The 288,358-nt window shown below is 40.2% G+C and overlaps 1 protein-coding gene across 2 annotated transcripts; it reads left to right on the top strand.

Annotated features, from left to right (window-relative positions):
- Positions 1 to 77,883: 77,883 nt before the first annotated feature.
- On the top strand, positions 77,884 to 201,430 carry MEF2C (myocyte enhancer factor 2C). Of its 2 annotated transcripts, XM_086629812.1 has the most exons (12): positions 77,884 to 78,123; positions 125,746 to 125,943; positions 137,785 to 137,988; positions 166,543 to 166,686; positions 166,748 to 166,885; positions 174,291 to 174,477; positions 175,634 to 175,681; positions 190,035 to 190,207; positions 191,480 to 191,503; positions 192,443 to 192,572; positions 193,457 to 193,592; positions 200,496 to 201,430. In XM_086629812.1, the coding sequence occupies exons 2-12, from the start codon at positions 125,890 to 125,892 to the stop codon at positions 200,803 to 200,805; spliced, it is 1,548 nt and encodes a 515-aa protein (XP_086485938.1). In that variant the 5' UTR covers positions 77,884 to 78,123; positions 125,746 to 125,889; the 3' UTR covers positions 200,806 to 201,430. The 2 variants fall into 2 exon arrangements, with proteins under 2 accessions (XP_086485938.1, XP_086485939.1); XM_086629813.1 differs by lacking the exons at positions 166,748 to 166,885; positions 191,480 to 191,503 and having other exon boundaries at positions 200,580 to 201,430.
- Positions 201,431 to 288,358: the final 86,928 nt, after the last annotated feature.

Here is a 288,358-nt window from a genome sequence, read left to right on the forward strand (position 1 = left end):
GGAAATCAGTTTTAGAGGTACAACCTATGCTACAAAATTCCTAGGATTAGCAAGCCTGAGATTTTCTGTTTTGCGGTGCTTGTTCAAGTCACTTCATAATTTTTGCCTCATTTTCCTGCTGTGTAAAATTAAGTTTTATTTTTAATGAAACATGCAAAAATGTTGTGTGGATTCTTTGTTATGTATGGTGCTTTGAAAGCCTAATTTTAAACTATTTAGATGTTACATGGATATGGTTAAATAGATTTTCCTCAGAAAAAAAATAGTAGACATCTTTGGAAATTCTGACAGAAAAAAAAAAGGAGAAAAAAAAATCCCTACTATTTCAGCTGAGGAAAAGATTTTATATATGTATATATGGGCTTTCTAGAAGCACTAGACCACAAGTGTTTAAAGTTCTGAGTCTCTCTCTGCTTCCAGCAAAGTCGATGACTGATTCCAATGTGAACATATTGCTGAGGATTTTTGAGTATTCAGCTTTGAAAAATAGAAACTAATTGAAATCCTTATAAGGAGAAAATAATAACTCTGCAATTGTGCAGCCATCTCACATAAGGATCCGTTATTACAGTTCATGGCATCGTGTGGAATCCCACTGCAAGGAGACATTTGCCAACAGACTCTACTGCGCGTTGGCCATATCTGAGATATTTTACATCCATATTCATGGATAACTATGGACTCCGACTCATTGCTGCTGCTTTGCAACAGACTGACTGTACCCAGCTGAGTTTGGCGAACAGAGTATCAGTAATTTCTTAAAAACAAATGAGTCTACTATGATGTAAGCTGGTTAATGATTAAAAATGATTGGCTACGCAATGAGTCCCTGTTTGCACAAAATGCATGTAAAATATATGCGGATCTCAAGATAACACCTGAATTACCTAGAGAGAAATAATAATGTAAAAGTCGTCAAGGGTTCTGTTCTTTTAATAAGAATTCTGTTGAGTACTGAAATATTCTTGGTGTGTTATTCTGCTTCTGGCAGAAAAACACCGTTTCTTGGCTGAATTCCCAAATATTACGTTAGAAAACACTTGACATTGTGTGTGACTGGACTCAATTTCAGCACAGCATAAAAGTATTCAACTACTTATTTTTAGGTTTGCTGTATTAATAAAGTAATAACATTTTTCAGCATGGACAGCAAATACCTCTGCCACCTAGAAAGACTTCTGTATCAGTATCTAGGCTGCATAGGGAAGGTACAATCTGATAAAATGACAGTTTTAATAAATAAATTGAGTAATTATTAATGAAACTATTTGACATAGTTTCAAAAGGCAAATACTGACTGACCTATGAGCTTCCAAGAGCAGAGTTTAATCTTCAGATTTCCAATATCCATTCTGTTAAAAATAAACTAAAGAAATATTCTACAAAAAGACAATGAGAACTGTCATATTTTTTGTTCTAGTTGGAATCTCATTCTTTATGAAGTCACCCACTACCCTCATACAGTGAATAATTTCAAAACGCAGGGTCAACCCTATAGCTATTCCAGCTATTTGCAAGGTGCACAGCAAAGAACAGGGAACGTTGTTGGGTCAGTTAAAAGCTCTAAGTTTCATCCCAAGTGCTGGAGGAGTTTATTTTCGGTCCTTACATTCTTATTCTGGTATCACAAGGAAGTGTTGCAGCAGCACGTGCTCAGGACCTGGAAGTTAGAAAGGGCTTCACGACGTTCAACGACAACCTCCTGGGACAAGTGAACGACACTAAGTTCAGTTGCCCCTCATCAAGGGGCTGTGGTGGTGTGTGAGGCCATGAGGGGAGCAGGGTTACAGTTAGGAAAGGATGGGAAACTTCCCTTTCTCTGTAGGGCTCGATGCCAGTGAGCCACAAGGCACACTCCTTTCCCGGAGACATTGCCAAAAGCCAAAAGCACTCAGCACCTCACAGGGAAGCTTAACACCACACATTCCATCTTTTCAAGTCACTTGTAGGTTGTTTCACTGTGCATTGATTTAAAGTATAAATATCTATGAGCTCTGACTCCTAATCATGTAAATTAATCAAGGTCTTGGGGAATACAGGCTTCCTTCTTTCCACTTATGCTGTTTTTTTACTGCCGCACACTTATTATCTGACTTTAAATGCATGTAATGATAATAGGGGCAAAGCATGAAGTATTGAGCCACGGTCACTCAAACAAAAGATGTATCTTCTCTCCCAGATAAGAAATATTTACCTCAGCTATTTTATAACACACATCTCTGTTTTGTCCAATCACTTTGAAGTAATTCCTTTAAAACAAAATCAATTTCTAATCTCTGCTGTTGCCTACTAGCTGGCTCCAGGTCTAAGAGGCCTTGGGATGCTGATATCCTATAGACACTTCTCTGTTTTCACTTCAGATAGTAACAGCTCCTTAAAAGTACTACATGCCTTGCTGTTAAAAAAATAACATATGTATGTGGCTCTGATGAGTAGAGCGTTTATTTTACTTTCATCTTTCTGTAGTCACACAGAATTCTTCTAAATGTAATTTAATTATTGAAAAAAAAACAAACCAAAACAAACCAAAACAAAAAAAAACAACCAAAACCAAACAACCATTATATACATGTTTCTTTCAGTGGAAAAAATGTATGTGTATGTTTTTCCATTTCCAAGAAATACCCGGGAAGTGAAAACCCTGATAAACCAGTTACATCTACCCATATCAGGTACCATTCAAACATAAAGTCTGAGTCCTACGGCTTTGCACACTCGCGTGCCAGGATTTATGACACGTCCTATTGTTTCCTTCACTTCAGAAACACTCTGGAAGAACAATGATGCTGTTTCTCAGATGTTTGGAGGAAACACTGCACGCACGGCATTCAAGTCCCCCGGGGATGTGACGCACATTTGTTTTAATGTTGCTAGTGTGTTCCCCATTATTTTAGACGCTCCACACTGAAAGGAAAAACTTGCTCCGCATCTTCCAGGCAACACATAAATCTCGCGTCTCCGCAGAATATCGTCAGTTGAGAAGATTAACTTGAAGGGAAGAGGAGACAGAAGAAGGAGGAGTATGGTAGAGAAACAAACATACCCTGATTGAGACAGGCTCCAGCGGGTCAACTTCGCTCGTGGAGCTCCTGGGAGACACAAACCCATAGCCTGCACCTTTGTAAAGGCAGAAGGAAAAAACATCCATCCTCCCTTTTTCCTCCTCTAGCAATACTCAAACTTTAATTCTGAAATTTTAGGGATGTTCACTCACTGCAGGGAGTGGGGAGGAGCGGAAAAAAAAAAAAAGGCAAAAAGAAAAAAAAAAGAAAAAGGAAAGTCGACACAGTCTCCAGCCTGCTGTCGGCCATCCTTGGCTGGAGGCCTGGAGCTTCTCTGCGAGCCGGCGCGTGATGCTCTGCACAGAGCACAGCAGCCGCCACTGCATGTAGCAACAGCTGGGCTGTAACATCCGCCTCTCATTGTAGTAACACTTCATTAAAAAACATAGAAAATGCTCAAAATATTTCCATGCTTCACAGTCTGTATCTGGTAAACTGATTAGAAAATTAAATGATCTGTTTTCTTCAGGTTTTCTGGATTAAATATCCATCATAAAGTGTGCAAGAACCACTTGAGTGACATTCAGATCCCAAATTCGGCGCATGAAGCGTAATTAAGTGTGATAGTTATGAGCAGCGATAGCACTACATGTTACAGCCCGCATTTCAACAGATAGGAAGTAAAAAGAAAAATGTGGCTCGTGTCTTCATTTTTTAAAGATATGTACAACATCAGATTACACACCAGGCAGCAACGGGAACCGTGCGAGAGCACGAAATCCCAATCACAGCTTTGCTCCACAGGATAAATGACGTCTCCTAATGAGCTGCTACTTAACTCACCACCAGCTGAGACTACAGGGTTAAATATCAATATACTGATGTTTCATCTTGACTCAAATCCTAACCTGGAGTCAGTCGGTGGCAAAGTCCTCACTGACATTCATAAACTTGCTGTAGACAAGGTGCCTTCAGCCCAATTTGTCCCAAAACAGCGGTTTCTTAGAGTCGTTTAAAATACTATCTTTCTATGTGGCAGGTTGGGCTGCCTAAATGAACTCATTCACTTACTATTCCACAATCACTTGGACAAATAGCCTAGAATAACTTTTAGAAATATTTTTATTTACAGCTAAGTAAGATATAAAACCAAATGCATCCTCAATTTACCGTCAAGGGCTAAAGAAAACAACTGTGATAGGGCCAGATCTCTTAAAAGGACTAAATCAAAAGCCACTTTGATATGCAGTTCAGCTTGTCAAACAGAGTGTAGCTGATCTTTCCAATTTAAATCAGAAAGTCTTTTCTTGGTTATTACTGAGATCTGCACATTAAAGATGTGCTGTTTTCTGAGGGAATAGAGATACATGTACCTAAAAGGCTGTAATAACGGTAGGCTTGAAATTTAAAACATCCTGTTTCTAGCGGCAGAGTTTCAGTATCAGCTGACGATGCCCTGGTTACTTGGTCAGTGTCAATCTTTAGGGTTAACAGCAATGCAATGCCTATGCAAACTCTGCCTGGTGGCTTGCATCAAGCAGGGTGAGAGAGATTACTACGGAGTTCAGAGTCCTCTTGCTCACAAACCAGATATGGAAAATCATTGCAGTTTCAATATGGAAAATCACTGCAATTTCTATATCTCCAAAGACAGTTGTTTAATTGTCCGCATTTTGGTCAGTGATATAAAGCTGACTTAACACTAAACTAGCTGTACGAGTAAGAGTTATATAGATTAAAACAGACTTTTCTCTCTAAATGTGATACAAGATTTGAGGAGGAAATCAGCATGAAGAAATTTTACAACGGATTATCCGGCCCCCACTTTGGTCCGACCCATGGAGCTCATCTGCCCATCTACTCTCAAGTGCAATGGAGGCAGTGGCATCTGATCCTGCCCCACGCTATGCCCCAGCAGAGATGATGTCACAGGATGGATAGGGGATGAAGGGAAATGGGTGCAGATCTCCCCACGTGGTTGTGGTGCTTTTCAGGACAGAGGCACCTCCTGACCATGGAGCCATATCAGCCCATGGGGAAGCTGGTTCCCCCTGAAGATCTACACCTGATTATTCTGGGATGCATTCCTGATGTTTTCCAATCAAAGGTTTCACATGCAGAGCATTAACATGTCTCATTAATTAGAAAATGCCCCGAAAAGAGTGAATAATTTTTGGATATTTCTATTTTTGAGCCTCACATGTCTGTATAGGTAGAGCATATAAAGCATACACTACAATAACCCGTCTTTCTGCAGCACCAACAGTGCCTTGTGTTTTAAAATACCATAAACAGACTATGACCGGGACACACAGGGACTGATTCCAGTCTCCCTCGGAAAAGTCATCTGCTATCAAGGTGTTACAGGGTTAAATGAGCGCAGGATATATCCCATACCCTACATTCTATTTATGATATATCTACGTTGCATACAAATTGGCACAAGCATGAGGAAATATGAATATCTCAGCATCCTTCACTGCCAAATACAGACATGATGCAACATAGTCATTTTCTCAATTCAACGTAACATACAATATGCCACTCTCTATTATGCTACAGCAACTGAAATGTGCTGCAGGCCAATGGAAAATATCCCTAAAAATAGCTATGCTGTTTCTGGGCAAAAGGAGAAGTATTCGACGTTTCCTTGAAAATGTTCCCACCTGGATTTGCTGGAACAGCAAGATGATCGTTCAGTGACAGGAAGCTCACTGGTAAGGAGCTTTCTCCTCGGTATTACCCTGCTTTCCCGAAAAACACTGCAAATATGGCTTGTAGGAGTTCTTTAAAATACCTTACATGAAAGCTGCACTAAACTGTTTAAGTGCTCCATTGTGAAGCACTGTATTAGGGGCTTTCTGCTGCTCTGGCAACTTTAGATTGTAATGTATTATAATAGCGTGCTATTCTCGTGGAGATAATTTCACAAATACAACACAAAAGATTGTCACATGAGAATCTTCTAAATCATATCAAGGAAAATAAACACCCACTGCGGAGGGACTTGCTTATTTTGCTAAGACACTTTACAGCATATTAGCATAAAAATACTACTTCTGCCTTTCAGGTTCACCCACAGCACTGCTTAAGAGCATTAGATGTGTTGCAAATACAAATTATTTTGGCAGCGTGATAATTTGTTAATGCATATTTGCAAACTTTATATGCCCCTATTCAGCCCTGACACGCAACCTGCGTAATTTACAGAATTTTGCATAATTGAAAGTGGTGGGGAGGGAAGGTCCCATTGGTTCTTCCATTTCATATGCATGACACTGGCACCCAGGGTCCAGTCACTAATAGCAAAGCATACCCTGCCAGGTCTTGGCTCCTCAGAAGCTGTCCTGAAGAGGCATATCCAGGTTTTTAATGGATCTGCACAGCACTGGAGGGTTGATCACATCTACCTTCCCTGTGAACCTTGTTATTGGTATGGGATAGACTCCTTCCTTCCTTTTTTTTCAAATATCCTTGCTGTCACTCTCCTCAGGGCTGTTCTCCACATTACGTGGTCAACCACCTGCGAGTCAGAGTAAGAGACGTGCCCAAGCCTTCACCAGAAACCAGCCATGGAAGAGGAACTACAACCCAGATCGCCCGAATTTTAAACTGTTGCCTTTATCTGTTGAGCCGTTCTTGCCGTCATCCTCCCTGGTGCCGCTAACTCTCTGTCCTTTCCTTCGATATAGAGCCACCCTCTCATGAAAGCTTCTGCAGGTTTTTTGGTAGGTCCTCGCATGGAGACAGGTCTCCTCACAAAGACCCTTTCGTGAAAGGGACCCACAGGTACTGCCTGGCTGGATGAGAGGAGCTACAAATTACTGCAAAGATCCTCAATCTTCAGTCAGAGTCTCTTTGAGGTTCAGATAGCTTTGCTACAGAATGTAAAAGCCTTACATGAGATTAACGCTAAAAATTTCCATTTTTATGGTATTTTTAGATTATATTTCATTTTCCAGGCTGCAGTTGGCTTGAACCGGAGCCACAATGCTTGTGACGCTCCAAACACAAAAAGGAATTACAAAATGTGACAATTCTTAAAATGTGTTTCTTGTTGTATAACAAATTCCCAGTGTTGTAGATTAAACTAGAGAGAACAGGAGCCATAACATGGGGATTATACAGAATTTCACTTTGTTCTGTGGCAAAGAGTTAATGCCTGCCTTGTTCTAGTCAGTAAGTAGAAAAGATACTTTACGTAGACATAACACACAGCATAGCTGATTGGAAACTGCAGGCATATGTAAACCAAAGATTTTCTTGCACAGTTTAGTGAAAGCTAATTACAGAAAAGTGTGAGGTACTCCTGCCCCTCATCTATTCTGCAGAATTTAGGGCAGAACTACCAGCACAATTCCTTGTCATTTTACCAGTTTCTTTCTACTCAGTGTCCCTCCAGATAACTCATCCTAAAAAATCTACCTGCACACCTCAAACACACACAATTTAATATCTTGATTATTAGCACATTCTCTGTGCTGGTTCCTTAAAAACACACCTTGTCCAAGTTCCTATGTGTGTCTTCTAGTCAAAATTCTGTTAACAAGAAATTGGATCGAGAGATGGAAATCACACTTTTTCTTATTGCAAACCCAGTTGTTTCTGTTTAGCAGACAGAAGCATAAGTAGATAGGAAAGCTGAAAGTGAAAGGAGACCAGGTACATTCAGCTTGGGCTTTTGGATTTTTTACTGGAATTCGTTTTAAAGCACTGATTGAAGTTGGGCAATAGCTGAAAAGCTAAAACAGAGGCTGAACACAAACCTTGCCATAAAGACCTTCAAGCTCCTCCGTTCATGATTACACATGGATGGATTCTTCTGCCCACTGAGACTCTCACCAGCTGCCCTATGGTTGCCTGCTTAAGACATTTTAAGAGCCTAAATTGATCAAATCAAACAACTGATGCTACAGTTCATAACAAATGAACATGGGTACGTTGCCTATTGTCTCAGACTGCAGAATCTTTGGGGCTGGGGCTGTTCTTTTTCTCTTCAACCATCGTTTTGGTTCAAGCAAGTTCAAGGGAGCATGTGCATTCATTACAAATATAATATAGCTCACCGCCTGCCAAAAGTACTGGATCCTCTGTTTTACTCCAGTAATATGAAATGAAGAACAATAAACAGTTGCTCAACTGCAGGAAGCAAGCCTTACAAAGTAATGTTTTGGATACTTAAACTGGTAACTGAATGGGCAGAGACTGAATTAGCAGAGCCCCACCTGAGCTAAGTTACACAGGAAAACAAACTGTTATGAACATTTTTGTTTGTTCGTTTCTCCTCAAGTCTAGGAATATTCAGGCTGATACAAAGTGAGGTGGAAACCCAACTCCAATTTCCCCATGATTATACAATCAACAACGTAGTTTTGATTTGCCTTTTTTTTTTTTAAAAAAGTCTTTCATTAGGTGGCATATGTGTGCATTTTCTCTAGGTGACTGACTTCCCCCTCCCTCTTTAAAGGCAATCCCTGCAGAGGAAATTCCTTGGGCAGAAATATCTGGCTTCTTGGAGAACGCCAGAGAACAAACAGCATGAGCAACGTTGGAGTTGGTCTGACCTGTGGTTAGGCTGTTGATGAACTGTCTGGGACAAAGCTGGCCACCCATCCAGTTTTGGATCCAAGTGCTAGTTTTGTGGGTGCCTTACTGCCCTTGTGTTTTCGAAGGTCTGTTTGATTTCCACGGCCCTCCTGTCGTGCCGATCTCTGAAGTTCAAAGGCAGCTCCACCTCGCATGTGCAGCGTGCGGTGATAGAAAAGCAAATCAAGTCGTGGGAGGGAAGGGAAAGGGGTTTAGCCTTTGAGGTGTCAGCGTAAACTGGCCCACCAGAAAAAAAAAAAAAAGTAATTACACAAAGAAGCCTCACTGGGACACAGAAAACACAAAACCTGCAAAGTAGGCAGTCACACTCAGCAATACTTGGCCTTCTAAGCAGCTGCATTTAAGTGTTTGTTTTTTGTAAAAGTGGAGTATTTCTTCCGCATGGAGAGTGGCGATGTATTTTCCTGCAGGAAGGACAGGTCTTTGCAACCTCCACAGAATAAAGGGGCTTTGGTAGCTTTATTCTGTGGGATCATCTCAAAGCTTTATTCTTTATGTAGAGTCGGTCACTTATGTAACTTTAATAATATAGACTATAACGCAATTAATTACATCTCCATAATATTGATAGAGGGTAAGAGGTAGTTGCTATTTGACGGACATGCTAACATATTTACAGTTTTGTTACTACTCCTCTTGCAAGTCCATCTACTGCCTTAATTTCTAACAATTCTGAAAAATCCCGAAGACCAAATTTGAAGCCTGTACTTTTCAAAATAGTTAAGAAACTTACCTCCAACTGTTAGAAGTTACTGAGTTACCTCAGATGTGTCTCAACATATTTAAAGGGTGGACATGTAGGTTTGGTGTCTGCCAAGAGCACTAAGAGTCAGTCTATGGTTGCTGTATTATGCCATCCAAGTTTCCTTGCCTATAATTTCATTCATTATCCCAAAAATGTATTTTTTTTTTTCAAGAATTTCTGGATGCTGGGATTTCTGGATGTCTGACAGCCCAGTTGGAGCAGAACTGTAGCAATGGCTCCAGCAGGATTACTGGACACGGACGCACAGAAATTGTAACCAAATGGCCAAAGGCAGAGAGAGGCACACATCTTATGCTGTACCTATGGAGCAAAGGCAATCCTCCTGTGAGTGGATTTACTACACCTGCACGGAGACATGATAGAATTAAATCGGTGCTACGGAGTTGTAGGATGACACAGACGATGCGATCCCTATGGGTATGTATAAGTAGCTTGCTTTAGGAATGACCTTTAAGAGTTTCATAGGAAAGTTTCCAAAATGTTCTTCCAAAATAAGTGTAACAATGTACAAAACTTTGAACAGAAATTGTTATGCATGTATGCCTCTAACATTCCACTCAAAATATAGATTACTTTGCATAATGAGAGGATATTTCTTCAGGAGAAGGACAAGTTCTTGTTCCATATCAGCAGGTTTTCAATTACAGAACAGTTAGACTGTTCCTACAGCTAAACAATTTCCTGTACTTTGCAAGATTTTTGTACTTACTGTACATGTAAAAGTATCGGACAACAGAATATATTACTTTGCATAAACTAAAGCATTAACCAGAACTTGCTGACACCATCTTGTGATTTGTAAGTTCAACCAAGAACAAGAAAAAATTACCCTTCCTCAGACAACCAACGTACAACATAAAATAACCACTGTGGCTGCCAAGGCTATGCAAACAACTTAGTTATGAGACTTGAGTTTACCAAAGCCAAACAAATGAAAACACAATCAAACCCGAGTTAAATACTCTTCCTTGTGTCTTGCCCTGAAGGCCTTCAAACATGACCACTGACATATTCCAGTGGAGAAGTCCATCCACTTCTGCTGACTATTGTCCTTAACATGTCAATAACGTTGCCAAAGGAGCCTTTGCAACAGGTTTGATGATTAGCTTCTAAAAACCCAAATCTCCCTAGTCAGACTAGAATTTGGAGGACTCTCTGAGAAATATGATACCATTATTTAGTTATTATTTCTTGCTTGAAACTGCTGAACAGGACAAAATTTAGTCCCTTTGCTTTTAGCCAGACAGTGCTATTTAACATCTTTGTTGGTGACATGGACAGTGGGATCGAGTGCACCCTCAGTAAGTTTGCTGATGTCACCAAGTTGTGTGGTGTTGTGGACACGCTGGAAGGAAAGGATGCCATCCAGAGGGACCTTGACAGGCTGGAGAGGTGGGCCTGTGAGAACCTCATGAAGTTCGACAAGGCCAAGCGCAAGGTCCTGCACGTGGGTCGGGGCAATCCCAAGCACAAGTACAGGCTGGATGGAGAATGAATTGAGAGCAGCCCTGAGGAAAAGGACTTGGGAGTGCTGGTGGATGAGAAGCTCAACATGAACTGGCAGTGTGCACTGGCAGCCCAGAAAGCAATTCGTATCCTGGGCTGCATCAAAAGGAGTGTGGCCAGCAGGTCGAGGGAGGTGATTCCGCCCCCCTACTCTGCTCTTGTGAGACCCCACCTGGAATACTGTGTTCAGCTCTGGAGTCCCCAGCACAAGATGGACATGGAGCTACTGGAGCGGGTCCAGAGGAGGGCCACAAAGATGATCCGAGGACTGGATCACCTCTGCTATGAAGACAGGCTGAGAGAGTTGGGGCTGTTCAGCCTGGAGAAGAGAAGGCTCCGGGGTGATCTTATAGCAGCCTTCCAGTACTTAAAGGGGGCCTACAGGAAAGCTGGAGAGGGACTTTTTACAAGGGCGTGTAGTGATAGGACAAGGGGCAATGGACTTAAACTGAAAGAGGGGAGATTTAGATTAGATATAAGGAAGAAATTTTTCACTCTGAGGATGGTGAGGCACTGGAACAGGTTGCCCAGAGAAGTTGTAGATGCCCCATCCCTAGAAGTGTTCAAGGCCAGGTTGGATAAGGCTTTGAGCAACCTCGTGTAGTGGAGGGTTTCCCTGCCCATGGCAGGGGGGTTGGAATTAGATGATCTTTAAGGTCCCTTCCAGCCCTAACCATTCTATGATTCTATGATTCTATGTTAGTCTGTGATCAAGGCCTTATTGACATTGACAGATTTCAAAAGCTGCAAAAGTTAAGGAGTTAAGGAATTACATAATGAATCTCAGTGGATGAGCTGTCTCCAGTGTAGAATTGCTTCATGTCTCATACACATCACTATGTTTTTCTCCATGAATCTCCAGCCTGCCAGTATCGCCTAAGTTTTAGAGTCTGCTTTTGTTCTTTACAGCTAGTGACATGGTGTACCAACATCACAGACTAGTATCAGTGGTGACAGCTTGTCCAAATATTTGTGGGATCTGTCCTGTTTATCACCTTTATCAGTGTCCTGGAGAAGTTGATGGACTGCTCCCCCACCAGTTTTGCAGATGACACCGAATGGGGGTGATCACTGGGCCCAGGGACCCATCGAGGAGATGAATATGGGATATTCACAATAAGACATGGTGGAAGGACAAGAGATAATAGGAAAGGTTCTGTCTGGTTACAGGTAGAGATATTCTCCCCATGAGGACACTGGGCAGTGGGGTAGGTAGCCCAGGGAGGCTGTCTGGTATCCAGCCTCAGGCGTTTTCAAGATGGGGCTGGAAAAAGCCCTGAACACCCATCTCTGATCTCCTAGCTGGGCCTGCTTTGAGGAGGAGGTGGGACAGGAGATAGCCTGAGATCCTTTCCAGCATGAATTACGCTGTGGCTGTATGCTCAGTATTTTAAAACTCCCAGACAATTCTGATGAATCTTCTGCTGATAATTTGTTTTTATGTTGCGTTTCATATGGTTTTATGAGATAGAATTTGGTTTTATTCTACTGCAAAGTATGCTGAGAGCTTTGGGATGTGGAAAATAACAGGCCTGACTGATTTTGATGGTTGTTGAGCCTGTTGCCCATAGTCTTGGTTATGTGCTTTGTATCTCTGATGTGCACAGAGCACATTGCTGCATCCTGAGTGAGTCCTACTCTGGACTGACAAAACCCATTTTCAGCAGTTTTCCAGTTTTTTTAAATTGTACACAAAAATATTACTGTTCCCAGCAGCACAGACTGATGTGAAAATATCACAAAAACAGAGTTCACGTTACACAGGGATCCCATTATTGGAGACAGTGTCTTATTTCTACGTTCAAAATGGCCTGAAACCCTTACTCTGTTGAGGAGATAAGACTCTTTAGCATGGTGAGCTGCCTTGTGAAAATCTTTACGCTCACACAGCTTTGGAAAAAGCCTCACTCCTCACACAGTCATTTCTCACCACCCATCTCTGTGACCCAGCGTCTGCAGCAGGACAACGGTGACTTCTGTGCGGTCCTGTCCCACCTCTCCCATGGTATCTGGACATTGCTCAGAGAGGCAGCTGTCCATGATTACAGATCTCCCTCGTGTCATGGGTCACATCACCAGGAAAGTGGGAATGTTCAGGATGACAAAACAAAAGTAATCTGTCACTGTCAAATCCATGGGATCAAAGGAAAAACAAACTGCATCTGTTTTGGCAAACGGTGAAGGGAAGAGGAAAAGCACAGGCTGTTAGGTTAACATAGACAGACAGGACTGACCTCTGCTATCTAGGTTAGTTTATTTTGCAGTAGTATTCTGCATGCTGAAATCACTATTGTCAGGGAACCTCCAAGCACTTTGCAGAAGATGTAATTAAAAACTGTGACACCTCGGTGAGACACGATTGTAGTCATCTTGCAAAGGGATGACCCTCAGAGAGATGCTAAGTGGCTCAGTTGAATACCTGAGAAGTAACCGAAGCATTCTGGTTTCAGTGACCACCAGATGTAAGGGTGACAGTGGCAGGGACAGCGTAGGGGCACGGTGACAGCACTGCTGATGTAAAGGGCCTGAGACCCTGTCTCTGGTCTACTAGCCCCAAGTCAGAGCTGAGAAGAAGAAAGTTCTGTATTGGTAAAGAAGATTAGAGGACAATGATCTCTGTCCAAGGGTGGAAAAGAGCTTCAGTTAAGGTGAGGAACTCCTGGCACCAGTTTTCAAGCAACTGACAGACTTTTAAAGTGGTGTTTGTGGTGCTTTTAAAATATCGAATTGGAAACTGGAATAAATGTTTTCTTTCTGTCTCTTCTAACCTGCATGAGTAATACACGAGCTACATCTGCTTCAGCAATCTCATGCCTGTGATGACTGTTGCCCGGAGCTAATCAAGAGCAGTGAATTCAGCTTCCACAATACAATCAGTTCTTGTTCTCAACTTTTGAGAGTTCATAATTCAGTCTTACTGTCGTTTCTTTCCTCTTCCATGTTCCTTCATGAAAGGTAAACCTGCATAGAAAGAAACCAGAGTCATTAACTGTTGGAAACTTTAATGTGCTAGAAAACCAGAATTAGAAGTGATAATGAAATTTCCACTGCTGAAAGCAGACTTCGCTAACTGATGTATGTAGTGAGAAAGGTGGCCATATAACCAATAAAAATAAGAACCGTGTTCGTTTTTAATATGCCTCATTCATCTTTGCTTGAATTGGCAGAACACCAAATTAGAGTTTAAGTTAAGATGTTCCTTCTAATTTTCAATAATTAAAATAAATATATGTTTAACCATTTCCATTAGACTCTATTAAATCCGGTATATTTGACAAAATATCTTCTTTTACAACAATGTCTACCAAACTCAATAACGTTTGTAATGCACTTCAGAGCAAATAAAATTAATTAGTCCTAAAAAATCCAGGTTCAATTCTGCAAAAGCAGCTCACCACTAAATCACTTGTACTTCCATGGATAGATACCATTGTTACTAAACGAGATTAATTTTTCTTTTTGTCCCCTAGGAGTTAAGTAACGATGAGCAGGAACCACTTAAACTATGAAGGCAGATAAGATTAGCATCCCTGACTATCTGTCCCATCCTTACTCCACCATCAGCTGGGCTGGCAATCAGGCGGCTCCAAACTTCACAAAGCAGCCTCGATTCACAGGCCAGCAGCACAGGTTCTTGCAGCTATGAATTCCTGCAGTTTATAAAAGGCTTGTAAGTCTGGGTATTGAAAACTGTTTTCCAGGTACTGCTCTGTGAACCCAACACTGCTTCCATTCAACCAATGAGAGATCAATAGCTGAATTCAGAGGAAAGAGATGTGAGCCCAGAAGGATCATTTCCACAGAGGTCCTCAACGTAGCAATAAGAAGTTTTGTCATAAATCTTCTACAGTCAAAACAGCACATTCTTTGTTTTGGTCCAAAACTCCCTTTTCAATGACAAAAACCTTTAACTGAAAATGCATGTTTCATTTCGCTGAAGAAAATGTACTGAGAGATATTATTGCCACTTCCAGTTTCATCAAATATTCAGGAAGTGTCCTCTAAACCAGCAGCAAGATGACACAGCAATTTTGACTTTGCCATGGATTCCAAAATGCCTAGTGAAATCAAATGTTGGAATTTGCTATGGAAATGCAAAAGTAAATAGCAATAACTGTATAAAGAATGGGATTATTAATAACAGCAAAAGGTAAAAAAAGCTAGGAGAAAAGAAAAAGCAAAAATAAAATAAGAGGTAGCTTCACTTGGAGAAGCACACATTTCCGAAAAGCAGCTAGACGCAAGGAGTGACAGAGTTACAAGGGGAAAAGGGAAATTGGGGAAGAGAAAAAAGAGGGAGAAGGCAGCAGAGGTGGGTTGTACAATTGTGTCCTGAGGAATGGACACTGAGGAAACGAGGCAGCCAAATGGTGCAGAAAAGAGGGCATTTAATACTCAAGTAGATGAAGTATCTTGAAAAGGAAGAGGAACTGGCAACTGAGACAAAAGCTAGCAGACAAACATAAATAGTGCTATGAAATCAAAGAAAATGAGGCATATACACACAATACTAAGAGAAGAGAGAAAGCCAAACCACAGATCTCTGCCAAGGGATCAAACCCTGGAAGATTCATCCCGCCAAGAATTGCGAGGGCTTGTTTTATTTTTGCTTTCTTATTCCTGCCAGAAGATATAAACTATATCTATTTACTTAGGGGAAAAAAAAAATTGTATTGCAATACAGCCAATTTCTCTTGGGGAAAAAGGGATGTTGTAACAAAAATGCCTGAACAGTTTTTCACAGTATATCCAGGGATGCTGGAAGTGTTTGGTAAAGCTAAAAGTGTACAAGGTCTCTCAACAAGGCTGATCTACAGAGAAAAGGCAGAATCATCATGGGCCAGATTCAAATATGCTTGTGAAGCCTGAATAGCCTGTGTCAGACTCAGTCCCACTGGAATCAATAAAATTATTCCCAATAATCAATTTATAGAATCGTAGAATCATAGAACGGTTTGGGTTGGAAGGTACCTTAAAGGCCATCTAGTTCCAACCCCCCTGCCATGGGCAGGGAAACCCTCCACTGCACCAGGTTGCTCAAAGCCTCATCCAACCTGGCCTTGAACACCTCCAGGCATGAGGCATCCACAACTTCTCTGGGCAACCTGTTCCAGTGCCTCGCCACTCTCAGAGTGAAGAATTTCTTACCAATGTCCAATCTAAATCTCCCCTCTTTCAGTTTAAAGCCATTACCCCTTGTCCTATCACTACACACCCTTGTCAAAAGTCCCTCTTCAGCTTTCTTGTAGCCCCTTCAGATACTAGAAGGCTGCTAGAAGGTCTCCCTGGAGCCTTCTCTTCTCCAGGCTGAACAGCCCCAACTCTCTCAGCCTGTTTCCATAGCAGAGGTGCTCCAGCCCTCAGATCATCTTCGTGGCCCTCCTCTGGACCCACTCCAACAGCTCAATGTCCTTATTGTGTTGGCGACCCCAGAGCTGAATGCAGCACTGTAGGTGGGGTCTCATGAGAGCAGAGTAGAGGGGCAGAATCACCTCCCTTGACCTGCGGCCCAAGCTGCTTTGGATGCAGCCCAGGATTTGAATCAGGAAATCAAGATGCAGCCCCAAGAAGGGCTGTGAGATTGATAATATAGATCTTGGATTTTAATAAGTTAAGTCTTAAGTTAACTATGCAAATGTAGACCTTTACAGACCCTAACAAAAAGGTAAAGCAAGGAAAACGCATATCCCATTTTGGTGAAAGAAAATATTAGGTTGCTGATTGCCTGTCAGGATCCGAGCAAGCATCTGTTTGCAGATCTGCTAGCTTTAACAAAATACTGGAGAAATTAATTTATGTCTATTTTTTTTAAAAAAAAAAAAAGAAAGAAAGTAAAGAAAAGAAAACCCACCGCACCACGATCCTGTACCAACACTGCTGTGTGCGACCCGAGCCCTGAGTGCACACAGAGGTGGGCAAGTTCATCCGACGGCCGTGCAGAATTGAGGCCAAACAGCAAAGAGAGTACAGCTCCTCTCTCAGCTTCAACCCTTCTGCCAGGTTTTATCTGACAATGTTTTCCCTTGCCTGCACCCTCCTTCACACCCCCAAAGTGCAAGAGGAAGCGGGATTCCTTGCACCAAATAAATCTCTTGCAGACGAAGCGAAAAGCCGGTGGTCTACGGGAGCTGCTCGTCAGGGCTTGGGGCTCTGCTAAAGTTCTCAAGGTAGTCTTTTCCTCATCCCTTTCTGCCTCCTCATTCATTTTTTAAGCAGCAACTGACCTTTGACTGGCCATGAGACCTTTGAAACCGGCATGAGGCTTTTGCTTATGCTTGATTTTGACTACACAAATTTGTGAACCCACTTAAACTACATTTATCAGAAACTAACTCCATTGCCATAACTAAACCCTTCATTTGAAGCACCTGTAAATCTTCCAAGAGCAAGTGATACTGCACTTTTTCCTCATTGTAGCCCTTTCTTTTGTAACTTACTCTTTCCCTATCACTGCACCACATGGATGAGAATTTTGCACCATGCCATACAAAATCGCTACAGTGCACACAGGTATTTTCTGCACAGAACTGTGCTCTAATCCAGCTATCCTTTTCCATTTACCTGTTAAACTACATCGTTAATGCTTTACTGACTGATCTTGAACAAAGTGATGCCAAAGAAGCTCATCCCTGGAAGTGTTCAAGGCCAGATTGGATGAGGCTTTGAGCAACCTGGTGTAGTGGAAGGTGTCCCTGCCCATGGCAGGGGTGTTGGAACTACATGATCTTTAAGGTCCCTTCCAACCCAAAACCATTCTATGATTCTTTGAAAGTATCTGGAAACACAAGTAACGAGTGCACCGCCTTTAGGCAGGGTCTCCAGAAGAAGTAAAAGCAAATCCAGTTATTCTAAATTTGTTTTTGCAAGCAAGTTGCCGCCAAGAAATTGTGATGTTTAATTAAACACTTCCTTAATATACTTTAAAGAGATGGAAGGCCAAAGAAGATTGACCATGACAGAACACCAACAGCTGAGAGGAGGAGGGCATTCCTGAATAAAAGCTGGCACTTAACCTTTGCATACTCTTCCTTGTATAGTGGAAGAACTGGTCTTAGGGTAAGGACAGGATCAGCTGGAAGTGAAGTCTGCCCAGGAGCAGTACAAGGTACCATATCTCAAACCACGCGTGTAGTTATCATACAAATGTGTTGTCTGTTGCTTCCTGAAAGTGCACGTAGAGAGCAGCACAATTTTATAGACCTGGAAATGCAAAATCCTAACACGCTGCTGGATTTCCCGAAGTCTCAGAGACAAATATCCACACTAAAACCTCTGCTACTTTCAGTTTTTTATCATTCCTACTCCACAACTTGAAGTCAAATATGACACTATGATTGCAGGGGCATTTGGACAAAGGGCAGCTCTGAAATTTGACTGCATCTCGTGGCCATAGATATGATCTACATGTCAGAGCCAACGTGCAGGGTACAGGAGGGGTATATATTCAGATGTAGAAGAGGAAAGTAGAGAACAGTCTGTTACTTTCTCAGACCAGTGAAACCTGCTCCCAAGAGAAATTTAAATTTGTGCGAAGTGAAGCTCTGCCAACATATGTTGGCATATCAGGAATCAAGGGCTGGGAACCGCCTGCACTGCCGCTGCTGTGGGGCAGGGGGAGGGGACGGAGGCTTAGGAGGTATGCAGTTGTTGTGTGCACAGGGACAGATATTTGAGAGCTGCAAGCTCAATCTTTTTCCATGACCTAAGCAATGGTTAAAGATTTCCATTCCTGCCGGACTCAAGTCTCACCCTAAGGCTAGCCTTCGTTGTGTCAGTGGCTTCAGATACACCCCCGTACTCCTGATATCCCTGTAATTTAAGGGGGATGTATATGAGGTTATCCTTGCAAGGTGGGAACAGACGCGTGCCTTCGTTTATCAGAGCAGGACTGATTTCTGTTGGCGTGGTACGTCTCCCCTTTTAACCCTGCTAATAAATTAAACATATTAATTACTAACTAATAAATTAAGTAGTGTCAAACTATATAACAGCAGCTAGCTTTTTACCTCACAACAGCAAATTATAGACTCGGAAAGGGAACAGCATAGTATTACGTTACACAGCACATGTTCCTGCGGAATTCTTATGGGAAAGCAGAGCCACATCACCTGCCGGGAGGTCTGCTGGGGCCAGCAGGCACACACCGCACCCAAAACCCTCCAACTGTGTTACCTAAGGACTGCAAGAATTTTGATTAATGCATGTTTGCATTATTGCAACACGCATCATTTTCCATATAAAAATCAAGGGGAATCAGCAAAGAGGTACATAGTGATACGTACTGGTCTGTTACAGTAGACTTACTGTAGGGACTCGCTATATACTAACGGCTTGCAATATACTCGTCCTGCCCAGCCTGCTGGGAACAAGCCATGCTCAGGCTATCAACCTCTGAGCAGAGGAGGGAGGATCAAATCCCAAACCCGCAGGAGCACCATGGCAGCCGCCCGCGCAACCATCAGCATATTGGTAATAAGGTACTTGCAGGTACAATGAATGAAGCCCTGATTCTTCCCACCCTGCTTGGGACAGAGCTAAATCACTTGAGAAATCGTCTTATTCCAGCACAGCTTTTCAGAACCAGGGTAATGTCACCTATGGTAGTTTAGCCCAGTTGTATGCGTAGGATCTGAGATGAAAGCAAGCTTTTGTGTTAAGACACCGTTGAGTTGCATTAGTTCTCAGAAAGGGTAGGGCTTAATGAGCTTCCCTGAGAGAAGAGCATAGTCTCGGAGATGCTCTGAAGGATGAACAGAGAAGGCAGCACTTCAGGAGCACATCAGCTTATTTAAAGAACACAAGCTGACTCTTTTATTTTTCCTTTAAATTAAGCTATAGTCAATTTTAAGATAAAACTAAGTTTAAGATGCTTGCTTTACACAGACCTACTGCCGTGTCATAGCACCAGTCACTCTTTTTCGAAGAGCTAAAGGGAAAAGGACAGCTCACATGGCACAGAAGATATTACATCCCAAGCCTGATCACAATGTGGGAGATTTGTAAAATTCTTCCCCAAGACACCTAATGCCACGCATTCAGGGACAGCAGCATGTTTTAACCACAGGAAGATCTGTGGGGGGGTGCTTGTCCTGTCAAGCTGACAACACCTGCTAATGACAGTTACCTCTGGCATTCCTCTCTGGGCTTCACCACACTGATATTCGTCACTTCACTAACTGTAAAAGTAGTGTGAGAGACAAACCTGGCTCCTTCTCTTCTGAAATGTGGGAAAAGGAAAATTGTAAGAGGGTTTTTCTTCCCCAAATTCCTTGATTGCTTCTGTGCACCCATGACATAGCCTCTGCTCAGGCTCACGTACCCCTGACAGTGCCAGTCACAAAGCAAGCCCTAACAAACAAGAACACAGCAGACTTTTTCATACTTGCTCCAAGACCCCTCCCAATCGAGTTGGCACTGCATGAAAGAGGAACCCCATCACACCTCATGACAGAACGATGAGGAAACATGCCTATCCTCTTCACAGCAGTCCCCAGAAATGCCAAAAGACTCATTTCTCCCAGCGTGATGAAATGCAGATGAAACACCAGTGAAAACGGACTGTGCATCAGTGCTAAAGTATTCACACCTCATTGGAGAGCTAAATGGGGACAGTAAGCTAATCGTCGTGACACTGTATAACTCAGATCGTGGGGGAACCCAACAAAAACATCTCTCCTCTGAAGACAGACTGAGAGAGTTAGTACTGTTCAGCCTGGAGAAGAGGAGGGAGAGAACTTCTAGTAGCCTTCCAGTACCAAAAGGGGCTACAGGAAAGCTGGAGAGGGACTTTTAACAAAGGTGTGTAGTGATAGGACAACAGGCAATGGCTTTAAACTGAAAGAGGGGAGATTTAGATTTTTCTAAATCTAAATTTTTCACTCTAAGGATGGTGAGATACTGGAACAGGTTGCCCAGAGAAGCTGTGGATGCCCCATCCCTGGAAGTGTTCAAGGCCAGGTTGGATGAGGCTTTGGGCAACCTGGTGTAGTGGCAGGTGTCCCTGCCCATGGCAGGGGGTTTGGAACTAGATGATCTTTGAGGTCCCTTCCAACTCAAACCATTCTATGATTCTATGATTTAGAAGGGATTTGGTAGATTTTATCCTCTAGCCATTCACACCAGCCTTGTTCTGTGAGGACACATGTGCAGCTGTCATACTGCCTCGTCACCTAACATTGAAGTCTTCTGCTTCTTCCAACAGGACGTAGCTGACCTTAATAACACATGTTGGTCCATCCTTCTGTGTGACCAGCGATTCATCTTCTTCCAAGCCCGCAATGACCACCAAGAAGCAGCAAATGTTTTCCACTGCTCAGGGAGGTGAGATCTAGCTCACAACTGGCTTCCAAGTAGATGCCCCACCTGAACAACTGCCTGCAGATGAGAACATAACCAATCCACAACAGTGCAAACTGCCTCAAAAGAATTGCACAGTTTTGAGCCGCTCCAGCCAGCAGTGTCCAGCATCAGAAGAATTCTTCTAAACATAGATAATAACAGCCAGCACCTGGTTAGAGGTGCTTCAGCCCCAGGTGAAACATGTTGCCCTAACTTGATCCTGTCCTCCTACTACTGTTGCACAGAGTGGCCTGCTCCAAAAGCATTTTGTGATGGGCCATAACCCACTATTGCCTTATTTTTACGTAATGATGGAGCTGCATTAAGTTTTCTATTCTCTAGGCTTGGACTATGAAGATAGCCAACGCTGTCTTTTCTTTTTAAGGCTTTTGAAAGTGTGGGATGAGTTGTCAAAGTGGCAAATTTCCCTTTTCTTTGGCACTAATGTTTCTAACCAAGAAAATGGTTGGAAATTTTCCTTTTTTTCCATCTTGTATGGTGACCACTCCCTTGAACTCAAATGACTCAAACATTTTCTCTGTCTGCTGAACAATGATGATTTTGTGGTGAAAGTGCTGACATTGTCCTGCCCCTGGTAAGTTTTCACTGCCCAGAAATTACTAATTCCCTGTGTACAATTCTGGAAAATTGCACAGGGTACTTAGTTGTATGTACTGAAGATGTGTCTCAAAATAACGTTACTTAACCATCTCTCTGAGCTCACATGAGGTATTACAACACCTTTATTTGTGTCAAAGACTAAAAATGGAATTAAGAGCAAAGAACCATGTCTTTAGACAATTCCACATCTTGCTATTACTTCTTTTTCCTCATTCCCATATATTTGTTTGACAGTATTTATTGCACTATATCACGGTAAAGTTCTGAATCCTCATTCATTTCTTATTAAAACATCTTGGGTGTTTTGAGATATCCAGATGAGAGGGACTGCAAAATGATATCTTGAAAAATCATATGTAATCATTGGAAAGTATCACTGTTGCATCATTTCGGGGCCATTCTAGTCTTGAACTGCTGGTATAACTGTTGTTATGTATTGGAATTTTTGCTTAATTATGGCAGTATCTCACTGGATATAGCTTATAACTTCAAATGCAGTCCAGAAATGTTGAACATTAATGGCCTTTTCTTTACAGGAGGTTACATGGTAACTAAGTTACAGTCAAGTTTAAAATTCAGATCTTACTCTTCAGTGCTCCAAGCAACATAATATAATGTTAAAATAAAATTATGATTTGTGGCATCTCTAACTTCCCTTTAAGGCCTTTCTAAATTGTGTATACACCTGTTTTAAAACCCTTGTAGTCATTTTAAAGTTTTCTCATAGAATCATAGAATGGTTTGGGTTGGAAGGGACCTCAAAGATCATCTAGTTCCAAACCCCCTGCCATGGGCAGGGACACCTGCCACTACACCAGGTTGCTCAAAGCCTCATCCAACCTGGTCTTGAACACTTCCAGGGATGGGGCAGCCACAGGTTCTCTAGGCAACCTGTTCCAGTGCCTCATCATCCTTAGAGTGAAAAATTTCTTCCTTAGATCTAATCTAAATCTCCCCTCTTTCAGTTTAAAGCCATTGCCTGTTGTCCTATCACAACACACCTTTGTCAAAAGCCCCTCTCCAACTTCCTTGTAGCCCCTTTAGGTACTAGAAGGCTGCTAGAAGGTCTCCCCAGAGCCTTCTCTTCTCCAGGCTGAACAATTCCAGATATCTTTCAGAATATCTCTCCATCCCTTGAAGGCGATAGTGTAATCTATCATTTCTAACTCCCTTCACTTTTTCTTCCTTCTTGTCTTCCAAAAGCACCTTCCTGCTGCTCCTCCCTGTCGCTTCCCTTCTCCTTGCACACACACCCGACACATACTCAACTTTACTCAAATCCCTCCACAAAAGCCAGTATTTTCTGCAGTCCTTAAGGGGATAATCATCTCAACATTATTCTTTAATTCATAAAACAGTGAATTAGGCAAGATGCACTTCAAACTGATTTTATAATCTTCTACTCGTTTTACCAGTCTTCCACTTGACCACAGATTCAGCAGAGCAAGGACCATTGACTTCGCAGGGGGACAAGCACCTCTCGGGCACAAGCATCCTGGAATACATACAGCACCTTGAGTTTGGGCACCATGCTGATAAAAAGAGCTAATCCATCTGCAACCCAGTCATCAACAGATAACCCAAACTTCCATCTGAACATTGTCTGCAGCCACCAGGCACATAGGGCTTCACCGTAACACCGGATACCAGATTATCTTTGACATCGTTACTTCACTTGCACAAATGACTGTGCCACAGAGCTTATGTGAGTTAGTGGGGTATTTTGTATGAGCAGATGTGGCAAAGGACATGGTTGGGTACACTGCCATTTTCTCGAGCAGCAAAGCCAGCCCCAAAGACTCGTGTTGCAAACCCCCCGTACCCTGCGCTTTGTCTCCCTGGGCTTGTGCTGATATCTGTTTTTTAAGCCGTGCAACACACTGGAAAACTTATTTTTTTATGCCAGATTTAGGTAAGCTTCAGGAAAGATAATATCTGCTTTGGCAGAAACCTAGAGTGTTTTGGCAGGTGATACGTTGTCTTGCAAAGTCAACCTGTAAACAGTTTTTGGATGAACATGGGTGGGTTTGTGCTCTGCGTTGTCTCAGAGCCAGCCCTTGCAGCTCCCCAGCTATCCCACCGAACCATGGCCCGGGGCCAAGGCGAGCACGTGGATTTCACACGCAGGGATACAAAGGACTCAGTTGTTCTCTCTCTGAAGCCGATTGTACTTCCAGAAAGGATTGCACCGGGATTTCACCGAGCTGGCTGCCTGCAGCTGGGAAGTCGTCCTCTCCGTGCATCCCAAGCCAGTGGTCCTCCATCTCCACAGAGTTTCTCCCAGATCCAGTCACTGCAGCTTCAAGCTCATCATTAAACAGAGTTTATCAAGAAGATCATATCTTTTTCTCCCTTCAGCCAAAACAGTGTCAAAAAGTGAATCAAATTAAAATTTGGAGAAAGTGAGAGAAGTTACAACCATCCCTTTCCCTGGTTCTGCAGATCTGCCACGAGAATTGCTGACACTAGCACCGATGTCATGTTCTGGATATCGGATGGGCACGCAGGCTGAGACAGGTTACTGAGCATCCTCCAGACAGCTTCCAGGTTGGCAAGCCTTTTCTGGACATTATTGGTGACTAAGTGTACATGGCAGGATGGAAGACCGCATCTTAAAGTCGCAAAAGACAGCAAGTCAATATTTTAATTTCATAAAACATTTAATTATTACTTTTTTCCAACATGACTGCATTCAGGTGTAGCAGTGCCTGGTACCATAAATGCTATTCAGTGTGAGCTGTTTCCTAAAGGAAAAGTGCAGGTGCAAATTCAGATTATTTTGTCTAATTTTGCTAATAATGCAAAAGGAGAGCAGCAGCTGACAACGAGGTAGTACAGAGCATGACACTTCTGCTCGTTCCCCTCCAGGAGCACCAAGCCGGTCTGCTGCACATGATATGTTTCTTAATTGTTGATAAGGTAAAATTAGGACAACCTAAGCCTCGTTTAACAAACGAAATGTGTTAAACTGAAACTCTTGGGTAGATTTTGGTGGTGTTGGAGCAGGAGGCTGCAGAGTGAGGTCGCACCAGCTGTCCTTCACTGGTAGATCATGGGGCTGGAGCTATGGCTGGACTTCTGGGGGCCTACAGGAAAGCTGGAGAGGGATTTTTGGCAAGCATATAGAGTGATAAGACAAGGGGCAATGGCTTTAAACTGAAAAAGGATGGATTTCGATTAGATTTAAGGAAGAAATTTATTATATTGAGGGTGGTGAGGCACTGGAACAGGTTGCCCAGAGAAGCTGTGGATGCCCCATCCCTGGAAGTGTTCAAGGCCAGGTTGGATGAGGCTTTGGGCAACCTGGTCTAGTGGAGTGTGTCCCTGCCCATGGCAGGGGGTTTGGAACTAGATGATCTTTAAGGTCCCTTCCAACCCAAACCATTCTATGATTCTATGATTCTGCTTAGTGTGCTGCCTTCACCATCATAACCTTCCGGCTTTTTGAGGGGGAGGTATAATGATATCAGAATATTATTTTGAGGAAATGATATTCTGATTCACCACTCAACATAGAGTCAAGGCTGCAAGGAAAATATACACCAGACAGACATGTCCAAACCATAAATGATTGGCAAAGACATCATTAGTATCTTCATTACTTTGGCCTTCTCACAGCCTGCTTTGTAAATACTAGTAGCTCAGTAATCTAAATACTTCTGTACATCAAATACTTGCATAATTCAGAGTGAATTATTACAGCCTCAGTTTTACAAAACCTTTTAAAAGAATGAAAAACTGTTAACATTTCCAAACCAAAAGTATTTGTTTACAGCACAACAAAGAAGAAAAGAGGCAAAAAATATTACACAGGGAATAAAGATCTCCCTATTTATTCATCACATACTTTCTAGGGCTTTTTGCTCTTTAAATTTGTTCTAATATTATCAGAATTGATTTTTAGTCTCTCTGATCCCAGAGGAAATGTCTTCAGTGAAGCTCTCGGTGGATAACTGTAATGAAGAATCAGCTTGCAGAGCTGTTACTATGGTGCTCTTAAGTGTAGAGCTTCTAAAAAATTAACTGATAAGAAAATTCCAATGCACTATATTTAGAAGTATTTCATTTCCCAGCTTTTGACATAAAATAATTTAACAATTGAAAGTCTACATGGAAATGCTTTATTTTTTTATTGCAACATGGTATCTTTTAAAATGTGTTTTTGTTGGCTTTTAAATATACCCTGAGTTTAGCAAAAAGCTTGCTTACGAAATTCTCCAAAAATAAAACTGGAAGCAAGAATTACACTATTCGTTTCTCTGGGTTTTGTTTTGGTTTGGTTTTGGTTTTTTTTTTTTTTTTTTTTTTTTTTTGTCATTCTGAGAATTGAATCCCTTAGACTCTACTAGAAAATATTTATGTACAAAAAGCTCTACTTGAATGTTTACCTTTACTTTATGCTGTAGAAAGGCATTTTAACAGGGGTACTACTTTCTGGCTCTCTTGGAAAAAGCCCAGGTCTATTTTTAGATGCCAGCATCCTAAATTGTGTACTATATCACACAGGGCAATGCAAGCAAAAACGTCAAATTCAGCTTCCTATTATTTTTGAGCACGAGCCAACACCAGCCCATTTCTGAAGGACAGCCCAGCTTAAAGCCCTCTATAGTCACCACCGAAATCACAACGAGGAATATGGGATTATTTCAGGCACAACTGTATTTCTCATACGCAGTTTATACCACCTGAAGAAGAACGAGTGCAAAATAATCAAAAACAACACCGAAGCGTACATACACATTTGCAGAAATCTCTGCTGTTATTACAAATCAGTTTACATTAACACCTTCATTTGAATCATTCCTATTTAAAAAAAAAAAAAAAGGGAAAAAACACCCCTCTCCACACTGCTTATAACGAATTGCCTGCCAAAGCACAATTAATTTCCTGCAAACCTGCTTGGCGGTACCACTTCGTGGCCATCAGGGCTGAGGGATTCATTGCTGTAATGGTTTTCTTGTACCACTTATAAACGAGGTAAAATGCTTGACAACGACACTTTTTCAGTGTTGACCACCTGCACTTGTCTGCAACCACTTGAAACTCCACTCACAGCTCCGGCAATCAAAGTCCATCCTACCGATGTTTCATAAATGACTCACACAGCATCACAGGTGCTGCCTCGACGTAGATCAAGGAAACAAACAAGAATGTAGCTGCTTTTAATAATTAGACAGATAAAGGTTATCTGAAGTAAAAAAGAAAAAAAAAGCTACCATCTTAATTACACTCTTTGCATCATCTTTGCATTCTTACACCTTTGCGTCTTTGCCATGTGCCTGGCAATAATTTTACTGTCGGTGGTTTCACAGAAAGAAGAGGGCTTATTGCAAATGAGGATGAACTAAGAGCAGAAAGGTTTCGCACTTCTGCAAAGGCTTTGTGTTTTCAAAGAAATGTGGAAACAAAAATTTACTGCGTGGCTTTGTAACATTCAAGTGAGGTAAGCACTGGATCCAAGACCTGAATGTCCCATAAATAACTCCTGAAAGGTATCTGATTATGTGGTTAGGATAATATTGCTTTCCTCCTCTGCAGAGACCTAGAAAACAAATAATTAGAAGTCCTATGTAGATTAATTATGAATTGATTATTTTACCAGCATATTATAGGTTCAAGAACATCTAAAGAACCTGAAGGTGGACAAGTCCATGGGACCTGAGGAGGTGCATCCGCGGGTCCTGAGGGAACTGGCAGATGAAGTTGCTAAGCCACTATCCATCATATTTCAGAAGTCGTGGCAGTCTGGTGAAGTTCCCATTGACTGGAAAAGGCGAAACATAGCCCCCATTTTTAAAAAGGAGAAAAAAGAAGACCCAGGGAACTACAGGCCAGTCAGTCTCACCCCTGTGCCCGGCAAGATCATGGAGCACATCCTCCTGGCGACTATGCTAAGGCACATAAAAAATAAGGAGGTGACTGGTGACAGCCAACATGGCTTCACTAAGGGCAAATCCTGCCTGACTAATTTGGTGGCCTTCTACAATGAGGTTACAGCATTGATGGATAGGGGAAGAGCAACTGACATCGTCTACCTGGACCTGGATCGTCTACCAAAGCGTTTGATACAGTCCCACACCACATCCTTGTCTCTAAACTGGAAAGACGTGGTTTTGATGGATGGACCACTTGGTGGATAAGGAATTCGCTGGATGGTCGCACTCAAAGAGTTGTGGTCAACGGTTCGATGTCCAAGTGGAGGCCAGTGATGAGTGGTGTTCCTCAGGGGTCAGTAGTGGGGCCAGTGCTATTTAAGATTTTTGTTGGAGACATGGACAGTGGGATCAAGTGCACCCTCAGCAAGTTTGCAGATGACATCAAGTTGTGTGGTGTTGTGGACACGCTGGAGGAAAGAGATGTCATCCAGAGGGACGTTGACACGCTGGAGAGATGGGCCTGTGAGAACCTCATGAAGTTCAACAAGGCCAAGTGCAAGGTCCTGAGCGTGGGTCGGGACAATCCCAAGCACAAGTACAGGCTGGGCAGAGAATGGATTGAGAGCAGCCCTGAGGAAAAGGACTTGGGAGTGCTGGTGGATGAGAAGCTCAACATGAGCCAGCAATGTGCACTGGCAGCCCAGAAAGCCAAACGTATCCTGGGCTGCATCCACAGAAGAGCAGTCAGCAGGTCGAGGGAGGGGATTCTGCCCCTGTGCTCTGCTCTTGTGAGACCCCACCTGGAATACTGTGTTCAGCTCTGGAGTCCCCAACACAAGAAGGACATGGAGGTGCTGGAGCAGGTCCAGAGGAGGGCCACGAAGATGATCCGAGGGCTGGAGCACCTCTGCTATGAAGACAGGCTGAGAGAGTTGGGGCTGTTCAGCCTGGAGAAGAGAAGGCTCCGGGGTGATCTTATTGCAGCCTTCCAGTTCTTAAAGGGGGCCTACAGAAAAGCTGGAGAGGGACTTTTTGCAAGGGCATGTAGTGATAGGACAAGGGGAAACAGCTTTAAACTGAAAGAGGGGAGATTTAGATTGGATATAAGAAAGAAATTTTTCACTCAGAGGGTGGTGAGGCAGTTGAACAGGTTGTCCAGAGAAGTTGTGGATGTCCCGTCCCTGGAAGTGTTCAAGGCCAGGTTGGATGAGGCTTTGAGCAACCTGGTGTAGTGGACGGTTTCCCTGCCCATGGCAGGGGGATGGGAACTAGATGATCTTTGAGGTCCCTTCCAACCCTAACCATTCTATGCTATGAAGACAGGCTGAGAGAGATGGGGTTGTTCAGCCTGGAGAAGAGGAGGCTCCGAGGTGACCTTATAGCGGTCTTCCAGTACCTCAAGGGGGCCTACAAGAAAGATGAGGAGAGGCTGTTTAGGAGGGCCTGTTGTGATAGGACAAGGGGTAATGGTTTTAAAATAGAGAGAGGTAGATTCAAATTGGATATTAGGAAAAAATTTTTTACCATGAGAGTTGTAGAACACTGGAACAGGTTGCCCAGAGTGGTGGTGGATGCTCCATCCCTGGAGACGTTCAAGGCCAGGTTGGACGAGGCCCTGAGCAACCTGATCTCGTTGGAGATATCCTTGTTCCTTGCAGGGGGTTGGACTAGATGACCTTTGAAGGTCCCTTCCAGCCCTAACCATTCTATGGTTCTATGATTCTATGATTATAATCTTATTACGAACTATAGATTATTTCATGATGTTTTCCCTTCACTAACTTTTCAGTAAGAGAGCCATGCTGCCATTCATAATAATGTAATCATATTCTCCATGAGTAAAATCCACCTCTTCTCCCCACTGCCTATCCAGGAAGAGATGCAGCTCTTGGTGTGGGTTAGGGCACGCTGCCTGCCCCAGAGCCCAGCAGATAGCTGAGGCCCTGGCTCCAGCCCTCTGCCTGCTCTCAGTCTGAATAAAACAGTATTCTGTGTTACAGAGCATTTTGCAGGGTTCAGAAACACTGACGCCATCTGTGTGACCACCCCACTCTGTATACACTCTATGCTATAAAGATCATACTGCGTTTTCCAAGCTCACTCCCCATTTCTGCTTACTAGCCCAAAATATCGGGCCCTTTGAAAGGACAGTTTTGACTAGCTGTATTTTTCCTGATTCTATTGCTTTACACAAAGAGAACACATCAAGGACCGTTATTTGAATTTGGATAGTATAGTGGAGTTATACAGTGGTGATTATTGTGAGGTTTCAAGGCTAATACTCTTCTATAAATATATATATACACACATCCCTATATACCTAGATACTTCTATATACCTATATACCTATATACAGGCACAAGCATATACATGTTAGCATGTACGTATTTATTTTCTCTCATTTTTTATTATTTTATTTAAATGTTTCTTTGCATTTAGCACCAGAGAAGAGAGAGAAGAGGTTGACATGGCTCCTTCCAACTTTTGCTCAAGTTTTCAACTATCCTCACACCACAAATAATGCAATTTATGCAAAACTGCTGGTAGTAAATATCATTAAGAGTGTAAGTTTTTAAAGGCCAAAGTCCTAGAAGTTGCAGCACAGGATGGAGAGTCAAGAGTGCTGAAATCTACTATTGATTTCCTCACTGAATTCCTGAGAAAAGAGTGGTTATGTCATTTCACCTGTTTCTCTTTTATTTCACAGGGATGTTGTAAAAATTGAAGTCTTAATTTTGGATTCCCAAGAGGGATACAAGTTGGCCAAATGATTTTTATGGTTGTTGTTGTAACTTTGAAGAACACTGAAAAACCAAATCCTTGACAAGGATTTTTCCTTCATTATTTTTCCACATCGTTTAATTATTGCAGGGAGTGCTGAGATGCATACACCAGTGACTTTCTAAACTAAAGCTTTGAGATCGTGCTTTTGCAGGGGGGAAGACAAGAGAAACTATATAGGTTTATAAAAAAGATGAACCAAATTTTTTAGGCCAAGTTTTGCCTACATTAAGTGTAACTTTTGTCCCTGCAGACATAAAGTATGTGTGACCCATACACGTTGCCATTCATTCTTCTGCTGGCCATGAAGAACTAGGGCACCAAGAGCAAATGCTTACCTCATAATATCCATTTTTGTGGAGATTTTTTTTCTTTACTGACCAAATAATGGTTCCCCCTGCCCTACAACAAGCCTGCAAGCTCTTACTGGAAAGTGGAAGATGGCTTTCTCCTGCTGTTTTAAAGAAAGAAGACTTTTTTAAAGACATTTTTTGATTAACCCTGTTTTCAGTGGCTGAGCAAGAGTAATTTTCTCTTTTTTTTGTGCACCTCATTTTGTTCATTTCCCCTCAAGGCCAACACCAGATCTGAGCCTACCTATGGGCAACGGATTATCCCATCAGATCTGCCTCTACCATGGGAGCAGAGTGATCCAAGTTTCAAAATCCACCTTCCCTCAGCAGCCTATTAGCTTTACATTAAGTCTGAAGACCACACGTGATCTCAACAGGTTTTGATCAAGCACAATCATATAAACACAGATGCATATGCTGCTTCACGGGGTCAACTCCTTCATCAGCAACATGCACAACTCCCATCACATCCAGGGACAGAATAGACTCCTGAGTGTGTAAGTTCATTGTTTGCTTCCTTCTCTTTGAAATATTACATTTTTAGAACCTTGGTTTTAAACATGCACTATAAATCTGACAGCAAGTGTTACTGAAGTTCCAACTCTAAATAAATAGTTTAAAATAAAAGTTGTATAAATACTCATCTGTGCCAACAATACCGTTTGAAAGGGAGCGCTGTAAACACGAAGTAAATTAAATGGGATCCACTTTTGTGGGGTGGATGGCTACTTAAACCAGTTATTATAGAGAAGATTTTGTTGTGTGGTGCGACAGCACGTACCCATGTGGCTAACCAAGAGCTGGCTGAAGAAACAAACCCCACCCATACCTAGGAGCAGTGCCATGACCAGACCACAATTCCTGTGAGGCATAAATTTAATTTGCTGAAAATGAAGCACAGGCACTGTCGCAGCTCATTAGCCAGCAACAGACATATTGCAAGAGAAGAAAGTGGAATTTGGTGGATGGTCCAACTTCTACATGTGCTGTGAATAAAACAGACTATTGTTTTTTTGATAAAGGAGTATTGTTTTGAATGTGCCGGGTAACTAAGTAAAGCCAGCAGAATTTTTTGGCCAAATATAGTCTCTTGCTCACTGCTAAAAATCCTAGCTTTTAAATTAGGAGCTGAAGTCATTGAAAAAAAGTTTACATTCCTGCAGCCGGCTGCAGCAAAGCCAAACAAATGTTTGGCTTAATATTCATCTCTTTCATTAACCTTTCTTAAACATCTAAGTCAGAAAATACCATTTCTATTATTTAGTAATTTGATGCTTAAAGCATTGGTTTTCTTCTCTTCTTCCCCCCACACCCCCTTTTTTTTTTTTTTTTTTTTTTTTTTTTTTTAATTTTAACTTATTCAGAAAAGACCTGGTAGGGTCACTGCTGTGGTATTAGGCTATGTGAAGCATTTTATAACTTAAAGAAATCATGGTTTCAGCTTCTGGCAACATCTCCAGTTGTAGGTCACAGTTACTAGCAGTGTTTTTTGTTGGGTTTTTGTTTTTTGGTTGGTTTGTTGTTTTTTTTTGTCATATCCTAAACCACGGGAAGAGAGGAAAAGAAGGTGTTGTTTTTCACAGTAGCTAGCTGCAGTTGTGATATGGGTCTAGAAAACTAGCAGGGCTTAGGAGACCTGACTGTAAAAAAAACAGCGAGAACTGCTACATTTCTTTAGGGCAATGCTGTGCAAACAACACGCTGAAAAATTATTAAAATGAGCAGAGTAACTGCTGGAAGTATGAATTTTCATCCACATTCTTTAATATATTTGGTGTTTACTCTTTTTAGTCACTCCAGCAGGCCAATAAGGTTTTTTGGGGTTCTAGGATGAGTCTGAACCAGCTAGCCCCATTCCTGCCCTGGCAGCAGTGCCAAGGCTGAGGTGGAGGGATGCAGCCCATCCCTTGTGCCTCCAGGAGACATGAGGAGTGTTTGGCCCCACGAGATGTTTGGCCCCTGGTCCATTGCTGCCACAGCTGCTGTCCCTCACTTCTCCATTCTTCCCACCCATGGGTCGAGGGCATCACCCAGGAAAGCGATCTCCCTAGCAAGGTAGTTTTTGGGTACATTTCGATCCAGGCACACAAAAAATCAATTTCTCTGTTCATTATATCATCTTCGTTCTCTTTTTGCCATTTCACATCTCTCTCTCCTTAATAGCTATTTCTTCTGCCAGTGTTTCCTCCAGAAACAAGCTGTGCTGGGAGATTTGAGGTCAATCCAACACGGGTCACCAAGCGCAAGCACAAAGTCAAAACCAAGACCATGCAGGGGTTTGTCCGCTGGGGTGCCGAGCACAGCTCCCCTAAACTGCCAGAAGTATGACTGCCATGAGGAGGAAGAGATTAGCCAAAAATAACCGACTTTTCTCCTTTTCAGTCTTCTTGGAAGCTGTATTAAGACAATATTCAGACCAACATGTTGGTCCTCCTGAGTATAACGGGGTACAGAGCGTGTATTCAGTCCATGTCTGTGCTTTGCCTCTCTCTTAACCATAATAGGCTGGTTTGATTTTCAGGCAATGGGTATAATGGAGTGGAAAGGGAACAGAGAAGGTGGGTGTACATGACCTGGCCCGCTGGTAGGGTCCAGTTTAGCAGGGCATGCAGGGATCGCCCTGGAGAATTAACGGACCCATGGCAGCAGGCAGACTTGTTTTCTAAGAGTTAACAGGCAGGCACGATCAGAAAAGAATTGCCTTTTTCCAGCTCTTTCTGGCCTTTTCTGCACAGGCATGTGGCCACAAACACACCGTAGCTCAAAAGGGTGGACTGCAAGCAAAGCCCCTCGGATCCTATCTCGCCTCCCCTTGCCCATGTGAGAGGGGATACCTTGTCTTCTCATGCCTATTGATTAATTTGTCTGTGTTACTGATTAAGATGCACAAGTGTGATGGACTCTTGCGGTGCTTATTATCATGTTAATGACACAGGAATTGTTTCAATTTTAATTTTTCCCAAATATTTGCTCGGAGGTTCCTTAGCTAGATGTGCATTGTAAGGAGAGAAACTTACTTCAGCAGAGAAATCCACTACCTGAAGAGTGTAAAGTTGGGATATCATTTTATTTACATGAATTTCAAAAAAGTGTACCTTTGACTTATCTTTGTTTCCTTTCCTCCCAGTTTACTTCCCTTTTCAAGATGTAGAAAGTACAAAAGCATATGTCTGAAAATGTTGTTTAAAAATCCCGCATTGTAAGCCTATGTCCTCTAAAGCACTTTTTACCCCAGACTTGGCATGTGTGTTGTGAAGCAACAGGTCCTTTGCCTCATGTGCTTGATGGCCACCTTTGGGGTCTTGGACATCCGAAGTTTAGAAAATGTCTCTCAACATATTAAAGTTTAGGCAGTTTTAAAAGAATTACTTTAAGATAAAAAACAAGCATCTGCATAAAACGTTCCAAAAATGCAGTTTTTAATAGCTACCACGTAAGAGTTACCACACTGAGTAATTTGATTTTATTCTACTGTAGGTAATAAACTATTTTTGTTCTGTCTGCTTCATTCCATCTGCAGAAGGTAGGATGCATTTTAACACTCAATATTTCCCTCTCTTCTACGCTTGAATGATAGAGGAATTTGCTAATCACAACTTTGGCTGAGAACCACATTGAGGATAAAAAAATTTTCTGCCAATCATATACAACACTAATCAAAGAAAACAAAATACTTAATTTATTGAATTATTTTAACTGAGTTAATCTAGTAATAAGCCTGTCCTAATCAGTATTGCCAGCAGTTGCAATTTTGTCACCAGTCACAGGATATTTGGTGGTTTCCATAAAATCCTCACTATTTTTCTCAGGCAATTAGATCCAGTATTTTAAGGTTTCAGCCCATTACAACTATTGAAAAAATCATGAGTCCTAACAAGTGAAAAACCAGAAGACAAATTAAAAAATTATGAACGGATGGAATGAAACACTGACATTTCTGGCTTTGCCTTGCACATGATAGAGTTTCTCGCTCTCTTTTTTTGTTTGGTTATTGCTTTTTTTTTATTCTGAAGCCAATCTCACTTTTCAGGATCTGGTTCACAATTTCTGAAAAACTGGGGATTGTGGTGCTGGTGATTTAATAACATTTTGCTATGTTTCAATCTCCTTTTCTTTTTTTTCCTCTTTCCTCTTTTTTTCCTTCTCACCCCCACTGCCCGCCCCATTTCCAGGACCAGCACTGGAGCTTCCCTGCTATTCCTGGAATGTCTGACCAAAGCCCCAACCAAAGGCACCAACGTCTTAAAATCTCAAGTCTTCTCAGATTACAAGTAACACCGGGGTTACACCAAATGCTGGCTGTGCCACCCACGGCCACTGTCATCCATGTCAAATTTTCACTGACAACAGCTGATCTCTGACAGACAATGGAAAAATCAGAGGATTCAAAAAAAAAAAAAACCCACAACCCACCAACAACCTAAAAAACCCCAACCCACTGTTAAAAAGAGCGAACAAATTGATAGTGACATGGATCACTCATGTTGACTTAATAGATTGCCCTAGTTCTTCAGCATGGATGACTTTACGGCCACTGCTATCCCAGCATAACTACTGCTGATCATGCTGCCGTGCACTTGAAGAAAAGTAGGACTTCAGAAGGAAGTGTGGTGGAAATTTCCAAAATATAGACAGCTTGTTTGGATAAAGACAGGCTTTTTATACTTAATTGCTAGGCCTGGGAAGCTTGGCTACCCTGACCACTGGCTCTGTCTGGGTACACTCAGATGGATTCACACTGGTGAGATCCCTCGTGAACCGGGCGTTCCCTTCCCCTGCCATCACTTGCTTCTTTCTTCTCACTGTACGAGGCAGACTATTGAAAGGGAAAAAATATTTCCATGGGCTTTGTTGCTAACACATCTGGTTTTCCTAGTTCTGGGTGAGGAAGGATTTTGCTGTCTTTTGAGGCAGCTGGGACAAAAGAGAATCAGCAAAATCAACACAACTCCCATCAGTTAGAAAATGAGATATATTAAATATTTAGGTACTCTTCAAGTGTGGTCTGAAAAAATAATTTCTGTGGCATAAACAGGGCTTGCCTTAAAGGTTCTGCAGAGAGAACGGACCTTCATCCATCAGCAATTAGATACGGCAGTAGACAGACTCCTGAAGGCTGTGGCATATTCGCATGTAAAAAGGTTTCCAAACTGCATTAAAACTAATCGTGTATTTTTCAAACATGCTTGAGCTTTTTCATGAAGACACCAGAGTAGGTAACACAGTTGCAAGGTTTTAATGTATAACAGCTCTGGGTGACCTAAAAATAGACCGTCAGACTCTATTTTTAGCAGCAGCGGTACAAATCTGAAGAAACCTCGCTAAGTTCAGAGCAGTTGCCTTGTATTTACACGTGAATTAAAGATGTCAAATCAGTCTCTACTTTCTTGCTGCACACTGCTAAACTCAAACCTCTGATTCTGCAAACAAAAGCCGTACTAATGCATACGACTGGTAATGTCCACATTAATTGTGTGCAACAGCCGCCGAGCGAGAGTTAATATTCTCAGGTACAAAAAGGGCTGTGAGAGTTTTTTCACTACTGGTCTGTTTTAATACCAGCTTGTGGATTGGGACAGCTGAAACAGCAATCGCTCAGAATGTTTTTTAAGCCACGATTTTTTGGTTACCTCACTTATCACCATGTCAGAATTTTTTCTTCAACGAATTAGAAACTGACTTTTTCCTTATGTACTTTTCAAGTATTCCAAAGATTCATTCACAATGCCAAGCTGCAGTAAAATCCAGCGTAACGTAAATCACTCTCTGATACTGCTTTTCCATTCTCTTTCTGGGTATAGTTGTAAATGCAATGAAGAACAAATGATTGTGAATGGCATCAGTGGAGAAACTGGTATCACGGATGGACTTTAAAAGTCAGATCATCTCGCTCATAGCTAAATAATGTATTTCCTAAGTTGGATTTTGGCTACACAAGTTTGAACATTCAAATTTTTTTTTATTTTAATAAGGAGAGCGTTCGAAAGTGCTGTAACCAGGGATAAGGTAACTTTATCCTCTTGGCACATTTAATAATATGTACTAATGCAGCCCATACTTCCAACCCCTCTTCCCTCTAGCATTAATGCTGCAAATTGATGTATTTTTCTGAACAGCCAACCCAAGCAGTAATGTGGTCATGGGAAACTGGAACAAATGACCACTTGCTCTGGAAAGCAGTACACTGCGAGTTTGAAGTCCTTTGTGTTTACATAGTGGCTTGACTCTCAGCAACAGGTCATAGCCGCAGAAACAAGAGCTGCCTGAAATATCATGGAAGGCCTGTAAACCTAGGAATGTGCTGTGTGATGCCAGCAGTGCCCTGTAGCAGCCTGACTTCCCGAGACCCGGGAGGATTGCAGACATTTCTGACCAGACCTGTTGGGCTAAGGTGACTTTGACAGAAGTCAGCTCATTAAGCTAACAGTGAAGCTTGTCTTTAAGTACTTTCAACTGCTAAATGTTGTAGTCACTCTAAGACGAAGATGATGCTCACAACAGAGAGCACCACCAACACTGTTTCCGATGTAAGAATTAATCAAAAATTAACGCATTTTGTTTTGATGTCTTTTTTGGAAAGCCAAGAAAAAAACCCCAAACTTCAAGTAAGTTGGTCCTTAAAGAACACAAGATACCAATCTGCGTTTCCTCTCCAAATGGAAAGACAAAAATCCACCAAGTTTTATTCAATGAGTTATAGTATGCATAACTGATTCAAAGACAGCATCTTTTCTCGTGACCTTGCATCATGGGAATGAGTATTTTGAGGGTGGTGTTATATGGAGTCTTCGAATCAAAATTCCCCTTTTCTAGATTTCCCATGTACCTTTCTTTCCTGTTCAGAAAGTAAAAGGATGACAGGCAATTCAATACTGCCACGGGGAGCGACTCCCTGACGATGAGTGGACCCCCAACACGGCATCACCACAGGGCTGGTTCACCTCCAGATTTAGCTGAGCAGCTCACACATCCCGATGGCTGCTCCCCAAAAGCCTCGCCAGGAACCTCGCCGACGGCCTCAAAACCAGGTCTTGGCTGATGTGCAAAGCATCCTTCCTAGTTTCACGGTTCCTCCTAGGCATCTCAGTAGATACATTTTACTTCAGATGGATGTTTCTACCTTCTCAACTCACACATAACTCTGACTTGTTATGGTTAGCTATCAATTGGCATTTCCAAAAGCACCCATCTCCACCCACCCACCAAGTAGTCCAGGATAGATGGGTACCTATTACACAAGCCAAACCAGTCAATCTGTTCAAGGGTGTGAAATTCTAAGCTGGCACTGACTCGTAGCAAAGAATTATTCAGAAGCACCACAGTGTACACATTTTAAAATACATTTAACTTCTCAGTTCTTAGACTGCCTGTAAACTTTTTGAGTTGCAGAGGCTACACTGGGATGTAATTAAATAACAAGCTGCTGTCTATAATTATGACTCTTTTAAAGGTTTTCATTTAAAGGCGTAAATGTGGTGGCCTTAAAACAACTGGCAATAGTGTGCACGGCTGGATTTCAAATTTCTATACTTACGCGAGCAGAGATCAGGAGAAAGAAGGAATCTTGCCATTCTTCTCATGCCAGATGAAGAGTGTCCAATCTCATTTCCATAATGAAATAAAAAAGGCACATTAAATTGTTTTTCATACTCAGGATTGCAAGAACAAACTAAATGCCAAGGGCCAGTCCTGAACATGCCTATCTTCTTTGGTAATGTAACTGAAGGAAGCAGTGCTCCTGATCCACTGGAACTTCTTTTGTTGACACGTGTGTTTGAAGAACTGGGCCATTAGGGTTTAGGTCTTGGCTTTCCAAACTGCGCTTGATCCTGTCAGTAAAAAAAGGCTATAACAAAATACTTTCAAATGGTCCTTGCCATCCCAGTTTTCTATCAAACAGCTGATTATCTTAAATGAAAATAAATAGCATTGCCATGCAAAAAATACAGGCTTTGCTATTGTAACAGAATCCTTTTTTCCTTGTAGAGTGCTACCTACCACAGTTCAAGATATACTTTTTAGATTTGACAGGTTAAATTGCATTCTCATTAACAAATGCATTAAGCTGCAGACTAATAAAAACACCTTACTTTGGGCCAGCAAAGCCACTCAAACTAAAGGATATTTGTGTTGCAAAGCCATAAAATACACTCTTTGCACAAGATTCGTTCAAACCAAAGTTTAGTGGAATGCGTGGAGATAGTTCTATTGGCTGTAGTGACTTTTACATCAGGCACTAAGACAGTGCGTGCATTACATCTTCTTACTGGAGATTCACAGGGGAAGAAAAAAAACCCAGATTTATTATAAATGGAGATGTTCTGTAAGGTTTTTTATCTATGCTGAAAAAATTAGTGAGTGGAAAGTAGGTTCAGCACAAAGTGTCATTATTTATCTTACCCAAATCAGCAGTGTTTTGTTGACGTTTCCTGAAGATTATCTTCAGTGAGAACACAAGGTCTTGAATTGCCAACAGAGACAAATTTGTAGCATACCATTTTTTAACAAAGCAAAAAGTCACTATCAAACTTTTTGGAGAACTGAAATAAAAAATCTTTTCCATTTCAATTTGTTGTATTTCTGTTCTTTGTAAGGCAAGTCTTTGAAGGCAGATAACGCTAAGTTTCCCTACCAAAACTAGGTGCACTGGGACCCACCACTTCATATCAAGCTCTGCATATGGGTGATGATGAAGGAATGTAACAGCAGCATTAATGACAAAGCACATCATCAGCACACACTTTGATCCCCAGCTGCAAAATGAATATAGCAGTGTAAAAGGGCAGACAGAGCTTGAAGCCTCAGAAAATCTGTTCCAACTTGCTACACTTGGAGGAAAAAAAGGGAATTAAAAATATATATAATATCCCTTTCTGAGGTCTCAGGCAGGTGATTAAAGTTTAGCCTTCCATCATAATCCTTCCGGTACTTATTACCTACTCATCTATTAACTCATGAAAACACTCAGCGTTTTTGCTGTTAATTCGAGCATCTGCAGGGCACTTTGCTGTTTGCCACTAAAGAACGATTTATATAGATCAGGAAAGTACCGGATAAATTTGCAGGAAAGGCAAAATGTGTGCTTTGTGATATTGACCCCGCCAGCTCTACTGCCCACAGAGGAGGCCACTATCACATGCAGCGACCAGCCAAGATATTCAGTGAAGGTAAGACACTTGGTGCTGCATTTTCCTTCACCTTCCATCCACTGTAAGTCAGCTACATGACTTCTTTCTGGCCCTGAAAACAATCTGAATTCTGGTTTGGATGTATTTCCCCGAAACCACACACCAAACCCAAGACAGCGTCATTGAAATTATCGTCTACACCATCATTATTAGTACCTTTCCTGGGGCTGAAGTATTTTTCCCTAACAAAGCTGGTACAGCAGAAGATAAGTGGATAGATGGTCTGAAAAACAGCCTGGGGCGATGGGGTGGTGGCTGGGCTTGCCTTTTTGCCACCATCAGCCCCTGATCAGAGGGGAGTTGCAGCATTCATGACATCGCTGCTCGGGGATCAGTCGTACCAAAGAGGGACAGCTGGGCAGGAGTGGAGTGGCTACCTCTCCTCCCTTCACATCAGCCAGAAAAACTGGGAGATATGCACACTTCTTTCCCAAAGAGCCATATCTTTTCAGCCCCTGTCACCATCAAACAGATGGACTTGGATGTCCCGGTATAGAGCCCGGAGTTGCCGCAGCTCTGATGAACGCCAGCATCACGGAGCATAATTCAGCAGCTCCTTGTGCTCTGCAGCTTTGTCCCCAAAAGTCTTCTCCAAGCATCCCTATGGGGCTAGAAACACTCCATGCCCCACAAATACAGACCTTCCCTCAATGTGCGAAGCACATTTGGTTTCTTACCACCTCCCAGGAGATGCATTGTAGATGAAAGAAAGCACAGCCAGCTTCAGCTCCGGCACACTCTCCGATAGCAGCCACGGGGTATTGTCTTTTGCTGAGTACCATCAAGATATCTGGAGGACCTGGCACCAGCAAAGCCTACCCATTGTAGTAGGCTCTGTAAGAGGTTTGGAATTGCTTTATAAATCTGGAGAGCAGCACACAAAAATGAAGATACTTAAGGAAGAAAGCTTCCAAAGACATTATTGTGAATAAGCTCCCATTTCAGGTACAATTAGATTTCCGAGGCATCAGAGAGCCAATTAATTACACAACTATCTAAATAAAGACAGATAAAACAAATATACCAAACACACACATACAAACAAAACTCTTGTCTTCTCTGCAAAACTTACGTTTTTTAATATTTAGTTTCTAATTCAGACATTTTTGCTTGATCACAGCCACAGCTCTTCAGGTGGAGGGCAGATACATTCTTCGAGAACTGAAACACTGCTTTCCATAGCAAGTAATTTTCAGATATAGTTCACAACTGTGTTATTTTGAGATTTAAATAAATCAAGTAAAAGAAAGAAAATCTGGAAACTTTGCCTAAAATCGATACTTTCAAGTTTCTGAATAATTTAGGAAAACAAGCCTCACATCCAGCTTCCTCTTAAAAATATAAAGGAACCTTTTAGCAATTATGTTGTTATTTTCACTACTGGCACATAAACACAATCTCATGCTATTGTTCTGCAAAGAGCATTTTTCTTGTACCCTATGAAACAATCTGCTCCTTCATCCTGAAAGCCTACTGCATTTTCCCTAATCGCTTTGGGAAAGATGAGGAGTCCAGAGCTCTCAAAATCCATACTGTAGTAAATCAATATATGACATGTCTGCAAGACATTGATTTAGTGGACACATAATTCATTGATTTTTGACACTTAATCCGAATCTACTTTATCAGTGTTTTAAATATTCCTTGAATGAGTGTAAAAACTTTTCTTCAATGTGAAAAAGAACATCCTCAGATCCTCCTTTTTCCACATTGGACCACGCAATTAGCAGCTGCTAAGTTTGAAAAATTCCTCAATCATTTTTTAAATAATCATTATTAAGTCTATATTGTTCAAATATATACAGAATCATAGAATCATAGAATGGTTAGGGTTGGAAGGGACCTTAAAGATCATCCAGTTCCAACTGCTCTGCCATGGGCAGAGAAATCCTCCGCTACACCAGGTTGTATAGGGAGATTTGGTCACAGGAGATGATTATTCAGGCCTCATTTTCTTGGCTGGTAATATCATTGAGTGGAAACAATATTTTCTGGAAATAGATTTACAAACATGTTTTGATTAAATCATTAGTATATCTGATGGACAGTCCATATCCAATAAAAGATCAGAGGCTGGTTGTCCTGTACATTTGTAATTGGTAACACAGTCATGCTGCAGCAATTTTGGTTCTCTTTAACCCTGCATCAGTTGTGTGCCTGTGGACACCCTCCACTACACCAGGTTGCGCAAGGCCTCATCCAACATGGCCTTGAACACTTCCAGGGATGGGGCATCCACAACTTCTCTGGGCAACTTGTTCCAGTACCTCACCACCCTCAGAGTGAAAAATGTCTTCCTAATATCTCATTGAGCTCTACCCTCTTTTAGTTTAAAGTCATTGCCCCTTTTCTTATTGCTATACACCCTTGTAAAAAGTCCCTCTCCAGCTTTCTTGTAGCCCTTTCAGGTACTGAAGACTGCAAAAAGATCACCCCGGAGCCTTCTCTTCTCCAGGCTGAACAGCCCCAACTCTCTCAGCCTGTCTTCTGGATCACGGTGCTCCAGCCCTCTGATCATCTTCGTGGCCCTCCTCTGCACTCACTCCAGCAGCTCCATGTCCTGGCTTATGATTAAGCCTTAAAGTAAGAGCAGCACTGATGGAAAAGTGTAATGGCTGTAGAAATGCATGATCGGCTTAATTACAGAAATCCTAAAGCACTCAAGCATGGGAAAGGGAGGACATGGAGAGCATCTACATAGACATCCAAGTAGACACACTCAGCAGTGGCATGTTACTCCTGAACTTCAGGAGCTATTGCTCCTCAGCTCCTGAAGGCTGAAGAGAGAGAATGACCAGAGGCTGCTCACTTAATAGGTGGCCCACCACTGGAAGTGCTCAAAGTCAGGCTGGGTGGGGCTTTGAGCAACCTGATCTAGTTGAAGATGTCCCTGCTCATGGCAGCGGGGCTGGAACTATATGATCTTCAGAGGTCACTTCCAACCCAAACCATTCTATGATTCTATGAATTGACAGCAGCAAGAAAGAAACTGGGCAAGTGCTTCGATCCTTCTCATCTGGTTCCTGCCTGGTAGTATGTTGTACGGTTCAAGACATGAAGCAAGCTATTTAGACTTACTGTACCGTCATAGGACTGGTGGGCACCAGTAGGGTAGGGTTCATCAATTCTAAACAGGAATGGTAAGGAGATGTCTCCGACTATGAAAGAAACTTAAATGACAAGCTTAGACTCAAAAGTTTATCTGGTGAGAAGAGTCCTTTCCCTTGGGCTCAAAACACCAGCAGTGGCCCGACTCCTTTTCCACTGTCCCTGTGACTTCTGCCCGTGGAAGTGAACTGTAGAGGTGGAACATCTAAGCAAGCCTTGTGTAGATATTTCTAAGGACTGCTCTCCTTTGCTCTGTATTCAAGGCATGGTTCATCCAAAACACGCAAAGAGATTTGTCCCAAAGCTTGGGAAAACTAGCTCTTCCAGTGTACAGAAAGCAGAAAAGCAAAGGGAAATTTGGCTCATTCAGTTATTAGTTGTGGATATAAATTCTTGAATGTTTTGTCTTTCACTGTTTTCAGGTATGGCCAAAAAATAAATATTTCCTTTTTTTCTTGGCACATTGCTCTCCAATATCGAGTGCTATCAATGTTATGTCTGCTAGTCGCTTGGCCTTGAGTATTGAGAAAGTTAAAGCCATGATAATACTGAAATTGAACAGAAAAAAAAAATATATATAGGCTGACTGTGGTAGAGCAGAGATCTGGAGGGGACCTGTGTCTGGACAAGGCCACTTATCAGCCTTATTTATCATAATGTATGTTTGTATCTACAGTTGCTGTGTGTCAATCTTCAGTCCTCATCTTCCCAGTGGTATCTAGGCACAATGTTTTGAGAGAGAACAAAACGAGCTTGTGAGCCAAAGCTCACTCGTATTGCTGGAAAGGGGATAGCGACCCAGGTGGACTTCATGTCATGTCACTGGAAGCTATTTTTTTTCCCTTCATCTTGTTGAGAGAAGAAGGGAAAAAAAAACTTTGTGTAAAACTTCAGTTCTTTAAAAAGTTTAATTGACAATTGAAGGGAAACAATGCGTTTAAAGGTTATTGTAATTACGTCTACTTACATTTTTGTTCCATAGATAACATTTTGTTAACTTTCCAGATTATGCAGTGTTGCTTTGACCCATTTTTTTTAGATGCCTGAAAGGATAATAAAGGATCTGAAAGGCAGTAATTTTGGACTTAAAGTTTGAACCTTGAGTGCATTTATTTTTAGTATGTAATGTAAAGGATGCTTAAAGAAGCGGGGGGGGGAAGTAAACCTAGGTCAGGATGAAAAAGTGTTGTTTGGGGAAAGGCAACAAGCTCTTTTGTTTTAGTTTATTGCTTAACTTTTTTTTTTTTCAAGCTTCATTATTGCTTTTTCAAATGAATCACAGTGCAATATCATTTACAGTCTGACCAACAAAAGCTGTTATTAGTCCTAGAATTAGTGGGATTTCATAGTCTCTTTAGGTCTCATGAAAGCTCTAACTGTAACAATGAAAGTACACACGTATTAAAGACACCAAGCTAACATAAAATGAAATAATTACTTCACAATTCATTTTCAGAACCATCTGGCTTTCTTCTCGAAGCTTATATCACCAGGCTGAAGATTATCTGGATATTCTTTCGCTCGCCACTTGAGAAATATTTGGGATTCAGGAGACGATTCAGGAGACAGAAGACATGCTGAAGTTCTTGGAAACTATGTGTCAGCCTCGGTGGCTCCAAATGGAAAAAAGGGCTGAAGAGAAATCTGACCAACACCAAGCAACTGTTCTGAAGAATGTGGCTTAAGGTTTTCAAAGTGGAGTCAGCCTGCTAATGCATGCAGCTGTAGTGGAGGAGCACACAAAAGCAGAGAGTAGACAAGTACAGGGAGAAGCACTCCCATTTCATCAATTCTGCATGGAAGGTTTTCCTCCGTGATACGTCCAGATTGAAATGTTCTTCACTCTAATTGACCTTAAAGAACAACCACCGATAGAAAGATTTACTAGCTGGTAATTACGGCCCTTCATTTACAAGATTAAGGTTTTCAACCAGAGAGCCTGAGAATGAAATATGAGTCAAACTGCTACTCTCTGAGTCCAGTATTGGGGTACAAATCTTTATCTGAGATTGTGGGAGGAAAGAAGTGTGTTGTCACCTTGAATTTCACAAGGTGACGTAAAAATGAACACGTCTTCCTGCAATGTAGCTTTTATTGCAGCACCTAATTTTACCCTAATGACGCCAAATGCAAAACTAATATTGGTTTCTGTTAAGAGCAAAGCCCTTTTTGTTAAGCTTGCTATAACTTTTATTTTAAACCTGGTAATTATAGGAGGCACAGGTGGTGCTGTCCATAGCTAAGGCTGCCCATGATTTCCCATAATAAGATTCTTTTTTATAAAGATGTTTACATTATAGCATCAAGTCTTAAAATACAGGGAAATATCAGAATTAAAGTGAAGAGTGCATCTTTAAATTATCTCTGTCTCCCCTTAGTTGCATGCATTATGTCATGCTCTTCGAATACCTTATCATAAACCTGTTTTTGTATTAGACTCCGGCCTCATCCAATGCAGAGAATTTTTGGACCATTTTCTGGGCTTGAATTGGGCTTGTTAAGTGAAGAAGATTTTTGTCTGAGACATTTGTTTCAGAATTTGTTTGGAGAACAGGGAACATGACACTGTGTTGCAAGAAGAGAAAAGACAGTTTCATAATTAAAGACTTTTGAGTGCACCCCTTTAGTACCACACTCTGTCACTGTACAAGCTTGTCAGAAAAAGCCATTGGTAGATAACTTCAGTTCACAGATTTTTCCATATCATCTCACAGAGACACAGACCCATCTATGATATTCCAAGATGTGCAGAGCATCACACTGAATGTTTGGGGAAACGCATAGCTGGTCACCCTGAGCCAACCCGAAATCCGCACCCTCCTCCCCCGAGGCTCTTGTCAGAAACCTAGGCTTTTCAAAAGAGTTTTTAGTAGATACAAAGTGGAAATTTGAGTATGTCTAGACTAACAAAGTCTGCACTAATTTATATGAGAAAATCCCCATGGGTTTGTTATAAGATTATGTTGTTGAAATTGGCTTCTTCCCACTATTTCCACACCCTGACATGACAACAAATCTGCTGAGTCCCATGGCTTTGACATCTTACATAAAGAATTCAAGGTCAATAGAATGGAAGATATGACTGTGTTAACTCAGGCCTGTTTCCCTTGACAAAGTTTTGGCGCAAGAACTGAGTTTTCCACTTCTTTCATCTAATTGATAGTGAGAAAAAAAATAGGGAAAAGATGACTGATGTTCTAGGTAGGGCACATGCATCAATTTTCATACATAAATATGAAATATTCTCAGAATAGAAGACAATACAGATTATTTGTTGAAATTAAATTCAATATAAGGTTTCAATATAAGATAGACATAAATTGCAATGGTAAGTGGCACTAGAGGAATGGTGATAATTCACTACTGTACCACGTTACAAAAGTGTATCACGCTCCAGACTGCTGTCTAGACAAATCTCTTCTTACAAAGATACTCTAGTAATCTTGGAAGTGCAAAATCTAAACCAAATAATATCAATTTGAGTTACAAATACGAGCTGTTCTTATCTAGAACTTAAGGTCAGTAGCAGATGTTACAAATTCCTATAGACGCATGCCCAAAGAGAAGGATTTTTTTTTCTAATGGCAGAAATCTGCTAGCTATTCTTGCCTTATCTGCAACAGCTGAGCAATCTTTCAGTGCCATGAGGAGATTGAAAACTTGGCTCATATCTAGCATGGACAAGCTTGCCTTAATCACATTGCTCTTTTACATGTGCACAAGGACATCAACATTGACAGTGCTACAGTAAAGCAGCCATTTGCTGAAAACAACTGTCAACATTGTCAAGTTTTTTGGAACCTTTTATAATGTGATTTGTGTCACAAAGCTTGCATAATTCTGTTTATCAGCTGCAGTAACAAATTTCCGTAAGGGGTATAGATGGAGAAACATACTGGAGCTGGATTTTCTATTACCAGCTCCTACCTGACACTCTAAAGTAAATGGATTAGAAAACACTACAGGACAAACGAACTGCAACAGCCAGAGCTTCCAGTTCGATTTAAACCAACTTCGAGAGTTTTCACAAAAAGTTGCAAAAGCTGAAGTAAAAAGATTTTGTCTTTCATTTAAAAGTCAGCATATTTCTAAATTCTTCATGCATTTTTCTTTTCATACTAATCTTGCCATTGAACCTGTAAAGATATGATCGAAAAAAGAATCATAATTAAATTATGTGTGGTGCTAATTGATACCTTGGGATTTTTTTAAAACTCAGCACAAAAGGCTTGGAACAGGTAAATACTACAAAGTTCATGGTAAAATGCTGCAGAAGGTGAGATAGGAACCTTGTTTAGGATCAGATCAATTTAGACTCAGGACTGGTGCCTAACCTGTGCCTATACCAGCTATAGGCAGTGCTCAGCTCTCCCAGCTCATCTCAGGACCAGCCTCTTGGTATCTGCTATTTTTCAAGCCACTGGACCACTGACACAAATCTGCAAACGGCTCTTGGCATCCTTGGCACCACGAGGCTTTCAGCTTATTATATTCTGCTCTCATCCTTTCCTAGGTATAAGTATTTTAAAAAAAATAATAATCATAAAATCTAACACCATGAAACAGTCAGCATTTTGTTAATAACAGTCTGAAAGTACATGAAGTTTTCTGCAAGCAATTTCAGGCTCAGCGCTATTTCTGGTTACCTGAAGTCCTAATCCCTCTAGTTTGCCTTACAGAAGTGTTTTTTCTGCCTTTCAATCAACCATTCTTCCTATTGATCTGTAAAATAGCTTGTAAGAAGAACCAGGCATGTTTGCCCAAATAGATCCTGTCTCACATCTCAGATACTTTATGAGGACAGCTTTGCATTTACTCCCGCAGTTGTCTCCAGACTGTGCACTAACGCTGCAGAAGCTACCAGTCCCTGGACCCCTGCACTGTCTTGGTGGAATCCTAATGAGATACTCGTGCTCTGAACGATGCTGTTAACAACAAACGTTCTCTATATCACCTTAATCACCATTTCTAAAGATGCTTTTTATGTATGTATCAGCTGTAGCCCTGTTGGCTCTCTGAGCTGTTCCAATTGATTTTTCTAGCACATGCTTGCAATGCCTGGGAGATACCTTGCAACAAGCTGTACAATTACTGGTATTTATCTTGAATCAAAGAAGAGGGAAGGGAAGGGAAGGGAAGGGAAGGAAGGGAAGGGAAGGGAAGGGAAGGGAAGGGAAGGGAAGGGAAGGGAAGGGAAGGGAAGGGAAGGGAAGGGAAGGGAAGGGAAGGGAAGGGAAGGGAAGGGAAGGAAGGGAAGGGAAGGGAAGGGAAGGGAAGGGAAGGGAAGGGAAGGGAAGGGAAGGAAGGGAAGGAAGGAAGGGAGGGAAGGGAAGGGAAGGGAAGGGAAGGGAGGAAGGGAAGGGAAGGGAAGGGAAGGGAAGGGAAGGGAAGGGAAGGGAAGGGAAGGGAAGGGAAGGGAAGGGAAGGGAAGGGAAGGGAAGGGAAGGGAAGGAAGGGAAGGGAAGGGAAGGGAAGGGAAGGGAAGGAAGGGAAGGGAAGGGAAGGGAAGGAAGGGAAGGGAAGGGAAGGGAAGGAGGGAAGGGAAGGGAAGGGAAGGGAAGGGAAGGGAAGGGAAGGGAAGGGAAGGGAAGGGAAGGGAAGGGAAGGGAAGGGAAGGGAAGGGAAGGGAAGGGAAGGGAAGGAGGAAGGGAAGGGAAGGGAAGGGAAGGGAAGGGATTGTGGGCACAGTACACATTAGGCCCAGAGAGTTTCATAACTCCCAAGAGAATCTAGTGCGCACTGTCAAAGTGAATGGTGTCTCACAGTTAATTTGGTTGGTGGCCAGGGGCTACAAATAATTCTCTTGCCCACAGCCACAGTTACTCAGCTGTATAATAAGGATGAAAGCCCTGGCTTCTACAACAACTCAGAGTCATGGACATGGTTTTGCCATGCAGGGGAAGCGTTAAGTTATATGGGATCGTATAGGTGCTGCTCTGAGCTTACAATGTAATGCAGTTCTAATTGTTCCTAAAGTTTGGGAAGAATAAACCAGTTAATCTTCATGATGACAAAAGGAAGCCGGAAAATAAATTGACACACTTGAATGAACTGTGAGGAAATAAAGTGCACAACATGTGATAATGCCATGACTCTGTGTTACTGCACATTTCTGGGCTGAAAAGATATGGCTTGATGGGTAATTTGTCATGCTGTGCAATAGAGAACAACAGTAAAGAGACTTCAGACAGAAGAAAATTACACAAATAGTAGGGTGGAAAGGTATAATTGAAGATGGCAAAAGACTGAAAGAAAGACATTTAAAATTACTGTACTGACCTACTAAATGCACTTGGGCGTGGAATCCTGGCCCCACAAGAAGAAGCATTAAACGACTGCAGGCTGTGACACTACTACAGGATAATGCCAATCTTATGGAGCTTAGAGGATAAAAAAACATCCAGTGTTTGCTGAGAAAAATCAGACCCTTTTTTTTTGCATGTATACACAGCCTGAACAAATAGTGAATTTACAGCAAGGGAAAATTTACCTATGGCACAGCTTGTGCCTGGTATCCGGACCCATGGAATCAAAACCTCACCTTCTTCTCATGAACTGCATGAGGACATCTGGTGCACTATGTCCACAGGCAGCCTTAGTGAGCTAAGTGAGTATTTGCTGCTATTTTAGCTGATTTGTCCTCTTGGCACTGAAGAGAGGAATTATGCCCAGAGGTACAAAAAGACCTGTGCTCACTTCAGAGAAGCTAGCAGAGGCAAGGGCCACCACAAATGTGTCCTTCTCTGTTCAATATGTCCACTGTTGCTCAAACTCTTGGTTCCTTACCAAAAGCTCTTGCGAGGAGTTTGAGCCTCTCCCTAGGATGTGGAAACTTGTGCCAAAGAGAGAAAATGAGACCTCCTTCCAATAAAGCATCTACAAATAACCTTACTTTTGTCCTTCTTCCTGTTCTTCTTCCTGTAGTCTCCTATCAACATCAGCAAAAGTGCGCTAAAGGAAGCAGAGACCTTATTTCTCCTTTTGATGTATTACATATTACTTACTAGCCTCAGAAAGATGTTGTGAGTGGACATGAATAATATCTGAGCCCTTCATAACCATTAAGGTGAAGAAGGCTACCAAAGATGGAGATAAGGCCTGTTACTGACTGCCCCAAGTCTCGACAAATGTGAAATGTTCATATTACTAGCTAACTTCCTACATTTACTGATGCACTTCAGTATAACACAAAGAAGAATGCCACCAGCACATTAATAGCTTTGTCTTTGCTTTGCTTCAGGAGGCTTTTGAATTCTACCCTCATACCTGCATGGTCTTTTTATTCAAGAGAAATGACAAAGTACTTCACTTTCTCCCCTCAGGGCTACCTGAAACACCAGAAAATCATACTGAAATTAGCTTCCCAAGGTTTCCTCGTTGTGGGTACAGTATGCTGGCACAACAGGGAAAGCACTGCAGATTTAACAGCTTGCCAGGTTCCTGAAGCACCCACTCTGCATGAAGCCTGAACTAAAGAAAGCCAGAGCAGCTGCAGAATGAGGCACTATCCCATTGCAGAGACACGCTAAACCGTTTTTGCTACTGTACAAACATTTTGACCATAAAATTAAATGATCTAAATTGTGAAACTGTAGCTAGCCTGCTGTCAAGTTAAATAAACAATGAAGCAATCCAGAGACTCCAACAGCAATTGTCGTTGCATGACCCACGCTTCTCAAAAGGCCACTTCTAGTGCATTCAAGTAATAAATGAAGAGAATACTTAAGTAAAATAAGTTTCTGTGTTTGTTTATCACACACCATTTGGTAATTGTCAGGGCCCTGTGTGATTCTGTGGCAATTAAATTCGCCAGAGAATCCACCCACTTCTGCAGACGCACACTGCAGGATGCAGACTGTCATTCTTAAAACGGGGGTTTTTTGCCTTTAGTGGCAAAGAAAATCTTCCAGATGTTAAACAAAAATAATGTCATGCAGAGATACATGCCCACATTTGCAAGCAGCCTAACACTATGGCTGTAATATGCACGAACTGCCCCTTGATTTTAATTGTTAATTGAATGAGGAAACTTGATAGCCATTATTTAAATGGTCAATGACGGTAAGTATTTCACAGCTGCTTGTTATCCTGATCTCTACTGCCTAGACTATCTTCATACTCTTGCCAAATTTCATAAATTTCAGCTTCCCCATATCCACTCCTCAAACCTTCTGTTTACTGTGCTGACAACTCTTGGTACCAATATTGCAGACTGTAGCTCAATTAAAAATGAAAAATTAAGTCTGGCATAAAATCAATAGGATGCAATATAAGATTAAATGCCATACAATGCTGAATTCGTCATATCATTTTGGTAAAGACTTCCTTTATTTTTAATTTACTTGCAGCAGTGCCTGAATTCTCAATTTTTTGCAACAGAAAACTGCAGCAGAATTTAGGTCAAGTGAGCTGCAGCACAAGATAAGGTCATAAAGAAATCATATCATAGTATGGCAGCCATAAGTAACAGTTCTGATTCAAGTCCTTATGTAAAATAGTTACGTTGCACTCATGCATCTTACCCATTTCAAAACCTGCATGCTTTATTGACGTTTCCCAGGCTATAGTATAGGAACACAAAAGTAACATAAGATACAGGACTCAGCTGGTGTAAATTAGTTTCTGTTCAGTGGGAGTGATGCCAGTTGTGTTGGCTGAGGACTGGTGCATGGAAAATGACTGGGAAAAATACAGAGGGATGGAACCGTGGATAATGTTTCCTATCGATAATCTTTTATGTTCAAGCATTCCCAAAGAGATGAGAGACTGTCTCCTTGTCCTCACAACAATAAAAACCAAGAAAAAAAAACAAACAAACAACGCCTTTCATCGAGGTTTACTTCTCCATCAGCTACAAAAATCACAGCTGATCAATCAGGGGCATTGCCCCATCTTCTGCTCTTAGGACACAAACTATTACACATCAGGCTTGAGAAATGAAGTTAGGAATGAGAAAGGAAGTTGATCCTTGCCAGGATGAAGTTTGTGCACCATTCCCCTGGCACAGCTGTGTAAACAGGTATGCTCCTAGCCTGATTTATGTAGCCATAGCTTTAGGAAGAAGTCATGGAATGAAACCTTGGACAACTCTCAAAGGAAAAACTTCAGCTTAAAAAAAAATGTTCTTAGCGTTTAAGACTGAATACTTTATTGACTGCAAAGTAGTCCTTCATGCTGGCTTTAATACCGGAAAACAAATTCATATAATTGACAAAAGTGGTAAGAACACATTAGAAGAGCTCTGCTTCCTTATGGAGATTTTGGCCTTTCTGTTATTTGGGGCGGGGGGGAAGGTGGACAGGGGCAGGTTCAGAAGCAAGATAACTTTTACTTGAACAAATCCATTATTTTACTTAAAAAAGACCAAACAAACAAAAAAAAAAAAAACCTGTTAGAAATTATGAACTGCATTTATACATAGTCAGTAAAACCTCATTCAAGGGAACCTAGAGAAAATACACCGCTCGAGCTCATTTCACACTGTTTTGACTATACTTATGGGCTAAATAGTGGTATTTTACCCTTACCAGAATAGTGGAATTTTCAAGATTAGTAGTTTTCATCTGAAAACAGACAAGAGTTATTCCTAACTAGAGGGTTATAAATTGATGTCATGGATTTATACTATAAGTAAACTGGCTTAAACTGGCAGAATAATTGCATTAACCTGCAGACTTTTCCTCCAAAACCAGCATTTACAAAGCATATTCTGCAGCCTAGTTTTAGTCTCAGCTTTATTCTCCCAACAGCATTCCAACTCCTTTTCTCAAGCAGCTGCACCTCTCCAGAAGGTTTACAAGAGGATACTAAGCTGATGTTCTTTCTTTCCTGAAAAGGCTGTCCTATTCTATTTTGTAACCTGTGATCTCAGGGACAGAGAATGGAGCCCTGAAGCTCTCGTGGCTATGCTTACATGTCTTTGGTAGCTCTAGGTTTGCATTTGCTGAACCAAGTGGGTCAAATATCTCACTCTATCCTCCCTAATTAATTTGTGACAGAAGTAAGTATGTCCAGGCCATATTTCAACGGGTCTAACTGGTACTTGATAGCATTCCTCTCACCCCACTGCCCTCCTACCAAGTGGTTAGCCTATCCGAGATGATACACAAATTGTGACTGGTTTGCCACCTCGCATGCTGAGGGATAAAATGGGTAAAACTTGTAACCAGGAGCAGAAGGTCCACTTCAGGCATGGCCGATCTCTACTCTTGTCCCTGTAGGCTAGAAGCCTCCAGCTAAGCAGCAGACTACAGGTTTTATCCAGGTCATGAAATTCCTGGATTTCTGTGAGAATGGAATTACACCGCTCTCCACATGTGGGATGAGCAGCTGCAGGTAGAGAAGTTTCCCAGGTGAAAACTCACTTTTTGATGCTCTGTCCTGGGACATGGCACCCTCTTTCCACCATTTCTGAAGTTAGGAACACAAAATATCCACTGTTCTTCTTCTTCCTTTTTGTCATGCAACCGTTGTTTTATCTATGCCATGCCCAAAAACTTTCCCCTAAAAACTAATCCCTTCACTGGACTGATGTGCTGGGAGAGGGTGAGGTGGCTGTTGCTGGCTGTCCTCTGAATGCTTCCCAGTTTTCCATTCTGCCAACACCTTCATCTTGTTGAAAAAAAAAAACCTCCCTCTGGTTCAATTGAGCTGTTGCAGCTATGCGATCCACACAAATCTTAATTTCTCTTAACTCATTGATGAGGGTTGCAGCCGCGCTTGAAACATGATGATCTGAGGACCCTCCATCAAATGTGTGTCGTTCTCCCTCAAAAAAAAAAAAAAAAACATAAACACAAAGCCCAGTGCATTCTTCCCAAGATTCTGCATGATGTATAACATCTACTGTGTTTCAACAAATATACCTGCAAGAAAAGGATAGAAGGCAAAGGCAGGGACTGGGAGAATGAAGAACTGCCCACTGTAGGAGAAGATCAGGTTCAAGACCATCTAAAGAACCTGAAGGTGGACAAGTCCATGGGACCTGAGGAAGTGCATCCGCGGGTCCTGAGGGAACTGGCAGATGAAGTTGCTAAGCCACTATCCATCATATTTCAGAAGTCGTGGCAGTCTGGTGAAGTTCCCACTGATTGGAAAAGGGAAAACATAGCCCCCATCTTTAAAAAGGGAAAAAAAAAAGACCCAGGGAACTACAGGCCAGTTAGTCTCACCTCTGCGCCCGGCAAGATCATGGAGCACATCCTCCTGGCAACTATGCTAAGGCACATAGAAAATAAGGAGGTGACTGGTGACAGCCAACATGGTTTCACTAAAGGCAAATCCTGCCTGACTAATTTGGTGGCCTTCTATCATGAGGTTACAGCATTGACGGATAGGGGAAGAGCAACTGACATCGTCTACCTGGACTTACCCAAAGCGTTTGATACTGTCCCACATGACGTAGAATCACAGAATCATAGAATGGTTAGGGTTGGAAGGGACCTCAAAGACCATCTAGTTCCAACCCCCCTGCCATGGGCAGGGAAATCCTCCACTACACCAGGTTGCCCAAAGCCTCATCCAGCCTGGCCTTGAACACTTCCAGGGATGGGGCAACCACAACTTCTCTGGGCAACCTGTTCCCGTACCTCACCACCCTCAGAGTGAAAAATTTCTTCCTTATATCCAATCTAAATCTCCCCTCTTTCAGTTTAAATCCATTTCCCCTTGTCCTGTCACTACACACCCTTGTAAAAAGTCCCTCTCCAGCTTTCCTGTAGGCCCCCTTTAGGTACTGGAAGGCTGCAATAAGATCACCCCGGAGCCTTCTCTTCTCCAGGCTGAACAGCCCCAACTCTCTCAGCCTGTCTTCATAGCAGAGGTGCTCCAGCCCTCACATCATCTTCGTGGCCCTCCTCTGGACTCATTCCAGTATCACTGGAACAGGTTGCCCAGAGAAGCTGTAGATGCCCCATCCCTGGAAGTGTTCAAGGCCAGGTTGGATGAGGCTTTGAGCAACCTGGTGTAGTGGGGGGTTTCCCTGCCCATGGCAGGGGGTTTGGAACTAGATGATCTTTGAGGTCCCTTCCAACCCTAACCATTGTATGATTCTATGATTCTATGACATGTTTTCCACTTCCGTTTCTACTCTCTACTAGAACTCATCCAAAACACATTGTTCCTTAGGACCATCATGAGGAAAGATGACCTAGGAAGACGCATTTTGTGAACCCTATGACTGCAAGCATTGATAAGGGAAAGGGAGGAAGAAGCTGTCAAGACCCTGATTACCCAAACAGGCTGTAACAGCCCTGATAAGCCTCCCATGGGGCCTCACCCACATCCATGCCCCCAGACCCACAAGCTCCATTTAAGCTCAGCCCAGGGCCTTAATTAGCTGGAGCAAGGTTTTAAGTGTAGTAGTCTCTGGATGGACACTTAGACATTTGCTGCAGATGGACACTTAGACATTTGCTCCCCTCCTAGATAGGGCCCTGCTTCGTCATAGCATGAGTTGTCACCAGTCCCATCTTTGTCCCTGTCTCCTGGATGGACTAAGAAGCCATGCTGGAGCCTCATTTCCAGCCCTAGCCCTGGCCCACCTCTCTTGCTGCTCCTTGCTGTGATCCCTGGACCTCACTGATTACTTCACCCTGTATAGACTAATTGGACTAATTATGGTCTTCAACCTGGACCAAATGACATTCCCTGAAAATCTAATTAGAGCAGCTCAGTATATACTTACCTCATCAGAAAGATGGAAGTGCTAACAGCCAAGCAATATTTGCCCAAAGTCATTAAATGACCAAGTGAGTTGATCATAGTAAGCACCCCAAGTTTCTGTTTTACATGTCTGATCTGATGTATTTAAACTGTTGTAAATACTATTATAATCACTGCAGCTTCACGGCAGCTGATGTGCTATACATGTTTGAGAGGGTGGTATCAATTAACTATGTTATCTATAATGCCATGCCTGCAATTACTACTTCTTCACAACTTATCATTAAAGCATTTGACAGGGATTTTCCAAAGTAACATTTATTTAGAGGTTAATCAAAATTCCTAAGGCTACCATTTATTACAATCTGATTTTGGATAATAGTCCAAATCAGTGGCTCTCAGAGGCAGCAGTTTTGTCTCAGTCTCAATGAATATGGTACATTAATGCCAAAAAACAACAGAGGATAGAATTACATTTTTGAACATACAAGTGGCTACTGCAAAACTCAGTCCTTCAGAATGTATGAATTCTACTGGAAATGTTTATGTCTATGAGTTGGATGGCTGAACAATGCTTGCAGACATACTAAGAGCTGGGAGAGTAGCACAAAGGGAGGCAGTCAAGGGGAGGTTAGTCCCCTGTATCATTCCAAGAAGCAGGAAAAAGGAGTGAAGTGAGAAAGAACAACCTAGATATTCATCCTTTTGCACTAGAAATTGATGTGCAAAAGGTAAGGAGCAGGTAAGGAGTGGACGGCTGCTGCCACATCCATCCCTACACACAGCAAAAGATGCAGAGTTTAGTGTGCACCTCGGCAAGGCCTCAGATTCTGTGATAATGTCCATCGCTTAAAATATCACAAATATCAGAATCAGTTGCCATGCAGCTCTAAGTTGGCTCTACATATATAGGCATGCCAACAGCTTTTAATCACTTCCTCCCCCTCTTTGGTGCCAGATTCCCAACTGAAGCCTCAGACAAGCATACACAACCTGGTATTTTCCTGGTGAAATTCTCTTTGGCAGATATGACATTTGGGCAGGCGTCAGGTACATTCCTAAGACTGTCCCTGAACTTCCTTCCATTATTCCAAAATCTGTAGGTGTTAGAGACTCCCGGCGAAACAACTTTACATGTTTTTTTAACATATGTAATCTAGAATACCTCTCCTCCTGTTCATTTCAAGCAATTGCTGAATCATTCTACGAAATCCAGGATAAAGCACATATCTATAAAGGGTAACTTTAAAGCTTAATGGTTGAAATTTGTCAACTCACAAACAACAAAAAATCTCAATGAGAAATGTTAGGCAACCTTGTGCATAGCTGTGGTAGCAGATCCACCTAAAATCATAGTTTTCAAATCAACTATTCATGTAGTGTGAAAGGCTTAAAACAAGAAGAGGCCCATTTAGCATTTATTAGGTCCACTGTTTATCAGTAAGCATCTTTTGTACACACTAGGACAAATGCAAAATAAATAAAAAAAAAATCTATTGAAAGATGAAAAATGGTTTGCAGGAACAGGAGTTGAATCATTTTTACACGAAACTGGGAATGCTTAGTAAAACCCTTTATTCCGCTGATCCTTTCCAATGTTTATTATAAATACTCCTTTTCAAATAATTAATTTGACAATACAACATATTGCTGATTTGCACTAAAATGTTTTAGTTCTAAAAGCTTGTAACATTTTGAGGTTTTCAGTTTTGCTTTCAGATACCATCTATGAATCACTCCCTATCATATTTATATTTCAATTCTTGGGCAACTACACTGGCAATTAGCACGTAAAACAGTTATACAAAAAAAGCAGATCAGTCTGTAATAAATCATACTTTGGCAGGGAAGGTCACTATTAATTTATTACTTTAAAGTAACTTATAATCAGTGCAATTGTTCTGCAGTAAACATTCCTGGGGAGGCTCTCCTCTCTTTCCTCTGTTGACAGAATCCTGGAGCGCATTTAAATTAACGGCATAGATGTACCTGAGTTCCCACAGACTGCAGCTGCTCAAACGGCTTTTGCCCCTTCAGTGCAATAGTATAGGATCTGTTCACACGTATCGCAGAACCACTTTTCATACTTTTTCACTCCGACAAAATCTAGTAAGACAGAGGTTTGTTGTGAGTTAGGGATTTGCAGTGCCTGGAACAGGCCTCCTTATTGAATCAGCCTGTCATCTAACACTCGTACGTGAAGCTGATGTGGCAGAGGCAGTGCGACAGTCTGCTCTGAGCTGCACAGAGGCTGCTCTGCATCAAACACCAAGTTTGGGCCCTACCATGTCATCTCATCGCTTCCTGCCTTTATGCTTTGCATATTATATTACACGAGCACACTGGCGACTCAGTATTCTTGCATGTGGCAGAAATTACTTCCTCTGCCTACGTTAGTAACTTCTCCCCATAGTTTCTTTTAAATCTTTTAAAGAAAATCTAGAAGTAAGGGCATTTGATGAGCTCATACAGATGTGTATACAGGTCTCTGAGGCACAGTATTTCAGCAGAACCAGTAGCTCACTGCAAGGTCAGATTCTTCTCATTCACCTGTCTACCTTTCCCTTTCAGTGGTTTTAATTTTCCTCTTTGAGAAGTTGTTTTCATTTTAGGACATAAAAAATGGAAAAGTAGTGAAGCATATTCCAAAGCTTTCTCTTTTCCCCTCTCAGAGATGTGCTCTTGCCAAGAAAGGTTGGACCAGACGATCTTTGAAGTCCCTTCCAACCTGGTATTCTATGACTCTATGATTCTATGGTTCCCTTTTTCCTTGTCTTCAGCTGTATTTATGCCATATCTGACTGTTTCTGCAACACAGCACACATCTCCCTCTGGCTACAGTCACTGCCACAAACAGAATTATCCCTATACCATCTCTTCCTTCTGACTCCTTCTCTACCTCCTATCTCACCCTGTACTTACTCCATTCTCTTTCTTAACTTACAGATCTACATATTTCTGAACTTTTATTGTGCAACTCGTTTCCTAAATAAAGTTCTTCTTTGAAATGTGGCACCCCACCACTGCCAACAGCCACGTAAAAGGACAGACATCTCACCTTATCTACCTTAACCCTGTCCTACACCCTTCCCTCAAAACCATTCAGACGGTTTCATCTTTTTCCTACCGCACCTCTACTGTCTCTATAACTCGAAATTTACTTTCTCTTCAGGAATTAAATCCCAGCTCCTCTTCTGTATCAGGAAAATCTACGTAACATTGCCCTCCTCTTGCTTGCCAAATGTCTATCTACACTCTTTCTGCTCTCAGACTCTCCACAATGATACAAGGAAGACCACACGCAACTTCGCAGACATATGTTTATTGCTGTATGGAGGTATTTGAGTACTTTCCTGATCAGGGGCTTTCACACTAGCACATTGCTACTGTAATTCCGTATTTCCCTCCTGGCAACTGTTCGCTCCTACCACTGGAAGCAGATCGTGTGTTTTCAGCTTTCCCACCCCTTTTCAAGCTCAAATTTGAGCCATCAGGTTCCCACCTGAACCATGTACAGGTTCTCAAATGCAGCTGCTTTTTAGTCAGTCAGGTTTCCTTCTTAGTCCTTTTCACCTGGGCATGTTTCAAGCACGGAAGGGTCAGAATTTAGGGCCCGTTTTTCACTCTGAAGGCTCCAGAATAACAGAAGGTGCTCCTTGGAGAATTCCTTGTCTACATTTTAGTCTGGTAGCCTTCAAACAACTCAGCTCACTTTTCTTTTCCCAGCAATACTCCCTACACGTTTGCCATATTCTTAAATGTTTCCCTGTTTTTTTCCCCGCTTATTTGTATTTGAGCTATAAATTCAAAAAGCATGCAATGAGCCTTTATGTTTGTGAAGTACATGTAAGCTGATGGTGCTATAAAAGCGGTCTGAGGAAAACTAAAATAGTAATAATAAGTTTGGGCATATGATGATCTAGAGTTGTATAATATGCCCATTATCATACGATCTGTGCAGTTTTATCATAGCTTTTTAGCACCTGAAAAACTGAATATAGGCCAAATGTTGTATCTCTATTTTACGTGATGGAGAAGGGAGACAGATTTTATCTGCAATATGCTCAGGCTGACTTTCTAGCATTTTGGAAGTGATTCTTTAACAAATGCTAGAAAAAAAGACATCTTGGATTAAAAAGCTAAAAATCATAAAGCTGAGAACATATTACTTAGATGAAGATTTATGTGCCCAAGTGATACCACTATCAATTTTCCTCATCCCTTTCTTTCCCTGAGATCTGTGGCTAGGCAGAACCAGATTTTTGCCCATTACATAAAGACAACAGCGGAAATATTTCCCCCTTTTTCGGTACTGATGGGTCAAGCCCAGCCTTTATTGTATTTTGCAGTGCACCTGAGCAATCCTCCCACTCAAGTACATAACCGAAGTTTTATTTGTTCAGGATGGTGAACAAGGTCAGAACTTCCTTGATCACACTGGACTGAATGCACAGAGGGCTGAGCTGAGACTATTCTCTCTTTCTACTTCCCCAGTTAGTACCCCAGCAACCTTGACCTTGTAGCAAGGACAGGCACATGACAGGAGGGAAACGTACAAAATCGTCATGTGTGCTGCATCCTTCCCCGGAGGCTGAAAGTTTCACCTCTCTGATATGCTCAGTTGGCTCAGAGCAAAAGTTCTTGAGAGCAATCACAATCCTAGGTCTCATGTGGCAATCTGCAGGACGAATGGGCCAGCCCACAGACGGATTACCCACCGAGGCTTTCACAGAGAGTCACGCTGGTTCAACTGGCCCACACCACAATCACACTTCTTAAATAAAAACTTTACACATGTCTAAATGTATATACACACAAAAAAAAAGCATAAGCCTGATACGGAGAATCTAGTGTGTGAAAAGGTAACAACTTTCATGAGAGAGCAAAGTTTTATGCAGTTTCTACAAAGGCTGTTCCAGCCTAATCTGTGGAGAGATCATTTGTGCCATCTGCACTCAGCAGGGGCTGGGTTATGGAGACAAGGTGGCAAATAAAAACAGTAACAACAGTAAATGAAAATAATATGCAGAGATAGAAACTTAGCAAACCAAAACTCTAAACCAGTTGGATTTCAGTGAGAGCTACTGGATCTTTCTAGACAGAAATGTGTTTTTCTGATAGCAGTTGTAATTAGCAAGGCATTTTAGCGTTAGAACCTGGACCAGGTGGAGAAAACGTTTTACATCAACAAAATTAAGACAGGATTTTTTTAAAAAATACACACAGAACATTAACTAATGGATAGCAATCACTCATTTTCCTGCCGTGTAAATCAAAACTAGATTTGAAGTGTGAATCAGTCGTACCAGTTAATAGGTGGAATTCCGCAAGAGCTTTGAATTTGAGCCAAGGCAACTTTGAAATGACTGTGTTTGATCTGCAAAGGATCTTCTTCAGAATGATAGTTTCGAAAATAAATGTAGTTCATGCCTATGCTTCTTTCTCTGCATGAAAATACAGAGAGACAAAATTCCTTATTTCTGTTAATTCTTTGCTTTGGTATTTCAACTAAGTAGTGGGGCAGACACATCTTAATAGGAAAACTATTATTTTGTATTTGACTTATTCCATGCTGACACATCTCCTTTATTTTCAGTCTTTTGGTTTGGACTCAAGACGACTGCTAAGCTCTTAACTTCTGGAACCCACTAAACAGCGATACAGGTGGGTATGGCTGTTTCCAAAATAATGTAGTCTGACTTCTTAGCATGTTTTCCTATTTCTTTTTCAGAAAGACAGAAAACTAGACTGGTTTAACACAATTAGAGCAGTGTCTAAATATGATGGTTATATAAACTACGATCATTGTTTTTCAAACAGTAATGGATCATCAAAAATCTCGGAATTTTTATTCATTAGGACTTTTTGAATGTTGTTTTTAACCTACGAATGAGAGCTTACAGGAGGCTTGAAATGAAACACATGACTTTATCAAATATAACGAAAACATAGGATCTTTATTATGACAGATATAAACCCCAAGAACTAAGCTTCCACAAAGTACATCCTGTATAATTATTAAATAAAAACACTTACTTATTCGGTACTCAGCTTTTAAAGCATGAACAAGAGAAGTACATATTGAGAAAGAGGTACTTAAAACGTTTCCATGGATACAGGATGATGCCAATCAGGTCTATGTTTTTATCTGAAAGGGTGCCCCTGCAGAGACATACAGCTTACTGAGTGGTTGTTTATACAAGTAAGTAAATAGGAACCTTGTTTACTTTACAAAAAGCTCCTGACCCACACTTTTTCTCATCACTTTTTTAGAAGGAACATTTTGCTGCTTTTAAACAGCATATTGTAGTAAAATAGACACTTTGGAAATTTTTCCTTAAAGTTGTTTGAGTTCATGACACAGTTTTCAAGCAGAAAATGGAGTACCTGGGTATGCTACTACCAATCTTAGCAAACCTACATCACTGACTCTTTTTTTTAACTCCATGAGAAGGCATACTGATGCAAATTACATAGTTCTATTTCGATCACCAGAAGCCACTTCCAGGAAGAAAAAAAAAAAAATCAAAAAACAAAGGGGCAGATATAAATGATAAATACCCTTACCTTAATCCAATAAAGATAAAACACCAAGTTTTGATCACTTCTCTCAGAAGAGTCTCCATTTACTTTAGCTCTTGTTTTAAAAGTGATTGGTTCTTAGATTCCCACTGTCTAAGTGCTACGAACATGTAATTTTGACATCCAGTCTCTCAACACTGCATGCTTTCTAATTTTGGGAATGAGATTAATACCTCCTATTTGAGAGGTTTTAGTCTTCTAATATTTCTTTGGATAAAAAAGCACAATGAGTTAGTGAAAAGAAAGGCAATCAACTTTAATACTTAACATAGTTTAATAACCTGAATTGAAATATGTGTGTGCTGTATTTCCATTAAAAAAAGTTTCCTTCCAGCCACAATTAATAGAACAAAACCTCGTCTTGTTCAGAGATTATTCCTGGAATACTGTGATATTAACATCTATGTAAAGGAGGAAAGTTTCTTGCCACGTGCAAGCAATTTGGCCTTCCTTCTTCTCAAAGAGGCAATTCCTGGATAAGACGACCGACTTGATATTTTCCATTTGAACCCCCAGCGTACTTCGAAGGGGGACAGCAATGCTGTGTTCATTTGCCAGCGCTGACAAAGGTCTGCTTGTCAGTGATACCTTTTACAGCTAAATTTACTCGGGAGTGACAGAAGCAGATGCACCTTGGCCTGCCAGACACTTGTGCGTCCGCATCACGCAGCCTACAGGTCAACAACCAAAGGAGAAAAAGCCCAGGGCTGCGGAGCAGAGGGTGAGTGAGGCAAACACAACCCAAACTGGGGGGTTTCTCTTCAAAGCCAGCTGGTCTGGCTTTATTCTACAGGAATTTTTTTACCTGCCAGTTTGATCAACGAAGCCCTCAGCAGGTGCTGACGGGTACAACTTCCTGGAGAAGCAGAAGAAGGGCACTGGTGAGTTTTAATAGAGAAAACGATAGAAAAATTATTCTGAAGTCTTTGGAGTTGTTCTGCTTGCGGCAGCACTGGGGGATTCAGCTCCGGGCTCGTGGCTACGCTCGCAAAGCTTTCTTCAAGAGAAAGCAGATAAGCTTTGTAGCATGCTTCGCATTTTATTTGATATGGTGCTTGATTTTAGCTTCTGTTGCCAAGAAAAGTTTCTTGAAAGTGACGGGATATTTATAGTCAGTTTGTTTCAAACTGTTTCTATGAATCTGAATGGAAAGAACACAGAGGATTACATACAGCAACACCAGCAGCCAGACAGCACTGGGGTGTACTCTGTGCTCCCCTATCAGCCTCCTTTAAAATAAATGAGCTATCCTGGTAATTTCCAAATAAAAAGAAAGGATGCGCTGTCTGTAGACTGTTCCCGGTATCCCGGAGCTTCAGCAGACATTCCAGAGCCTTAGAAGCTCCTTCTGAACATCAACATAAGATTACTGTGTAAAAAATAAGGGAGAGAAGTTAACAACCTTTAGGACATTTTACAAAACTCAGATATCTATCAATGGATTATCATGAAAAAAACTGTTGCCTTTTTCTGAAGTGAAAAGGTAAATTACAAAACAGAGGCTACACAACAGCACTGCTTGGCATGCTTCTTAAAGATATCATGAATTTACACAATTTTCCTTATTATAAAACCACAAATTATGCCTGCGTGTGTATTCTTTAATTTGCGTAAGAGCTGGAAAACTAGACAAAGGAAAAAAAAAAGATTTATTTCTCTAGAACAATAAGATTTCAATTAATGTGAAAATGTAGGAAAATGTGACCACATGTTAAAATAAATATTTTGGAGAGGAGAAAAGCATTTTTATTATGATTTCTATTTCAAGAACTCATTCTTTTAACTTTGTTTCACAGTATTCATTACAAATTGTTGTGTTAAATTGAAAACATTTATTTAAGCAAGTAAACAGACAGAAAACTTGACCATATGAATCTTTTTGAATAAACAGATTCCACATTCGCAATTCACATGCACACCATAGAAGACATTAATGGGAGAAGGAAAGAAATCATATGTCAATATACAGTTAGACTATTTATGTAGTGGATATTCCCCGTATGTCAAAATAAATTATTTATCAGCAATGGATAGCCTAAGATTAGGCTGGATAATAGTACCTGCAGCCCTTTTAAACATCCTTGATCTGTGATTTTTTTCAGCTAGGCTGCTTAGTGTGTACAGTACAGTTGACAGGGAGCTCTGACCTCAGCAGAGGTAGATCAGGCCTTAATTCTGGTCCATTTTCTTCATTTTGGGAGACAGCAAAAGCACAGAAGAGATCACTTGTGCCTGGAATGTGCTGTACGAAAATAATCACGATTCTGTTTGCTGCAAGAATATCCTACTGTATGTGAGAATAAAAGACCAGTAGAATAAAACATTACCAGTCAAAGGTAGACCTTTAAATACAAAAGATATTTTCCTCAAATGAAGTATGAAATGTAAAACAAAACAAAACCCCAAAACTAGAGCTCCCTTTAAAGTATGCAATGCTTGTAAAACATCACTGTTTCATGCATAACAGTTGTAATGTATGGAAACCAAATCCCCTAAACAGCCGTTAAAACCAAGCACTGCTAAATCCGAAGACAGTAAATAGTAACAGCAGTTCCTAGAATTAACTAGACATTGTACATGCCACACTAACCAAGAAAAACATATAGCCTTTGCTTCAGAGCCTTTAATTCTGTATACTCTAAGTTCATCAGCATTTTACTGTATTGATTTTGAAGGCTCAGAAACAGTAATTAATGTGACAAACTCCTGGATAATTTCACGGAATTCGAATTAAGTTAGTCCGTATCTCACTGCATTTGGGGAAAAGAGTATTTTGTAAAATAAAACTTCAGTAGAGAATGTGTACTTTTCTAGAACAAGACTGTTTAATTTTGCAAAAGGTGGAGATTACACACTACATAAATTATACTCTTAAACTTAAATGAGTGCCCCTTATTGGTCTTTTTGTTTCTTGTTTTTCTCATCGTCAGACTTAAGCACATTAATTAAAATTCTTAAGTATTTCTCTTATTAATGAAACAGTGAGAGAGTAAGAAATAGGAAAAGCTTATTTAATAACTTTACTATTATTTCAATTAGAAACAGAACCATTCCTAAAATGCCCGGTACACTCATTTATTTCTGTACTAACTATTCTCCATCAACTAAGAGCTCTGCTGTCTGTTTTGTAAACCGGGACAGTTTATTTTACAACTATCATTTTGTCTTCTTTATTTTGAAAAGTTACAGTCTAGCTCAGCTTTCAACCACATGTTGGTCTTTTCCAACAAATCCAAGCTTTAGCATCAGGAAGACATCTATATTAGTTATTCTGTAGTGTGTGTAAATATAAAATGAGATTTAACCACAAAGCTTTGGCAAAAATCGCAATTTAGTGACTCTATGTTGTGTTCTTCAAAAGATAATTCAAGGCTTTTCATACAGAGTTACATGGTATTTTCAAAGCATATTGTGCCATCTTCTCCTTTCACTTACGCTGGAGAAAACCGGACACTTTCCACTGACAGCAATGAAGTCGCATTTAAAAGTTAGATAAGAAGATGAACTGCACAATAAAAATAAGAGGGAAAAAGAAGGATGAATTGCCTTAATTACTGCTTCATATATGAGCATTTAAAACATGAAAATTTTCTATTTTACATTTCTATTATAAATTTAAAGCTTGTGTGTACATATATACACACACATTTATAAAGTGTGTGTGTGTGTGTATATACATATATGTAAGTATGTATATATACACTTTATATTTTTTTTCCCTTGGTACAGTAAGTAAAATCTTACTCTAAAAACATACATGTAACTTTCTTCATGGACTTTTATTTATTCATTTTGCCATTCAAAAATTCATTGGTTACTGGTCCGAGACTGTCTCCTGGAAAACAGAAGGAACACATACGCGTCTGAAAGGAGTGGAGAACTCTCCCCCTTGCCAGTCTGCTGGCAGCATAGGGAGTTGCTGCCTCCCCAGGGGCTTCACCACCCCTGAGTGGCTGCAGTGGCCACAGACGGACCGTTCTGTGGCCACTCGCCCCCACTGCGGCCCATTCCCATGTGAAGACACCGCTAGCATTCCCATACCACTCCCCACGACTGCTCGCAGCTCCTCCCTGCTATCCCATTGCAAAAATGCTGTTGCACTGTACAGTTCACCACAAACAAGGTAACGTGGACAGGCCCTGCAGTATACCCTGTCACAATGCAGAGATACACAAATGGTTAACTGAGTTGTCTTCTTCAATGAAAGTACAAACAATTTACTGCATCATCAAACTAGGTTTTGCTCCTTCAAAAGCAACTAGCATTACAAGCAAAGTTCTGAAAGCACCACTTAAGAAATTCTTAATAAAGACAAAAGCAACAGTGCATTCTATGCATAACTCTAAAGGCACTGGATTCTAAACCAAGTTCAATAAACACAGCTTACAAACGATAAACACCTAGATTTAAGGTAGGGTATACTAGCTTGCTGGAAACATGTAAAATAGCTGCACAGAAACAGAAATTATCGCTTCACTCATAAATATATACAGTAGTGCTAGTTCTACACATATACTTAAACGTTGTGCTCACAGAATATGAAGTTAAATCTAATATTGATGTAGTCGATGCACTGTACCCTGAAATGTGACAGCATCGGTCAGGGCAAAAACAGCTGCCAAGGATTAATTCATTACAAAAAAACCTTTCTCTATCTGGGTTGTTTGTGTTCTGGTTTTGGCTTTAAAAAAAAAACAAAACAAAACAAAACAAAAAAACCTCTCCTCCTCTCTATTTTGTTTTATTGCTATACCAATAATGATTAGGGAAGTATATAAAATCAATGCTTCCTGTAGTTTTTGCTATAGATATCTGCAGCTTTCATTATTTTTTCTTTGCTTTCTTAAGTGGTTGTAGGATACTCTCTGTGCAATATTACTATATGCAAATAGCTCTTTCCCCAGTATCAATACATCTCCTGAGTCTGAAAATATTGTAGAAGAATGTTTGGTAATAACAAATTAGTATCGTGTGCAACAATTATAAAAGTTAATGAAGAGTCTACTAATGTTGAGAAAAATAGAAGAGATTGTGAAACAATCTATTTGTGTATCAGGAGATAGTTCCTACCCTTGGAAAGATATGGCTATTCATTTAATTATGTGTCCTTTCACTAACTGACTTCATTAACCATTCAATCCTCAACCACTACGCTTTTGATAGCACTTTAGATCCTAGGCACATACAACCTCACTGAAATGAGATTTTGGGTTGTATTCTTCCTCAGAAATATGAGGGAACTGGCTCCCACTTAGGGCAAAGAAGCACTTGTTCCTTTGTTCCTGGGAGAAATTATTCTTTAAATAGTTTCAAAACTGCTGGGTCTAATCTGCAAAGAGGATGCCGGAACTCCTCACCGAATCTCACTTTGATCCAGAAATTCTTAACCTGTCTATCCTCATTAGTGACAGTACTTCTTAAATTATTTCTCTCCAATACGCCTTTTGCTCCATCTTCACCCTACCTGAATATCTAGACTCCAAAGGACCCTTTGGTCCCACTTAAGAGCTAGAAAAATCTCATCACTCCCTTCCAAATACATACCTGTTCTCCAGCCCTTACTGCTTTAGCTGAGTCACAGGCAAAAGGACAACAAAGTCACATCCAGAGATGCTAGTGGAAATGGGCTTTACAGCACAGACTCTCAGACTGCTGCAGCTCTAAATGGTAAAGACAAACACTGGTGCCACCAGAACTTACTTATTCGTTACTGAGAGGTTAAAAATGGAGAGGGTAACGACATAGTTGGTGGGTCCAACCAAGAGGTTTCAACACATATTTCATTGGATATTAATTAGTTGATAAAAAAAGGACTGAAGTTGTCTCTGTATGGTCCGCGCTTGCCTGACAAAAATAATAACCCTCAATTTCAGAAACTTTTTTGATTTCGTAACAAGGTTTCTTCTCCTTTAATCGTGTCAGTGTAGCTATCTGCAAAGTCATTGCTGAAATCAGATCTTGCCGGTCGGATTGGCGCAGGCTTGTACAATGTAACTGACCAGAAATGGAGACTTAAATCTGCCCATACCATACAAGATCCGGGCAAAGACGCTCAAACTAGATCATACAACAGCAACAATAACTTCAGATGAAATATATCTAAACCAAAGTACATATCCAAACATAACCTCTGAGGCTTAGTTTCCTTTTAACCGTGGTAATATCAACTTTTTAAAGTGCTTCCACAGGAAGAGTTATAACCAATGACATCACAGCTGGAGGCTCAAGGAAGTTTTAATACAGACAAATACAAGTGGCACAAGCACATCTAGAAACTGACCCAACTATTGTGCAATTACATTTTATGGCCACAGAGGTTACAAGTTCTTCTTCGCTTATCAACAAGAGCTGTCAACCTTCAAAAGGCCTCTCTAAAATGTCTGATAAAAGTTTTGTATTAATTATTGTTTTGATAACAGAAATATCAGTATTACAGCAGCAGTCAGAAGACACATTTACAGATCAACACTTGTGTGTGGCGCTGTTCAAATGCAAAACAAAAGCATGAATTTAGCACTGAAGAGTTTACAAACACTTAAAAAACTATGCATTTTCTCAAAATGTCGAGAGAATAACCTATTACTTCTTGATATCTGCATGCAAGCATATCTGTATAAAAGAGTTTGCCAACAATACCTTTATCCCCTCATTCTGTGTACTGATCTATTGCTGTTGTATTCTATACGCAATTTATGCTGCAAATATCTTACAGCATAGTCTGTTACAACAGGTAGGATGATTGACTTTTAAAATTTGCATATGATTTACTCCAATTTTGTTTCCAGAAAATGGAATGCAATGTGAAATCGAGGCACATTGTCAGAGAAGCAGCCAAAAAGCTGGGTGCTCATCTAAAATATATCTCTAAGTCCAGTTTGGAAAACTTCTGAAATTGGGTTTCTAAAAAAAAAAAATAAAAAGGCATTTCCTCTTCTAGTTGAGAAATACCGTAACAGCAGCCTTTCACGTGGTATGCTGGAATCTGTGTCTGTAGCCAGGATGGGGAACCATAGTGGCCTTCAGCAACAGGAGATGAAGTTGACCAACGTTTTACTACCCTTAGAACAGGTTTGATTTGAATTTTGTTTGAATTGTGGCTAGGGGTCTATCCAAAACAAATCTCTACTTCCCTTGGCCCTCAAAATTACCATGAATTTCATTGTCTACACAGATGCAGATGCTGATCTAATTTGTAGCAGCTGCGGAATACTTAATTAAGCCTTTTCTGGCCATCTATGGCTGTCTGCTTCTGTATCATATCATCATGCAGTGCAAGACAGAGAAATGCTTGAGTGTGACACATTTAGCAAGGGGGTGCAATCGTATTTTTTGTTTCGGGTTGTGCATGTTTTGGCAAAATACCTGAAAATATCACAATACCTCAGTCAGGCAATTCCATTTCAGGAAAAGAGAGAAAGAATGCACAGCCTAAAAAAAATCCTTACCCCCCACCACTTCCCAAAATGAAGGGGATCACAAGGAGATTCTCTTTATTCCACTGGGGGTAATCACACGGATAAACGTGGTAGCAGGAAAGAGAAAGATGGCCCTTACTTAAAATGCTAGTTCAGAAACTTGTTTTCTGGAAGCCTTCCTTCTTGGAGGGAACTAGGGAGAACTGTCCTAGCAGAAAGTTCTTTTGAAAAGACCAGCTAACAGTGAAGAGGTTTAAAACTTCTAAAGCTGCAGAAACTAACAATTAAATACAAAGTTACCTTCCTCTGCATCAATTCCAGAGGTTGTGTGAGATACCGGAAGACAAGTAAAGATTTTAAAGACAGGGACTCCCAGTGCTGTACTCTGCAGTTGGCAGGAACCTACCTGATCCCTTCTGTAAATTCAAGCGGCCCCACAGCTGCTCTGATTTAGTCTCTGTTTGGACATGGGCCCTTCAGAACAGAGAGTCACCAAAGTACAGCACGTCTCCCTCCAGCGTGCTCTTCTGTATTAGCGACCAAGCTGAATAGTAAAGATATTGTATTTCGTGGGTGAAGGCTGCCTAATAAACTAGGTAGACTTTAATCACGGTTGTATTAAACGATATGATAAATGACACTTCCACCAAATGCCTCGCTTTCTAAAAAAAAAAAAAAAATAGTTTCTGAGGCACACGAAGATGCAGAATAATCAGACTGATGAACAGCAGTTCATGAAAATGACAACATTTCCAAAATTATTCTTCAAATACATTCCTGTACTTAAACCCTATTAGGATGGGGAATTGATTCCAAATTTCCACTCTAAGCTCATATTTGATCTATTTTTATATTTTTGCACAGGAAAAAAAGCCCATTTAGCTTGAAATTTCACCTAATCAACTTTATGTCAGAAGAGATTGGGGAGAGGGGGGCAGAATCGAAACAAGTTCCTGAGCTTTTGAGTTTGTCTGAGACTAAAGTTTTTCTTGCCGATTTCTGACTAGCACTGAAGAATTTCAAAACCCTTGATACATTTCTTCCATGCAAGTCTAGACTCACATTTCTGGAGTCCCTAAATCTCAAAGGGGGAAAGGTTAGTAGGTTAAATTCTTCCTTTAGTTACACTTAAGTAAGATCACTGACTACAAGTGTTGTCTCCCTAAAATATATATGTGTATATATATAAACTGTATACATTTGGTGGAACGTTGTCGTAGGACGATGAGGACGTTTGAATATCTTACAGAGAGACAGTGGCTGCTACAGGAACTGGCGTTACAGCACAATCAAAGATTAATTCTGAGGCAGAAATGGGATCTGGGTGACCACTGACGTAGGGTCGAGCTTCCATTTTAGGGTCTCATTTGAAACCTATCAGACCGCATCGGATTTCAACAGACTTCAGGGGACTCTGAATGTGGCGCATGGGCTCCACAGCATCTGTTCCATGCCAAGCATGAGATTCAACATTTCTATAGCTGTTAACTCCTTTTGATGCAAATTCAGCCTCATTTGCAGACAAATGACAGACCTCAAGTATTAGTTTATTTCTAAAAAGCATGTGTGGCAAACAAAAAGATTTTGGTTATCACTAGGTCCAGATCTGATCCTAATGTTAGTCTGTGTTGTCATTCACAAAGTAATAAATACTATTTTTACACTTCTAGGACAATTTTAGTAACATCTAATCTTTGAAAGAAAACTTTTGTCTACAAAGAAGTTACCTCCTATATCTGGTTTTAAAACACAGTTAAAAAAGAAACGAACAATACAGTAAAAAAATTCTTAGATAAAAATAATCTTTGGACAACTGTTTATGAGATATTTAAAGGACAACATCAATTCGCAAGCTACAGTTTCAGAAACTGCCTTTTGTAGCAATGAAACACTTCAGATTACTAGAATTGGATCAATTTAGCAAAACAAACAACCCCCCTTCTCATTGTTGACTCAGTGCCGTGCGCTTGGCAGCCTTCTCCCCTCTACAATCCGTCTCTTCCCTGCAAAGGCTCTTGAAAATATCGGCAAGGGGGCAGGAAAAAAAAAAATCTCACTTTTTTAAAAAAGCGGGCGTTGAAAAAAAAAAAAAAAAAACCAACTTTTCAAAAGCCTGGCAAGTAACAGATAACGCCTGAGATTAGCCTACCTCCAGGCTGTCCATCGAGACAGAAACGCACTTCCCGCCATTGCAGGCGTTGCCACACGCCCTCCCGCCGCGGCGCGCTGCCCGAGCCTCACCTCCCCGCCGCTCGGCGCTCCCTGCCTGCCCCTGCCCCCCGCTCCCGAGCCCCGCGCCCCCCGCTCCCCCCCTGCCGCCCCCCGCGCCCCGTGCCCAGCGCGGGGCTGGCGGGCAGCCGCGCACCGCACCCGGCCCCGCGGCCGCCGCCACCGGCGCCCCGAGGCCTGCCGGCACTGCAGCGCTGGGCGGACTGTGCTCCTGCCTCCCAAACGCTCATTTATCCCAAAAATGGGAGAGGTGGGCAACGCGCTGCGAAGGCTGTGAACCACTTCGGAGGGGCGCGATGGGGACAGTACTGCGGGGACATCGGGCCGCCGCTCGCTTCCAGCCTTTCCCAGAGCCGGCCTTACACCGGGACTTCCCACCCTTTTGCTACTCCCGTCCTGTTTTAAATAGCCACCGCCTCACGGGGCTCTCGCTGCTCCTCTCCAACCGCAGCGGGAACGCTACCGCTTCCTTCCCTCCCCGGGACCACCCGCTCTCGCGTTAGCCGGCGCCCGCCTCAGCGCCTTCCCGCGGAAACAGCGAGGAGGAGGAGGAGGGAGAGAGAGGCAGGAGAGGCAGAGGCGGCGGGTGCAGCAGCAGCAGCAGCAGGAGGACCCAGGCACTGCCGGAGCGCCCCCGGGGGCTGCGCACCGGCCGGCACAGCCCCGCCGGCCGCCCCCGCACACACGTGGCAGCTTACCTCGCTGCCCGCCGGGGCCGGGGCTGCCGAGCCGGGCCCGGGGCCGGCCCGGGCTCCGCGCCGAACGCCGCCGCCGCCACCACCGGGGGTCTCCGGCGGTGCCCGCGCGGGGGCGGGGCGCGCTGCCTGAGGAGATGGCGGCCCGTCAGGTACCCGCTCCGGCCGTGCCCCCCGCACCGAGCGGGAGACCCCAGCCCCTAAATATAAAGTAAAACAAACTCGTAGAAGCCCTGCCTTGCGGAGGGGTCAGCAGTGCGAGGGGCCGGGGCACAGACCCGAGCAGTCGCCCCTCCGGACCGAGTCGTTCGTCAGGGCCTGGGGGTGGACACCCCCTCCACGGCCACAGGTGCACAGGAAAGCAGGGATTTGGGTTGGAAAAGGTGCTCCCGATGTTACCCTGCGTTGCCATCCCTGCAGGCCCAAGGACACGCGTCCCTGAGCGGTGGCACAGCATGCATCTGTCCTTAAATAATATGTCGAGCTTTTAACATTTTAGCATTTGGCCCAGACTTTTAAATTGGCATTTATTCAACAAAGAGACAGTCGTGTTTTCCAAAATGCACGTAAAAGCATAAACAATTTTCTAAGTACCTATTGGACGATGAGTACAGCCCAAGATCAATTGTTTCGTAATTTTATTGATAGCGCAGCATCCCTAAGGTGGGATTCAGATGGAGTTTATTACGGCTTCCGAAAATGTCAAGTTACTTACAAGTGACATTCCTTTTAGGCCTAAGTGCACATCAGTAAAGACTCGTATTCTTTTTATAGAAATTGTTTCATAAATCTCTTTGAATATGTTTAAGTACTATAGGTTTGCATTTTAATAATACGCTACTTTTGTGCTTTTAAACATCTAAGGTGCCGAACAAGAATTGTAAACTGTGAAGTAACTACTATGGGAAAGATTAAGTAACGCATTGGAGGCGGATGATTTTGACAATAAAGAGGGTGTATGTGGTGAGTGTTTAATATTTATTGCATTTAATATTACAAAGTACTATTTATTGTTTTCAGGTTTAATGTTAAAAGCAAAGCCTGGAGAGCAAGCTCTGCTGTATTATGTACTTACAGGTACACCTGTGACAAAGGCTTTCTGTAATCATTGCTTGATGTGTATAACACCATTTTAGTAATGGCATGCCATTTTATTTAAAGTTCATATGTCAGCTGTGCCTACCTTGCAAATATTTTTTTTGCAATTAAAAGATTCTGCAAAGAATCGTGTACGTTTCAGCTCTCTGCAGTGGTTTACAAAGCATTTAAATTGTGCTCCCGGAATATATGTCCTATTATCTCTGAAATTATCTGAGTTTACATCTTTTGTTCATTATAAAAGCATATGGATTGAGGGAATATTCTGAATGAATGAAGAACAAATACAGTACTGTTGAATAATCTTGTGGGGTAGATTAATCTATAGCCTCGATTTCTCTCAGGGTGGGTTGCTGTGGCAACCGCCCCAGCTCACTTTAAAATAATTTTGTAAAGCTCACTTCAAGCGCTGCACCCAGCGTGGGCCAAGTTTAAAAGCAGCCAGACATGGGAAGAAGTGTTACACTGTGTTGCTCTTGCAAGATAGGGAGGTGGTGGAAGAGAGCGAGGCGTGGAGTGGAGTGGGGTTGAGCAGAACTTTAAACAGAAAATAGAAACCAAGCCACCCCAGGGTTAAGATGCAAAGGAGGTGGATCATTTCATAGTAACCTTACTGCTTTTCAGTTTAAACACCACTAAAAGATGTAAGCTGGCAATCTCGTTTCTCCTAAGGGAAAGATATGTTCTGCATCCGCAAAAGAACAAAAACGGACTTTGATAATCGTCTTCAAAGGAACGTTACCTTGAGATAATCGCACTTGTAAGGGAAAGAGATACTTGGATACACACTTCACTCTTTGATAAAACTTTGGAGATCTGGTTTTATAATTATTACATTTTGACTGACGTCTCGTTGTTTAAAACAGTGGGTGCCTCAGGTGGTGGATTAGGAAAGAACCAATTTTGTCGGCAGACCTACACGTGGCCTGTGACCAGCACAAAAGAGTAGTTTTGAGTCTTGTGCCAGAAGTTTGAAAAGGGTGCATTTGTGGAGCATCAGTACAAGCACAGACACCAGAACAAAGGTTTTTCACTGTTTGAAATTATTCCAGATTTTAAAATTAAATGCAGCAAAAGAGAAAAAAAATCCTAAACACTTCAAAAGATACTGCATAAATTCATGCTATACCTAACCCTGAGACAAGTGAGAAAGCTGATCCCTCCCCTGATATCTGTTTGTCCATCTAGCATCTGAACGCTGCTTTAAAAATCGAGGTGTCCTTTGCATGGATTTGATGAATTGTACTCGTGACAAAAACTTGGCATGGCTTTAAGGTACTCCAGTACGTGAAGGTCACAACTATTTAAAGACCAGGCCACAACTGCCCACACGGAGGTGTAGTAGATGTGCTAGGCTGCCGTATACTTTTATTTTCTGAAATGCTTGCCTACGCTAATAATCGCTTTCAAGATACGACGGTGCTCGTGTTCTGTCTTCACAGCTGAAAGGCTGCATTACCAACTAACTACCCAGAAGCACGAAAACTTACATATCCTGCACAAAATAAAGCAGATGACAGTCATTTTCAATTAGAGCACAAAAGTGTGAAGTCTTAACACAGTTTTCTATTTTTGCCGCTAGGAAAACATGAATATTACTGGATAGTTGGGTGCCATGCTGGGAGACCAAAATTGTCTGCACAAGAGGCATAGCAAGGGTACAACCCGTGTAACTGTTCCGTATTTCTTTCTTGCTGCGCTTCGTGCCAAACCTGAGGCTGAGGAAGTATTTCTTCCCCAACATTATTCGGGCTCCGCTGCTGACACAGCCGAGCATATGTGCCTCTCACCACCGCATACAATGTGCTCGGCTCGTGCCTGCCTGCCTGGTGGCTCCAGGCACATCGCTTTTACTGTTATTGTTGTCCTGGGTGCATTTACAGCGTGCAACTGCCTGTCCACTGAGAGTTGTCCACTCTGTATCTAACTCTCACCGAGACGGAGCAGAGCGTGATGCGACGTGCCGTCACTAAAGGGTATTCTCTAGGGATCTGAGTTGAGAGTGATTGCAGGGTTTTCTCGTCAGAGCTGCCTCGGCTTCGTTTTGCTCTGACCGTGCTTTGGGCATCCATGGGGTTTTTTTTAAGAAGTACAGTTGAATTGAAAAGGCATTTATTCACTGTCAAATATGGAACTTTGGAAGTAGGTCAGTGTCCCAATGAGATGTTTGCAGGGGGAAAGACTCCGAGACCAAGGACTTGTATTAAAATAAACCAAATATGTATTTATCACTGTTGTTTGAATTCAGTCGTTTGGGTTTATCACGCCTGCTGTTCCTATTTCCAGGAGCTTAATCTATCATAAAAATAATGGTCTGTGCCTTGATAAACTCCCCTGCTGCTCTCGAAGGATCGTAAAAGTTGGCTATCTGCATAGAAATTAAAACAAGTATCTACAAAGTCCAGTTTTACTCACAAATTACTGCACGTGCTTGACTGGGATTCAAGCTCCCATATAGTACGGTCCTTTCAGTCCGGTTTAAAAGCCAATGAACCTATTAAAAAAAAAAAAAAAAAAATCCTGTCCTTTGACACAGCGTGCTGGTAATGCTGGATTTCTGCGGGTAAGCCTGACAGGAGAGCGTCTCCGGCAGCCGGCCGGCCGCGACTGGGACCCGTGCGAGGAGGCGAGTGGGATTTTATCCGGCCAGCGTTCCTCTCGGGGGAAGGTGGCGGTGCTGCCCCAAACTTTGCCATCGGGATGGCTCCTGCGCTGCGCGCCGGGCGGGAAGCCACCCGCTGCGGGATGCGAAGCGTGATGAGTTTGGCAAGTTGGGCTGCTCAGCAGACGGAGGGCTCCGGAGAAGGAGCCCGGCGAAGGTGCCAGGAGCTGGGGCAGGAAACCTCCGGCGACGGGACGGGAGGAGAGGGCAGGGCAGGGCAGGGCAGGGCAGGGGGAGTGGTGCGACATGCCGAAGGGCCGCAGACCCGCTCCGCTCGGGAGGCGGCCCCGGGGGTCGGCGGCTCCCGCGCTGCGGTGACAAGGGCCGGGGGCCGCGGGTCTGCTGCCCCCGCTCCTCCGCGCCCTCCCCTCCCGAAGGGGAAGGGGCCGCCCGAACCACCCCGGGAGGCGTCGGAGCAGCGCGGTGTGTGCCCGCGGGGCGCGACACTGCGGGAGCGCTCCGAGCCCCGCCGCAGCCCCCCGCACGCCGGCCCGGTCCCCGCCGCCGCGGGGCGGAGGCGGGCGGCCCTGCTCCAGCGCAGCGGCCGCGGAGGCGGCGGGCGGCGTTTGCCGCTCGCCCCGGCCGCACCGGAGCTGGCCCGGGCTGCGCGTTCCGAGCAGCCCTTGCCGCGATCGTGCCGTCCTCACGCCGCTCTACCTCGCCGGGCGGGGCGGAGGGGGGTGGGGGGAGAGGGGGGTGTGGGCACGGCGGGGGCAATACGCACCGGCTCGCCGTGTTGTCTTCGCCCGGTATAATAAAGGATTGTCATCAGGTTTGCGTGTGGCATGTGCCGTTACCCCCACCGTAAAACTAAAATTAGCAAAATGTCAGGAATGGAAAGATTGATTCACCCAAGATGCAATTATCATTTAAAAAGTGCTTGATTGAGGTGCTGATGTTCGGTGATTTATTCTGCATACCATATACATAATTAAAGTAGTGGAGTGGAGTAATTTATCAATCTAGTTTAGACTAGAGGGGCAAGGAAGGGAGCTGCTGCCGCTGCTGCTGCTCTTATGTTTGTTTTATTAAAACGCTTTCGGGATCTGATCCCGCCCCCTTTTTTGCAAGAGTGAAACTGATTATTTCTCCAGCTCAGGAGGAGAGAGTCATTCGTTTGGGATTGTGGGAGAGAGAGAGAGAAATAGAGAGACGGAGAAGGAGAAGAAAAAGGAGGAAGAGGGAGCGAAGCAGAAAAGGACACCTCATAAGGCGTGTAGTTTGAATCCCTGCCTCGCCTCCCCCTTCCCCTCCGCGATGTTACAAAGGCTGTGAGCTGCTCGCCTTTTCCCATTCGCCTGCTGTCACTTCCTTCCTGGACGCTTTCAGGACGAGTCCGGTTACTTTTAATCCGACCAGCAGCTCAGCCACTTTCTCCTCCTCCACGCTGCACACACGCACACGCGCGCGCGCGCGCACACACACACGCACGCACACACACACACCCCAGACATCTTCTGGCTGCTTATTGGATTGACTTTGAAGGTTGTGTGTGTGATTCAAGGAGGCTGCATGTTGAACCAGGTGGTGAATATTTAAGGCTGGAAGAAGTAAAGGGATTTTTTCTTTTTCCTGTGAAAGGAAAATATCTCAAGGACTAGTCTGATCATCCAAACAGCTAAATGTTTATAATGTAAGTACATGTGAAATTCAGCATCGGAATGAAATACGGCGGGCATGGTACGAAAGCCCTGTGTACATTTCCTATTGCGTTTGGGGAATCTATCAGTCATTGTGTGTGGACTGGGGTTGAGGTTGCTTGCAGAGTTTGTAAGCGTATGATTGCGCTGGCAATTGCTTAGAAGTAACTTTTTAGACAAGTATCATAGTTAAATCACTGTCTAGTAAATTACTGCTGAGTTGTCTCTATCAGTGTCTTCAGTGTTTAAACTTCAGTGAAGTTAGTTTACATCATTTGTCTGCTTGATATTGTGAAGTGTTTGAAGCTTATTTGGTTTGAATAGTTCACCGAATGCTCTGACCTTGTAGTGCTTGCACTCTGATTTACCAGACTAAGGAAACAACCCAGTTTGAGTGAAATGCTCTTAAACTTCATTGTGTCATAGGCTCTTCAGTTCTGGAGTTTAGGTAATGCATGCTTGCAAGTGTTTAACTTTGTGCATTTTTTTATTTGAACACTTAACGTTTGAGATGGAAAGACCCCTTGCATTGATGTGGGAATTTAACTCGTAGACTGCAAACCTCTTTTGGAATAGTATGCTTTGGTCTTCACATAGTACTTTGAGTAATCCTTACATTTTTTAGTACAAGGGAGTATAGCTAATTAGCCTTGCAAAACTGACTGGTTTAGTTGCAGTACAGTTACTTGCAGGCTAAGATAAAGTTCAATGTAAATGAGACACTTATAAGACTATCGATGCATTATGTAACTGTAATACTTAGCGTTTCCCATAAAACTTACTGTGACCTTCTGCCAGCCCGAAAACCAAAACAAGTATAAAGACAAACTAGTAATTCCTTTCCCCCCTTCTGAAAAAAAAAAAAAAAAAGCAGCACAATGCAAAACAAAACTTAGTGAATCATTGTGGGAACCTAAGCATTGTCTTTTATAGAAGAGTTCCATTTTCTTTACTGCATGTAATAATTATTATTAGCAAATACCTGTATTCTGAAATTAAATACTGTAATAGACAACTTAAGACTAAAGATTTAAGAGAATTAAGCAGAGAAAGGCACTTTGCCAGTATTTTGCTGGTAATCAGGAAATAATTGTCTTGACACAAAATACATTTTCCTAGCACATATCTGACAAGCAGCTTGATGGCAAATGTCCTAGTTTCATATCTTTACTTTAAAAGAACTACAAGATGGATGATAAACCAATTACATTAGATGCAAATATGACTAGATTTCTTTTATTGGTACTTTCTTGGGTATTGTGGTTCAAGAGTAAAGATGTTTGTATGGAGTATAATAACTTCAATCCCTAGAGGCTTGGCAGGGCATGGAAATAAAACCACCTGTGAACCGGTTCTAACCTCTGTATTACATACATGCTGATTTTCAGTTCAAAAGCTCAGGCAAATAGCCACTTTGGGGCTTTGTTATTTTGTAAACTGTTTTTGTTACATGATTTTAGAGACCTAACATCAAGCCAAAAAACCCCTAAGACTTTCTTACTGTATCAGTTTTATTAAAATACCTATTATATTATTCTTTCTCTATTAATGAATACGTAATTCCTATCGAGTCTAACACTGAAGTCTCTGCTCGCACCTCAGTCCCTTTGGAAATAATGGAAAAATTATTTGAAGAAGAACTTAAGAGAATGGCCCTTTATTTAGAGTGTCTATTTTCCTTGTAGTACACATCCTTTTATTTTAAAAACTGTTTAAATATATTTTTACTATTATGCCGTACATAGCTAGTATAAGAAGATAGTTCTCAGACCTGAACATGAAAACCTTCTTTATTGCAAACAGTACTTACACGACTAGTCCCACTGACAAAGCTGGGACTACTTGTGTGAAAATGAACAAGTCACAGGAATAATGATTTACAGGATCGGGGCCCCTGGGAGACCTAAATCTCTTGCCTGTCCCGTAGCTCTCTTAGGACAGAGATGTAAAGAATGTCACTTTCGATGTCCTATAAATGAATGCAGGAATCAGATATGTCTGTATCCTCTTAAGATTACTTGACCAAGAAAAAAGGAAACTTGGGCTTAAGAGCCTTACAGAAATTGGTACTAAATGATGAATAGTGTGTGAAGTTAAGTCTTTTAGAGTTATGCTCCTGAGCTGCTAGTTTTGGAGCATCATAAGAAAATTCATACAAATGCTTTTCGTTCAATATAGGATCAGAAATTTTTTCATATTTTTTTATAAACACTCTTAGTTCATGTACCTGCAGCATGTATATTCAGAAACACAATGATGCCTCTGTTAAAGGACTCTGCTTTTTAAAACATCTAAAATATTACAGACAAAGAGAAATGAAGCCTTCTAAAGCTTTTTCCAAAAGTTTATCTCTGAAAGATTTCGGTAGCTATCTATTTAGTAGATAAATATAACTACATAGAAACTTAGGAACTGAGCAGAAGTTGTGAATAGAATACTTTTGCCAACTTCATTTCTTTTACTTTTCTCTGTAACAGGGTAATTTGTTGTTCACCAGAATAGCTCAGTTCATCTTCAGAGATGGCTAAGGATAATTCTACATCTCATTGAGCAAGAGTCATTAACTGCTATTAGGTGCTTGAAAGAATAAGCATTTGGTTTTTGACATGTAGACTCCATTTTTACCTGTTGGACATCCTTACTCTAAATTACACGATAATTTATCCAAAAATCAAGGAAGGTGTAGTGGTATTCTTTTCAAAGCACTGATTATGAACATGAACATAAATAAGGTGCTATGTAATTTCAAGAAGTTTATAGTCTCTGCTTCAGCATTTTGAAGAATAACCAAAGCAGTTATATTTCTGATGTATTTTAAGATTTTTACATTTTTCTATATGATATCAGCAGAGAGATTTTGCTACGTCCTCATTTAGGCTCTGTGGCCACTTAGGTATAAAATTAAAAAAAAAAAAATTATATATGTAATTCCAAACAGCTAGAAAACTTCAAGCTTAAGAGTTGGGTTAGTATTCTATTTGAAAAGGATGAAAACACAGTTCTGCATCTTATGTCCGAAACAAAATGGGCTTAGAAGAACTCTGATCAGCAAACACAACTGATGGTGCAAGTGAAAAATTGAAAAGTTTTCTTTTTTAGTCTTCTATTTTTTAAAGGAATTATTTGGGTCCTCTCACCAGCTATAAGGTAATTTTTTCAGAACTGATGGTCAATGTTGCATGTGGACAGATGATTAAAAGCGGGTGTCTTCAGTCCTCCACTTTAATCTCACTGTCTCGTTGACTGCAGTGCAGTAGAGCTTGTCTATTCAGTAGGATCTGTCATCTTTAGGAAATCAGACCAGCTTATAGAGGCGATTCACAAAACCAACAGTGACAACAAAGTCTTATGTGCCTTACAAAAGAAGGATTAGGCAGTTCACATGTCATTTTGATTGGGCAGAGATAAAAGCTGATTGCTGCAGCATGGCAAGGCACACTTCAATTTCAATTGATTATTTTATAAGACAACTATAACTCTGTTGCTTAGTCATTGTTAAAAGCAATTTGAAGGAAGGAAAACGCAATTTTGACATTACTGGTTTTGTATGACTTTATAGTAAAAGGTAGAGCCAGTTGTAGCGTTGTTATACAAATTTATAAAATGCTGTTTAATTCACCGCTTTTGGGAAATATTTTTTTTAATGTAGTAGGTGATTGTCTTGGGATTTTTTACAATCTTTTTTTGCCTGGTTGATATCCTGTAATAGCAATCAAAAGTTCTTTAAAGTGCCTAGGACTATACTAAATTCACTGCACTTTCCCTGTTAAGAGCTTACATGCAGAGAAGAGTACCTAAAAGATGTCAGAGCTTTGCAGAGTTATCAAAAAGTATAATATTGAGGAACAAGTAAGTCATCTTAGTTTACCCCTATTCTGTAATTTTTTAAAATATAAATGACATAAAGCTATACTTTGTGTTGCATATGCAAACATCCTACTCTGGTTTGAAGATAGTTAGGAAATTAAATATTGTCCCTATATTATTAAATATGTCATTTATCAGTGAGACCAGAGAGTTTTGGCTATTTGCATAATTTAGTTATAACGTACAGCCTTTAACATTTGGAAGCATGAAACTTCCAAGCTGATAACTTCTATGCTAATTTCTTACCATTTTTCAAAAGAAGAACTCTTTTTTTTACCCAACTGATGCCTCCTAGTGTTTCACATAATAAAACACTAATGAGTCAACCATAAATGTAAACAGTTTTTTTCATTGTCTTCATCTTATGTGAAACATAAAATTAATATTTATGTATTTAATTTTGTGCATGTTATTATAATCAGAGAGGAAACTCCTGTAAATTCAGATGTTTTATCTTAATGGACACTGAAAGCACATTTTGATTTTCTTTCATTCTAGCTCTGCCTAGCTGTATTTTGAAAAGTTTATGTTATATGTAAAGTACATTTTCTTTTTCTCCTTTTGTTTCCTGTGTGCATTCCACTTAACTTCTCAACAATGTATTATGAGACTCAAATGGGAATTTTAAAAATTTTGATAGGATAATGTTTCAGAAAGTAAGCCCTTGGAAATAGACAATAAATGCAGTTTCAGAAGTACCTCATGGCCAAATAGGATGAAAAAGACTAGACTGAGACATGCTCATTCATTACGGTCTTTAAAGAATAGTTAAGTTATTGCATTTTTTAATTGTTCCTGGTTATTTTACTGCTGTATAAGCAAGAAAACTGTATTAGGACAGTCTTCACACGTGTAAAATGCGCATCTTATGCTTTTGACGATAGATGTGGATGGTTGGTACTTTTGAAAAAGAATACGTGTGTGGAAAATATCGAAACAGAGCTTGGAGTGTTAAAAATGAACCATGCTATCTTTTTCTGACAAGTTCAGTCTGGCCATATAACTCATGCATACCTGAAAAAACATTCAGTTGTAGTATATTTATATCATACAACAGCAGAATATTTTATTTTTCTGACGGGAGGGTGTAATTTTCAAAAAGTTACCTAGCATCAGTGTGACAAAATACAACTTACAGGCCCCAGCTGTATATTTGAATTGTCAGGTGTGGTCTCATAATGACAAAGAAGCAGACAAGGCTGAGTACACCTTTGCACATTTTAATGTCGCACAGTTTTATGTAAAGTATGAGATCAATTTAATGATGGCATTGGAAATATAGCCGGTTATTCTAAGACTTTCAAGAAAAGCAGTGGAATTCCTAGATGCTTGTTCTCCTAAGGAAGTTTTAAAAAGATATAAAATGATTTTGTGGTTAAAAACCCATAAGTTTACCAGTTAATATGAGTAATAAAGATTTGTGTCTCCTTCTTAATGCACATACGGAAAATTTAGGTGAACACTTACAGATAAAATAATTGTTTCCCACTGAATACAGACAGTTAAATATATACATGCAGATCTTGGTCATGGGAATTAGTGTTTGGTTTTAGAATATATAAAAAATACAGTTTTTAGGGTTGTGTTCTGCCATCAACCTGGTTAATATCACATTTTTCTCCCATTACTTTTAAAATGCAAAGAAACCTGTCTGAGATCTGCCATTTATTTAAGCCACTAAACATCAGAGAGTATCCTAGCCTTTAAACTTCCTTGCATCTTGAAAGTATTTCAGAGTATGCAAATGGGATTCGTTATTCAGCCATTGCTAACATGCAAAAGTGATAGAATTTTCTCGTATAGTTACATTGTTTCTTCCCTTGCAAAGAGAAAGTAAATTTGCGAGAGAAATAGAGGGAAGCGTAGAGAAAAAGAATCTTTAGGGCAGTTCAAGTGTAGGACTATTAGTCAGAAATACAGCTAAACAGAGCTCCACTAAGCATTATTTATGTTTTCTTTTTTCCTTTTTTTTCCTCCCCCCCCCCCCACCCTTCCCCCACTTTTAACAACTATATACATTGAGATTGCAGAAATACATCCCAGGAAATTCTAGAAATACATTATATCTGACTTAGTTAGAAACTGGTCTGGTAAATTATTTGAAAATTATTTATTTTAAAATTATATGGAATAAACTCTCAATGCAAGATGGGTTTAGTAGTTACACCCATGAAGCCTGTAGCTTGGGTTCCTTTTTTAATTCCCTGAACAGGTGACTTAGCAGTCACCTGCTTCAGCAGGGTAGATGTACTTATCTCTGCCTTCTGCCACCTTCCCTGACATGGGAGGGCTGCAAGAGTTCGAGTGGAGAGACCTTCAGAGCTCTCCTGACCCATACAGCAGGTCCTGGAAAGTCAGTATCTACTGCCTTCATTTATGTTAACCATAAGGCAGCCCACAGATGAGGGATGGAATGCAGCAACGGCACAGAGCTCCTCTGCCTCCTTTTCCCAGGTTATAGAGCACTGCTGATACAAACCTTAGAATCCAACCTAACAAGTCTTCTCTGACACTTATTTCTCCAACTGTATATTTGATTAAGGGAAGTTTATCATGAAAATTATTATTAACCAAATGCCAGTGCAGGAATTCACCTTAGGCATTACTGTCTCTTTTCTCTCATCATACAATCACAAGGTGTACAGTTAAGTAAACTGAATTAGAAATAACATTATTTATGTTTGCTTTTATAGTTACAGGACGCATGCCATTTGTAAAACCTATGCTCAGTTAAATTTCACTATTTACTTTTAAGTAGTCAATCAATAGCCATTAGCAAAGTATGTACAAAGGACAAGGAGGGAAGATTGTGAAATTGTTTATAAAACACATCTGCAAAAGTAAACATAATGCAGAACGTTGTCCACGTGAAACATTACTTTTTAGTAATATAAAGAAAAGTAAAATTGCATATGCTGTTCGATTTCTAATAAATTCTTCCCCCTACTGACAAATATATTGTGATATGACATGATGTTATAAATAATGGTGCATTATTTTAATCCAAATAATTTAGATATTGTCAGATCATTACAGAAATTTGAAATGGTCCAGAACGTGTCCACCCATGTAAGAAGCTAGACTACAGCCCTTTTAGGTTTAGAATTCCATATGGACTTCTCAGTGGAGGTTGTTTTACATTATTTCATTGGAGTTGCGTAGAAAAGCCGTCCCTAAAGACTGGGGAGGTGGGGGGGGGGGGGGTGTGTAGAGAAATGACAGGACACTGAGGTTCTGTGACCGTCCCATAGCGCTGACCCATGCGTTCCCTTCAGCCTGGCGTTTTAGCTTCAGACGTGTGCTGCCAGCAGCACCCCACTGGTTGCTGTAACCCTTGGGAATGCCTGGGCAGTTTGTAGAAAAAGTTAGTGCAGTTTGAGGATATTCTGTGAAACCAGCAGGAGACACTATGTTCTCTACGCTTACCCTCAGGCCTGCTTTATCTCTGTCCCTCCGTGTCCCCAAAGTTGCTTCTGCCTGAACTGAGTATGAGTAGTGGGAGAAATAGCAAAAAAGGAGGCAGGCTTTTCGGAAAGCTACGGACTCTTTGGTAAAATGGTATGCAGATGAAGGAGAGTGGACAATACATGATAGTCAAGCTTAAAACCTTCATCTTGCAGAGTTTTTTCAAACAAATTTCCTGTTGGAGTGTATAGAATTTGGCTTGCTACGATTAATCCTTAGTTGTTGCAGACATAGGGCAATGGTCTAAAATAATAACACAATAATAACGGTGATTGTTTGAATGTGTTCTGTACCTATAAGGAACTGGTCTTTTAAGTAGTGTTTGATGAGAACCTGTTTTGCTCACAGAATCCTGCAGAAATGGTCAGTTTTTCCTTTATCTTCCTTATATGTGTAAAATGCAGACAAGGAATTGATATAGGAGCAGAATGAGGAAAAATTCAGCTTATTACCCCACTGCAATATATGAAATAAGTGTGAAACTGCACACTTACCAAACTTCTACATGACACATTTTTTATGTCAGAATACTGAGCCAGGGAATGCATCCTTGCAGTGGCATACAAAATGTGCAACTTTATCCAAAACACACATACATAAATTTTAGAGACCAGAAATATGACCATAAATGTTAGTAAGAGCCTGTGGACTGGTACGCTCATTTAAAGCTAAACAGGATGAAGCAGAATTTTGTTAATGTTCTTGGGATCGCACATTAAAAAAATATAACCCAGGCTTGTTGGGTTACTAGTGCTATTATTTATGTGACATTGTTAGTGATTGGAAATAATTTAAAATTACATTTTAAAATGTATATTAATTGGAAAATAACATTCCAGTTTTTTCTTAAAAGGAAACATGATGGAATGATTGGCAAGCTACCTAATTAAAGCAGAACTGCCTGTAATTACATGTACAGAAATGGAGAATGCCTACCTATATCCTTGGTAGGTAGAAATCTGCTTATCTTCACTAGAGTAACAATAGGATCTAGTGTTTCTGTTTTATTGTTGATGCTGCAATAAAAAAAAAATATGCATATGACAGAAACGGAAGAATATTCTTCTACACTTTGTTTAATATTCTTGGCATACAAGTTGAAAATTGGACTAATATTTTTGTGTTTTTTCCAAAACTTGATATTGACAAAGCAAAATAAGAATCTATCTTCAGTACAAGTTCCAGTACTTAAATCCCCATCCAGAACATTATGTTTATGCTTCTAGTAGGTATTGTCAGAAGCTCAGTATTACGTTCTGTGGTGATCAGCAGAATAGTCCTCTTGAAGGCACCCTTACTGAGTGCTGTCTTTTATGGAATTTGGTGTTCTTAAAAAAATGTATCAGGGAGAAGATACGATGGTGGTAGGCATAAGGCAAATCCTTATGACAGATACAAAGAAAGCAATAGAAGAAGTGGTATTTTTCATGGCATTTTAATGCTATTAGGATTTTTTTTCCCCTGCTTCTAATCCTGTAGATATATACTTAATTGAGAGCACTAGGATTTCTCAATGGAGGCAGAATGTGTTCTTTATTTAACTTTCTTTTTCTTTTGTCACTTAATAACAACATGAAGCAATATCAGATGCAGCGAAGAGGCATAACACACACACAAAAATATATTGTTGTCTGTTTCGAAGAGCAGAACTTGCATGTATCTGGACAAGTGGTGATTTTCTGGTGCTGCCTTCTATTACGAGTCGCTAAATGTTGTCTGTAAAGCAGTAGCACTATGTTCTACCACGTTTTTCTGTATAAGATTAAAGGCAAACCTGTCATGAGACCATCACTACTTTGACTACTCCAAACAGGACATGGGAGTAGCACTTCTACAGATTTCTGATAAAAAGTAATTTCAAGGATGGTCAGGAAGAAAGCATTTGTTCTCTCCTTTTGCTCTGCTGTTTTCCAGATGTGATCGGAAAGGGGAAGCTGTTCCACTAATGGATCAGAAGATTGCTCTGTGATTTAAACATCATCCTAAAAATACAGCTTCCATGTTTCATAGATATAAGTTCAAAATACAATGTAGATATATCAAAAATGCCTCTGTAAAATCACTAAGAATCTATAGATACATAGTTTTGTGAGATTCCCCTGCTGATACTTGCGAAAAAAATCATCTTTCATACGTTGGTCTAAATGCTAATCTTAAATTCAGAACAGTTAAATAAGTACCTGCTATCGTGTCTGTTCACAGAGCATGTTTTGAGTATATTGTGATATAAACTAGATATCTAAGATTAAAATGCAGGTTTTCTGTTGAAAAAGTGAACGTACAATACATTCAGTTCCAAAGTGTGCTCCAAATTTTAAACAAAGTTTCTTGAACGTAATAATCTCCAGCACCACATGCAACCCATCGGTGATGATTTCCAAGAAGACCGGGGAGCAGATTCAGTATGAATTCCAAAGCTTAAAGGGGGAATTTAAAAAATATATTGCATGTCTTTAACATACAATTAATCATCATCCTTATAAAGATACGCGTTCTTTATTTGAGGCAACAGATGCAAGGTAAAAAAGTCTGCAAATAAAGTGCTGTACAACAGTCTGATGCATACAATATAAGAAAGTAACTCAGAACCCTTACATGTACTTTTAAATGCAGCTGCAAACTTTGTGCAAGTCTGTTATGCAATGTCTCAGTTCTCCAAGGGCAAAACACTGCTGAAAATTGGTGACTTTACTGAGATGCTGTAAAAGCTAAAATCTATTCCGCATGCCAGGATATATCCGCATAGTTAGAAAGGACTTAGGGCAACACAAAAAAAGGGGAATTTGGGTTTTACTTTGCTGTGTCCTGTTGTCTACAGGAATCCACATTGCCAGATTAAGTCTATAAATTCTTTATAAGAACTAGTTTAACTTTTATAGCAGAAATTCAGGGTTTGAGAAACCTGATTTGAAATACTTCCTACCCTTAATTTAGAGCAGTTCACAGAAAAGACAATTCTCTCTTTCTGGAAAGGTCCTTAATCAGTTGGCTATAGAATATTCTGGGAGAAAGCTACTCTCAGTTTCCAAATGTGAGGCCATCCCATTTTTGTATAGATAATTAAATGTTCATCAAATGAAGGGCTGTAATTGAGTCATGTTTCACTGGAATGCCATAGTTCCTTAGCTACTGAGTTGTTCTCTTGTGCTCTTTTATCTCTCTTACTCAAAAAATACAAGCCTTTCTGTGTTTCTAGCCTGTTATGTAGCTTAAAACTAGTTTAAACAACCAGTTCCATACCATCTTTACCATTGCATCATCTGAAAAGTTTGATTTTACTTTATAAAACACAATGTATAAGAAGAAAGTGCCTTTTGTTTTATCTTTACATTTACAAGTGTATTCATCTAAGTATGTGAAACTAGATCTTTTATAAATACCTCAGTGTCCGTCTTTCATAATTTTTAGTGGCCTCATTCCTTCATTTGAGTTTGTTTCTTGATCTGAAACACACCATGCCTAGCTAAGCTCTGAAATCTAGGATAGGAGTTAGAAACATGAAGAGATGTTTGAATACGAGGACAACGAGCATGCTGTAAATGAGTAATGGATTGATTATAGGTTGGTTGAGACAGGAAGTACAGCTTCAGGGTGCGATAAATTGCTCAGGCTACCTAAGAGTGTTTAATGAACCTTTATAAGAACAAATAGTTCAAAAATAGCCATTATATGCATGTTCTCAGTCATCTTCAGCAGAGCTTGGGTGGTCCTTTAGGAAAGACCTTGTGGCCTCAAACGCATGCCTCTTCAGCCAGTTTCTTGTACAGTTAATGTGCCTGTTGAATATGTGGGTGTGAATCCAAACCTGACTTCCTGACCACATTATTATGCTTGAATTAATGAAGATGAATAACAACTCTGGTTAAAAAGTTGTGCCGATATTCAGTCTTGACTAGTATTTATCCAAGACCTTGAAACAGCTTATAAGTTGTGAAAATGTGCTGCTTTTTTCTTTTCTTTTGACTATAGTTGGGAAATTCCGATTTCACAAATACAAAGATAACTTATATTCACAGATATTAATGTGTTTATTTAACACTATTTAAGATGTAACTGAATATATGAAATTATGTCCTTTGCTCGTGTATTCCAGCATAACTCCACTGACTTGATGACCTACTAAAAACTGCTTTATACACAGAATTATCATTCATGCTGTTAATTAACATCCACCTCTTTTTCTCAGTTCCACTTTGACTCTTTCTCCAGACTCATTAGAAACAGAGGTACAATTTGAGTAGAACATTTCAAAATAAGATCTCCTTATCTTCTCTTCTGGACCACACTGGGAAGAATATGTAGAGATCTACCACTTCTTTGATCAAGAACATTATAAGCAGACTTAAGCAGTTTTCAGAGTCTCTCTTGGGGTCTAAAGTCTGTACGTGTGCGGCTGCCATGCAGCCTGAAACGAGATGGAACATGAAGGTGCATTATACACTGTTACAGAGTTTTTCTCGGACTAGGCGAGTATACATCAGCTTCTGTCTGCTGGATGTTAATTGTGCTATGTAATGATATATATGAGTTTTATAAATACCAAATCATTCCGTTTTACTAATGTCATTCTGAAGTACCATCAGAATATTAGATAGTCACTGCATATGGAATACATAACAGGGTAAGACCGCTGGCCTCATGAGGTTTCCAGATGCTCTAAATAGATGACTTGGGCTGCTCGGACAATTAGGTGCTGTCCTAGTCTTTACTCAGCTGACAGTCACATCTTATTCCTGATATATAAGGCAAAACAGTGTGTAAAACATCAATGCAAAATTCAGAAGAGTTTGTATGTCTATGTAACTGAAACACGGTTTTCTTTAAAAAAAAAAAAAAAGAAATGTACTTCCATGTCTATCTGCTCTATCTTCAAGTGATTAACTAAAAGGGAAACAGTGCAAGTTACTTTACACCTGAAATGAAAGATTTATTTTCGAGACTGAGCAGAATTCCTGAGCCTAAGCATGCAGTTCTGCTGCCATGATGAGTCCATATCTGGGAGTGCTTTTTAACTATTAGTGAAGATCAGATTCTCCTTTTATATCAGAATGCACAGCTACCACTATTCGTAGTAGCAGTTCTGTCCTGAAGGCTGTAACTCGCTGATCCTTTCTAGAGCCATCTTGGCCTCTGAATCCATATTTTCAACAGCAAAACTTGAGAGGATACAAGCAGCAATAGCAAAGCTGACTGACTTAGTCACCATTTGTGCTAATTTAACTTGCCAGGCTCACTAGTCCTGTATTGCTAGAGTAGTAGCAGGTTATTTGTTTAATGTCAGTTTTATGTACAACAGTAGTTTTGTCTGAAAGCAGGGCTAAGCACAGGAAGGACATTCTAGCATTTAGGATGGCAGCCTGGATTTGGGCAGTGTGCATTTAACTCTTTCTTCCAGAACCTATTTTAGATGACTGTGAGGATTTTGGTTTATTGGTGCATCAATTCCCTGTCTGTAGAATGAGGATGTTATTTCCCTGAGGCAAATTCTGTGGGGCTCAGACACTGTGGGAATGGTGGCCATATGAGTACCATGGGGAGTAAACAAGACAATGCAGCATATAAATATGCAGTTGCTTTTGAAAGTTACAGTCTAAAGCAAAGCATACAGTCTGCAACAGACTCTTAGATAACTTCGCTTTTGTTAGAGAGCCATTTTAATTAAAGTTTAGAACTTTCTGCTTCTTTCTGTCCATTTTTCTTCTACTTCTTTAGTTGTTGTGCCAAGGTATCCATGTGTGTTTCTTCCACTGTCATCTGGCTCATTCCCAGCAGATGCACACAATCTGTTTTGCTGTCACTGACAGGGCTCAGTTTATGGAAAGAATGTGACAGAACATGCTGCTGTAGTCACTTATACAGGGTTCTCTTTTCTAAAAAGTAACTGAGAATAAATTCATTCTTTTTATATTTTTAATATATCGTTCAGTCATCAGGTTTCGTCCATGCGACTCTGCATCAGATTAAACAGGGTGTTTGTTTAATCTCTTAGCTTTCTTTTTAATTCCTAGTTTGCAAAATATAGATTTGCCAATAATGTATATAGGAAATCATCACAATACGTTGACACACCTCATTTTCAAGAGGTGGCCGTTGTCCTGGCCATTCTGGAACTAATGCAATATTCCCGACTCAAATTTAGAAAATGTTACGGTATTTCTTTTAAATTTTGTATTCCGATTTATAAATATTGCTAATCATCTGAAAATACGGAGCCCTAAGCATCCTGCATGCAGATGAAGCATACAAAAAGATATTGCGTAAAGGGATATGCGTTCCTTCTAGTGCAAAGTGCTTGTCCGGTGAGGAGCTGAGTAAATACAAACAGCAAAATGATATTTGACTATTTTGGACTTCGTTGCCTTCAGAAAAAAAAAACCCTTAAAGCTAATTAGCGTTACCACTCGTCGTTGTGTTGTGGTGACAGCTACAGGTCCTAAAAGAGGTTAGGGCCTATAGCGCATGGTGCTGTGCAAGGGCACGTTAAGGGGCAGCCGCTGCGTCAAGGCCTCGACAGTACGAACACACAGGGCAAACAGAGGAGGTGGAAGGAAAAGAAACGCAGGTAGTTTTACCATTAAGCATGTCTTGCAGTTCTTCTCAGCGTTCAGTAGGAAGGGTTGGTGTGTTAATTAAACTTTATGGAAGGTGTCTAACCAGCATAATACTGTCTGTGAGGTGATGGGATGTTCCTGTTACGTCTTTTCCAGGGGAGAATTAATCAACAGCTCAGATTTGGTAAATAAAACTTTTTGATTTTTGCTGCTTTCTGCGTGTATCCTGATGACGATAGCAAATTCCACACTGGGCTGCTAAGGTTACAGCCTAAGCTGTTAAAAAACTGTGAACATTAAATATGTATGGGCACACTGGATGTTTATTAAAGAATAGAATTTGTTTTACAAGCTGATGTTGCCTGTAATCCTGTTATTTTCATCCTTAATGATCTAACTTCTGTCTTTGACTTGTACTTTGTTCAGAGAGGTTGACATCTCTGGGTTCTTGTTTATCTATGTTAAAAGAAACCATCTTCAATGGTGGAAATCACCGTTAATTCTCAAAATCAAAAACTAATCTAATGAGCTTAGTGACTTGGCTGCATTTGAAGTAGATGCATAGACACATTAACATAAATTAAGTATATTTGAAGAAATTTGGTCTGTATTTTCAGGACGAACTTTTAAACACTATTTAATTTTGGGGAATGCCTTTGTATACTTAAAACTCCGAATTCGTATTTTTGTACCTCACATAATTGTGGATTTTATGTTATTGGTAGGGTGTACTTGTTAAAAAGGCTATCTAGAAATACACTACAGTGGTAGACTGCCATGTTAGCTAGGCTTGTGGTTTTTCTGTAAAATCACTTCCTATGATCATGTACATATATTTATACATGTGTACATATATATATCTCTCTGTGTGCTTTATATACAAATATATATGGTTTTCAAACTATGCTTGCAAGCCTCTGGGTATGCCGTACACTGTAAATAAAACTGTCAAAATGTCTCTTCACAGTTAGACCTCATAAAAATAATCAGTCCATAAACACGTGGTGGTCTTTTTTCACATATATACAGTTACTATATAAAATGAAAGTCTTTCTCCTGTTGTTCTAGACTTACAGTCCTTCTATATTATGGGTTAGAAATACAGGTTTTTTTAGTGGGTTTTTGTATGTACTTTTATATTTGTTTGTGTATGCGGGTATGGGAACGAGATATATAAGCATCTCAAACATAACTTTTTTCTTGGTTTTATAGACAGGTTGGATTAGAAGATGACTGTAACCCCTAGTTTCCATTACTATATTTTTAATATTATTTTTGTTAAAGCTAGATCTTTCTAAGGTTTCTGCAAATAATACTCACTTTTTTAATCAGTCTTAAAATTATTTTTGGATGAGAATTACTAATATGTGTATCTCCAAGAGACAAATATTTTCAGTACATCAGTTATCACATATGATGTAAAAAGAACACTAAAAAGAAGTAGGGTCCTCAAATGATTTCTTTTCCTACCTCTCTGCATTGATTGGTAGACTCAGTTCAACTTCAGAAATAGCGTTACCACTTACCTGTTACACTTTTAAGATTACAATAGGACCAGCACACCTAGTAGTAAGTCAGGCAGCGAGAAGTGAATGGGATAATTTAATACCTTTCTGAAAGAGTAGATCTTATGTCCTGATATATGTCACGAGATACTTCTAAAAAGTGTCATGAAAGAGGCCAAAGACCAAACAAACTATGGAATGTAGCACCCTCTCGTTGTGCTAATGTATTTATCTTGATTTTTTTAGTACACTTTTCTTTAAACTTAAACATATTAATTATACTTTCTTTGTAAAAAAAACAACCTAGAAACCGAAATGCAGTTTAACATAGCAATATATTCCTTTTAGATCCAAATGCTAAGCACAAGAATCGCAAATCTGTTTGCCTGATACTTTCAGGATCCTACTTGGAACCTGATATGGTAGAAAAGATAAAATTTATACACATCCAGATTAGACAAATCAGATAATAAATTATTATGTATAGAACTCTATTCTGTAAGCTTACCAGTTTCAGAGTGTCTTTCAGACATCAGTGCTGATCTTAGCTATAGATGTATCACAAGTGAGAAGATGTAAAGTCAGGTTTATTTTTTTCTCATTTTATATAGAGCTGATAACTTTCATTCAAAAAAAAAAAAAAATCTGTAAGGAAAGCTGATCAACCGATTAGCAGAAAAACAATAGGCTGGGAGCTACTTTTCCATTATGCTAGTTTTAGTTTACATGAAGTAGGCCACTTAGCTTTGTGTTCCGTTCACTTTTGTCTCCATTCAATAGGGACTAGTATTTTCAGTCTCCCAGTAATGTTTCTGGAATAAATATCGATAGTTACTTAAGTGATAGTACGAAGATATCTGTATATCTTCAGATAAACAAATACATAGAATAGGTCAGTAAGTCCTGTATATGTCTGCATTTTATGCTTTCTGACACCATTAACAGTTACTTAAAGAACTGGAAGATATCATGAAAGAGCTTAATTTGATGTATGATTATACACTGGAGAAGTAAGGTTAAATCAATAGTAAAAAACTACATTCTCTTGCTGTTCACAAGGTGGAACAGTACGGGCTTTTTCACTTGAAAATCATTTTCAGTGCCTTGCCAGTAGCCTGTTTCCAAGAGGAGAACCACTCTCCATAGCGGCATGAAGTATTTTCCTGGTAGCAGCCTAGATGTGCACCTTTCATGAACAGACACGACCTATTTTTGAGATGTGTGCTGGCCCCAAAAATGTATTATTCATGGAGCAGGGCTCTTCACCAGTAATGATAGCTTGGATTTCTTGGGCTAGTACTGCCCCTAGTGAATGCGCTGTTTGTTTGAGGAATTTTTGCTTTTTAAAAATACACTTACCTTTTTTATCTGTTTGCCCCAGGATGCGGGACCAACACATTACTCAAGAAGAAATTATACTCATCCATAATCTAAGAGAGAAGGGGACTGTCTGGTTGGAGTCAGAGTTGACCACTGACTCTTAAACGGCACACAGATTTGGCTGTGGTATGCAGTCGAGCTCCACTTGCATAAATCTCTCAAGTAGAAGTTGCATGTATTTATACAGTGCAGGAGGTACCTTACAAATGATTAATTTTGAACAAACAAAAATATCAGTAATTAATTCTCTGGTCAATTCTATTATGGCTTTCCATTTCTTGTACAATTTGTCCTTGGCAAAACTACAGACAGTGCTTTAATTATGAATTTTTTATTTTGAAGAAAAATTTAGTATTTTTGAATGTACTTTTCATAATATTCAGAAAAAATTGCCATGTTAACTGTATTAAGATGGCTGAGGATGAAGCAGCCCTTTGGTAGTAGCACTTCTAAGTTATCTTGAAGACACTCAACCTACTAAGATATCTACTACCATATTAATATTTTTTTTAAAATTAGCAGTGTTATTAAGCTTTCAGAAACACTATCTCAGTAGCTATTCCAGTTTTTTATTTCTGTTAGCTAAAATGTGTGAAAATAAGAACAGACAGATAGCTTCGTTGTTTCCAAAGTCTTATAATTCTGTTTCAGTTTGTTTGAAAACTTAACTGTTAAAATATGAAATGTAAGAAGCTGAAAATATAATGTGCATTATAGCTCTCTGGTTGTGCAAATTCCTTCTGTATAGAAAATGTCCATTTGATGTCCTCTCTCCTCTGTATTTTGTATTAGATTTAGCAATATAAATTGCAATCCATCATATAAATCTATTTTCTTTATGTTTCTGTGACAAGACATTGGTAGGAGATAGAACTCCAATTCTGAAAAAAATTAAATGCAAGAAAGCTCTTACTCAAATGATCAGTTAAATAATTTGCATCCAAATTAAAGTCCTGCCCAGACCAGACCAGTTGAGCAAATGAAGCCGTGAAGGATCTTGCCGTTATGTTGAACCAGAAGAGCCTGGGCATTTCTGGAGCTGAGAAGAGAAACAGTTCATTACAAGAAGGTAAAGCAGATGTTTAAGAAACCTTTCAGCTTATCTCTTGGCAACAAGATCACCTTCAAATCTTCAGTATCTGTTTAATTTTTATGGCACATATCCGTATAGGGCATGCAAGGCAAAGAGTTTTTCTTTCCTTGTGCATAGAGCAGACTTCCTATAAACAGAAGCTGGCTCATGGACAGAAAGATTTTACATTTATATTTAAAAAAAAAAAAATGCGAAGCAGCAAGTTGATCTTTCAGCCTGTATCATCAAAAAGATTTTGTCCACTACTGCTTTCAGTCAGAAGTGCTGCACACTGTAGCTTCTCAGTAAATCAGGAAACAGCTACGTGTGTAGCTATTTCAGCATTACATTAAGCTAATGTTTTCCTTCCCTAAATACCCACTGTTACATAATGCCGCTGAAAAATCTTTTCACAAAAATGAAAAACAGTCAAATTGTTTAAAAACTTATCTGAGAGATCCCTTCCTTTAAGCAGTAAGGCCTGATGACAGTGGAAGTTAAGATGAGAGTTTGCCTAGTTTGGGTTGCTTTACCTACATTGCTTTATAAAAGAAATATGTAAGCAGATTTGTACAGTTTCTATTCTGAACTGTTGGAGTGTGAGCAAACACTCTGTGAAAGCCATTTCTTCTCCTAAACTGGACTGACGTTACAGGCAGTTGCACTGTCATCAGAGAAACTTGGGTTGCTCTCTCTTTAAGCTTCTCTCCCCTTTTACTGAAGTCTTGTTAGCTCAAGAGAAACTCTGTTCCACATCAGAATACTCACCAAATCTGTTCAGTCAATTTCCTGCCATCCTGAAGTGCCAAATTTTCAATATGAAGTACAGAACATGACAGAAAGTGTTCAATACAAAAACCTCAGACTAGAAAGTTTCTTCCTGTTTGCATGAAGCCAAGATAAAGATCCATGTTATGAAAGTGTGATTTTGTAGCTTTTCTGTACAAAAATACTCTGAATGAGGTAATCTGGGTGAATTGTGTGGTTCTGTTAAGGCAAAAGACCAAATCTTTAGTAGAAGACCTGAATTCTTTTCCCAACTGCTTCTGTAGACCTGCTGCATAACTCAGTAAGTCCATTTGAAATTTCCTCCTTTTGCTGTAAAACTTCACTAGTTACTGTAAGTCAGAAGTGAAATGCGTGGAGGGAAAACTTTATTCTATGATATATGTTATTTTATAATCAGTATACTATTTTGAGAAGCTTCTGAAAAAATAACACTTGTCATTTGAGAGCTGCAGCTGTTAGTCTGTTGAGACATAGAGGGGATGGGGCATATAGTGAATTATTCATGAAGGCTACTGCTATAGTTGACAGAAGTTCATCAGTTAATTCCCCCTTTCCATTCTGAACTTTCTTTCAAACTCAAGTCAGGCTATAGGGATACAAGCTGTTAGTTTTAATAATCATGCTACTAGAAGTTTCCTATACTGTATATGTCACATAAACTTCCTCTTTTAAGAAAGTTATTTATTGTTCATTGGGGACCGATAAGTGCCTAATTTTGAATACTTCAATTCACAGATAATGTGAATCATTTGATATGCTTTCAAGATTTAGCTGTTACATAAAAGTATTAGAAAATGTATGTAATGATGCTTTATTGCCTTAGTTCGATTTGATGAACCAAAAGCCCCCAACATTTTAATTGTATACATATTCAATATTTTCACGATTTAAGAACACAAGGAGGTTTTGTGTGCTGTGACATACAACGCATTTTGCAGTTCATAGGCCAATTCAATACGCACAAATGCAAGGAAATCTTAGTCTGCACAAGCGTGGGGAAATCAAGTACTTTTTATTCCAAATGCTAAGCCTCATGTCTGCATTAGCCATCTATTTTGTTGTGCAGAACATCAAATTAATGGCAAAAATATTTTATGGTTCTTCAAAGCAGTGCTGAAGTTCAAGGTTAGTTTGGCAGACACCAGAATCATGTAACGAAGTGTGTACTTGCGGTGAGTATTATAGGAATGCTAAATATCAAAGGCTTCGTCCCAGTTTGAGCGATAAGGAGCTGTGCGCCTCTCCCTCCAGGGATTCCACAAGTGTAGCCCTGTTTTCGCACAGGCAGGATTGCCAGCTACCTCTGCCTCAGCCACAGCAAAAGCACAAATCTTAACCAAGGTGTATTTGTTATCGTGCTCTCTCTTTTTACAAGTCACTGCAGGCTGATTTGGGGGATTTGAGTGCAGTAGGAAATGATAGTAAAAATTCTGATGTCCAGTTCATTTCCCACTCTTCTGTGGAGATTTCTGCACTGAATGAGATTGAAAAATGTCTTCTTAGTGGTGTGCTTGGTGCAGACAGTGCCCTTATTTATCCTGTGATGACCTCATAGCAGCAGCACATGCCCTCTTGATGGAGAGGATTATTGTAATTCCCTCCTAGAAAGGCTTCCAGCAGCTCAGCTCTGTCACTTGCAGCCTGTTCAGAATGCGGTGACACACTCCTGGACACACTCCTGTCCTGTCTTGAGCAAATATGATCATCTCTCTTGTACCTTAACTCATTTACTTTGTCTGCTATGAAGTAGCTGTTTGATTTTAAAGTCTGCTCTCTTAGTTTTGAAATCCTTAATGGTTTAGATCCTGGCTATTTTCAAGGACTCCTCCACAAATATCATCTTGACAGATATCACCACCCCCATAGCACATTTTAGGAATCTCAGCATCACATCTTAGGTTGGCAAGTTATGTCCTTTGCCGTGATAGGCCTTCAGTTAAGGAACTCCCCCAGGAAATCTGTCTTGAACCGTATATCCTTATCAGAAAACATTAAAATTATATTTAAATTTTTGCCTACTTATTTTTTCTCCACTATTTTTCAGCCTAATTCCTATTAACAACATATTCATTATGGTTGCTCTCAATAATACTTGTTGGACTTGTTATTTCAAATTTTCTTGTTTCCTTACTTGTAAAGTAACCTAAGCATGGTAGTGTTCTAGTTATTGATAGTGACTTCTTAATGATGAGCTTCATGTTGCATGATAAGAGTACAAGCTTTTGCATGTTAACATGCACAGTATGTCAATATAATTGCTTATTAAATAGGACACGTGGGCCATTATTACATTTAATATTAAAAACAAAAAGTGCTTGAATCTTTATTCCTCTTCCTTACAAGAAATTATTCCTTCCTTATTCCCATTGTGCATCTAAGTCACTAGGCTTCAGCTGTATAAAGCTTCAGGTGGAGAGGAATCCTCTTCCTTGTTTGCTTGTCTTGCTGTCTCTTTGTCTTGCTACTTCTGTTACAGTCCTTGTAATCATAGTGAGGTGTCTACAGCTGTACTTACATGGTGCCTAGGTTTCTCCATTGATGCTATAGTAAGCCTGTGTCTGAAGAAGCTTGGACTAGATGCCAAATGTTGATGGCTTCAGTGAGGTCAGATGGGTCCTACACTTGTGGGCATTCATGAAGTACTTTGTGCAATACCGAAGGCACTTTTCTTCAGTGCCATGTCTGCATTTTTAGTCTAGTAATTAATTGCATTTTTCACACCTGCATTCCGCTGTGGAATTGGTTGGGACATTTTTTACCAAATTGCTCTAAATGCTGTTCCATACACTGATAGTACCTCCTTTCACCTAAATACAGTGCCTGTATTTAGATGCACGCAACTCATATCCACCAAAGGTTTGTGAACGGCATCAAAGATTTGCTTTTGCATCTCTAATATGCTCATTGATTTCAAATTCTTATTGACTTTCTTTGCTCATTGGGATGCAGTAACAATGTCTGTGATTTTATTCATATCAACCATTACATATGTACTTAATTTTAAGTACATGAACAGTTCTGCAGCCTTCACTTCTGCTCAAGTGTTTCGAATTAGTCACATACATTCATGCTTGTGGGTTTGGGGCTACAAGCCATAGTACTGCAAAGACTTACACATTTGTTCAAGTTTACTATTTCTGGATGTTGTACTGATGTCACGATTATTTTTGTCAAGTAAAATGCCCCCCATTAAGCCTTCACTTGACTGGTTGGCGTGATGGTGTGCTTGTAAGTTATTTTAAATCTTTTGAATTTTAAAGTATTTCATGGATGCAAGTTACTTAAAAAGTCGATTAAAATGATCAGAATTCAGAACATTTTCTAGACTGTATGTATTACTACAAACAGAAAAAAAAAGTTGGTTTTTTTTCCTTGAATCAAATCTTACAAATTAGTTCTTTCCGGAAAAAAAAAGAAGGAAATGGAGGAAGCTGACGTTTATACCTGAAGCTAACTTCATTAAATTTAGATCTTTCTAAATTTAACTTCAGTGCAAACTCCTTGTTCTGCTACGTCAGCTAAATAGATGATTTTTTAACATGTTTTTTTGTCTTGTTATTTTTAGTAGTCTTCTGATAGATTACAGTCAGTGAGAATACCAAGGAACTTTTTAGCCCAAATAATTCTTGAAACAATCCAAAACTATTGCATATTATTAAGCTGGGAATTTACAAATCCTCATTACTGTATAGTCTTCAGGGTAGCTTACTCTTAATCATTAGGCCTTGAACCACAATCCCAACAGAATGTGATGTTTTTAATAGCGCTAGTTCCTATGAGCAAATTTTATTGTGGCATTGTGGAATACTATGCATTCTTTTGCTTTACGATTTATTCTCCCTAGATACAAAACTGTAAAAGATATGTGTTAATCTATTTTTATTCAAAGTACAGAAATAGCTCTGTTACAGTTCAGGGATTGAATAACAAATGTGAACACACTACTCGTTTTTAGTTGTGCTGTACCTGATGCTCACAGCAAGAATATTGATCAATTACAGGTGCAGATATGCAGCACATTTTACAGATCATTGCTAAATGATACTTTCTTCCGTTTCAGGCTGTTTTTCCGAAAGATTGTTGTAAATCAAAAACATAAAATTGCTACATTAAATAATAGAAAATGTGCTTCAATGCTGCTTGTAAACATGGACTAGAAAAATATTCAGAGTAAGCTAACTCGAAATTATCCTTAAAGAATGACAGTATTTCATGTGATTTTTCCCTCTTGATTGGATACTTAGGACACTGTTCTTCAGGGATTTGTGCCCTACATATGTCTGAATTTATACAACTGAAAAAGAAGTGTGTCAGAATGCAACATCTACCTCTAAAGTGAGGGAAACCGTTATTCACTTACCTGTTTCTCAGCATGCAATTAGAAAGTAGCTGTTAATGCAGGAGAATCAAGGCAGCTTATCTTGGTCGTCTGGCACTTACCAGTCCACAGCTGATAACCCAGGGTGAGCCTGACCTTGGCAGCGTTACACAGGTAATCTTTGTGTAAGGATGAGCTGTTCTTGAGCAATTTCTCTAATATATTAGACACAAAAAAGCTTTCAATTTAACAAAGGAATGCGTATTTTCTTTTTTCTTCTTATCTTGAACAAATGTATTTAAACAAGCTATTGCCCAGGACCTTCAGTTCTCTGTTTCTCGTTTCATCTCTGTCCTTTTTGTAGTACTCTGGGACTCGATGGAGTACGTAAGTGAAGGTTACTTCTGGAGTCTTTTTCTGTCATTAATTTTGACAAGTTCAGATGGTGTTGTTTAGTGACCTAAACCTGGAATATTACGTGAGAATGAACAAAGTGGCAGCAGGGATGTATCTTTAGTCTCTTGGCACAAGTTAAAATAAAATGATGAACTTTTCCCCATCTTCAAAGGAGATGCACTACTGCAAACAGACAAGGTAGAGGTAAAAGGAGTGCTGACATGGGCATTACCATGAGTTCAGATACTAAGATGGAGAACACTAGATAAGATGACTGAACAAATCAGAGCTCTTCTATTATTTAATTTCTGTGTGTTTCTTTCTAACAGAAGCTTCATCTCTTCAGTATACTGCATATAACATTCATTTACACTGCAGTATTGCTTAAAACTAGATACAAATGTTGGAACATTATTACACGTTTTCAGAGTGTTTTCCTTTTCTCTTCCATTTTAGATAACTAATGCATTTATCTTTTATGAATGGCAAAAGGGATACAAGAAGTCAGAACAGAAATTTCAGGCTGTAATACAATCAAAGGAGCGTGCTTCATAATCTCTGATCGAATCATTGATAAACAGCAAGAGATTAAAAATTAACTGAAGTTGTAGAATGTATTTTCTATAGGACCGTGCTACAGCAAATCTTTAGAAATAATTTTATATTTACTGAAGACAGCGAGGGCAAAATGTTACACTACAGCATCACCAGATTTTCGGTTTCAGGGAATACAGAGTTATTCTTAAAATGCAAACTAGGAATTTTTTTCATTATTATCTAGCTGTCAGAAAAGAAGAAGAATGTAGAACTAAATTACTTATCGTTGCTTGTCGTTATTCCGTGAACAGGGAAGAATTAAAAGGAGTCACAGCACACTGCAACAGGTGCAAAGCATTGCTGATATGAGCCACCATTTCTACGCAGTGCACATATTTACCCTTCGTACTTCTTGGTTTTATAATGTGCATGGCATGTAATGCTACTACGCAGATACAAACCCCACAGCCACTCTAGTGGGCTGATTTTCTGCAGTAAAATGTAAAAAGTCATGCAGTTAGTAAAAAAAAAAAAAAAGTGACAGTTTAAATTAATCTTCATTCTGTATTTTACAAAGGATTCAAGTTTCTAATGCTTATAAAAAATTAATCTCACAATAGATATTGATTAAAATATGTGTAATTACTTGCTAATGATCTGGATGTACTGAGTATCTTGTATCATGTTTTTCAGAAGGCGATTTTCTTTCAGTAAGAATGGGCCCAAATTATACCCTGTTTGCAGCTGATTTTAAGTCCTACTATTTCCACAATGATTTTTACCCTGTTGAGTGGAAAACTCTATGCATTTCAGTTGAATTATGGCTGAAAGTTGGGAGGAAAACCCCATAAAAAGATAAGGAAATATATCACTATATTCTTCCATGCAGATTTGACAGCAAACTGGAATCAAAATGTCCTTCCTAAGTTTAATGATAAATGACTTTATGTGAGTGAATCTTGTATTCAGTACCTTGGAAAATGTGAGATTAATTTGTTTACTTACAGGCTATAATTTCAGGCTTAAGAAGTATCTTATTGCTGGTAGCAAACATTAAACAATCTACTCCAAGTCAGTGTGGTATTTGGCAAAAGTGGACTGGGACTCAGCCTTGGGAAGAGGATTTGCCCTTGGAACTGTTGTAAACAGAATGCTAAGAAATTCAAGCTTATGCTGTAGCACCGCCTTTATCTTGTTTAACTATATTTTTTTACATGCATTTGGAAGACAGCTTAATTTGATGAGCTAGAGAAAAGCAATGCAACAAAATACAGTCCGCTTTAAAATTTGAAGGTTTTTCTTTTTTTAACGTGGTACGATGGAAACAAAATTGATGCATATGCTGTAATTTTTCCTGAGGTTAGTCTCAACTAATCTCAATACCTGTACCCATTGAAAGTTACTGTTTCTGACTAATGTCTCTGTCCCAGAACTGCCAAGTTACAATTCTAATCTATAGCATTTTTGAGGTCCTCCTACCCTTTTAGTCCAATTCCAGACAGAATCTGACCACGTCCAAAACTGGTGGTGTCATCTGTTTTTGTGGCAGACATTTAAACATAAAGTAAGTGTCTGACATCTTGCCAGATTTGTTCAGAGTTGTTTGATACATCGCAGATACTGCCTTCTAAAGCCTGACTTTAGGCTAAAGCATTGCCTATCCAGAATTTAAGGAAGAGTTCAGTTTTATCTAAACTCAGTCTCTGATGTTTTCTGTCCATTCGTGTGTCAATGTATTCCCTCGTGCGTTTGGAACAATGAGTTTTCTTATGGTTTTGGTTTTTTCTTTGTATGTTAGTATTCAGATCAACAAGGCTAAAAACCATTATTCCATGCATTATTCCAGGAGAGCAGGCAAGCAAATTTAATACTCTCAGAAGTTTGCCTAACTTCAGGAAGAAGCTATGCATGTGTAGAAGAAAATTCCTTCTCTCATTTTCAAATGATAGAATTTGTAGGCAATTAAGTTTTCAGAAATCGGAGTTTCTCAACCTGTTTAATCAAACGCACAATACCTAAATCACCTCATCTCCCATAACTGGCAAGAGAATAAAATCTCTATACCAAGAATAGCTATACTGTGTGTGATAGAATATTGTTAGGAAACACTATCTATTAGTATCATTAAGAAAAATGCCTCCAACTCCATCATATTATAGCACATTGTAGTACATGTTTCTCCTGGTAGTTAGCAATATTTCTGTGGATCACTGATTTGTGATTTATCACAATGTGAAAACCTGTTCTAAGAAGTTGTTGTAGGAGGAATTGATAATAGAGATAGTTTCTTACTTAGCAGACATTTTTGCTCTCTCCATCTCAAAAGAGCGTAGAGAATTTGGATTTCTCCCATAAAACTCAATAACTGAATAGTATAAAAAAAATAAATACAATACTTAAAACTCCATCTTTCACTGGGTTAAACTGTAAATGTATTTGGGGAGAAAGGATCTTGTTCCTGTCTTCTTATATAGTATTTTTTGTGTGGAGAACTTTTTGTTCTGTCTTTTCCATGATGCCAAGTCAGCAGTGTAGAGTGGACTTTCATGTCCTCTATGTGTACTTCTTGTTAATGCATTCTTGTATTACTAAGAAAGAGTCTGTTTTCATGGAGACTGTCACTCCCTGTTTCTGAGCAGTAGGTGTGGTATTTTGGTTAAAAATTGTATTTCTTGGTAAATTTTGGTGATCCAATTTACTAGTCACACAGTCAAGCAGACACACTCCCCCACCCTACCTGCCTTTCTGCAACTGGAGGTTGGCCATTCTAACAATTTTCTACCTAATAATGAGATTTGACATCTCCAGGTTCATATGAAATAGGAGCATCAATTTGTTACGGAATAAGTAGTATGTTTGACATGAAATGTAATCACTGCCATAACCCTACTAAAACTTAAGTTAAAAACCAGGCTTCTGCACAAAAAGCCTATCAAATTACCTGCAGATCTGATTGAAAATACCAGCACTAAAACAATTGTTCTTAAGATACTTATTCTCTGTGACAACTTTAAAACAATTAGAAATAAGTTATTGAAAACAATGAGTACTAAAACTAGTTTACAAAAAGGAAAATTTGACTTACATTTTACAATAATAATAATTATTATTAATATTGATATGTAAATTATACGAAGAAGGATCTCCACACCTCAGAGACTATGTCATGATTCACCCCTTGGCCTGTGTCCTGGTTTCAGCTGGGACAGAGTTAGTTCTTCTTTTTAGCAGCTGGAAGAGCTCCGTGTTTTGGGTTTAGTCTGAGGCTCGTTATGAGAAGAATGCTGATAACGCACTGATGTTTGTAGTTGGCACTGAGACCTCAAGGACTTTTCAGCTTCCCTTGTTTTCGCTGGTGTGCAGGAGCACAACAGGCTGAGGGGGAGCATGGCCGGGAAAAAGGATCCACAACTCCCCTTATGATTCAAACTTAGACTTAGGGTTGAGGGCTAAATGGGCCAATAAAGTATTCCACATCATGCAGCGTCATGCCCAGTATAAAAATGAGGGTAGAATAGAAAGACAGGCCTTTGCTCTTCCAGGACTCTCAGTCTCGGAATCCAGGAGTGCTAGCTCTCTCTCTTGCTCTGTTCTCGTGCCTCTCGCTTGTCTGGGATTGCAGCATCAGGATTTATCTGTTTCAGGATCGTTAGTGCAGGACAAGACGGGCCTTGGTCAGCAGGTGGTGAGCAATTACACTGTGCAACACTTGTTGGTATATGTTATTATCAGTGTACATATATATATACATATTCATATATTAGTAGGAGTAGTATTAAATTATTCTTATCTCAACCCACAGGTCTCCTTCCCTTTTCCCCTTTAATTCTGAGTGAATTATGTCCTCTAGTTTTATCTGTGTCTGTTGGTATGCAAACCAATGCAGGGAAAAATATAGACTATTGCAACTTTTACAGGAATGTGTGTTTCTGCTGTTGTGATGAGAAGAGCTGTCCTGAGTGATATGAAGGTGTTTTTTCTCTGATCTATTACTTGTGTCCACATAAACAGTATAATTGTTAAGAAGATATTATCAGTTAGGTTAGATTTATTCAGACAGAACTCAAGAGTTACGTATTAACATTCCTTTAGTTTTAGTCCTTTGTTTTCTTTCATGGCATTGTTATAGTTATTCATAAGATGGTATTTCCAAAAACTCCATGTTACAGTCAATTATATCTGAGAAGGGGAAGTGTAGATACTAATTTCATTGGGGTTTTTTGGATGCAAAATGTTCACATCTTCATTAATCTTCATTAATTTGAAAGGAGGTTTTATGACTGTTTTTCTTCTTTCTGTGTTACTTTTCTGGAAAAGCTGGTAAGAGAGACAGACTTTGCTCACTTCAGACATGATGAAATTCCTATTAACAGAATTGCATTCTAATTGTAGAGCATGAAAAAGGCCTCTATACAGCCCACTGAAGGCAAAATATAAACAATGGACATACGTGATTAGCTCACCTGACTCTGAAAGCAGAGCCATGGTGAAATGCTAGCACTTTTAACAAGACAAAACATCACCAAATCTGTCTAAACCAAAAAAGCAAAGAATGCTTTCTTCCACTGCATTAGAATTTGTATGGGCAGAATAACGATCTACGATGGAATTTTGCCAGGATATTTCATAGATTTCATAGATTTCATAGACTTCTAGGTTGGAAAAGACCTTAGAGATCATCGAGTCCAACCGTCCCTAATCCCCATTAAACCATATCCCATAACATATATTAGACAGTTCATTCTGTAAACGTTGTCATGAAATCTTCAATGTTCTCAGTGATCAGGATCTTGGTTTTGCAATTCATTTTGTAACACAGTCTTTCTGCTAGCATAGTGCCTTCAAAATACCATTGGTTGAAATCTCTCCAACTTCATATATTACCTGCACATTTGGAGGTATTTTGTTAACTACAGTTAAATATGTCAAAAAGTTCAGTAGTATCCTGATGTTCCAGTTATGACTGAAGGACCATTATTTTACTTTTTTTTTTTTTTTTGTACCATAGAAACTTATAGGAAGAGACTGTCCCTGTCCTAAAGAATTTGCAGTACCTAAATCTGACCCAGTTTGACCCTGATTAGCTTGTGAGAATCAACAGGATCACAGCACATGCTGGTTTAACTGCAGCGACTCAGGAAAGTGTCTCTTTCATTAACTAGGGTGACCATATGCCATCCAGGTTAAGAGTAGCTGACACCTCTTTAATTGAGGGTGACAAGTCTTTAAAAAGATGAACATCTAATCTCACCCTCTCATATGGCAGAAGAGCATGGCACTGACTTATGGGTGGAGGAAACAGGAGCAAATATTACTACTCTCCTGTATGCATATCTATCTTGATATGCAGCGTGCTTTGTCTGTGGCAGGCACAAAGCCTGCTTCAGTTTGAAGGAAACCTTACAGTCTGCTCCACGTAGTGTCTGCTCTTGCTGCTCTTCTGCTTTTCATCAGACAAGCCAGGTTGAACAAGGTGACCTATGGTCCTAAAACTCTGTACTTGAAATCCTTCTAACGTCTACATACCATGGGCATGAGGCTGACTATCATGGTCAGCGTATTTTTTGACTGGTGTAGGGAAATGAGTGATGCACTGGCTTAACCATAATAGCAAAACAATGCAGGATGTCGTGTTTCCGTGGGCTTTTTTTCACGCAAGGTACGGTACCGTAAGACTGACAACTACCAGTCTGTACGCGCCTGAATCCAGGCCACAGACAACTTCTTTGCGTGTGTCTTGTCAGTGGTTGTTTCTACAGAGCCATGCAGCAGTGGGGTTTCCAGAAACAAGCTCATGTAGATTTGCTACAGGCTCTTGTTTATCCCTGCAAGAGGTTTCAGCAGGAGCTACAGACTTACTAACGCATGGCTCTCATCTGAAGAAACTGCTCTGGGAACTGGAACTAATTATTTGGGAATCTAACATCAAAGGATCAACAGACAACAAAATAAATATAAAAATAAAGATTTTGGCCTAAAAAACAGCCCCAAAACCACACTAAACTTAAAACCCAGCAAGAGAGTTGCTTCCATCTACTGGAGCCAAGAAAAAAATGACAACTGAGCAGCTAGCTGCTCTAACATGGGCTGTAAATCAGTTCATTCTTGTCTCGGGCTGCTGGTGTTGAAAAGTAAATCCATGAGCTGGTATGGGAAAATGTTGGATGATTAAAATGACTTGAAAGTATCCCTTCAAGTTTTCAGTAACTTAGAAATTTTAACAGTGAAAGCTGTAGTTGTAGTTAAAGTTCTTAAATTATACTTGAACATATTCAATGTGTTCTGTAGTCGTTTCATGCAAAATTGCAAAATGGAGCCTTTGATTCCTCAGTGGTCATCTCTAGGTAACATACAGGACTAACTCCTTTCTGTTAACATTGCTAGTACGGAGTCATCATCGTCATTGTTATTATTATTATTGTTATCATCATCATCATCTACTTTGAAAACGTTATGCTTTATTTTAATGGTGCTTTGTTACTGTACAGCATTGTTGTAACCTATGAGGATTTAGAGCCTGGTTACATGGTAACTCATCTCTCCTCTCCAGAACCACCGCTCATCAGAGAGACTGGGAAACATCAGCATATTTTCCCTTTATTTAAACAAGATAATGCCATAGAGGTGTGTGGGTAAGACCATATACAGTCTGCAGCTTTGATACTGGAGCAGTCTTGGACATTAAATGCAAAATCCTCAACTCTTTTTCCTATGTCTCAGCGCCATTGTTCTTATAGTAAATAGAAAAATATGCACAGAAGCAACCAGAAAGTGTGATACTGTTTTCAGGAAGTCTGTTTCCAAGCTCTACAATCAGATTTTTAAACTAATTGTAAAAACCCCTATAAAATCTTGAATTGGGTTATGATATGCCGTCGACATTTCCATCTAGTATAAGCCATTACTACTCAGATGGTTTTCACTTCTGTGGCGTAACATAGTCAGGAGGATGAACGTTTTTAAAGTATTTCGTTATGCATAATTTGTTAAATCTGAAGTAAAAGAAAAGAATGCTGGAAATTTCTTACCTAGGGACATTGTGATAAGTAAACAGCACATCAATTTGTTAATTATGCTTGAAAAATATGTTGTTTAATACCAGTGAACTGATACTTACTTGTCATTTATGCATGATCTAGTTTTAAAACTATCTGATTTTACCTATGAAGAGAGGAATTTTAGGTTTACAGAATAGGAAATCACTCTGACACAATATTTGCTTATGATGAAGAACTTGCTTTTAATTATTCTGCTGTTACTGTTAGCATCAGTTTTTTAAAGCAGATTTATTACCAGGAATAAATACTAAATTTGAAGCTGTCTTATCCAAAACATGTAGTTTTATTCTAAAAAAAAAAAAAGTATGAGAAATAAATAGAGTTCTCATCTGACTCTTGTTTATTCTATCATTTGTTAAGTACTACTTGTTCTGCACCTTGAATTTATTATTCCCATTGCAAATTGTCTCTAGGGCCAAAAGTATATTTTCCATAATAAGGCATAACAATGTGGTTGATATGGAATGGATTTTGTCCAGTCTTTTTGTCTAATCATTGCAAAATGGAAATTAATCTCTTTAGCTTGAGGCTGCATAGTTTACTGTCATTAGTTGGGGACAGTTAAAGACATGTGAAGTTTCAATAGCAGAGAAGCCTTGGGATTTTCAGCTATTTCTGAGATCTTAATCAAAAATGTTACTGATTGCTTGGGAATCAATGTACACACTCCTGAGGAAAAAAAAAGGCAGCATAACCTTAACATTATTCACAGTGTTTTGTTAAAAGGGACAATGATTCATAATGATTCTTTTTTTAATCTCAATATAACATAGTGAAGAATATTAAAGAACATTAAGAAATTTTGCTCCATGTAAATGGGTAAGAAATGTTTAGTGCTTTTGATCTTTTTGAGACAGTCTTACACATGAGTAGCTTTAAACACTTAAGAGTTTTCCTTTTGACCTCTTGGCATATTAAGATTTAACGTATTCAAAAGTCTGTGCCTATTCAGGGTTTTGGAAACCGTAGGTATAAAGTCAACAGATTCTTTGGTACCAATGTAATAAGTGCTGTTTTGAGAGAATGAACTTCATGCGGATGACGCAAACTGCAGCCCCTAGCATTGATGGAAACAGCATTTCTGAATCACTGAAGGAGTTTGAAGGGGAGAAAAGACCCTTAAAGATCATCACATTCCACTTCTGGCGAACACTATCTCTGTTACATTGTTCTCTGTTAGCACTGATCAAAATTTGTCCCTGCTTTTATCCGTCAACATGAAATTATATTTGACGGAAGAGCAGTTAAAGCATTTATTTAAAATACATTGACTAATGTCCAGTCAGACTACTGAGTTTCAAAACTTTGTTTTTCTTGGGGCTCTTTCAAACAGAAAAGAGGAAGCACTTCCTTTTACAACACGATGTCAAAACAAGGACGCACACGCTCACATACGCGCACACGTACAAACAAAGTACTATTCAGATCGCTTCAGAGTTCGCTGACACATAGGATCTTAAACGATAGCAGGCAAAAAAATGCATAATGATTGCAAAAAAAATAACAGCTTAATTATGCAGTGTCTCAGTAATTAAAATATTGCTGTGCAAAATATAAGGAATAAAGACTGTTGTTTGGAATAAAGTCAGGGTTCCGTGCTAACAAAGCAACAGGCTTCCTTTTCCACGCATGTATGTGTGAAAACTCTTTTCAATCGATGTATTTATTTGAAGGATGATTGCAGGCTACATTCAGATCTCACTTTCACCAGTGCAGGTGTGAAATAATGGAGCTGGCTGCAGGGCAGTTTGACTCGGGGCGGTGCATTTGGATAGCGAGGATCCCAGTGCTGGCCCCGGGCCGTGGTACGCAGTTTTACCCTACTGCAATTTTTGTAGCAATAAGGACATGTTGTGTTTTCAGAGGAGTACCTTGACAGCAAAGTGCATCAGTGAAGGCCACCTAACTCACAACGAAGGTCTATCTTTTAAAATAGCACTAAACCAAACTAACTGTTTTGTTTTGGCAGGGGTCTTAACTCTTTGCAGCACGACAGTCAGAATAGTAAAGAGTGTTATAGTACCCGGATCTCTCTAAGCTGTAACTCCAAACCTGGAGGAAATACTATAATTAGGGGCTTCTTTTTCTCTAGTTTTTTTTAAAAATATAGTATCCATTATCAATGTAAACATTCAGAAGCCCAGACTAGTATTTCTTTTTAAAATGCAGAATTTTTATTTGTGACAGCTGCATTGGATCTTTAATCATATATTATCTTTATGGGAGCCTTTTTCTAACATATGTTAATTGGCTGTTTTCTGTGACAAATTATGAGCTCTTACTTTGATGAGGTTCAATTGCAATCATGTTGGAGTTGAGTATGTGGAGTTTCCAGCCCCTGCTGGCTCCTTAAACCACTACAAACATCTGCACGTCACTGCAGTGCTGAGTAATGGTGGGATTTGGGTTGATCTGATTTCTGTACAGATTTTTTTCCACAGGATATTTTCAGCTCTTTGCACTAAATCTGTTACAGGGTTTGCTGTTTTTAGCAAAAGAATGATCTAAAATTAACATCTCATGGGATTATTAGGATACAATGAGAAATAATTTGCAGCACAGTACACTGAAATCTTTTTTAATCTTCAGAAAATTCAGTGTGCTGTTAGAAATTGTCTGTCAACTGTTATGGCATGTTACAGTTCAAATTTACTGGAGTCATATAGCATTTCCGGAGTCAAACTATTGCCTGCCTTTTGAAGTAATTTTTTTTTTTTTAAGTCCATAAATGTAACATTTGCAAGTTCTTTAAAAATAAATTTATTTTACTTTTTGAGAAGCAGTTGGCATCACTTTAAATTTTTATATTTTTTCAAAGAAAAGTGTGTTTCCCAGCTGGACAGGAAATGTGTCTAATTATGTTTTACATAAACTTGCACATCTTCCTGCTAGAAAGGAAAATGTTGTACTGAAATTTAGTGTCTTTCTATCTTTTCTTATGTTTAAGAAATACCGTACTTACATTTGTTCAGTATGTAAAATAAAGAAATGTAGAAAGCTTTCACCACAATGGAAGCAGTATTGTTTTGAGCTTTTTTTACTTGTTACTTGCTCTCTTAATGATAATTGTGCACATAATCTTATCTTGTGCAGCAATTCATTAGAAATATTGAGATAGAAATTGCATGCTATATTTTGATATGTTATTACTCAAAAGCTGTTCTTAGGGTGAATATGCAGAAATGTGAAATCTATATTTAATAGAGAGAGAGCAGTCTGGTCATAAAATGGATGGAGCATCATCTTTTCAAAAACTGTGTCAAACAATATCAATTACATTGCAATTAATTTAGCAGAACACCACACAGCTCAGCGTTGACCTAAACCAAATGGCAGTAGATAAATCTGTCCCATTTGTTCTTCAGAGAAAAGATGGGGGTTAAGTTTCCAGGCAGGTGTTAAGAGTTTAGAATAAAAAGAGCCAGATGTGTATGGAAGCCACTTCAGTCTCACGAGGCTGGTTTTAATTCAGCTATTTCCCTGGAGTACTGCACAATCAATGAGTTCCAAATCCTGGGGCTACCTGCCTTTACATGAAATCTGGGAACATTTCTTCACAGCATCCTACTGAACATGTGTGGAAAAATTAGAGCAGAAATTAAAGGTAAAAAAAGGCTAACCTCAGAAGTTACACGAGTGTCACATTTCTTTCGATTTCTGATAAAGGAAGAGATGATAACCGAGTAGAAATGCGTGAAGAACAGGTACATGACTGAAAGGAGAATTGTAATCAGTGCAAAATTTGTACCGTGGATATTTAATATATTTTCCTAATCACTGCTCGTTGTAGGCAGTGTTTTAAAAGTAAGCATATGTAGGTCATATGCAGCACAGTGAAAGGCAGTAAAGCTAGGTGAATCAAATCAGGGAGGGGTTTCAAAAGGAGGATTTTGAGCATGTTGTCCCCACTTCAATACGTCTGTAAAAGTAAATTGATGCATTGTATCTTGAATTAGTCTACACAATGGCATTCAGTTCCACTTGATAAGATGAGCTTAATTGGCTTTAAGAAAATAAAGCAAGGTAAAGAAAGATGTACAAGTGAAAGAGAGGGCTTGGCACTTTATTGGATTTTGAGGCCTGAGAGCCATGTGTCTTAATTGGGGCCAGTTGGGATCATTTAATAATTGCTGTCAGAAGATCAAATTTAATTCTCTTTATAAAAAGACCACAGTGGGATAGAGTTAAACAAATTGTCATCTGAGGTTTCAAATGAACGAAGCTTTAATTAGGTTGATTAGGATGCTGTAAGAGAGAGAGAGTAAGAAACAGGAAATTGATGAATCTGCTGTGTACCATGTTGAACCTTATATGACAGTACTGTCAAATATCTTTATTTCAAGAAGATACACATTAGCATAAAGGGCTATAGTGCTAGAACAACATGTGTATATAAATGCTTTAGATATACAAGATAATTACAACTTTCTGAAATCAGTGATTTTAAACACAGATATTAATATTTTTATGATCATCATCTTGTCCTTAACATTACTTTCATACATTTTTAAATCTGCTAAATGATCTTCTCTATTTGTTTACATACTCACTGACTATGCCAGATGAGAGTTATAGTAAATCTACTGAAAGCCCTCGGGATTTCTCTATTGTGTAATAAATAGTCACTGTATTTAGTTCTCAGAATATTTGTATGAAGAAATCTCCAGGTTTCTTATCCCTGGTTTCCAGCAGAGAAACTGAGTAAAAATTGAAGGTGGCATGAAATATTTTTGGCAGAAAAGGGAGCAGATCTCAGCCATGTTTGCATCCCAACCTTAAATTCAATTCTTTACAGTATGCTGCCTGCTACTTTTGCTGAAGCTGTCTGTTTCTAAGAGTATTTTTTGTCAGAAATCACCTTGCATATCAATAGAGCTCAAAAAGTGCCATTTCTGAGAAAACATAATGTACATTCAAGGCCACAAAAAGATTTAGCTAATGTATCTTTGTATTGATTGTGTTTTGGTTTTTTTCAGTATGCTTCTAGAACAGTAATAAAACGAGCAATGCTGGCAATGATCCGTTTAGGAAAAAAAATACCTCATTCCAGATAGAATGACTATCAAGCAAATTGCACTGTATTTCCCTCTGCAAATTAAGCACATTTTATATGTCTGTTTTCTTCTGATATTTGTCAATGATATTGATTTTTTTTGCATTGGCTACTGCCGAATGCAATGTGGTTTGTATGTGTAAGAAATAAAATAAATAAATCCAGCTGCATGTGCTAATGGAGTGGTTACAGCTGAGGTTCAGTAAGCAGGGTGTGATGCTCACTTGTGGCTTTTGTCGTTGTAGGCAGTGGTAGGTGCACCTCTGTGGTGAACACCTTCCGTTTCAGTAGAAAATCTGCTTTTACAGGTCTTGAGGTGAGAGCTGTTAGACTCTGATTCTGTGAAAAATTAGAAGAACAAATCCTCATGTGGAAAATATGAATTGGTTACCTAATACAATGTTCAAAACCTGAATGTGAACTATGATGTGGTTGAACAGCACGCTAAATTAGATGGGGCTATTTATGTCTTTGTAACTGATTCGAGATGTATCTTTAGTATCTAAAGTGCAGCTCTTTTAGCTCTTTATCTTATCAGAGCATAACTCCTCAGTGTGCTGCATATCTTATGTTTCTCTATTCTCTTTCTTACTCTCTTCTTATGTAAAGATTGTTTAATACAAATATATCTATTGCTTGTCCCTTTCTCCACCACAAAGGACAAAAAAAAAAATCTGTAAAATACCCCATTAAGCCAGAACAACAAAAAATTCCTTGCTCAACAGATAACGTAAGTCAGTTGTTTCAGGCACCTTGCCTGTTTCTTCTCCCACGAGGCATATTTTTCTGTTTTCTCCCTCACAGCAAATTCCATGTTATCTTTTCTTTCTTATAGCCATGTCTGTTTATGCATTTTTTGCAGCTCCAAACCAGTGGGAATCCAGTTTGGATCTTCCAGCGTAGAGAGATGCCTCTTGTCAAGATACAGCTAGGAGGTGGAAAGCAAGTAGCTTCAGCAAATGAGTGATGGTGTGCTAGCACTAGCAGATACTGCCAGTTACTTTACTTCTTGGTAATAAGAACCTTCCATTTTTCTCCCAGATGCCTCATCCTGAACATGCAACATTCCAGACATGAGGCACCAAACAATATATATGCAAGGTTTATTTCCTATCATGTGGCTTATAAGAGGTATCAGATCTTTGTAATCACAATATATGTGCTTCTTTGCTATACTGCCACTGTACTTTTTTTTTCCTTTTTTTAGAACAGATGTATCCTGAGTTCATGTGTTTCTACTTACATTGTGTGTATTTTGTATATTTAACAGCAGCAACCTGTCCTAACTTATGAGCTTTATAATCTTATAATCTTTCCATTAGAGAAAGACATCTATTTCACGGAGGCAGTTCCTCACTTCTATTCAGTGAAATGCAGGTGGTTTAATTTTTTTTTTTTATTAGCCTTATTATGTACCTGACATACATTTCATCTCCTTTTGTCCTTGGGAAAAAAAATGTCTGAGTGGGACTGGAAGCATTAATGTAGACTTTTCAGCTGTCATGGTCATTGGGAAGATTGATATATTTCCTCTGTCTTTTTTTTTTTTTTCCTTCCTTTTTCCTCCTCATTTTGAGCCTGCAGCTGTCTCTGGGCAAGCAGTTGAGTTCAGGGAGTGTCATAGTTTTTGTACTCATATTTATCGTATTAACATTTACACAGAATGAATGAACAGTTAGCAGCTCAGGAGCTCTCCACCATGTTGTGCAGTCTACATTTCAGAGGAACTATATTTAATTCTTGACACTTCTGGGAAGGTCAGGAATTAAAGTGTGTTTCTAGAACTGGATATACAAAAGAGAGAAGCAGAACATTCTTATATCTAATCATTCCTCTTTAAGAAACAAATTGCCAGATGCAGGATGTACTGATCTGAGGTTGCTTTAGAAAACTGATAAAGGTACTTGAATTTAGAAGTTATGTGTTTAGGTCTATGTTGTGGGAAAACCAGCCTTCTGTTTCTGTGGTAGTATGGGTGTAGCTGAGATGGTCAAACATGACAAACAAGAGACAGTTTCTAGGCAGAAGTAAGATATTTCACTAGACCAGCTTCTGTAGCTGGAAAAAAAGGATGAGTTTTGGGCACACTGAGAAGGGCTTGTACACCATAAAGGCAATATATTTTTTCCAGCTTGGTTAATCTATAATAGACACTAACTCTGCTTACAAAGCTTGTCTAACTTCTTTTTCAGTACTAGTGGTGGACCTGTTCTCATGTTTGCATTGGTATAAAGGAGTAGCTACATACAAATCAGTAGCATTCTCTGGGTTTAAAATCATATCTGCCTGAGACTCAGTCCATCTTTGACAAGTCAGTGATTGCTTTGGGTGACTGGTTTCGTCATACAAGATATATTGGTGAAAAACAAACAAACAAACAAATAAATAAATGTATAAGGCATTAGTCAATCCATATAGAATCAAGTTTCTCAAGCCTGAGTAGGATAACAGCAAACTACTAGCTATTTAGTTTGAGAGACTGGCACATACAGTTTCCATGGATCTCCCAATATTTGGTCAGACTTTGAAGAATTTCTGTGGCTCAGGGACACCGGGCTGAAGTCTCTCATGATTGATTGCTTCAGTTCTCTAGCAGGAAGTTGAACCATGTTAGGAGATACGCTTAAGAGATATTGCCCCCTTTTGGCTTGACTAGCTAGCCAAATTCAGGGTGTTACAGGTTGTTTCCATTAGGGCAGGGAAACTGAAAAGTGACTCAAGTATTTCCTTGATACTGTTTGTTTACAAAGATTTCTTGTATCTCTAAATGTAGCAAGACTAGAGAATTAATGTCCATTATCAAGTACTAATGTTTAGAGTTCCCTTTCCCATCAGCAGTACCTCCAAAGCCATTTCTCTGTGTCAGTTTTACTTCAAGGTTCTACTCCCTGTATTCTCTGTAACTGAGCTGTCTCCCAGCGTCTCTCAATTTTCAGCCATGGTCACAAAACACGAACCTCCATAACACCTAACAAAGTTTTTTGCTGTCTTTTATTCAAGTATCCAGATCTATAAGATCACAAAAGTTATACTTACCAGCAGTAATCCTACCTCTTCTACCTTCCTTCATCTTCCAGCCGTTACTCAAGTTACTCTTAAAATGGCAACACCATGAGCAACACTTCGCAGTCAGAAAAAATGTTATAGCACCTTAACATTTATACAGTTTTGCTGTCAGGATATTTCCCATCACTAACCCAAAACAGTTTTACTTTCATTCAAGCTTTACCTTGACAGTTTTTGTCACTCACTTTGGTCATAGTGGAAAGGATTCTTTTTATTAACTCCTTCACAATATTTCTATAGAGTCTGCTGTCTGGCAGAGACACACATTTTCTTTTAGTGAGGAACTTATTCACAGCTCAGTTTTTCTTCTTTTAATTTCTACACTTATGTTCCCAGTTTTAAGGTACTTTCATCCTCAGTTTTGCCCATTCTACCTCCTGGATGATCCTTCCTGATTTTCAGCTTAGTCTTTGAACCAGATACAGTGCTCACTCATTTATTTGCTCAGTACCTTAAAGCGACTTCAGGTTCTTACTATGTTTTGTCCTGTTCATTCATGCCACAAAATTCCTGTTTCTAAAGGTTTTCACTTTTCTCTAGAAACTTCCTGAAATTTTCATTTGCAAATTTGTAAGACATCTCTTTTCAAAAGATCATTACTAAGTATCTACAATCCAAATCTTTACTTCTCCTCACAGAGATGAAGTGGTGGTGCAGCACAAACCTAGAATAGCAGAACTCGGCTTGTGTTGTTAAAAGTAGATAGGCATGATTACAGTGCTCTTTGACTGAGAAAACTGAGGATCCTGGGTCACAGTATATAAAATTCCTCTGGAGTTTGTTGAATGAAAATGAAGGAGACCGGGTCTGTGTAGATCTGAACAAGCCCACCTGTTTTACCCAAAATTTCCTCTTCTTCATCTGCTCTGTCTATTGCCTCAAGACTGATCACTGACCGTAGTTCCAACACTGCCGTCTCCAACTCTCTTGTCTGAACGCATGTACCAAGCTTCCTTGTATTTCTGCAATTCAGCAAATTATAAGCAGAAAGTAATCAAAAATCCTTTCTGTTAACAAAGAATTAAGGAATCCTTTTGAGAATCAATCCTTACTTTCTTCAGTAGCAGAGAATCTAAAATTGTCTGCCACTGGTATTGGCTTTACCACGCACTTGTGCCCAGGTTCAGACTGTGATTGGATATTGCAGTACATAGCTTTTTCCAGTAATACCTGGAATTGTCTTCTGATTCTTAAAAGCCATTGTGGGGATTTGTGTTCCTCACCACGGACTTCCTCACATACAAGCGCTAGTAACAAATCTGTAAATCTAGATCTAACCACAGCCAGAGACTGCTTTCAGGTGGTGCAATGACTTAGCTCTAGAGATCTCAGACTTTTCCCGTAATAAGCCAACACTCTCCTAAGTCCTTTGTATTTGTGTATAAGACTGGTCCCAAACTGTAAGCGTCAGTATCTTACCTGGCATGAAAGATGTCTTTAAATATAGGTAGACCAAGATCACAGTAGTTCCAAGACATCTTCTCAACACACAAGTTGCTAAATCATGCTCTGTTGACCACTGAAATTATTCTTCTTCTTCCCCTCCAGCCCATTAAATGACAGAGTGAATTTATAAAACACCTTTCCTGATATTTATCACACATATATTAACTATAATGCAATCCAATCGATTTATTAGCTCTGAACTATCAAGACTCCTAGCTGAAATTGCAACAGTCCAGTTTCCCTACTCCATTTTCAGACAGGTTCCCATTCCTAGTCACTGTCTCCATTTCAGACTAATTAGGTGATTCAGTTTTCAGTCCTTTATTTTTTCCCTTGTATTATTAGCTTTTCTGACTCAATACACTGTTACGCTTGAGCCAGTCTCCCAAGAACTTCAAGGATAGTATTCCATATTGATTGGTCAGACTCCCATTATGTCTGTCTAGCTGCCAAAGGCATATCATGAACCTAATCATGAACCTGTAAAATTTTCCTTTGAACTATTTGCTTTCCACTTTTTTCAACTAGGTGATGGGTAGACACTAAAATACTACATGCTAGTCATTGTAGATTTAAAATCAGCTTCTCATGGATACGTTTTTTAGTGCACTAGCATTTCACTTAATTTCTTTCCTTAAAATATGCATTAGTGTCTGCATCCTTTGCTTTACAAATCAAATATTCTTCATCTATTCTTCAAAAATGTGGTAAATTAGCCGAGTCTTCCTTTCTTCATCAAGCGTAGCAGCCACATATCTCTTCTCACTGGGCTGCAGGCAATCAGTTTTCATCTAGATTGCTGGTGGTTGCTTCCTCTTTTGGTGCACCGCTGCAAGGTATGACTCACCATCTGTGGCAAATGCCACAATCACTTGGAAGGCCTTTGGCCTCCTATCATGGATCTTTATCAGCATGTCCAGGTTTGGTATAGCATGTAAGTACTATTCAGAAAACCCTCCTTCACTGTGCCTGGTGGATGACTCTCAGCACATCCTCTGGAAGGTAAGCTGAAGTCACTCCTTTCCTTTTCATATGGGCACGGATCAGCTTAAATTGATAGGTGGCTACAGACTGGATATTCAGCATCTGGATAACTCAGTCTTTTGAAAAGCAAAGTCTTTGGCGTAGTGCAGTAGGGCTACTATTAGGAAGTACCATCTTCTCCACTATTTTGGCAATGATGCTAAGTTTGCCTACAAAAACTTTTCAGGGGAGCTTTGCAAAACAAAAGCAAGTGAAACTCTGCCACCCACGTTGCATAAGTTCTTGCTCTGTGAGATAAGTTGGCGCTGTATTTGAGTCCTAACCTACAGTGAGCACAGTTGTCTGATTCGAGGGAGAGGAAGTATTCTTACAACTAGTTTTCAGAAGTGTTGAACTCCAAACTCCAAAAAATTAATGATGCTTGATATTCTCTTTCCTCTTCCTGCTAGGCATACAAATAATGATATTGATTATAAATAGGACAGTAACTTGCCTGAAAGAGGGGAATTTTCTGCAATTCTTTGCTATATTGTCAGTGTAATAGGAATATGTTCAAATAGAAATGTGAAAAGCAAATAAGTGTATCTCCTGAAGCTCAGACTTAAAAATAAACAGATTCTGCTATATTTCACAAATAAATAAATGCATAAATGGAGTATCAGTTGGAATAGACAATCTTACAAATTCAGCTGATGCTATCAAAATCAGCAGTAAAATTAGCAAAATATGAATTCAGAATAAATTATTTAAGTTTTCTCTAAAACTTTTAATTAACAACTTAAATATAGGGAATTATTTTACAGTGTGAAAGTTTATGAAGATTTTACTCCTGCTTCGATGCAGAACTTCATTGGCCTGGAATTCTTCTCTGTTATAAATTAAACTCATGCCATAAATCAGGAATCAGGTTAGATAAATTAAAAAATAAATAAGCTTTGGTAGTTAAAGATTACAAATATTTTCTTCATGTACAGACTTCTTCAGTTTGACATACTCTCTCTTTACTAGTCTCTAGTATTTCATCTGTTATGTTATATCCATTATGGCTTAAATGTTTGTTTTATACTTCCTGTAGCAAAATTCGTGATCTCTTGCGAGTTAAATTTAGTAGATCAGAATTAACTCCCTTCCAATCTTTTCATGTGGCAGCCTGGCCATAAGATCAAAACACATAAATGTAGGTTATGTTTAATTTCTAAATCAGGGTGTTGTGGACAGATGTTTCAGACTTTAAGATGACTCAGATTCATTTGTTGCATGCCTTTCTGCCTGGATAACCATACTGTAGATCATGCCATTTCAGCTTTACCGATGTATTGCCGTGGTGATGACATATATAATTTTATCATAACCTTTCTGTCAATGGCCCAGACTGTGTCTTCTGTAATGACCATGCAACCAAACCACATTGAATGGGAAGGACCACTTCTGTCTTTTATGTCAGCTGATCTCAGTCGGACAACACGAGATATGATCATTACTTTCACCCTTTTCTGTATTTCTTTCAACTTTTTCCAGAGCAAGGTGACACACCCAACGTGACCAGTGTCTTTATTTGGTGCAGTATGCCCAGCTGTTTCTTCACTGAGTGACTGTCTTTGTCTGTATATGGAACATAGTCAGCTGGGGCTTTTACAAAAAACATTTCAGTGACCATTTTATTTGAATATGTGTTCCCCGCTCCGGATTTTCATGGTTGTGTTGCAGTTTTTGCAGCTAATTTTTCATCAGAAAAGTAGCTGATGTATTCTTACTCAGTACATTTAGATTTTTATTTAGAACCCGGTTCCAAACTCTTTTGAGTAAATAGAAGACTCGCATAAAAAGATTTCATAGATCTTTGAAGTTACTTTTATTGAGATAAGAACGGTAAGAGAATAGGGACAGCATTTTTTTGTTTGCTTCCTTACATCAGGACAATAAAGAAAAAAAAAGGTTTGGTTCTTTAGTTTTAACTTAATCAATGCACTTAGAATGCAAGCTGCTTAATGGAACAGGGACATCTTTATGGCAAGCTTGTTTCTTTTGTAAAGCAACCATGAAAATGCTAAACTCTAGCACACTTGAACTTAGTTTTTCTCTGGCTGCCTTCTTGTTTATAAATTAAATATTTTGACTCTCCTGTTTTGATACTCCTTATTTCCCCTGGTGTGACTGTTCAAAGAAAACTCTGTCTGGGGTGTTGCAGCAGAGCAGATTCAGACAGTTCTGCTCGGAGAAGGAAGTGGAGAGTTTTGGTTCCCATTTTGCACTTCTGGAACAGTTTAGGGAAGGAAGCACCTTTACACCTTTTATTGTTCGTGGTTGCTGACATCATATCCTTCCCTGACCGCTCTGTGCGTGTTTCCTGCCATTCTATCAAGATTCTTCTGTGTTGCAGAGAAGGGATAGTGGCTGTGCATGTGTGTGTGTGTGCGCGCGCCGTGTGTCTGTGCGTGAATGTACGAAGGAGAGACAGGAGCGGCCAAGTCATCTGCTGCGTTGTCCTTTAGCGCTTTTCCCTTCTCAAGGTTCAGATCAATCTTCTGTCAGCCACCGCTGCCTCTGCCAAATCATATAGTGAACAGAAGCCCGCCAAAAATGAAGTTCCTCTTTTTGTAAGCAGTCTGATTATTTTTTTTTTTTCTGTTTGGGTTTGCAGAAAGAAAAAATGCTGAAGACTGTACCACCATAGCATGTAACTATGTGCTTCTTTAAGTGCAATTTGTTTGCATGTAACCATGTCATTAAGTTGGAAGGTTTCTTTTATGTGGAGACTTACTTCAACAAAGCTTCTGGAACTATTTCAAGTTCCTTTTTAGATTCTCTTGGATAATGAAAGCCTGCGGTGCTATTTCAGTTTTCTAGTACCTTCAACGTTTCTAGCTAGTGTGCTTTGTTAGTGTTAGGAAAATACAATTTATCAGTTAACAGGAAATTTAAATACTTAATATGTAACCTTTAATCCTGCAAGAACTTCAAAAAATATTGAGAACACTGGTGATTCCTAAAGCAGCCGTGGGGATTTGTTGGTCTCCAGAGTTCTTTACATTCTGTTTGATTAGGAAGTCACCGGCCTTTGAAGGTTATAGCACTTGAATCAGATGTCTTGATTTACTCACCTGTATCTAATTGATTTGGAATCAATCCAGCATCTGCTTTAGATATGTACATGTGCAAATGTATATACTAATTAAATTAATAGACCTATAGGCAAACACATAGTAAGAATAGCACATGAAGCAGTATGCGTTGATACGTATATGCGTGTGAAAAAGTAAGACAGATATAGAGAATACCACAGCACTTCCAATTTGTTTCTAGTAGCAGTAAAAATGGCAGAAATTTTTTTTGAAAAGGAAATAAATTTGTTAGAAAAACTGAAAAGCTTTTATTTGAAATTAGACTAGAAAGCAAAAAGCAAACGGGAGAGAGATTTTTTTCGTCAATGCAAGAAAACTCAACCCACTGCCTGTTGAAGCAAAACTATGTTTCTTTGCAAACTGTACGTTGGATACACATGACCTAATACATTCTGTCTTCTCCTTCAGGTTCTCTCAGATCGTATGATAATATTTAATAATCAGATCATCCTTCCTTCCCTTCAGCTTTATTTTCCTACACATCTATTTTTCCTCCTAAAATAAAACTAATGTACTTAGTGGATTACTAGATGTAACGAAGAGCAAAATTCTGCTCACCAAGTGTGGCGTGAATTACTTTAAGATAATTTTATGCAGATCATAGGCATTTTAAGTGTTCTGACCTTAAACCATCTATAAAAGCTTTTGTTGTTTGAAGACTTTTCTTAAATGTGGAACTGATGTGTGGGGGGGAGGGACTCAACATATTGCTCCTCCACTAAGATTTTTGTCCTTCCCGGTAGATTTTCTCAGTATTCAGTGATTGTTCTGATCTCGCTCAGCATCAGCATCTTGATCTGCAGAGCAGCTCTCATCCTTGCTAACCTGTCACCGCTGCTCTAATCTGTCCACTCTGACCTTCCACCTTGCAGTGAATAAGGGCTTTGGCAGGCGTAGTGCTGTAAGCCGATAGTGCCACTGGCTTCAGCTGAATGAAAGGAAAGGAAATTGTTCCATATGCATTTGCTGTGGATTAGCGTATTGGCTTACTGTGACAGAGAAAGCCTGTTAGACTCCTTTGGGTCCTGCATGTGCATGGGAAACACCACTCTAACTTGCTCTTTGTGTCGGAGGTAAGACTGTAGGAAAAACAGGAAAGAAACCCAGTCCGAGCAAATTTAAAACTGTTTCTAAAAGTAGACTGGGTTTGTTTGTCAACACTGAGTATCAGATAAGACTGTCTCCTAGCTCTGTTTGGAAAAAAAGTTTTAGAAATACATTTAATCAATTTAATTTCTTTCAAAGTTTTGGACTTCTGTTTTTTATTGTAAATAATACGATCAAGCGCCTTTGTGCCTTTTTAAGCAGTGAGAAGTTGAACTGTTTTCAAACAAGTAAAAGCAGCAAAGAATTTTTGCAGCCTTTACACTTTATTATATTGGCAATATGAATTGTTCCATGTTCTGCATTATGGTAATGATTCAGGCATATACAAGTATGCCTAGCAAATAATATAAAAAGGCATTCATGTACAGAAAGGTAATAAGTATTATACTTTAAAATTTGTTTTGCCCAGCAGATTAATTATATCATAGTGGCTAGTTGGAAGACTCACCCTGACTGCTTATTTCCTAACTTATCTTTTTCTTAGAGTGGTAAAACACTTGAGCAGCTTAAAGTTTAATGTATGCAAAGAAAATCAAGAGAGAATTGAAGATCAGAATGAGTGAGGTCTAGCTTTTCTACCTCAGTAGCTTTGAATCAGAGCCAAATAATGGATTAAATGGCCAGGACATCGGCTTAGTGTTACGTAACATATTGTGAGAATTTATCAGGTTGGCTTCGACACTACGAGTTTAAAATAAAGGAACACCAGCCTCTGGTTTAAAGTTAGTAAATTTTTATTTCCAAGGCAATATTTCTAATACGTTATGGATCTAGCATAAACACAAGAAAAATAATTTAAAATTAATCTTGTTCAAATTTTTTTTCTCTTCTATAGTTAAAAGAACTCTCTGCTGTTCTGTTCAAAATATGTAAATATAAAAATACAGTAGATGAAGGTTAAAAAGGGAAAGAAATTGCGTCTTTTACCTTTATAGTAGACTGAATATAATTTCTGTATTTTCTTCTCTTTCTATCAAGTCTTTTATTGCTAAAAATACTTCGTGTATCATACTAATTTTGTGATTTATGACATTTTGTGAAATATGGAATGTGTACTGTGTTATGTATTTTATATATTGCATCTAACTGTCCTTCCTTTTGCGATAGAACCGATATCATAAAGTTAAGGAAGCTTGTATCAGTGCATACTAAAACTGTGAAAATATTTTTCAAAATATTTTAAAATTATCATCTGTCCCTATTATTATGTGCTATATAGCTTGTCTTTTGGTGCAAGAATTTTTATAAGGAAAGATATATGTGTTTGCTAGTTATAAATCATTCGTCAGAATGTTTTAGAATTTGCATTGAAATGAAACGAGGGAAAATGCACTACCGTTTTCTTCGAGTATCTTGAGTAATACTTGCACTACTCTATATTCTTAAAGAATAAGGTTAAAAATTTTGGATTTAAAGTCGCTGACATCCTTCATATATCAAGTAACACTTTAATAAAGGTCCATCCTATTTGCATAATGAGGGACATTATCACCTCTGCTGTCAAAACACAAGATTGTTTTCCCTTCAGAAATGAATTAGCTGGCCTACTTAGCATACATAGGTACAGAAAGGTTCATTAACTCTCTGATTTAGGTAATTTTTCATATTAGAGCAGTGAGTGATATTTAAACCTAGAGACACTTAATTCCGTTAAAGTTTTGGCAACGTGTATTTCAGTCCTTTTATTCATTTCTCGATATTTTGGCAGGTTTATTCACAAAAAGGCTTTGAATTAAATTATTATTTCTCTATACATTGCTTATTTTACAGATGCAATAAATTTTTATTGTCATCTACATGTACACTAAATTATAATGAGGATGCTTGGTCAGCTCCATATAGTAACTTTCTTCTGGTTGTCAATTTTTTAATAACATTGGATTTCCTTTCTGTGTTTAGCAGGAACGGATGCAGGGGACTGTGAACTGAGTAGTGCAAGTGCTGAAGAAGGAGGTTTGTTTTGAGGAAACGGGAAAGAGGAAGAAAAGAGAAGGGAAAAATACATAATTTTAAGGAAGAAGGAGAGAAAAAAAAACGGGGACTATGGGGAGAAAAAAGATTCAGATTACAAGGATTATGGATGAACGTAACAGACAGGTGAGTAGCAAAAATACCGTATTTGGACATCATATTATATTTCTAAGGTGACTTATTCTCATAAGTGATTAAAAAGTTGGTAACTTTGTGTAGATATAGATGTACCCACGTATATGTATACATATACACAATGTATGGGAGGCTATCAAAGAAAAAGTACTTTAGGAAACAACCAGAAACCTCACACACAGTTTTTTCAAGTTTAGTAACATGCATACTTAGGAATTTATTACTGGAGGCCTTGATTCTACAAAGACTGATGCGTATGCTCTACTTTGGGCCCCTTCTGCACACGCTTTGACTTCAGTGTGTAATATACATGGTTAAGCACATCTGCAAGTTGTTACAGCATACAGGCTTTTAGTACTGTATTTTGTGAACTGTTATAATATCAGTTTATTTGCAGGAGGACTTGCATTTAAATCCATGGATCCAAATCATTCATGTTTATACATGTTTGCAGTGTTTTTATTTTTACCTCCTTCATATAAAAATGACGCTACTTCATAAATCTCAGCTTTTTCCATCTGAATTTCAAAAAGAATTTGAATGGACTAATGCAACCTAAAACCCACATACAATAATATTGGCATGTTGTAGTTACGAAACAAATTCTCCGTGACTGATGCTATGGCTAAATGGGTCCAGCAGGACTGGTTAATTAATTACTATGACTGCTTTAGATAAAATGGCTGAGTAGCTGTCACGTATTATCAACGCTATCTCTGCTAGTTAAAATATGGTGATAAATTAGGCAAACTGCTTTCCTGTTTTCAGAAAAATAATATTCAGCAATTGGCATCTTAAAATAAAATCAGTGAAAAGCTGCTACTGTTTACATTTAATGTAAGCGGATGGATGTTTTGTTGAAACTAAAGTTGCACAAGTGTGAGAAACTCTCCATAAAATTATTTGACGTTGTGATTAGTGTTCTTCGTACGTGTGGCTGCAATTTACCAGTAGTCTTCAGTAGCTGTTTTTTAAGAACTTGATACTGAGTGACTATTAATATGTTAGTTCTATTAATTTGATCTATAAATGTCTTCTTATATTCAGGATGTTTTTTAAGAAGTTATGTTGTTAATCTTCAAGGGCTTTATAAAGCCATAACACACTCATCTTAGGCATAACAACAAATTATAATCTTTAAATATGATTTCCAAGAATTTTAAAATTTTGTAGTGTTATTATCACTTGTGTTCTCCATGGCAGAAAATCATGTATAAAAACAAAATTATATTTATTTTTCCCTAAAGGTTGCCTGTTACTGTGGGCCAAGCCAAAAATAAATAATTCTATCAATATAAAACCATCACTGTATTTATTTCAGTTGGTTTATAGTTTGGAACTGAAATTGGATTTGAAATAGTGAACTGAATTTATTATTAAACATTAAGACACTAGTTGTTTAGAATTTTCCCGTACTACCATGGTTTCCTTTTGAAGCAAACCTGAATTATTTTGTAAATGACATTACAAAATTTTGCCATTAGTAACATTAATTTATACAGTAGCTTCAGTATCAACTTGCTTACACAAATACAGCATTTATAGAGAACTTAATCCCCAGTTTTGTCAGAGATTTCTTTCAAGAGGCTAAACTTAGTTTAAAAAATTAAGACAGCCAGTTTTTCAAGTCATTTGCAGTAGAGTTTTGAGACTTCTAGCACCAGCTTTCAGAACTAATAATTATGAATAAAACTATAACACTGGAATACTAACAACTGTAATGTTAGTGCGGAAAGTGTTTATCTTGCTGGCATTTGATCATATCCATCATGTCGATCAGTCACTGTGAGGCTGAAGGTATAGGTTTACGTTACCCTCCATGTAGTATAATAGGCTTGATTTTACTTCTCATTTCTACTAATATATTGAAGCATAATTTAGAAAGTGTTTCTACTGGTTTTATCCTCTTTGCAATCAGCTCCCTGATTTAAAGCTCAGTGAAGCCAATGAAAAGATTTCCATTTGGACTGTGGGATCAGGCTTTTTAGTTGTAGTGACATATATATTGCTAAGCATAACTGGATTTTCACTGATAGCTGATTGATCTGTTAACCATTTGTATGAGATGTATTCTTTCAGAAGCCTTACTGTTTCTTAAAATATAATGTATTCCATGACCTATTGCTGCTTCAAGGAAGCTGCATCAGTTGATTTGTTTTCTAACTTACACACTTCCAGTAATCTTAAAATAGTAACTGGTTTATATTCCTTTTTTTTTTTTATTGATGACATAAATGTATTTGAATGCATAGAAAAGATTAAAAGTTTGCACTGGGAAAAAAAAAGGTTAAAAGTTTTTAATTAATAAAATTAAGATACTAGCTGAAGCACAGTTCCACGGAGTATTTTTAGCTCCATTTACCGTGATATGGATGAATACTGTTTTCTTTTCTTTCTTACTACCTTACCAAAAGATATCTGCAAGTACAGCAGCAAATCTGTTGACTTGAAACTTCTTTATCGTTGCTTATATTCAAACTCAGCATGGTTTCATGATACAAGGCATGTTAGATGAGAATATGATATATATGGATAGTGCATCCTCAGCTGTTTTCAAGCACGTAAATTCTCTGCAGGACAGCATATGCAGGGAAAAATAAATGGAACACGTATCAAATGAGGGGATATAGGAATAGTTTAATTCTTCTACCCTTGCCCAGTGCAAGGGTGAATCTGGATAACAGAATTTTTGCAAAAGGCTGTAAGTTGTTACAACCTGTGGAAGGTGATTTCTGTCCTTGCTTTTCCACTCATTTGCTCAGTGTCCTGACTAGCTTTTTACGTTAACCATTAAATGAAGTACTTGTTCTATCAGTGTAATAGCTGCTTTCACCTACTGTACTGTCTACTATGGTAGGAGACTTCCCTGCTGTTCAAAGTACTTGTATGAGTGGATTGGGAAGGACAAAAATAGTGCTGACCTCCCTTCAAAAGGATTTCTTCTGAGCAAGTCTAGTTGGTTGGATTTGTGTACTTTAGTGACCATACTGGTAATAAATGTAAGTTGAAATTGTCCAGAGTCAGATGTCTGGCTGCAAATCTCATAGAAATGGGCATACTGGGAATATGATCTGCACTTTCCCGAAAACTATTTGAAACTTTGGCATTTTGGGCTAAGTTAAAGGAAAACTACGGCAACCTAGACATTAGAGGCCCAGTCCTTTTACCCTGAACTGCGTAAGAGCTCTGTCACTGATTGCAGTGAGTGCTGAATTCAGACTTTTAACTAGGAGGAGCCATTAATTTAATGTTGTTTCATGTGGGCTGCCAGTTGGCTGTATTTTCCAAGCCCTCATAGTTACAGCATGGTGACAAAGGTGGTAAGGATGCTTGAATCTTCTGTGAGTGGTCACAAATTCTCTTCAGTTGTGAAAGTTTCAGAAAAGCCCATCTGAAAAATTCCCTTTCACTCTGCTTTAGCCACAGGGAGATGAGTATGAACAACTGCCAGGCTACAGTAAATGTGTATTTATTTATGTGTAGTTTATTAGGTATTATGTATTTATAATGTGTAGTTTAGTTACCATCACGATATTAAACTCTCAAGAGAATCCTGTTATAAGCAGCCAATGTGACCAGAGACTTTCTTTTTATTGCGCCACTGGATAATATAGTCTTCATAAATGTGGAATGACTCTCTGGTAGTGTTGCTCAGGCTCAAGAGATTGTGGTAGCCTTGTCAACAGCCTGTTCGAGTAGACAACATGCATGATATTAGTTGCACCACCGACAGAACTGATAGCCAAAAATATTAGCACTGACATCTAATGTTGGAAGCTCCTGACTGCTACAAGTTCTTTGTGCAGAAATAGGCATCTGGCAGATTGGAGAAGGCTGCTGACAAGAATTCTGGGTTGTTTTTTTTTTTAAAAAAAAAAAAAAAAAAAGAGGACAAGTATTTGCAAAAACATGGTTGAACTTTATTTTCATGTATTTTCTTGACAAAAACAATTCAACTAGTTATGTTATGGTCAGCACTTGAAGGAAAAGTTGCATTCATTTGCCTCAGAACAGTCCCTGTATTTTTCCTATTTGTTTTTCATCAGTTTGAAATATTTTGTTAGTTTTAATGAGGGCTTTTTGTGGTTTGTTGTAGACTGGGATCACCTGAAACTGTCTTTGCAACAGCCCAGGCAGGGCTGCCTAGGCCTGAAATAAATAGGTGTAATGACATAAATGATATTGTATTACTGTTATACAAGGTCACTTACAAAATATCTCATTAAATCCATGGTCTGTGAGCTAAATTCAGAGGTACATTGACCCAGGAAAGAGAGCATATTGACCCAATGACATTCTGATACTGGGTCTGGAACACCCTCTTGCTTTTAATCCACTGGTTTCTCTAGTTAGTATCAAGAAATATCAGGTCTTGTGTGGTGATCCACCATTTTTTATCCCTCTGATTATCATGCTCATTAGTTCTGCAATTCTTTTCCTGCTTGCGAAGCATGCTGTTGTCAGATTCGCAGTTAAAACTGAGTTGAGCTTAGCTAATGATTCTGCATACTGTTTAAAACATTTCTTTCAATTTGTAATGAACTGCTGGGAGGTTAAGCGTTATTAAATATACCACAGGAAGTGTATACTTCAACATTAAGGTGCTTAAATAGTAAGACACTCTTTTTATAGTACCATGCCCGTGTAATTCTATGGGCTACAACAGTAACAAACACTTGCTGTTTAACTTTTTCATGCATAGACTTTTTATCATTCTTTGATTCCAGCAAATCTGCAAAGCTATAAACCAAGACTTACTGCAGTTATCAGCTCAATAGAGAACAAATTAAAGCAGATAAGTAAAGTGAGGTTATGGACCAGGGGAAGAATATCCTGGAGGGAAATGACCGTTTGCAGGAAGACCTAGATTTGTTCTACTGACTTTGATACCTAATGCTAGTTTCAAAACTAATTTCAGCCTCATGTATCTATTTTTATCTGTGTTTCAGCTCTATTTAAAAGGAAAGAGTAAGACACAATCGGCTGAATCAGAAACTCCCCTGTAGAAAGAGAGAAGAGCTTTGCATATTAGTGTTAACATGAGCACAACTTAGATAGGAAACTTTTTTCTACCAATTTCCAGATATTTTCAGTCTTCCTTCATGGTGTGTCTTCATTTTATCCAAGATCTGAGATATTATGATTTTTGCCCCCAGGGAAATGTTTTCATATGAAAACATAACTGCTTAACTATGCAACTAAGCATCATTCTGTTCAATGAACCTCTGTCTTAAACATCACATGCTTTTTTTCTTTTACATATTTGAATTCCTTCTCTTGTTCACATTAACCACACAATGAGACTTGGAATATAGCATTACAGTCAGGCCTCTTTTTTTCAGAGGTAAAGTTAGGTTTCTGTAAGCAAAGAATACACCCCAAGTTTTCATGACTCCTAAATTATAGCGATCTGTACAACTCTGGCAGCACTTTTCACGTTGTGCTGGACTACCTGAGAAGTAAAGTTTTAAGAGAGCTGCTGAACTGAACTGTGAATTTCTAGAATGTATTATATTTAAGGTTAAGTGTGCTTGTATTACAAATGTATGTTCTGAGCATAATTTAGAGTGAATTAGCATAAGGTAAATATTTAGGTCAAATTACTTTTAATTTGAAGTGTGAGCAACAAACCTAAGAGAGTTCAGTAGTGAATGAGACATCTGCCAACACAGCAGAGGTGAAAACCAGTGCAGACACAGGCACAGCCTTGCTGTCTTGCAAGGAATGGTTTGAAAAGCCCTGGGGGAGAAAAAGCTGGAGGTGGGAAGCAGAACTGAAGCCATTGTGGAGAGGAAGAAGTTACACTCTTCCTGTTATGACAGGAAATGCAGACAAATGTGCTTCCTGACCATTTGCTCAGCAGGGAATGAAATATTCTTTGACCTTTACCTTATGAACATTTTAGCAGCACAGAACTAGTAAACATGTTTTTTACCCTAAACATCTATTTGTACCTTCCAGAACTAGTGATAGCATACCAAAGAAAAGAAGTTGGCTTTCTTGTATATTGTATTAGCTACTGTGGTTTTAATAGAGATGATGTTTTTTGCCTAAACTACATACATATCTGTACATCTCTATATAATGTACTTAATCGTATCTCTCTAATAGAACAAAAGGAAATGAAGCCTCAGAGATAAACCATTATTATTCTTGCATCCCTGTCTGTTTTTAGATCTTAATTTGTAACTTAAAGTGGGAAGCATATTGATACTGCCTAACCTACTAATCTCTGGGTTGCTCTATCGTCTGTTAATTAATGTGTCTCCCAATTATTCCTCCTGTTTTTACTTTCAAAGAAAAATTTAGTATGAGATCCACCAACATGTGTCGAATTTGGGCAGACTGAATAATATCACTTTTTAAAGTATTTGATCTGTTATTTATGTACTTATATACTAAAAATGGGGCATAACACACAAGTACAAAACCTTCCTTTTTGTACAGATTAATCATGAACATTTTATTTATTATAGCTATAATTTTAGGGCATCCTGCTTAGAACTCCTCTTTATCTGGACTATTCAGCAAGTAGTAGCTCAATACGCTTGAGGCTTTCTGGGACAATAGCTCTTTTACCAGCATAAATCACTGCTGTCTCATCCCTGTAAGTTATGCTGGAGGGTTGTAAGAAGATGGAAGCAGGCTGCTGAAGGTCCTTCACTGCTCTTTAAAGAGTCTTTCATTTAATATGCCGAGCTATTGCATAAAGGAAGGTTTGTCTAGAGTGAATCCTGCAATGGTGCTGCTTCCCAGTCCCTCTGAGGGTTACCGTAAAGATTGTTGCAGCCAGGCCTCTTCATATGACAAACAGATCTAAACAAAAATCCAAAAGGAGGAAGGGGAAGAGAGAATATGACAAGAGCTTTTGCCTCTCGAGTAGTTATTTGGGGTTTCAACATATGACAGGATTAAGTGCCTGAAAGTGACATTTTAGTCAAGAGCCCCTTGTTTTACACATGGCCAACTTGACTTTATGATGTTTGAAGTTATGTAGATTGCCGTGTAGTGCCTCCTATTTGTCACATACATCATATACCATGCTTGCTCTAGTCCCTGTGTCAGAAATTTGCACATTCCGGATGAAGTAAGAGCAAACAGAACAATATTTCTTCTTGGCCAGGCAGTGTCTATGTCAGATACTCTGTGTATCAGTGGCCTCTGATTTTCAGTAGTCACTCATACATGTTTAATGGCACGAAATGCATATGGGAAAAATTCTTTGCAAATTCCCTGTTTATCTCATTTTTCTATGTCATCAGCTGTATATCTTTACAATCAAGATAGGAAGAAGTAAGGGAAACACTGATATTTTGCCACTGGCTGCACTGAATTGCTTGAAAGATCACAGGACTGCTGCTTTCAAAACATAAAATATTAGCACATATGCTGTGACAGTTAGTGACAAATATGGAGTGCTGTTGTGGCTCAGCCTCTCTGAATGTGTGAGTATTAGAAGGACCTGAATTAGAAACGAAGATAAAATAAATCCCAAACCAACTCTCACCAAAAAATACAGACAGAAACAAACACTACATTGGGACAAAGATAAATAATGTGTCCTGAAGGCCGTGTTCATTAAATGGAAGTATTTGTGGCTTCTTCTGTTCCTCCACTGATATATTAAGATCTGTAAGAAACACAGAATTGTTGTTACAAATTTAGCTAAGTAAAGACTATTACCAGTGGCCACTATTACCATTTACACACACACACTGAAATTTAAATTTCAGCATGTGAAAGAATTTATACTTGCAACCAAGCAACATTACCTTCTAGTTTATTTAGTTTGAGTAGGTTTTACCTACTAGTGGTTAAACAAGAAAGTCTGCTCTGGTCCAAACTACCCTCTAGAAGGAGCATATCTCAGTGTGTGATACGCACACTTGAGTTCAGGCTGTCTACAGCCTCACAGACATTGCACTGATGAGTCCGTGAACCGTCTTTCAGAAGACTGTTGCAGCTTTATGCATGAAGAGCTAGTTGAGAGATGTTTCCATGGTAGTGAAGAGCCAGAGTTGAAGTGGAAGAACGTCCCTTTAATAATCCTCTTTTGTCAATGCCTTTCCTTTAGCACATACAGTGTGTTTCACCTTTAGTCAGAATTTCATTCAAAATGCATAAATCTCACCTTGATTTATACCAAGGAAGTTGGAAGCTGGCTGTTTCACTGTTGGGATTTTTTTTAGTTTTTTCAATACTTGAAAGCAGCATCTGATTTACTCACGGCCTATAAAGTCCTCAACATTTGTGCTTCTCCATATACAAGAATGCTGCAGGCTTTAGTGACATACCTTCTCAGTACGACCATTTCTGTTACAAGGGAAGTTTGGCTCTTAAATTTTTAAAAATGACTTTGAAATAAGTAAAATAAGGATAGTGCTAAGACAAATAGTAATAGACTGGTGGGTTTTCAATTAATATGAAGGGGTGGAATTTTACTATTTTTCCGTGTGTTTCAGAAGTAGTCTCCTCACATCATTGCTCTTTTTGCGATACGTATGAAACTATGCATAAAAGCTCCTTATAACAGTATTAGAAACAGTGTCAGTGTTTCAAACCTTGTGTTTAATATACACATGTTTAAAAGGGTTTTAAAGACAGCTGAATGCTGGCCTCTTAGCTGTTTCACTTGCTCCCTCAACTCCACTTTCATTCTCCCTAATTCTCACACTGTCATTATAAAATATTATATTCGAAAAAGAGAAGGACTTCCTAAATTGCCTGTCATTATCCTAAAAAAAGGAAAAAAAATGTGAACTGAAAAACACCTACAAATTAGCAGTGGTTTTGGACAGCAGTGATAATTAATCGTATCTTGACTAATATAGTCAGGAAAGAAAATGTAGTGATTTGATTCTTGCTGCTAAAAAAAAAAAGTTCAATATTAAATAGATATTGAAATGCGTGCACTTTTTTCGTTGTCCTTTTTCAAATATGTTGATGGATTGTCTCACTGTACGTGTGGGTTTTTTCAGTCTTGCTAGTATTCTTTATGGCAAATGACAAAATGACATTGCTGCTGTATGACGCTATCATGACTGAGACCTTTGAATGCCGTATATGACAATAAAGCTATGTGACCACCTGGATTTTGTGGTACTGTAGCTGCAGCCACTCAAAAGCCTGTGTCCATGCAGCTTGTGTGCATCTCGTTCATTATCACCACTGAGTTAGTTCAAGTATAGTCAAAGCTTCTTAAGTGTAGGTTGCACACTGCCTTCCACCTAGATAAAAGAGATCAAGTGTTTCAAATAATTGATGCTAATTTTACCACTCAGTAAAATTTCTGCAATACTAGAATACTATCTGTTATCCTAGACAATATTTATTAGATACTTTTAGTTTGGGTGAGTGCGATTAACATAATAAATGGTTAACAAATTGAGACCCAAAATAAGTTAAGTAATAAAGATGCAGTCCACTTATATTGCCTACAAAAATATTTTAACATATAGAAGAGGAGCATGTTCATCTTCCTTATGTAGCCACATAGAAGAAAGTTCGAATAAACATCATTGGTTTTAAATGGCTTGAAGAGTATTCTTAATCTTTCCTGAAGTTACTGACCTTTCACTATACATTTGAAAATACAAGTTCACCCCTACTATAAACTGTTGTAAAAGCATGATAAATTTACACAAATATTGTAATATATATGTAAAGATAAGCCACAATGAATGGCATATTTAAAAAGAAAACTGATATTCCAGATCACCATAGAAACGGGACTAGATACAAATTTTTTTATTGCATTTATCAGCAGTGGCAGAGAGCATTATCTGAAAGATTTAGAAAATGTTAGAAAGGAGTTAAAAACAAATCAAATTCAGAACAATTTAGATTATATTTTAAAGAAAGGAAAAAAAAATCTAGCCGATTTGTTCTTTTTTTCACTTTCCACAAAAAGGAACTCTAACCAGTGTCATTCTGGTGATAACTATTATGAAATAAGTATGATGTGCTATGCAGCACAGCCGTGTGGTTATTCTAAATGGTCAGGAGCACCTAACAGTAAACACAAACAGTGGCTTTAAAGATATTTCTGTACTGGAGTGTACTTTGATGGTAAGAAGCGGTAACTTGCTAAATTCTGAGGTTTCTGTGCAACAGAAACCATACTGTACAGAGACACTCCACCTACAGCACTGTGGTCAAAAAGCTGATTGAAAGGCATTTTGGATGCAGAAAAACATGTTGAGTTAGTACATTTTATTTTCTGTATGTTTTGCTTTTTCTAGAACATGCTTTTATATATATTTGTTTCAACAAATGCATTGCGATTTTATGTAATTGGAGAAAATATTTAAGGAGTATTTCAAAGACTAGGGTTTTTTTCAGAATTTGAATGAAGTTTTGTTACCTATCTCGTTATTCGTTCCAAATATCAAAAGCCATTGAAGCAGACAAATTTAGAAAGAACATACTATCAGTTATACATACTTGAGACCGGTGCTGTGGAAAGTGTGTCTTTTAAATGCTTGAATAATTGTATTTAATGGCAATCCATCTTTTCTTAACAGCATGTTGACAAAGGCTAAAGAGATTGAAATGACAATAAGAGGAATAACATTCAGTATACATTTGGGAGAATAAATGTTCATAGTATTGGCACAGAGCTTCATCTTTCTGAGATGGGCTAGCAAATAGGGATTAGCAATACTTAAAGATCACGTTTTCCATGGCCTGACGTGCTGGGATTTTAAGGTAGTCTGGGGTCGCAGTTAGCATTGACTTGCATTAGGGTCGTTTGTCACTGAAAATTATTAGAGAAAAAAAAATCAGTCATACTTAATGGAAATCACATATATGAAGAAAAAGAAGGAGGAAAATTCAACCATACAATTAGCTTAAACATCTCATGATAGTTTCTTATTCTGTCACATGTCTTGCTGGAATGTATAAGCTAGCGCAGAAAAGGAAAGGCAAAAAAAATTATTTGATGTGTGAGTCTTTCGTTGTCAAAACAGTCCCTGTGGAAAATTATGGGTTTGTACAAAGTAGCAATATTTTTTATGCTGTCTAGGTTTTGCATGATGTCAGGGCATTAGCTGGCCTACTGAGAACTTATAAGCATGTCCTTATTTTTTCCTACATAATATGACCCAAAGTCCTTTGTACTAAAAAATGCCAGTTCATATCTCTAAGCATCTAATTTGAAATGAAATAAAGTATGCTACATCTGTGTTTGGAAAAGACCTTGTTTCAAAGGTGGTATTTGTTGCTGGCCAGCTAGTGTTTGTTCTTCATTCATGCTTTATATTTCTCATTTCTCACATCAGTGTTTGAATTTTTAACACTAGATGTTTCTTCAAAACTATTATGAGTGTGTTTATACAAACAATATATCTATTTCACACAAATGCTGTATGAAATAATTTCTTCCACTAAAATTCTAGCAGGAGTTGGGGGGCATGGAATCAAAGTCAATCACTATCAAAAATAAAAATTGTTTCCACATGTTCAAACTATTTACAACTGCGTATCAGAGGTGCAGTTTTAAAATATTGATGGGAAAGATGTCTGCAGTACAAAGAGTACATGAATTTAAAAGTTACAGAGAAAGATGGAGTATCAACATTTCATAGCGCTACTTAACAAATATGTGCTGTGCTCTTTACCTGTACCTCAAGTTTTTAGTTATATTTCCTCACATAACACACACACATACTTATATTCTATTTTGGAACTCTATTTATTTGTATGCATTTGCCTCCTGAACGTGTTCGATTCGAAGGCTACAGCAGTCACACGTTATGTTTCAAAAAAAAAGAAGGAGGACTGCAAAGACAAGCTTGGGGATTTTGACAGACCTTTTTTCTGTTTTTCCAGGTGACATTTACGAAGAGGAAATTTGGGTTAATGAAGAAGGCTTATGAGCTGAGTGTTCTGTGTGACTGTGAGATTGCTCTGATCATCTTCAACAGCACCAACAAACTGTTCCAGTATGCCAGCACTGATATGGACAAAGTGTTGCTGAAATATACCGAGTACAATGAGCCGCATGAGAGTCGAACGAATTCGGATATTGTTGAGGTAAGATTTTGTGTTCTGTGAAGAGTACTTTTTTACATTGCTCTGAGACCGAGGTGCTCAAAGTGAGAGGCCTGATCATCTTTCTTGAGGGTTTAGAAAGTACCCTGAAGATGACATAGTGGCAGGAGAGCAGAACAGGGACAACTGAATATTGGTTTTGGGGCTGGAGATGGCAGGGACTGGAAGGAATACAGTCTTTTGTGAACAGTAAGTTTTATCCTGCTGAGTCTCATGTGCTCAGCAGAAACTCCTGCGATAGGATCTCTGGCTCCCTGTCATCCAGCTTTCTGTGCTGCTTTGTCCCTTTGTCCCATTAGTCCTCTTCACTGCTTGACCACTACCTTCCAGCTGAGTCTCTCCTTTGTCTCATAGTTGCTCCCGGTGGCATGTTGTCCAGAAAACATTGTGTGCCTTGTCTCTTCTCTCCAAAAGTTATAATATCCTCTGTTCAGAAGGAACTCAAAAATACATTGTAAAAGATGTGGAAGAAAAAGATTTAGAATCACTGCTTTAAGGGATTGGACTGACTTGTTTAGCTTTCTAATTGTTTACAGAGGAAGGATGTTTAGTAAAATGCAAGAAAACTTTACTTACAAGCTGCACAATAACGAAAGTTTCAGCCACCTCACACAGAATGCTGTTACCATAATAATAACTGCATCAAAGCAATACTATCAGAATGGTAGAGACACCTTGTAATTATTTAAAAAAAAAGACCACCTTTTAATAGGACAAGTTGTATTTACAGTTACTGAAAATTATTAATTAAAATTTAAGATTTTCAATCTTAAGCTTTTAATATTTGCAGAAAAGTCACTTTACTTTATAATCACATTAGGATTCAAACCATGCAAAATAAGTTAAGCTTTCAATGATTATGTTGTAAAAGCAAAACATTCAGAGTGACAGCTAAGAAATTGGTTATGTGACTCCAACAACTCCTGTTTTCAAAGCGCCTAATTGATTAGGCACCTAACAGTATCATTTTAAAAAGTGTTGGAAGGATGAGGTCTTGTCTTAAAGATCAGTGAAAGTTTATTCATAAATGCTACTGAATACCTTGTTCTATACACTTAGACGATTTAAGATCTTTTTAAAGGTGTTAGTTTCAGATTTTTAAATAATCTTGATGTTGTCTAAAATGAGACTTTGGTGCTTTTAGAATCTTCACCTGAGTCAGTCATGTATTTTAGACTAGCAATGGAAGAAAGTGTGAATTACATATAAAATGGTTTTGATGGAGAAAAAATACTGTATAATAGACATCATTAGACTTGTTACAAAATGTCACTTTTACACCACCATAGATTGGCTAAGACTGCAACCCAGGAACATATATCACTTTTCTGCCTATCCTTATGTCAACATATACAATGATACTACTTTGCTTCCTTCATCATCTCCCAGCACATTTTCTCCACCATTAAGAGAGGATGAGGTTCTGACAGCAAAACAAAAATTTATGTGAGTTAAGACTAAGAGGAAAGTATATAATTTCTTCCTCCTCTCCATCATCTCTTTTCCTCTCTTAGTTCAAATCTCCTATGTAGACATGAAGCCTTTCCTGTCACCTAGCTCTTGTAAGCCCATGTCCTGTCCAGCAGAATTCAGATTCTGTCCCAAAAATAATGCCCTGTCCTCTTTTGGTGGCAAAAAGCCAGAATATTCTTAGCAGGAAAAGTTTCCTGTGATATCTTTACTTCTTCCTGCAGGCTTTCTTGTGGGAATACATGAGTAAGCCAGTAGTTCAGGATTTATTACTTGCTTCACAATGAACGAATACTTTTGATCACATTTTTTCAAGAAACTCGAGTGAAAATGTAAAGCTTAAAATAATATCTATCTTGTTGTAACTTTGAGATTTTCAGAAAGAGCACTCTCTGCATCAGCGAAGTCCTTTTCCTGCAAAAACAGTGGGCCAGTTTGAATAGGCTAATAGGCATTTTTGCATGCAGACATGTAATTTTCTGGCCATACCCAAAATTTGGTGGGCATCCCTTTTCAGTCCTCTAAAAGGCACCAAATAAAAGTAGGCAATTGAAATAAACATTATTTAAGTTGAGTAATCTAGCAATAAGCAGAAAAGGCCAAATGAAGTGCGTGTTTATAGTTTTTCCGTATGTTCCATAAGCTCTGAATTCAGTCATTTGATCATTTTGCTGTTACGTTTTTCAATGTTCTGCCTGTAATGCAAAATACTTCAGCCACACCAATGCCAGTACTGTTTCAGGATAAAAGGAGTACTTGTGCAGGGTGTAGGTTTTCAACAAGAGTTTCATATTATCATGCCTTTACTTGATAATTAACATCACAGTTAGGAGTACAATAGAGGAATAGAGCACATAGAAGTATGCAATCTGAGAAATGGCTTGACAGTGTAGTTTGGATATATTTTTAGGTACAGGATATAAATCTGCCACACATTTAAATATTTAAAGTGATCAGTTAAACTGACTACATTACACATATTTTCCCTGTAAGGAGTCCATTTTTTTTCGCTTTCAGACAGCTAGATTTCACACTTACAAGTTTTTAATCTTGTTCTTCCAGAGCAATCAACATTGAGAATCAGACAGTATTATTAAATCTGATCATTTTCAACTAAATGACTGTTCAGTAACTATGTTTCAGCAGAAGAAAAGGGCATAGCTGTGCTCACAGATTTCTGCACAGTATTAGAGAAAGAAAACTTTTTTAGGTAGACTTATGAAAATTTGAAATATAACTGTCAACTGTATAAAGGTCTTTAATTTAAAATCCAATTTCTGTTCACATTCAGCATAATATTAACTATTTAGTTACTTTTGGGTTTTAGTAGAACTGTGTTATCAACCATTAGAATGTGGTATGACTTCTTCAAACAAGCTATATTCAAAGAAAATCGGAAGAGTAGATTTCTAATATGTAGTTAATTACTTTTAAGTTAAACCACTGCTATTCAAATGGAAAAATTATATGAATTTTCATTTAGGTCTAACTAAAGCTGTTAATTTTATTAAGCAGATGTTTTTAGTTCAATTACCGGGATTAATTACGTTTAGCATTTCTGAAGGAACAAGTCTTCAGGACATAATTTGTTATTTGAAGTATCAGAAGACACCAAGTGTTATACCTGTAACAAACACTACACTGTTTTTCAAGGGAACAATTATTTGACATTCATTTTAATACTTGTATTACTGCAAATAAAGCAATTTGGTCCTACCTGACTTATGATCCGATTACATCTGTCATGATGTAAACTAGAGTGGCTAATATTAAGAGAATTGCAAAGTTCAGTTACTGTTATTCTTTGAGCTCTTTTGGTTTAATAATTTAAACAAATATCTTATACTTTCTTTACACAGGTAGTAATTCTCTTTACATGTAATAAATATAACTGAGATGGTCTTTTCCAGTTGCCGCATTCAAAATGGAGTCTATTAACATGCAATTTGGTATATCTGAGTTCTTTAGATCACAAAGATTATCTACCACCTGAATGTACTTCAGTTATTACCTGGTAAATATACTTAAAACATCCTCAGGTAACTAAAAGTTAACATGTACTCATGAACAAGAAAATATTTGCATTCAACACTCAAGTTTCTCCATTTTAAGCAACAGTGACAATTATTGTGAGTCTTATCAAAACCTATGTGAAAGCTTTATGGTATGTATTAGTTATGCAAAAAAAAAAGTTCCTTCTGAGACTTCTGTTTAGAGTTAACTGGATTCTTAAAACTGAATTGTTTATGTCCTCACCCACCAAACCATTCACACCACAATCGTTCATTCAATTTTGTTTCAGTTAAAAAGTGCATGTTGGTTGCTGGATATAGTAACTTATTTTAAGGAATAGCAGAACCTATGCAGGGCTCCTTCAACACTGAGGAAAAAAAGATTAATTTCATCTCTATGCTAACTTCCAAGCACTGTATGTAAATACCAACGACAATATATTTAGCAGCTGTCATTTAAAATCCTGCGATATAATTACTAGAAGATGTGTAATTCTGTACTTTGAAACGGGATTACATTTTCTCTCATTACAAAATCCTGTGGCATTTGGTACACAGTCTTTGGTACAGAAGCAGTGTTTTTACAACTAGAGTTCCAATCTGTCCTTAGAAGTTTGTCGATACATCCAGTTTCTATCTCCTCTGTCAGAAAAAACTTGCCTTATGAGTTTGTTGTTTAACATTATTAGCACAGTTTTATAGGACTGGGCAATAATTTTCTTATGACAATGAGGAAATGGGGAACGGTGAATGTCAGAGTTTTACAACAGACAAGTACATGCATTATGCATTTATTGCATTTATTTGAAATGAGGCCAGATCGTCTTCTTACAGAGAGACGTCTCCTGTAAAACAGAAGTGGATGTAACAACACAACTTATTTCAGTGGTATTTCCCTACCATGCTACTGTGAGTAACAAGAATCCAGTGCCAAAGCACTGTAAGCCCACTGCTTAGGAGCTCAGAAAGGACATGGCCCTTAGCTCTTAGGGGGCATATTTCAGAGTAGGAATCCAGGGAAATGTTTTACATCTTGGCTGCCAATGTAATTACAACCCTAACCATATTACAGAAATCTGCTGTGGTTCTTCAGCTACGCTGTAAAGCCTTTGCTGGTTTAAGGTGAAACTTCCTGCCTGTTTTCTGTCTCACTGTCCCTTCTTCCTTGTCGCTTCTTTCATGTCAAAGCACCAGCTACTGTCTCAGCTTTAGCAGACCGTAGTGAGTTTTTACTAAGTCCTGGTTTTGATTCTGTCTCTTAGATACTGACTCTAATACGCTGATCCTTGCTCTGTGTGCACATAAATCATTCCTCCACAAATCACTAACCGCTTCATCTTTCAGCTCTTGTTAAGCTCCCAATCCATCAATTTCTTTGACCCTGCTGCTCTTATTGTCCCTCTTTCTCCAACTGCCTTCTATTTCTCTACTGATTCAGTGGTCACTGCCTTTAAGTCAAGTTCTCCTACTAGGTCAGCCCTTTCAAATTCATCCCATTAAACATATCTTCCGTTTTCTGGCCAACATGCATCCACCTCCCCAGTTCCCCTCTGCCATACTGCTAATCACTGGTAGAGAAAAAAGAGGAACAACACAAACTTCCTCCATTTTTCTCTTTGCTAACTGAGATTCTGTGTTATCTATGCTGATCACTCACCAAATCTCCTCTGAAATTTGTAAAGTTCACTACTTAAAACTGCTACTTTGCATGCATGCACACACGTCTGTCTGATCTTTGCAGCTGTCTTTTATCTTACAAGAAACTCTTCCATGACCTCAGTGTCTTTTCTGGAATATCTCTCTTGCCATCTGCCTTTGGCTCTATCTTTTACTGGCATCTGGCTTCAACTACCCCTTTTTTTGTCTTTTTTCTTTTTTTTTTTTTTTCACACTTAGTTTTTCAGGGTCCTTGACATAGACTTACATATATATCAGCTCCTGCAATACTCTGTCATATGCTTCTGCTTCAGTAAAACCTTATCCTCATTTGGCTATACATTGTCTTACTCTGGGGGTATTTTTTCACCTGAATATTTATCAAGCATACTATGCCCTTTCACCCGCCTTTCCACTCACTCTTGCAATTTTGCTGTATTCTAATACCCACTAACAGGACCTATCTCTAAGTATTTACAGCCCTACTTCAGACATGACACAGTAAGAACAGGCAGCAAAATGAGGTGACGATGATACAGTAACATGATTCTCCGTGTAAGATACATCAATCCTGTTTTCACCAAACAACGCTTATATCTCTCATACGGAGGACCATCTTTTGACCGTTTCTGAGAGTCTCCTCATCTTCAACTCATCCTCAGTTTCATCCTTCTTAATCTCTTGCCAATTGCGCTCCAATACTTACTTCTTTTTTTGTCTTCCTGTCCCTGAGAGAGTCTTTAAGTTGTGCTCTCCTTTGGCTCATCTCACCAGCTGGTCCTTTAGTCTGCCTGTTAGGGATCACTTTTCCATTACTCTCGATGCCCCTCCATCCTCTTTTCCCTCTCCTTTCTCACTGAAATTGGGTATGTTTGGAGAAATTTGCGTCGGGTTGCTTTTATTGATACTGAAGACTTCATCAAGAATTAGCCTGAGCTACTCTATAAGACTTTAATTATCCTAGGGCCGTTGTGATAGGGTTGCTGGTTGGCCACGGGGAAAAAAGGGTAGTTTTAATTTGCAATACAATGTCAGACTTTAAATTATTTAGATTTACAAATTATAGATTCTTTTCATAGATAATTAGCACCTAGCATTGTCTTTTTAACTTGTTTTGCGTAGGGTCATACATCTTCATTGGTCTAGTAACTGCAGATGAATTGACCTTTTGCAGAGTATTTTCCCTTCCCCAGTGGACTCCTGTATTTGGTGAGGGAGAATGAACTGAACATAGCAAGAGAGATGAGTGCCGTTTGCAGCAGCGTTTTCCCTCAGGGAGAAAGAAGTGATCTCGTGGACGTGTGAAATTCTCCCTGCAGATTGCACATCCTTTGCATTTTACAACACACAGAGACATCTTTACAGACCTTAATGTTAAAATGGTAGGGAACAAAGCAATACCAAGCCCTATAGGGTGGTGGAATTGAGAATTTTGCCTTTGTGTGTGTGTTATTGCTTGTTTAAAAAGCATTTTGCTCTAAAAAATGTGTATAATGAAAACATGTAACTAATGATAGATAACAACAAATACTGCCACAGATTTGTAGAACAACTGGCTTGAATTGAAAATACGATTGCTTTTAGTATGACCAGCAACAGAGTGTTAATAGGTGTGAAATACTACTAAATCTCCTACAGGCTTGAGAGACTTGAGACTTAGAACTTAGTGCAGCTTTAGCACGTTGGAAGGTTGCAGTTGATGAGGGTGGTGCTCAGGCAGCAAAAGCTGCGTGCATGTGACATACTAGATGGGCAGTATATTGTGCCCGAGAGGAATGCCACAGTCCTATTTTGCTGATGGACTTACTGCACATTATCCCATCAGTTCGTACAGGTGTGCTGTGGGTCCTATAGCACATGTAGGATTAGTCACTTGGTGTGAAAGTCCTGAATGAGATGAAGAGGAAAAAAAAATTCCTTCTGTCAATTATTTCTAAAGGTCACAGAGCTAATGACTAGCTGGGAGGTTAATTAGATTCTGAAAGCCTCTTCATATCAATTAAGACTCTTATCTGTATATTTGTAGTAAATAAGCCCATATAACTCTCTAAATGTGCTCTTTTTAGGAAAAGTAAGGCAACTGTTGTAGCTTGTTTAATGTAATAAGTGTATTTTCTTCTCTTGTCATCATAACATATAAACAAGCTGTGAAATACACATCAAGTCAGCTCTTCAGCTGTTGAAATCAGGGGAATTATTTCAGTTACCATGGACTGAAGATCTGGGACAGTATAGAAAGTAAGCCTGTATGTAAGAAAGGTTATTCAGGGTGATCTAAAGACAGTACAGTCTATTGGATACTGCCCTGGACTAGGACTCATGAGACTTGGATTTTATTAATAGCTTTGCCAAATACTGTTGTGTGACCTTGGACAAGACACATTTCCTCCTAATGCTTTGGTTTCCCTATCTGTAAAATGGGGATAGCATTATTGATTTCCTTTGTAAATTGGTTGAAGACCAGCTTGTTAAAAAAAAACAGCTACTGTTACCAGTTTCCACATGCCAGGAGATGATTGGATAGAGTCAACTGGCCAATGAATTTCCTTTGAATGATGATTTAGGCTTTTTAAATGCTTACTTCTTGTTTCATTTTTAGTAAATATGAGCCAAACCATTATTGCTAACCTCATATATGACAAAATCATGGGATTTGCTTCAAGATCTACAGCATTTTTTTAATATTCTTTTGGTCTTTCATTGTTTGCCTTCTGAGTTTTGAGCCTTTGGAAAATGTGTTTGTAACCTAGTATCCTCACGTGAGTTTTTTCTAGGTTTTTCCTAACCATGATTAGTAGAAAAATATCTTGGAGGGGAATATATCCCATTTTCAAAAATACCAAAAAACTCTCCACTTTATCAATTTTAATTTCATGTTTTCAAAGAATTAATTTAGAAATACATCTTTTTTAAACAAAAACTGATATTCTTACCTAATCTTTTTATTCCATCAATTTGGGCTTAATGTAAATATTAGCTGTTACAAGACCACAAGAAAAACTTAAGAGCTGGAAAACTGTGGAAGGCAATTCTATCCTGTTCAAAGTAGTCCCTCTGTGGGACTGCTGTTCCAGTCAGTGAGACTGTCCAAATTAGACCCTCTGTTGCATCCAATAGATAGCAATTTATTCCCTTCCTCCCACTTATCCACTTGAGATCTTTTACTCTTTATCTTTCTGTCCACAGGCTATTGTTTAAGTTCTCCTTCATAACTCTGCAGCATCCTGTTGCTGTACATCTAATAAGTGATAGAATTCTGATGCTTTGCAGCCTAGAGAAAGAAAGGTAGAGGGTCAAGTGTTGACACTATTTTTTTTTTTCTAATAGATTTCAAATTAATCCAGTATGTGAAAAATACAGCTAAGGGAAAGTTGCATAAAGTTGTTTTCTTTTTCATTATTTAAAAAAAAAAAAGTTTTCCATGATGATTTATTTGCAACAAGGATTTGGTTGACATGAAACATAATTTGTAATCCTGTTGTATCTCGAATGAAAGTCTAGTAGCTCACCTGATGATAGCTTGTTTTTCCATCTCTGGAAGAGGAGAATGGGGCAGAGAAAACTAAAATGGATGCAAAGCTGGTTACTCTGAAGCACATGGTAGATCAAAAGCTACTTTTGAGTATATTTTGAGGGAGCTCTGGACCTCCTGATTTTTACTTATTGAGGATAAGTTCTTTTTATTGGTTGAATCCCCACATAATTTTTCTTTTATTCTTTTGTTCTTAGTAATAATTTAAAAAAATATTTTAATAACTTAGGAAATGTTTTAGATGGATTGTTGCAAAAATGCTGTGATTACAAAGGTGAAAAATATGTGCAGAATATAAATGTGTTTCAAACTGTTCATAGTTCCTTTCTTTGTCAAACTGGGAGATTAAATCTGCCTTCTTAGAGAAAGGTCTACTTCACAGATCACTGTTCCTTTCTCCAAAACATGATCTATCTGGCTGAGAAGCTGGAAAAATCTTACATGTCTGTGTAACATTCTTATAACTTAATAGCTCCAAAGTTTTATCCCAATCTAGTCATTGGAGAATGTTCTTTGTTTTTGTAGTCACTGTTTCACATAGTAACAGCTTGTTGTATTTTGGTCTGTTTGCCAGAGGGTAGGTTTATTTTTAAATCCCTGAACTCTGAATTTTCTTTATTTTTCCAAGATTGGAAGCAGCTGAAACGCCTGGAGTTACAGGTTGAAGGGCTTACTTCACAATATGAGATGGGAAGCTTCATCCCCTCCCCCTTTTGTGTTTTTCTTTTTTTAAATTTTTCCTAACAAATGTCTCTTAACTGATATTTGTCTAAAAATAGAAAACTGCCTAACTAAAAATAGCTTGGCTCTCAGTCTTGCCAAGGAAAATGGAGAGGAATAGGCGTGGAATAGAAGGCTGAGTAATCCAGCTCTATTCATTCACAGATCCCTTTGAGAATGCAGGCGATGATAAAGTGCCCTCAAAAAACCACAGGCCTGACTTGCTCTCTTCAGACTCCTAGGTGCCAATAAACATTTTAGCCCAAGGATATATTTTTTTTTTTCTCATAGATCGTAAACACTTTCTGAAAGACAAGGCTTTGTTTCACAGAAGCTAACTTACTGTCAAAAATAGCTGACTTTCCTAAGGTCCTTTTTTTTTGACTTTCCACATGTTTTTTAATTTATTTTCGGATGAGCAATGACTGCAATGTTCTGTCAAGAATTACCATGAAATGTCACATATCTGGTGCCAATGAATGAAAAAAATAGATGCTTTTCATACTTAAAATTGTGCCCTCAAAACTTCACATATCAATAAGAAAAATTTATTATTCTGATTCTAAGCAGTAAAAATGAACGAGTAGACAGCTGATTTATTTCACCACGAAATCAAACTTCAGCTGCAGAGCACTTCTGCGTACATATAAGTAAAGTTTTTTATTTATAATTCTGCATTTATCTGAAAATCAAATTTCGCTGAGAGGATAGAGGAGGTAGGAATGACAAGGGGCAGGATCTAATTATCTTAAAAATAAACCTGTTGAGAACCCTGCAAAGCAGGAACTTTTTGTTTGAAAAGCTGTCATATTACAGAAAGTCAATCTTGTTTCTTGCTACAGAGGTTTTTATATCACATAACTGTTGTGGTATCGCAGTGCGAGGTATCAGTAGTGCTAGACGGCAGAAAAGACACCAGGAAGGGTTGAGCATGTTATTTAAAACAGGAATGCTTGCTGTTGTTCTGTGTGCAGTTTTTTGGTTTCTGTTTTTGGTGTTGTTTTTTTTTATTTTTTTTTTTAAAATCTGAGTAACCTGGTCAAACACAACAACAGGGTGTGGAAATGTCAGCACAGTTCACAGGGTTATTTGGGACTGAGTATTGTTTTGTTCAGTTCCTGTAATGCTGCTTGTGATAAGACTCTGGAGACAAAGGACGATAATTGATGGAAAGGGACTTAAATCACTCCAAAAAGAATCAAGGTCCTTGTATTTGGGTACATCAACTCTTCTGGTCTCCTTCCTCCTTGTAAAGCATTTTGTCTTCTTGCATGTTGGCCCCCTGCTGCTCTTTGTAATGGAGGCAGACCACAAGTGATTCCTTTATGCAGTACACAGGGTGTAATTGTGTCTGTGTGGTGTATTAGTAATTACCAAGGCTGAATTCCCGTATTGTATCTTCACTGCAAGCATGGAAAAATAGGACACACTACCCTGCATTACCATTTTCAACCTAGATAGTGAGCTACTTATAGCTATGTTCCAGACACAAAGGCTTTTGTGAGCAAACCCATTTTTCATTTTCATCATTGAGACATCCCTGCTTTGTAAGGTAAATATGAAATGTGCTTATTTACCTGGATTCTTACACAGTAGTAATAATCACAAGTACAGAAATACCAGATCTTCTCTTACCTCACAGCTATCTTTAATGCAAACTACTGACCTTACCCTCTTTTCCTCCAAGACTTTTTATCAACTGTTCTTTGTCAAACCAGTGTGGAAGATTATGCAGCACGGAGTTTCCAGCAAAATCAGCAAGTGATGCACAGTTCTCCATATGCTTACACATGAGCAAAGGTTTTTTAGCATATAAGTGTTTCCAGATGTGGGCGCTTAGCCACTGCTCATAGTTGTATTAGGTAAAAAGACCTCTATGCTATCGAAAGCAAAAAAATTCTGATATGGAAAGTCCACTGTTCAGGTTTAATTAGACTTCTGATTTAAAACTTAGAGTGGTCAATGGGAACCTTCTGACTAACTTCAAAACTCCCTGGTTATGATTCCTAGCACAGACACCAATTTCTATGAGTTCTGTCACCTTTTGTAGCAAGCAATAACAGAATAGGTCTTGTTTCTACAAAGATTCATAAAAGCTCTGTTTCAGACAGTGAAACTATTCACAAGAAGAAAGTTGAATACTCCTGCAAATACCTGCAGAATTGTGGCTTTATTTCTGAAGCAGCTTCAGTGCCAGTAAGGGTGGCAGAATTGAGACCTAAATAGTTCCTACCATGAGTAGCATTTATGTATCTATACTGAGAAGTAAAAATGTCCGCTCTCCTTCCATGCTGTAGAGAGCTGGCAGTAAGTAAGCCCCCTTTCCTGAGTAACAAAGGCACTGTGCAAGAGGAGCTTCATTACCAGGGAAGAGGGGGATACAAAAAGTCAGTCTAGCCCTGGCTTTTTGCCTACTTCACTCCACCTGCTAGAGCGCTGGCATTTTAAAAGGTCTGCTCAGGCCAGAGCACCTTATCCTGCAGTTTTGCGTGAAGCAAAATGTCTATGTACCTCTTCTTCCCTGGACTGCACACAGATAACGCTATCTGTTCTTCAGATGCCTTTCCACAGCTCTCATAGTTCTGGCAAAAGTTCTGTTAAACTTCAAAACATGCTGACTTTTCTTCCTTTTTACAGTAAGCAGGTATAAATTAATTATTTATTTGTGTACTATAAAATTTGCATCCATCCTTTATGTATTATGTAGTTCATATTGATTAGACTCCATTTGCCATGAATTCAGGGAGGCCTCTATGTGTTTGTTTATATGAAAGACAATTTAAATAAATGTAAGTTACCAATTTTGCAGGGCTAGAAAACCTCAAACACATATGCTTTACTGTTCTACATTTTTAATAATCACAAGTCTAGCAGTCAGCTGTGAGTTAATGTCCATAGTCCAGAACTGTTGAATGTAGTTAAATCTTAAATAGCCATTGTTCTTTCAATTAAAAAAGAGCCTTTAAAAAAGAGTTTCAAGGAACATTTTCTTTACATCGTAATTTATAAATCCACAACTTGAGGTTGTTGTGTTTGCCTTAGTTTTGCTATGAGTGTTTTATTTATGGTTGCCAGTTAATGGGGGAGTAAAAACATCTATTAAAAGAAGTTGCATCGTCTGTGTTCTAAACAGTTCATTAATGCTTTTGCGTGATAGGCAGCGGTGTTAAAGGGAAAAATCTGTGGCATATTGGATAGGCTTGCATTAAAAAAATCTGAAACCTCTTTATTTATATCATCCTGTGTGATCTATAGACAACTATAATTACGTTTTATAGTACAGAGTTATAAAGATGTGTATGCACTTTACTTTGGGTTGTTAAAGTATACGTTTATTTCTTTGATCAAATGTTGCAGCACACAGGCTGTTCAAAGAAAGCAAATTATAGAAGAGTCAATAAGAGTACTTTAAACAACACACAGCTGCTATAGATTGATTCAAAAGAGATAAAAATCTTGACAAATAAGCAGTTCCTAAAGGAGTGTAGGATGTTTAAAGTATATTTAGCTTACTACAAAGGAATCATGGCTATAACATGAAAAACATAAAAACACATAATTTTTCCTTTCAGTGTTATAATCCAAGGCTTGGTTATTACATATTTCTAACATGTTCAAACATACATCAGTAAAATGGAAGCTTTACACTTTGTCTCCAGCAGTTACGAGTATGTGCCTTAGCATTTAATCTGTATTCTTGTAACCTATGTGAAAAGAAGCTTGCCTTCTCACATGTAAATTTTCGCACAACCCACATATATTGTTTAACTCATGAATAAAAATTCATAATTATCCTCTGTACTTTCCATCTTATATCTGAAATTGTTTCACAAAAGTGACTAAACATAAACTTTAAAATAGAGCAACCAAGGTCATTTATCTGAAAGCCTGATCTGGAGGCACATGAAGTTTCTGAGAGATCTTATTATTTGATCTTGAAGATTCCTAGGGACTTGTACTGTGCTTACTAAGTATTAACGCAGGCTGGACCAAAATGGAGAGTCTTCTCCCAGTTTAAGCACCAAAAGATGTAGGAACTCTCAGTTCTCCATGAGTAAAATATCCCTGGCAAGCAATTCCTAATGCAATGCACAAATACAGGATCAAGCTTTTGACAAAACAGAATCAGAAAATATTGCTGGTGATTGTATCCTATCAAAGGGACAGAGACTTCAGTTTAGTTCATTTCTTAAAGGATTCTTTCTGCATTTTATTAAAAGTCTATTCAACGTGAAATGCAAACACCAGCTCTGGAGCAGAAATCGGATTTCAACACTCTTCCCTCAAACAAAAATACTGTAGCAAGCCTCAGAGCTCTGTCCCCTATTGAGTTCTCTTTCTCTGACCCAACAAATGTTGCATTGTTAATCCACAAAAGCAAAATATTACAAGGAAGTGCAGAGGTTTAACCTATGCAGAACTGCGTAGAGCATGGGAATCTGGGTAAATCCTGTCCTTTACAAGGATATGGGAGACAACAGATTTGAGCCCATTTGAGCGTCAGATCAAAAAAGAAACAGAACCTGTGTTTCCAGTTTTGTGGCAGGTTTCTAACCACTAGTTGTTAGATAGAAAATCTGCAACCCCCTTAAAAAGGAAGAGTGACTCTTTCTCAGGTCTTTGAAAGATCAGCTGTAGGAGGGGACAGCATGCCTGAGTCAATGCCTGAATGCCTGGTAGGGCTCTGGATGAAGGTGTCTCTGCAGCCCTGGGTAAGCAGTGTAACTTCTGATGAGGGGTAGGATTTCCAAAACCCCATTTGCTTGGTCTGGGTCACTCACAACTTCATCACATGCTGCTACATTTGGATTCTGTTCTGTAGCATCAAACTCTTCCGGTGCCCTGTATAGGAAGGCTCAGATCCTAACACAGTGTGAATTCCACTCTGGAGGTCAGGTGCCTAAATAGTAAGTATTGCCAAATCGAGCTTTGTACATCCCTAAATCCTTCATTGGACCTATTCCATAGCCCTTTCCTGTCACAAGGCCCTTGCAGCGAGGGAATTGCAGCGGGGTGTGGACTGCTGTTTATGGTTTCAGTGTAAGCTCAAAGCAATGCGGCTAAGAGAGAACGCTCCACATTGACCATTCTTCCACACTGTCACTTTAAAAAATGCTTCTGTTCCAAAGAATGCTTGAAAAGATGTGCTCTCATCTCTCTGTCCTGAGATGTCTTCATTTATAGCTTTCAAACACTGGCAGGTATAGGGGCTTTTGTCTAATTGTCTTCTTTAGCAGAAACCTTGAACTGTTAGAACTCCTGTAGATAACTATATTTGGCAATTCTGACTTGACCCAAATCCATAGTAAGGAGTTTGTTTAGTAGGACTAAACTCACCTGATGCTAATGCCCATGGGGGATTACAACTGAAGCCACAGAGGCTTTTTCTGATGTAGCTTGTAAAATGCTTCTGGACTTAGACTTGAGGTGGAGCACTGGATTCCCAAGGGTTGTAGAAACCTCTCTCGTCTCTCCCACAGAGTAAGTTTTGCATTCCCTTCTCATTAAGGAGTCTGACAAATCCTCCTACTCCTTCTGTACAGTCTTTTTCATGGGATAGATGTTCTTAATTCCACCTCCTCATTCACAGAGAATGATGGAGCAAAAGAGCTAACTAAACATTCTGCAGTGAAGTCTGCTTCCTACTGGTCTCCGTGACCAATTCAGCAGCAGGAATAAAAGAAGTACTCATCCATTCCTGCTACCGCTATTTTGTTCTGGGGTCTTGTGATCTAGCATACCCCAGACAGAAACAGGAATCCTGCCAAACTTTGGAATCAATGTTAAGTAAGCTCTGCTAGTTTATTTGAAAGTTTCATTTTGTTGAGAAACTCTAGGCAAACCTCAGGTCTGTGGACCTGTCTGCAAATGCTAGAAACAAAATTGTGCACTTCCCGACCTGGAGTTTTTGTATGCCTGTTTGCTTATATGCCCATTGTCCTCTTTGTGGAAAGGATCTTGTGGCATTACTGATTTTCACTGAAATTTTGGTTATTTAGGACGTTACTGATCCCTTTTGCTACTGTAAGTGCTGTGTGAAAGTCTAGGCCCACTGAAACATCAGGATCTCTTTGCCAGATCTTTGATTTTAATATGACTATAGTAAGAAGCAAAGCCACATGTATTTTGAGGTAATCTCATCTTCAATCTTATCACAGTCTCTGATTTCTTTGGCACAGACAGCTTCAGATTGATTTTAAAATTGAATTTTCATATTCAAACCTAAAGTAAATGTTAGAGAACCTGAATTATCCCTTTATCATTCCATGTAATACTCTTTACTTGTCCTCTAGATTGTTTTACTGCATCATAAATGCTCCTTCCTGAGCTCTCACTACTGTGGCAGCAGGCTGATGGCTGCAAACAGCTTAGAAAATAGCCAAGATAAAGGAATAAGTAAATGAGCTCGATTTTCTTGCCACAATAATTCCAGTAGGAAATATTATTCTTTCATCTCTCAGCATAATGGTTTCAGGTTCGATCTGTAGTTGTTCCAAGCCTCCAGCATGGCAAGATTTTGGGACTGTGAGTAGTGCTTGTGCACCTGTGGATTCCAGCTCCTCATTAGGTAGGGATCCAGTATAGTTCTTCCTTATACGCAAACTAAGCATGTTAGGAAAAAAGTGAGACTATTACTGACTTCCAAACATTTTTCTTGGATAGCTAGAAGATTTACCTTTTTCTCAGGAGCACAGCCCCCAAAACGCTACCTATGTCCATGTTGCAAAACACTACGAAGCGCTAAATCATGAAGGAGGTCAGCTCTTTAAAACAAATACAGTCTTTAAGGCTGTTCTGGGTTTGGGATTCCCAACTAGAAAAGTTCCCCTTCTTATATGTAACATGGCTCTGTGAAACTCTGACTGAGGCTGTCTGAGGAGACAGCTGTGGTATCTGGAGATGTCAGTACCCCCAAGCTATTTATTGCCTTTCCTCCGTTGGAGGTTACCACCTTCGCAGCAGAGTCAGAGGAAGGGAATGCGCGCCCACCCCTTGGCCGCCCCACCTCCGCGGCTCTGGTATGGGGTGAGTAATCTCAGACGGCAGGGCAGAGCAGGCAGCTCTGCGCCCTGATTTATGATTTGTGCTGCGGCGACGAGAGCCACCGAAGCTGGTCAGAGCCCGCAGCTAAGCCTTCACCAAGTGAGACAGCACCGATCATGCGCATGTTCACAGAATCACTTCGTTCCTACCTCTACCAAGTCTTGGAAGAAACGACATGGGCTGAAATCTTGCTCCGTTCATCCAGCTCTCCTGCAGAATTAAGGGACCCAGCAGAAACATCTTTTGTAGCCCACGGAATTCTCTGTGTGGGAATACCATATGATTAAAAGTTTGAAGGTTTTAGGCAGTAGAGCTTTGGCAGGCCAATATACCAATTCTTCTTCACAAAACTGTAATTTTGTCCTAAAAAAGGAATCCAGTTTTACAATGAAAAACCCTAACACTTAAAGTTAGCTTCTGGAGGAAGCTGAAATTGTCACAAAAAGAAGCTTAGTTTCTGAATGAAGATTTTGTATTATTATTTTCTTTTATATTTCACCTTCTCAGCCATGAATTTTCTAGTATCTCTGCGAACTCTGTCCTCAGTTCTGGTTGGACTTTTCTGACTAGAACTAGATCTGCCTTTGCCAGTTCTGCTTTCTCAAGCAGTGATAAGAACTAGAAGCTGCTCTGTTTCTCGAGTTTTCTTCCTTTCCAAACAGAGTATTTATACTGACCATTATGTTGCTAATTTACCTTAAACACAGAGGGCAGCGTGTAAGCCAGTTTTTTGCAGGTGTATGTGAGGGTCTGTCTGTATTAAATTTAGATTTCTTACTGAGTGCGTTACAGTTTGCTTGGGTTTTTCCTTCTTATAGTACCCCAATTACACTAGTAATTACTATCATTCAATTTTTTATAGAGGGAGAACTATAGAAAAGTGAATTAACAAAGCCTATGCAGGAAGTTAGTAACAGAAGTGGTAGCTAAACTGCAGCTTCTTGGGATATACAGTAGTAGCTTAACCCTCGGATAATTTTCTGTAAATGAGCTAGTCTTTTGCCTCCATGATGGCACAGTTTGCAGTAATTTAAATTTAGAATTCCCTTGCCTGGAGAACTTCCTAAACTCTCCAAAACCTTTTCAAAATCTAACCACTTTTTTGCTAATCCTGTGATGTCTGATTCTTTCGTCCTGAGAGAAGTGCTCACTCCTCTCAAAGGAAGAGCTGGGTAATAGGAGCAGGATGAGTTTTGAAGAAGTTATACTTCAGGAAAACAGAGTTCCTTCAAGGACCAGCTTTCTAGAGTGATCATCCAGTTCTGGAGTTTCATCCAGCTCCTCCATACGACTGCTGACTGTACTCTCTCACTCCTTTTTTTGGCTAGTGTTTCATTGAGTTATCTGCAAGTTTCAACTTGCAAAGTTTCTGTCTGGATCTTACCACTCCTGTAGGATTTTCCATGGGAAAACCCAGTTCTTTGTTTCTAGCAGTTGATACTTTAGTAAGCAGACAAATGCATATCATAGTCTAGAGACTTTAGCAGCTGTTTAAAGATAGATACAATTTGCACAAATGTTTCTGGTAAATAACAGAACTTATACAAATTGTTGGTCTAACAGAAAAAAACAAAGCCATCTTAAATCAAATATGAAAGTCTGCATCGTTTGAGTCATCTGTTTTCATAGTTAAAATCACGGGCCAACTTTTATTCTCAAATAATGCTTGCTCACTCTAAAATTAGTGGGGAGACTTCCTTCTCTTCCTCCTTGGTGAAAACTTGACTCCATCAGCAAAACAGTGAGTTGATGGTTATTGCTTTGTGCTATTTAAGGCCTCTGTCCTGCAGTGAAACAGGCGGCTAGAGTTTCAGAGATCTGACCTCTATTATAATTCACCAATTTTTGAGAAATGTATTGATTTGGGCATTTTTACCAATGGATAAAACAATTATGGTACTATAAAAATAAAAAAGAATGTTCTTTTTCCTTTAAAAGGAACTGCTATTCAGCAACATTTGCTCATTGTCATATTAGTACCGTTTTTTATAATACTGTGTAATTTGATCTGCTGTAAAATAAATGTTCAAATTCTGAAAAAAAAAAAAAAAACAACGACAACAAACCAACCTGTTCAGAACATTGATACATTCAAGATTTTTGTGGGAGACCTCCAAAGAAAACCCAGGTGCTGAAGGAAGTGGTGTTCTTGTCTCAGTGGGTGGCATTTTCACTGCTGAGTCAATACTGCACCAGTTCAGTGCTGCTGGAGGTGCTCTGTTTCAGACAAAATGGAAAAGCAAAATGTTGTGGCCATCAAAGATTCCCTGGCCCCATGGTTAAGGGTGAAGATGTTTGCCCCATGGTCTAGGAAAGATTCCATCCCAAGTAACTCATATGGTATGCTACAGTTTTGTCTGAGGTGCGTATAATTTCTGCTCCCAAAAACTTCATTGGCTGGCATGGCTACATGAGTTGACAATATATTCTCCCCAGGCAGGCTGCATTCTAATGATGCTTGAAGCAGCCCTTAGACATATAATTTCAGAACCTTTCTGGGATCTTTTAGAAAATAGATAATGCTCAAAATATATGCAAAGTATAATTCCTATCAGCTGCCATTCTTTCCGTAATAAGTTTTTGTGACAAAAGATTCTGCAAAATATGTCATATTTCTCAAGAATTTTGAATATGGCACTTAGTATTAAAGGTTCCCATTTATATCATGGAAAAACACCAGCTGCCTTTGAAATGGTTAATTGTTTCTGCAGTCATTTATATTAAGCTCTGCATATTTTAAATACTGTATGTTTCAGGAGATAGTAACACTGATGTAACAGACTTGGTAACACCACTGTACATCTAGAATAACTCAACTAGTGTCTTTACAGCTGTTCCAAATCCAGCTACAGATTTACACTAGTGTAAATGAGATCTGATTTCAGCCTTGTATTTGTGTATATGTCTGACTAAATTAGACACAAATGAAAATGTTGAGGGCAGTGCTCCATCTGGAAGGGCTGGAGTCAGTGGAGAAGGATTATAGATAGACGAACATAAAAAGAAGTAGGAAAATAACAACCTGTTGATGATTACAGTGTTTATTTTTAAGTGGCCTCATATTCCCTAAAGAAGCTGAGACGATTCTGCTCAACTACTGTAAAGTTTATTTTTCCATTCATATGCTTTCTGTGTCTGGCAGCAAAACCTAGTACAAATCAAATATACTCTGTCTCACCAATATCTTCTATTTTAAATACGCTCAATAAAGCTTAGAGGAAAACGTGGCCTTTTAAATACTTCATGCACTTTAACTGTTTTGAAAAATCAGTAAAAGATATAATGAACTGATACTATGCTGTGGCCAAGGGGCAAGAGGCGAGTCAGAGATGCATCTGTTCCGGCTTTAGGCCATCTTTGCACCCCTTGGCAGACCGGGTCTGCTCAGTCTGGTGGTGCCCCTGCCAGTGAGCTAGTGGAAATAGCCACAATATAGTTATTTTCTTCATGGAGTCGTTCCACAAATAATGAGCCTTGAGAAATAGTGGAAGTCTATTTTCTGTAAATCTGCCAGAGGATGGAAAAGGAGGTATTTCCCACAAGGCTGTGGTGGTAGCCTTCATTTTGCAGGAGAAGGCAGGTGTTTCTGGGCAGGGCAGCATGCATAAAGAGTGATGAGAAGAACAAGAGAGCAAGCTGAGGTTCTCTGCCCCTACCTACGTCTTCTGTATTTCCTTTACTCAAACACAGAGCCTGTGACAGGACTTTGAACTCTCAGTAAGGGGTTATAATTGTCAGGGTGCTCAAAGAGTGCTGATAACTATTCCATCCCTAAAACACAAATATCCTGAGAATACCTCTGGTCTAAGTAAATAGTCTGCTAATTTTGTGCATGAAGCACTGACAGCCAGTCTCCGTAAAGTTGTCAGGTTTTTTTTTAACACAACAGAGCAGAATTTTACTGTCTTTTCAAAGTACAGGTTTAAAAAACAGCTGCACAGCAGTTTCATTTTAGCACAATCTTTGGGTGTAAAGGGTGCATTTGACAGTAAATTTTGACTAACGTTTAAAAGGAATTTTGTTTGTCCGAGGCTGATCTTTCATTTCTGTTTAAATCTCGCATATCTGTAGAGGTGATTTTATCAGAAGCTGTAATCACAACTAGGTCAGCATTGCATTTATGTCACTAGTCTTAATACCTCCAATTAATCTCGCACGTGAAGTCATTATTTAGGAAATGCCAATCTTGTCTGGAAAAGCACATCCCTTTTTTTATCTCCACTAATCCAACACACCAGCAATATTAAGCCAGTATTATACTGCATCATAGCAAACAGAGGCTGGTCAGGCTTAAGCATGAAAACTTCTAAAAAATCCCTCTAGATTTGAACAAAAACGTGCTGAGAAGTGATCTAGTAGAGAGTGTGTATGCCTATATATAAATATATACATATATATACACGCGCATGTATTTATGTGCAGATATCTGTAAAGCGCAAATGCTGCGTTCCTGCAGGCTGCGACCACATGAGAGCCGAGAAGCGCGACAGCAGCGCGGGTGAAGTAAAAAACAAAAAAAAACCCCAAACCCACAGCGGTCGTCCGGCTGGGCTGGGAGCAGAGCGTCCCCAATCAGCGCCGCGTCCCTGAGGACGGCCATCTATGGCCATGGGGCAGCAGGTGCTGGCGCCAACAGGTGCGGATGGCAGGGATGCGTGGCATTGCTGCGGCCGGGCCGGGGACCCGCTCCCCGCCGGGATGCGGCCGCATCGCGCCGGCCAGAGCCGCCGGTCACTCGATGCTCCGCTCCCCCCCATGGATTCCCAGGCGGCTGGGCTCCGCGCGGGTGCTGCCACCCGTCTCCTCTGTCAAGGCCGGGGAAACGTGATCCCCCTCCATTGAGGGTTGGCGTAGGATTCCTACGTCAGCTGCCCAAGGGGATTTGCGGGGTTTTCAGACCTTTTGCACGCGATGATGGATGGGAAAAGCCTGAAGGATGAGGAAATATCCTTACTTAGAACCTCAGGAATTATTCAGACCTAAATTCTTTAAAAAAAAAAAAAAACAAAAAAAAAACCAAAAACAAAAACAGTTTAGAAGTTCAGAGAAGTCTTTTGCCTGTCCCGTGAAATAATTGTGAACGTGGGAGGGTGTAAGCTTAGTTGCATGTATTAATGGAAATTTTAATACAAAGCTTTAATGCTGGAGCCTTCATGTGATTCACTTTTGTTTCTTTCTGAGAAAGCCCAGAAAGATACATGGTTTAGATTAGCTGCTATGAGATCTCTGAATCTAGCATATCCTTCTTCTATTTATACTTATAAATCCAAAGCTGCCCTGTGTAATTTAAGTCAATGCTAAATAGAAAAGCACTGGTAAGTGGGTAAGACTGAACATTAAAGAAAGGGAATTTGCCTGGTCTCTTTTAGAGAGCAAACCTCTGCCATCTCCCTGCCTCCATTCTCCCCATCTCTCCAGAGGGGTAACCCAGGCACAGCAGCCGGTCGCTCTCTCCAATGGACACAGGAGATGCACTGCAGAGAGGCAGCAGGAGATGGGATGAGACTGACCAACCTGCTACAGGCTGCAAGGTCAGAGCGAGCAGACTGCACCTCTGGAGGACTGCGCGGCGCCCTGGTTTGGGGGCTGCACAGGGATACAGCCTTGCAAAGCTCCCTGGTGCCCAAGTTACATCGCGTAGCCACAGGGAACAAAGAAGCAAAAACCCCACTGTCCCAGTGCCTTTTCAAAAAGACATGCATTCACTTGTGCAGGTGTTACCAAATATTGTAGATATGCCCTGGCACACGTCAGGAGTGTGAGTGGAAGAGAACAGACTGAACTCTGCAAGCAGGTGGAAGCCTCGTGTCCTGATGAGCTTGCAGCATACACGTATAAACATGCATAACACGCTAGTCGACCGACCATTCGTGAGCAAAGAGAAGCAGATGTTACTGGCAAAGGGTGTCGGCATTGTTTGGTTTCACAAGAGGTGTGATTAGAGAAGGTACTTGAAGGAGGAAAGAATAATCACTTGGCATACAAAAATGAGAAGGCAAATCCAAGCAGAGGGATTGGTGTATTGTTGTGAAAAGCACACTTATGTGCATTCATTTGAAGAACAAGGACATACAGGGCCAGACAATGGAAATTTTTTTTTCTTTGAAACTTCAGTGAAAATAAAATAGTAACAAAAAGATTAACATGTGGTTATAGAAGTTCCACTATTATACAAGCCCTGTAGCTTATTTCAAAAAGAGTATGAACCACAAAAGCATTTTATGATTTGTAGAAAAGAGGTAAGAAATGTTCCATTTTTCTGTATTACTGGTATACATATTTTTTTTTATCTGGAGCTTGTTAGATAACAGTAAGTCTAATGATGTTTTATCTGATTCTCCTAAACATGCAATTAAAGTACATTAGTACCAGCATACTAGTTTATGTTCGTTATTAAATGTAAAAATCTAAGAACTCTACATTAATGGAACATAAAATTTCAGATTTTAGTTACACAGAAGTCAGGGAATTCAGATGGATGGTTCCCATAGCAACCTATCTCTTCCTCTTTGTGTTTTTCATTTCACTAGAACCATTCATTACTTGATTGCACCATACATTGTATCATGCAATTTCATCATAAAATTTCATCATTATATAACTGTGCAAGAGAAGAGAGTGAATGTTGTCTTCGCTCAACACTTTCTGACTTATATGTTTCTGTTACCCAGAGAGTAAACTGATGCTTAAATGAATCGGACCCATGATTTAGATATTTTCAACTTTTTGGGGGGCCTCCATAAACTTGGCTGGATTCTTCGGAATGGCTATAAATAATAAAGCAGTTGAACACAATAGCATATCATTCCTTTGTAATTGGCTATTGTCTGCTTTGCCACGTAGCTATGTGGCTCCAGTGAGGAAAAAAGAGACCAAACCATTTTTTGTTTGCGGCTAAAAGATTTATCCCATCCAGATTAAGGAAAGAAAGTGATAGTGGAAAATGGAGGGCACTTGTTTTTTTTGTCTTCTGACAGTGGAATATAATTTACCAAATTACAACTTTGTGGACTGTCATGGTCACAAGTGGGGTTATCAGTTAGAGATCATTGTGGTGGCTTCTAGAGAACATCAGATACGGGAATTTGTAGAAGTAGACCTGTAATTCTGAATTTTTCCATACTGTGAATTTTGATTACAGATGAAGAGCCAGCGAGATAGCACTTTCATTACACAAATGGAGACAGTGATTAACCTTGCAATAGTTAGGTCTGTGTTGCAGAGGATATCAAAATGGAACAGACAAAGTGGACTGGTCTAAACCTTTCAGGAAACTTATCAACCAACCTGGTCTTTTTAATTTGGCAGTGTACTGTGAGCATTTCCAAGCCCAAGTATCTGGTTTCTCAAGCCCTAGTGGGGAGCAGCTCCACAGCAGATGAATCTGCTAAGAAGAAAGGAGATACCCCTCTACGAAGATGAGCAAACTTAAAAATAGGGTGAAAAAAAAATCAAAATTTCTAACCTTCTCCACTCTTCCTGTTAAAGAAATACTAAAAGAAGATAATAACGCTGCAGAAACAGAGACAAAATTAGGAAAATGAAAGGCTTTTCCTCCTCAAAAGCCTTCAAATTGCGATGATTTCCATTGCCTTGATAAAATCAGACCTGGCTGGCAGTGCCATATTTTCTTTTGTGCTTTTGTAGTGATGATAAATTTTGCATGAAACGAAAGTAAATAGTTGTTTATACTTCATTTAGCAGCAGCCAGTATGTCACTAAGTCAGCACTTCTCCTCTGAGATTTATAGAGCAGGATTTAGGCTAAATTGCTGGCATATGAGATTTCAGCCAAAGGTTGTTTTTCTTTAACCATTTTGTTTTTCAAATGCCTTGGCTGATTTTAGGTTATTGGAGTCCAATATAATTACTTGTTTAATTGCTTGGAACAAGTAGAGCTTCCGTAGTTCAAAAATGGCTTATTTTCTTTAAAAATAACTGAAATCTGGCTTGGGGTTCTCTAGAATGCAACGCACTATACAATTGTGTAATTTTATCCTCTTAAAAATTCCCTGAATAGTCATTAAATCTTTGGAAACTAGCTAATCTCTAGGAGGATGCGATAGGTCTGGCTTTTTGCCACGGCTGGGTTTGCAAGAGGCTATGGCAGCTTAACATGGTAAGAAAAATGGTTTCTAAATCACTGCAAGACTGGGTCAAAGACTCTAGCCTACTGAAACCCAGTTGGTCTTCTTAATGATTCCAGTCTTCCCCGATGTCCAGAATCAGCCTCTTCTTCCAAGAGGTGACTCAGAGCAGAGAAGAAAATTGACAGGGAGTCCAGAGAGCTTGTGAATAAGGACGGATGAGTTAGATATTTCAGTTGTGCTGTACCAAGAGGTGTTGAGTTTGTTAAAGCACAACAATAAAGGACCTTTATGAGAAGTATAATGGGGTACATAATAATGTGGAGGAGAGGAAAGCAACAAACAAGGCAATAGAAGAGGCAAAACTTTAGCCTGCATGTTGAGAAGCCAGAGACAATGCTAAGATGTTCAGGATCATTATACTTGTCCTGAATATCACTCAATACCTTAGAGCAGAGGATAAGTATGTCACGTTCAGGCTGCTCTCCTCTCCAGAGGAGGACTGTGTAGGAGAGTGTGTGTGTTCATGTGCCTGTTCAGTCTATCAGTCTGTTCTTCTGTCTTTTCCCTTATAACCTCTTGACTTTCATTCAGTGCCAAGCAAATGTGGTGCAAAGGGAGGGGTCTCACAGGCAATGAAATTCCAACAACTTTCATGAAAATTATATATTCTTCAGTGGAAAAAGAGAACCAGAAATTACTCCCAGAAAGACTCTCAGCTGAAAGCAGCATTGCAGCATGAGTCCTTACACACAGAAGCAACAAAGATTCAGCAGGAGGATGAGAAGGAGGCAAGATAAGCCCTGAGAGACTGACCCAGAGGAAAGCGTCTCTGGATATTGCACTTTACCCCAAAATGCAATTCATAGGGAGTGAGGCATTAGTTCCAGCATGCACAAAGCTAGGAGCTGTGCCTCTAACTGCATCATACTTGTGGAAGTTTCTGTTTCCTAGACTTAGCCCAACTCATTGAAGAATGTTCTTTTTTTTTCTTTTTGTTTCTTTTTTTCCTTTTTTTTTTTTTTTTTTTTTGTGGAGGGCAAGGGTGGGAAGAACTGCACTGCATTAGGAAGCTTGATTAGCCATGTCAGCCAAGGTACCAGCCAAACACGCTGGACTGATGGGATTTGCAAGGGAAAGGTTTGCCTCTACTCTTTAGGGCTAAAGTTAATTTTGGGTAGAATACCAACGTGATTTTACTAAATTTGGTCTTAGGTTTTTCTGGTGAAAATAGAGATTGCTGCTTCTTCACCTTATGTGGCAGCAACCTGCTTTCTATGGGTATGAAAATAACAATAAATATTTATGAAAATGAAAACATTACTATACTGGGATGGAATCTGGTCTCTTTTTGGAGACTGCTGCAAGATATTCCTTGGATTACATTGCCTTTCCTCTTCTGAACATCTGAAAGATGGCAGTGCATTCCTGAACCTCTACAAACCACAGAAGTGGCTGCTTCACATGAGTGCTAGGTAGATAGTTGCAAATTTTTAGGGCATTTTGAGTGTGCCGAAGAAAAGGTGCATCTTCTTTCACCCAGACATGGTCTTGTGAACGCAGCAGACAAGGATTTGGGAACGATGGGAGAGGAAAAGATTCAGAGGCAGCAAAACATTCCCTCTCTTGTCTTTTCATATTGCTCTTTGTCTGAGTTGTCTGGTAGGATGATTGTGCATCTCCCTTCTCTCGCCTGTGCCCATTCAGTTGCAGCTGTGTTGACCTCTGGGAAAAAAAAAAAGAGTTCATTGCCATTTGTAAATAAAGGAGCTGGACTGTCATCTCAAAGCTTGGAGTTGAAGATGCCGTCCAATCCAGCTCACATGAGCATCACTCCTCAGAGATTCCGTGTGAATCAATGGGACTCTATCAGTGACTCAGATGAGCTCAAGAAAAGGTCCCAAAAATGCTGATCTGGGTTTCCTACCTGGACAGCTTGACCCAATGGATCTTGAAAACAGAATATTTTATCTATTCAGAGGACAACTGTTTTGTACTTATAGGAAAAGAAGAATGTTAGTTGAGATTAGTTATTCAGATGTAAAAGAGAAATTTCACTATTAAATCAATTAAACAACGGCTGATTGCAAAAGCCATCTTTATACTTGGCTTGTTTCAAACTAGTAGCAGTAGAAAACATACATGACTATGTCTATTCTGCTAGTTAACATTTAAAAGGTAGAAGAGATAAGAAGGATTGGAGTGTAGAGAAGTATTCAGGCTGATTTAGCTTCTTAAGGGTTGATGCCAATGGATTTATAATTTTGTCTATGTGTCAGTAGTAGTAGCTTATGGGATTAGACCTGAAGTCTGTATAGACACAGTGTGAAAAGCAAGATCTACATTGAGCCAGCCTTCCACAGTTGCCTAAATCTGTTTCAGAGGTCCATAGTGAGTTTGGAAGGCTCAGATCTCTTAGGGCAGATCACCATCACTTTATTGACTTAATAAAAATGTGGGATTCAGGGCATATGACTCCACAAGGAGAACAGCTTTATAGCTTTTGCAGGAATAAGACAGCTCCATTCTTAAGTCTCAGGTAAAATGCAGAAAACAAAGTCTAATTTGTAATAAATAAATACAGTAGTGCAGAAACAATGTATGACCTCATAATACTTGAGGGCTTTGAGAGGGGTAAACTGGGCATTGCTGCACAGAAAATATTTCAGAAACGTATTTTACCTAAAGGAACAAAAAGCTCAGATGAGAGGCAGCCATTCTGAGAAGGCAAAAAGAATTCAGTTAGAGCATCGCACACTACTACACAGAGCAAGCATAGCCACTTACTAACACAAGAGTGTTATGTGATCTGTATGTTGTAACTGACATTGCTTAGCCAGGTTTCAACTCAATTAACTACAAGCTGTCTAATAAAGTTTGTAGGCAGCCATATGGACCCTTTGAAGAGTTCTTGACTGAAACACTCTTGAAAATAAATTTGAGAAATCTTACAGATACTGTCTTTGTCAACTATTGCTTGTACTTGGGGCATCCACAAAGACTTGCTTCTCATATTCTTTTACCTTAATGAAGCCTATGACTGTTCTTTGGTGATCTGTCAAGGCAGATCAGTGAAAACCTGTTTGAGACCAGGCAATCATTCTGAATTGTTAGCTACTGATTCCATTCTGGTTTTAAGCTGTTTCATCTTCATTATTTATTTTGGTGATGATGATCATGGCTGTGGGTTGATTTGAGCTGCTGAACCTGAAATTCATCTGGTTTGACTTTTCTCTAAGCATCTGTTTTAGCAGCGTTTCCCCGTACATTAAGCTTCAGCACTGTGCATCTGCAGCATTGTAACTGGAGTCAATAAAGAGTAAACACCGTGTCTAGCAGCTCTTAATCGGTATTTCACAGCCACGTTAGCATCTCTGTCCACCCCCTTGTCCTGTCCAAAGCACACACTTACGAACGGCGGGGCGTTGCTGTTGTCATCCTTTGCATCCATTTCAAAGGAAGAATTCAGTTTAGGTACTCCTCCTCTCCTTCTGTGGAGAACACGAATTCCTAAATTTGTTGCAGTTTATTGTTTGGTCGTTTTTTTTTTAATTTCTTCCTCCTGTATCTTTCTTTAGAGAAAAGAAAAACACCAGGGTATCCCACTGTAAACAGTATGCATCCCTTACTTTTAATCTTCGTTCATTCCAAATGGATAAATGTGTAAAAATAAATTGCACTCTGGGTGGGTATCTTAACCTCTTAATGCTATCGGATATGGGGGCAGGTGGTGGGAGGGGGGGCACAGGCGGTACTGGCACAGGCACTTAGCCAGCTTGCCAGCTTTGTTCTTCATTGACTGATTCCAGTTTCAGAGGAAAGAGGTCTGTGTGGTCCACTCTTGCCACTTGTAGCTGGAGACCTACAGCATCACTGTGGTAGATCTCTAGTGACTTTCTTTCTCTAAAGCATAATGTAAAACCTTCCACTGCTGGGCAGTTTGTGTTACTGTAACACTGCTGAGTCTTTCTTGCAGCCTGTGTCAAGCATTGAACTTTCCAAATTATGTATTTCAGACGTTGAGAAAGAAAGGACTTAATGGCTGTGACAGTCCAGACCCCGATGCAGACGATTCAGTAGGTCACAGCCCTGAGTCTGAGGACAAGTACAGAAAAATTAATGAAGATATTGATCTAATGATCAGCAGGCAAAGATTATGTGTAAGTACTCTGAGCTCCCTTTCATTTTTTTTACGTTTTGATATTTCTCTGAACCTGGCAGGCATTGAACAAGAAAGAAAACAAAGGTTGTGAAAGCCCCGATCCTGACTCCTCTTACGCTCTCACCCCACGCACTGAAGAAAAATACAAAAAAATTAATGAAGAATTTGATAATATGATCAAGAGCCATAAAATACCTGTAAGTACCAAAGGTTAGATGGCTGTCTGCTGATAACTGCTGCAGTAACAAACCATAACCCTTTCAGTTCTGGCTTCTTAAGGAAAACATTTCAGCTGGAAACAGGCTTTAATAGCCCCATATATAATTAAACACTATGGTCAGAAAATTTCACACATATCTTAGTTCCAAGTCTCTACCTCTGAGACACAGAGAAAGCCTACTATAGGTGAAACCTACAGAAGGAAGTGAAATATACATATATACATTATATTCACTTGATTTACAGAACTGTTTTACCACACCACTCGCCCAAATTATATCTAAAAAATAACGATGGAAATCTTTCTTTGTGGACAGGCTAACAAACCCGCAGAATACTTTCTGTGGTGACACAGAAAAAACGATGTAGAACTGAAATTCCTTTGTCTATAGGAATTAGTGCATTCTGTGCGTGTCACTTCAGTTCTCAAGTGTGTCTGCTAAACTCAGTTGCAGCACTGAAGGGTTACAGCTACTTGCTCGCTGCAGAGAAACAGACTGCATGAGAGCCTAATGGTAGGATTCAGACATGTTTGTGTGCTGGGGTGATTTTACAGCTTTATCAGAGAATTTGCTTTGACCTCGTCAGCATTTCTTTAATGCTTTAACATGAGCTAAATTTTGTTTTAACCAAGTCAAAATTTCTAACCATCAGTCATATGCCTTGCCAGATATCTAAGAGAAATAACTCTGCATGTGCTCTTTTGTTTGCACAAGACATACAAGGGGACAATACTTTGTCATTATGTTTAATAGTGCATTTATAAAGCTGACAAAAAGAACGTGGATGTTTGGAGGTTGTATTTGGCCCTTCTTCCAAATGTACATAGACGAGTCGTGGTTTAGGCCGACCGGCAACTAAACACCCAGCAGCCCCTCGCTCGCCTTCCCCCACCCCCAGGTGATGGATGGGGAAGAGATTTGAAGGGGAAAAGGCAAAGAGACTCGTGGGTTGAGATAAGAGCAATTTCCTAATAGTAATAATATTTGAATATATGTATAGTGATAATCATATATAAACAAGTGATGCACAGTATAATTGCTCACCACCTGGTGACAAATGCCTATCTCATCCCTGTAAACAATTCCGAAACAGGTAAGTCCCGACACTGCAATCCTGGATGAGCAAGAGGCCCTGAAAGAGAACGAGACAGTGATAGCACTCCCAGGGTCCGAGAGTGGGGGCCCTGGAAGAGCAAAAACCCTTTCATTCCAGTTAACCGTCATCTTTATATTGGACATGAGATTGTATGATATAGAATACTCCATTGGCCAGTTTGGCCCTCAATCCTAAAGCTATATCAAAGCATAACAGGAGTTGTGGACCCTTCATCCTGGCCATGCTCCCCCCCGCCTGTTGTGCTCCTGCACACTGGCAAAACATGGGAAGCTGAAAAGTCCTTGAGGTCTCAGTGCCAACTATAAACATCAGAGCGCTATCAACATTCTTCTCATAGTGAATCTCAGACTAAAAACAAAACACAGAGCTCTTCTGGCTGCTGAAAAGAGAAACTAACTCCGTCCCAGTCAAAACCAGATTTCCCCAGGTCCAAAGAAGCATCTGAATGTGCATAGGTAACTGCTTGCTTCTAAAAGAGATCGTTTGGATGTGTTCATTCCTCATTCCCACATGTAGGTTTTATGGTTGGCTGCCAAAAATGATGTCTGTGTACTCAGAACAAGCAAAGTCTCTTCTGTAGTGCAAGTCAATTGTGCGTACAAAATCTGATACCTAAGCTGAGAATACCTCTTAAGGATGCTCAGATTCTGTCTCATACAGTGTAAGTGGTTTTTCAATTAATTCTCAGCAGAAAGATTTTCACTCAAATTGATTAAAATTTGAAGATGTTCTCACACGACGGCAAATGTATTTTTGCAAAAAGTTTTTAAATAATAAAGATTTTCCCAAAGAACAGAACAATGCCAAATTCGATAAATTAGTGTTTAGAATAACTGGTTAGGGATGCTCAACATGTATATAAAATATCAGGGAGGAATACGTATATGTAATATCCATCTTTTTTTTACCTCCCTTTTTATTTTCTTCTTTTGCATAGCTGTTTTTTTCAGTTAAAAAAAAAAAAAAGCTTTACAACTGTCCCCATGATTTTGGTTTCTCATGGTGGAACTCAGTTCGACAAACAATGACTGCAACATTTAGGATGACCATTATAAGCTGGAATGCTTAACCTTTTTTTATGTCAAAATCTTACCAATTGCCATTCCTTTCCTCTTTCAAGGACAACCTTTGGCTCATTCAAATCAAAGTGATGGAATTTTCAGTCAGATGGTATTTAACCAAGCTACTTCTCCACCTTAAAAATGGTGTTTGGAATGGTCCTTCACACTCTCTGTTTCTTTCATGCTGCCTGTTTTTGTTTCAACAAAGCAGCACATGTTCTAACCATTTGAAATCTTAAGACATTAAAAAAAAAAAAAGGAAAAAACTCATTCCTGTCGTTGTGAGTTCTACAGCTTTCTTTACCTCTATAAGCATTTGAGAAAATAATCTTTTCTGTAAAACTAGGAAAATACTAGGAATTAGAAACAACACAGTTAATCTAAACATAGTGCATCCCTTTTGTCCTCCCAAAAATTAATGGACTTTGCCTCTGATTGCTTTCATTAAATTTAACCTTTTGACATCAAATATAGTCCTACTTCAGCTATCAGCTTGGTGATTAACTTGGTTTCCTGAGTGGTATTTTGGGTATAGTGTAACTTCCTACCTTGCAGGGATGTTACAAGGTACAGTGTATTATCTTTCTCTGAAATTACTTCAGAGATGCTTCAGAGATACAGAACTGCAAAACGTTAACATTTCTTTTCATGTAAGACAGGATATCCCTTCTTTGATACTTCACACGCAGCGCACAAGGTCTGTGTGCTCCATCAAGCTGCTGACCACAAAAGAAAGAATCAGTAGATGTTCTCTCCTAATGCAACAGGAGCTCCTTCTCTTGACGTAAGCCAAGATGTAATGGGCAAGATGGAGCTCAAAGCTTGTAATAACGTAAATTTGTAAATACAATATATATTTTTATGTATAGATATTACATATTATATTGTATACAATACTATTCTTAACTGTGCAAATCAATATAACTTCGAGGAAGTCAAGGAGGTTATATTCATTTACTTATGATCATCAAAGGTAGCCAAAAAAGTTGGGGGGGAAAAAGCAAAATTGAACAAAAAGTCACCAAGTCGTTAAATCACTGCTTACAAAATATATAAAACAATGCAATGCCTGTGCCTGGTCTTGTAACAGAATAAAGCTGCTGCCAAATGAAAACAAAATTGGCTTTTGCTCCTAACAGCTAAAGCCAATAATGTTTCCTCAGATAATTTTCTGGGGATAAGTATTTATATTGTTCTAAAACATCTGATAACAATTAGACATTTATTTGTAGTTTTCGTAAGAGTGATGAAAGCAGAGGAGACAGAAATAGTCCACTAGAAGGGAGCTATAAGTATCTCTGTCTCTAAATAAATGAAGGCCTGGTTGAATATGGGAGGGATAAAAACAATATTTAACACAGAATGTTTGGTCCTTTAATTTGCGAGGGTTTTGAGTCCCCAGCACTTGCTTTGCACAACATAGCACAGCTCGCGAAGCGCACATCTAACGCAGCGCATGCTGTACACTGGTGGTGTCCTCTCAGGTGAGCCATCGCCTTCTTTGGCAATTGTGTCCGAAGGAGAAAAGACGGAGGGGAAAAAAAAAAAAGCAAAATGTGGCGAGCTGCGTACACATAAGGCTTCATCTATGTGAGTGACCTGGGAAATGACAAAGAACGTACTGAGGTGCTTATCTCTGCCCTGCATTGTTTGAATGCTCCCTGGCATGTTTTGGGCACTGGCCAAATAATGCGCTTCCACACAATTTTCTAGCTCTGTTTGGTTGTTAGGCCAGGCCAGGAGCAATTCCCAATTTTTCAAGTTTATGTAGTCCTAGTTTTTTTGAGGTTGACAAAGCTTAATAGTATGGACATGGACTACCCTGTGGCCTCGGGTGGCCTCAGTTTCTAGGCAAGTTAAATTTACTAATACAGATATTACGCAAGTGCATCACAAGCTTTAAAGTCCATCAGGCCTAGCTGGAATAGATATGCCCCATGACGTACCACCAAGAATGACTAGGGAATCTGCAGGAGGTTGCAGTTCTTGGTGAAGGACATATAAGACTAACAGAATTTGAGCAACCAGAGCAAAACTGTAGCTAGAGACTTACTGTGTAATACTGGTGCTTATCTGGACAAACTTCTAGCTCTAACTTTTGACTACTGAGAATAAATAAAACCTACTGTATTCCATATACAGTGTGTATCGTGCTGCAAAGCAGAGTAAACTGACTTTGCCCTGATAAAATTGCCTATGAAATACTCTGTAAATAGATGTAAGTATATCCAGACAGTAGGTTAAATGGTGAAAATGAAACCATTACTACAGAAATTAAGAAAATAATTTAGCTTTAGCTAGTTTAAAACAATATTTTTAAAATAACAAAATGAAAGTCACGTCACTGTTTCAGCAATGTTTGTCTGTTTCAGTGATGACTAGTGAGACTGACAGCCACAAGAGCAACCAAGACTGGAGCTCTTTTGTGCTGTACTAATGTAGAAAAAGAAGATTCCAGCCCTTAACGGGTTTGGTTTTCACATGGAAGAAAGACAGAGTATAATGATGAAAGCAGACAAGCCCTCTGAGTATTGGCAAGACCTTCAGATTTGCATTTGTACCCATGTTTTAGTTTAGATAACTAAAAGAGATATATAGAGATTCTATATAAGAATATAGAGGCAATATTGGTGTCTCTCAGGCTTAGAGGGCAGATTTCACGCATCTCATGACAGAAGTGAAGAAGACATTGTGCAAAGTTCTTCCCAGCGGGTGACACTCAATCTGACATGGAGGAGGCAGGAACATGTTCTCTAAGCCACCAGGCAGAGAAATCTCCACCACAGCCCTGAACATTGCAATAACAAAGAGTCTCTATGTTGACTTATTCATGTCTCACATCAGAAGCTAAGAAATCAATCCTCATGTGAATTCACTAGCTAGAACCTTCTGAAAAGGCAAGACCAGCAGCAGCAGCTGACTTTGAGCTCCAGCAGCAGCCTTACATTTTGGACTTACATAGGATCTGAGAACCTCTTAAGTCCTTCTGTGGCCAGCAAAGAAAGTGCCTTGCTTCAAAACATACCTTCAGGCTCATAAAATGTTTCAGATTATGCTATGTGAACCTATTTCCAGGGAGCCTGGACTTCAGTCGTGATATACACTGGTACTCCTTGTGCTACGTACTGTGTAAATTTTCCTTTGGAAGACAAGTCACGCATGCAGCTAGTGAGTTGGACTTCAACTGTAAGAACATCTGCAGGCAAAAACTGGTTGCTCCTGAAAGAAATAAAAAACACGCTTCAGCAATTGTATGTTTCATCACATAATCATTTATTGTCTTTTTTCTATTTGTGAGACGCAAACATTATTATGTTTCAGGATCCCTACACAGACCTAGCAGTACCTGTAGTCCTGCTTGTTATACACTGAACACGCAGATTCCCAAGGCACCTCTCCTCTCTTTCCCGCCTCTACTTAAACCAATCATCTCTATGGAAAATATGGTCCTTGAGGCGCACTTCAGCTTCTCGGCAAAAGGAGGAAGCGAGTCCCAGCGTGCAGCCCCCACAGCCAGCAAGCAATGCCAGCAGGTCCATCCGCTCGAGCACCCTACCTGATCTCAGCTGTTATGCTATGGCCATCTCTCACAAAACCGGGCCACAGGCTACACAGAGGGTTTCAGAGCTAAATTAACACCTTGAAATAAGTCCCAAGGCATTTGTGTGATGTATCCTTCGTGTCATACCCTGAACTAAAATCTTGCTGTGTGTTTCAGTAGTTAAGTAAAATGATTCCTCTATATTTAGAGCAAAATTATGTCTGCCCCTAGAAACAGCAGAGGACAAAAAAAAAAAACCTTAAGGGATAACCGTAATTTGATGGCCAGTGCTGTAATGCACAGGGCACAGCCAACAGCTCTGGCCAGCCAGAGAAGAGACTTGTGGGTGGCACAAGGTCAGGATGCCTCTGTTGCCTGATACAGCAGATTACGTGTCCAGCTCTCAACATACTCCCTCTAGGTCCTCAAAGCCTTACCAGTACTATCAGCTGCCAACAACAAAATTAAAGTCTATGATTTTCTCCTGGAAATGTTACAAGGCTGTTTTAAAGAGATTTTTGATGGATTTAGACTCTTGAAGCTTATAGAATTTTTAAATGGCAAATTAAGGGGTACTTCATTTGCATTCAGCTATTTTAATATTTAAAATGCTGTCAGGTAATTTTGAAAAAGTTGTCTTTCCCTTCACAAAGGCAAAAAGATTTATTATTTTAAAACCAAGTAAATTAAATATGGAGTTCTAGTGTATTTGTATGTCACCAGAGCCATAAATTTTAAAGAAGTTCAGGCAACTTCCACCCAAGAAAACCTCAACCATCAAACTCACCAGCCAACCAAGAAAACTCGAGTTGGGCTTTCTAAGAGCAAAATGAGAATCAGATGCTGCATCCCCTCTCACCCTCTTTCAGAGTGGTCTGTAGTTTGGGTTTTATTTGAAAGGGATTCTTGTGAAGGAAAGTGGCTCAGGAGAGGATCCTACCTTGAAGTATGAAAACAGTATATTCAAAAGGTATCACCACTCCACCAAAAAAAAAAAAATCAAAACAACCACAAAGAACCCAAAGACTAACGTATATCTAAAGTTCTTGTATTTGCTCCCTATCCCTGAGTAGAACTTTGTTTCTTTTAAGAACTTCCAAGCTGAGATAGAAACTTTTACAAAAACAGTTTACAGTGTTGGTGCCTTTAACGTGATTTGGGATCGTTCTGGTTGCTAAAGCAACATAAGCTGAAATTAAAGCTTTCCCTTTTTCATTCCACCCCTTCTAATTTCTCTCCATGCAATGAAGTCATCATAATCATGTACCTTTGATCTTACAGTCATCTGTGACACTAGATTAAGATATTACAAGTGAACAATTACGACTTCACAGAATGAAAGAAAAAGAAAATTAAGGTTCATAAAGCAGGGTTTTGTTTTATAAAGAAAAAAAAAAAAGAAGAAAAAAATCTTTCCAGTTCTTACAAAGTAAATGTGCAAGCTGCATTAAAGGAAGATGGCATCATGATTTGAAAAATCATATTTAAAAGCCTAGTTAACTCTTTCGAAACTCTACTGTTGACTCTCAGGGGAGGGGGGCAAATGTAAATATTTTAACCACCAACAACAAAATATTTGAACTAAATATAGAGTAACTGTACTTGAAGGCTGTTGTGCTTCTGTACTATTCTCGTCTTTGTTTCCCTTTTTTGCTTGTACAGGCTGTTCCACCACCAAACTTTGAGATGCCAGTTTCTATCCCAGTGTCCAACCACAACAGTTTGGTATACAGTAACCCAGTCAGCTCTCTGGGAAATCCCAATCTTTTGCCGCTGGCTCATCCTTCTTTGCAAAGAAATAGCATGTCTCCCGGCGTGACACATCGGCCTCCGAGTGCAGGTAACACAGGTAGGCTCTGTGCAATCCCATCCCTTTAAGTGCTCTTTTATCAGCTGCTTGTGTGCCTTAGGTGACTTTAAACTGTACCCTGAGAAACAAGAACTCTGTTTTCACCAGTGGTAACAATTTGTCCAAATTTCTGTGTCAAAAAATCAAAAGAAGAGCCGAAGGTGTTTCTATTCCCAATTTAGAAAATTTAAAAAAAAAAAAAGTTCTAGACAAAGCTGAATATTGACTAAGATTAAAGTAAATCAATAAAGGATAAAAGGCCAGACAATTTGCTGTATCATAAAAAGGCAGCTTGTCTACTGAATTCATGCAAGGACTCACTATACCGTAAAGCTTAAGGGGGCAGGGGGGAGAATGTAGCCAACGCAAACAAGTTGAAGCAAGTGAAATAGGACACTCGTTACTTAAATCATCAGTCTAGAGGCTAAATGCAGAATTTATTATTATTTATGCATTCACAAGTTCCTTGATGGGTAAATGTTAGTTGAGCTCTGCACTTGAGTGCCTTCTATAGCAAGAGGCTGTGCTTTGCTCTGCTGATGATGAGGGCTCACCTCTGAATAGGATAAATGGGGATTAAGTTCATTCAATCTGTCTGGCTGAAGCAACATCAAGATCCTTAAGTGCGCTGGGTTCAAAGGACCATTTGAGGTCCCCAAGTGCAAAGAGAAGTTTTAAAAATCCTTAGAGTGAATGTCTATGAAAGGCTGAGTAAATTAAAATGAAAAGCTATGTAAATATATATTATAGCTTCTGAGTTAAGTTCTCGTCCAGGAGCTTTCAGTCTCCTCCTCCCAGTGCTATGTGGAAGCCTTTGCTTTTCTGACTAATACTGAACTAAAGATAATTTTCAAATTAAGAACTACTATAACTTTCAAATATAATTGATTTTTCATAAGCTGTGGAAGTATGAAGACAAAATAATGAAATGTTGTGTACTACATATTTTGTTTGTCCTTGAAAGGCAAACGTCTCGTACGGGTAACATGAAACATTACAATTTTATGACTATGTGTCTGATCTGATGCCTGTTGAAGTCAGAGGAAAGCAGTGGTGGGTACTGGAGCAGACCCTTTGAAGTTAGAGAAAATGTTTTGAATGTTTGCCTGTTACAATTTATCGTGCTGATTTGTAGTATTGCATTTCAACCCCCCAGGTGGCCTGATGGGTGGGGACCTCACAACCGGTGCAGGCACCAGTGCAGGTAAAGAGAAAAGTATTTTATTTTTTTTCTAAGTGAACAAAGGACTTCCTTCAAAGCCTGAGTCCTAAAATAGCTCCATATTTGAGGTGGGATATTAGAAAGTGGTTGGCATGAGTTTATTTCTCCCAGCTGGGAGGTGGGGAGTTAATATTTGTGCTTCTGTTATTAGCAGGAAGAGAACTGTTTTCAGCAATGTCAAAAATCTTGCATCTCAACAAATTCCACAGGCAAAAATGTCTGTTTTCCTTCTTGTTAGCCTTTCCATAAAAACTTTTGTATCCATTGCATCTCCCTGTTCAGGAAAAACTACTGAGACCAGTGTCAGAAACCCTCATCCTTTTTAAGTCACAGGAATTTTTTCCATTGACTTCAGTGGAATTGGGGTTTTGTTTTATGAAATTAAGCTTGAGTAAAGATTTCAATATCGAGTCACTTCTTAGAGTTCGATCTGCTGAGCACAGATTTGATTTCAAGCCCCTGCTCTAAGACCATTGCTAGTCAGCAAAATCTGTTAACATTTACTTAAATAATCAGTAATTAACTTAAGCTTAGTTTTATGTATTTGCTTAAGTCCTTTGGTACGCAACCGGGAAACGATTTTCAAAATACCCATGCGGAGAGAAAGATTAGTCCCTTTAGACCTGCTCCCGTAGAACTAATGAGAACTGTGCTTGCTAAGGTCTGTGTTATCAAAGCAGTGTTGTCAGAGTAGTCCCCTTTGCTCAGTAAACTCTGCGGTTTGTTAGCAATGTCAGCAATGTTGCATTATTACAAATACAGATTACAAAAGACAATGGCAAGATTACTGTTTCAGTTTGAGAAGTAAACACATATGTTCGAAGAAAATAAGCCGAGTGGTAAAACATGGAGCACGTCCAATTTTACTGGGTTAGCTGCTCTCAGAAAGAACAGTACAGAAAAATAGTTGGAAGATTCATTTTGTGCGCTATAAACCGAGGCTGTTATATGTGCCAGTTCTGACATTGTCTCATAAAATTACTTATAAAGAAATTCTGGATATAGTGCCCTTTTCTTTCTTGGCTCTTCTCAGCCTGCATTAGACCACCCCTCCTTTTATCTTCACGCATAGATGAGTCACAGATGTTTGTGTGATGCGTTTCTAGTAAGATTGACGCTGCACAGCATTGTATCAGAAAGGCGCTTTAAACTCAAGCCGAAGCTTTGAGGGGTCATTTTGTATTAATTTAGGAGTAGGGAAGGCAGACGATGGGAACTTAGCTATTAGTCTCCTTTGTTCTCAGAAAAAGAAAGCATGATAGGAAATTACAGTTTTGTTAATTATCTTTTGTCAGCCAGCGAAACACAGCGAAAGAAAGGCTCATTCTGGCGATGTTCGCATTTCATCTCACTTCTACCTCGTGTATAGTAGAAACTTCAGGAACGACAGCGTAGGGACTCGGGTAGGAAATTGATTGCCCTATTAAGGGGGTCCCTCTTCTGGCTCCTTAAGAAATAGCATTGCCTTGTTACTTATTCCCCCCTTCCTTTAAAAAAAAACGCTGGAAAACAATTAATAAAGAAGGAAATGTTTTCTTTTAAAAGGAGCACATTCTGAAATAAAAGTTCGTCTACGCATGCATTTGGCTTAATAATCCTTGTGCTTAATAAAATCTGTGTATCAATAGGCCAGTTGAAAATTCATATTCTTTCTAAACACATTTTTGTCTTGGAAATATATTAAAAGCCTATATAAGCACAGGAAGAGGGATAGCTTCACTATTTACTCACAAATTAAGAATTTGTATTTCCTGAGCGCAGTGTTATGCATTAAGCTCTCAAGCAATGTAGCTTTGGAGTAGGCAATTGATTTGAGGGGCCTATATATGAGGGGCATTGCTAGGAATGCATCGTAAATATTTAATCGTATGAATAGTCTTTGTTCTTTATCTGGCAATAAGAGCTTTAAACACCATTAAAGAAGAGTTTTCTAAATCTCTTAAATGCAGACCAGTAGGAAGAATTTGATACAGGGCTGAAGGAAGATGAAAAGGTCACTATAAGGTTGAATCCTCTGTCTTAGTTGCATCATTCCACAATGGCACCATTTTGGACAGTCCTCTTTCTTTAGGGTGCAGAAGAATAAACATCAAAAGTTCTCTTTGTTCATCATTCTTCACAAGAAACAGAGACCTCTGTGTTTTCTTCTATTTGGCATCTTAGAAGCTGGTAGCATGATCATGTGGTTTAATCCGTTGAGGTTCGTATTTCTGGTCAAATTAGAACATTATGAATTTGCATTTTTCTGCAGTGTCCAAAAATAGCATATATTCAAAATAGCATACTCCAAGAAGAAGAGTCTGAAGAGTTTCATTTCTGCCAGTATAAAATGAAACTACTTTTGATGAGTAACACCAGGCCTCAGTTTCTGCACTACTTTAACAAATTACATTATAACAAATTGCATTATAACTGCAATATCAGAAATGGAAAAACATCAGTTAAGCTTGTGTTTTTGAGAAGTACGTTAGTTTGTTGGTTGGGATTATTTCAAGTAATAACCCTGAAATCCTCTCCAATTCACCTCAGGATTCAACCCAAGACATAAACAGAACTTTAAAAAGCTGACTACTTCTTTGTTATCCTACACAATTAAATGCCATCAGTGGCATTTTTATGTTTAACCAAGATTAGCTCACGTTTGTTAAAGTAAATTTGTTCTTAGCCAAATGCTGATTGAATAGTTTCTACCATTACAGTAGCAACTGCTAATAAAATTGGAGTGAACTTCACGTTTAGTATAATTGCTGAATTATAAATACAGCAATGTCTTTGGCACTATTCTTTCAAACCAGACGTGTTTGATTGAGAGAGAGAATGAGAGCTTTTTGGACCCAAATTGGTATCCTCTAAAACCATTTTAGCCTACCCCATAACTAATAAGAAGACTAAGTGACATGTTACCTGTTTACGTAACAGACTATGTGATGTTCTTTTAATTTTTAGGGAATGTAGTCTTTAACAAAACCACTTAACAGTAACTTTGACCAGAAATTAACAATATCTACAAAGTTTTGCTACTGTAAATTATATGAACTCAAGTTTTATTTAGTGGCTCAGTATTTATATTGAAAGCCTGATAAAAGATTAAAATTTAAAAATATTTCAATAGTTTTAAAATTCAAATACAACGGTATTGGGGGACATCTTTCTTTGCACTATACTTTAAACTTTTGATCTTCAAACTGAGTTATATTTTTAGGGTTGTATTTTTCATTTTTGTATGATTTTCAGATTATGAAATTTTCTATTTTATAATTAAGTTTTCTTTTGAATGGAATAAGCCATCTAAGTCAACAGAATTTCTTTACATTTTAAACCACTAAATAATAAAATCAAAGGAAAAATTCAATCTCAAGTTTTAAATCCAGGATGGGTATAAAAAAAAAATAGACTTGCTTTAACTGTTTATTCACTTTCTGTAATTTGTTTGTTTCACTATTTGATTTCTGTACTGCCTCTATCTTGAGATTAATGTTAAGCCAAAGGCAAAAGTTATTCAAAAGTTGTTGGGACTCAACAAATACTGTCAGAGAGACTAAGTGCTTGTACTCGTTAAATCAAGCATCCTTAAACTACCTTTAAACCTGTTCCTTAAACTCATTAGAAACTGAAAAGATCAGTAGTGCATTTTGGAAAATTCATCCTATGTTTTTTTAATAACTGAATCCTGTATTTACCTATAAATCGGCACCCAGTCATCTCCTTCTGGGAATTAACTGCTAGCTAACAGTTGTCTTCTCATCTTCTGAGGGCTGAGGTCCTGGATCTGCCAGCCGATGTAATAATTCGCTAGTGCTTTCCTGCTACTTTTTCTTTTCTCAGTCATGTACTGACTGTGGGTGAACGTATTATATATTCTACTAGTATTTCAAGACACATGGGAGTATATGTAATGGTAGGAGGTTTTTAAGTTATAAGCCCTCAGAGTAGAGGCAATCTGGATTGTATCTTCTCAAAAAAGAGTGATTTACTAAAAAGAAGTAATCTGCCCAAATAAGCCTACAAGAATTACCAAAAATAAGCAAGGATTTCAAAGAGAGCTTCTCGCATTAGTGTCTTTTGAAACTATAAATACAGATAAGCAAACTAATACTAAAAATAAAAAAGTTTAGAAATTGAAAGGTTACATAAATATTCTCCAGTGTGTCCTGAAATCATGTTGGCATAGTCAAGAGAAGATAATTCTTAGGCTACAAGTGTGAAATATGTTAAATAAACAAGTGAGCTTACTACAACGATTCCCAGACCACAGTTTATGGACAACCTGTTAGGACTGGGTTTGCCAGGGAAAGCATGATAAGTAGTTGCCCTTCCTTTATTACTCAATGAGTGCAGTCACCCACAGACCTCTGATCCAAAGATTGGGCAAGATACGGTACAAAAGTATAGTAAACAATAGTTCCAGACCAAGGAAGTTTACGGTCCAAAAAAAAGAACATGCAGTCATTCATAACAGAGTTTATGGTGCAATAGTGCCAAATCCAAACAATAAGAATTCATAAATTGACAGATTGGCTTAAAACTATGGAGGCGGATAAGAAATGAAAAACATAACAACTCTCCTTTTCTTTTCTCTTTTTCCACTCATATTATGCCATTAAGTGTTCTTTTTCCAAGCTTTCTTTGAGAATAAGTTTGAAAGGATAGATGCTGCTGTCCATGTAAAAATTAAAAAAAAATCTTGCAATGGGTGTCATCTGCAAAGCTGGATGTGTGTATTTTCGGTTGACTCATGTGACCTCTTACCAATGAAGAGATCTACATAAGTTCATCCTGAGTAGACTTCAATGAAAATCTGTGAAAATTTGGCCTCTGTTAGGTTTCCATCAGTTGTGTAAGTGTTGACTTAGTAATTTATTTAGTTATTCTCTGTCTCATCATCTCTCTAATCAAGAGTGTCTCAATATTTGTATTTATAAAAAGACAGCTTGAAAGGATTGAAAGGGAGAAAGCCCTAAGTTCACATGTAATGAACAATTAAGTGAGTCATGCAAACTGTGGTTCTTTGTAAGTGGGGTTTTAAAGGCAGGCGTGATTGACTTCTTTTACTTTATGACAAGCAGTTTCAACTGTTCCTCAAGAATAATTAGAATTCTTTAGATAAAATCCTTCTCCTAGTGAAGTCTGCTTTAACTTCAGTGAGACAGGGATTTCACTGTTTTTTTCTGTACATTCTTGGTCATTAAGACACCACACTGTCTTCTGTCGCACTCTGCGATGCATATTCTTGTTGAAATTCAGAAAATATAAGAAGGCATTGCAAATTAGCAAACATCTGGATTTCATGCCTGTCCTGAGTCCTGAAAGAGACAGTTGATGCCTCCTGGATCTGGAATGCAGCAATGACTTTGCTCAGAGAAAGAGAGCAAGAAATGCTTTTAACCTCTTGAAACTGGGACTGCAGCCACACGTGGGAGCTCCTGGTAATATTGAGTTAATGTGACCCCTGTCCTTTAACTTTTAATATGATTCCCCAATTAAGATACTCAATCCATAAACTCCCTTTGTTTTCCAAACCTGTTTTGCAACCTGATTTTTCCTTTGGTAACAGGTGGAACAGTCCCAGAAATAAAAGCCAGAGGAGACAGGGATGGGTTAGTTACTGATATTTTCTTTGCATCTGCCTAAGTTTCAAAACCAATCTAAGTAATATTATCTATTTGCAAAACACTTTCCTTTTTTGTGCATATCTGTTCTAATAACACTGGTAAGTTAAAAAGATAAGTGTATATCATTTGTCTTTAGTGTATGTAGTCGTGAAACTTTTCTGATATTGATTTTTAAATTATGCATTCTTCAATTTTCAATAATTGTGCATTTAACAAAAATCAACAATTTAATTTTAGCTACATGTTTATTAAATAAAAACAACAACATTAACAATGTTTTTGTTCCTAAAATTTCTTTAGGGAAGCAAGAAAGTACATTTTCAAATAATGTGTTCATTTTATAATTGAAATGACTTCTTGTCTTGAAATATTTCTCATTAATAAAGCATTGATAATTGATTTCAAACACCCAAAAAAGGAAATAATTTGTCATCAGCAAGTAAATTTTAAGAGCAAATTATTTGTCAAAGGCTCTTACTCAGGCAGTCAGAAGGAGAGATAAGGTCTCTACTCTTCCCAGGCTTGTATCTTTCTGCTATGTTTCTTCAGAAAAGATTGTATTTTTCAGTAATATAGTTTTCTCTCTGACATGAGACAGGGTTTTTTTCTGTTCTTCTGACTCTAGAACAGCTAATATAAAAAAGAAAAAATACTGTTTGCTTTTTGCATAAACAGGATTAGAACAGAGCATCTTTTCATCTAGCGTACAGGATGAAGGAAGATACATGCATCTAATATGCATTATTTAATTGCTTTACTAGAATAAGAATTAACTTGTCATCATAAGAGGCCAGCTAAGCCCTGAAAATGTATTTTGGAGAAGGGGTTGTCTCCGACAGGTGAGGTCCAGATGTGATTTGTGCATTCTGCACGTGTTAAGAAGTCATGCCTGAGCCAGTTACTGCGAAGTTTTTTGGAAAAAGTGCTGTGCAAGCTAAGTTTCAGATGAGCACCACTGAAAACCATCCTCGATTTTTGGTGTTGACCTCTCCTAATAGACTAAACCTTAGCGTGGAAGATCACTGCCTTCCTAGTGCAAAGCGAGGACTAACCTTTGCAAACATGAACATTGGGTGAGGAGGGAGCACTACACCAGGTCGGGGACACTGCACTGTGCCTGCTCCTCATGGCAGCAACTACAGTGCCAGTGGCAGGGCAGGGTAGCTGTTTTGCCATGGCAAGACACTTTTAAATGACACTCTGATCCCTGAGGTTGTGTTTGGACCTTAAAAACAGGAATATAGTTCTGATGCTCATTGCGCAGTGCCTATGTGTTTGAAATACACATGTGTAATATTTATAAAGCATAAAACCAAATACCACTGTGTAAACTTAAGTGATTTTTCTCAATAATTACAATGTAGTTACTCTGCTGTTTAGGTGAATCTTCAAGCCAAACAAGATAACTTGAAATATAAGGGTTCTGAGATGAGCATAGCAATGGATAAATAACCATGTTAGAACAAGATAGTGTTGTGGAAGTCGAAATAAATTAATCAGTACAATCAGAAGTATAGGAAAGATAGTGTTTCTGCATTAAAGCTATATGTGTTGAGATTCCTGAAATGAAGTGCCATTAAAGAATTGTGAAAACAAATAGTAAAATGCTATGATCAGACAGTGTAAGAATATAAGCGTACCAACAATAATAACTATACTGCAAAATTAGAAAAACACAAACAGCACTCAGAATTGGATCATCTATTGCTCTCTTTCTTTGCTGAGCAAAAAAAGGGAAGAGTAAGGGTGATCATCCTTGAAGATGAAAGAGCACTCCCCCTTCTCTCAGTGTGTAAGTTGTAACAGACTCTCACTGCCTATGTGATGTACCCCTATTCCAAAAGTTTCAAGGAGGGAGCCCAGAGATATGCTGAAGTATCTGCCTGAAGCTTAGGAAACCTAATTGCAGTAAGAAATGTTTTGAAGGGTTGCTCACAGTCCCTTATATGGTTAGCTGCAAGCTAATTCTGTAGACAGTCAGGTGCCACGTTTACATTTATTTTCTTAAGGTGTGAAATCCTAGACTAAAGTGGGAGAATACTTAGTGCAAGAACTACTTTAGAAACATTTAAATACGGATCTTATTATAGCAGCAAAACATAACCACAGTGTGGGTGATCAGGTTAGTTCGCCATGTACTTAGTTATGCACTTGACTCAGCAGTAAAGTATTTGCATGAAGTGTAATGGTCTGTGGTACACAGGTCAGGTTTCTGTTCTCATGGTCTTTCATTCTACATCTAAATAAACTCATCTATTTCTCCATTCGGCTGAAAAAGCATCTCAGATTTCTAGCCTCTTAGATTTATGGCGTGTCCTTAAATTTCCAGAAACATGTTTTGCAATGTGTTCCGCATTGTCAAGTGGCCAAAGAGCCACTTCTTTACTTTCAGCTTCTTCCTGAGAAGCATCCTCTATGTCTTGAAGGAAATCTGAGCCCAGTTGCTGCCGTGAGGGATGCATGTGCCCTTTTTCAGCAGTAGTTGTGTGCACCTGCAAATACTCCACATAGAGTAGGTTGTAAGGATGTTCCAAATTTTATATGGCACTAGCCCAAGGGTTAGAAATAATTTCGACTACTTCATCCATGTAAACAGTTCATTAAGGTAGCTGACAGTACTCAACTTCAAGATTTGTACAGGAAGAGTTTGGTTTTAATTCTTTCATGATGAGGAACATACAGCCAGGACACCCTGGGGGCTGGAGGCAGCTGGGGGCCAGGAACAGCACGGGCTTCCTGGGGGTACCAGGGCAGGACTTCTCAGCCAGGACTCATCCCACTGCCCCAGCCAGGGAGCAGGGCAGGCGAGGGGGCAGCCAGGGGAAGACCCTCAGGCCTCTCCATGGGGATGGAGATGGGCCAGGATGTTGGCCCATGGATGAGGGGTCTGGATCAGGCCCAGCAAGGGCAACCAGAGGACTGTTTAGGGGACTATTAATGACACTATCCGTGAGATTTAACAATAAGATGCGTACTGTCTCAGTATGTAGGATCTGAGCCTAAGTACTTGAACCAGCTCAGGGACATGGCAAAACTGAAAAATGTGAGCCACAGAACAGAGAAGGCACTTTCTTCATAATGTACCACAAATACAAGCAGATCATGCACACAGTTTTCCTTAAGAAATTTGATGAGAACATTTACTTCCACTGCAATGGAAGTAGTGGAGATTTTCCTGGTTTCCAAAATGAGATCTCACTAACATCCAGATTTGTGAAATGGGATGCCCAGTGTAACATTTAGCTTTGCACAGTCCTAGTGCAGGTGGCCCTCAGGTACACCTAAATTGCCTACAGTATTAGCAGTATTTTAGTGATTCCCAAATACTGCCTTTTTTTCCCAGCACAGGACAACTGTAGTGCCATTACAGCCCTTTACATAGCTTTAGGCTCAAAGAACGAGAATTTCGCATTAGCAGTTATACAACCTGCATGGCAAGAATGAGTGAGTTAGGGAGAGACCAGGGTATCAGCTTAGTCTTATAATGTTGTAGAAATCTCTACCTTTTTATTTACATTATTTTTGAATGGTTGGTTTCTAAAACTATAGCAGAGAGTTGTTGAGAAAGTTTTCTCCTCATTCTCTTCCCATTCTTTCAAATGTCCACAGTACTTTCATCCAATTTCAGTCCAAAGAGGAGCTGGTATTTCACAAGATGCTTGATAATTCTTTCACACAATGCCAGTAGATTTTATATACCACATTTGTCTGAGACGGCTCCCAGTGATTCAGTAAAGGCCATTAGAGTAGTGTTGTGGGAATAGGGAACTACTAACATAAAGATTTTCTTTCTTCTGGGTGAGCATGTCTGCAAATTAGTTTTCTTCTGCCACTTACATTTAGCAGAGGTCATGTACTGTGAAATGACTAACATACAACATGTGAGTAAGAACCTTCAATTCTCTCTTTTAAAAATTATGTTCAGGTGAACACCAGTATGCCTTCCTGGCATTAGTGCTTTATTGTTGGTATCTCTTTTGTTTGGGTGGTAAACCATAGCCGGTTCCAATAGTGTAAAAAAAAAAAAAAATTGCACTTAAGCTGTAAGAGAGAAAAAGAACCTTTTAATTGCCTTTTAATTACTATTAGGAACAATTACCATTCCTCCAGAAAGTGGGAAAATGAACTGAGTGAAGAGTGCGAAACTGGGGTTGAATGTCTATTAGTGCATTGATTATCTATATGTAGATATATTTTGAAGTGGAGGTAAACTGTAGCATAGTTGGCTCTCATGTTTATATAGATTCATTCTAAATTTAACATTCTTTTTGAGAGACTTGGTGGTCATGTATATGGGGCATGCATTAAATGTAACTCAGTAAGAAACAGGAATCCTCCATGAAATCAAACACACATATTCTTCTTGGAAGAATTATGATAATTTCCACAAGTAAGAGGATACACTTGTTGGAAACTTGAAATGACCATTAATATCTATCAAAACTCCTTTGAGAATTTGAAAACTCTTTTCCTATTAAAATTAACGTGAAGTAGGCCTCTCAGGTTCCTAAAAATTTTGTAAATTCTCAACCCACATGGTCAGTGAAAAACATTAAATAAAAGAGAATTCAAAGAAAGGATATATAAATTGTGTGTCTTGTTCTTCGTTCTTCTGGGACTACCATAGAGGTTTTTCATTTAGTATATTTTTGTATCACAAAATAAAAAGAAACAAGTAGCGACATGACAGGTTCAAAACTTAAAGAAATTCAAAAAACACGAAAATTTCCCAGTTTTTCAAGAACTTTAAGACTTTGATTCATGTCAATGCTGTTCAAGAATGTTGAGAGATATGAAAATAAATTATTCTTTCCTTATTATTATTTGTGTTACCTTAACATGTGGAAAATTTCCTGGCTTAAATGCTCAGTACAGAATTATCACCCTAACTCTGAGAATATCAAGAACTGCAGCCACTTCACAACCTCTGTAAGACCAATGACCAAAGCTACATGTAAGGTACAGGTGTTACTAATGGGGGATGAAAGGAGAGAAGTAAACTTTACTCTCTGTCCGGTCCTGAATAAACTTGTGCACTACTCATACCCTTAAATTCTTAAAACATGGAAATAATCATTTAAGATAGTAGTACATGAATTTGTAAAGTAGTTCAAATTGTAGTTTTCCATGAGTAAATGAATTTTTTTTTTTTTTTTTACTAATTCCTCCAAACTGGCTAACTACTGGTGCACAAAAATAACTTTTCTGGATGCTTTTAAAAAATTTCTGATATTACAGAAATTAGTCATGCAGTCTGTGCTTGGACAGAATTCCTTCTAAAGTCAATGGCACTTGTGCCTAACTGCAGAACGTGGGAACATGCCCAAGAAGAGCATTCTATGCTTAGAAAGCATTTGTCTTTATATTCTGCCATTAGTCCAAATACAAAGTCTGGCAACTGCATTTCATGACACGTGCTGCTCCACTAGTTCTGTCTAGAAACAAGATCTTTTCTGTGTAAAATATTTTTGCTCTTTCAAATCAGTATAACAAACAACACGAGGAAAAATTATTTTCTCTGAAAACTTCTTGAATTGAAAATGCTGTAAATTTACAAATTCTGACATACGCCCTTTAAAACTTGTGCATCTAGTGTTTTTATTTTCATCATACATTACAAGTTATATCTGTAATGTTTAGAAATATTCTATTCCAGCAAAATATGGCTTTTAACCAAATAAAATGTAAAGCCAACTTGCTCTAAAATCCATCTGTTTTTCATTTTCTTATAATCTATAATCAGGAAATCCATTCATACATGACATATAATTTTTGCACTTTGAAGTGGATAGTGGAATGCGATGTCCTGCATACAGTCACATCTGAATTGATAATTGTCCAGGCAGAGTGTAATTTTAAAGTACAGGATGAAGGAAAGTTTAATTTGTATATTAGAAGTCTTATACATTTTTTTGCCCCTGAATGTAAATGAGGCCATTCTCTTCGGTGGATTTATCTGAAGGTGGGACAGCTGCCTCAGAGCAGGCCACAGCTTTCTGAGTAAAGAGGATATGGTTTAAAGAGCTGGTTTAAAAGCAGACTCTTCTTAACTGTAAACCACATGCATGCATTCATCATTGATTTTCAAATGACGGGTTTCTGTATCATTGGTTTAAGGTCCGCAGCCTTACATTCCTGAATCCGCATTATACCAAAAGAATAACAATTTGGTGGCTGGAAAGAGGAATGGTTATTATATGGCTCCAAAATTCTAGCTGGCATAATATGCCGTGAACAGCAGGAATCTACTGGTAAAGAGAAGATTGCAGGAGTTCTTAAAAATAATTTGATGTTCTAAAAATATAAATGTAAGAAATGTTATCACTGTTCAAAATATTTTACATTAGTAGGTAAATAATATAAAGGTCAGACGAAAGTTTCTGAAGAGTCAAGTTTGATACGGGTGCAACCTTTCTCTTAATTTTTAATAGAAAATTGTATTTAGTAAATCTTCTGTAGGAAATGGGAGTTCTTTCTTGTAAGGGTTTCTGGTCTCTGAAAATCACAACCATAGAAGCAAACATATCGATTACAGTGCATGCTGTTTTGTTAAGTGTCTTAGGGTTTATGTTGTAGAATTCGGAAAAAAAAATACACTGGCTCTTCAAACAGCTTCATTTTCTCTCTCTGGACAAATTCTTGTCCTACAACAGATTTCACAAGGCAGTTTTACTTTCTATGGGTAAAATATCTCCTGTGTGAAACCAGCCACAGAGAAACTCTACTTTTGCTTCAGTTTCTTCTGTTGATCACTTCTCCACATCATTACTCCTTTTCAGTGCTCAGTTTGCCAAAGATCAACTTTTAAAAGGCACTGCGGTTTATAGAAGAAAATATTGTTGTATATTCAAAATGCCCCTTCTAATTTCTCTGCTCCTAGTAACACATAGCATTAATGAGAGCACAATATGTAGCAAATCCATCTTGAGAGCAATCGTTTGTTTAAAAAAAAAGCCGACTGACACAAAATGGAAAATTCCTGAGTGTTCTGCTATTTTTGCTTGATATGTGTAAAATACACTTTTGTTCATTAACTCGTTTTATCTCACTAACTGTAAGATGTTATTAAAGAAATAAACAACAAGATTAACTATGATAAATATTTTAATACGAAGTCTCTGAAGTGATCTGAGTGCTTCTAAGTTTCCATCTCAGTTCCTTTTCCAAAGGCTTGGAAGATCATTATAGTAAAAAGCATGAGAATAAACAAGCCACGCCAGACTTATGACTAAAGCTACCTCACGAATAAGGAGGTCAAGCACTTTGTGATAGTTTTTCCTGTGTCCCAAGCCTAGTGCTCACAGTTCAGACTCTTCCAGAGCTTGAAGTGGTGTTTTTGTATTTAATAGCCTTTGACAGATTTTTTTTTTCCGTGGCTTTACTGATCTGATAAATACAATTAGCTGATGTGCTTGTGGATTAAAAACATGATATAACATTAGTCATGCTAGGACACACTTCATTTTCCTAACTAAGAGACAGATTCATTCCCATGTACTGTCATTTTTACGCCCACCTCATAGATTTTATCAAATTCAGTTCCATAATCCATTTATGTCCTTTAGGGCTGCAAACCCCATTTCACATGTGGAAATAAGTGAGATACTGAGTTCTTTACTGACTTTGGGACTACAAAGGAAATGTGAGGGTCCAGGACTCTGCCACACTCCCTAGCTCTTCTTCCCACACGATTTCTAGGTTGTGTTTCACAGCTTGCAAGCCACGTACAAAAGATGAGCACAGAAAGGAAAGTCTGCCCTAGCATTTGTTTTCTTGGTATTTATCCGTGAAAGTTTTCTCTTTTTATACTAGTTTTCATACTATTCCCGCTCTATGATTAGGTATTTGCTGTATCTCTCTTGAGCCTGTGCAGACAGAATTTCAAGGCGACAGTAAAAAGTCATTTCCTTCCCCAGACTTTGTGTGGCTGAGGTGAAATGAGGTGGATGAGATAGGAAGGTCTCATTTTGAGTGGAATGGTAGGGCAGTAACCTTACAGATATACAGTTGTCGTTGCTGCATAGTGAGAGAAGGAAACCCTTTTCTGAAAAAGGCAAATGAAGCATTTGCTTGTCAGAATTGTTCCTGGGGCCTGCAGAAAGCAGCAGAGAGATGAAGATGAAAGATATGGTGGTATTTTCCAAATAAGGTTATGCTCTTGCTCCCATTCACTTTGGTGTTGACAGAATCAGGTCCAAAAAGTGTAGTGAAAGAGAGCCAAAAACATTTAAGAATCTTCCTAGTCCTCCTCCTGCCTTTTCTGGAAATTATAGCCTTGCTATACTCATCCTTTGTTTAAAAACAAAACAAAATCACGACCTGGAAAGGGCTGAGTCAGGCAAGGCAGGATCCTCTGTAGTTGTCAAGAAAACACAGCATAGCCTTAACATTTTTTTAAGCCGTAAGATTGTCTGACTTTCCTGATTCTCTTGTAAGGCAAACGTTGGATCTTGACTGCTTTGAGTGCGCAATATGTTGTGCTATATACCATAGTGCTGTAAACAGAGTCGTATAATCAAGTTAATTTCAGCACATCACAACACAGAGAAAGCATTTTAAGACCAGTTGTTCCAAATATGGCATGTGTTGTGTTTTCCTATAAAAATACATTACATGGCACAGGTATTTACCTTGAATTTTTGTATTTGACATTGTTAATTTTCAGTCTTAAGAAATACCTTATAGTCATTCTCTCTCTCTCTTTTTTTTTTTTACCTAAATAGGAAATGGATATGGCAACCCCCGCAACTCACCAGGTCTGCTGGTCTCACCTGGCAACTTGAACAAGAATATGCAAGCAAAATCTCCGCCTCCAATGAATTTGGGAATGAACAACCGCAAACCAGATCTCCGTGTGCTTATTCCACCTGGCAGCAAGAATACAATGCCATCAGTGGTAATGCATTTTCAAAGCTTCTTTGGTCTCCTTCAGCTAAGAGATACTTGAAAATTTCAAGGCCTGCTCAAGCAACTAAAATCAGCAGAATAACAGTCCACATTCTTGCTTGTTTGGTCTTTCTGTCTAACATTAAGGCTTGACATTGAGCTGAGGATGTAGGCAGAGCCTGTCTGATTGCTTTTATGAAGTCATATTTACTTCCTCCCTTTTTTCTATTAAGTGGCAAAATAGGAACTGTGTCCTGCACAGTCTAAACTTCTGCACTCTCTTTCCTAGTAGCTGGAAGAGCCTTTCCTGGGTTTGTTATAAAGGTTGAATTTAACCCTAAGTATTCCTAACCTACTGTGTTTTTCTTAAATATTTAGCCACACAGACTCTCAGCAGATGCCAGATTAACTACAAACAAATTAATTTGAACTTTATCACTCTGAGCTCCAAAGGCCAAATTTTATGATGATAAGAGGTAGTAAACAGATCAAGCAGGAAAAAAAGGAGCATGAAACTGCTGTATCTCCTGCCAAGATCAATGAAATTCAGGCAGGCTATCGTGCTAGAAGGTTGACTCGTGGAGATGTCATGTGCGTATCTTGTAGTTCCCTTCTGAAAGTCAGTTAGTGGTTGTAAGTAAATCTTTCATGAGTGACTTAACATAAATAGTGAGCTTAATTTTAAAAGGATCTTAACACTAAATTTAAGTGACGCTATAAACGCATTTTTCCATTATGTGACAGACACTATTAAAACAACTTGCAAGTTGGCTACTTTAGCTTGATGCATAATAAATTAACTTTAAACATCAAACTAAAACCCCCCACAAGTGTGATGCTGCCTTCTGAGAGGCTAAGTAACAAATAGTCTCCTACAAGGCAATGCTCAAAGTCGACCAAGGCAGTGACAAGCTGTCTGCATCAAATGATTTATTCCAAGGTCCTTAAAACTGATACTTTCCAAGGGATTCTGTGAATGGTCAGGTCTCCTGAAACTAGGTATAGCAACACAGTCTGCAGCCACTGGGACTGTGGAAGAAATAATGAATTCTTAGAGAAAGTCTGGTTCTGAAAACTGGATAGATTGTCCTCGCAGTTGAGACAGAACACCACATTAGAAGGACAAACAGGAGATCTGTGAAGTGTTATTTTTCCAAACCATGCTCAGAAAGCGTTTCATTTGCTGCCCCTATCAAATGAACCTATTCCCTATGCTAGAAAGCTGCGTCCTGGTAAATATTTATATTCACTATTTTTTAATGCTCCTTTCCTATGCACTCAGTCTGAGGATGTCGATCTGCTTCTGGTAAGTGGTAGTGATGTTCGTCTAAATAACGAGGAACAGCAAATAATATCTTTTATATGATTGACATTTGTGTAAGTGAAGTATTGGTTGAAATGAAATGGTAAACTTTACCATAACTATTTTGTGAATAAAAAGATCATCATAATTTTTGAAATTTAGCAATATGGAGGGCCAGATTCAGTTGTTGCACATATTCAAATTATGCATGCTAGAATAAAGCTTTCTTGGTGGTGGTGTTTTGAAAGCATGTAAACTTGTGCTGTTGAAGATGGTGCAGCCTCACGATGATTTTTTTGTGGCTTTCTGGTCATTTTATCCTGCCACTCACAGGGTTTGAGTTGTCTAGTGCAAATTTTACAGAGCAACATCTAGTGCTCCGGAGTTAAAGATAAAGCATGTAACTGCTTGTGCTACCTAACACTCCTGAAGTTTGTTTTATTGCACAAAAATGAAGTAGTCAGAGCCCCATCTGCTGGTAAGAGTTCAGTGTTCAGCAAGCTTGGGGTGCCCCTCACTTCCAAAGCACAAAATCCAGCAGGACTGGGTTTGGGGTTTTTTCTTTCTTTTTTTTTTTTTTTTTCCCCCGCCTTTTTTTTTTCCCATTTAAGTGAAAAGGAAAACAATGGGAATAGAGTTTACATATTTCATTAGTTTTTCACACGGTCTGTTCTTCTACCCACAATAAAAGCAATCTTACTTGTTACTAGTTCAGTTACCTAGGAGATACTGATGTAATGGGTTACTATGGTGACAACTGGTCTCTAGAAGGCTTGTAAATGATAGGGTTGGCAGAGTTCATAAAAGCCACATGTTAAATGATTAATTTCTAGAAATTTGTATCAGCCTGTGTTTCTCACGCACAAAACATACCCAGAAAGCAAATGCACTCAACTGACTTAAAACTAGTCAATAATATGTTTATTTTACTTACTTTAAAAGAATCAGAGGATAAATAACTCCCAGTCTGCTCAGTCATTGGCTACTCCAGTGGTTTCCGTAGCAACTCCTACTCTACCAGGGCAAGGGATGGGAGGATACCCATCAGCCATCTCAACAACATATGGTACTGGTAAGTATCAGTGCAAGATGTAAAGGGTGGGGGAGGGAGCAAGATGCTGACAAATGTCTATCTCAGTACTGATGAATTAGCTAATGCTCTTTCGAAGACACTGAAAAATTCATAGTTGATATGCTTTTGCACTGTGTTTACTTATTCTGTATCTGTCAGTAACTCAAGGCATATCTATGTAAAAGTTAGCTATTTTGTTTGAATGGAAAAACTACTTTGATAGCTTTCTTTCACTGGCTTTAATAAAAAAATGCAATTTAAAAACACTTCTTAATCCTCTTAATATAGGTAATTTCAGGTATTTGAGTGCACCTCCCTAGTCGTAAGGATAGTGGGAGCAAGCAGTTTCACTGGCTTCAAAACAGAGCTCGCTGACTTTGTGGGCTATCACCTAGTTACCTGGGAAAGACTAGAAATGAAGTCTCAAGAGGTTCTTTCTGGTTCCCATTGCACATTGCTGCTGTACAGAGCACGCCGGTGTACAGATGCAATGCTCTTGGAGAAGGCATGTGTTGTTCAGACACAGACTGCCTGCTGAGTTCTGTAAGAAAGACTGTAACAGAAATATTCTTAACGTTTTTCAAGTCTTTGTGCGAGTGCATCTGTGGTTATGGTGGATATACAGGCTAAGAATGCTTTGGATCTTCCAGACCCAGAAAAGCCCTGCTAAATTACAGAGTAGTTATTAGTGCGTTATTTTCTCCCAAGGTAAGGAGTTGAGGGAAGAGGAAGGTCTACTTTTTCTGCTGCAACTTAATGTGATTGGTGTAATTAAAATTAAAAGGCTTATAAAGTGACATGTGAAAATTATGATGCTACTTATTGTTTAATTGCTTCCTTCTTAATTTGCTTTTAATTATTGTCTTTTCTGTTTTCAAATCTAGAATATTCTCTGAGTAGTGCAGATATATCATCTCTCTCTGGATTTAATACAGCCAGTGCTCTCCATCTTGGTTCTGTGACTGGCTGGCAACAGCAACACCTACATAACATGCCACCATCTGCCCTCAGTCAATTGGGGTAAGCAGTGCTTTCCTTATTTTATTGTTCTACATTGACTTCAGTCTCCCCAAATCTCAAATATATCAAGATAACATATCAGCACATATTTACTACATCCATTTCCCAAAACTGGAACTACATATTTCATTAAAAGTTTGCTAGGTAGCTAAAATGAAATATTCTGTGTCCATGGCATTTTCTCAGTAGTGTAGTAAAGGCTACTGTCCATGTTTTATTCTTTATTTCTTTGAATAACATTTTATTTCCCGACTAAAGACAAAACTAAACACTTACGTGGTACTGTTGCTGTATTTTCCCATTTATGCTTTTTATTTCCAGTTACTATAGCACAAACATTTACAGTAAACTTGAAAATTTTCTAAATATTTTTAATCAAGTAAGAGTGTCATAATGATTGGACTTGAGATTAAGCCTTAACCTGATATAATAATCACATACTCCCTTCTGCTCAGCTCTGACATTCAAGTTTCATTTCTTTGGAAATGTTTTCTACAAGCAAATAACATAATTAGGCCTAAGAACCGTTCCCACAAAACTCGCCGCGATTTGCCTGTGTTGAGGAGGATAGGTTTTCATGCCCTCTAGTGGCTGATTTCAAGAGATTTGTTCAAGGTTGGTGAAGCACACTGCTAAATCAGTTCAGGATTTTTAAAAGTGTGAAAATTCACACAGCGAAGTCACCTAATGCACTCTCTTAAAAGAAACCTATTGGCTTATTGAAGTGAACTTCAAGAATATGATTTTCAAAAGTCTTGGTATCCGCAGTTTCTATTGAGTAAGACCGTAGGCATTCACCGGCACACCACATCGAGCCTCAGGTATGGCTAGACGTGATTGATTTTTGAAAGTCTTCATTATAAAAATAGAAACTGAGAGAAACTGGAGGGTATTTACGAGGAGAAATTTAATTCACATGCATTTGAAAAGAGGGGGTTTTTTTCCGAGAGAGGTGTTGCACATACACAGTAATTTTTTTTTTGTAAGGTGCTTGCCATAATGTGAAATTATTAAATATTATAAATGTGGATTGACCTTCAAAATTCTCCTTCTAATTTAACTGATGGCGTTTTGTAACTTAATGTAATTTCTTTACCATGTACAGAGGGTTTGGGTTTTTAAAGGATAGCTATACAAGTGTTTCAGAGGAAACATCATTTTTTTGAACCTCACTTCTTTAAAAATAAGTGTATATAGATACTAACTACATAAAAACATACAACTGTGCTAGAGAAAATAGTCTTAATACCTTGCTCTTCTTCTATTTTTTTTTGAGTTTACACTGTTTCTGGGGCAACATTCAGACTAACTGTACAACTAAAGACATAAAGTCTCAAATAAATTGAAAATTCACATGTTAGATATCAATGTATAACCTTACAATAGGCTGATTGTTTTCAATGGTGTACTAAAGAATGTAATAGGTCTATTTGGTTAACCAAAAAAACTCTAAATTAAATCCTAAACTAACTACATGCCTTTTCAGATATGTCACACATTGTCACCTGTTTCTAATTCATATCACAGAATGTCGAAGTGTAATGGCTGTGGCTGGTGGAATATATTGAGTTGCTACCTTTATTATTATTCTTCCAGTGATTTGTAAATTAATTCAGCTATGAAAGCTGCTTCACTGACAGTTCTGGAGAAGTCTTCTATCTGTGCAGAAAATCATAAGCATTTCTTTATTTTATTTTAGTCACTGAGTTCTGTATGCAAAAGCACCTGTGCTAACTTTTGGATCATTTGAAAAGCTTGAGATTATACAAAACACATTCAGTCCATGTCAGCCTGAGCTAGAATTTTCAGGAAGATTGAAACAATCACACAGAACTATAGTCATCCCCAGGCATTTGAGAAAATACATCTAGAAAGGGTTTGACAACCTGAATCCCTATACTAAGTGAGGTCATATACTGGAAAGATATGGCAACTGAGAGACGTTTGTTGATAACAGTAGGCTGTAAAGACCTATGAGAAAACAGAGTTACTGGAAGAGATGTCCTAGTTCTCCAGCAGTTTTTGTATTTCACTGAAGCGTAAAGGTGAAAACTAGCTCTGCTCCCTCAATGCATGGCAGAATAATTTGCTTACTAATAGAATAGGATATGGTTAGATGTATTCACTTGCTCTAGATAAGTACCCAACAATTTCAGTAGCATTGTCAGAGCCATCTTTAAGATAATTGGAGATCTCTTCAACCTGACTCTAACTCTCCACGTTGACTCTGTAATTAGCAACGATACCAGTGCCAGTGGGCTTGAGGACAAATACCTGAGGACCAGGATGTGGGTGGGAGCAGTTTGCTTCCCATGTCTGAGCAGCTTTTGGCCTTTTGCTGAGCCTGGTGAATAGGATAACAATGCAGAGTCTGTTTTCATGTGACTGGGACATTAAAACAAGTCAGACTTTTCAACATTTTAGGTTAAAAAGCAAAATAGTACTTTCACAGTCTTTTAACTAGGTCTACATCTGGAAAAAATACACACAAATTGTATTGACAATCAATCCCTCCCAAAACTTTGGGATTTTGTCTGAATGTTACTGCAATGTCTCTTACAAAGACGGTTACTGCTTATTTAAGATGGACAAAAGAGTCTACTAGAATTTAGTTGGTGCTAATCAGAAGGCAAGTCCATTCCAAACTTTGAAATAAATGATCTAAACTTTTTTAGACTCAAACCCATGATATGGAAAATGTTCTCTTTCGTCTATATTTTCCAGTCCAAAAGAGAATCTTTTCTTCCTTAAGTATCATCCGTAGGTGAAATTCGGGCTTTCCTAAAATATAAGTGCAAACAGAGAAATGCACTCACAGTATTTCATCTGAAGAATCTTTAATATAGATAATTGCTTAGGTTAAAAGAAGGCTCTCCAGACTTCTACCCACTTGAACAAAAACTTGTCCAAATCCACGCGCTCTACTGGCTGGGCCTGTGACTCTTACATAGCAAGCTTATTACTCAGCAACAATTAATTTTGAGTAGGTAATAGCCATAGCTAGATATGGGCAAATATTCTCCATTGAAACATTTTACAGAAAAATTCAGATGCAGTGACATCATGTTTTGTGGCTTTTTATCAGTTCTGCCAGCTTCCTTGTTTTGAATAAAAGCCTTATATAGTTAGGATTGAGCCTTTTTTCTTATACCACCATTATAAGTAGGATGTTCCAGTGATTCAGTTTCATATTATTCTTTGTTTAGAAATTTCTTTCTAAAGTGTAGACCTTAACGTGTGAGAGCTAATCAAAATATCTTGATGCAGAAATTCTGATTCTGCTTTTACATTGATCAAAAATATGAAAACACAACTTTGCTTTACCTGAAAGAAAAACAGGGGAAGGAGGACGATTGCATAGCTAGCAAGTCCTCTATTCTCCTATTTACAGACTAGCACATAACTAAAGCTATGTAAATTTTGCAGTGAATCTTCAATGGTTTCTTATGTATATTTATGGGGAAAAATTATATGAAGTGAGGAAATAAGCTAATTTAGAGAAGCAAGTATGGTTATAAAAGAAAAGGTATGTGAGGCTCTTTCTTCTAGAGCACTTTCTCCTTCTGTAAAAACCTATCTGCTATATGTTCATGTCCTCACTCATGGCCTGCTCAGACCTGCACCTCTATCTGTGCGTGCTGAGCTTCCGTACCAGTTGGAGATTTGGATAGATGGAGACATGCACAGAACTGATCTCACTGGCAACAACAAGGTCTAAACCCACTTGGAAGCTTGTTGCATCCTGACTTGCATCCCACACTGAACAACCCAGATAAGAACCAGCATTTCTCCCATGTGGCTGTTATATTCTAAATAAACATCACATTTTCACTACATTGATCTCAATAGGAACTGCTGCGTAAAATCAAAACATTAATTTTCTTCATTGTCCCCATAAAATGAGATGTTTTCATACAATATACAGAAAAAGGTGATTATGTCAACATGAGTGGACCTTGTGGAACTTATTCAGTGCTTATAATTATACACAATTCTTTGAAGTCATCTGCTTTATTTTCTCTGTGGATTTTCCATATTCAAAACTTGTTTGGTGTTCAGTGAACTTAGTGTAGGTTTCAAATGATGAAAGTAGGGCATGCCTGAAACAAAATTATGTAATTATAGGGAGCAACAGTGTAAAATAATTTTGTAGCAGACAGAACTCTCATTTTTTATAATACAGCTTCTATTCTAAATAAAGGTCAATCCTCTGTTTAGAATGTGAGTCTGAAGACTGCACCTAAGTATGTACTATTTCACCATTCACATCTATATGTAACAGGTTTCCCTTGTAATTTACCATTTTAACTTACCTGAGATTCTCATAAAAATGTTTCAGAAAACTTTAATGAAATAATGTAAATTCTAGTAACAAAAAAATGGGAATTAAAATTCAGAAATAGCTTTAACAGAAAAAGACTATATTTTAAAAGAAAAAAAAACTGAATGATGACACAAAATAATTTATTTATATTGTTTAAACATCACAAATTTAGTCCCGATCTGTCAAAATGACTTCTTAACCTTTTTCTCAATTTACAAAAAAAATGTTCAAAATACAGATCAGCCTGTAGTGTTTTTAAAACTGCCACTATATGCCGGGTTTTTACATAACCCTACTGATGAATCACAAAGAATCTAAAGAGTCTGTAGAGATGCATTCTAATACTCACTTCCAAAACACTGTTTAAAAAAGCAAAATTTTAGGGTAGCAATACTAGGTCTATTTCTTACTAAATGCAGCTTACCCCTCTAGATTTGTTCCTTTGGGGGCTGTCACACAATAGAAGGCAAGTATGTTCCATGTGAACAAATTTGACTGAATATGGTTGATTTTAAATAGCATGGTTTTTCAGCTGTCCCCAGCTTTGCAAAGTGACATGTCATCTGCTCATATCAAACACTTCTAAATTAAATCCCCAGGCTCCACCATCCTGTATTACAGGACTTTCAAGTTTAGCTATAAGCTTGTCATCTAAAATCATATGTAATCTTATCATACATGTTAAACTGGCAGCCTCTTTTCCCAGGTGAAGTCCTAACCTCTCCTAAGCAATTGAAAAATAAAGTCACTGGAAATGAAAAGCAGGAAAAAACAAAAACAAAAACAAAAACAAAAACAAAAACAGAAATGTATTGTTAATTCTTATTGGATTCTTTTTAACGAGTTTTCGGGAAAAGAGTGGAATATTTCACTAAATCGTAATGACGAAGTCTGATATTTACAGTTTCTTGTGTGCATTAATGTAATAGTTACAAAAGCAAGGAAAATGTCCTCTTTGCCAGAAGAAATGCCTACGTTTGCTACTGTGGGGGCTATTACTAACTCTGTGACTTATGAAAGGGATCGCTGCAAATGTTGATACTCTCAGCTGCATAGCAATGAAGGGTAGATAAAAGCATTTGGAGGTAGAACATCCTATTTTCTCTGTTTTCTAACAAGATCCATCCATTAGTATGATAATTCCTGATAAAAGCAGCTGATATCATTCAATATTGAAGCTACATAGTTCCTTTTTAAATCTATCAGAATAAAAGAAAACATTTTACCTTTCATCAAAGTAATAGTAAACATTGCTTAAGTAAAGCTCAAGTGCCTGTTAATATCAGAAAAGCGGAATATTTCAACAAATTAAAAGACCACATCTAAACTTAGTTGTTTCTTCTACACATTTGAAAGTTGCTTTCAAACCCCAATATTTCTTCTGACGGCAGTAAAAATGCCTGCACATCCCTTTGGGTTTAAAATTTTTGGAGGCCAAGTGGCCTGCTGCCCCTGCTGCCTTCCATCTCCCCACATACAAATACTCACTACTAGAAACGTTGAAACTGTGTCTCTGGGGTTAGGCGTTAACTCAGCCTAGCAAAGGGTCCCTGAAGTGGAACATAATGAGAACCGCATGTCGAGAACTCTATTTTAATGACGAAGGGAAAAGTCAGGTTTTACCAGGAGGTGGTGCTTTTGTACAAAACATCCTGCAGATGCAAGTGATCTCATTTCTCCCATAGAGATAAAGCGCACTCAGTGTTCACTCTCCTCCCTGCCTGTTTCAGCTTCCCTCTGCCAGTACCTGCCCACAAAAATGCACAGAAAGAAAATGAATTGAGAACAGTTAAATAGCTTGCCTTTGAAAAGTTTTAGCGTAGCAGTTTCTCTTGATGTCCGAAGCGTCCTCTGAGCTGGGCTCTCCTACAGGCCACCAATACAATCCCCTGACACCTGCCACTGCTCTTCAGCTTCTCTTGGGTAGTTTATTCAAAAACATTCTAGATTGAGTTATGAATTCATAGATTTAAACCGTAAAGTCCTATCTAAATCCTTGCCTGCCTGTGGTATTTTATGAATGTCAATCCTAGGACCAGTAATTTCAATTCTATTTTGAAAGGTATAAAATATACCTGGCCCAAATTTCGGTCTCTGTTTTGCGTTTGAAGTCACATGTGAAAATGAACAGCGATAAAAATAGTTGTGTGCATTCCAACTAATTGGATTAGTTAGAAAGTCCGTGCCTCCCCTGTCTCAGCCAGTGCATACACACACACACAAGCATTAGTTATAAAGAAACCTGCAGGTGGTTCCAACAGTGCAAAGGCTCGCCTTCCAAAATTTGTTGTGACACTTGAGTCAAAAAACAAGGGGAGAGAGAGAGAGAGAGATTGAAAGCGAGACCTCCTTTTCAAACCAAGGGCACGTCCCGCTCAAGCCAACCACTGTTGTGATGCTTTCATCTCTCCAAATTTGTGAATTCTGCCCAGAAAAAGAGTCCCGGCGCTCTCTGCGTGCGCTGGTCCTGCGCGAGCCTTTACACTGGTGTTTTGTGCGAGTGTTTGTGCATATCTGGGGGCTCCATGCCTCCTCCGTCTGTAACTGGGTTTCCTTTCCTCCTACAGAGCTTGCACTAGCACTCATTTATCTCAGAGTACAAATCTCTCCCTGCCTTCTACTCAAAGCCTCAACATCAAGTCAGAACCTGTTTCTCCTCCTAGAGACCGTACCACCACACCTTCGAGATACCCACAGCACACGCGCCATGAGGCGGGGAGATCTCCAGTTGACAGTTTGAGCAGCTGTAGCAGTTCCTACGATGGAAGCGACCGAGAAGATCACCGGAACGAATTCCACTCCCCCATTGGACTCACCAGACCTTCGCCGGACGAAAGGGAAAGCCCCTCTGTCAAGCGCATGCGGCTGTCTGAAGGATGGGCGACATGATAACATTATTACCTATTAGGTTGTTTTTTTTTTTTCTTGCAGTGTGTGTGTGCTATACCTTAATGGGGGAGGGGGGTCGATATGCATTATATGTGCCGTGTGTGGAAAAAAAAAAAAAAAAGTCAGGTACTCTGTTTTGTAAAAGTACTTTTAAATTGCCTCAGTGATACAGGATAAGGATAAACAGAAATGCTGAGATAAGCTTAGCACTTGAGTTGTACAACAGAACACTTGTACAAAATAGATTTTAAGGCTAACTTCTTTTCACTGTTGTGCTCCCTTGCAAAATGTATGTTACAATAGATAGTGTCATGTTGCAGGTTCAACGTTATTTACATGTAAATAGACGAAAGGAAAACATTTGCCAGAAATGGCATATCTTTACTGAGAGAGAAAGCAGCTGTTATGCAACATATAGAAAATGTACAGATGTTTTGACAGACCCAGCGGTTGGGTGGCCATGAATTGATGCTGGAAAGAGTCTGGGTCACCTAACATACTGAAAATGCTTACAAACATGCAGACATATCGTTCGAGTATGGCGCTCAGTTAAAAAGGATCAAAACATTTAAAGAGGACCATACTTGTAAAAATGTTGAGTTCGAGGGCTAACATATTTAATTTTAAAAACTCTGGGTCTGTATCACTTATTAAATAAAAAAAATTATAAAAATATGTACATTACATTTTGCTTATTTTCATATTAAAAAGTAAGACAGAGTTTGCAAAGCGTTTGTGGCTTTTGTAGTTTCCTTAAGCCAAAATGTGTTCTTTTTCCCTTGATAGCTTCGCTGATCTTTTAAACAGTCCTGAAGAAACAAACAGAAAGGACTTTTTGTATAGAAAGCACTACCCTAAGCCATGAAGAACTCCATGCTTTGCTAACCAAGATAACTGTTTTCTCTTTGCAGAAGTTTTGTTTTTGAAATGTGTATTTCTAATTATATAAAATATTAAGAATCTTTTAAAAAAATCTGTGAAATTAACATGCTTGTGTATAGCTTTCTAATATATATAATAATTATGGTAATAGCAAAAGTTTTTGTTATCTTAATAGTGGGGAATTATATTTGTGCAGTTGCACATTTAAATATTTTCTTTTGGTTTTCTTTTACTGGGTATACATTTTACAGATCAAAGTCAGCTGTTGAAAGACTGATCTGTAAAAAGTTAGAATTTACCCATGGTGTAACAACTTAAATCATTTTAATACAGCATTTTACAATCAGTTGGGTGAACTGCGATCCATTGTATATACTGATTAGTTCTTTCATGCTGTTTTGTGCATTGTAACAAGTTAAGGGCCCTTCTATTACTTAATGTCCTGCGTATCTTGTAGTTTTCCATGGGTTAAATGACAAAGTGGCATAACTCGGCCCTTTCTCATTAATGAAGCTGGTATTCTGCCTGTCAGAATTGGATGTACAGCTCTAACAGCTGTCGGCTACTCGAGCGCGGGTGAATATTTGCAGAAGCAGTAGGGAGAGTTAAAGGGAGGGATCGGCACCAACATGCCTAGTCTAAAGGTTACTCCCCTCTCTCACAGATTTAAAACCCTTAGAGAGATCATCAGTTAAAGGACCGTTCGAAAGTCGATTGATCTTACACAGCCAGTATTGGCCATCGGGTCCCTGGTTCTCACGGACCTCTGCGGTCACGTCGTCTCGCAGCAGGCACGTTGTTGAGCAACGCTCCCTGTGTGTTTGCACCCTTGCAAGGTTTGCTTCAGCATATGGCATCCACATTTTCTCCTGCCTCATATCGTTCCTTTGACTAAAATAGGTTGACCAGGGGGAAGGTCTCATTTCTTTAAGTCCCTCTTCGTCACTCTTGTTTGTAAGAAGAAAATGATATATTCAGATGTTTCAGTTTAACCTTTCTGTTGAAGGGAAAAAGTGTTTAAGAAAAATGTTAGTGCCATAGTAAAAATGTGTTTCTCCTTTTCCAAGACTCCTCCCAACTCTCACCTACCTACACTGACACTATGATGAAGGCTACAGCTGCGACAGCTAGATATCAACACAGACTATTTCGTTAAGGGAAATCCACACTCTCATTTCCCACCTATACATGCAGTTACTGTGCACTGCTCAATGACAGAGTGTACCTCTCTGTAGTAGAGAATGATGAACAGACTACAGCGTGCGTCAGGAAATACGCTTTTCACTTATCATGACTTTATAGAAGCCTGCCTTACAGGCACTCTCAGCCGTGCGGGTGCTAGTGCATAATCTGGACACTCTTTAAAGCAGAATACTGTGCTACTGACGCATCCATCTTATCTTGTGTAGCGATCTGCAGGGTAAAGAGAAAGATACGCATGTTTAAAAAAAATTACAAAAAATGAACAAAAAAAACACAAAAAACAAAACAACAAAAAAAAAAGGTAAAATGGGGCCCCTAATTAATTTTAAAACACAAAAAAACTGTTTTTGAAACCACTTTCTTCACCTTCAGATGAACCTATACTCAATTCTCTTTGAGAATTTTAAACTTCGGTGTGTCAAAAATATGCAAATATATCACAAATGTACCTTGTCATTTCAAGAAAAAAATACAACTTTATCAGTATTGTAGTAGAAACTTGTCAGTGGGGAAGGGGATTTGGTCTATTGATATATGAAGAATAGCCATATTAATAGTTTACCTTGCGATTTGCCTCAGCAACGCATGAAAAATGGAAGATACCGTATTTAACGAAGATGCAGTGTAATATATTACTGCAAGTAACTAAGCAGAAAGTAGCGTGAAAAGTATTGCCTGGGCAATTTATATTAACTCTGACAGTGATTTTTTTGTATAAACACAAGTAGAACAGAATCACGTGAAAAATAAATGCCAGTCGTCCCTCCTGTTCCTGCTGCAGAGGGCAACTAACTTATACTGGCAAAATTGTGGGGGATAATGCATATTTGCAAACTGATCTAATTATAAGAAGCACAACTTTGATTGTGAAGTCACTTTCTGTAAACTATAACTGTCTACCTTTCTTGTTCCTTTATCTGTACCTTACCATTTATTGTATTTGCAAAGCTAATTTGGGTTTATTGTGTGATTCCTTTGTATTTAAGGAGTTTGGGGCAGAGCCCTGAAAGAGTATTAACATTTACTTTACCTTAACCCATGCTATATAATGTTTTAGGCAACATTCTTAATTGTAAGTTCAAACACCTGAAGTGGCATTCTAGACATCTGCAAGTATTGTTATAGCTAAGCTAACCTCTATTAAAAGGTGTTGTCAGTTAGTGTTTAATTGCTGGTGACAATTATATGATATACCCTACCTGCACAACCTGTATATTGTATGCATTGAGCCATTTGCAGTAAAGCTTTTGTCATTTCAGTGTTTTTCAAAAGTTGTGTTTTATAACAAAATGGCTTATATTTTTCCCAGAAGAGGAATTTAGCAGTTTTTAATGAATAATATAAAAATATCTGTTGTCCTCAGATCTTTTTCAGGTAAAGCTAGCGTAAGAATAAAAGAACTCATAGACTGTTTTCAAGGATGTCAACCCTTTTGTATTGTATGTGTTATCCTATATACCCTCTTTTATCTATAGTCCTAACAGAGCTGTTTTGTTTTCCTTCTTCCTTCGCCTTGAAGGTAAATGCTTTGTAATTTTTTAAAAGCCACTTGAAACCTCAATAAAGGCTGTTGCCTAAACATGGCATACTTCATCTGTTCCTGTTTGTGCCATCTGCTGTGATGTCGTCAGTTATATGGCATTAATTTCCTGCCACTACAGGTCTCTTGAAGGACTGATGGAACATTGGTGTCTGTTAGAATGCTTCAGACTGTAGATGTAATAAAAGGCTTTTGTTAATATATTTTAACCAAAGATGTGGAGCAATCCAAGCTTTGAGCCACAGACTTTCTGCATCAAAAGTATCTCTTTGATTATTTTCATAATCAGGTGTTGCATTTCTACCTTCCCTGCTCATACCTCAGACTGATCCGTACCTCAGTTTGATTCAAAAAAGGTCAGTTAAGTAACTCATTGAAAAAAATAATAAAAAATGCAGTACCGGAGTCTTTAGTGGAGTAACTAATATCAGACCTGGGTTACCACAGGCATTACACTTGGATTGCTTCAGATGGTTTGTTGTATCCTTTTTTTTTCTTTTTTTCTTCTCTTTCATGGGGATTTGCTTCCATAAAACAATGGTGATAACAAAATAGCTTGTAAATGGGAGCATACAAGCATTTGCAACAAATATTAAAGTAGAGGCTCACAGCGGCATAAGCTGGACTTTGTCGCCACTAGATGACAAGATGTTATAACTAAGTTAAACCACATCTGTGTATCTCAAGGGACTTAATTCAGCTGTCTGTAGTGAACAAAAATGGGAAAATTTCAAAAGATTCTCCTGCTGGAAATAAGGTATAATTTGTATTTTGCAGACAAATCAGTAAAGTTACTGGCTTTCTTAGTGATACGGTGTCTGTGGTGCATTTCTTTATTAATTTAGGTAATGTTCCATTTTCACTGTTTTGCACTGTAACACATGAAAGAATCAGGACTTTAACAACTGGCAGTTGCCTCGAGGTCCCTCTGCCTGTCACTTGTGCTTCCTTAGAAAGTTAAGCACCTTTTTTTGGCACCATGAGCCTATCGGTGCCTCAAAAATGTTAATGCCCCACAACACATCGTCCCACCAAGTTGGAGAAACTCCGTTACTGCTCTGGAAGGGCATTTGCCCTGACAGGGCATCCAGATTCCTATATATGCATGTCCTGTAATTTCTCCTTGTGCAGAGAACCACGCAAAAAAACTAAAAAAAAGAAGCATGTTCTATGTCAAAATCTTATATTGTTGGTTCTATGCTTTATATATATTCTTTAACATGATAACTTCTCATAAGGACTGTGTCAGAATTAATCTATTCCCTTTTGTGTACTTGTTTGTTGTTGTTGTTTAATTTTTTTCCCTGCTAAGATTTATAGTTTGGGAGTCTAAGAATACAAGGATCACTTTAATTCAACAAGATGTTTTTTCGTGCCAGAGGCAGACAAACTATTAATAACTTTATGTGCTTGGTGAATGTGGCAATTGCAAAAATAACGTTACAAGTCCTAGTTTCTAAATATGTTTATGAAAGAAAACAGCTGGGCTGTTATTTACCTGTTGCTTTTAATGACAATTTTTTTTAAAAGAAGCATTTCTAGTGTTGCAGTGTTGGACACAGCATAATAATTAGATGCTAAAACTGAGATTAAATGTCATTGGGTTTATTACATAATACATTTTTCTCAGGTAAATCATGTTCTGTCATCATTGGCAAGGATAAGCAAAATATTTCTGGAAATGCACTCAAAGTGTAAGACTCTCTGAAATGTTAAGAGAATTTCTACCTGGGAGTACTTGCTCCTGCAATCAGTCATCTGTGTGATTAATACTGATAATGCTATAGCTGCACTGGAAAAGGAATTCCTTAGCAAATAGAGTCTGTTATGTACTGTTTCCTGATTTATTTGTCTGGAAAAATAACCATACACGTATTGATTACTTTGCTTTAGTTTCTATGAACTGTGTTTTTAAACAATTTTTTAAATTGTGTGTTACAGTAGAAGTGGGAAGGTCACCCGTTTTTCAAATAAGCTTTCTCTCTTTAGGCTCACGTATGTCATTCTGAAGAGCAATCGTCAAGTGTGTGGTCTGAGATTACTTAACCACGTACCTTCTCCATCCAAAGTGTTTGCTTTCCCTCCAAAGTTTTCCTTTCTTTATTCTGTAGGAAAAATCAACATAGTATCTTTTAAGAACTGGAAAACTATATTGGGACTGTTGTTGCATAGGTTTCAGAAAAGGGAGCTCAAACTGTCAGTTCTGTTAATACCTTTGCTTTTTGTCAGTGTGACCCATTCATACCTAACCCTTTCTCAAGTGTAATGCTTACATTTCCACACATGAAATACTGAGGATCAGAGGGTCCAGCAAAGAGGAATGATTTTAAAACAATCAGACTATTTGGTCTGTAAAGAGCAGAAAGACCTTTTCCATGCCTCCAGTGACAAACATTCCTCAGTAATTCAGTGGAAATTTACCAAGGCCGAAGAATGCAGCAAGGTTTTACCTGCTCCATGAATGTTCTCACCTACATATAAATGGAACTTCAGTTTCCTGGAGTCCCTTGTTTTGGGAAGCTCAGACTGCTTAGCCATAGCAAACTCAGGCTATGTTTATTTTGTATTCATGTACCACACTTGACATTTTACAATGAGTATTCAGAGCACCTGCACTATGTAAATCTATACTGCATTCTCTGCAGTTCATATAAACGCTTCCAAGATAACTGTTGCTAGCAGGCATTATGACTAATAGTAGTATTTCTACTGATGAAGGTATTTCTTCCTCCTTTTCCAGCACATTTCGGAGCATGCTTTGTTTCCATTCTGCGTCACCCTAATTGCTAGAGATAGTTCAAAGCTAACATGAGGATGCTTGTGCAATTGATGAACTTGAAATGAGTACATTGCTTCTGAAAGCTGCAAAGCGTGCTGTTCTAATTGTCCTTTATACCCTGTTCTGTCTTTGTGCTTCTGTTTGTGATTCCTTCGTAGCTTGCCCAGAGTTTTCTGTTTCAAATATCTGTTTGTACTTGTCTGGACAATGACCCGTAAGTTTTTTTAGGCTAAAAAAACATATTGTCTCATTCTGGGGGTGGTGATTGATCACCTTTGCTGTGAAGGTTTCAATTCTTTGACTGAAGGCAGGAGGTGATGTAATAGAACATTTCACTGTGTGGGATAAACTTAAAGGTAGTGTATTTGCACAAAAAACATAATTGGTGTAAACCACAATTTTGTTATGACAGTACATTACATAGCTAATTATTTTCTGTATTTAGCAGAGTTGCTCAGGATAGGTTGTACAGTCTCACAGTGAAAACACAGCAAAAGTGTACAAAGGCGTGTTGTATCACCAAAACGCGAAAGGAAGAAACACGGAAAAAGCATCTGGAACCTGACTACAAAGAGTTGGCAAGCGAAGGTACTGCACGACGACCACCAAAATGGCCAGTAGAAATGCAATCAGTTGCAATTACCAGGTTGCATTTTGAACAACTGAGAAAATCATCACAAAGAAAGGCACTTTGTATTCAAAAAAAAAAAAAATAAAACAACACACGAATATCTGGCTGTGCCCACATATCTGAATATATCTCAAAAGAATGGTGCTTGAAATGCAACCCTTATGTATCCTCTGACACATTTATCAGGAAAAAACATCACTTTGTCTAATTATAATTTACTGTGTTACGTATTAGTTGACTTGGAAAAGCTGAAAAGAGGTTCTTGACCTAAGTACGCTTAGCTCATGGCCAGTAGCCAAGGAAAAGTAGCCCACTTTACAGCAGTACTCTCAGACCACGGATGCTGAACTTTCACTCAGCAAAATTTAAGACATAAACTTGGAGGAGATTGCACTGCGGCTGTTGCCTCACAGCAACGCTCTACGCCTTCAAAGATAAGCTTGTGAAAATATAACACGTGCGACACTTAGTCATCCGAAGTAAATTCATCTCTCCTTGGCGGAGGCCCAAGTCACTTTTTTGCAACTTTTTATGCTATGTTAGAATTTTTTTGGAAAGGAACTGAGAGCTGGAAAATACCATTATGACATCCTTTGCAGAATGTTGTTACAGTGGGAAACCCTGATCTAATACATGTTACTCCACCTCAAAAAGAATATAGAATAAGATAAGCTGGGAACAAGTCTGCTTGAGAGAAGAAATTACTTAAAATATGAGGTTTTGACTTGGAAAATAAATTAATCAGAGAGTATATCCTCATATGAATGGTATGCAGACAACAGATGTGCAGGAAACTGCTGTATGCTCTCGCTCAAAAATAGTGAAAGCAAGGGATGTCCAAAGAAACCATCAGACAGCAGGTTCACAAGGACATATGACAATCGCATCACATTACATGTAATTAAGTAGTGCGATTTGCAGCCATAAAACGTTGTGGAAGCCAAAAGCCTGGGTAAGTTCATAGAGGGTTAGATAACTTAACAGGACACAGCTCCATTTGTCCTGTTGAGCAGGATGATACACTCACAGTTCCCAGCTAGAGCAAAGGAAGATTCTCCACAGATTATTTCTGTAACATGAGAGGTATTCTAGAGGAGAATTCATATATGCCTTTTTTGTGTGTGTTCTTCCCCCTGAAAATCCCCTACAGACCACTGTCAGAGAGAAGATGAGACAAATGGACTTGGATCTGATCCCATATGGCAGTTCTTGTGTCTAGGTATCGCATAATATAACCATTCTTCTTTTCCCTGCAACCCCTTTTTTTTCAGACTATGCCTATTGATTTTACAGTGTTAGAAATTAATACAGTACAAATGAAGCAGTCAGCATGCATAATAAGCCAAGAGCTAAAACTGTCAGGCCTTTCCATTTAGTATGCCTTTGCTTTTTCAATACTGTGAGGCATACTCTGTTGACTTAAGTGTAAACATCCACCTGTTTATTTATTCCACAACAGGAAAAATGAATAACTGCATAAATTACAGACACATGAGTACAGTTAAGGATGTGTAATTGCTCGAATTAACGTGCAGGTATGAGACACCAGCAGCGTGTAAGTATGGGCGTGGGAAGTGAAAACAGGGAGGTGACACAAATACAGACCTGGACCTGTAATTTCATACATCTGCTGTTCAACCAAGCTCCAGAACTTTGCTCGAAAGACGTATTTGTAGTTGTCTGCAAAATGCCAGCTAACGCACCGGGACTCCTCCCACCATGAAAAAAAAAAAGTGCTTGCATATGTGAATATGCCAGTATTAGGCATCAAACTTTAATTAATAAAACACATACACACACAGGATAAATAACAAAATCTTTGTTCACTGTCAGAGTACCCAGCTATATAGGAAATTCCACGGAACAGCATTATGGGGAAATGTATTCCATGTGCTCATGTCAGGGCTTAAAATTGCTTTTGCGAGCAGCCCATCAAACCAGTGTGCAAATGGATATGCTGGATTAGCGGTCCCTGGGCAGACTTTGTTTCCTATATCTAGACTGACTAACTTAACAAGGGATATACTGTAGTTTAATCAAAATTACAGAGCTAAGTGCAGAAACTCCTGAGCAAAATTCTACAGCTGTGTTACACAGATCAAACTCAAGGGCTGTCAGATGACAGTTTCTACTGCCTCTAATATCTTCAAGTGTAGACTGAGGTATTTTAGGAGTTTCCAAAACTGTTTCTGTATCTCTGAGGCGGTGAACTTGTCAAGTTTATTAATAGTCTAACCATGAAATCATTTAGTGAGAGTAATTTAGCAACTCATGAGAAATGCTCATGGCAGATGCAGTGTAATTATAACAATCATTTTAAAAAATCTATCTTGTATTACCTTAGCATGTAGAGGCAGAGGCTGAGCCCTGGACAAGCACAGCCTCCTGCAATGACTTCTTCCCTATTTATACCCTTTGAATATTAGTGTTGCAAGTCATTTGATTCTTGCAGAAAAACAGACTTCGTCCCAAGATAGAAGATAGAAGATGACATTTGGACAAATGAAAAAGCATTCAAGAAGAGTAAACAGTCTGCAAACATCATTTCAGTGCCATCTTTATGAAATCTGTTTGAAATCTTAGCTGTTCTAAATTTGAATGGTTAAAAAATAGAAGTCACATTTAAATAGTTGTAAAGCTAACCCTGATCTAGCTTTTCATACGGCTGTGTCAGTGTCACTCACAAGCCTAAGTAGCAACTGTCTGGGAGTTTGCAGAGCTAGAACCAACCTGCAGATCAAACAGTGGAAGTTACCATTGCAATGACTTCTAATCTCCTTTTAAAGGTAAAGGACCTTGAAAAGAGGGAGAACAGCACGGCTTTAGTCCAAGTTTTCAGAAGAACAAAGGATGATAAATCAGCAAACAGGACTATGATACGGGTGAGAATTTCTGAGGCATGAGGCTACTGTTTTGAATTTAGCACAGGAAATGCGCACCCTGAAAATGTAAGAGGGTTTTTCCAACCAAGGGTTTGTGGCTGATTCACTCTATTTCTGCAGGTTGAAATGTGAATATATGTGAGGTATATTATGGTCTGGTACAATTTAGGGAACTTTTATTTTTCCAAAGTGCAACACATGCCTATCAATCACCTGCTGAGTTTTTCATTGAAATTTCTTTCCCCTGCTGGCCTTTCTGAGCCTCTCACCTGTTAAATACTAGCTACATATTGCAATTAAATTCCTGAGTCAATGTATTAAATATCTAACATTTCCTCCCTTTAGTTGTATTATTCTAAGATGCTTTCAGGGTATGCGAAGACACACCCAAAACCCCATCACTGTGTCACCATGGATCAAAGAAAACAAAACTCTTTCTGCTTCAGAAAACTATGAGACAAACAGCAGCTTTGAAACACAGTGCCAACTGAACTGTCATTTCAGGGAAAGGCAGTCACAAGAAAGCCGCAGGAAAATAGGTGGTCCAACAACTTGCATAGTCAGTGGAGGCAACACCACAGCAAACATTCAGCTGTCCCTCTCTCCCCTTGCTGATGGATAACAGGAAAAAGAGAAAAATCTCTTTTCTTCCCTCAGCCCCCTTCTGCTGCACTGCCTTAGATGTGCTCTGGTTAGAAGGAAGACTCTGAAGCACATTTCTGTTACGCTGGACCTCAGGGGTTGCTTATTTCCTTCTGACACATTTTAAGATGAGGGACAGAAAAGTGAGATGATTTAATATAATTGCATATCTGTATGGATTTATTTTTCAGAAGATTTCCCTATGCAAAGTGATATCCCAAATTTCTCCTGACTTGTCATGATTTCTTCTCTTTTTTTAATATGCCATGTATACAAAGTGCCATTTTACTCCTTTTTAGTTTTTCTGGTGATATTTCTGTGTAGCTTAGCAGAATTTAGGGCAGAATGCTAACAAATTAGAAAGAGACATTAAACATATGTTTCTAGTGAGAGAAATCACTTTAATCGGAAAATTTAGGCTTAGAATTAGTAGCCAGTCTACACACTGTTTAAATGTGTGTCTACGCACGCAAGAAGACTTCACCATGAAGAAATGGTTTGTGAAAATGCTGACTAGTTTGAGGACATCTTTGCATAAGTGAGAGTTTTGTTGCTGCTCTACATAGCTGCTCCGCAGCACTCGAATCATGCTTTCTACTTTGGGTTCAGCGCTTTTGGCTTGTCCATTCCTGAGTGGTTAATAATAATTAGAATCACTAATCCTCTCCCTCCATTTGTTTGTGCTGGGCGGTACCAATTAGGCCAGTGTAGTCTCCCCTCCTCAGATCAGATCAAGGCTCCTGCCCCGAGCCAGGATAACGAAGGAGGTGTTCACCTCCTGAAGGCTAACAATTTGTCTGATTTTACTTACACTCTATGTAAGAAGACTCTAATTGAAAATCACAGGCTAACAGCTGAATGAGGGTCTTGAAGGAAGAAACTATAATCAGATGCTTATAATTCTGAGACTTTGCAAGTTTTATATAATGAAGTGATTTTCTTGAATAAGATGATTTCTTTGACTGGGCTCTTTCTTCTGCTGCTGCCTCGTATATTCTATGGGTGATACACCTTGTGAAGGGGGTGTCTTATCTGTTAGCAGTTTACTGTGGGCTTGCAATATGCTTGCTTTGAAAGGCAGTGTTTGGGAAGCCAACCAGTTTGCTTAGTATTTTAGGCAGGCAAAGCCCTCTGGAAAAACAGGGAAATGGAGCCTTCTCTATGAAAAACTGAGCAGAGAGTTTCTGGAATGATGTATAACTGCAGCCTGAGCCACTCAGCAGGAGTGGGGTACTGATCATGGCAAGAAATGTCCTCCCCCAGAAAAGACTAAAAAGACAGAGGGGATGGAACATTTCTTAGGAGGCTAAGGGGAATTGCCTAAAGATTGTCCAGGGCAAGAGGCCATCAAAGTCTGCTGGAGTGGAGTGCAAGACCAGTAATGAAGACTACAATGAACAGAGAGAGAAAGGAATTAATTCCCCTTCTCTTATTTAATACAAGTTTTCTTGTACTTAGCCATTAACATTTTAAGAAAACCTTCCTTGGGAGATAACACTAGTGAAGATACTCACAGTAAGAAGAAGTCAGACAGCGTCAGCTGAAGGCTCAGCTCGGTCAAGGCTCTCATCACACAGTTATTTGAGGATGTCAGGATGCAGCTTCTAGGCTACTATGGGTGCCCGAGCAAGCATCAGTTAGGCTGTACCAAAAGGTTTGTTCTCTGTTAAGCTGTAAAATCACCCTCTGCCTCCTTACTAACTGAAAAATTACTTTTCCTTAGTCAGAAGCTGGAAGAAAGAACACAATAACATATTTATCCTATGGAGAATGAGTCTGCCTCATAATTATTTGGCCTGTTTGCCAAGTGTGGAAAGATAATGCTATCTAAAAGACAGTAAAACTTCCTTAAACTAGGGGTAATTTTTCAGAAGACAGTATAACCCTCTAGATCCTTTTTATCCAACATAGTCTTTTATCATAAAAGTTCTTATAGCTGTGAGAATGTGAGCTGCCCACTCGCACTGATTTCCTCTGATAAAGCTAAACAGACCAACTGCTGTTTCTGAGAAACTTCTGTAGTTATGCTGCCAGTTGGGGTCAGGCCATGATAGCAAAGCTTGGGTAGTTTTCCTGCTAACACTAACATCAGTCTCCTTCAAACAATCTATGAATAGCTGCTGAAGAGATGGCATTAGCCAGACCTTTTCTCTTCCCACCTTCTAAATGGCTGCAGATTTCTCCAGCCTACAAGATAATAAGGAAGGTAGTTTTGCCAGTAGAGAGAAGTATCAGGCTCTCCTATACAGTTTTCTGTCCTGTTTTTTGGAGATGCGAAGTATTGGAGAGGCTTCAGGAAGACCCTTCCTTTCTATCTCCCAAGCGTTTGAATTTCCTGTGATCTTGCTCTTTGGCAGCCCATGACCCTAGGCAGTTATCCCCGTTCCTTACCAAAAAATCCAATTCTGCTCATAGGACTAGATACAGATACTTTAAAGGAACCTTGTACTTCATCGCTGGCTCCTTAAATTTCCTCTGATTTTTGGAGAACAGATGTAATTATGCTCTCCATCATTAGGTGGGCCCACTCCTATGCTTTGCTAACTATAGTAGATTTTAGCAAGTCTTTAGCTAGTAAATGCAAATACTCATCCAGAAACAGATTCAGAGGCCACACTGCCTTTGCACAGCAGCACCTCGGCTCAGCCTCACTCCTGGCAGACTTTATTTCCTTGAATCATAGAATCATAGAATCATAGAATCATAGAATCATAGAATCATAGAATGGTTTGGGTTGGAAGGGGCCTTAAAGATCATCTAGTTCCAAACCCCCTGCCATGGGAAGGGACACGTTCTACTACACCAGGTTGCTCAAAACCTCATCCAGCCTGGCCTTGAACAGTTCCAGGGATGGGGCAGCCACAACCTCTTTGGGCAACCTGTTCTGGTAGCTCACCACCCTCAATGCAAAGAATTTATTCCTTATATCTAATCTAAATCTCCTCTCTTTCAGTTTAAAGCCATTGCCCCTTGTCCTATGTCCTTGTAAAAAGTCCCTTTCCAGCTTTTCTGTAGGCCCCCTTTAAGTACTGCAAGGCTGCTATAAGATCACCCCGGAGCCTTCTCTTCTCCAGGCTGAACAGCCCCAACTCTCTCAGCCTGTCTTCATAGCAGAGGTGATCCAGCCCTCGGATCATCTCCGTGGCCCTCCTCTGGACCCGCTCCAGCAGCTCCATATCCTTCTTGTGTTGGGGACTCCAGAGCAGGACACAGTATTCCAGGTGGGGTCTCACGAGAGCAGAGCACAGGGGCAGAATCACCTCCCTCGACCTGCTGGCCACGCTTCTTTTGATGCAGCCCAGGATACGGTTGGCTTTCTGGGCTGTCAGTGCACATTGCCGGCTCATGTTGAGCTTCTCATCCACCAGCACTCCCAAGTCCTTCTCCTCTGTGCTGCTGTCAATACATTCTCTGCCAGCCTGTACTTGTGCTTGGGATTGCCCTGACCCACGTGCAGGACCTTGCACTTGGCCTTGTTGAACTTCATGAGGTTCTCACAGGCCCACCTGCCTAGCCTGTCAAGGTCCCTCTGGATGACATCCCTTCCCTCCAGCGTGTTCACAACACCACACACTTGGTGTCATCACTTGCTGAGGGTGCACTCGATCCCACTGTCCATGTCGCCAACAAAGATGTTAAACAGTACCAGCCCCAGTACTCACCCCTGAGGAGCACCACTCGTCACTGGTCTCCACTTGGACACTGAACCGCTGACCACAACTCTTTGAGTGCGACCATCCAGTCAATTCCTTATCCACCAAGTGGTCGATCCATCAAAACCATGTCTCTGCAATTTAAAGACAAGGATGTCGTGTGGACAGTGCCAAATGGTTTGGACAAGTCCAGGTAGACGATGTCAGTTTGTCTTCCCCCATCCATCAACACTGTAACCTCATCATAGAACGCCACCAAATTAGTCAGGCAGGATTTGCCCTTAGTGAAGCCATGTTGGCTGTCACCAATCATCTCCTTATTTTCTATGTGCCTTAGCATAGTCGCCAGGAGGATCTGCTCCATGATCTTGCCGGGCACAGAGGTGAGACTGACTGGCCTGTAGTTCCCCGGGTCTTCTTTTTTCCCGTTTTTAAAGATGGGGGCTATGTTTCCCCTTTTCCAGTCAATGGGAACTTCACCAAACTGCCACGACTTCTGAAATATGATGGATAGTGGCTTAGCAACTTCATTCGCCAGTTCCCTCAGGACCCGCGAATGCACCTCATCAGATTGTTGTCCACCTTCAGGTTCTTTAGATGATCTCAGACCTGATCGTCTCCTAGAGTGGGTGGTTCTTCATTCTCCCAGTCCCTGCCTTTGCCTTCTGTGGCTTGGGCTGTGCAGCTGGAGTTGTTGCCAGTGAATACTGAGGCAAAGAAGTCATTGAGTACCTCAGCCTTCTCCATATCCCGGGTAGCCAGGTCCCTCATTTCCTTCCAGAGAGGGCCTACATTTTCCTTAGATCTCTTTTTATCACTGCCATACCTATAGAAGTTTTTCTTGTTGCATTTGATGTCCCTGGCCAGATTTAATTCTATCAGGGCTTTAGCATTAGGTTAATGCTCTTTTATCTCAGAGTATAGGCTAAGCAGGACTGGATTTAATTTATAGTGTGAAACTGTTTTCTCTGGCTACAATATGTGGAAAAATCTCATCCTGTCCTCACACGTTGCCCAAAGCTGAGTAAAGCAACTCTCTGTGCTCTGTAGGGTGCTCAGGTGATGGAGACACACATAGGGGTTCATCATATGGCGTTTCTGGAGGGCAGCTTGTGTATCAAGCAGTGATGGTCTTAAAGCACATAGCTCAGTGCTTAGGAATATAAGCTATGGACCAACACGAAGGGTCGAGCAGCTGATGATGGAACGACACCTCTGCTGAAAGGCAGGAGTTTTATAGGAGATGGAGAACAGGTCAAGCAGAGGAGATTTGTCAAAGATTATCCAGATCCCATTTAGATCCCCTGCATAGGGGCTGTGATACTTAGACTTTGCACAGGAACTTACTTTCCAGGTCTCCGTACTGTGCCAGACTGGTCTGTCAGGCAATGGACCATCCCTGAAGTGTTAGTGTCTATACAACAGTTAACAAAGTGCTTTGGATCTCAGGTTTGCACCATCTACCTTCCTGTGTGGTACAGAATAAAAAAAACTGTCTCCCAAACTCTTGACTCTTACCTTTTTACAAAAAAAAAAAACCCACACCCGCTTCCTGTCCCCAAGCTTAGGCTCAAAAGAGCTTTGCAACACTTTTAAAGACAAAATTCACTTTTTTGCCACTCATTTCTGATGCCTTGTCTCCCTTTAATTCCAAAGTAGTATTTTATGAATGCGAGGAGATTAAAATTTTAATTTTAATAACAAATTTGGTGAACAGACAGACAACAAGACAGAGATGCTTTTAAAAGTCTTCATTAAAAGACTGGGAGTTTGCAAAGACATGCCAAGCCAGGGTGTATGAGTGTTATGTTAAAGTTAAGGTTGCACAGATAATCTTAACCTCCTCTCTGTTGTGTAATTTGTATGATGTAGGGCTGTCACTCTTCTGGACGTGCTGCAAAAGACATCATTCAGTGAGGTTTTTGGAGAGCAATGGGAGTAGTCTTCCTGGAGTGATGTATGAATGCAACAAAGCTTCTGTAACTGACTGGATAAGATACTGTTTCAAGTCATAATTTTTGCTTCTGGGACTTTATGTTGTTATTAACTATGTGTTAGATGCCTAGAGCCTTGTCTAGGCGATATTTTCACCTTGATTACCACTTAAATTTAAATGAATAAATATTCCACAATTCCTCCCAGGCAAGCCATTCTATCTGTGTCTCGGTTTTGTCCGGTGTTAAAGATAGTCCTGATTCATTCGGGGCCTTTTCAATCGCAAATCCTTAAGTAAGCAAAAGGTGAATGTAAAGATACACACTGTATTCATGGCAAGGGAGGATGTCAGACTTGCCTTGGCCCATATGCTGAGGTGGAGAAACCTCTTTGTTGGTGGAATTAGTTTCTTCTGTCTTTGCAAAGGGACAGAGAGACTTGGTGGCTTGGCACCACTTGTGTGACTGTCTATCCAGCTTCGTAGATAAAGAAATATGAAATACAAGTCTGATCAAAGGGGTTTTTCAAGACACTTCTGCACAGCTACATAATCACTTTGCTTGAAATGGCCAGGCAGGTCCACAGTGTGTGTTTCAAAATAAGGCTCACTGAAGGTGCTGGAAGGGGTCCAGTTGCCTTCAATGGACTTTGGAGTAGGAATTGTCTGTCCGAAGGCACCTCCTTGACACTCAGCAAGGGCCTCAGGAGCTGCATGACCATTGCTGCAGGCAGAGAGCATGCGCTTTTGCATATCAGCATCCAAGCATGTCCCTTGGGCATCTGCCGATCTTGCTGTGCAGGTCCCGTTAGTCTAAAGTGGGCCATAAAACCATGATCTGCCCCTTTGTCTGCTAATCCCTGCTCTTGATCCACGTTTCATAAAGGAAAAACGGCAAAGCAGTTTAACGACAATTTTAAAGCTTCTTGCCCGTGGTGGGACATTAACTCTGCATCTCACCTCAGCGCTTCCGTTCACAGCTCCTGGGTGAGCAGCAGTTCTTCTTCGGGAGCAGGAACTTGTCAAAGTGAGGAGAGGTGTTGTGACACTACCCCGCTGTTTGCGTGATCTGTGGCCCCCAAGTCAGGCATTGCTGAAAGCGATCGTGTGCTCTTCTCTCTGCGTGCGGTCGCCTTAATAACTCTGTGTTTTGATAGATCTGCAGGTAAAACCCCAGCTTGTTAATAGTCCCTGTGGGCCCGGCTCTGCCCTCAGACGACAGCTCCCATCGGGCAGAGCAGCTACAGAAACTGCTAGTGCTGCTGCTTTGCTGGTCGCTGCCGGCAAGGTTTTGGCAAAAATATCACTCAGGTTGTCTTCCTGCGCAAATTTCTGCAGCTTGGAAATAGAGACATCTGACTGCGTGAGACAAGTGATCCTTTCTGACCTTAAATCTCTGCATGTAGAGATGGAAACATTATTTTTTTTGATAAGTTGACATTATCTTCTCTTTTCAGAGAAGCCCATGGTGTGTTTGAAAAGACTTTGAGGATCAGTTATGATTATATATGAGTTTGCAATTAAACACTCCATGGTCAATATTTTCCATAATTTAGAAAACTTGAATAACACAAATTAAGCATACAGTTATGCTGAAGTATATAGCTATATTATAGTTAGATTTATTGTTCATGATACACAAAAATGGAACATAAACATTAATATTTGGAAGACTTTATGAGCTTCATACAAAAGCTCTACTTTTGTGTTAAATCAGTGGCAAGTAAAAGTTTATGATTAGAGTCTATTCTTTTATTGCTATATTGTTAGTGAGGGCATAGTTTTAAGACAACAAACCAGGCAATCCCTATCAAATAAAGCTGGCCACAGGGAAAATCCATGAGGCTGTTCACTTGCTTGTAGTATTTTATGTCCTTGTCCTGGTTTCAGCTGGGACAGAGTTAGTTTTCTTTTTAGTAGTCAAGTTTTTAGTAGTCAAGTGAATAGTGCTGTGTTTTGGATTTAGTCTGGGATTCATTGTAAGCAGAATGTTGACCGTGCACTGATGTTTGTAGTTGGTGCTGAGACGTCAAGGACTTTCCAGTTTCCTGTGTTTTCCCAGTGTGCAGGAGCACAACAGGCTTGGGGGAGGAGTATGGCTGGGACAAAGGGTCCACAACATCTATTTTAGGATTTGAGGTTAGATTTAGGATTTAGACCCAAATTAGCCAATGGAATATTTTATATCATGCGACGTCATACCCAGTATATACATGAGAGTTGGCTGGGAAGTTGGATTCTGGGATTGTTGGGTTCTTATCACTCTCTTACTCTCTTTTGGATCTCTCTCTTTGGGCCTCTTGCTCTTCAGGGATTGCGGTTTTGGGGCTTCTCTGTTTTGGGATCGCTTGTCAGGACGGGTCAGGCATTGGTCAGCAGGTGGTGAGCAATTACACTGTGCATCACTTGTTTGTATATATTATTATAATTTTAGGCATCATCATATGTTATTATCATTTTATTTTTTATCATTATTACTTTTAATTTTATTATATTTCAATTATTAAATTGTTCTAATCTCAACCCACCAGTCTCCTTCCCTTTTCTCCTTTAATTCTATTCCCTACACCCCTGGGGATGGTGGAGGGTGCGTGAGCAGCTGCCAGGTGTTTAGTGGCCAGCTGAGTTAAACCGCTACAGTCATGCGACAAAACGATCAGCTAACAACCAAATCACCATCTCTGTAAGCAAAACGTGAGAGCATGCAGCTGTGTGCGTTTCCTCTGGGTGAAGCCGGCTCACAGCACAGCCCTAGTTTGAATTACAGGCACTGCAATGCCATTTTTCCACTGTCCTCTGACGTGGAGGGAAAGGTGACAGGATTTGATACGATCCTGTACAAGAAGAAAAGAGGATAGAGGCAACAGTAAAAAATAAATCCAAGTTGGGAAGCCTGAGTCACCTGGAAGGTGTCAGTAAAGGTGAAGAAAAGAGAGTGAAGAAGGTCTAAATGATAACAAGAGTCTCCTCTTCAAATATGTCCAATTTTGGAAAGCAGTAGTGTCTACTGAAGACGGATCTTGAGGGAAATGGTCTAGAGGAAATCTTAAGTGGTAATTTATTTCCACTGCCACCTTCTTTTAGCATTTTCATTACCACCTTGCAGACCACTGTTGAACCTGGACCTGATCTGTGGGTCTTAGGTAGAATAAAGTGAGAGCTGGTGTTACTGGGTCACTTATTTACTGTGTGACTGACCAGCTCTGGTGCAGCCATAGACAGTACTTCCACTGGGACCTGTTGTTGGCACTGAAGTGGTCATCAGGATGCCCAAGGTACGTGGACAGGGGTTTGTACATCACGTTTGGAGCGTGAATGATTCAGCGAAGGGGAAGAGGGTGGCTCCTGGAGGTTTTATTTCATGATTGCAAAAAATAAAGGGTGCTCAGAGAGGAAGAGGCATGCCTCTTCATGAGCTGTGTGTACTCTGAAACCACAGGAATTCTTCTTCGTGAGTGTACGCATGTTTTGACTTTCCTTGCTGTGGAGAGGAGCGGGTGGTTTGGCAGCTGGAATTTTTTCTTTTACAGGAACATAATTTTACATCTTGGTTTTGCATGAAGAAAAGCTGAATTCTTACTGTGCTGCCAGCTTTTGTCCCCCGACTTTGGCTCACATTGCCTGCAGCAGAATGCCACCTCTTCCTCCCAAACAAATCACAGAATCATAGAATCATAGAATGGTTAGGGTTGGAAGGGACCTTAAAGATCATCTAGTTCCAACCCCCCTGCCATCGGCAGGGAAACCCTCCACTACACCAGGTTGCCCAAAGCCTCATCTAACCTGGCCTTGAACACTTCCAGGGATGGGGCATCCACAGCTTCTCTGGGCAACCTGTTCTGGTAGCTCACCACCCTCTGAGTGAAAAATTTCTTTCTTATATCTAACCTAAATCTCTCCTCTTTCAGTTTAAATCCATTGCCCCTTGTCCTATCACTACACACCCTTGTAAAAAGTCCCTCTCCAGCTTTCCTGTAGGCCCCCTTTAGGTACTGGAAGGCTGCTATAAGATCACCCTGGAGCCTTCTCTTCTCCAGGCTGAACAGCCCCAACTCTCTCAGCCTGTCTTCATAGCAGAGGTGCTCCAGCCCTCTGATCATCTTCGTGGCCCTCCTCTGGACTCGTTCCAGTAGCTCTATGTCTGAGACAAATGAAACTGAGCCTCACATGCCGGCTGTCTGACACTCCAGTCCCAGAAATTTCTGCTGTGGAGCCAGCATGCCAGCATCCAAATAACAAGGCACACCATTCCTCTTGACATCTACTGCTGTTCCAGAGCAGAGTTCAGCCTTTCAATTGCCCTGTCTTCATTTGCTTCTGCACAGGCACCACACCTGAAATGCCACTTGCTCCTGCATCATCCTCCTCTTGAAGACAACTCTGCTTACTGGGATACTTGGAATCATAGAATGGTTTGGGTTAGAAGAGACCTTAAAGATCAAGCGGTGTTCCTCAGGGGTCTGTTCTGGGTCCAGTGCTGTTCAACATCTTTGTCAGCGACATGGATGACAGCATTGAGTGTATCCTCAGTAAGTCTGCCAACAACACCAAGCTGTGTGGTGCCATGGACTCACTTGAGGGAAGAGATGCCATCCAGAGGGACCTCAATAGACTTGAGAAATGGGCCAGTGCAAACTGCATGAGCTTCAACAAGTCAAAATGCAAGGTCCTTCACCTGGGTCGGGCCAATCCTAGGCACAAATACAAACTGGTCGCAGAGTGGGTTGAGAGTAGCCCTGAAGAGAAGGATTTGGGGGTGTTTATAGATGAGAAGCTCAACATGAGCCGGCAGTGCGCTCATGTGGCAGAAGGCCAAACGCATCCTGGGATGTATCAAGAGAAACGTCGTCAGCAGGTCAAGAGAGGTGATTCTCCCCCTTTACTCTGCTCTTGTGAGACCCCACCTCAAATACTGCATCCAGTTCTGGTGTCCCCACCATAAGAGAGACATAGATTTGTTGGAGCATGTTCAGAGGAGGGCCACAAAGATGACCCGGGGGCTGGAGCACCTCTGCTACGAGGACAGGTTGCGGGAGCTGGGATTGTTCAGCCTTGAAAAGAGAAGACATCGGGGGGACCTAATAGATGCCTTCCAATACCTGAAGGGAACGTACAGGAAGGCTGGGGAGGGACTTTTTACAAGAGTGTCCACTGATAGGACAAGGGGAAATGGGTTTAAGTTGAAGGAGAACAGATTTAGATTAGATTTTAGGAAGAAATTCTTCAGTACGAGGGTAGTAAGACTTTGGAATAAATTGCCCAGAGAAGTTGTGGATGCCCCCTCCCTGGAGGTGTTCAAGGCCAAGTTGGCCAGAGTCTTGAGTAGCCTGATCTAGTTGAGAGGCGTCCCTGCCCATGACAGGGAGGTTGGATTAGATGATCTCTGAGGTCCCTTCCAGCCTATGCCATTCTATGATCTAGTTCCAACCCCCCTGCCATGGGCAGGGACACTTTTCTACTACACCAGGTTTCTCAAAGCCTCGTCCAGCCTGGCCTTGAACACTGCCAGGGATGGGGTATCCACAGCTTCTCTGGGAAACCTGTTCAAGTGTTTCACCACTCTCATTGCAAAAAATTTCTTCCTTATATCTAATCTAAATCTCCCCTCTTTCAGTTTAAAGCCATTGCCCCTTGTCCTATCACTACACACCCTTGCAAAAAGTCCCTCTCCAGATTTCCTGTAGCCCCTTTAGGTACTGGAAGGCTGCTAGAAGGTCTCCACAGAGCCTTGGGAGACAACATTTGGGACAACACTTTTGGGGTGTCCTGTTCCCCTCCCTGCCTGGGTAAGTAAAGCTTTCCAGGTGCCTCCAGCTGTCAACGAGCACGAGACGGAGGGGTAACATACGTACATCAGCACCGTGACACCCCTGCCTTACCACCGGCATCAGGAAATTGTTCTCTTTCTGGACACTCCGTACAGCTGTGAAAAAAAGGCTCCTCCTGAAAACAGTCCCTAAATGCTCTCATGGAGGACTCTGTCTCCCTCCAGTGACTGTTGAGTACTTACAGGGAATAGCCTCCTAGATTAAGTGCTTGAAGTTAGGTGGTTTAAGCAATCTCCTCAGGTCAGAAAACCATACTGAACCTGAGATCATCTCAGCTGACTTCTTGTGCCTTGTGGGCTGTAGATTTCCACGACACCCTACAATGAGCTTACTAATGTGCTAAAATACACCTTTGAGGCAGGATAGCAAGGCTTAGAGAGCTCTTCTCTTCCCTTGAAATGGTGGAGTCCTCTACCCGTTAAAGATATGTGCCTACTCTTGACAAATACAGCTTTTCATCTGGGTTTTTCCCCTCCTCCAAGGAAGACCTCTTCAGTACACTTCTCCCTGTAAAGCTACTTATGTCATGTAAGCAAGTCTTTCTTTTAAGTATTTCTTTTTTTCTTTTTTTGATAGACGCATATACATTTGTCTGCCCGACTTAGGCTTTTGTTTTCCCCAGCATTCAAATAGTTTTCAGGCATGCGTCTGAGAACGTGTGAACATGAGAGTGTCCTGGTCGTGACATACTGAGTTGTACAAAAATGGGAAATGATCTTCCTGTACACACTAATTCCTTATCACCATTTGAAAACAGATTAGTCTTTTTTCAGCAGTCTCAAGATGAGAATTACTGTTGAGTTGCCTGTAGATTCTGAACCTCTACACGCTTATTGCGTTTCAAAAGAACAACCACTTTGCAGGTGGTTGCAATTGTTGTCCCATGATGCACAACTTCGCATTTGACTTGCATATATTAGAAAATGCTTTGGCTGACCCAAATTAAGTACAAACCTAGAATATGCTGTATGACTCTCCCACAACTAATATTATTTCTCTTTTGTCTGAAGCTTATATCGTCTGCAAGTATTACCATTTCTGATTTTTTATTTAGTTTCAAATTTAGTCTCAGATAAAATATTGGAAAGAACATAGTCATCAATTGATCAATGGGAATCATGTCAGGAAGACACTTACGTGACAGTTCTTCCACTGACGCAAATTTTTTGAGGTCTATAGTTGACCAGTTCCTAATTCATATTAACGCATACTTTATTGATAGCCTGATAGTCTTCAGTCAGACTGTCATGCATTGCCAAGTCAAACAACACTGTGCAGAATGGTGCAGTTACTCTTATCAGTCAATCCAGTTATCTCATAAAAACTGAAGTCAATTTTCTCTGATTGAAACCATTTTCCATAAAGCTGTGAATTGGCACTAGTTGCATACTGCCATCCTTCAGTTTCTGCTTGATTAATCGTATATGGCAACCAATCATTATTACCCAGCTGGACTGAGTTGAGATAATGAGATAATGAACTAATTACTAATCAATTCAAGGTACCGATCCTGCCTACAAGAGGCAGGCCATTTCCTCCTGGCTGTGGAAGATACAACAGTGTCCTTGGTGCTGCTGCCCAGGCTGTTGAGCGACAACTGGTGACCCTGACGTGATACATCCGAGATCCTGGGAAGCCCTGACTCCCTCGCCGGAGCCGAGAGCCCGAGCCAAAAGAGCCGGAGCCAGGAGCCCAAGCGAGAGTCCTTCGGAGAAGAAGGTAAAGCTGCAAGCCCTGACGTGGTATTCGCGGGAGGGAAGCGTGCTGGAGTTGGATGAATGGGCTGGGTCTCTGCTCACCTCAAAGCCTTTGTGAAAACAAAAAATGGTAAAACAAAAAGGACGAATTATGGCATCCAGTCATTATTACCCAGCTGGACTGAGTTGAATATAATGAACTACTAATTACTAATCAACTCAAGGTACCGACCCTGCCTACAAGAGGCAGGCCATTTCCTCCTGGCTGCGGAAGATGCAACAGTGTCCTTGGTGCCGCAGCCCAGGCTGGTGAGCAACAATCGTACATCAGTTTCTTCATTATGCTGTCTCAGATTGATGTTAAATTCATTATTTAATTTGCCTTAAGTAACATGATGTTCTAAAAAAATTCAGGGCCCTACAGAAAGATAGAAATTTTATCATGAGTGATTCAGAGCTGTTCTTGGTATTCCTATTACAAAAAGCTTGTTACTGGCAGTAATGTACACCTTTTGAGAAATGGAAATTAATTGTTGCTCATAACTCAAGATCTTGCTGAAAAATAGTCCTGAGTAGCTTCAGTCACACACCTGATATACTTTTTAAAAAAATATTATCGCAGGAAGAGCACTGAGTTTTGCAACAGCCACTCTTCTGTTATTTGCAGTCAGTGTCATTCTTGTTCTGAGGCTGAAAAGACCTGAAAGTGTGTATATAAAATCAAATAGTTTCCACAGCAAAGCCTCAATTTTTGGTCACAGAAAGCATCATGCTGCCCTAGAAAACTACTCATTTCAAACTGTATCATGAGTGAGATTTTTTGGTGTGTCTTTGTTGACACAGTAAACAATAAATATGGTCCCAAAAGCATATCGCGTAAGCAAAACTATTCAAAATTGCCTGAGTATGTTGCTCAATAAATAACTAATGAAATGTGTCAACAGTCCAGATTTTGTGCAAGGCTGGAGAACAAGCAACATACAGCGGAAAAGAAGGAACAAATTACTTTTTTTTTTCACCTGAGAGCACTTGCACAATAGTACCATCAAAAAAGATTGCCTTCAGTCTACAGAAATCAATGGTAAAACAAAGGTGGAAAATAGATGATGTGCTGGCTGAAGTATAAAACTCCAGAGCTGATTTTGGCAGTCACAAAATTTTGTATTTTGAAGAAATGACAGTGAGGAGTGAAAGCTTTTCTAAAGAAAGTTTTAGATACTGCATCCACTAACTTTGCCTCTCTCCTACAAATTGCAGTCTGTATTTGCTGTTTAGCAAACCAGCTGAGAGACTTTGTATCTGTGACTATTGCAATCCCTAAGTGATGAAACTGGAACATTCATCAATAAATGGCTGAAAAGACGAAGAATTGGAACATCATTTTAAGAGAGCTTCTTGTGACAGGACAAGCAGATGGCCCTTCGCGTTACCTGACACTCAAAAGGTGATAGTCGTGGTGCTGCCTCTGTTTTCCATCAGCTAGAGGATGTGTTAGGAAAGATGTGTGTTTCTCCTCGTGCTGAAAAATGCATAGGTGCATCACCCCAACTTACCTTCTGCAAGTACATTTTCCTTGAGAAAACAATGACATCAGTGGACTTCAAGGCACAGTAGTTAGTTTTTATACCCAATAGCCATAGTGAGTTTGACGCGTTCTTTAAAAAAGCAAATTACTACAGATAGCCTTCAGTGACCTCGCTGGGAAAATGGCAATTTTAACACTTAGTATATATGCTTCCCCTGCTGCTTTTTTACAAAGAAGTAAGGTTACACAGAGTGAGATCATGTGAATTAAGTTTTATCTTCTCCATCTGTCTTTGATCTCATGATCACAAGCCAAGATCTTATTATTCATCTTCATTTTGTACAGTGGACTAAGCTTAACACCTAAATATAAAAGGCAACAAGAAAACAAAACTGACTTGATGCTGTTTCTATTATCCAGTCCACGCAGTTCCATAAGTTTTAGCATGTTACTGACATATTGCTGGAGAAATTTGCCATTTTTCTTCTATAAAAATAAGTTTAGTGGCAGTGTGAGGTAAGGATATTATGCACTTTATACTGCTAAAGATGCTTTTAAAGCCTTAGCACTAAGAGCTCATCAGGTTGGGTGTAGCTGGAAAGAAATGTTAAATAAAGGCCCTCTAAGTGAGAAGAAGCCAGAAGGTGTAGCGACCTGAGAGATGGGTTTAGAAAGAAGGCAGGACGTCGTATTTAAGACATAGGCAGATCAAGAAGTGTATAATAGAGGTCCCAGACTTCTTAAGGAGAAACCTGTCAGTGACTGAAGGTAGGTTCCGCAGAGGAGACAGGAATGTAGACTTAATTATTTGGGACGGGTGCAGGTGAGGAGGGAGGCTGTGAGCAGTGCACTGGAGAAACGCTATACTTCATGTAGAAGGGTGAGAAAAGGACATATGCTTGTGATCTATTTGGGACACAAAGTCTGTATCACCTCTTCCTTCCAGACAAGTAGTGAGCAATCGGAAAGAAATCCCACTCTGAATGCTAAACCAACATGTTATAATAACTTAACAGTAGCAAATGTGGGAATCAATGTTTGGACAAACTAGCGGGGGAGTTGTTTTTCTGGTTGAATGGCTACAATACAGTGGGAAGCAGTGAAGAGCTGCCTTTGTCACAAGTGCAATATGCTGAGAGAAGGAAGGTTTTGTATGGGAATGTCAACAGTTAGTCTTAATCTGAAAACTTGTCCTGGTTTTGGCTGGGTCAGAGTTAGTTGTTCTTTTTAGTAGCCAGAATAGCGCTGTGTTTTGGATATAGTCTGGGATTCATTATGAGAAGAATGTTGATAACACACCGATGTTTATGGTTGGTGCTGAGACATCAAGGACCTTTCAGCTGCCGTGTTCTTGCTGGTGTGCAGGAGCACAGCAGGCTGGTGGGGAGCAATACCAGGACAAATGGTCCACAGCTCCCCTTATGATTTGAACTTAGACCTAGGATTTAGGTCCAAATTGGCCAATGGAGTATTCCATATGATACAGCATCATGCCCAGTATATACATGAGGGTTGACCAGAAAGAAACTCTCTGGCTCTTCCAAGGGGCTCTTGCTCTTCTGAGGGCTTTCTTGGACGCTCAATTTCTCAGAGTTCTCTCTCTCACTCTCTTTTTGGGACTTTTACTTTTCCAGGATTGCAGTTTCAGGACTTCTCTGTTTCAGGATGGCTTGCTGGGATTGGTCAGCAGGTGGTGAGCAATTACACTGTGCATCACTTGTTTCTATATATTATTATCATTGTTTGTAAATATATATTCATATATTTTATTAATAATATTTTATCATTATTACTTTAATTTTTATATTCTTATTCAATTGTTCTTATCTCAACTCATGAGTTTCCTTTCCCCCTTTAATTCACTTCCCCATTCCCTAGGTCTGGGGGAGAGTGAGCGAGCAGCTGGGTGGCATTTAGTTGCCACTAAAATGAAACCCCAACAAAACCAAACCATCAACACCATCTGAGAAGAATGGAAAACATAAAAAAAACATTGGGAGGAAACAAGGGTTGACACAGGTCATGTCTTTCTTTTGTCAACTTGGTGTAGTGGATGTCCAAACAAACCAAGGTCTCACAATGCAAGCGGTTGCTTGTCCCAAACCAATCAGTAATTGCTAGATATTGGGGAAAAGTGTGTGATACGTACTTGGTTGGATCATTTATTTTCATTGCTGAATGGAATAAACGTCCACAGCTCGCCCACAGTCTACTTCTCTGCCAGACCTCCTCGTAGCTCCATCACTGCTGGAAACCCCTGCGAACGCCGAGGACAGTTTGGATCTGGCAGTCAGACCCTGCGATTCAGTCCCTCCAAACCACACACAGCTGTGTGGTGTAACAATACCAAATTTCCCTTGTGAAGGAAGACCGCTGCCCCAGTGCCATGAATTTAATAATTTCCCTTCAAAGTAGAAATTAAGGGTTCTTGAGCGATGGCTGAATAGCTCTGTTCTTTGTGCTAGACTCATTTTAAAGTATCAAGGTCAACCTGTAAGGACAACATGCGTAGCAGGAAATGGCTATGATTGTGAAAAAAAATGCCTATTTGTAAATAGGTAGGGTTTTTTCATCTTTACTTTTACTAAATAAGAAACAAAACAACCTGTTTAACTCAGCGCTGTCTTTCAGTTGTGTCACCTATTACCATAGTGCATTAATTCATCCTGAGGAAAAAAATCATTAATGATAACATAATTATTTGATTATCTGGCTCTTTCCCATTTGTGAGCAAAAACTGTGAGTAGAGTTTTATGTTTTAGTTGCTGTTTGTCATGGTTTAACCCAACTGGAAACTAAACACCTCACAGCCACTCACTCACCTTCCTCCACCCCTGGTGGATGAGGAACAGAATTAAGGGGGGAAAAAGGAAAGAGACCATGGGTTGAGATAAGAAACGTTTAATAATTGAAATATAATAAAAATAAAAGTATTGATGATAAAAATAATAATTAAAATGATAATAATATATGATGATACATAATATTATAGTACTTTATACAAACAAGTGATGCACAGTGTAATTGCTCACTACCTGCTCACCAGCGCCTGGTGCATCCTGGCAAAAGTCCCAAAACTGCAATCCCAGAAGAGCGAGAGGCCCAAAGAGAGATCTCTAGAGAGAGAGCAAGAGAGAGATCCCAAAGAGCCAGACCCCAAAATTCCTGGCCAACCCTCATCTATATACTGGCATGATGTTGCATGATGTGGAATATTCCATTGGCTAATTTGGGCCTAAATCCTAAATCTAAGCTCAAATCCTAAAATAGGAGTTGCGGACCCTTTGTACCCCTCATGCTCCCCCCAGCCTGTTGTGCTCCTGCACACTGGCAAAACATGGGAAGCTGGAAAGGTCCTTGATGTCTCAGCACCAACCATAAATATCAGTGCACTATCAACATTCTTATAACAAATCCTAGACTAAATCTAAAGCACTATCCTAGCTGCTAAAAAAAAAAAAACTAACTCTGTCCTAGCCGAAACCTGGGCACTGTTGTTTACTTAATTGCATTGTTTTCCTCCGTTTTAAAAGGCTGAGTTGGTTTTGGGGTCAGTGAGGGAGGCAAGTGGTCACTTTTAGGAAATTGAAAGGGTTAACAATTTGTGGTTAAAAATCGTAGAATCATAGAATGGCTTGGGTTGGAAGGGACCTTAAAGATCATCTAGTTCCAACCCTCCCTGCCATGGGCAGAGACACTTTCTACTACACCAGGTTTCTCAAAGCCTCGTCCAGCCTGGCCTTGAACTCTTCCAGGGATGGGGCAGCCACAACTCCTCTGGGAAACCTGTTCCAGTGCCTCATCACCCTCAGTGTAAAAAATTTCTTCCTTAGATCTAATCTAAATCTCCCTTCTTTCAGTTTAAAGCCATTGCCCCTTGTCCTATTACTACACACCCTTGTCAAAAGCCCCTCTCCAGCTTCCTTGTAGTCCCTTTAGGCAATGGAAGGCTGCTAGAAGGTCTTCCAGAGCCTTCTCTTCTCCAGGCTGAACACCCTCAAGTCTCTCAGCCTGTCTTCACAGGGAGAGGTCCTCCAGTCCTTGGGTCATCTTTGTGGCCTCCTCTGGACCCACGCCAACAGCTCCATGTCCTGATGCTGGGGACTCCAGAGCTGAACACAGTACTGTGGAGAGCAGAGAGGCAGAATCCCCTCCCTCAACCTGCTGCCCACAATGCTTTGGATGCAGCCCAGGACATGGTTGGCTTTCTGCGCTTTCTGACCTTCATGAGGTTCTCACAGGCCCACCTCGCCAGCCTATCAAGGTCCCTCTGGCTGGCATCTCTTCCCTCCAGTGTGTCCACAACACCACATACTTGGTGTCATCAGAAAACTTACTGAGGGTGCACTTGATCCCACTGTCCCTGTCACCAACAAAGATGTTAAATAGCACTGGTCCCAGTACTGACCCCTGAGGAACACCACTCGTCACTGGCCTCCACTTGGACATTGAGTCGTTGACCACAACTCTTTGAGCGCGACCATCCAGCCAATTCCTTATCCACCAAGTGGTCCATCCATCAAATCTATGTCTCTGCAATTTAGAGACAAGGGTGTCTGTCATGAGAGACAGTGTCAAAAAATGCTTTTAGAAGAAGTAAGATGCATTTTCTAAGGGCAGGTGCTTGTTTCAGTTAACCTCTTCTAGAAATTTGATAGATATGATTTTGTCCGGAGCAGCCAAAAAAGTAATATTTACATAAATATTCAGCTGATTCTCCAGAGAGTAACTAACTGGACGTAGAAATAGAATGTAATTGTAATTTTGTTTAACATGCTCCTTTCTTCTGCTGAAGCTAACTCCATCAACAAAAGTATTCACCTTTTCACAGCTGAAATAAGGTGTTATGACTCAGTCTGTTGGAGAGAGTTTCAGTTTCCCATTGAGCACCAGCCTCAGAGGTAAACTGCCACTTTCATCTGCTTTGTAAAATCGCCAAATACATGACCTGAATTTTGAAATGTGTGCTTAATAAATTTTTAAATCTCATAAATGTTTGCAAAGTGCCTGTATTAACTTTGAAACCCTTATGATTACAGTCTGGTCCATTGTCGTGGTTTTAGACTGATCCAGCAACTAAAACTCACACAGTCTCTCCTTCTCCAGTAAAGTAGAGAGGAGAGAAAAAAAAACACCAAAGGGACTGAGGGTTGAGACAAGAACAGAGGGAGCACCCACCAATCATGGTCCCGGGCAAAACAGGCAGAGCTTTTCTCAAAGCAAAACAGTTTATTAATGATTACTTAGAAGGACAAAGGGAAACAAAAACCAATTACTTGAGAGGACAGAAAGAAACAAAACCAGATCTTAAAACCGACACCTTCCCCCCCCCTTTTCCTCCTGGCTCTACCTCCTCCCCCCAGCAGCACAGGGGGCAGGGACTGGGGGAGTGCAGGTCAGTTCATTCCGTGCTGTTACTGCTGCTTCTTTCTTAAAGGAGAAGGAGTCCTTACACCCTTTTCCCCTGCTCCAATGGATCCCCTACCCACAAGGAAAAATCCACAAACTTCTCCAGCGTGAGTCCAGCCCACTGGAAACAATCCTTCCCCACAGATTGCTCCGGTGTGGGCTTTACCACAGTCTCGGCTACTTAGGGAGCTGTAGCCACTCGCTCCGGCGTGGGTCATCACTCAGACTCCAGATGCCTCTCCGCCTTGTCATGCATCCCAACACGACCATCCTCAGGCTCAGGCATCTTCTCCCCACGGGCTGCGAGTGGGTCTCTGCTCCACCGAGGCCGTCCTGGTGGCAGGGGGGCAGCCTGCTATCTCACCATCAGCCGCAGGGGAAACTCGGCTCTGGCACACCTCCTCCCGCTCCATCCTCACTGATCTGCTGTCGATGCAGCTGTTTCTCTCAGATCTCAGTCCTCACCAGGTGAACTCAGCCCAGTGGGCACCCCGGGAGTGGGGTGCCCCCGAGTTCCCCAGCTGGCTCCGCCGCCGCCATTCTCCGTGGGCGGCGCCGGCCCGACGCAGGCAGCCGCCCGGCCGGGAGCCAGGGAGCGGGGGCAGTGCCCTCCTCCCTTCTCTGCTTGATCCTGGGCGAAGCACCTTTTCCGGTCCCTTTGTCCTGACTTAAATAGGGCAATTCGCAGAGGCGCCCTATTGGCTCAATCCCGAGGGGGATGGCAGTCTGATCTGGTGGCCAGAACCAAACCTAACCCGGTTCCAAAACCGGGGAGGTCACAGGGAGCAAAACCCCTCTCCTGCCACCAGAACCACCCCCCCCTCCACATCAAACCATGACATCCGTACTTCTTATCTCTAGTGAGTGTCGTGAATTGTACTTCAAGGACTGAGTGTCCTCTCTTGCTTTTGGTAAATTTAGCGTAAGTCTTGTAATCATTTATGTCAAGAAGTGTTACTGCATTAAGTGAAACAGTGATCTTACAAGATGTCTTCTGGGTCAGAAATTGAAGCTCTCAGGATGACAATATGCCATAAGAGTCATAGCATGATATCTGTATGGGGCAGCAAAGCTGACTGCAGTCTGGCTTTACATCTTAATGCTAAAATTAAAAAAATACATAGTCTCACTATTTCTCAACATTTCTAAAAGATAAATAGTCCAAAACATAAAAGTTCAATGAAATTAATGGAAAGAAAAGGAATCATAAACTTAACTTTGGTATTTCATATTTGTACTGCTGTTAGGTCTTCATTTGTTTGACTAGTCATATAATACATAACAATACCAGCAGTAGTGGTGGTGTTATGTGTTGCAATGACTCAGGCTGAGGAAGTGAATGTCTATATTGCAGCCTAACAACAGTTTGGTTTATAAAAAAATAATATATATATGGAAATTTGAGAGTCCTCAAAACCAGGTCTGAGGATAGAGGGGAGGGATGCTAGCTCCAAGCCTTGAATGTGGCTTTATAGCATCTAGCACCTAATACTCATCCCTACTGCTCTGGACACGGGGAAAAAGTACTACGTGACTTCCATCCATTTTGATCTTACACCTTCAAAAGTGTGTAGCAGAGAATGGACTTTGAATTCTGTTTTATTAATTGTCTGCTTTCTACTTGGCAAATTTGTATGATGTGCACTTTGATACAGTCCAGGAGAAGCAGCTAAGCATCTAAGCATTGTTATTTAACGACCATTAAACCTGCAGTCACAAAAGAAGACTGTTGTACTGATACCCATGGAGGAAGAAAAGTCTATCCCAGAAAATAATGCTGATTACAACAATCCTCAGGCAAATGAAAGATTATTTTATTTTCAAGTGTTTAGAGCTTTGTTTTCGTTGTACTTGACTTCCAAATGCTAGTTGCTGAATACCAGATAAAACAGTTTTCATGTTTATGGGTTTGTCTGAAAATTCAGACAAAACAAATGCATTCCTATATTTTAGGAATAAAAACTATGGTTTTTTTCCATCTTTTGTGTTGAGCAATCACAAGCAAAGCAGGAAACAGGCTGTATGGGAAGCAGTGGCCTGGTAGAAGAAGCAAGACCTCGATTCTTCATCAGAGTTGCAATGAAAACAGCTTTGAAAGGGTCTCCTGGCATCTGAAATAACTGTTTTCTGCTAATGTCCCAAACTTGGTATTTCAATCTGAGCAGCAGCAAAACTCTGTCGCTGAGAGGGGCCTGGTACACTCAGTACAGCTGATCTCCATTAGTAAACACAGGTTTCTCTTCAAGGATTATTTTCCCTCTTGTCTTCTGGTAAAAACAGGAGTAGGTACCCAGTGACAAAAAGGGACAGCTGAGGGGAACCCAAATTGTGCTTCCCGAAGGACGATGGGCACAGATTGCACCAAGACAGCTCTCACCTATGGAGAGCTTAATTTTCAATGTCTCACCTCTTTCTGTGGGCAGGATTGGACCGAGGAGGGGCTGGGGGGGGGTGGGTGTCAAATAGTAATTTTTCGTTATGAGCCTCCCCTGGAATTATTTTCCCAAACCTAGTTCTGCCCTGCCTGCGATGGGAGAGCAATCCGAGGCGTGAGGGCTTATAAATTATGGCTACAACAAAATCTAGAATGAATTGTCCCTTTTGGGTTTTATTAATTGCCCTTACAGACCTGCCCCGTTCAAGGAGTCAGCTTTCCTCCCGAGTCCCGCCGGTTTAAGTGGCATTACACGATGTTGATAGCTTCACTCGGTTCCTCAAACCCACTTTTTTTTTTTTCCCCTCAAAGTTTTTCAACAAATTGTGCGCTGCCGCTGCAGCCCCGCAGTGGACAACCCTGCGGAGAGAAGCGGAACTCCCACGGGGATGCGCGGGAAGGGATAAGGGGGACCGGTGAGAATCTGCCCGGGGCTGGTAGAACCGCTGCGTGTGCCCAACAGAGGATAAAATAAAATTAAAAAAAAAAAAAAAAAAAAAGTAAACACCAAATATTTTTTCCGCGCTCCGGGTGATTTTTCACACTCATTTCATATCTTTTTCGGCTGCGTTCCTGCCTCCGCGCCTGCGCTTGGTGCCGCCCCTCTCCTCGGCCCCATTTCTGCACTTTTCCCTAAAATTTCTACCCTCCTTCCTCGTCCCTTACACCCCCCTCTAGCCTTTTCCAAATTCCTGCCCCTTTTCCCTATTTTTCGCTTCGGCCCCCGGCTGCTCTAGAGGGACCCGTCCCATCCCGCACCCGCGAGGGGGTGCCTGCCGCCCCAGCCGCGCCACCACATTTCCCGGTGGTTTCCCGAAGTTTCGGAAAACTCTTAAAAAGCAGAAAGTCTCCTTTATTTTTAAGGTTATTCTGATTTTTTTTATTATTATTAATTTTTCCCCACGGAGGAGGGATATGGGCGAGGGTAAGAATGTGCTTGTTCTCCCCCACCCCCGTACCTGCGTCCCTTCCGCGTGCCTTTTTTATTAAGGCTATTATTATTTTTCCTGCCTTTTCTGCGCCTTCTCCCTTCCCCGCATTTCTCCCCATCACCGGGAGATGGGGAGGGTGCGGAAGCCCCGAGGAAGCCACGGGGGAGTTGCGAGGGGGAGGGACAGCCTTAACCTCGCCGCCACCTCCGGCTCCGCGCAGCTCCGCGGGTGCGGAGCGGGGCGGCTCTGCGTGCCGCCGCCAGGGGGCAGCAGCGCCCCGCTCGCCACCGCATTTCCCCCCCCCGCTTCCCGATCCCGTCCCCCCCTCCCCCGCCCCCCGTCGGGGCTCTCGCCGCCGCCACTGGCGGCCGCCCGCGGCTCGGAACTAGCCCGAGAACCGACCGGCGATGAGCGGCGACTCACACCGATCGGGGCCCGAGACCCGGACCGGACTGGCGCGGAGCGGGGTGAGGAGGTGAGGGGGGTGCGGAGTCCCACCGACGGCGCCGCGGCCTGATCCTCACTCCCTCCCCGCCTGTCCGTGCCGAGGACAGGGGTCTGCACCGCTCCGCAGGTTGGTTTCTTTGTCCTTTATTTTAATAGTAATTATAATGGTGATTATTAGTAGTGATCATAATAATAAGTATAATGTAATATACTATTGTTGTTGCTGTTGTTATTACGTATTTATTGTAGTGTCTCTCCAGAGGGAGAGAGGAGTGTACAGGGGTCGGGCACCGACGCGCTCAGGGTGGCTGGAAAATCGGGTAGAAACGCTCTTATATTGGGATTAAAAACCCATGTTAACCCAGTTGAGGGGGGAGAAGGTGCTTTTTTGTTCTTTTGCCGGAACGCTGGCGGTTTCACGCCGCTGAAATTCTCTGCTGGCGGCGGGGAGGGCAGGGGGGGGCTGGCGGCGGAAGTAGCGTACCGGCCTCCTGCGCTCCTTCTCGTCCCAGTTTTGGGGAATCTGTATATGAGGAAAAGGGCTATTTTTCCGGGAGCAGGAGGAAGGAAGCCAGCCCCCCCACCCTCGGCGTGCCGCTGGTGTCTGGGGAGGAGCCGTCGGTGCAGGACACGGGAGCTTCCTCACCTGGCAGGAACTTCATCTGGGAACGCTTCTTCAACGCAGCTTAGCGTTTCGCGACCCAGGCGTTTCCTTCTTATTAGCATCTATGCTTAGTAATAATATATAGCCCCAGAGGTATGCCATATCGGACATTATAGGGTGTCGCCCGGTCTACAGGGACACGAAATCCCTGTGGTGGGGCCTAAGACCTACGTGGGGGCTGCAAACTTGCTCCTAAGCATAATTGATTCCCACCTCCCGGTAGGTTCCCCCCCTCAGGCCCATCATCACTACATCTTGGGGGTTAACCACTCCTTAAGATAGATATGGGGGGTGGAGGGGGAATACCCTCCCCCTCAGGTGTACAGCAAGTCTAGTTGTTCATTTGGGGAAGAAAAAGAAAAAAAAAAAGCGGGAAAATAGTGGACCTTTTTGAAAATCTTTCCTATAGTTTGTGCACCGCTTGGGGAAAATGATCCCCTTTAAATGTGTCTGGAAAGCATTCCCCCTCACAACCCCCCTCCAAAAACAAACAAACAAACAAAAAACACAAAACACAAAACACAAAACACAAAACACAAAACACAAAACACAACAAAAGGTAATTGAGGCAATTCATAATTCATATAACTTCGTTTTCCTTTGGTGACAATAACGATCGCGGTTGAAACAGGACTATGGAGCTCCGGGAACAACCGTTTGATGCTCCTCATACGCCACTGAGAAGAGCCGGTTGGTGCCTTTTTAGCAAGGAAACCCCCATCTCGTTTTTGGGGCCTGTCAGGCTCACTACTCCCCTTCTACACCCATGCAGAAAACACGGAGGTAACACAGGGTTCCTCCCGTCGTGGGCATCCCGGGTGGCTCAGGACACACTCCGGAGCCCCGGTTTCCGGTGTGCCTCAGAGGGGTGCAAGGAGCAGACCCGAATTACATCTGTGTTAAAAAAAAAAAAAAAAAAAAGGCAGTTCAAGGACCCTTTTTGCTGTGGCGAAACCCAGCAGCATCTTTTATTTGACTGCCGTGGGAGAGGGATCTTCCCCCGATTTTGCAGAGTTCAAGTCAAACCTGCACGGCATGTTCAGAAGTTCTTGTTTTATTACTTAAGCGCGTTTTTATAGCAACGCTCCACTCAGGCTTAAAAAAAAAAATTTAAAAAAAATCGACTTCCAAAGAGCACAGCAAACTTTCCATCCTCGTTTTTGGGACCGTCCTCAGTTCCCCAGGAAAAGTGTCCCCTCGGCTGATGGAAGTTTTGCTTGAGACACAGCCGCAGGGCTGGAGTCCGCCGCTAAGTTATTTGAATAACTAAGGCAAAAAATAATACTTTTTATACTTATGATGTACTTGAAGAGATCTAGTCTAGTGAAGAGGAGGACGAAATGTGCCCTGTTTACAGCCGAATTCACTTCAGGAGCTGTCACGGACCGACCGAGCACTCCCGGTCCCAGCTCCCACACTCCCATCGTCCGGACAGACAGTTTTCAGAGTGGCCTACTTTTCGCTGAGAAATGGAGGTGTACAATCGGCGAGGAGAGTTTTGGGGAAAGCAAATCATTAGGGGAAAGACGGAAATAGAATTAAAGCGTTTCATTTTTCCGGAATAATTAGGCAGGATTTTAAACGTTTTACCCTCATTTGTATGGCGCCAACCTCTTGGCAAGACTTTTTCATCTGATAGTATGTTCTGCACAATTGCACTACTGGAACAATCTAATAAATTTAGAAATAAACGATTTTAACTCCTCCACATCCCCCCACCCTCCTTAAATTCCTTTGAAAAAGCTGAATATCTTGTCTTTACCTGCCATATATATATAAGTTTAACAAAAGATGAGCTTGAGAGCTACATTTTAACACAAACAGCCAGATACCCTTGTAACTTGAACATCTGGGCCAAATTCTGCCCCTTTAAAATCAATTGCACCCATCTCAATGGATTTAGAACAAATCTGGCGAGGATTCCATGCTCACTATTCCACCTTTTTTCCTGCTTGAATTCTTAGAGTTTGAAAGCAACTGATGCCTAACGTTACTGAAGCTGACCTGCCCAGAAAGAGCTTAGCTGTTTTTTTGAAGTCAAAAACAATTTTCATGTATCCCTATCGGGGGAGGCGGGGGGAGGGGAGGGGGGGGGGGTAAGAAAAAAAGAAAAAGCACACTGACATTGTCAGTATATCTGGTAACTCCTCTGAAGAAGAAACCAGGATGTGAGTGTATTCGGAAAGATGCGGACACCGGGAACGGATGATCCACACGAGAAAGTGAGTACGTGTAATCAATAGCAGTGGTTATAGACAGGGTAAGCAAAACCAAACAAAACAAGACAAAAAAAAAAAACCCTTTGCAAATTCAGGAGCTTGCTTGTTCATTTTTATGTGCTTCAGGTAGTGGCACATTACAGCAAGAATATTTAGACGCTTGTTCAAACGTCAAACCTTCTAATTTGAAAGTCAGTCAGTTCTGACATGGTTTAATTTTTGGTTTAAAAGTAAGTAAAATAGAAGGAAAACATTTCCGTGCTCATTAGAATGAACAGCATTATTCGATGAATTTTATTTTGATAATGTAAATAATAGTAATTTTCAATTTAGTCTTAGTTTTTGTACTTATTATACTAACCATTTTACATAACACCAAAATCGACACGAAATTACAGACAATTTCTGAACATAATATAGGATGCTTCCAATACTTTCTTTTGTTTATCTTAAAGCATCAAAATTTTTTTATTTATTTTACTGCAATCTGGTTTTAAATGTAATGCAATTCCTGCTTATTGATTTTTTTCGATATCGTTAATACAATCTCACATCATTTTTTTTATTAGGATGTAGTGTATATAAGATGTAAACATCCCAAAACGCGTTGGCAAATACTCGTGGTTGCTATTTCTCGCTCTGTATAAACACGGAACTTGCATAACCTCGCAGAAACCACAGCCATGCTAATGTGCCGTACTCCCGCCCCAATTAGCGATATGACAAATCATCTTTTGCATTACAGAGGGAAGAAGGCTCAGAATGATGCAATCTCTGGCGTGCACACCGCTAGCAAATCGTGGTCGGTGCCGCAGTCACAAACGTGGGGGCTCGGTCCCGGGCACGCTGGAGCTGCATCGTCCCTTGGACGGTATCGACGCGATCGTGTTTTCGATTAACATTTCGGCGAAAAACAGCGAAAAACATTTCAGAAATCAGAGGGGCAATTAGAATGTCTGCAGCACTGAAAGTTTTGCGGGGCGATGCCCCCCCCTCCCGCCGACCCCAGCCCTTCGGACATAGCTGCGCTACGAGCGTGCCCCTGTAGCGAGGGAGGGAGATGCAGCTCATTAAGCCTCCTGTGTAATTAACCACATGGGCCTGCGGTATCGCATTCCCTGGGAACCGGCGGCGTTGCAGCCACGATGCTCAGCCAACCTTCGCCCGTGTCCGTCGCCCTCCCGGGGCGGCTGTGCGCCGGCAGAGCCCACCTTCCCCGTGGAGACCCTTCCCCGCGTCCACTCTCCCCGCCGGCCTCTGTTTGCAGAGACCTTTCTAATTAGTCATTAGTACCAGTAGGAATAATAATATTAATAACAACAAGGAGAGGAAGGAGGGGAGAGCCCGTGCCAGGCGCAGGAAGGGCGACCCCCGCCCCAGCCCACCTGAGCCCAGGAGGCAAACCCCACTCGCGGCGTGGGGCCCTTCTCCCTCTTTTGGCCCCGAATCCGAGTCCCCTCTGAGTGCCACAGGTTGAGCCCCCACTTCTCGCTCTGCCGGGCGGGGATGTCGAAAGAAGGGCTGCCCCAAAAAAACGTGTCCATCCTCCTTCCCACCCCCCCTCCACCTTCCGCGGCTGTCTGATTTGGAGAGGGAAGGAAGGAGGTGAGTGGGTGGGAAACGCCGAGGCGAAGGGGAGGGGGGAGCCACGTCGCAGCCCGGTGTGGGGCAGCACCCGTGACCGCCCCCTTCCCTCCCTACCTCCCTCCATTCCCCCCTCCCTCCCTCCGGGCCAGCAGGGCTGGACTGCTGAAGCCTCTCCCGTGCTGCGTGCGAGCGCCGGTGCCCGGCGGGCGGCTGCGGAGGGGACGGAGCGCGGTGAGTACCGGGGAGGGGTGGAAAAGCCTCGGAAAAAGCGTGTCTGGGGCTAGGGAACAGGCGGGGCACCCCCCGGCTCCCCGTACCCCCGGTTCCTGAAAAGCCAAGGAGGCGGGGGGCGGGGGGGAAGGTGAGGTCCGGGCCGAGCGGGATTCGATTCCTCTGCCGCTTCCTTAACATCCTCTCGCCCTCCAATTTCTTACCGTCAGTGACAAATCTTATTTACACGAGCAGAAGCTATTGGATTACGAGCCTGATCACCTGATGCGGGCTTACCCATGGGCTCTTTAAACACGCACACGCACGGGGGTCCGTGGGGCGCCGCACCACGCTACCCGCACCCCGAGCATCACACCGCACCGGCGTCGGGGAGTGGGGAAGGGGGCACAGGCCGAGCGAATGACTTCCCCGCTTCCCCCTCCCTGGGGAGAAATCAAAATAAATGGGGTGGGGGCGAGGTGGGAGGGTGCGTTCCGTTGGTCTCTCGGGGTGTGATGGTCTGTCCTGTAGAGGAGACGGGGAGCAGCACAACCGGTGGGAGAGAGACAAGGTTCTACAGCCCGGGTACCGGTATTTCCTCTCCCGCCGAGCGTCCTTTTCGGGGGTGTGAAAGAGGGGGACCTGGGGTCCTGCAAGGATTGGTGGAGGTGGGGTGATCGCCCACTGTGCGAGTGTGTCAACCGGCTGCAAACTGCACTACCCCCCTCCCCAGTGCCGTCCCGGGGCACCGAGCCGTCCGGGAGGACGGCGGGTTTGCGTCTTCCGGTTCAGTCCTTCCTCCGTAGCTCCGTTTATTGATTCCCTCATTGCTTCTGAAAATCTGGTGAAGAAAACAGGGGCTGGAGGGGCTTTGGGGGCAAGGGGCTGCGTGTCTGCTTTTGCCCGACTCCCCGGGGGGGGGGAGTGTGTGCCCGACAAGCGCTGCCCCTGATAGCCGGCGCGATGGCCGCGCTGGGAGAGCTTCGAAAGTTTTTTTCAACCGGCGCGGGCATCAAAATTGCAAGGTTTTAATGAAGATGCTGCGGTCCCGCCTCGGGGGGGTGCTCCGGGAGCGTGGGAATCGGCTCCAGCAGCGGCGTCCGTCTGTCTGTCCGTCCGCCCCACGGCGCGGCGGGGAGATGCGATGCCGCCAGCTCGGCCCGGTCCGGCGTGAGGGGCTGGGGCGGCGGAGAGGAGATCCGTGACTGTCATTTTACTGTCAGAATAGTCCTCGGCGATGCCCGGAGGCACTAAGACAAAAGGACAACACCTTCCCCTGAACGACAGACGGACAGACGACTCGGCCTCTCCTCCCCGGCGCTGGCAGCCAGCACCGAGGGACCTCTGCAGCCCGTGGGGGGCTTATCGATGCTTTTAATCCATATTTTTTCCAGCGCCCCGAAGGAGAGCACTCCTCAGATAAGCCACCAGGTCCTTTCGCAGAGATGTCTTCGCTCAGGACACCTCGGGCTCGCTAATGTCATTGGGGGGAAATAATTTCGACTCCGGTTTTACCACCTGGAGATTCAGCCGAATTTTTATTTCTTTACCTGGTTGCTCATTCCTGGCTGGCGGGGAGAGGTGACAGCCGTGCCACTCGTGATTTTGCCACCGCATGCAGCAGCCACGCTGCTGTTTAATATAAATACGTGATGGTCGTGCGCCCACAGCCTTTCTTCACTGTGAAAGACCAGCGCGTTGGTTTGGGTTTTTTTGGGTTTGCTTTTTTTTTTTTTTCGGACGAGAAGAAATGAAGTTCTGCAGGAGCAGAAGAAACATCCTCCGAAAGAGCCGGGTGGTTCATTTCTCCTACCGGAGGCTGCCGAGATGCGGCATAATCAAAATTCCTGGAAGGAGTTCTGGGAAATCAATTATCGAAGCACACTGACTTGGCGGAAGCTCGGTTAATGAACTACCAAAATAATCGGAAAAAAAAAAAAAAAAAAAAGTGGTGGTTAATCCAATCAAACGTAACCTCCGACTTGTCGGTAGTGCGTCCTCCTCCTGACAACCTATCGCGATTAAAGCTCCTCGCCGCCGTTCCTGCTCATAAAAACTGCCTTTCGGTAACATCAAACCTTTCATCTTCATTATTATAATCTAAAAAAATAGAGAAAAAAAAAAAAAGGGAAGGGACAATCCCGGTAAGGTAAAGCCTCCTGCGGTCAACTGGCAAGTGCTTCCGAGGAAAAGATCTTTTACACGCAGCACCGGTGCGAATTAAACACAGAACGGTGACGCTCTGCCGGGACCAATACTGAAACGCTGCCGTTCCCTGGGACGTCGCAGCTGTCCCGACCACCCCCCGCCCCGGGCAGTTCGCGAGCCCAGCTTCTCCTCAAAACGGGCACCGGCGGTGCGAGACCCTGCTTTGATGCCGGCAATTGACATGCGAAGCGCGGAGGAATTGGGGGAGTGGTGGGGGGAGAGAATTCCCTTTCCGCGCGCGGAAGGTGCCCTTCCCCGGCGAGGACGAGGGGAGCAGGCGGGGCGGGGGTCCGGGCGTGCTGCCCGTCACCCGGGGGATGCTCTGCCAGCAGGCAGCCGTTCCGTTATTCCCGCGAGGTCTCTATTTATTTTTTTTTTTTTTTTGGAGCCGACCCCAAATGCGGCGGCGAGGCTTAGGATTTGGGACGAAAAAAGGCCCCGTTCCCCCCGGGAAGCGCTTGTGAGACAGCGGGAACCATACCCGACCGGGGGTCCTGCCTCCTCCTGCCCCGGGCGGGCACCGGCAGGTGTCGCTGTTCGCCGCCGCCGCCCGCCACCGGGGCCGGGGGGAGCCGGAGCCCTCCGGGACGGCCGGGACGGGCATCCCCGGGGAGCGGGGGGCGCACCGCGGGGTGGGGAAGGCCCCGCCGAGGAGGAGCGGGGTGTACACCCACCACGTCCCACCCGCCCTTTTCTCCCCCCGCCCAAAAGTGGGGTCCGGCCCACCGAGGGGTTGCGGAGGCGAAAAATAAACCCAGACCGAATTTAAAAAAATAAAAAAATAAAAAAAAAATAAAAAAAAAAAAAAAATAAAGCGGGTTTAGTCCTCCCCGTGAGGCTGTAATTGTGGAAAACAGCGAAATAACCGTGCATTTCAAACTTCGCCTTTATTGCTGGGTTACTTTTTCGCGCAGGTATAAAATGGTTAGGAAATTAGAAGAGAAGAAAAACCACCGTGAAAATTGGGCTCATTCACCTTCTTCACCGCCGGTGCTAGAAGCCAAAACCAACGGAGTGCGTGGAAACTCGGCTGCTTTGGCCCCTTATCCCGGGATGGTGGTGAAGCTGGAGTTCTGCATGCTCGCTGAAACGCCCCTAACAAAGAGTTTGCTGTACGTCACTCCGCGGAAATCGCACCGTTTAGCGATTATTTGAAGTCTGGATGAAAGTGCTGCAGTTCTCGCCCCTTTTTCCCCCGCCGCTCCTCTTGGTTTATACCTTTCTACCTCTAATCAGGGCAGACGTTGCTAATCAGAGAGAAGGGGTATGGCTTTGGGGTTCCCTTTATTATTTACAAAGGAGGTGTACCATGAGGTATATCCACACTGAAAGTTTTTGAGTAAGGAATTCAAATTGTGATTTTGTGTGTGTGTGTATGTGGGCAGAAAACTTCAAATTCAGCTTTTTTTTTCCCCCTACTAAAAATTGAAAAGTTATTTTTCTCATGCCGAATTTCTGTTACTTTTATATGTTTTATACAAACATATAAAATATTATATGTTTGCCATTCTACATCTTTTCGTTTCAGTATTTTAATCTTGCGGGGGGGGGGGGGGGGGGGAGGGGACGGGAAAACAACAAAGTCTTCCTCTATCCCTGCACCTCCACTCTTCTAAAATAATCTGTAAATAATGCCAAAACATGTATGTTCACGTGTAGACCGTACTGCCGCATTATTTACGGTTTGATAAGGAGACAGATAGAGAGGACTGCAGAGACAAGGAAGGAAATCTAAGTGTAAAATGCTGAATATTCGGTTTAGGTGATTCTAGGTATTAAAAGCATTGGGTGGTGGGGAAATAAAATGAGGAAGTGGATCTATTTATTGCATTTCTTTATTTTCACCCCGGCGCCCTGTCTCATCTCCGTGTCGGTAAGGGTCACCCCAAATCTGAGCATTATTAGCGCTTTTATGTATTCATTTATTTATTTACCTGTTCTCGGCCGAAATCCGTGCAAATGGCCAACTTCGGTGGCATTCCGAACACCACGGGCGAGCCGTGCAGATGCGCAGCGGAATGTCCGCGCCCATATTTTGAGCTGTAAAAGGCCGATATTAGGTAATATGTGTGCGTGAAGGGATCGGGGAGCCGGGGTGGGGCGGGATTTATTGTTCCTATTCCGCCCGTCGAGTTCGCGTTCAAGTGGCCAAGCGACGGAGGGGAGACAGCTGTCCCCTCGTCACCCGTGGCACAGGCAGCAGTGCTGGCAGGGCGGGGGAGGGGCGCGCTGCCGCCCCCCTCCCCTCCCCCCTTCCCCCCCGGGGCTCATTCAAACGCCGCCGCCGCCGCCATTCGCGGGGCCGCCGTCCGGTAACGCGGGGCGGGGAGGGGCGAGGGGGAGGGGGGGGATGAAGGTGGATGCTGCGGTACAGACCCCCGTCATCCCGGCTGGGGAGGTGCTCCGGGGGCGGCGGCGGAGCCCCCCGTCCCGTCGGGGTAAGAAAACGAGGAGGCGGCCGTCCGGAGGCGGTGTAGCGGGGCGGGGACGGACAGACGGACACGCAGACGTACGCTCCCGCGCTCACCGCCTCATTTCGCATATGCTAATGAGGGTCCGCAGGGGAACGAGAGGTGCACGTGCGCCAATTAAAAGCGGGAGAGGGAGGTTGGGTTTGCGTCCGCGGGCCGGGAGTCCCCAGCACCCGCTATTGGTAAAACGTGTAGAATTGGTACTTTCCTAATGAATTGTTGCTATACGTGGTAAGGTAAGAGCTAATCTAACAGATGATGGTGCCGGTTTCCGTTTTGCAATGTGTTTTGTTTTTTTTTTTTAATATTTTACGTGTAACCGTCTGACCACTTTTTATTGGGTGACATATCAATGTAGGGCTTGTGAAATCGGAGGGAGAGGTAGCGCTGGAAATACCTGAAGAAACGCCACAGAATTAAAGTATACATGTGATGAAACAGGCACTGAGTCATACCGACAGAGCATGACACTCTATGACACTCTACTATTTACTAAAAAAAAAAAAAAAAAAAAAGCATGACGGTCTTTGGGGAGGGCTAACTTTTGCCTTATACGTTCATGCGGGTAAGTCATTCATAGTGTAGCTAATTATCTATGCATGCACTTAGACTTTTTTTTTAAGAAAAAAGAAGGAAAAAAAAATGTGTGTCTGGGCGGGTGTTGTGTTTTTGGTTTTTTTTTTGTGGAATAACGTTACTCGTTTAAAAACATAACATGCCAGGACTATAAAAAGAGAGTAATTTTCTGGTTTTAATCAGATTTAAACTACTCCTCTTTCTCGTAAGAATTTCCCCATCAAGGTAAACCGAAATGTGCTAGCACTGTTTGTAATGTAATTCAAGGCCTGTGGATTTTCAGATAAAGCAGATGTAATGCTATCGGTAATATTTTAAAAATAACCTTTAAACGATTTTTTTTTTTCTGTAAAGAATTAGGCAGTGGGTTTAAAGCTGCACATGTCAAAACGAGATGTAATACATTTAATAACGTAGCACTTAGGACAGAACATCCAAAATGTCTTCCTCAGAGACAGCTCTCCATACGTCGGTCTACACATTTTAGGAGAAAATTTTGAAATAAAAGGTTTCTGAAACCATGGTAGATATAAGTGCCTTTATAGGCTGTAATACAGCAACGAGATATTATAAATTCTTTGAAGCAGTCCCCATTACATGTATTATCTATATCGTTTTACACCTTAAACCGGTATTTTTTAATATTTTTTTCCTAATACGAAGTTAATTAGGCGATCCAACTTCCAGTTTCGAGCTAGCGGTAGGATAGCCGAGCAGGGCAATGAGATCCTCCTCTCCTCTTAACGACACCCAACAAGCATCTTGTGCACCTCGATTTGTGATATTAGCACTGCGAGTATTTTGTAACCTTGTGCAAACAGAAGCATGGAGGAAACGGAATATAAAGACACATACACAGCAGAGTCTCGACAAAAAAAAAAACAGAGGAATAGTAAAAAAAGAAGAGGTGAAGGTACTAAAACAAAACAAAACACACAGAAATGAGAGATCAAAGGAAAAGCGATAGCACGTGAATTTCAGTAAATTTAAAAAAAATGCAAATATACCTTTACATATGCATCAGTATTAAAAATAATACAGGCTGGAGCCAACAGGAGCAGCAGGAGGAGGAGAGGAGAGGAGAATGGCGCAGCGGTGGAGCCCGGATCACGCACCGGAGCCGCCCGCTCCCAGCCTGGCTCTTCTCCGCGCCGCCTGGATTGCTCATTTCGGGAATATTTGTTTTGTTGTTGATGATGATGATGATGTTTGGAAGGAGAGGGGAGGCCCGAATTTTTGTTCCGCCGATTAGGATCTTCCGCAATAGAGGCGATCGCTCCGGGAATCCACTGTCTCTTCTCCGACCAGTGGGATTTGCATATTTATTTTTTTTTTTATTGCCCTAATTTCCTTGATGTATGTTAATGTAGCCGGACGTACAGTACGCCTGGAGCTGACGTCAGTGGACGTGACCTCGCCGTTAAACCTTGAACGTGAAGCGGGGATGGAGGACGCGGGGCGGGGGCGCAGCCGCGGAGGCGCCGCGCGATGCTCCGCGCCGAGCCGGGCCGGGAAAGACGCGGCGGTGGCGGGGAGGCAGCCGGCGGCAGGCACCGTCCGCGGGCGCGCAGGCCGCCTGGCCGCGTTTTGCAGCGCCGCTCCGCGCCCCCGCCCGACGAAATGGAATGAGCACTGGCGGCAGCAGCAGCCAGCCCCCCCGCGCGGCCCCAAAACAAAGCCCACCTCCCCGGAGCGCCGCCGAGCCCGTCCTGCCTCTTTCTTTTTTTTTTTTTTTTTTTTTGACGGGGCGTTATTTGCTGCTTTTCTTCATCAAGAGACTAGCGGGAAATAGAAAACTCCGGCCAACTAAAAAAAAAAAATATCCAATTCCTCTTCTCCCTCCCCAAAATATTGTCTGACATAGGCGTGTTTAGCCAGTGGAGGCGAAGCATCCTTCCGTGCTCCGCCGGGTACCGCGCTGGCTGCTACCGGCGCGGGGGGGAGGGGGGGGAGACCGGCAGCCAGCGGAGCGGAGCGGGGGATTGGGGGCCGGGGGGGGGTAGCGGGAGGCGGGGGCTGCAGCCGCTGAGTCCAGCAGTGGTGGACACCCCGCCAGTGTGGTCTTCAAGTCGAAGCCGCTGTCTTGGCTTTGCATTGATTTCCCCCCCTTGCCCCCCCAGCCCCTCCGTCCACATCGGGAGGAGATGCGGTATAAGCGGGGAGCCGGTGTCTGGCGGCGGAAAGTGGCCGGTTACGAGGGTAGCAGAGGGTGGAGGAGAGTGGTTTGGGCTCCTCTTTCTCTTCCCGCTCTCCCTTCGGGGTCGTCGCGGTGTTTAATGACGTTCGGAGAACTTTTCTCGCCGGGGGAATTTCCGCCGGCGAGGCGGCGGGATAAAACGTGTCCGGCGGTTTTGGAAGCGACGGGGTGTTCTCTGTTAGGACACGATTTTCTCTCCTTTCCTCCTGACGTTATTTATTTACTTGCTTGTCTTATGCGAGATGTTCCAGAGCATCTCCCTGGACCTTGCTTGGCACGGTCGCTCCTAGAGCAAACCAGCTGCCAGCGAGGGGCTGCACCCCCGCGGACAGACCCCCGCGCCCACCCACTGCCTCTCCCTTCAAGCGCCTCAGCTAAACTTAAACGCCCACGCCAGGGAGCGAAAACGCGAGTGTATTTCTGGCCGGGGAAGCGGTTCGTTCAGACTTTTTGTAAATCCTCTCTGCAGTTTCTCGTGCAGCCGGGGGCTGCTCCTGGATTCCCTCGGTTGGCTCCGGGCTTGCGGTTTGCTCCTCACAGAGCTCCCTTTGTCCGCCGGGTCCCCGGGGGCCGTGCCGGCGGGGGATGCCCGGGTGCCGGGGGCTGCGGCGGGCCGTCCCCGCTGTCCCCGCCGAAATCTGCTCCCGGGGACGGCGGAGCGTCTCCCTGCTCCCGCAGCCGCGCTGCGGGCTGGACACTCAGCTGGCAACATAGACATATATAGATACATACATATACATATACATATACATATACATATACATATACATATACATATACATATACATATACATATACATATACATATACATATACATATACATATACATATACATATACATATACATATACATATACATATACATATACATATACATATACATATACATATACATATACATATACATATACATATACATATACGCGGGTGTAGCATGTATATATATATTCATTTTTGAGCGTCGCTCCTCCCCCCACCCGCCCCCACTCCTCGCAGCCCCCCACCCCCCCACATACCCGCACTCCTTGACACCTGCCCTCTCGGGGCCCGGGCGCCGTGTGAAGTCGCCCCAGAGTCGGGGGCCACCACGGCACACACCCCCCTCGCCACCACCTTCCGCCTGTGCAGGGGCAGGGGAGCGCCGTCCTGCCGTCCCCTCGCCGTGCACCACCTCCCTCCATCCCTCCTCCATCCCTCCCTCCATCCCTCCCTCCATCCCTCCATCGCACACCTCCCGCTCCGGCGCACACCCAAACTTCTCCCAGCCCGCCCCCCCGCTCGCCACCCGCCTCCCTCGTCCTAAAACCCAGACGGGGCTTTGACGGGCATTTTCACGCTGTTTCCAAATCCGGAGCGATGGACGAGAGGGGATAGTAGGAACTGGTAATGCTTTTAGGACACCCTCCTTCCAGCGACGAGAGGTCAAGCTACAAGTCTGCATGACAGCAGCGATGGGAAAAGAGTCTTTTTTGTTACACCGTGGTTTGGTGGGGTTTTTTTTCTAATTTTTTTTTTTCCTTCTTCTTTTCCTGCTGTTGGCCGGCTGGTTGGTGTGGACGAAAGTTGCACAAAATGGCAGCGCCTCCCAAAAACAAGACTCGGAAGAAACTGTTCTTCAGAAGTTAGCTGGAAGAAAACACCGTAGAAGACTCGACCTTTGGCTGCATTTTTTGTTTTGTTTTGTTTTTTTGTTTTTGTTTTTGTTTTTTTTTTTTAACTTTCCAAAGAGATGTGCGCTTTCCTTCTTCTCTAGGAAAAGGTAGCCATTGCTCTTCTTTAGACTAGACATTTCTAATTTGTTCCGTCTGTCAGAATGGGACTATGTGAGGTTTTGGTGCAAATTCATTATCTCTGGCAACGCATAACGTATAGTAGGAACTGAAAAAGACCGTGGCAGTGGATGAACAATAGGGCTTCAGTTCATCAGCAACAAAAGCGTTGGGGAAATTGGTTGAATTTCAGAGCACGTCCTCCTCAGCAGAGAGGGCTGGACTAGACCTTGGCCAACCCCCCCAAAAAACTTGCAGAGCTTCACATACAGCACTTCACTTTCTACTCCGGGGCGTAGGAGGTAATATGGAAAAAGGAAAAAAAAAAAAATCCAAAGCCAAGCCAACTTTCTGCATTTCTCTCCCGTTTTCCTGGATGGAAGATTGCTGACTCTTTTAGAGGCGTTCGCTCGAGAACGACACCGTGGAGCTAAGTGGCACTTTTAAAGAGGGATGGCGAGGGGAAAGACGTGAATTTCTGGAGACATGAAAGAGCTTTCTCTGCTCCGAGGAGGCTTGGCCGTGGAGATCTTTGTTTGCCACCGGAGGCCCAGCTCATCGCTTAAATCTGGAGTCAAATCTTTTCTCTGATAAAGACGGAAAAATGTAAGTACCGCGGTGTGTGTGGGTGTGTGTGTAGGTGTGTGGGGGATAGACTCATCCTGAATTCCCTGCAAAATTGGGGATTGCTGAGCCCCGGGCAGGTCGGGGTTTCCCGGGTCCGTGTGAGCCCGGGCTGGGCCACCTCTCCCCGGGCAGCCAGAGCGGCTCTCCTCGGCGGGGCTCCGGTCACTTCCACTCGCCTCCGGCGAGGGAAATTTGATTAGCAAGGCAGGGTTTACGACCCGCCGCCGCGGCTTACGCCGGTTAGCCGATTTCGTGCGCCTGGTGCTAAACCTGTTGGTCGTGGGGAGCAGTTAGGTGCGGGAACTGTTAATTAAATTATCCGTCAGGCTGCCGGCAAAAGCAGAGCTGTGACTTTCCAGGGAGCTTTTTGGCAATACCTGGGTGCCCTCGGAAGGTGTGCAGGCGTAGGAACAAACACTCGCAGGGCTGGAGTATAGGAACTAACTCCAGTGGCCTGTATACATAGGAGCTTAAAATGAAAAAAAAAAAAAAAAAAAAAAAAAAAAAAAAAAGCGGGGGGGGGGGGAGGTAGGAAAAAAGAGAGAAAAGAAGAGAGAAGTCGAAGACATATCTTGCAGCTAGCCGGGATACAAGGGATTGCTCGCTGCAGTTAGCCCATCCGCTGCCCCCGCACGTAGTGGGTCATTTGGAGCAAGCAGTCATCACCTCCCGGGTTATCCAGAATGTAGCCTGGTCAAAACACGCACCCCTCTGCGCGTGGAGTGGTTGACAAACTCGTGATGCTCCTGTCACTCTTCCCCTTCCGGCCGAGGAGCCGGGCCCGGCTCGGCGCGACTCAGCCCGGCTCAGGAGCGCACCTTTCGGGGGGCGGGGGAGAGGGGTCGAGGAGCGGGATGTCGGCTGTGCCGGAGCCCGAGGAAGGCCAGTGAAGCGTGGTACAGCCGCAGACCCCGGCCTCGGGTGTCACTGGAGCTGGCGACTCTTCCAAGGGTGCCCCGCTGCATCCCTCCATCCCTCCCACCAAAAAAGTAGCTTCCCTCCGCAACCCCGGTCCACTCGGATCCGTGAAACGGGTGAAACTGCTTGACCGTAAAATAGAAGAACCCGGTTTCTTCCTGGGAAATAACAGTAACAATCGTCTGCTTTTTTAGTTGAGGCTGATGTAATCGATATGATGCAATGAAAGCGAGTGGTTTACGCCGTATTTATTTATCCCCGCCACTCTCGATACGGTCGCGGGGCTGTAAATAGAGAGTATGCCTTCCCGATGATCCCGATTTGAGGACACCGGCGGTCTGGAAGAGCTGGGAAATCTAGCGGGGAAAGCTGGCTTAATGTGTTTTGCATGTTTTGAACTGAAGGCTAGGTGGAGCCTCCATCCTTTATTAAGTAACTGGCAGCTTATAGTATGCAAATCCTATATCTGCCTCTGCAGTTTTCGTCACTTCTGTTCAGCAGCCCCAAATAATATTCTTAACCTTTTATTTTTAAGCGCAGTTCTCCAGAAATAATGAGGCATTTTTTCATATTATATTTTTCATATTATTTCCTGTAAATATTGATTACCACGGTTAACCCTGCAGATACCAGAGTACAATCCTCGTATCTGGCTTGTGTCACATCATATCATCTGCAGGAAATGTGGCTAGTTACTTCCCCGTTTAACCTAGAGCCAAGCGTTTTAGTGATTTATTTAATAATCTCAAAAGTTAATACAGTCGGTGTCTTCTGAACACACACACACAGGTTTCCCTGTTCACATTATATAATGAACAAGAACCAGACACTGAAAGTGCTTAAATTATGATCCTTTGCTTTTTTTGCCTGGCTATTTTTCAGATTTAGACAACGCAGACAGACCACAGGGAGTGACAATCACGACAAGAAACGGTAATTTCAATTTTTTTGTTTAATGAAAGCCAGATGATACGATATGCATTACCTACAGATATGAATATATGTTCTTTAGCAGCACGCAGTGTTTCCATGTGTAATTACTGACTGTTTAGTGGTTTAGTTATTTTTTTTCCCCTGAGACTTTGAATTCTCAGTAGTCTGACTTTTCTTATTTTGTAATTTGGATTTGTATTACATATTCCTTTGCATACCATACGTTCAATGTAAAAGAAGTATACTCTGCAGTTGCCTGTAGAATGAAATTGTGGTCACAAAAGAAACGATGAGGCACCTTCATCAGAAGGCAAGACTGTCAAGTGACTTACCTGGCTGGGAGGAAAGGGATGCTCTGCAGGGAAAGCTGGCCTGGGCTGTACTGGCGAGACGTAAACTGGTTTACATCTGCGGGAATTCTGTCATAATTTAGCGAGAAAAGGGGATTTATGTAGTGCTACCCCCTTCTTAGGTACCTCACAGCAGCTTAAGGAGGGCTCCTGTGTGTTTTCCCCGTGGAAGGTGGGCATGGTGGCATTAGGACAGGGGTCTGACTGCAATAATTAGAGAATCATAAGCATTCCTCTTTAAAGTCGATGGAGACTGTTCATTCTTAAGAAATCCACGCAGGATGTTTCTTCTTTACGTCACAGCCATCTGGAGACCTATAAAAAGATTAGAAAACAAGCATGGTGATCACATTCTAATCTACAGGCCATTAGCGAGAATTTATTAGGAAGGTAGGAGGAAAAAGTCAATGTTTGGACTCCCTATCTTTCAATATGCAGATCCTTTCTACAGCGACAAGTGAATAAATAAGTTTTATACAGTTATGCAAACTGGAAGAAAGCAGGCAGTGTTAACAGCTGCTTTGTACAATTCAGGTGATATTTTTGGCAGTAATTTCAGAACTTCACCTTGCTTGAGATTTCCTCATGTAGTCTTGGAAATGTATTTTACAACCGCTGCATACATTTTTGTGATATTTAGAATAAGCAAGTACTTTTGAGCAAGTCTTACGGGGCACCCATTGGTTTCAAGGCCCTGCTAGACGTGTGAGAGCTAGAAAACATAGTTGATATTGTGGCTAATGAGGAGCTAGGTGGTAATTGTCATGTTGGCTTTGTTAACTTGCTGAAGCTCCAGTGATTGATCAACCAAACGTGGCAGGTGTATTGCAGTTTCTTCCCAAGTCAGTGTGTAAGTGAGGTGGTCATGAGAACAGGGCTCGCTGTTTTAAAGGTATATATTGCATCTTTGAAACATGTTGATTTGCGACAATATGCTTTGCATTTAACTGTAAATCCAGTGACAAGGGGACATGTTTTACAGGCATGCATTAGTGTGTACGTATGTGTCTGTGTTAATATGCATTGTATGTACACATACCTATATAAGCATAGACGTACACACATGTATACATGAGGAGCACTTGAATTTTCATGCCTCTGACTGAAAGAATTTAATGCATAAGCTCACAAGCCTCTCGTGTGCAACACATGCCTGATCACCAACACTGTTGCCCCTAGCTATTGCCAGAAAAAAAAAAACCCTAAAACTTTCTGGCTGTTTGCCAATTCAGAAAAGCTCATTAGAATTTTACATAATATCAAAATGATCATGTGCCTTTGGATGTGTCAGATGTCTGATTCGGTCATCCCTGTTGCACCTGAACAGCCTGAGAAGTAATGAAGAAGCTCAGTAACTAATAATGCAGCATTATAAGAATTCTAACCATTTTGTGCCAGGCTCTGTATTTTCCACAAAGAGCACTGGCACAATTAGCTCGTAGGTCTCTCAGGTACAAAGCACTGGTGGTAAACTGCAGTGTCGTCGTCGTCCCCCACCATACAAGGATATCTAACACCTGTTTAAAAAAGAAATGCTCAATTTCAAAGGCTGAGAATCTCAAAGCACAAGTGTGTGGCCTCGTTAGTGATACGAATGGGAGATTTGGCAGGTCAGCAATGTATACGTGTTACTTCTTGGTGGCAGTATTAATTCTGGGCCTTGTCTGATGAATGAGATTGCTTCCCCATTTTTGTGCTTTTGTAATATTAACTTACAATAAAAATGAACTGGTTGATACAGTTGTCATTTTATAGCTTAACCACTTGCACCTACAGACATATTTTAACACAAACACGTACACGTACGTACCTAGGCTGACGTATGTACATATGGTTCCCCTATGTACCCACAAGCACACACATGCTTCATCATGTAAGCAGGCTATGTAGCCAACAGAGAGCAACGACAACTTCAGTTTAACTGCATGCGTCTAAAAACGTCCCCCTAAAACCAGCAACATAGGCAAACGCATGTTAACTTACAAACAAATGTATTTAAATGCAGTGCAGCATACGGACTGTGACTGTATGGGAAGATGGGGCATGATATGTTGTGTTCTATTTTGCACCTTAAAAGAAGAGCAGCATCATGAATTTTAAGTCGTAATTCCTTTAGTAGTGCAGAGCAGCCCACCTTCTGTCTGTGCTGAATTTTTCAGCGTGCATCATACACCGACTGCAGCCTGCACGAGCTGTTGAAGTGCATTTGTTGATTTCAACAGTAAATATGGTAGATCTCAGTGAGAAGATTCATTGTATCACGTATACTCGAGAGACCTTTAATGTTTGCACTTTAGACTTAGAAAAATTCTATACAAACTATCCTGTTAAATAATTCAAAGTGTGATGTTCTTTTTGGGTTGGGGGGGAGGGGGAACTGAGAGACTTTAATTCTAAAACTGTACATAGCACATTCTAACAGTTTAGAAAGACTTGCCTCTATCGGTTCCTTGAGTAACGTCAGTATGCGTTTCTTCGCTCTAAGTTAATAAAAATAAACGGTAAATCAGCGTTTTTATTAAGGCGTTTCGCCAGATGATGTACAGCCTTAGGTAAATATTGCTGCAACGTTCACCTGTGTTGCATTCTAACACAGGCGGAGACACACACACACACACACACACACACACACACTCGCGCAGAGGCTGGGAGGGATGGAGGGGAGGGCGGGGAGAGGGTATAGATGCTATAGCGTACGCTGAGCCTGCTGCTCGCAGCTTTCCCAATAGACCCGTAGAGGAAAACGCCTTGCACAACCGTCCCGGTGTAAATGAATACCTGCGAATCACTATAGGCGCGAAAACACCGCCGAGATGCGGAGCCATAAGAAAAAAAAAAAAAAAAGGGGGGGGGGGGGGAGGGGGAAATCCTAAAAATCCCCCAGAACACCATAAAAAAAACCCCAAACCACACCACAGCAGAACAAATTGTCAATGTAATTACACATCGACTCACTGCGTAGCGCAGACCTGATCCCCGGCCTCAGCGAGCAAGGCCCTGCTCCTGCTCCGAGCCGCCGCCGAGCGCCTCGCATCCCTCTGCACCAGCGGAGGCTGCCAGGAGAGAAACGCAGGCACAGGCGCTCGCCGGGTCTGGGAAGGCTTTTATCTGTCCTTAGAGAGAGCTTTTCTTCCAGTCTTTGGACATTAGAGCGGTCTGGCGCTGGCGAGGAGGAAGGTAAAGGCGGCGGGCGGATTTCCCAGCAGCCGGGAGCGGTGGAGGAGGCGAAGCCGGAGGCGAGACGGGGCTCGGTCCCGGGGCCGCTGGCTGGCCACTCATGCATATCAATAGCCGTGTGTACTTGAGATTTCTCATGACATCATCATTACCTTGGTCTCCCGCGGTCCAGGACCTCTGACCTTGCCGGGCTGGTCCGCATTTTGGCACTGAAAGCCCTCCAATGATGGCCCTTTTCTCCTTCTTTCAGACCGGGGGCAGCAGCAAGCCGGCAAGACCGCGTCTTCTTCTCCCCAGCTGTAGGAGCCCCGAGAAAGCGAGGATCTTCCCCCCCTAAAACACACACGCACGCGAGATATTTGCAATCAAGCTGCCACCATTTGGTAAAAAGCTCTGTGCCGTGCGTAGTCTAAAGGGATCAGGAGCAGCATCCTCGAATCATCTTGTCACTTTCTACTGAAATGGGATTTTTATTGTTATATTTTTTTTTTTCCCTTCTTCCTCCTTACACTGCGCTGGAAATTGGTGATGGCTTTACATTTTTTATGGAGGCTAAAGAGTCTTTTCTGAGAACGAAGTGATTTACAATGCAAATAGAGGCCTGTGAAGGGATGGATGCTTCTCACTCTTAACGCAGCTTGACGCACCTTAATAGCTGGTTTTATTTTCTGGTATTAACAGACGAATTGTTGGCTATCGCTGCCGGAAATTACTGGCTGAACGGAAAAGTTCGGAATAAACTTTGAAGGCAACAAATCTCTTTTGGATGTTATTAGCTGAACATACACACAGACACACAAACCAGGTCACAATTGCATAAAAGGACGAATACTTTAAAGCAGCACTAGTATTCTTGGAGGAAACAACACGTCTGTTTGTCAGAAAGAATATGGATTCTAGCAAGGAAAAAAAAAAAAAGCTTTGAGGGAAGCGAGTTGTTATCTTTGGTTATCTAGCTGTATGAGTGTTTTGGTCTTCATAAAGCTAGATAACCGAAAGTAAAAACTCCTTCAAGATCATCGTACAGCGCGTGAAAATGAAAGACTACTGCGAGAGACAGTAAAAACCGAGAAAGGTCAGGAATGCTCATTGAATCTAACATGTTTACAGCTGAAGGAAATTAAATGGCATACTTATTCCAAAATATGAAGCTGTCAGATGGCACAGAACGGATAGCCAGACGCTGCACAGAGGAAATGGAACTGATGGTAAACAATGCATGTGCAACTATTGCTGTTGAATAAATAAATAAATAAAAAGAAACACGGACCATCTGACGTTTTACTGGGCTAAGAGGATATTTTTTTTTCCTCTTAGAAAGCTATTTGGAAACGCTGAGTTTCATTTTGCGAAATGATGCGTTGCAATTAAATGACATTAAAAATAAAGGTGGTAGTTGGTGATGATGAAGGTGACGGTGGTGGCAATGATACAACGTGGACTGAATTGAGAAAGAAATAATTAAAAAAAACCCCAACAAACCAACCTCAAACCTGTCTGTGTGCATCTGAGACAAAGCATCGGGCTTTATTTCAAATAATATGAAAGCAGGCTTTCAGAAAAAGTTTACACTGTAGTGTAGGCAAGCTTAATAATTTATATCTACTGAGAACTCGGCGGAGCTGCACAAAGATGAAAAAAAAAAAAGGATGGCCGATTTTTATTCTTCTATTCAAAACGCGAGCACAGATGCTTCTCTGTTCCGAGAGGGTTTCCTTGAGGAAGCTACTGAAGCAGAAAGACATGATGGAGACGAGATCGCCTCCCCCCTTGTCAAAGTGTTAAAAAATGTTCTGTGTCTTACTCCGCGCCTAGCATTGGAAATGAAAGTGACATTTACTCCCAAACCCACGTGTGCGCCTCCTCTCTTTTTGTTTAAGGATGATCAGATCTATCCAGGAAACAGCTCTGGCATCCCAAACCGAAATAATTAGGACGTATATAGACCTGACAAAAAACGGAGCGGGGGGGGGTGGGGTGGGGTGGGTGGAGGAGGGTGCTGTGGGGGGGTGGAGGGCGGGGGTCTGTCTTGCCTAATTGATTCCGTTAAACGGCGTGCAGGAGATGTGAACGGCTGGGCGCTCCCATTCCCACGCTCGGGGCAAGTGGCAACGCCGTGCCCCGGCAGCCGGTGACAGACAGCCCGGCGGGGGCTGGGGGCTGCGGCGGGGGCCGGGACCGGGGCGGGGGGAGCCCACCGCCGGCACCACACCGCGCTCCTCTCCCTCGCCCCCTCCCTCGCACCCCCCTTCCCCCCCCCGGTTCCCCGAGAGCGGAGGCGTTTTCCACCCGCAGCCATCCGCGGCATCCCAGGCAAGGGACGCGCCCGCGGATGCCGCCCGCTCCCCCGCGCGCAAGTTCCGTCCTTCGCCCGCGGTGGGGGGGTTGGAAGGGCGGGAGAGGGTGGGGGGCAGCTGCGGAGGCTGGGCCCGGTGGGAGAAGGGAAGAGCAGGCGTGGCGTGCCGGCCTTGCAAACATCCCCGGGTTTTTAATAAACACCACTTCGGGTGCTATTCATCTTTATAATTACCGCAGTTTAGGCACCTCTTGCAGTGAAATCGAGCGGGATTAATTGTGAAGGGTGACGTTTTCCTTTGGACTTGACCTAAACATCTTCCCAGAGGCACGCTGGCGTACGGTACTGTACTAGAAACCGAACGTCACTAAGGCAGATTAGGGTAAAATCGGAGATAAGGGAACGGGGCTCAGCGGTCTCCATGAATCGAGGGGCTAACCTTGTGCGCGCTGCTTTTAATTTTTGGTATTATTTATTTATTTATTTATTTATTTATTTATTTTGCCGTCAGATTCCTTATATAAAACATTGTTTTGGAGGCTCACAGTGGGAATATTCGCCTTCACGCCGCGCTCCAGGAGAGGAAGGGACCAGCAGGTCCTGGGAGCAGCAGGCTTGCTGTCGATTTAAAACAAAGAATTTGGCCTCAAAAGTTACCCCATCCTCCCCGTAGCTGCAAAAATAATCGCACGGCAGTTTCGGTCTGAGGGTCTGGGTCGGTGGCTGCCGGCCGGGACCCCGACCAGGCTGTTTTGAGGTTAAATCCTCGTTTTGGCTGCGCTACACGTGCCAAAGTTTTACTGCTGCAGTGAGCGGTGAGCGGAACCTTGTTTATTTACATCCGAAACCGTGTTTGTGCCACCAACCTTTCACCGCAGAGTGGCCGCACGCCTCTCATTTACTGCCTGCCCAGGGGTGCTATTTACCTAGAGCCATTGTCTACTACAATTAACATTTACATGACAAAGTACGCGGTTTTCTTCCTCAAAGAGCTTCAATTAAAGCAATAAGCTGTTTTCTGGGGGAAACCCATTGTTTACTTAGCCATTCAATAGGGTCAATTTACTTAAGCTGTCGCTTGCGTCTCGGTCTTTGATGTAAATTTGTGAAGGCAAACACCCGAGAGAAATACCGGTATTATGATCGCGTATTGGCCATTGTCGTATTAAGCTGTTTTGTACCTTATTAATGTTACGTGACTATCAATCAATAAAATATTTTTGGCTATTATTACTATTATTATTGTTACTCCTTCACTGCTTTAGGACCAAAGTGCTCCGTTTCTCCTCCCTTTTGTCCTGCACGTTTAACTTCTGACTTGGGAAAAGAGAGCATGTGGAAATGTGGTAGCATGCCCTCCAAGTTTACGCATTAAGAGGTTCTCGCAGCAAGTAACGCTTCCTAGGATTCTCTATCTGTTAGGTGCCGTTTCCTTAAATCTTGTGGAAAAAAAAAATAACCAAACCATATACAGCTTTATGTAACAGAGGAGGGGCGGGGAAAAGTGTAAATATCAGTGGAGCAGTTCTTTGAAGGCTAGTTTTAGCATTGGGAGAGACCAGATCAAGTTTATTTAGCATACCAGTGCATTGTAAAACAGTTGGAGTGAAGTTGCAGGTTGCGTGAGCATGCATGTTAACTAGCAGGGACCCGGGCTTACTCTTTGTGAAAAGGGAGCAGCAGATTGCTGTGCAAGGCCAATGTTAAAAAGGCAGCTGAATTTAACACCATCTGGAAGAAAAGATCCCTTCACGACTTTCTCACACCGTCAGACAAAACTAGTGTCTCTTGTTCTGGGCCCTTGTCTATGCAACCATACAATACCGAGTCATTATACTTTTGCTGAGAGAAAATTTGAGAACACAATATGGGCAACCAGTGAATGACCAAGTTTCATTGTGCCCGCTTAAGTCGATTGAAATCTACGTCTAGAGCCATGAATGGCAGCATTGTTTTCCTCACCGGGGCTGTACTAAATGTCAGCACAGTGTAAAGAAAAACTTGAAGTCTGCAAATAACTTACCAGATCTCAATTATAATATTTTCCCACACTAGAACTAATATCATTGCTAAGGTCTACAATGCACGAAATACAAAAAGAAAGGGGGGGGGGGGAGTGTGTGTGTGGAGTTCATTTACAAGTTATTTTAGCCAGATAAACATTTTAATTTTCTTATGGGAACTGGGGTTCAGCCTGTAGAGCTCGCTAACAGTTTTCTGAGAAGTTCAAGTTACCAAACTGCTTCTTAAGTAATTAAGAAAATAAACTGTGTAAACAAGCTTGTATTCAGCAACTATTGCAGCCATCCAGCTTGGGACTGATAAAATGTTAACATGTGCACTCCACAGTACACAGGTCCCTTCTTCTAAGTCTAGGGGAAGATTTCTTCTTGAATGTTCAGCAGAAATAAGGCTGCAACTGGTAAGCAAAGCAGTGGGAAATGTGTTTCTCCAGCTGCTGGAGGAAATCCATCAGGGCATCTTGGTGTAGACCCAGCTACCAGAACAAATGTTTCCAGCTCTCTCAGTTTTTACTACTATTATTTTTCCTACTTTTCACTTGATAGTGGTTTCTGTTATGAGCGCTATTCACTTTAGTCCTCTGTTGAGTGTTTATGCACAGTGCAGACTAAAGAAACAGCTCAAAGACATCGTGAGGACTTAGTTGTACGTGCTTTATTATAACATCTGTGTTCTAAATTTGAGTGACCATGAGTCTGTTTGTGTTTCATAAAGCACTATATAGTTCCTGGCATAAAATCGCAAAACAGCGAGTCATCCCCCTTCTGCTGAATAATGCACCCCTTCAGCCGCTCCACCTGCTGCCCTTCCCAGCAGGGCTGTCACCTGCAGCACTGGACGCTGGCGACGCCAGGGCACGGTGTGGGCAGAGGGCTGGGGTGGTGGCTGGGTAGGCGTTGGTGCCAGTGAAATTGTCTTTTCTGATTTTCTCATGCAGCCACTTGTAAGTGAGGGGCAGCTGGGGCTGCCTGGGCTCGGAGCAGAAGCAGGGTGGCATGGGCAGGTGGTTAAACCCTGTCAATGGAGGTAGGAAGAGAAACGAGGCCTTCGCCAGTCCGCCGCCTGCCTGCTGTACAAAACCCAGCAGCCAGGGGAGTGCTGCCTTCACCCCTCCTGAAAGGGCTGCTTGTATGAATGAGTATATTCATGAGGGTATCTCCCCCTTCCCTAACGTTGCTATTAATATGCATTAGCATAGGGTGGATTCATTATTTCTGTTTCAGTTAAAGTAGATGTTGTGAAACATTTCATTTTGTGGAGAAGCGGAGGGCACTCTGTCCGTTAGGGCAGATCCTGCCTTTCCTGCGTGAATTAAAAATTGTTTTCTGACTTCTGTTGGCTACCTCCAGAAGAAGGGGGGTGGGTGCGTAGCTGTGAAAATAGTCCGTTTAGATTCTTAAACTGTACACCACTTCCATAGATTGCTCACCCTGGGGTGAGCACATTAATTACTCCTTACCTCCTCCATTATTTTAATTTAGAAAAAAGAAAACGTCAGACTTTGACAATTAAATTTCCTAACTAAATTGCAAGTGCAATTTCTATGGGCCTTTCTAGGAGGGAGTGGGAAGGGAGGAGAAAGGAGCCCTTTGGCTTTGATGTTGTCTTATCAACGATAACCTTTTTCACTCTTCCTGAAGCTCTCACTTTTGCGTAACCACAAACATACATGCGCGTACGTATGCATACACATTCCCAGTCCGTGGTGTAAAGCTGGTGTGCAGATTACGGGTCGGGGTCAGAGTATAACATGGATGAACTTGCGCCATTCGCTTTGCAGGGAGCAGGGCCGGGTCTCATGCTAGACTGCCGACCTGTAGAATTTATCTATCTGTCTGTCTGTCTATCTGTGTAATGCAGAGGAAAGAGGTCAGGTCAAGCCAATAAATAACTACTGTTAGGCTTCATGAATTTGGATCCGGTCCCTTATCCAACAGTAACAACGGGAAAAATTTACTATTACTGCCTGGTTTGCCAAGGAGGCGGTGAGGGTTCCCCCCACGTATTGTCCATAGTGGACGGACACGGGGGGCACTGGAGAAGGCCTCTTCCTTGACCCTCCACGGAAGGAAAGCCCCTCTGCTTTGGCCCTGCAGCGTCCCCGCAGGGGGTCCCCCCCCGGCGAACGAGCAGCCTAACGAGCGTTCCCCAGACCGCTGGCCGCCCCTCCAGGCTGCCCCAGCCGAACCCCCGCCGGGTCGAGCCCCACTTGCGGGCTCGGAGCCGCAGGCGGCTTCCACCGCCCCCGCCCGCGGCTTCCACCGCCCCCGCCGGCCGCCACGCCGGCCGCCGTCGCCGCCCCCCTCCCCGCCGCGATGGCGGCCGGGCGCCGCGGGGGCTGCCGGGAGCCAGCCGTTGGGCCGCCGGCTGCGCGGCCCGGCCCCCGCCGGGCGGCAGCGGCGCTGATTGGTGTTTCCTGGGAGACCGGCGGCGGCGCCGCGCCCGGGGCCGGGATGCTCCAGGGCGGCGAGCGGGTCCGGCGGGTCGGGGATCCGCGCTTCTCCCCGCCGGCAGCCGGCCTGTGCCTCCCCGCCCCAGCTCCTTGCCAGCCCCTTCCGGTGTCGGGGCTGCGTTGCTAACGGCGGCTGTTAATTGTTGTTAGCGGTTGTCGCTAATTAGCGCTGCCCGCCGTACGAGGAGCCGCCTCTCGCTGCAGCCAGCCGCTTCCCCCGCCCGGGTATCCCGTTGCCGAATATTTGAGTTATTATTACTACCGATCTGCCGCTGCGCCGGTGTGCTCCGGGGGAGGCTCAGAAAAAACTCAACAAACCTAACCCAAAAAAAGAGAAAAAAAATCCGGGTTTTAATAGGTTACTAAAGCCGGTTAATAACATCATAGAATCATAGAATCGTCTGGTTGGAAGAGACCTTCAAGATCATCGAGTCCAACCATTCACCCTGCACTGTCAGGATGCCTAAACCATGTTGCTCAACACCAAATCTACACAGTTTTTAAACACCTTCCGGGATGGGGTCTCCACCACCTCCCTGGTGTACATAGTGCATGGACATTTAAACTTGTTGTAAGTTGTAGAAAGGATTAGGGAGAAATCACACTGCGTGGGGCTAATGATACCATCCTGGCTCCCTAGCGCTGCCAGGTGGAGCTCAACCCGCCTGCGATGGTGACTGCCCCGTGCCCCTCACTGCAGTGTTGCAGTGCTGCTGGCAGCCACTGTGCCAGGGCCATGGAAAGTCACTGTGGAGGGCTCTGACATGCTGTTGTAGCCAGATTGGTTTTTTTGTTTGTTTGTTTGTTTATTTTTTGTGCTAGGCCGTTGTTTGTGTTAACTACTCTGGCAAGACGAGACGGCATCCCGTCGGAATCAGTCATCTCCATGTTGGTGCTGTAAAGACAGTGCCCATCTTTGGACCGTATTACGAGTTTAAGTGCCTTGCTTACAAGTGCGGATGCTTCCAGCTCGTCACAACTGAAGCAGTAACGTTGTGGAAAGATCTCTTTGGTACCCCAGCCATTTGGGATGCTGTTCATTTTTTGTATCTATAATCACTTGCCTTTGAAATTTTTGTGCCTTGGCTATACCTTAAGGACATATTTCTAAAGTGTTTTATACTAGAATGGTAAATACACACATATTTAATGTAGGAACAATCAAGGGATGTGTAGAGTTGACATGATGTCAGAAGACAAGATGTGAGAAGCTGACCTTGCTCCTCCAGGTGTAGATGCTTTGTTGCCATCTTTTTCAGTTCCTTCTTCAGCTCTTGCTGAAATCTGAGGCATGTAACATCGGAAAGTAATGGTGAAGTAATGGGCATTCACTCCTGAACACTGGTGGTTTAAATATCTATGCTGAAGTGCAGTGGGCGATAAAAATACAGGTCATCTTAGATTGCTTAATGATTTGTAGGCTATTACAGCTTCTATAGTGCTGAAAGGCACGTGGCATGTAAGTAAGGTTGCAGCAGTGAGCAGGATCAGCAGACCCGTGTGATAAAGAAAGTAAGGAAACTGCCAATGCATGGGAGATTGTCATAAGGAACCACCTTGTGCTAAGCCTTTCGACCTCCAGTTTGTACATCAGTGTGGATAAAGCAGAAGCTAGGTTAAAATGAACTTCATAAATAAACGACTATGGGAAATGATCAGTAATTTCTCTTCTTTAGAGTCTAAGAAGAGTTTGTTGGGAAAAATTAATGTCCTGTGCTTTGAGTCAAAGCTTGGTCAGTCTATCTTCGGACTCAAATAGGACTAGCATTTTGCCTTTTGTGAAAGGACCTGTATGGTTTGAGTGGGACCATTTTAATTCCAGAATAAACTCTGTGTCAATGAAAAAAGGCATTTAACTGTTTTTGAAAATCTGGTTTTGTTTTTGAAGAGATACCTTTTCGAGCAAGTTACATTTATTCTGTTAATAATGTCAGTTCTCTGAAAGGGACATTAACAGAAAAGATACTCCACTCTCATTGTCATGTAAAATATAATCTTTAGGAAACAAGAGTTTAGGGTGCTATCAAATAATATCATTATCATGAGAATAACTTTAATAGTTTAATGTAATCAAAATCTAACACACAATAACCTTGTACGAGAAAGCTGGAGTCAGTAATAGAAAACCTGGTCGGCAAGGATGAGATCACACATATGCAATTTCTTCTCACCTGTCTAACACAGCAGCAGTTGCAGTACATCAGCTAATGCAAAATTAGCACTCTTTTGTATAAAGTATGAATTATTGTCTTTGGCAGTTCTCTGTCACAGAAAGCAATTGCTGTTGTAGCGTCTCAGAATTTCCTGCAGGTGCACAGGAAAGTATAACCTGGTGGTGGTACAGGCTGAAACGGAGCCAGAGGTAATTCTTCAATTATTTTTCTATATTAAAAAATTGCTTTCAAACAGACTACTAAACCCTCCTTCTCTATGGTTGTAACTGGTGTAAGCACACAGTACGTAGGTTACTGTTCAGCTGAGTACTGAGGATTTTATGAGGTACCAATATTTTACCAGTGGGCATAAATATATCATTGGGAAATAGATGAATATTAATTTTATGTCTTCCTCTAAATTCTCATAAATTGGGTTCATATGACAGCTGCACAGATCCTCTTTTTATTTTAGAAGGATATACATGGACCCAACTGGCATATGCAAACTTGAGTGGACGTGTGTGTCTGTGTGTGTGTAACTTTGAATCTGGAAAACCTATGATCTGTATCTGCATGTGCATTGTCATGAAGTGAATTTGCTACCTTCCATCGTATCCATGAGCTCTACCTCATTTGCCTCAAAAAGACTTCATGGGCTGAGGGAAGATCCATAGCGTGACACAGTTACCTCTGTCACCAGTTTGTCTACACTGATAAGGCAGAAAACCTCCATTCCTTTCCTGCATTGTCCTTTACCACTGATGACCAATGGGATAGCCTAAAATAACTACACTAAATCAAGTAACTGTTTAATGACATTGTAATAAAATCGTTTCCTGTGATAGTTGAAGAAGAGAGACTCCAGGATTTTATTGTAAACGATACTTCAATTTTCTTCCTTTCTAGTAGGAACAATATTTCCCATAGAATGATCTAATTCCTATTCTGTGTTTAAAATTTGTCTTTTTCTTAAAATAAAACCAAAAAGATAAAACAATGTTTAGCTTTCATTGTTTAAAAATGATTCCTCAAATATGGCTATGTTAGATACTATAACATCTTGCACATCAATACATTTTTAAGTTAATATAATGCCCAGAGTCATTACGCACATTCCTGATATCTCTCCAGTCCACTGGATTTTGAAGTGTGATTATGTAAATTCTTCACTGATAAATAAATTACTATAATTGTAGTTGAAATACCACTCAAATTCTTAAGACCATTGCATCTAAATAATATATTATGCATTACTTAATAATTTATCAAGACTAATTCAAAATAACTGTAGGGCAAAGCATACATTTATTTTTAAATAGCACTTTTTTTTTTTTTTGCACCAGGTATAAAAATGTTTCAGATGTCAAAAAAAAAAAAAAGAGAGAGAAAGAACAAAGTTTCTGTCATTAAATGTAAGGTTTTTGTTTGCAGTAGTAATATTGCAACAACGATGCCATTCTTACTTCATTCGTGCTATCAACACAAATATATGTTGGCCCATATATACATTTTCCATTTACAGGAAGACAAGAAGGGAACAGTTAATGTGGGTGGAAGGTGAGTGTATGCAACAGTAAGAGACGAGCAGCTTTTTTAACTTGCACTGAGAAATATTGAGAAGCTGGCAAGATTTTGGTGACTATGTATTGAGCAGGGAGAGTTAGGGATATATCGAGCATTGCAAAATTAAAATCATGGGCTACACGGATTTTAAACCCAGAGTTCGATGTTAAGTGTGGAAAGTCTCAGTGAAGTGGCTGGTGGTTATTAGCAGCACTAGGCTGCTTTCAGCAGGACCTTTTAGCTGCACTTGCCAAGAAACTTTATTTTCAGTCTCGTGCAAATTCTAATTCTAGATGTAGAAATCATCATAGCCATTAGAAGTTCACAGTGTACAAACAATAGTTTTTCTTTTCCCTTTTCAGAACAGACCTTTTTTGAGCTGCTAATGAAATACAAGGAGATTGATTGCAGAAAACCTGCAAGGGCATATTTACTGTACCATATATAGTAAGCCCCATTTGATGCATTAGCATTTAGCCATTTTATGCAAATTTAGTGAGAAAGTGACTCATGTATATGATTTAATATGCATCAGCAATAACTCTTAACATCGTTATAAGAAGAAAGAAATTAAAAATTCATTAGAAAACTAGACCAGCATCGCTACATGGTTAAAACATTATTAAAGCATATTTCAGTGTTTTGCTTACACTAGTGTTCTCATCATGGTGCCACCATTTCATGACAAAGAGCGTAGAGGAGAAAACATTCAACTTAAAATGTCTGCTGGCACACATCGCTGGATTTGTATGTCACTAAACAATGAACGAGCATAGCCTTGAATACCAACTATTTAATTAGCACTTTTGCCAGCCATGCATAGAAAATGGCTCATTTACATGCGTCATGCTTAGCGATTATTCCTATAAAAAGCTACCGATTTTTTGTTTAATGTATGTAGCATTCTAGTATGCCAACGCAAGAAAATCAAAACATATGTTATTATTTTAAAAACCTTGGAATTCAGAAATTTAATTAAAAATGTGAAGTCTTTATATTTCACTTGGAGGTTTATTTTAATTATTTAATTTAACCTTAAGTGCGCCATAAAAGGCTGGATACAACTAATAATTAAGAACTTCAAAGGGCAACAGAAACCCTCTAACAGTCCCCAGTTTAATTAAAGGCTATTATTACAAACCTCTTGAACATACAGTTACATTTAATTACAAGTGGTGACTTGTAAATGCTGCATTTGAAAGATACCGCTCCTATTCTAAACACTGTTGATAGGTGACACTGAATCATGTAAATTCTCCCAGTGAAATACTCTATTTTAAACATAAATGGGATACATTCACAAAATTAAATATTTCTGTCACTTTGAAAGTGTATGATTTTGAAGCGTTTTGCTCAGAAATATTCATTAGTTTTGTTCATGCCTCTCCACATCTGCGAAACAAACACAATATCGCTGAGGGAAAAAAGATATGCCAGTTAATGTAAATGAAAGTCAGCCATTTGAACATGTTTTGCTAATAGCATACAGTATGCAGACACGTTCCCTTGCTGTACACACAATAAAAATAAGATACTATATTTAACACAAATGCGTAATTCCTTAATTTAGTTTAAAACGTTATTCCACCCTCGATGAAGAGAAAATAAATATCAGTGTATTTAATGATTGTTTCCACAAGCAGCGTATATTCGAGTGTCTGTAGGAATGCAGGACAAAATACCTGTCATATCGAAATATATTGTACAAGCTATTAGTCATGTATTGAGCCCAATCCTCTAAGCTCCCTGTTTTTCGGGTAGTTGTTACTTACAGTGTCTCCTCGCCTAGCCGGCTCCTATAAATAAGAGCTGCTAAACTAAGCAGAGGATTTAGGTTGGGCCTATCACGAAATTAACATTTCTAATTAATGGACGAGATCTTCTCTATTCTGAGTTTTAAACTGGATGTTGATCTGTTCCTTCCATGTTTTCATCCTTGTTGTTTTGCTCCCTCAGGTGAAGCCCGATCCTGCTGTTAACTAGCCGTCAGTTACGCAGAATGTTAAAGACCACAGGACATTTGAACTCTCAAGTGTAATATGATGAGTTCACACCTAAAAAAGGACAAAGGAATATGCGATTCTAACATTCTAATAGTTTTAAAAATGGACATTTTCCCCCTGCAAAATATTTAAATAATGACACCCACTTTAGCCATTTTAAGGAAGTTTATTATCTAGTTCTATGACACTGAATTTATAATCTGAATGTACTTAATTACTAATAATTTGAGGAGTGCAAATGAAATGACTCAGGTTACTGTATTTGGAGATGCTATATACACTTGTGGGAAAACTGAAAGAATAAGACTGATCAAGACAGGTTAACCATATTGTCTGGAAATCAGAATAGAAGATTTATCTTGAAAAAAATAATGAATACATGCAGAAAAAAAACAAGTGAAACACAAATAAATATTCAGTGGAAACAGACACTAAGCAATAGGAAGAGTTCTAAGAGTGAAAGCAGACAACAAATTAGCTACAATGCTAAAATATGATTAAAAAAAAAAAGTAGCATCAGTCCCTTTTATACCATAAATTTAAAAGCATCATGTTGGGAACACATAATTTCCACATGCCAGCATTAGACTACCTAGAATACAGTGTGATATTAAAAAAAAAAAACCTGTAATGAGTCGAATTGATGAGATTCAGAGAAAAAAGGAGGAAAACTGTTAAAGTGACAAAATGGAGAGCTTGATTCCGGAGGAAAGCTTGAAAGAAGCGACTGAGTTAACTGATAATTAAAAGCAAATGTGAGTGGGGGCTTGGATGGGGAGTAATCCCAGCTACTGAAGGCTTGCGTGGTGTCAACTGGTCATTTTTGTATGCGACCAGAGTTTTCTCTAACATTGACCAAAACCTGGCCAACATAACCCAAAACAGAATGCAATGCTAGAGCAGTGCTGACATGATGGCCTGTGTACCTAGAAAAGGTAAACAAGAAAAAAACGAGCCCAGGAGCTCGCTGTCTGAATATCTGGAAAAATTCCTAGTAAGGAGGTGGATGGTAGGATAGATTCAAAGGAAATGATGGTGACTCCATTGCCAGAGTCATTTAAACCCAGAGTGGAGAATACTCCAGAGAACTCATTGTAGGTTACAATCCTACTTACTTAAGAGGATTGACTAGATCAGCTCTTAGATCTTTTTTCACCTCTAAATTTTTATGATTATATAGTAATTCGATTCCAGGTGATTCTTTTGCCTAGAGTTAAATCTTCAAACAAAATGTTTTCTAAAGATAAGTCTGGATAGTTCGTTTGCATGCCCCTTCTGAGAAGCTCGCGTGATAGAGATCTGTCGTGATAACGTTTGCTGCCTGGCGATCATTGTGAGAGTAATAGGAATACAAATATTGGCTTGAAATATAAATTTAAAAATCAGAAATGAAAATGGTTGGTTTAAGATGCACAGCCTTATGCTGAAGATCCCAAAGGCATAATTATATTAGATACAGGCACATTCTTTCCATTTATTTGACATAGATAGCTATGTACTGCCTTTGCCTTTTTCACCATCTCCCGTAAGACAGTATCTGAATTATTATTTTCTGTGAACAGGTGAAATACAAATATATCATATTACATATCACTATATTGTGGTCTATAGCAACATATCACATGTTTATAAATGCAATGGTTAAAACCACGTTTCTTAATGCCCCTATCCTAGAGAATTTGCATTGTCCTCTAAAAACCCTTGCATCTTTCCATGGAGGTCAATGAGCGACACTTGTGCTTTTGCAAGATCAAGATCTCATTATGGGTGTCTGCAGGAAGCTAAAATGATTGACTCTCAAATAATTTATAAATTATTGTCTCTGAACAGATACTGGCAGAATACCAGGCTAAGTTAACTATAGAGGCACCTGTCCTGATTTCATCCTTAAGTTTCAGTTCAAACACAGCGTGACCACTCAGGCATCTTGTTCAATAAGAAGAATATAGTCCAGCCTGCCAAATTCAAGTATTTTCAAACCATGGCCTGAGGGATGATTTGATATCTCTGAATTATTTTGAGTACTTTATTGGCATGCATCCCTTCTGTGCACAGTTTATAGTTATAAATATATATGTGTATACAGAAATATGTATATATACGTATATATATAATATACGTTTATCTATATATAATATAGATAAACTAGAGAGAGTCTTTACACCAGTGTAGGATTTCTTGGTCTCTTTGTTTATTAAATTAGAGAGAAAAAATGTGAACTTTCAGAAAATATTAAAAATAATAAAATAAATGTGAAAGAAAATAAATATAAACTGCAAGCCTAACTCCATTTTAACTTTTTATTTTTCTGACAATTTCCAACAACGTCTAGGCATGACAAAGTCAGTGGATGACATCTTGCTGATAAGACCAACATTCAATAATATATGCTTGCCTTAAATCCATGTTGAGAGTAACTATGTAGAAGGAACAGTTTGGTGCATTATTATTTTATCAGTGTTCTAAATTTTCAGTTTATAAAGTGAGGACAATTAGAGCAAAAAATGGTAAAAAACAACAGGAGACAACAAAACTACGAAAAACATTTGGAGAACCTTTGGAAAGAACTTTTCATTTAATTGGAAGATATCGAGGGAAGTTTATTTATTTTTAAAAGCTTCATTTTCTAGCGTATTTAAAGGGGAGGTTCAGGAGAGTGTGCAGTCAGAGGGATCATCTGTGAGTTGGGTGAAGCTGTGCCACTGCCTGGGGGAATAACTGAAAGCTCAGGGGGGCAGAGACGGAGGGAGGATGGAGGAGAGTGTGACTGTTTGGTTTAAGGGTCCAGGCATGCACTGAGGAAACCTGGGTCTAATCTGGGGTCTGGGGGCTGTGTCTGTGTTTTCTTGAATGGTCTTCTTTTGCTTTAGTATTGCCATGCTGATTTTCATGACCCCAGCTGGATGCTGGCATGGATTAGATGTCACAAAGGGTTGGTGCAGGTGAGGGTTCAGCCTTTTTAGGGTCTATGCCTCACAACTCCTCCCCACTCCACTTCTCCTTGTTTCTGCCTCTTTATACCTTCTTCCATGCTTGCTGTCTCTTCCTCCTAACCAGTGCAGAGGAGGATTCTGCTAGCTGAAGTAAACACAGAAAGCAAATACATAGCTGCTGCCCTTGGGATGAGAGCTTTGCTGTCCTTGAGGGCATCTAAGTGTAGAAGAAGAGCATTCTGTGGTGGGGGCATCAGTGTTAGAATTCAGCCTTTACAAACCAGGGCATATTCCGACCTTTTGACTTTGGTTGTCTCCAGTGATGGTTAATAGAACTAATTCGCATTTGCCATTATTTAAAATGAGATCAGAACTGAGGATTTTTTTTTTCTCTCTCTCCCTCAGTTTTGCCAGCTCTGTTTTGCGTTTTTTTTTTTTTTCTTCTTGTAATTGCAATAAGAACAGAAGAAGAATCCCTCCTTCATGCATTTTTGCAGTATTTAAATAAGTGGTAAGTCACAGGTTGAAAAGTTTGTATTCCAGAGCCAACCTAAGAAGAAGTACAGTAGATGACACTAGAAGTATGATTATCAAAAGATAATCACATAGCTATTATGTACTTCCTACTTTCTGGTTGGGTAACTCTCTGCCAAATGGCAGGAATGGATTCATAGGCTGTGTACTTTAAGATAAATAATTGTGCAGTGATTAAGAAAATCAGAAACTCTTCAGCCAATCAGAATGCATCACAAAGCTAAGAATAAACTTTATATAGTAATTGAGCATATCTGCACAATCATTTACAATAAGAAATCAATTTTATTACAATTTTTCTATGAAAACTGGTTCTGCTATGTGATTGTAAAATTTATTTTTCGTAGATATAGTTAAAATTCTAGATGAAATTGCATTTAATATATAGTGAATGTGGCTAGAAAATGGATTATTGCAACAAAACTTTTAGACTTCTCCAACTGCTGCTTCAAAATGCTGTCTGAAAATTAGTATGTAAAGAGACATGTTTTCTGTTTTCTTGAATATATTTAACAAAATTACATTATCTGTGTTTTTGCCACATTCTATCCCTTCAAGTTAGTTATAAAATACGTGTGTAAATTAATAATGAGCCTTTCTTTACAATAAGTTTAGGCAGATTATAGGAGGATAAGCTATAATTTAGTCAATATTTCATGACACAACTAATTAAGGTTTTTTCACAAAGGCAGAAAACCTATTGAAGAAAGTAACATTGGTTCTACCTTAACCAGTTACAATGTAGGAGGAATTCTGGTCTCTTTTTTAAATTCATCTCTATATGTTGATTATGATTGAAAATATTCCATAAAAAGTAAATTTCAAGTAATGACTGACTAAAAAATAAAATGATAGAGTATATAAAAATAGAAAAAATTGAAATATTTCAGTCTGTTGATCTTTACTTATAAATCAGAGTGCAAATAAAAGAATTTTCCTATCTTTATCTCCAAAGACATTCCAAGTAACACAGCATCCTTATCATAACATGTAGCACGTGTATGTGTGTATGTGAGTATGTATATTTGTTTATGTCTATGTATACAAATTATATGTATAGGTATATGGAGAGAGGCCACTTCACATATCAAATCCTTCATGAATGTTTATTAATTAATCTTAAAACAAGGTACGTTTGATTGTGAGGTTGACTGCGTGGATTTTTATTTTTTTTTAAAGCAGAGAAATCTCTCAACTGTGTAAACATTGTCTTTCACAAGAACTGGACAGAAGGCCTTGCTTCACCAGAAGGATATATATTTTTTAAAGGAGTTATTTTCTGTATTTTAAAAAGGCCTGAGAAAATTGTTGTTCTTTAAAAAGATTATTCTTTTTTTTTAAATTAGAACTTCATCTCTCCATGAAGAATCCAAATGCCCATGCTTTCACTGGGAAATTTATCTGTTGCTATCAGCTTGAGTCAGTAATGAGTACAACTGACTTGATGCTGCAGGTATCTGACTTTGAGCTCATTTATACAGGGATATTTAAAGAAAGAGCTAATGTTCAGTATCGTTTATGAATGAAGGTGTTTAGTATGCTTTAACTAGTGAACATCTTGTACAATTATTTTGCTGAAATGAATTTTCTGTTTAGACGTGACCTTAAAATGTAGCTGGACCAAGAGCATACTCAGCACTACTTAGAAATCAGTTTGGACCTTGCTCTGAAGTGACGTGTTTTATTCCTCTGAATATTGGCAATTGATTATTTTTTTTTTCATCTTAGCTGCACGTTCGGGTGGCAACTGGCTTATCTTCAGTGAAGACAGAGTTCTACAGCAACTTGACAGCTAGTAGTATGATAACAGTAGAACAGTGAAGGAGCTGAAAGCAGGGCAACTGGGAAAGGAAAATATATTTTGATCAATTACACACAGACTTTTTACTTATTTTGAGAAGTCAGCTGATTTCAATAACTATGGCACATTTTAAGAAGAGGTGTCTTTGACTTTTGAATTAAGAGTTGACATATGCAACGTTTCAAGAGATTCTTTGACAAAACTATAGAGAACTAAATATTAATCCTCGTGGTCCTAATATTTTGACATAGGAGAGTCCAACATCATGGAAAATGGGGAAGCCACAGGATTAGTGTTTTTCAGCACAAGGGCTGATTATTACATAAGTATTCACAGAAAGCAAAACTCCTGATTTCCATTAGTGATTGACTACTAATTAAATAGATAATCTTCAGTAAGTTTCAAACAAACTAAAGCTTATGGAAGCCACACTTGTGTGTCAGTGGCTCACCTGATCAAAAATATTTTTAAAACTCCTCAAAGCATCTTATCCTGAAATTTGTTCAGAGCAGCATCTTTTAAGCCTGGAGATCTGTTGAATAACATCAATAAGTATTAGATGAATGTCCATTTAGAAAGAAATATACTGTCCTCTAGGTATTGGTTTAGTTAAAGACGAAATTAAATTCAAATATTTATCTGCAATAATTCTTGGAAAGGCTATCAACTTTTGGAAAGCCCTGATATCACTTATTTTAGCAAAATGTGATAAATAAATGAAATAAATCTACAGAGGATAATTTTTTCTGGAGAATTTCAGCAAATTTATTGGAGCAAACAGGGAGAACTCTTAACCGGACGGTTGTTGTAAAGCATACCTCACTCCCTGGCAGCAGGCAAAAGGGTTTTGTACTTCACATGTACAGTGGTGGTTTTCAGGAGTATAAACTTTTGTGATCATCCTTTCAGTAAGGATCGCAACTGAAACTGGATTTCAGGACAAGAGTGACAACTTTATCAGTACGTTAAATATCAAAGCAAGTAAGTGCTGAATCTCCCCTGCCACTGGGGTCAAGCACAGCATTCAGCAGACCTTCATACAAAGCCTATGCAGGCAGAACTCTTATGACAGGTTTATACAGGAGCTTCATCTTCAAAAACAAGAATCAAGAAAGAACTTTTGTTAAGGAAAAAGTCAGTCTAACAGTCCATGAGACTACCTTATTCCTAAATTTGACAGTCTAATGCCAATCTCATTTTGCAGTGTTTTAGTTTAATCTTGATGGACTCAGCTGAGGATTTGACATCTTCATAAGCAAATTCTTAAATGAAATAATAATAAATTTGGCCAAGAGATTTTTTTTTTCCCTGCAGGACCCAGCAAAGACACAACCCTGCAAAAAGTTAAGTGCCTTCTGTGGTATGCTCATTTTAATTTTAATGGAAGCTGAGACTGTTCAGCACCTTGTAGTAGACACTCAGCAGCTCAAAGGCCTTCAATTTTCTTCTCAAATGCAGGGGAAAGAACAATAAAGTAAAATCGCACGACAGACTCAATGTGCCCTCGAGGAAATTTCTTTTCTGACCCAGATCTAGCAATCAGTGAAATGTAGTGTAGGACATAAGGAATTTCTGACAGAACAAGCTGCATCTGAAACCTGACTATTCCCTTCTGAGCTTTAATACTGAGGCAAATGGCAACCACAAGATCAGGAAAATGGGTGGAATCTTCGCAGCTGACTGCCAGCAGAGGAGCTGGAATAGGCTTCCACTTCTCATCAGAAAATCCTGATCTTCTGATGGGGGCACCTTGAACAGATTCATATGAATATGAGCAAATATGTACACAGTGGCCAATCAATCCGCTCTGTTGCCGGATGGTCAAATCTCCCGTCAATCCGAGAGAGCTTAGCTGGCACAGTCCCCACGGATGCAGAGTGCCGTGGTGTCGTACAGCTGAGCCGAGTTTATAATTCCTGTTCCTTTCCTGGTGCTGAACCCCTTATCCTAAACACAGCAGGGAGATAAAAATTATTGCACAGCAGAGTAATATCTTGCCAGAGTAAGAAGGAAATACTCTTAAGCCTTAATTTACTAGATATAATATAAAAATATCCAAACAATTCTACTTTGTATTGTGATTGTTATGAGTTCTGCGTGTGAATAAACCGGTCCTGGACGTATTTTAAACAGCAAGACTTGTATCTGATTTGCTTTTTGTAAGTATTATTTGTTGATAGCTTACTAGTGAGCAATGCAGTGGTTTTCTTTCTCCTAAGACTGAAATGTGCTGTGTGGATATCTAAAGTCTTGCAACATTAATGATAAAACAACCAAGCACAGAATCTAGATTTTGAGCTGCAGGGTATCAGTACAGATATACTGGATATTTGCTGTGTGTGGTTCTAACCTGTCTGTTACTGAGGGTTTCTTGCTTTCACTGAGGGCACGTACCGTGTCTTTGATGAATCAGGCCAAAAGAGAAGAACATAAAAATGAGAACAAAGTTGATGGAAAAAAAAAAATTACTGTTGAAGACTGTCACATCTGCTGAAATGTTCTGATTTGCTTCTTTTTTTTTTAAAAAAAAAAGTTTGGGTTTACTGTTATTAAATTATATCTCTCTGTGTTCGAATATTTCTTCATGGGTGTTAAAGGTGAGATCCCTTTTCTCATATATGAATAGAGCAATATCATCTCCTGCCTAAACAAGTCCTAGATGCTTCATTGGAATTACACGGCTGCAACTGCCAGCACACTGGTGCATAGAGGAAAAAAACCCCAACAGAATTACAGGACTTTTAAGTAGACACGGTGCAAGATTTACGTATGGGAATACCTGATATTGCAGTTAGATTTTACAATGCCAATACAAAAAATCATGGGAAACCAACTTTTTGTATTAAGTGTTTGAATTTGATAGATTATTTTGCAGTTGCATTCATGTTCTAGAGAAGAGAAGCTACCTTTATTTCTCACAGAGAAAAAATCAGGAATGGATTTTAATGGAAGAAAAAGATCAACAGGAGTTTAAAATTACTAAACTTTAAATGATAATAGAGCATGCTAGCTAGCATAACTAGCTTAACTTAAATTATATCATAACCACTAAACCCAAGAAAACATTATCGTAATCTAGACATAATCTATGAAATGTGACTTTAGTCTTAATTTCTTTGTGCAGATGTATTCTTGCCTAGGTTAAGCAAAAAGTTAAGAGCTATTTTCCACTGTTTTTCATTTCCCCACCTTACACATCCACTTCAAACATCACTTCTCTTGGTTTGGACAATAGAAATAAAATCAAGATCAGTGACTAGTGTAGATAAAATGTGGCTGAGTAACAAAAAGTAGGATTCTTTCTGCTATAACAGTGAGTAATTTAAGCAATCCTATTGATTCTCCTGTTCAGAAAGTTGGCAGATTCTCAGTCTAGACAAATGAACAGCCAAGATCATGTCTCTGTTTATTTTAAAAAGTGATTTTAGTCACAGTAATAACCATCAATTTTAGCAATGGTTTCTGATAATTTATATGAGCAGAAATTGAACTCAAGTCTGCACTTCTAAAACCCTATCTGTTATTCTCTACAGATAGTAGTGCAGATCTCAATTTCTGCATTAGTTTTAATGCAGAATTAGTTTGCATCCCTCCATTGAGAACATTTGGTTTTTACTGCACTGGACTTCGGCATGAGGAGCAGAGTCCATAGACTTTTTAATTGCAAGTCTGAAATTGCTGTAGCAATTAAATGTGGCCGTTTTTACTCATTAAAAAACTTATTCTGAACCTAAATTACAAAAAAAACCCAACCCCAAAACCCAAACCCCAAACCCCAAACCGAATCCTGCTTCTTTGCTTGATCAATTAACTTTACAGAGCGAAAAATATTATCAGAAACATGTTGACCTAAGACTGAAGTTTACTAGCCCAAATTAAGGATGTGAGTTATTTTTCCAATTGGATCACAACATTTTGTGAAGTTTGGTGGTTTTTTTTTTTTCAGTATGAAGTATAGAGGTAATGGTGTTTTTTTTTTTTCAGTATGAAGTATAGAGGTAATTTAAAATCATAGATGCTCCAGTTTAGAAGTTAGACATACATTTAAAAAATGTATTTCTTCCGGATACATTTTATATCAATTTCAAATTCATCTTTTAAAGCAGTGGTTTAAGTATTCTCATGGCTCTTTCATTGTATTTAATCTAATAATGAGGAAAATAAAAAATTATATTATTGTGAGTTTTGTAACTTCCTCAAGTATCAACAGTTGTTACAATTTAGAAAGTAATCTTAAAAATGAGACTACAATATACCAAAATCAACATATAAATCTAATTTACAAATTGTAAAACAAAATCAAAATAATACTTCAAACAAAGTAGTACTTTTATGGTAGCTAACAGAAAGATACTGCAACATACAATATGAATATAAATGCCAGTAAATGTGATATGACCAGTGTGCCAGTGCTGTAAGGGTTGTTTGAAATGGAAAGTATGTTTCATGAACATTTAGAAATGGAAACTATACCTCTAAAATAATAATAAAAAAAGGAATATTTCTTGATAATTGCATTTTTTTTAATAATGAATAAATGTGTGGTAAAGGAATGTGGCAAAAATCTCATCATGGATAATTGACGTGAGTTTGTTTTTTTTTGTCTGTTTCTCAATCCACTTAAAATCTTATTCTTTTTCCTTATCTAACTGGAAAGTAGTCAAAACCCAAAGACAATGCATATGCTTTAGTGTTCCACTTTGAGAGGCTCATATAAAACACCAAATTTTGCATTATGGTGTCATTTGTTTCTTGCTTTTCTCAAAGACTTAGTCACTCATTTTGGGTCAGATTGGGCCATTGATTTTTAACTGGAATTCCCCACTGACTCTAATAGGAGGTTCTGCTAAAAAATCAATTGCCTGATCAGGATCATTGTGAGATTCCTCTGAAAGAAAGAACCTGACGCCTCACAAAAACAGAATAAGTGGAAGTACTGATAGTGCGGCAGCGGTATGAAGCTGGAAAATGAAAGAATAGTTGATACCAAATGATACTTAAAAATAGAAGCTGAGTTAAAGGTGACGTTTTGGCTGTTGGGTCTTCTTCAGGCCGTAAGCTGAAAACTAACATTTTTCTATTTCTTCTTCAGCCTGAGGAAGGCCCCAAAGACAGAGCATTGACTTTAACCTTGTTCTGTATTCCAACATGTATTTTAAAGACTAGAAGAATGTTGTTGGGGCAAAAATGATAGGGTAGATCAGAAGAAAACCGCTGTTATTTTTCTTAACTAAATAGGCTCTGAGAACTATACCCGCAGAGTTACTCTAAATTCAGTATTCTGTCCAGGGACACCGCTGGTAAATAATTAAGACAGCTACTGACTTAACTAAGCCCAATTATAGATCTAAACATTCCCCTGAAAATCACTGTCTAAACATATCCCTAGCGATGGTGTTTTATGCGGAGGACCTGATTCAGCCGTCCTGACTTTCATGGTGCGCTATTACTTGCGCACGGAGTTTCATTGAGGTTAAAAGGCCAAATTCTAATCTCATCTGTACAAGAGGTACATCTTGAGTAAAGCTATTAAGGTCAGAGGAGTTACTTTAGATTTACAGCAGTGTAAGTAAAAGCTTATAGGGTATATTCACATAAGTTTATTTATGCTTGTAAAGGTTACATCTTGAGCACCTGGGTTTTCTCTTCAAGATACAAATTTCAACATTCATGTCTTGTTTCGCATGGCTACCTAATTTACATGTTTCCTATAAGTAATTGGTTTATAATTCTTATGCAGATGTAAGCTCTTTAAAATAATCTGTCCTTGAATTCGAGGAGGTATTAGAGGAGAAAACAAAAATATTAACTCTTTTTTCAGCTCAGGAATAGCAGTTAGTTTCTTCTCATTGAGATCTCAGATAGACTTATTCCTGTAGTGTGTGTGCTAGCATGCTCTGCTAAAAATGGGTCTGCCTCTGACAGATGTGGCCTTAGGCAGGCGGAGGCTGTGACATTCATGGGCATAATGTATGAAAGCCTAAAACACAGAGGATGCATCTTTCTGATTTTCTGAAAATAAAGTGATGGAATCACACTGACTTTGTAGGAGTACATGCAGTCTCCACAAGAAACCAAAATATTATTGTTTAGAGTTAAAGGAATGGCCAAAAAAAAAAATTACTTAGCACATCTACAGCATGGTCTATTCACAACATTGCACAAGCCTTAACTAATTCATCAATAAGATAGGTGATTTGACATGATGTCTTTTCCACTTAGTATAGCCATGGCTTTGGGTAAAATAAAATATATATACAGCAAATACCAGTGAACGAAATTGTGTCAGAGAAAAAAACACAGCAAAGTCTACACAGCCATGAGGGTTTCCATAACAAAAATATACAGAGTAAAAGTAAAACACAGAAGACAAGATATGGAAGTAGTGGCATAGGCAAGTTCTGTTACCTCCTGAGCCTAATTTGTCTCAGATAGGTTAACTGAGAATCTTTTTTCTTTTTTTTTTTTCTTTTAAATATTTTCCATCTAGTGATGGCATAATGGAGTACCTCTTCAACACTGTGATTATTGTAATTCTGGGTACTTTTGAAATGGCAGCTTTGTAAAGAGAATTCACTAGCCACAATTCAGTTCTTCTTATCCACCATCAATCTCTGTTGGGCTCCCAAAGAGCTAAGTTTCATAGTATGGAGCTTCTCAGCACAAGCAAATTTTGGTAGGCAATGGTCACCTATCTGACACTTGTCCTGGATGGAAAAATGTTGTTTTTTCTGCAGTAAATTCATCATGCTGGCTAAGTGTTTTTCCTTGGCATTGGTACATACTAATGAAGACAATAAATGTTGAAACATCCATGGCTGGCTGAAGCACACTTCCAAGCATGTAAGACATCGTGGATTAGTGACTGAACTACAATATATTTCAAGATGCAATAGATGTTAATAAAAGGCTTATGCCAGAAGATGTAAGTGGGAGTCATGTGTTTGCTTCAGTAAGATAAACACAAGTCCTCGCTGTGCAGAAATGAGCCAAATTTTTTAACCGAGCACAATGTTTTACAGAAAAAACCCTAAAAAACACAACAACAAAAAAATCACCCCACCAATACTCTTGGAAAGTATGGAGGCAAACATTTTGAAAACATGAGGCAAAATGATTTGATAGATACAGCCATCCAGAGAAAAATGAGCAGAGGGATTTAAAATCCTGAAGAGAACTGTACTATAGATGTTGAAATAACAAAAATCTCCCGCAGCAGAGAGTGTCACTGGTATGGGCACTAGACATACAGTCGGTTTACGTTGCAGACATAGGGAGAGTGCCCACAAAATGCTCTGGTAGATAAAAATGGCAACTATCCCAATTGACAATGCACTTGGATTACAGAATGATAGTGTAAATGTAGCTGATATTGGGAGATGTTTTTCAAGCACAGTTTTTACGATTCCGTATTCTCAAGTCAATAATTTTGAGCAAAGATATTGAGGAAAACACAATATATTTATTGAATATGAATCCGATAAGGACTAAAATGAGAGGTGCTTACTGAAATGCATATGGCCAGCTTAACATGTTTCTGAAACAAGTACCCAAGTCTTTGTAAGCTATGGAAATATATTTTGCACCAATTTTTCATTATTTACATAACAAATGTAGAGCTTATTTTTTCATATAAACACTTTCAGCTGCAGTTTGCAATGCTTGTGTATTTTTCTGGTGTTAAAATTTTACCTATAGATACAGATCAATTGTTTCAAAATGAACTGTAATTCATACTCCCTATAATTCAATATTTCAACAGTTACTTTTTTGCTTCATGATTATATTCCTTTGACTTACACATAAAAACTGTCAATTCTGCCTGTCCATTAATGATGTCTTCAGGTTGTTTTAAGGTAACCTACTGACATGCAAACTCCAAAGCAATGCTGATGTATCCCATTTCTCTTCTACTGGGGTTTTAACTTCTCCTTTAAATAACCTTGTTCAAAATACCTGGGTATGATTGCAAGAGTGAAGCAGTATGTCCCATAGAGTTGAAAATAGAAAGTTTTAGGAAGAGATTTCATCTACTATTTAAATCATAGAATGCATCCAGTAACAATTAGCATTTTTTCAAGATGTGTGCAGTATTTACAGTCTAAATAAAATAACACGGTATTATAATAATACAATATATAATAATATAAAACTATTATAATAACATAATAATAATAAATTGTGTGACTAGAACAATAAATGATTAATTAATAATAATTAATAAATAAGTGATAAATAACACAGTATCTCCTGCTGTAGAAGGTCAGGCAATCTGTAGTTGAATGAATGAAATAATGGTCAAAACCAAAGGAAAGGAAATGGTATTTCTTAAGCTACATAATTGATGTGCGAAGCTCACTTTCATAAGCACTCCAGCAAAGAATTAGGTTTGCTATGGACAACTTGAGTAGCCACAGTTATGTTATATGAGAAGTTATATGCTGTACAGAGAACTAACTAACAAGTAAAAGAAAAAAAACTTCCTGTGGACCAGTAACTTCATTACGGGCTGTTCTTGTGTGTAAATGATTTTTCTTCAGTGTAAATAATGCTGTCCTGCCACCGAGTCAGGATGATTTGATCTAGGATATCAATTCTCATTCTTTTTTCCATTGGATACATAATTCCCACAGAACTAATGGAAACTGCATCTGGGACCGCAATGCTTAAAATTTCATTAGGATTGTGATTAAAGGCTTTGTATGAAAAAAAACAGTAGAAAAATTATATTAATCTAAAGTAGATAAACCAATATGGTCTTTCAGTTGTAAAAATTGAAGATATCTTAAATTTAAGAGTTTTATAGGACATTAATAATTTTATAATTTTAGAGCTACAGTGTTTTTAACCTCAGAAATGTGATTGAAAGAAGCTTTCTATAGGCTACTTTCAGGACATGGTTTTTTAATATGACTATTTGATAGTTCGAATAGTCCACTAAATTTTAAAATGAAGTTTTGTTTTAATCTGTAAGAGCACAGTAAAAGTGTAGATCTCCTTCTTCTGTAAAATCTGATGTAAGGCGTGTATCTGTAGTCCTTTTCCTTGAAATTTAATCCACTCTTTTTTTGAGACAAAGAAAGACTCCCGCAAGCCTTTTGCATGTATGTTCTTTTACCGGTTTGAATTTTTTTGGGTCTGGTTTTCCTATAGCTCTTTTCTTTATGTCTTCTGATAGGTATTTTACTCTCTCCCCAAGTCTCAGTAAAGATCTTCTGCCTCTCTCTTCCGCACACCTTTTGACTTTTCTACTCTTCTCATTCAAGTACAGGCAGACAATCTTTCTCTTAAGTTAATGAAGTATCTCTGAGTCTAGATCACTTGTGCCATGAGGTTATATGGTTATCTGTCACACCAGGCAACAATTCTAAATTCATTTAGTACCTTTACTAAACAGCCTGGCATAAATATGTGAAAATCATGCCCTTCTTTGTGTGAATAGGAAAACCTGTATATTGCTGAAATCATCATTTAAAGACTTTTCCAATTGTGACAAGAACCACAAGACAAAAATTACAGTGCATTTTATGTATGCTTAACCGTCATAGAAGCAGTAAAAGATGAGACAAATTTACAACCCTGCATAGCATAAAACATCTCAAGATCACCTCGACGTGTGCATATGCATTCTGAAACTATAGAATATGGAGATTTTAAAGGTGGGCTAAATCATTTCAACTCTTTTGTTATCAAAATAATGTAATGAATCGATAGCAGTGTCAAAAAGGCTTTTCTTAGTATTTTGTTACAGTTCTCCAGAATCATTAAAAATTCAGTTCCAATAAAAGGATATATAAACCTAAGCTTTATTAGTCATCTCTGCCTATGCAAGAATATGCACACTAATAGGACATTATTGTCATCTCATCACTACTTTTAGGATGTCATTTCTTGCCCTTTCTTAAATAGACTTAAATTCCAAAATCATGTCTCAGAATAAACTGGGCCAAGTTAAGAAGAAAGACCCAAGAAACATTATTTTTGTTACTTAATGCTTCCCAATCATTAAGAAGTAAATACCTTTTTTTTTTTTCCATCTGAGTTATCTGCATTATGTGTTAAATTAAAAAAAAAAAATGAAGAGCTTTAAGTTTTCCATGACAACACAGGGAGTGTCTATCTAAAAGTGTCTGCAGAGGATCTCAGATCTCTGACCCAGCAGAAGATCAAATGCATACAGAGTACACACACCAGAAATCACAATCATTACCTGAACTAAATCCTTTCTTAAGGTCCTGCTCAGGCTTGGTCTTGCACCAATGTTTTGATGAGATGTTGTAATAATTTTATTTTATTTTTTTTTCTTTTTTCCCTGTCATGTAATAGAAAAAAAGTGAAGTAAAACATCTTTAAGATCAAAAAAAGTCTGTAACCCTGCATTACCTACATTCACTATCTTTTCTTGACCAAAATACTTAATTTCATTTTGATTTGAATGTTGAAAGATAGTGTTGTTTAGTGTCAAAAAGGTGGCAGAAGAATTTCAGAAACACGTTTAGTCACAGAGGCCAAGTCAGCCTCAATATAAGCCGAGGACACAAGTCTTCTTGAATGCAAGGTGTTCTTCTGAAGCATTATTGCTTACATGATGAGAGATGGAGGGAAACAATAGCAGGTGTTGTACTAGAATATGCCATTTACCTTCTTTCACCTGCTCTGACTCGGTTTCTGGCCTTTACTTTTGGTATATGCATAAGGATTAAACATTTGTTCTTAAAAACAAAAATACATTTTAAACACATAGGTCCATATTTTGAAATAAAAATGTAAGATTCCAACAATAAAGGAACTCAGAAACTAAATTTAACAGTGTGTTTCTGTAATACTTTTGCCCTACAGAGGCCATCATTATAGGACTGCACTGGGATCACGAATAATACCTTCAGTGAAGATAACAGCAGTAAGAAAATCAGTATGTTAAAACCAATTAGTCTGGGCCTCTGTTTTAAGTGATTTTTTTCCCCCACCCCGATGTCACTGTGCAGAATATGAACATAACATCTGCGAAGGGAAAAAATAACGCTTGCCACATAGAATACAGCAAATCAGGAGGGCACTGCAATGCTATCTGCAAATGTCTAATTAAAAGAAGGTATGGAAAATTAAATTCAATGACTACGGAAGAGAGCTGAACTTGTCCCATTAAACGCAGATTATCAGCCACAGTTTTCAGATGTGCTACACGGAATGGTGCCATATGGTGAAGGCAGTTGCACCTCCTTACAGGAAAGATCCCTGAAATTTTCTTGGTGGTATTTTTGGAGATGCACGTGTAAGCATTATTAGAAAAGGCCAGCACGGGATGAATGGCACGTACGGTGCCATTGTGAAGGTTTCCAGCTGTAATAGCAATCAGGCACTTGCGCTGTTTGTGTGACATTTTTAGTCCTGACTATTGATCATAACCGTTCCCTGCTCGTGCTCTTGTCGTTCTGAGAGCAGGCATGGGACAAAATGAGTTTTACCTCACCTGTCTTATACTATTCTAGGGAAAAGTGTTATCAAAATAAAAACCTGACACTGAAGAAAACGGTGATAATAGCTCTGTGGAGCCACTTCTTAGTTTGCTATGACACTGTATGTTTTTAGTTTCAGAGGATGGAAGGCAGAGTGTAACTTTCCTTTTATAGATCAGGACAGTGACAGTGACTAAATGCAGCTTAGCAGTGCTGCTTTTTGCATTTTTTGTTTTTCTGTACTTTTTCTGCAGATCCAGGAATAACATTATTCCAGTTACTGGACTTTGCACCAAGACTTCTCTGTTATTTCATGTCGTATCATGTGACAGACTATTTTGATTGATATTAATTAGCACGGAAATATTTTAAAAATATCTTTTCATGGTATTCTATGAGAAAATAATTTCCAAAATCAGAAATGAAGACAAAAAAAATATATTTAATGATGATCAGACAGGGTTTTTATTAGGGCTTTTTCTTCAGGGTCGCTCTCAATGTAAAGCAATATTTTGCACAGAGAAAGTTAATGCAGTGAATTACTTGCAGACATTTGATTGTGCTTTCATGCAAATACCTTCTGTTCTGATTCTGTATTTGTGTTACATGGCATGCGGTATTATCTTGCTATATTGTTATGTTACTTATGTTATGAGTCGTCGTTCCTTATTTCAGAAAACCCAGAGTTTTCAAAACAAATGTGTAGCTCTTTCTGGACTAGGATGCCTGCACGAATATATGTTTGCGGAAGTACCAATATTAGCGCTTATGGTACTTCCACTTCTGCCAAGGTAACAAAGTCTTACCTACCTGCATTTTCACAGGTCACACCAACATTAATGGAGTAAGATTTTTTGCTAAAATAGTATTTGTGGTTTCTTACTGCTGCTCTATTGCTCTGGCTCTATTCAGTTCCACAGAAATCAAAGATGGTGAAGACCCAATATGTTCTCTAACGCTTTTCTGTGCCACTGTAGGATTGTTCCTTAAAGTGTATTCTTCAGTGTTTTGTCTTGCAAAGAACAGGAGTCCACTATTTCCCCTGGGAAACTTTTTGATAGTCTAATAGAATTCAATATTAGTAACATTTTCCTTTTGTTCAGCTTACATTTTCCTTTTTTTCATTTCATTCAGATACTTCTATTTAACGATAATAATCTGACAATCGTACCGTATCGTCTTTCCAGATACGTTCCCAAACACTTGGAACCTAAATTACTAATGCACAATATCCCACCAGTGATGAAAATTTTGTCTTCAAATTCAATTCTGCAAGGTGCTAGGCATGTCTTGCAAAGTGTTGCACGTCTCTCAAGTTCAGCACCTCCCAGTTAAATTAAAGCCTTTTGCCTTTGTAGTCAAACTTCTCCATAACATTGTCCTACCTTATTTGACCTAGACATTTGACCTGCCTCTGCCCTCTCTTTTCTACTAACGATGTCACCCTTGTTGCCCTGGCTGTCTGCTCCCCTCCTCGCCTGTGTTGTTTTGTGTCCTCCTTTCCATTTGCATAGAGCATCCTCAGTGAGCTGAGTTTTATGAAAAACCCACCTTCCCCTTAGCAGGAGCTCCAAAACTCCAGGTTTTGGCATTAAAATTAAAGCAACGTGGGTGATCTTTTTGAATGTTTGGAAGTATATTTATTTTGAAAGTTATAAATATTGAAATAATCAACCTTAAGGTAAGCTTGCGTTTGCTAAATTACTACCATTATTTAATATTTTGCCGCAAGGTTTCTATCTCTCCTCTCATTTTATCCTGTTCTCAAACTAATGTTGAGATTGTAGTAAAAGTCACCTTCTCTGGGAAAAGAAGATGTTTGATTTGGAAATACAATGCCTAATTTAAAAAAGAAACTATGCGCTCTTAGTAGAAAAACAGTAGTAGTATTAGTTTTATCCTGAAATTCCAATAGGTTAAAAAATCTGCAATTTTCAATAGACTTTGTACATCAACATCAAACGTAGCTTGGGCTTCAAGTACATTAATAAATAGAAACTAATTAGAGGAAAACTTCATTTTGTGAGTGAGCTCAAACTTCATTTTGAGTGGAGGAAACAGCAGGAATTCCCCTGTATGTGCAAATACCGCTCAGTTTTAAAAACAGGTGCAAAGAATGACTTAGGATGCTGAAGCCTAGTGATGACTAACCTGTTTGACATGAACTACAGAAGTATCTGAAATCAGTCTAGGCTAGGTTTTGAACTCGATCTGCAAATTAGCAGTTATTTGCTCAAGTGTTATGGTGCTTTTTAAAGGCTCTGTCAAAGCTGTTTGCTAGATAAGTATATATGTATATTTATCGCTCTCTGTGGAAAGTATTGCCAGAGTTTTTAGCTTGATGTGCATATTGAATCTGAAGATGTGTCTGCTTTGCTGTGAAAGGTTACTCGAGGAAAGTAAGGCAGAAGAAGTATCAGTGGTGAATCCAGTGATTCTGGGTTGAATGAATGACTAGAGGGGAAGTTAAGAGCCACTTTCATTTGATTTGTCAGAAAAACCTCCACCTATTTTCCATGTGCTTCCTGATCTCGCATGGAAACAAATCTGGGAAGAACATAATCTCTTGGTTTTAGCCCTAGTTCTGTTGCTCTCTTTTATTACCTTCTGCAGCTCCTTTGGGAACTGTCTTGGTTTTATTTTTTATTTGACCTGACATAAGTATCTCTCAATTTTACAAGAAGACATTTATTTGTTTCACTGATATCTAAATTTTTCTTCTGCTATTTGCCTCAGGCCTGTGTTGTATTATCTCTGGACAGAGACCTATGCACTCTTGTGGCTCCCCCCGCCTGTGAGCAACATCTTTAAATTGTCATCACTTAACAGTTGGGCAAAAGAGTCTTCTGTTATTAGAAGGGAAAACAATTTGTCTTGCAGTTATTTGTATACCAGAGTTCTCCTGTATCCTTAGACTATTAAATAAATGTTAACAAAATACAAGATTTTATAATTTATTTGGTTAATGATTTTTTTGGTTTGTTTTAATATTTAATTCTTTTTAAGATTGTGTGTGTTGACATTTTTGACAAATCCACCCACTCATAAATCGGCCTCTAACAAAATAATGATTACTTGAAAGTGAATTTACTAAGATAGTGCGCCTTAGCACCTTTGTTACTTCTCTTTCTCTTCTCTTTGAGCCTACAGAAAACTCATATCAAAGCTTTCTTCTATAAACTTAGTTTTAGGTGTGATGGTATTTTTATATATGGAGCTGAGAAACCTCTCTTGCTGTAGTTGCTAGCTACCTTACTGCTTTTCTATAAGCTCTTAATTGAGAAGGTGAGATTGTATTCCTCCATTTATCCCAAACTGCTCATATTTACTTTGAAACAGATTGATATTATTTCTTTGAAAAATGAGGAGCATAGCCACAAAGAGAGAAAATCCTGTGCACACACGCACTCTCCGTTACCAATTACATTGCCAGATAGCAATCACATCTTTTTATTTTATTCACATACATTCTTGGTTGTGTTTCTTCACCTACTAGATCCTACTGCTTAGCCACATGCAGTCACCACCCTCTTTTGGGAATGGGTCTATCCAGCGTTCAGACCCTTCTCACAGGAGTTCATCGTCAATGACTGAAGGGTTATTCTCCTCCAGACTGTTGCATTGCTCCACAGAAAGGCCCAGCCTTTCAGTTTGATTAAACATTGATTTTTTTTCACCCTCCCCAAAGGTGTTAGAATCTAGTAGGCAGATCAGAATAGGGACTGATTTGTCAGCTGTGGGATCTCGTGAGCAATTGGAAATTTGCGATGGACTCTGTGATGGTAAAATTTGTGTGACTTAAAAGGTATTCTCATGAAATCAAAATATGAATTTGAAGTTCATAATTCATGTAAGTACTGGGCCAGAAAGGGATCTAATCAAACCATTGTTGCCCACAGCTCACTGTGGTAGTGGCGGTGGAGTAATCGTCACACCAGTAACACCTATGAGCATCACCTGGGAAGAAGGAGTTCAGGAGCCTTGCATCATGTCCTGGGGGTCATTAACTGGCT

The sequence above is a fragment of the Tauraco erythrolophus genome, chromosome Z (genome assembly GCF_009769465.1).
Source record: "Tauraco erythrolophus isolate bTauEry1 chromosome Z, bTauEry1.pri, whole genome shotgun sequence".
Taxonomy (NCBI): Eukaryota; Metazoa; Chordata; class Aves; order Musophagiformes; family Musophagidae; genus Tauraco; species Tauraco erythrolophus.

What these genes read in the sequence shown, in the direction of transcription:
- MEF2C (XM_086629812.1), top strand. Translation starts at nt 125,890, where the DNA reads ATGGGGAGAAAAAAGATTCAGATTACAAGGATTATGGATGAACGTAAC. An exon ending in TCAAGAGCCATAAAATACCT is followed by an intron (nt 166,886 to 174,290) that starts GTAAGTACCAAA and finishes TTGCTTGTACAG; the next exon opens with GCTGTTCCACCACCAAACTT. An exon ending in TCTGCCCTCAGTCAATTGGG is followed by an intron (nt 193,593 to 200,495) that starts GTAAGCAGTGCT and finishes AGCTTGCACTAG; the next exon opens with CACTCATTTATCTCAGAGTA.